The sequence below is a fragment of the Trachypithecus francoisi genome, unplaced genomic scaffold (assembly GCF_009764315.1).
Source record: "Trachypithecus francoisi isolate TF-2019V2 unplaced genomic scaffold, Tfra_2.0 Lachesis_group5, whole genome shotgun sequence".
In the NCBI taxonomy this organism is placed as follows: domain Eukaryota; kingdom Metazoa; phylum Chordata; class Mammalia; order Primates; family Cercopithecidae; genus Trachypithecus; species Trachypithecus francoisi.
In genome coordinates this window covers 30,558,422-30,831,080 of record NW_022681470.1, presented here as the reverse complement: position 1 = coordinate 30,831,080, position 272,659 = coordinate 30,558,422, and the positions used below count along the sequence as shown (strand labels likewise).

General features: G+C 40.8%; 5 protein-coding genes, 1 long non-coding RNA gene, 10 other non-coding genes and 2 pseudogenes across 26 annotated transcripts; 15 read left to right on the top strand and 3 right to left on the bottom strand.

The window, feature by feature from the left end:
• Positions 1–35,602: 35,602 nt before the first annotated feature.
• On the bottom strand, positions 35,603–35,940 carry LOC117076236 (annotated as a pseudogene).
• A 3,760-nt stretch (positions 35,941–39,700) lies between these two features.
• On the top strand, positions 39,701–134,712 carry RC3H1 (ring finger and CCCH-type domains 1). 4 transcript variants are annotated; one of them, XM_033199498.1, is made up of 20 exons: positions 39,701–39,962; positions 70,318–70,699; positions 79,020–79,140; positions 79,970–80,209; positions 80,722–80,897; positions 85,087–85,287; positions 87,714–87,846; positions 93,235–93,353; positions 95,225–95,337; positions 100,704–100,985; positions 101,645–101,859; positions 103,740–104,110; positions 104,586–104,753; positions 113,722–113,874; positions 118,652–118,865; positions 119,403–119,493; positions 119,631–119,763; positions 122,443–122,616; positions 124,651–124,766; positions 127,151–134,712. In XM_033199498.1, the coding sequence occupies exons 2-20, from the start codon at positions 70,469–70,471 to the stop codon at positions 127,299–127,301; spliced, it is 3,402 nt and encodes a 1,133-aa protein (XP_033055389.1). In that variant the 5' UTR covers positions 39,701–39,962; positions 70,318–70,468; the 3' UTR covers positions 127,302–134,712. The 4 variants fall into 4 exon arrangements, with proteins under 4 accessions (XP_033055389.1, XP_033055391.1, XP_033055390.1 ...); XM_033199500.1 differs by having other exon boundaries at positions 39,825–39,962; positions 122,470–122,616; XM_033199499.1 differs by having other exon boundaries at positions 39,825–39,962; positions 122,470–122,616; positions 127,148–134,712.
• On the top strand, positions 96,400–96,518 carry LOC117077118 (annotated as a pseudogene).
• Positions 134,713–145,921: 11,209 nt separating the features above from the next.
• Positions 145,922–163,008, top strand: SERPINC1 (serpin family C member 1). Its single transcript, XM_033196264.1, has 7 exons — positions 145,922–146,107; positions 148,420–148,786; positions 151,332–151,547; positions 152,438–152,575; positions 156,491–156,881; positions 158,907–158,971; positions 162,457–163,008. The coding sequence occupies exons 1-7, from the start codon at positions 146,067–146,069 to the stop codon at positions 162,631–162,633; spliced, it is 1,395 nt and encodes a 464-aa protein (XP_033052155.1). The 5' UTR covers positions 145,922–146,066; the 3' UTR covers positions 162,634–163,008.
• Positions 163,009–179,418: 16,410 nt separating this feature from the next.
• Positions 179,419–197,411, bottom strand: ZBTB37 (zinc finger and BTB domain containing 37). 3 transcript variants are annotated; one of them, XM_033200633.1, is made up of 5 exons: positions 197,268–197,411; positions 196,554–196,748; positions 194,537–195,485; positions 192,434–192,533; positions 179,419–181,238 (listed from the first exon to the last, which is right to left on the bottom strand). In XM_033200633.1, exons 3-5 carry the CDS (start codon positions 195,457–195,459, stop codon positions 180,750–180,752), a joined length of 1,512 nt encoding a protein of 503 aa, XP_033056524.1. In that variant the 5' UTR covers positions 195,460–195,485; positions 196,554–196,748; positions 197,268–197,411; the 3' UTR covers positions 179,419–180,749. The 3 variants fall into 3 exon arrangements, with proteins under 3 accessions (XP_033056524.1, XP_033056526.1, XP_033056525.1); XM_033200635.1 differs by lacking the exon at positions 196,554–196,748 and having other exon boundaries at positions 197,268–197,337; XM_033200634.1 differs by lacking the exon at positions 197,268–197,411 and having other exon boundaries at positions 196,554–197,139.
• A 215-nt stretch (positions 197,412–197,626) lies between these two features.
• Positions 197,627–201,936, top strand: LOC117076778. 3 transcript variants are annotated; one of them, XR_004434472.1, is made up of 12 exons: positions 197,627–197,712; positions 198,588–198,640; positions 198,835–198,870; positions 199,062–199,101; positions 199,423–199,452; positions 199,738–199,775; positions 200,340–200,366; positions 200,556–200,609; positions 201,132–201,161; positions 201,331–201,353; positions 201,534–201,578; positions 201,760–201,936. It is a non-coding gene; the product is annotated as an uncharacterized LOC117076778 (long non-coding RNA). The 3 variants fall into 3 exon arrangements; XR_004434473.1 differs by having other exon boundaries at positions 201,756–201,936; XR_004434474.1 differs by lacking the exon at positions 201,331–201,353.
• LOC117077045 lies at positions 197,925–198,004 on the top strand. Its single transcript, XR_004434635.1, has one exon. It is a non-coding gene; the product is annotated as a small nucleolar RNA SNORD74 (small nucleolar RNA).
• LOC117077077 lies at positions 198,693–198,752 on the top strand. The gene has a single exon (XR_004434663.1). It is a non-coding gene; the product is annotated as a small nucleolar RNA SNORD75 (small nucleolar RNA).
• LOC117077022 lies at positions 198,914–198,995 on the top strand. Its single transcript, XR_004434617.1, has one exon. It is a non-coding gene; the product is annotated as a small nucleolar RNA SNORD24 (small nucleolar RNA).
• On the top strand, positions 199,261–199,328 carry LOC117077070. The gene has a single exon (XR_004434656.1). It is a non-coding gene; the product is annotated as a small nucleolar RNA SNORD77 (small nucleolar RNA).
• On the top strand, positions 199,602–199,662 carry LOC117077046. The gene has a single exon (XR_004434636.1). It is a non-coding gene; the product is annotated as a small nucleolar RNA SNORD44 (small nucleolar RNA).
• On the top strand, positions 199,921–199,986 carry LOC117077071. Its single transcript, XR_004434657.1, has one exon. It is a non-coding gene; the product is annotated as a small nucleolar RNA SNORD78 (small nucleolar RNA).
• LOC117077030 lies at positions 200,405–200,487 on the top strand. The gene has a single exon (XR_004434623.1). It is a non-coding gene; the product is annotated as a small nucleolar RNA SNORD79 (small nucleolar RNA).
• Positions 200,928–201,009, top strand: LOC117077047. Its single transcript, XR_004434637.1, has one exon. It is a non-coding gene; the product is annotated as a small nucleolar RNA snR60/Z15/Z230/Z193/J17 (small nucleolar RNA).
• On the top strand, positions 201,392–201,468 carry LOC117077044. Its single transcript, XR_004434634.1, has one exon. It is a non-coding gene; the product is annotated as a small nucleolar RNA SNORD47 (small nucleolar RNA).
• LOC117077026 lies at positions 201,614–201,690 on the top strand. The gene has a single exon (XR_004434620.1). It is a non-coding gene; the product is annotated as a small nucleolar RNA SNORD81 (small nucleolar RNA).
• A 6,165-nt stretch (positions 201,937–208,101) lies between the features above and the next one.
• DARS2 (aspartyl-tRNA synthetase 2, mitochondrial) lies at positions 208,102–242,942 on the bottom strand. Its single transcript, XM_033200627.1, has 17 exons — positions 242,265–242,942; positions 241,205–241,304; positions 239,368–239,434; positions 237,010–237,111; positions 236,135–236,230; positions 235,278–235,401; positions 233,654–233,700; positions 230,550–230,656; positions 229,341–229,410; positions 227,690–227,869; positions 226,275–226,382; positions 221,158–221,220; positions 215,842–215,994; positions 212,822–213,040; positions 212,487–212,597; positions 209,914–209,989; positions 208,102–209,143 (listed from the first exon to the last, which is right to left on the bottom strand). The coding sequence occupies exons 1-17, from the start codon at positions 242,389–242,391 to the stop codon at positions 208,956–208,958; spliced, it is 1,938 nt and encodes a 645-aa protein (XP_033056518.1). The 5' UTR covers positions 242,392–242,942; the 3' UTR covers positions 208,102–208,955.
• On the top strand, positions 242,936–270,421 carry CENPL (centromere protein L). Of its 4 annotated transcripts, none has more exons than XM_033200628.1 (6): positions 242,936–243,388; positions 243,594–243,687; positions 256,556–256,730; positions 262,026–262,277; positions 266,453–266,995; positions 269,440–270,421. In XM_033200628.1, the coding sequence occupies exons 3-6, from the start codon at positions 256,563–256,565 to the stop codon at positions 269,509–269,511; spliced, it is 1,035 nt and encodes a 344-aa protein (XP_033056519.1). In that variant the 5' UTR covers positions 242,936–243,388; positions 243,594–243,687; positions 256,556–256,562; the 3' UTR covers positions 269,512–270,421. The 4 variants fall into 4 exon arrangements, with proteins under 4 accessions (XP_033056519.1, XP_033056520.1, XP_033056521.1 ...); XM_033200629.1 differs by having other exon boundaries at positions 242,936–243,462; XM_033200630.1 differs by lacking the exon at positions 243,594–243,687.
• Positions 270,422–272,659: the final 2,238 nt, after the last annotated feature.

The following is a 272,659-nucleotide window of genomic DNA, read 5'->3' as shown; positions in this document are numbered from 1 at the left end:
TAGCCATCTGGCTGCATCATGAGCTTGGGAAAAAACACAAACTGAGCCTCTGCCCCAGATTAACACTGGGTCAGGACCATGCCATGTGTTGTCTAATGGGTCTCTCCACTTGACCATGGCAAATTGTTTTTTGGAGTCAGAATGCCAAAATCGATCAGCTGCTGATTTGTTTAAATCGTCTAGATTTAAAAAATTCAAAATAAAGAGTGTGTGATTAAGAATATTTCTAGGGGTGCCCTTAGTAGGGTACCATTCCCCTTTTTTTATCTTATCAATGGTAGTTTTTAAGGATAGGTGAGCTCTTTCAACTATTCCTTGTCCTTGAGGATTATACAGGATACCAGTAGTATGTTTTATTAGTAATTTAAGACAAAAGTCTTGGAAGGCTTTGGATGTATATAGCCAGGACCGTTGTCTGTTTTTAGTTGTTTAGTCTTTCCAATTATAGAGAAACAGTGTAGTAGATGAGCTATGACATGTTTGGTAGCTTCACCTGTCTGTAGGGTGGCTAGTATAAATCCACTAAATGTATCTATACATACATGAATATATTTTAAATTACCAAATTCTGAATAATGGGTGACATCCATTTGCCAGATCATATTAGGAACTAGTCCTCTGGGGTTTACTCCTAAGTGAGGGACTGGTAGGTAGGTTATACATGTCTGGCATTGCTTAACTATTTGTCTAGCTTGTTCTCTAGTTATTTTAAACATTAATCTTAGAGTTCGAGCATTAAGATGGTGTAGGGCGTGAGCAGTCAGTGCCTGATCTAGGTTTGTATTTGTAGTTACAGCTACTGTTTTGGTTGCCAAGTCAGCCATTTGGTTGCCTTGGGATAGGGGTCCTGGCAATCCAGAGTGAGCTCTAATATGTCCAAGAAAGAAAGGGGTTGATCTGCTACATATTAATTGTTGGCATTGTAAAAATAAATTGGCTGTGTCTGACACATGTTTGATTTGTGCTACAGTCTCAAGCAAAGGTATTGAGTGAGCTAAGTAGGCACTGTCGGTGTAAATTTTTTTTTTTTTTTTTTTGAGGCGGAGTCTCGCTCTGTCGCCCGGACTGGAGTGCAGTGGCCAGATCTCAGTTCACTGCAAGCTCCGCCTCCCGGGTTTACGCCATTCTCCTGCCTCAGCCTCCGAGTAGCTGGGACTACAGGCGCCCGCCACCTCGCCCGGCTAGTTTTTGTATTTTTAGTAGAGACGGGGTTTCACCGTGTTAGCCAGGATGGTCTCGATCTCCTGACCTCGTGATCCGCCCGTCTCGGCCTCCCAAAGTGCTGGGATTACAGGCTTGAGCCACTGCGCCCGGCCGGTGTAAATATTAAGAGCCTGATTGGGGAAGTTTGACAGTATTGCAATTAGAGCTTGTAATTCTACTAGCTGAGCTGAAGTATGGCTGGTATTGAATTTAACGGTGGTATCGGCAAAGGTATATGCAGCTGTTCCTGTGGATGACCCATCAGTGAATATTAATAAGGCATTATTTAAAGGTGTTTTACTAATAACACGAGGAAAGATAAAAGCATGTAGTTTACGAAATTGAATAAGCTTATTTGGCGGGTAATGGTTATCTAAATTACCAGCATAAGAGGCACAAGCAATCGGCCACGTTTCCGTATTTTGCATTAACCAACGGATTTGTGGCTTAGAATAGGGTTGTATAATTGTAAAAGGTTCAATTCCAAAATATTTTTTGCTATTGTCTCTACCTAAGATAATTAAATCAGCTATGGCATCATAATAGGGTAGCAATACCTTTTTGGGAGATGAAGGCAAGTGGACCCACATAATAGGGTCATTTTGCCAAAACAAGCCAGTAGGTGTTAGTGTTGTGTTAAATATTAAAAAGGTTAGGCCGGGCGCGGTGGCTCAAGCCTGTAATCCCAGCACTTTGGGAGGCCGAGACGGGCGGATCATGAGGTCAGGAGATCGAGACCCTCCTGGCTAATACAGTGAAACCCCGTCTCTACTAAAAATACAAAAACTAGCCGGGCGAGGTGGCGGGCGCCTGTAGTCCCAGCTACTCGGGAGGCTGAGGCAGGAGAATGGCGTAAACCCGGGAGGCGGAGCTTGCAGTGAGCTGAGATCCGGCCACTGCACTCCAGCCTGGGCGACAGAGCGAGACTCCGCCTCAAAAAAAAAAAAAAAAAAAAAAAGGTTAATGGCTGTGAATAGTCTATGCAAGTAACAATTGTTCTGCAATGGCTGTCTCTACCTTATTAAGTGATAAAAGAGCTTCTTTTGATAAAAACCTAAGAGAATTAGGGTTTGGGTCTCCCCTTAGGGTGTCAAATAAAGGTTTTAAGTCTCCCGTGGTAAGTTTTAAGTATGGTCTAAGCCAATTTATGTCCCCGAGGAGTTTTTGAAAATCATTAAGAGTTTGCAATTTATCTTTACGGATAACTGCCCTTTGATTATTAATTCTTGGCCCGTACATTTGGAAACCCAAATATGTATAGGGGTCTTGTAGTTGTATCTTTTCTGGAGCTATTTGTAACCCTGCCGTATTTAGTTCTTGTTTGAGTTGAGCAAAACACTGTAATACTTGCTCTCCTATCTTTCCTGCTATGAGGATGTCATCCATATAATGTATAATATATATTTGTTTCCATGTCTTTCTGACTAAGTGTAGGGCTGTAGCTACATATTTTTGGCACAAGGTGGGACTGTTGGCCATGCCTTGAGGTAGCACCTTCCATTGATATCGCTTCATTGGTTCTTTAAAATTTATAGATGGCAAGCTAAAGGCAAATCGTTTTTGGCCGGCAGGATGAAGGGGAATTGTAAAAAAGCAATCTTTAAGATCTATGATAATTTTAAAATATCCTTGAGGGATTGCTACCGGGGAGGGTAGTCCGGGCTGTAAAGCTCCCATAAGGACCATAGTAGCATTTACTGCTCTTAAATCTTGTAAGAGTCTCCATTTTCCGGACTTCTTTTTTATGACAAATATGGGTGTGTTCCAGGGAGAGTTACTTTCTGTAATGTGCCCTGCCTCTAATTGTTCCTGCACTAACTGCTGGGCGGCAGCAAGTTTCTCATGGGTTAATGGCCACTGATCAACCCAAATGGGCTCATCTGACTTCCATGTTATGGGGTCAGCGCACCTTTGGGGTGCAGGCATGTCAGTGGCCAACACTAAAAATTTCCAAACCCCTTTGTGTCAGATTGTCCTAGAGTTGGAATAGGCTGTAGAATACCATTTTCTCTTTTTCCTAGTCCTTTTCCGGGGTTATACCCTTGGGTTAGCATTTGTGCAGCAACTATATCGTTAGGGCTGCACATTATGATTTTCATCTGGGAGAGTAGGTCTCGGCCCCAAAGGTTAACAGGTAATTTGGGAATAACAAACAGTTTAATGAGGCCTGAATTATTTTCTTTGTCTTTCCAAGTAAGGTACTTAGAGCTTTGTCTGGGATTATTGCTTTGTCCAATTCCTCTCAAGTTAGTTAAAGTCTCTGGTAGGCCAGTGAGAGGGCCAGTCTTCTTGTGTGATGATGGTTCCAGATCAGCCCCGTATCTATTAAACCTGTAAACGGCTTACCAGCTAGCCACAAGGTCAGGGAGGGCTTTTGATTGGTGATTGGCTGTACCCAATATATGTTCGAAGATCCAAAACCCCCCTTTCCTCTGTTAGAATGCTGGACTATATATTAGTTGTTCTAATTAGAGGTAGTAGGACTAACTGAGCTATTCTATCCCCTTGAAGGACAGTAATAATATTATCAACAGCCCTGGCCATTATTTTAATTTCTCCAGTATAGTCGTTATCGATTATTCCTGGAAAAACTTGTAGACCCTTCATAGTGACACTACTCCTTCCCAATATTAATCCAAAGGTATCAGGAGGCAAAGGCCCATATATCCCAGTGCTTAAAGCTTGTGCCCCCATCTCAGGCGTTAATACTGTGTGGGAGGTGGAACAGAGGTCCAGTCCCGCACTTCCTGGGGTTGCTCTACTAAGTCTTGAAATGGATTGTTGTTGCTGGCTGGAACAAAACTGACCGCCCCATAAGCTTGTTTCGGGGCCTGGGGCTGGCCCCTCATTCCGTTTCCCTGTTGGGGCGTTAAAGGATTTCCCTGACTGTCAGTTTTAGATTTGCACTCATTAGCCCAGTGTTTTCCTCTTTTGCACCTTGGGCAAAGGCCTGGAACCTTTACTTCGGGGTATTTATTCGAATCTCCGCGGCAATCTTTTGCGAAATGTCCCCTTCTGCCACACTTAAAACACCCCCCTTTTTCTTTGTTCTTATTGTTAAGGAAGTCTTTTACAGTTTGTCCACTGAAAGCTGCGGCCATTGCTAAACCCTGTTGATAAGAGGGCCCAATGTCTGAGCATAGACGGATATATCCAGTTAAGTCTGTTTTCTTTCTATAAGGTCGGATTGCCGCTTGACAAGCTGGATTGGCATTTTCATAAGCCAATTGTTTAACATAATCTACACCCGCCTCAGCATTACCAAAAATCCTTCTTGCGGTTGTTATGAGCCTGTGTACAAAATCTGCAAACGGCTCATCAGGTCCCTGCTTGACTCCAGTGAGCGAAGCTCCTGGGTCTCCCTTAACAGGGAGTTTCCTCCAGGCTTTTGTAGCGGCCGCCTGGATTTGTGAAAATAATCCGGGGTCGTGTTGCATCTGAGCGTCAGTGTCGGTATAATTACCCGAGCCAGTTAACATATCAAAATCCCAACCATTCCCTGCTTGTTGATTTCTTTTGGCTGTATCTCTGCAATTTTCAAAAAACTCCGATTTCCATATCAAGTGATCTCCTCCTGAGAGGACGGCTCTGACTAGTGTGTTCTAATCTGTTGGAGTGAGCCAATTATCGGCCACAGATTCTACTATAGCAAGAGTATATGGAGCAGTAGCTCCAGATTGAGAAACAGCAGTTTTTAATTCTTTTATGACAGTGAAATCAAATCCATTATGATGTCTCCAGACCTGGCCCTGTCCATCTATTGTTTCAGTTCCCGGGAAGATATCTTTAGGGGAGGATTCTTCTCTATCTCGGCTAGTAGAAAATCTTCCTTTTGGGGCATGTTGTCCGGGCCGCTGAAGTGGGTGAGGGAAACCTCCCATATTCTCTGTATTGGTTACACTCTCATTTCCTGTTTTTAATTTTTGTAGCCTAGTAATTAATGACTGATGTAACTCTTCTAGCTTAATTTGTTCTTCTAGCTGAGCGATTTTTTCTTTGAGTTCCTCTTTTGGATTAACTACTGCCATTACGTTGGGCGCAGAAGCGCCACGTGTCCCATTATAGGGAGGTGGGCGCGAGAAAAAGGGAGGCCAGTTAGGATTATGATATTTAGCTGCCTCTTCCTCTAATTCGTCCCAATTTACATCTGAAATGTCAGGATTGTCGTTACTTTTGTCTTTTTGTACGGTTTGCAAAATTGGGTATTTTTTTGGTCCTTTCTTGCCTAGCATCACTTTGTCTTTTACAGAAGGAGCCTTGGCCCCCTCGTTATCACTTTCAAGGGAAATAAGATCTACTTCTTTGTCTGGTGGGGAGCTCCCAAGGTCAGTCTGAGAGCTAACTTTTAAAATCTCCTCAGTCTGGGTGACTGCAGCCATTACTTGTGGATCGGCCCCCTTTATGTCTATAAGATCTTTGATTAAATTCCAATAAGAAAAGGCGGTTACAGGAACTTTTTCCGGCCCAAAGGTATTATAATAATCTTGAAAAGCGTCTCCCACCTTCCGCCATCTTTTTATATCAATTGTTCCTTCTTGTGAGAACCAAGGGCAGGTATCTTTCACAAAATCAAAAAATCTAAATAAATCACCACTTTTAACCTTTACTCCCCGTGTCTTTAAAGCCTCTTTTAATTGTCCTACGTAGATTTGATGTTGGCTTAATTCTTGTCCCATTTCGGGCGCGTAACTTACCCTCTATCCCGATGCAGCAGGCTCCCACGACGGTCAGAGGAACTTTTCTTTCACTTTAGTTGCCGGCCTTTCTATGCGCCCTCTTCCTCACGCAGTTCCCTAGTATCCAAGCCCCGCGTTTGGGCACCACATGTCCCGACCAGCGGGATCATTAACACAGACCTTGAAGGAGGGAGTGGGAATTATGAGAGACAAGAGACACAAGAAATGGAGACAAGACAGTATTCTGATCAAGTCTCGTTTAATGGCGGAGGTGTAATGCCTTATATAGGCTGCCAGGTAAGAGGAAGGGCTCAGAGCAGGCGGGGAGGGGAATAATGAGAGACGTCACCGGACGCATGCTCGGTAGACTTAGTCATATCCGTACGCGCGAGGTAATCTACCCGCGGGCAGGAAAAGTTCACGCGCGGGGAAGGGTTGATGATGAAGAACCAGGAAGTGCGCCATCTTGTCTTACAATGTGGAGTTTAAGCAACAGAGGCTGCAGCAATCTCCAAACCTCACAGCTCTGGACAAAGAAGTGGATGTCACAAAGACAGAGAGTAAATTCATGTTTACTAGTGGCTGGGAAGGATAATGAGAAAAGGGAATGAAGAGAAAGAAGTTGATAATAATGAGTACAAATAAACATTCAGATAGAAGAAATAAGACCTATTGTTATATAGATTAGTATGGTGACTATAACATATTTCAAAATAACCAGAAGAATTGGAATGGTTCTAGCATAAAGAAGAGACAAATATTTAAGGTGATACAAAAACATTTTTTAATGATCTTCAAGTTAAAATAAGTAGGAAAAAGCTAGTTATCAGGGAATTCAAGTCCAAGGAGTATGGTATTATACAAGGTTTTCTAAGTAATAATCATTGCTCTCATTTATTGAGTTACCAAGTAGGTATCAGGTACTGTGTGAAGCACTTAACCTGACTTACCTAATGTAACATTTGAAACAACTATTATTAATACCTATTTTGTTAAAAAAAAAATAAAAAAAAGAAGAAGCTAAGTTCCCAAAAAGTTGGAGAACTTGCCCAATCTGGCCAATGTCTAACCTAAAGTTCAAATTCAGGTCTCAGAACTCAGGGCCTGTGTCCTTAAGCACTCTGTGATTTGACCTCATAATTTATTTATGTATTTATTTATTTTGAGACAGAGTCTTGCTCTGCCACCCAGGCTGAAGTGTGGTGGCTCAATCACAGCTCATTGCAGCCTTGACCTCCCAGGCTCAAGTGATCCTCCTGCCTCAGCCTCCTGAGTAGCTGAACTACAGGTACACAACACCATGCCTGGCTGATTTTTTTTTTTTTTTTTTTTTGGTAGAGACAGGGTCTCACTGTGTTACCCAGCCTGGTCTTGAACTCCTGGGCTCAAGCAATCCTCCTGTCTTGGCCTACCAAAGTGCTGGGATTACATGTGTGAGCTACCCTGTCTGACCACCTTATGAAATTAAAACAATATTTCCACACTACATTTAAATCTCTTGGGACCAAACCAAATTATCTACCAGATCCTGAAATTATTAAAGTGATCTCTGTAATTTTTTTAAAATTAGGAAAAATGGGCTAGGTAGTAGAAGGCTGGTGATAGATACACATATTTGTGATTTTTAAGAAGAATGAACTGTGTAATAAGGGGCCATACAACTATGTAGTTTAGTTGTACCATGTCTATAACAATCTCGGTGTTTGAAATACCTTTAGATAGGAACTTCAGTTTGTACGTGACCCACCACTTCCAGTTATCTTCTCCCAGACATTTTATGTTTCAGTTTTCTGCCTGGCCTTCAGAGAAACTGCAATGTGTCAGCCCTAAAAACTACAGAATTCTGTCCCAGGAGAAATTTGAGGACACACACATTGTTTAGAATCACTTTAAAAAGAAGTAGTAATCAATTGTTAAGCACCAGCACAGGTTTATTATAAGCTCATGAGACTAAATTCATTTTCTAAAACAAAGCTATTATATTTATATTGATACTTAGGAGGTGGTGGCAGCAAAAATATAAAGTGTATATTTTAAAAACCTACACGTTAGAATATTTCAGAGGCAAATAAATACTCCAGAAACTGGAAAAAAGATTTGCCTTTGGGAAAGGAACGGGAAAGTTGGAGGACAGAGGAGGGCTTATTTTTCATCGCCTGTCCGAAAGCACCTTTTGAATTTTATCGGTCCAAGATTTCACAGTTGATGGAGCTCTCTTTGACACAAAGACAGGAACAACTGAGCATACGGAACAGAATTCAATTGAATGAGCCTAATCTCCAGGAAAAGTTTTCTGAAGATTCTCTGAGATGATGCTAAAGCCACTCCCCTCTCCGCACCATTTTGGAGCCTTTATTATGACACAGAGAAACCAGCTGCCTTTGTTCTCAATTCCCACATGACACTAAATCCAGCTGCCTGTTGGAAGTGAAGCTCAGTTGTTCCAATACATGACTCAGCCACTGCTTGACTTCACAATGCGTCTTGTCATACTGAACCCAGTTAAGTCACCACCAAACGAAAACTTGCTCCCTCCCTCTTTAAAAGTCTTGGGTTATTTGATTAATGTTCTTCAGTTTCCCGAAAACAAGGGAAAATTGATTCTCAGACTGTGAAGCTCCTCTCTCTTCTTTTGCCTTCTGTTTTCCACAGATTTGAAGCTTAAGAGAGCAGAATTAAAGTTTCAAATCATTGTTTCCCTTAGCTTTTTGTCTTGAACGACTTTTATATATCTTTGCTTAGAAATATTAAATTGCTGACTTTTCAGCAACAACAAAAGATGTTACTACAGGGCGCAGTGGCTCAAGCCTGTAATCCCAACACTTTGCGGGGCCGAAGCTGGCTGATAACCTGAGGTCAGGAGTTCAAGACCAGCCTGGCCAACATGGTGAAACCCTGTCTCTACTAAAAATTAAAAAAATTAAAAAAAAAAATTAGCTGGTGTGGTGGCACATGCCTCTAATCCCAGCTACTTGGGAAGATAAGGCAGGAGAATCGTTTGAACCTGGGAGGTGGAGGTTGTAGTGAGCTGAGATTGTGCCACTACACTCCAGCCTGGGCAACAGAGCAAGACACCCTATCTCAAAAAAAAAAAAAAAAGAAAGATGTTACTAAATTTCCCTACCTTTTCCAAGAAATACAATGTAATTTTTTAGAGATAAAATAACATACAGAAACCCTAAGTTGGAGAGAGGGGGAGAATAACAGACAGAGAGAGAGAGAAAACAATAACAACAACAGCAACTGTGGGTCAGGTTGAAGGTGGAAACACTTTAATGTACTAAAGAAAGTTTTGTTCTTCCACGTTTATTTATGTATTTATTTTTGAGATAGGGTCTCACTGTCTCTCAGGCTGGAGTGCAGTGGCACGATCTTGGCTCACTGCAGCCTCAACCTCCTAGGCTCAAGTGATCCTCCCACCTCACCCTCTTGAACAGCTGGGACTACAGGTGTGTGCCACCATGCCTAGCTAATTTTTTTTTTTTTTTTTTTTTTTTTTTTTTAGAAATAGGAGTTTCATTATGTTACCCAGGTTGGTCTTGAACTCCTGAGACTCAAGCAATCCTTCCAAAGTTCCGGGATTACAGGAAGTTCATGCCCGAACTTCTCTATATCTTTAAAGGCTTAACTATTTTAGTATACTTGTCTCTATTTTTCTCTTTCTCCCTAAATACAAAGCAAAAAATTAGAATTTTTGACTATTACTTTTCCATACCTGTTAACTGAAGTTAAAATACATGCCAAGTGTTTCTTTCTCCTGTAAGTATTGTCTTTGAACTTCCCCCAACTTAGTACTATAAACCTAAACATAATGACTTTGGCTTCATATTTAAAACTTAAGAATGATTGCTAAACAAAGGAAGTATGCCCAAAATGCAAAAACAGCATGAAATAAAATAGTTAAACTCTTCAAAAGTTTATTCCATTCATTCTGTTTCTTGGATGCTAATTATCTAGTTACAGACTAAACAGATCCTTTGTTCCTCCTCAGTTCAAACATAGTTTGTTTTCTCCTCCTGTAGGTATCTAGAAGAAATGAAAGAAAAATATAGTATTTCAGCTCATGAACTTTCAAGAGATCAAGTACTACTTTATGTAGTCAGTGCTGCAGTCCCCAACCTTTCTGGCACCAGGGACCAATTTCATGAAGACAATCTTTCCATGAACCAGCAGCAGCAGGGATGACTCAAGCACATTACATTAATTGTGCACCTTATTTCTATTAGTATTACATTACAATATATAATGAAATGATTATACAACTCACCATAATGTAGAATCAGTGGGAGCCCTGAGCCTGTTTTCCCATCTGAGGGTGATGGGAGAAGTCCCATCTGGGGGTGGTCCCATCTGGGGTTGATGGTCCCATCTGGGGGTGATGGTCAGTGGTCAGTGACAGATCATCAGGCATTAGATTCTCATAAGCAGTGCACAACCTAGATCCCTCACATGTGCGGTTCACAGTAGTGTTCATGCTCCTAAGATAATCTAATGCTGCCACTGATCTGACAGGAGGCAGAGCTTAGGCAGCCATTGGAGTGATGGGAAGTGGCTATAAATACAGATGAAGCTTTGCTCACTTGCCCACCACTCACCTCCTGCTGTGCGGCCCAGTGCCTAACAGGCCATGGACTGGTACCAGTCTGTGGCCTAGGGGTTGGGGACCCCTGGTCTAGTGGATGCTGTGGTCTGGCACCCCAGCTGCCAGATGTATTGATTGCTGGATCACAGCTGCAAAACTCTGGAGACTGCTGTCAGCTGAAGAGAGGCACTTCACTGAAGTCCTGACCCCAGAAGGTCATGTCCTTTCTTGGGGATAGCGCTTATCCAACAACTGGTCAATGTGAGGTTAGAAAGTTCTGGCCTCTTGCCTCAAAGTGAGACAACTCGGAAGGAATTCCCAGTTCCAGAGCTTCTTGTGGGATCAGCTGAGGCCTCTGTTGTGATTGTATCACAGTTCAACTTCTCCCCCTGCCCTTACTCCTTTGTGGGTGTTGTCTCTCAGAGCACTCCCCAATAAACCTTTCTCTTACAAGCCGGGTGTGGTGACTCATGCCTATAATCCAAGTACTTTGGGAGGCCGAGGAGGGCAGATCACTTGAGGCCAGGAGTTCGAGACCAACCTGGCCAACATGGTGAAATCTGTCTCTACTAAAAATACAAAAATTAGCCTGGTGTGGTGGCATGCAACTGTAGGCCCAGCTACCGGGGAGGCTGAGGCAGAGAATTACTTGAACCTGGGAGGTGGAGGTTGCAGTGAGCCAAGATCATGCCACTGCACTCCAGCCTGGTCAACAGAGTGAGACTGTCTGAAAACAACGTCAACGAAAAAACTTTCTCTTACCAATCTCCATCTAAAAACCACGTTCTGGGGAAATGACCTAAGTAAGACAAATGGGCTGATTTTCTCCCCCAGCAGAAGTAAATTGATGTATAGTGATATGTCTGTACTCTTTTTCTCTCTATTTTCCTTTAATTTGCCAGTATTTTTTGTTCCTTTTATGCTCCTGTAGTAACATGTTATAGTATTTCATTAGGACATGGAGTCCTAACAGCAGCAATAAAATGAAAGCTGGATTATTTCTTGCCTATAAAATTGACAAGAGGCCGGGCGCGGTGGCTCAAGCCTGTAATCCCAGCACTTTGGGAGGCCGAGACGGGCAGATCACGAGGTCAGGAGATCGAGACCATCCTGGCTAACACTGTGAAACCCTGTCTCTACTAAAAAATACAAAAACTAGCGGGGCAAGGTGGCGGGCGCCTGTAGTCCCAGCTACTCGGAGGCTGAGGCAGGAGAATGGCGGTAAACCTGGGAGGCGGAGCTTGCAGTGAGCTGAGATCTGGCCACTGCACTCCAGCCCGGGTGACAGAGCAAGACTCCGTCTCAAAAAAAAATAAAATAATAAAATAAAATAAAATAAAATAAAATAAAATTGACAAGAAACAATCCAGCTTTCATTTTACAGCTGCTGATAGCTACCCAAAATAACATTTATAGCTTTGCAGAATAACATTCTTGACCTTCTCTCTGTGAGTTAGGGGAGAAGATGGAGTTCATGAAATTAAGTAAGTTTAATTAAACTCCATGGAGAGTAAACTCATAACCTTGACATTATTTTGCCATCCTCTGTACAACTGGGCTAATAGGCTCAGATAGAAAGCTTATTAAAAAGTGAAATTTAAAGACTGTTTCTATAAATCTCGCTACTCCTACTAACGACGATCATCAAGAGGAATCTAAAGATTGTATGTGTGAAAGCCTATTTATCTCGTAGATTCTGTTTGAAGATGGCAGATTGATCACATGAAATTATTTCCTCTCCCACCTACGACCCCACTAAAATTAGATGATAACTTATTCCATAGAGCAAAAACCGAACAGTCCCTGAAAAAAGATGGCCCTCAAGTGAAATGGCTGGTTCCCACCTAATCATCCTAAACTAAATAAACAGAACAAAAGGACCCAGGGAAGACAGTGGTAATGTAGAAAGAAGAAACTCTTTTTAAAACTCTAAAATTTCCTGAGAAAGTAAGAGATTTTAAAACAAAAACAGAATACTGTTTAAAAATAAGCAGAGAACACAAAAGATATCTTAGAAATTAAAAATGTGATCCCTTAAAGTAGCGGTCACCAGGGACTGGTTTTGTGGAAGAGTTTTTCCATGGATGGCAGTTGTGGGAGTTGGGGGGATGATTTGGGGAGGAAACTGTTCCACCTCAGATTATCAGGCATTAGATTCTCATAAGGAGCACATAACCTAGATCTCTCACAAGTGCAGTTCACAATAGGGTTTGCGCTTCTACGAGAATCGAATGCTGCCACTGATCTGAGCTCGGGCGGTGATGCTTCCTTGCCAGCCACTCACCTCCTGCTGTGCAGCCTGGTTCCCAACAGACCACAGACCAGTACCAGTCCATGGCCTGGGGTTTGGGGACCCTTGTAAAGAATAATATGATTAGAAGGGTTAAAAGAAAAAGTGAAATCTCTCAGAAAACAAACAGTAGAAAATAAAAGAGATGTAAAGGATCAATCTAGAAAGGCCAACATCCAAGTTGTAAATTTCTGAAAAAGAGTCAGTAGAGAGGAACTATCAAAGAAATAATACTAGAAATTGCCTTGACCCACAAGACAGTAGTCTACAAATGGAAAGAAACCCAAATACCTTGAGCAATGACTGAAAAAAAGTAATTCACACAAGGATTTGTCATTGTGAAATTTTGAAACTCCATAGATAAAGAGAAGATTCTAAAGCTTCCAGAGAGGAAAAATAGATCCTATTCAAAAGAGCAAGAGAGAGAACAATATCAGAATTCTGTCGTCAGTACTGAATGCTAGAAGATAATTGAAGCAATGCTTTCAGAATTCTGAGGGAAAAAAAATACCTTTCAAACTGGAAGATAGATTAAAGATGTTTTCATGTATTCGAGGACCCAGAAAATTTATTTCTATCTTTCTCTGACTTTCATTAAGAATATACTTCAATAAAAAGGGGATATAGATCAAGACAGAGAAAAACATGAAATCTAGGAAATAGTACAATGCAATAGCAAAGAAGCAGGCCTAGAGAGCAATCAATACAGACGGAAACAAAACAGCAGTTTCCACATATGAGGCTCTAGGAAAATAAGAAAACTGACTGCAGCCAGGTGTGGTGGCATGTGCCTATAATCCTAGCAATTAAGGAGGTGGAGGCAGAAGGATAGGAGTAGTTAGAGGCTGCAGTGAGCTATGAACGCTCCTATAAATAGCCAGTGCACTCCAGCCTAGGCAACACAGCAAAAACCCATCTCGAAAAAAGAAAAAAAAAGATTACTTTTCTGACATGTATGAACATTTGGGGGTAAACTAGGGAAAAAATGGATTGGGATTCTAATTAGGTTGTTAACAACCTGCTATAGTCTGAATGTGTTGCCCAAAATTCATGTTGAAATTTAATTTCCAACGCAATAATATTAAGAGGCGGTGCCTTTGGGAGGTAATTAGGTCTTGAAGGCACCTCCTTTGTGAATGGAATTAGGGTCTTTATAAAAAAGAAGTTTCACACAGAGTTCAGCTCTTTTTGCCCTCTGCCTTCCTTCTGCCAAGTGAGGATGCAGCAAGAAGGCCCTCACAAGATGCTGAATGCCTTGATCTTGATCTTCCAGCCTCCAGAATTGTGAAAGAGAAATATCTACTGTTCATAAATTACTCAGGCTGTGGTATTTTGTTATAGCAGTACAAATGGTCTAAGGTATTCAAGAGTTGCAGAAAGAAGAAACACAATTATAGTGCAGTTTAGATCACTACAGTGAACAATAGCTACATAGACAAACACAGATGATTAATTTAACAAAAATTATTATATGATTATAACAGAACTATGGGAAATGGGTGGAAGGATTGTAAAAGGGTCTAATCCACTTGATTGCAGGTTCCACAAAATCAAGGCGTTGTCTGTTTTGTGCCTCTGGTACCCCAGCACGTAGAGCAGAATTTGTCATATAGTAGCTGTTCAATTAATATTTGTTGAACAGGTAAACTCTTTTTACTATGCCAGGAAGTCAACTGATGATTTCTAAAAGTGATGAATCAAGAGGCAGTTTTATAAAGATATTATCAAGAATATGGGCATAAGTCATAAAGAAACAGGTAAAATGGAAAAAAAAAAAGAGGGGATGTTGTTTCTAGGACAAATATTGGGACGTACTTTGGAGGAATAGGTCAACAAATTATTGTTTGTTGGCCAGGTGGGGTGGCTCACACCAGTAATCTCAGCACTTTGGGAAGTTGAGGCAGGTGGATCACTTGAGGTCAGGAATTCAAGACCAGCCTGGCCTACACGGTAAAACCCCATCTCTACTAAAAATACAAAAATTAGCAGGTGTGGTGGTGCCCACCTGTAATCGCAGCTACTCAGGTGGCTGAGGCACAAGAATCACTTGAACCCCTGAGGCAGAGGTTGCAGTGAGTTGAGATTGCACCACTGCACACCAGCCTGGGTGACAGAGCAAGACTCTGTCTCAAAAAATAATAATAATAAATAAAAATAAAAATAAAATTTAGCTTTCAGGATTCTATGTGACCCTTTGAGATAACTGTGCTGTTGTTGTCAAACCAAGAGACTGAGAATTTCTGCAGTGTACATTACATGACAATGTTTGAGTAAGAGGAGCTGAGATAACTGCTAGAGGTGAGTGGTGGGTACCTGAGGTTTTTATTAATTCTTTTTTTTTTTTCTCTTGAGACAGAGTCTTAGTCTATCCCCCAGGTAGAGTACAGTGATGCAAAATCAGCTCACTGCAACCTCTGCCTCTCGGGTTCAAGCAATTCTCGTGCCTCAGCCTCCTGAGTAGCTGGGATTGCAGGCATGCGCCACCACACCTGGCTAATTTTTTTTTATTTAGTAGAGATGGGGTTTCTCCATGTTGACCAGGTTGGTCTTGAACTCCTGACTTCAGGTGATCTGCCCTTTTCGGCCTCCCAAAGTGCTGGGATTACAGGCGTGAGCCACTGTGTCCGGCTCTGAGGTTTTTATTATATCATTCTATCTACTTTAAGTATACTTGAAAATTTATAAATAAAAAGCTAGAATAAAGATGAGCTCCCAGTAAAAGAAAAGGTGTTAAATCAGTTTCCCTGAGCAAAGCATTTGTTGGTACATATACTTGAAGTTTCAGTAAGTCAACTCAGAAAAGAAGGAAGCCATTTTCTTGTAAATATTTTCCTTTATAAGTTATATTTCTGATTTTATTTTTGTTAAAGAGAGTGGCCTAAAACACAATAATGATTTAATGTCTTTTCTGCTAAATAGGCCTTAGCCTGCTACACACCTGAGTGAGAGAAACTCAGGGGAATCTAGGTAGGAAGCAGAGTGTTGATGAGTCAGCCTGTGGCACACTTTCTTTGACTGATACTAAATCAAAGCTGCAGTTAATGACTAGGCCTGCTTCCTTCTTGCCCAAGTACTTCTTTTGGGAGTGACAATAAGATTGAAGGTGTAGCTATTAATAGACTCTAACGCCTCCTTCTTTTTCTGATAGTGTTTGTTTCAAAAGTCCAAGTTCTGCTTGTGGACATTTAGGTAAGTCATTATTTGGATACTCATTTTCTTATTGAAACTCCATTGGTGGTTTTAGTTCAATGAAAAATGATGTCTTCTTTCCTGACCTAAACCATTTGAATAGGTTGTTTATACGTTCAGTTGTGCCAAGCCTAGTCTTCCTTCACAAAGGCTGTGTTTTGCTGGTCTTTGGGTGATTCATTTACTATATGCACATAAAAATTATAGTTCACAAAGTTGTTGTAAGAATTAATTAATGTTTGCTGTGCACTTTATGATCCTCAGATGAAAGGCACTAAGGAAGTGCAGTGTGTCTACATAAAATAATAAGACCAATACACATTATAGAGAATATTGGGATCTTTCTGAAAGGTAGAGCATTAACTCTAAGTAACTCTAGATAATTCTAAAGTTATCTTTGTTAGTGTTTGGAGAAGAATCAAACAATATTTGGAGGAATACAATGAAACTCAAGAGATTTTCAGGTGTATAGGGAACTAGCAAAAAAAAAAAAAAAAGAAGGTAGTATCCACAGTGGCTCATGCCTGTAACCCCAGCACTTTGGGAGGCTAAGGCTGGAAGATTGCTTAAGGCCAGAGGTTCAAAACCAGCCTGGTCAACACAGTGAGACCCTGTTTCTACAAATAAAAAATATATATATATATATTTGTGTGTATATATGTTTATATTTGTATAAACATATATATATATATGAACATATATGTTTTTTCTTTTGTGACAGAGTCTTGCTCTATTGCCCAGGCTGGAGTGCAGTGACGCAATCTCGGCTCACTGCAAGCTCCGCCTCCCAGGTTCACACCATTCTCCTGCCTCAGCCTCCCGAGTACCTGGGACTACAGGTGCCTGCCACCACACCCAGCTAATTGCTTTGTATTTTTAGTAGAGACTGGGTTTCACCGTGTTAGCCAGGATGGTCTTGATCTCCTGACCTCGTGATCTGCCTGCCTCGGCTCCCAAAGTGCTGCAATTACAGGCATGAGCCACTGCACCTGGCCAAGAAAAAAAATTTTTTTTAATTAGCCGGGTGTAGTGGTGTGCACCTGTAGTGTCAGCTACTTGAGAAGCTGAGGTGGGAGGATTGTTTGAGCCCAGGAGTTCAAGAGGTCAAGGCTGCAGTGAACTATGATTGTGCTACTGGACTCCAGCACCAGCCTGGGCAACAGAGCAAGAGGAGGTCTCCGAAAAAAAAAAAAGGTAGTATCCAATAATTCTCTTGTAGACTAATAAAATACATCCTTTTTGCTTTCGGACATCTAAATATCAAAAACAAAAAAAGAAAGAAGTGAACAACAAAAGTATACGCTCAATGTTCAAAGAATGCAGCCTAAAAACCATAATGAAGATTCTTGATTCTTGAGATTTTTTCCTATTGAGATATGCATTTATTAACTAGTCAAAAAGAGTTTATAGGAAGTATTTGAGCCAGGCACAGTGGCTAATGTCTATAATCCCAGTGCTTTGAAGGCTGAGGTAGGAGGATCGTTTGAGGCCAAGAGTTCAAGACTAGCCTGGGCAACATAGCAAGACCCCTCTCTACAAATAATAATAAATTAACACTGGGCACAGTGGCTCACTCCTGTAATCCCAGCACTTTGGGAGGCCAAGGGGGGCGGATTACCTGAGGTCAGGAATTCAAGACCAGCCTGACCAACATGGAGAAACTCTGTCTCTACTAAAATTACAAAATTAGCTAGGCATGGTGGTGCATGCCTGTAATACCAGCTACTCGGGAGGCTGAGGCAGGAGAATCACTTGAATCCGGGAGGTGGAGGTTGTGGTGAGCCAAAATCGCGCCATTGTACTCCAGCCTGCCAACAAGAGCAAAACTCCGTTTCAAAAAACCAGGCCGGGCGCGGTGGCTCAAGCCTGTAATCCCAGCACTTTGGGAGGCCGAGACGGGCGGATCACGAGATCAGGTGATCGAGACCATCCTGGCTAACACGGTGAAACCCCGTCTCTACTAAAAATACAAAAAACTAGCCGGGCGAGGTGGCGGCGCCTGTAGTCCCAGCTACTCCGGAGGCTGAGGCAGGAGAATGGCGTAAACCCGGGAGGCGGAGCTTGCAGTGAGCTGAGATCCGGCCACTGCACTCCAGCCCGGGCGACAGAGCAAGACTCCGTCTCAAAAAAAAAAAACAAACAAAAAAAAAAAAAACAAAAACAAAAACTTAGCTAGGCATGGTGGCACGCGACAGTAGTCCTAGCTATTTGGGCATCTTAGGTAGGAGGATCATTTGAGCCCAGGAGCCCAGGAGGCTGCTGTGAGCCATGATCATGTCACTGTACTCCAGCCTGGGTGACAGAGTGAGGCCTTGCCTAAAAAAAAAAAAAAAAAGGAAAGAAATATTTGATCTGATTTCACTCCTCAAAGTTTTACATGCGAGTTGGGGGAAGACAGTTCAATAAGAGGGTAGGAAGATAGAATGGGATCAACATGGCCAGCACGGTGGCTCATGCCTATGTAATCTCACCACTTCAGAGACGGAGGGGAGTGGATCACTTGAGGTCAGGAGTTCCAGACTAGCCTGGCCAACATGGTGAAACTCCGTCTCTACTAAAAATACAAAAAAAATTAGCTAGGCATGGTGGCACATGCCTGTAATCCCAGCTACTCGGGAGGCTGAGACAGGAGAATCGCTTGAACCCAGGAGGCGGAGGTTGCAGTGAACTGAGATTGTACCACTTGCACTCCAGCCTGGGCGACAGAGTGAGACTCCCTCTCAAAAACAAACAAACAAAAAACTGGAGACGAAAATGCTTGGGATTAGATTTTGGATTTTTCTGGATTTTAAAATATTTGGGCCAGGCGCAGTGGCTCGCGCCTTTAATCCCAACACTTTGGGAGGCCAAGACAGGCAGATCACCTGAGGTCAGGAGTTCGAGATCAGCCTTACCAATATGGTGAAACCCCGTCTCTACTAAAAATACAAAAACTTAAGGTCCAGCGCGGTGGCTCACACTTGTAATCCCAGCACTTTGGGAGGCTGATGCGAGTGGGTCATGAGGTCAGGAGTTCAAGACCAACCTGGCCAAGATGGTGAAATCACATCTCTACTAAAAATACAAAAAGTTAGCCAAGCATGGTGGTGGGTGCCTATAATCTCAGCTACTCAGGAGACTAAGGCAGAGAACTGCTTGAACCTGGGAGGCAGAAGTTGTAGTAAGCTGAGATCATGCCACTGCACTCCCGCCTGGGCGACAGAGTGAGACTGTCTTTAAAAAAAAAAAAAAATTGTGTATGCATAATGAGATGTTTCAGGGATGAAACCTAAAACTAAATATGAAATTCATTTATGTTCCTTTTCTTTCTTCTTCTTCTTCTTCTTTTTTTCACTAGAGGAAAAAAAAAAAAATCCTGTCAACCAGGCTGGAATGCAATGGCATGATCATAGCTCACTGCAGCCTTAAATTATTAGGCTCTTGGGCTCAAATGATCCTTCTGCCTTAGCCTCCCAGTAGCTAGGACTACAAGTACAAGCTGCCACGCCTAGCTAATTTAAAAATTTTTTACAGATGAGGTCTTGCTACATTACCCAGACTGACCTTGAACTCCTGGCCTCAAGCGGATTTTCCAGTCTCTGCCTCCTGAGTAACTGGGATTACAGGAGCTAGCCATGGTGCTCAGCTCATTTGTGTTTCATACATACTTTATACACAGAGCCTGAAGGTAATTCTATACAACATTTTAAATAATTTTGTGCATGAAACAAAGTTTGTGTACAATGAACTGTCAGAAAGCAAAGGTGTCACTGTCTTGGCTACCCATGTGGACAACATGTGTTTGTTTGGCATCACTATCATTCCTGACTCAAAATTTATGTGCTACTGACAAACAATAATTTTCTGACACTTATTTACACAAAAGTAAATTCACACACAAGTGGGAGGGTCTTGTTTCCTTTGAGGATGCTGAATAAACTGTGTTGTGCGTCTGCATTTTGACCCATTACACGAGATCAGGTGTAGGATTGTTCACTTGTGGCATCATGTCAGTACAGAAAATATTTCAGATTTTGGAGTATTTTTGATTTTGGACTTTCAGATTAGGGATGTTCAACCTGTATTACCTCTCAAATTTTCTACTTCACTTGCTACAATTCCACTCTCACTAGTAAACTCTCTGGTTTTCCAGGGCCCCTGATGGCAGGAAGAGGGAGCCCCAGAGAGCAGTAAGAGTTTCCAGACGCTGGAAAGAGAAATGCCTTATGACATTATGGCCAGTTCATAAGTGTCCCGAGTTTGGTCAGTGTGAATTGCCTTTAAGACACTATTCATATCTGGGTAATGGAGAAAATCCAGTTTACGAATCTCCAAAGCTGAGGAGCAGTCACCAGGCAGTGGTGATCTTGCCAAGTACTCTGCTAAGGAGAGCCTGCCAGAACCCTTAAGCCATACTTCCACTCAGTGCCCCAAATTGTTACACACTTCCACTTGACAACCATCTGTCCTGATTTGACCACACCAGAAAAGCCATATAGTGCAGTAGTCAAGAGAGTAGACTTCAGAGCTAGGCAGCTGCAGTTTGAATCATGACTCTGTTATTATTCATTGTCACCTTGGGCAAGTAGCCAACCCTTCTGTGCCTGTTTCCTCATATGAAATAGGATGCTAAACTGTGCCTGTTTCCTTATATGAAATAGGATGCCTACTGCACAAGGATGTTATGAGAAGCTAGGATAAGTAAAATGATTCAGACAGTGCCCAGCATATAAGTGCTCAAAAAATAACAATTACGCAAAAAGCAAGTTCCGGGTAGGACTATGATAAAACTAGTTTAGCCCCAGTCTCCTGACTCATGTTGGTAAAATATTAGGAAAAAATTGTAGAACTTGTTTACATTTTGTGATTATTTGTTGCTTTCCCCATTTTCGTCTATTTCTTTTGCCTACAAATTTGTTTCCCCATAGCAATTAGCAGTGATTCCTTAAAAAGGAAAAGGGCCTCTGGGCTTTGTTTCTAAGGTAATTGAGGATGGTTAGAGAAGGCTGAAGAGATGGTTTCCTAGACAGCCTTGTGAGGAGAAACATAGATGGTGTGGTGGCAACTGTGTAGGACAAAGGAATGCAGGACAAATTACATAAATCCCTGAGGGAAGAAATAAGGTGTCCAAAGGTGTTTCTGGATCTCAAGATTTGCTTTTTTGTTTTTTTTTTTTAGAGACAGTATCTCGCCACATTGCCCAGGCTGGTCTTGAACTCCTGGGCTCCAGTGATCCTCCCACCTTGGTCTCTCAAAGTGTTGGGATTACAGGTGTGAGCTGGGATTACAGGTGTGAGCCAGCATCACGCCCAGCCTTCATGATCTCCTTATGAACAAGAGCTGCTGATTTAAGCTTGGCCCAATGCTTACTCTCAACCTGCAGAGACAGCCTCCAATTGTTCAGTAGATAAAGTTGTTTGTAATACAAGTAAACTCTTGGTTAATATCCAAGGATGTGCTTTTTTATGTGGCTATTTTCCTAGGGTATCAAAATACATTGTATCCCATATATTCTTTGGGTGATTTAGAACACTGATGAATTTTTTAATTCTCTCTGACCTTCAATAAATTTCTGTATTTTATTTAGTTTTTAGAGACAGAGTCTTACTCTGTCACTTAGGCTGCAGTGCAGTGGCATGATCATAGCTCACTGAAGCCTCAGTTCCTGGGTTCAAGTGATCATCCTACCTTGGCCTCCCAAGAAGCTAGGATTACAGGTATACACCCCCATGCCTGGCTAATTTTTTTTTTAATTTTTTTGTAGAGACAGGGATCTCACTGTATTGTCCAAGCTGGTCTCAAACTCCTGGCCTCAAGCAATCCTCTGGCCACAGCCTCTCAAAGTGCTGGGATTATAGGCATGAGCTACTGCACCCAGCCCAATAAATATTTCTGAGTCTTCAACCTCTTGTGAAGGTCAAAACCAAACTGATCTCTTGGATTGATTCCAAAATCTCCACTGAGTATACCTGAAAATATGTTTTTGCATTTTCAACAATATTGGGTAATTTTTCCTCCTACTCTTTCGCAGGACGACTTCACAGTCCAGATCCTGCAGCAGATTGCCACGCTCAATTTCCAGCTCTCCCACAGTTTTGATTAGTGACTGCTGGGCGGTAACTTAACCATTCTCTTTCCTACATTTCCTCATTTGTAAAATGGTGACAATGGTAATAATACCAATTTATAAAACTGTTGTAAGAATTTAAATGAATTAGTACATTTAGAACAATGTCTGACACATCCTCAGCACTCAATTAAGATTAGCTGCTAGCTGGGCATAGTGGCTCATGCCAGTAATCCTAGCACTTTGGGAGGCTCAGGTGGGTGGATCACTTGAGGTCAGGAGTTCGAGACCAGCCTGGCCAACATGACAAAACCCCATCTCTACTAAACATTAGTGGGTCGTGGCTAGGCACAGTGGCTCATGCCTTTAATCCCAGCACTGTGGGAGGCCGAGGCAGGTGGATCACGAGGTCAGGAGTTCAAGACCAGCCCGACCAACATGGAGAAACCCCATCTCTACTAAAAATCAACAATTAGCAGCATGTGGTGGCATTTGCCTGTAATCACAGCTACTCAGGAGGCTGAGGCAGGAGAATCACTAGGACCCAGGAGGTGGAGTTTGCAGTGAGCTGAGATCACGCCACTGCGCTCTAGCCTGGGTGACAGAGCAAGACTCTGTCTCAAAAAAAAAAAAGAAAAAAATGGAAAAAACCTAAAGATGCCTTAAAAACTGTTTTAGGTTTTTATATCAGTTGCAGGACACATAAGTATACTCAGATTATATCAAGTAGTAGATGGTTTACTAAAAAGATATTCAGGGAATTTTTTTTTATAGAACTGTAATTTATGAAAGTATTTTATCAATAACACATTTATAATTTTAAAAATTGTATCAATATTGGATGGCAAAGAATACTACCTCCTTCTATTTTTCTTTTTTTTTTTAATTATACTTTAAGTTCTAGGGTACATGTGCACAATGTGCAGGTTTGTTATATATGTATACTTGTGCCATATTGGTGTGCTGCACCCATCAACTCGTCAGCACCCATCAACTCATCATTTGCATCAGGTATAACTCCCAATGCCATCCCTCTCCCCTCCCCCTTCCCATAATAGGCCCCAGTGTGTGATGTTAAAAAGATATTCAGGGAAATTTTAAAAAGAAAATAAAGACGAATCTTAGCCACAAATCTCAGTCAACCAGGAAAATAGGAAATGGCAAGATCATGGGATTATACAGGAATAATGTGAATCTGAATACAGCTGAAATGGACAGAGTCAGTACTGTGGTTTCTGAACTAAAAACTTCTTCAGGATTCAGCACAAATACAGCATCCTCTCTGCTGCAAGAACTTGCCAACATTTCCTGAGTGCTCAGCTATTAACATCATATCTTTTCTCTATGATTCTGTTTCTCTCAGGGTGACTTTCTGCCCTTGTTTCTAATACCAACTAATTGACCCCCTAAATCTATAGATCAAACACCAGATAGATTGTTACTAAGGACCTGACGACAAAGCTCTCACTCCAAGTTCTTTCATAGGAAGCCAGCCAGTCAATAGCTTGCCGTTCTTGGGCCAATGGCACTCATCTGGTCCAGTCAAGAGGAACAAACACATCCACTTATTCTGATACCCAAGGATATTGTATTGTTAAAGATTTCCCTAGAAAGAGGCTGTGGGTACAATTAGCCCTTCTAGTGAAATAGACTATTCTTTGAATATATATACATAGATATATGCATATGTATATATATCAAAACAGGGTATCACTTGATCACCCAAGCTGGAGTGTAGCGGCGCCATCTTGGCTAACTGCAACCTTGACCTCCCAGATTTCAAGCAATCCTCCTGCCTCAGCCCCATAAGTAGCTGGTACTACAGGCAAGCGCCAACATGCCTGGCTAATTTTTGTGTTTTTTTGTAGAGATGGGGTTCACCATGTTGCTCAGACTGGTTTTGAACTCCTGAGCTCAAGCAATCCACCCTCTTCAGCTTCCCAAGGAGCTAGGATTACAGGCATGAGCTACCATGCCCAGCCCTTTTCTTCGATTATAGTTGAAGTATGTAAAAATGTTTGGTGGTATTATCAATGACAGAATTCAAAGCTTTAAGCTAAAAATAATAATAATAGTAATAGTATTTTTAGTCTCTCGCCAGTAAGATTAGGTATTATCAGAATGAAAAGAGAGGTCCTTCAGTCCAAACTAGCAATATCCTATCCATGACACTGGTCAAGACAATGTCCATACCAACAGGGTCCTATCAGGCTTGTGGAAGATACTCTAAACACTTAAAACAGACAAAGTTTGATGCATGGAATTAGTTACATAGTTTTAGAAGGGGCAATCCAGAGATTAGCCACCAGCAACACTAGTTTAAAGGGACAAAGAGGAAAATGTTTTACAGGGGCCCAGGGACTAGGGTTACCTGATGGAAGCCTGCTCAGCCTCAGCTGGGGCCGTGAAGGAAATAGCTGTTGCCCAGGATTCCACCTGAAGCAGGAGGAAGAGAATCAGCAAGAAGTAACTTGGCTTCTTTTTCCTCCTGCTTAGCCAAGCACACCAGGAAGGCAGTTGACACAGGAAGGCCAGTCCTTACTGTGATTCAGAGATCAAGTAAAGCAAGAAATGGATCTGGAGGTAAACAGGCTCAGGACCAGCCCTGTATCTTATCATTAACTGAGTCAAATGGGTTATTACCATCATTTAAAAAAGAAAGCCATTCAAGCTTTAGATTAGCTAAATTTACTTGAGATAGCCAAGAGAGTCAGCACTGTTATAATATAGAATGAGTACACTGGAATGAGTAGAACTGGCTTTGAATCCCAGTTCTGCTATTTACTGTTTTATTTGGAGTGAATTATATATAACCATCCCAAACCTCAGTTCCTTATTCTGTAAAATGGCAATAAAAATATCCATCTTCCAGGATTGTAAAGATTCAATATAATGAATATAAAGCTTCTAGACGTGGGGGATGCTTTCTTTTTATGATGGTGGTCTCAAACACCTGGGCTCAAGTGATCTGCCCTCCTCAGCCTCCCAAAGTCCTGGGATTACAGGCATGAGCCACTGCGCCTGGCTAACAAGGAAATCTTGCCATGTCCCTCTTTAGCCTTTCAGACTTTGCTCTTAAAATAGAGAATAGCCCGGTGAGGTGGAGCTTGCCTGTATCCTAGCTACTAAAGAGGTTGAGACAAGAGGATCACTTAAGCCCAAGAGTTTGAGGTTACAGTGAGCTATGATCGTGCCACTGCACTCCAGCCTGGAGTGAGACAGAGTGAGACCCTGTATCTCCTAAATAAATAAATAAATAAGGAGTAGGGTTGCCAGATTTAGCAAAGTACAATATGGGATGCTCAGTTAAATTAGTTTTTTATTTTTTATTTATTTTATTTATTTTTTGAGACAGAGTTTCACTCTTGTTGCCCAGGCTAGAGTGCAGTGGTGTGATCTTGGCTCATGGCAACCTCCACCTTGGAGAATCGTCCAAGCAATTCTCCTGCCCCAGTCTCCCAAGTAGCTGGGATTACAGGTGCAAGCCACCATGCCCAGCTAATTTTTATATTTTTAGTAAAGATGAGGTTTCACCATGTTGGTCAAGTTGGTCTCAAATTCCTGCCCTCAGGTGATCTGCCTGCCTCAGCCTCCCAAAGTTCTGGGATTACAGGCATGAGCCACTGCTCTTGGCCTAAATTTTAATTGCACATAAATAATGGATAATTTTTTCAATTTATGTCCCATGTAATATTTGGGACATATACTAAAATACTACTGTTTAATTAAAATATAAATTAATTTGACATCCTGTACACTATCTGGCAAACTTAAAATAAAGCTCAATTAAATGATTTGAAGATATTGAAAAAATAAATTAAATAAACCTCAAAATCTCTACTTTGACTTCCAAGGTCTACCTGCCGGACTCTGCGGCATCTTCTTTGTTTGCTAGGCTCCCTCTGAATCTCTATACTTTCTTTAGCCAAACTGGATTTCTGTTAGTTCCTTGAATATACCACACTTCTTCCTACCTCAGAGATATTGCACATGCTATCCTCTGCCTGAAACATTTTACTCCTCATTTGCCTAGCTAATTCCTACTCATCCTTTCGCTTCAGCTTAAACACCACTTTCTTGAGGAACCTTCTCCGTTCATCAGACTAGGTCAATTCTTACTGCTAAACATCCCATGTACTTTGGCCTTCAGGACACTCAACATACTTGTGGTTATTTAATTATAAGTCTTCTATCTTCCACACTAAACTATAAGCCTCTGAGGGACAGATCCTGTCTATTTTGTTTACTGTTATATCAACATAGCACGACTGGACACAGTGGCTCATGCCTATAATCCCAGCATTTCGGGAGGTTGAGGCAGGCAAATCACCTAAGGTCAGGAGTTTAAGGCCAGTCTGGCCAAAATGGTGAAACCCTGTATCTGATAAAAATACAAACATTAGCCGGGTGTGGTGGCAGGCGCCTGTAATCCCAGCTACTCAGGAGGCTGAGGCATGAGGATCATTTGAACCTGGGAGACAGAGGCTGCAGTGAGCTGAGATGGTGCCACTGCACTCCAGCCTGGGTGACAGAAAAACAAACAAACAAACAAACAAAATAGCACGATGTCTATGGTGTTATGTGGCACATAGCAGGTTACCAAATATTTGTTGTGATTGTGATAAAGTGAATGCAAATTAATTTTGCTCTGTGACTTTTGTATCATCACTTGAGAATATTTGTGACTCAATTAGATGTTGCAGAAACAAGGTTAAGTTTCTTTGCAGAAAAAAAAAAAAACATAAATGAACATTTCTATTTTGGTAGTTACAATATTTTTGCAAAAATGTGGAAAATAATTATTTTCCCATGTAATTTTAGTAAGGAAGGCTTTGATTGCTTGATTGCCCCAGATGAAATGCTTGATTAGAAAAATTCTTATTAAGAATTCAAGAAAAAAAATTATTTTTTATAATAGTTTTTAGCCAAGAAAGAGATTATTTCATTCTTCTTTTTCTCCCCTAGGATATAAATCCTGACTAAGAGAGAAATTGATATGGAGACTTTCCCCTTGAGAAATTAGTGCAATATTAGTTTTAAAGTAGACACTGAACATTCTTGGCAGATGGGTAAAAAGTTCAAATCAAAAGCTTGAACGGACGGCTTATTTGGTAATAATAAATGAACTGAGTTAACAGAAGGAAATATGTCGTTTAGGATACCTTCACTTCGATTTAAGTGAAATGGATATAGATGTACCTTGAAGTTTTGAGACTCTGACAACTGCAATCATAAAAATCAGGGCACGGAAAAAGAAAAAACATGGAGAATTCCTTTAAACTGAGTAAAAAGTGTCTCTATGAGAAATAGAAAAATAGATTATTTCTGCAGTCCCTTGTTTTCTACACTCTTTTTCTTATAGGTCAAACTATCTCAGTGGCTAACTTAAGCAGAATAGGAATTTACTAGGAGCAAACTGAGTAGCTCAAAGTTTCTTTGTTTCTTTTGTTTTTTTGAGATGGGGTCTCACTCTGTCACCCAGGTTGGAGTGCAATAGCATGATCTTGGCTCACTGCAGCCACAGCCTCCCAGGCTGAAGTGATCCTCCCACCTCAGCCTCCTGAGTAGCTGGGACCACAGGCACACACCACCATGCCTAGCTTTTTTTTTTTTTTTTTTTTTGTATTTTTGGTAGAGAAGGGGTTTCGTCATGTTGCCCAGACTCGTCTTGAACTCCTGAGTTCAAGCCTCCTAAAGTGTTGGGATTACAGGCCTGAGCCACCGCACCTAGGCAGTTCACAGTTTTGAAGAACAGGAATTGGGAGAACCTAGATAGCCAGAATCACAGCTAATGTCAGCCTTCAAATGCCCTGGTAAGGGTACCATTCCCACTGCCAGTGGATGCTGGCCATCACCTCAGGGATTGCTGCCATCAGACTCTGATGTCCCACCAGACTCTTGGTACTAGTGCTGCTAGTGGGATGAATTCTGCTTAATTCTCTGTAACTCATGGAGATTCACAGTCCCAACTAACAACATTTATAGTCAACCAAGCTTAGATCACTTTCCTTCACCCTAGTTGGTTGTGTATTTTGTGTTTGGCAGATTAGGGGAGGGCATTTAGGCAAGTATCTGAACTTTCCCAGTCCTTATAATGGGAGAAGAGACCCTGCCATCCACTAAAACTCCCAAATGGAGAATTCCCAAAGAGAGGGAGGAGGAGAGAGTCAGATGTTGGTCAGCCAAAATTACTAAGTTCACAACACTTGCCCATCCCTTAGGGCTATATAAGAACCTTGCCCTATCCAACAGCTACTACTGGATCCTCTCCACCATTGTAGGCAGTAGGTTACTAAATTACCAACAACTTTATTTAAACATACCTATACACACATGCGCACACATCCACATAGACGGATCCACTGGCTTTTCCCTGAAGTTTACTATTCCTATTGAGACAGAAGATATTTTTCTTTGTTCCAGGTTAAAGGTAATGAGCACTGCTATCATTAAACTCAATCGTAGTATAGCCCCTAAACTCAGGATAAATCAGACAGTAATGTATTTTGATGAAGAAATCAGTGTTGAGAGAAGGTAAATTCAGCCACGTGGAAAGCCATGAAGTACTATTTAAAGGATCCCTTTTTAAAAGATGCTCCCTTACAGCCTCTTGCTGAAAAAAGGGAGCTACACTGGGGCATCATTCTCTTCTTTACATTGGTTCCTGAATGAGTCCTTATGTTCCTTTTATTTTATCTGATATTTGTAAATGGAAGCGTTAGGAGAATCTGGCCATTCCTGAACTCAGTTTCACATGTAGTCTTGTATAGTCATTTGTTTATGTGATAATTACTCATGCAGGATTACTTATAAATATTATGTCTGTGTTGTTGTTGCTTTGAATGACTAATTCTTTGGAAGGCAGGAGCATTGTCTGTTTAATTAACTGTGTATTGCACCCAACACTGTAAGGCTTTTAATGCCGCCATTGAATATAATAATAATATACTTTCCCTGGCTATAACAAATAAAATCTCCCTCCATATAAGAAAGCGTTGGCAAGTAATTGTCTGGGGACCAAATCTGGTCTGCCACTTCCTTTTGTCTGTTTTTATAAATAAAGCTGTATTAGAAACACTCATTCTTATTTGTTTACATATTGTCTATAGCTGCTCTAAAACTACAATGACAGAGTCAAATAGCTGTGACAGAGACCATATGCCATGTAAAGCCTAAAATATTTACTATCTGACCATTTACCAAAAAAGTTTGCTGACCATTGCCCTATGTCAGTGGTTCTCACCTGAGAAGATAGGATAAAATCACCTGTAAAATCCAAAAAACATAAAGACGCCTGGCCCCACACCAACACTCCAAATCAGAATCTCTAGGGTCAGAGCTGGAGATACATAGTTTTTGTTGTTGTTGTTGTTTTGTTTTTGTGACAGGGTCTCACTTTGTGTCCCAGGCTGGAGTGCAGTGGTGCAAACACAGCTCACTGCAGCCTCGACTTCCCCGGGCTCAAGTAAACCTCCCACCTCAGCCCACCAAATAGTTGGGACTACAGGTGTGTGCCACCACATCTAGCGAATTTTTGTATTTTTTTGTAGAAACGAGGTTTTGCCCTGTTGCCCAAGCTGGTCTTGAACTCCTGAGCTCAAGTGATCCACCTGCTTCAGCCTCCCAAAGTGCTGGATCACAGGCATGAGCCACCATGCCTGGACTATAGTTTTTAAAAGTTCACAGCAAAATTGAGAACCACCAGCCCAATGCTATGCACAGTACCTAGTATAATTTTAATAACTCTCATTCATCAAGTGCCTAATAGATGTCAGGCATTGTACTAGATGTTCTACATATATTTTCTCAGTTTAATCTCCATAAAATAAATTTCACAATCCTTGTATTTTACATCAGATACTTTTGATAAATCTTGTACTCAAGGAAAGTGAACATTTCTAAGGTTAACTTGTACAAGATCACACAACTAGTAAGTAGTGGAACAAGGGCTTGAACTAGATCTTTCTGCCTGTCCCAGTTTGACAGCTGAGAAAAAATATCAAGATGGAGAAGGACTCTGACTCTTGACCCCCAGGGATTTGCTTTTCCTCTGATGGAGCTCCAGGTATTTCCCATCACTGGTGCTATACTGGCCCAAGTATGGTTGCAGAACTCTCCCATTAATAGAAGATTAGCACTGAGAAAAGACTACAGCTCTCAAACACTTTATTCAAACTTAGAGGACAGCAAAAAGAAAATAAACTCATGGAGTAACATGAAGCTGAATATTCATCTTCAATGAGGAGCCTGCTATATAGACATTCTACTGCACAGTTCATGAACTGCCTCCAAGTGATAGGGATAATCTTTGGTCCCTAACCTCTTAGAAAAACAAAAAACTCTACAAAGACTCCCCCAAGTCCAGATCATACAGAGTAAAGTATGCAGCAAGAGGAAGTTTCTTCTCCATATTGCTTAAAGCATTATGTTTCAAATTCTAGTTTCCTGAATGATTTACATACGAATGTTCAACTTAACTGAAGTTCATTCTTAACTGGTACTCATGATCAGATAAACCCAATATGGCCCAATAGATATTGAACATACATTTGTGCTAGAAGACATCATTTGGTTACAAAGTATATTGAACTCAGTATATCTAGAATTGTATATTTAGACAGAGCCCCACATGAAGTTCCAATCATTAGTTATATAAACAAATGTTCATCTTTCCCTTCACTTTCAGTCTACAAGAGTCCTTTAAGGCAATGATCCTCAACCTTTTTTGCACCAGGGACCAGTTTCTTGAAAGACAATTTTTCCATGGACAAGACAGGGGTGGGGGATGGCTTCAGGACGAAACTGTTCCACCTCAGATCATCAGGCATTAGATTCTTGCATGTGAAGTTCACAATAGAGTTTGTTGCTATGAGAATCTAATGCTGCCACTGATCTAACAGGAGGCAGAGCTCAGGCGGTGATGGTCTCTTGTTAGCTGCTCATCTGCCGTGTGGCCAGGTTCCTAACAGATCACAGACCGGTACTGGTCCATGGCCCAGAGGCTGGGGACCCCTGCTTTAAGGTGAAGTGAGTCTTATGTAGGCAGCATATAATTTGGTCTTGTTTTTTGTTTGTTTTTAGAGATAGGGTCTCATTCTATTGCCCAGGCTGGAGTATGGCAGCAGTCATAGCTCACTGCAGCCTCCAACTCTTGGCTCAAGCAATCCTCCCACCTCAGCCTCCTGAGTCACTGGGATTACAGGGTTGAGCCACTGTTTCAGCTCCAAGGGTCTTTTTTTCTTTTTTTGTTTTTTGTTGTTGTTGTTGTTGTTTTTTTTTTTTGTTTGTTTGTTTGTTTTCGAGATGAAGTTTCACTCTTGTCACCCAGGCTGAAATGCAATGACACGATCTTGGCTCACTACAACCTCTTCCTCCTGGGTTCAAGCCATTCTCCTGCCTCAGCCTCCTGAGTAGTGGGATTATAGGTGCCCACCACCATGCCTGGCTAATTTTTTTTTTTTTTTTTTTTTTTGAGACGGAGTCTCGCTCTGTTGCCCAGGCTGGAGTACAGTGGCTGGATCTCAGCTCACTGCAAGCTCTGCCTCCCGGGTTTACGCCATTCTCCTACCTCAGCCTCCCAAGTAGCTGGGACCACAGGCGCCCGCCACCTCGCCCAGCTAGTTTTTTGTATTTTTTTAGTAGAGACGGGGTTTCACTGTGTTAGCCAGGATGGTCTCGATCTCCTGACCTCGTGATCCGCCCGTCTCGGCCTCCCAAAGTGCTGGGATTACAGGCTTGAGCCACCGCGCCCGGCCTAATTTTTGTTTTTGTTTTTTTTTTTGAGATGGAGTTTTGCTCTTGTTGCCCAGGCTAGAGTGCAATAGCACCATCTCGGCTCACTGCAACCTCTGCCTCCCTGGTTCAAGCGATTCTCCTGTCTCAGCCTCCTACGTAGCTAGGATTACAGGCACCTGCCACCATGCCTGGCTAATTTTTGTATTTTTAGTACAGACAGGGTTTCGCCAAGTTGGCCAGGCTGGTCTGTAACTCCTGACCTTAGGTCATCTGCCCGCCTTGGCCTCCCAAAGTGCTAGGATTACACGCCTGGCCTCTAAGGGTCTTGTTTTTTGTTTTTGTTTTTAATCTATTCAGCCACTCTATGCCTTTTGATTACATAATTTAATCCATTTACATTCAAAGTAATTATGTATAGGTAAGGACTTATAAGTGCCATTTGAAAAATTGTTTTCTGTTTTTTTTCTTTTTAGTTATTGTTCTGTTATTCTGGTTGATTTGTGTGTGTGTATGTGTGTGTGTGTGTGTGTGTGTGTGTGTGTATATATATATATATATTTTTTTTTGAGATGAAATCTCGCTCTGTTGCCCAGGCTGGAGTGCAGTGGCACGATCTCAGCTCACCACAACCTCCACATCCCAGATTCAAGTGATTTTCCTTCCTCAGCTTCCCAAGTAGCTGGCACTACAGGCATGTGCCACCATGTGGGGCTAATTTTTGTATTTTTAGTAGAGACAGGGTTTCACTATGTTGACCAAGCTAGTCTTGAACTCCTGACCTCATGATCCACCAACCTCGGCTGCCCAAAGTGCTAGGATTACAGGCATGAGCCACTGTGCCTGGCCTGCACATCTATTATGGGCTTTTGCTTTGTGTTTACCCTGACGCTTACATAAAACATCTTATACTTATCTCAGCTGGGCGTGGTGGTTCACGCCTATAATCCCGGCTACCCAGCGGCCTGAGGTAGGAGAATTGCTTGAACCAGGGAGGCAGACGTTGCAGTGAGCTGAGATCATGCCACTGCACTCCAGCCTGGGTAACAGAGCAAGACTCCATCTCAAAAACAAAACAAAAATCTTATACTTATCTATTTTACACTAGTAATAACTTAATATGCTGCCATGTGGGATTAGGTTTAAAAAACAAAAAGCCACCCAGACTGTGGCATTTGGTGTGATAGCCCTAGCAAATTAATAGTGAAAACAATAATATTCCAGTGAGTTTTGCCATTGGACAAGTGGAGTTGCTTTCTCTTAACCCAACTGCCTAGAATGGACCACTTTGCTGAAAGTTGTTTGACGTCTCTTTTGTAAAGGTGTTCTGTTTATCATTGGCTTCACATAAGTCTCTGGGGGTCAAAGTTCAGACAGCTCAATGTTGGGCTGGAGGCCTTTATGGAAGGCAGGCCAATTTAGAAGCAATTTCACGTAAGACTCAGAAACATCATTTTACTTAGCTCTTTTGGAATCAAGTCTACAGGAACCTAGCTCTCGAAATTTCAGAACTAAATTAGGCTATATTTGCCATTTGATTGTCACCCTGAATCTACAGCAATCCCTTAGGTCTAATTTGCAGATGATGATTTGGGTCTGATTTTGGACTTGACTCTAAAGGTGTAGGGTAGGTCAGACACCATTGGTTTCCTCATATTTCTATAGAATATTGCATGGGACACCTTCCTCTGCTTATGTTTTGAGTTTTATTTTTAATGAAATTTTAATATGAGGGGTACAATATTGTGGACTGGGGAGAAAGTAGGAGGTCATGGAGAATCTTTGTATAAGAGTAAGACAGGATAGTGAGGATGGAGAAGACAATTAACTTCCCACTCTTACTTTACCTAAAGCAGTTCAGAAAACCGAAGTGACTCAGCTCCAGTACTCCCTATTTCGTGTGTCCGTGTTTGAGGGTGTCATTCCCTCCCCTTACATAAATTATTTACACTGGAGAGGTCTCAGGTCCCAGCTGTGCTTTAAACTAGGTTTTTTAGTTAGTCCAAACTCTACTCTCATACCTTTCAATTTCTCATTCATTATCCTCCTTCATCCCCCTGGTGTCCCAAATTGAGAGCTAAGTGGATTTCTATGCCCTGGGTACACATCTGATACCACAGAATTGCCACCTGTCAGAAGGTAGGTTCCATGACATTAGAATGATTTTAACTTTCAGAGGACTTTGTACTTTCTTTCTTTTTTTGAGATAGAGTTTCACTCTTATTGCCTAGGCTGGAATGCAATGGCACAATCTTGGCTCACTGCAACCTCTACCTCTTGGGTTCAGGTGATTCTCCTGCCTCAGCCTCCTGAGTAGCTGGGATTATAGACACCAGCCACCATGCCCGGCTAATTTTTGTATTTTTAGTAGAGACAGGGTTTCATCATGTTGGCCAGGCCGGTCTCGAATTCCTGATCCACCCGCCTGGGCCTCCCAAAGTGCTGGGATTATTGGCATGAGCCACCGCACCCGGACTGACTGTACTTTCTATGCACTAATCACTAAGGTACTTTATACTCTAGTTTACATGAATATCTTATTGTATTGTTCCTACTAGGTTATTCAATATCTCTAAGGCAGGGATACATACCTCATTCATCTTTTCTCCTCTTTTCCTAGCCCTCTTTGCTCCCTAACCCCTTCCTCAATTACATGGTGTTTATCTATAAAGAAGTAGTTGTGTAAGTAAGTGATCTATCCAGTCTTTCTTACTCTCAGCGTCAACTGCTGAAATAAATGAGTATCTAAGGTCATTTCTAGCCTTAATATGACAAACAGTGTGTTAGGCTGACATTAACACATTCTAGAACAATTTTTTTTTTTTTTTTTTGAGACGGAGTCTCGCTCTGTCGTCCAGGCTGGAGTGCAGTGGCCGGATCTCAGCTCACTGCAAGCTCCGCCTCCGGGGTCTACGCCATTCTCCTGCCTCAGCCTCCCGAGTAGCTGGGACTACAGGCGCCCGCCACCTCGCCTGGCTAGTTTTTTGTATTTTTTAGTAGAGACGGGGTTTCACCATGTTAGCCAGGATGGTCTCGATCTTCTGACCTCGTGATCCGCCCGTCTCGGCCTCCCAAAGTGCTGGGATTACAGGCTTGAGCCACCGGGCCCGGCAAGAACAATTTTAAAGCATGTAATAGGTTAAAAAGTCATGCAGCCTAACCTACAAAGCATTAAGTTATTCTAAAAAAAAAAAAAATATATCAGAGGAGGCCAGGCGCGGTGGCTCATGCTTGTGATCACAGCACTTTGAGAGGCTGAGGTGGAAGGATCACGAGGTCGGGAGATTGAGACCATCCTGGCCAACATGGTGAATCTCCGTCTCTACTAAAATACAAAAAATTAGCTGGGTGTGGTGGCGCGTGCCTGTAGTCCCAGCTACTCGGATGGCTGAGGCAAGGGAATCTCTTGAACCCGGGAGACGGAGGTTGCAGTGAGCTGAGACTGTGCCACCGCACTTCAGCCTGGTGACAGAGAGAGTCTGTCTCAAAAAAAAAAAAAAAAAAATCAGAGGAACAAACAATATAGTACAGGCATATCAGAAAATATAGTACAGGCATATTAGAATACATATTGAAAACATAAGGCATTATTTTAACTGATTTGTGTATGATCTGAAAAGTTGCATTAATCTTTTTTTAGGGTTCATGCAAAGAGCAAAAATGTATTTGATGACTTGTCATTCTTATCTGACTGATTAAGAAACAAAAGACTATAATAACATATGCACAAAATGAATTTGAAAAAAATTGAGTGCTTACTATATGCCATGCACTGATATTTTATATGAAATGACTCATTTGATTTTCATAGTATATCAGTAGAGGAAGTCAGAGCAAAGTCTAAATTTCTGGGTATTCCACATCAGAATTATTATTATTTTTGGTTACGTAAATTAACCCATTTATTGTAGGCCAGTGATGTCTCAAAGAGCAGAGGAGTGTCTACTGGTCTTTCAACTCCTTCAGTCTTCTGATGGCGGACTTTACCTTGACAGCAGAAGTGGTATTGTACGTCCAGGCACTGCCAGCCACTGTCTTCATACAGGAACCACAGAGCCAGATCCCCAAGAGCTCGTCTCTTTATCTTGGTTTTGCCACAGAAAGAGCAAGTGTACTTGGCGTGCTGGCTGATTTCAATTTTCTTCACCATTTTTCAGAGGGAGGCCCCATAGCGGGTCCCTTATTTACCTACGATCCCTACTTTCTTGGTGCGTTTGACCATATCACCGCGAACTAGGTCGGAGCCCAGAGAGGGTCAGAATTATTAACAAAATATGAGATAAAACCAATTTGTTTAAGTTGTCTTGAAGCTACAAAATAGTGATTTTTTTTTTTTTTTTGAGACAGAGTCTTGCTCTGTCGCCCAGGCTGGAGTGCAGTGGCATGATCTCGGCTCACTGCAACCTCTGTCTCCTGGGTTTAAGCAATTCTCCTGTCTCAGCCTCTTGAGTAGCTGGGATGACAGGCATGTGTCACCATATCTAGCCACCTTTTGTATTTGTAGTAGAGATGGGGCTTTGCCAGGTTAGCCAGGCTGGTCTCAAACTCCTGGCCTCAGGTGATCCACCTGCCTCAGCCTGCCAAAGTTCTGGGATTACAGGCGTGAGCCACCTCACCTGGCGTCATTAATCTTTTATAAATTAAAAAAAAAAAATTAGAGACAGGGTCTCACTATGTTGGCCAGGTGGTCTTGAACTCTTGGCCTCAAGCAATCCTCCTGCCTCAGCCTCCTAAAATGCTAGGATTACAGTCATGAGCCACCATGCTCAGCCTCATTTAATCTTATTTGTATTAATTCACAACAAATCTCAATACTCTAACAAGAGTAAAAACATTTGAAATAAACTTTTTAAAAAGAGCTTATTTCACTAAATTTTCAAATAATTGTTAATTTGGGAATAAAACCCAGAATATCTTTTTTCCCCCTTGCTGAATATCCCTATTATCTTTCTTCTAAATAGACTCAGTTTCAAGAGACAAATTATCCTCTGTATCTTTTTTTTTTTTTTTTTTTTTTTGAGATGGAGTCTTGCCTATCACCAGGCTGGAGTGCAGTGGCATGATCTCGGCTCACTGTAACCTCCACCTCCTGGGTTCAAGCGATTCTCCTGCCTCAGCCTCCCTAGTAGATGGGATTACAGGTGCCCGCCACCTCGCTCAGCTAATTTTTTTGTATTTTTAGTAGAGACGGGGTTTCACTATGTTGGCCAGGCTGGTCTCGAACTCCTGACCTCAGGCTATCCATCCACCCTCCTCAGTCTCCCAAAGTGCTGGGATTACAGGCGTGGGCCACAATGCCTGGCCAAGATGGAGTCTCGCTGTCATCCAGGATGGAGTGCAGTGGTACGATCTTGGCTCACTGCAGCCTCCGCCTCCCGGGTTCAAGTGATTCTCCTGCCTCAGCCTCCGGAGTAGCTGGGACTATAGGCGCGCACCACCACCCCTGGCTAAATTTTGTATTTTTAGTAGAGATGGGGTCTCACCATGTTGGCCAGGATAGTCGTCATCTCCTGACCTCGTGATCTGCCCACTCTGTCTCCCAAAGTGCTGGGATTACAGGCTTGAGCCACCGCTCCTGGCCTTATCTTCTGTATCTTATACTTCTAGTCTGACTGGGGAGTTCAAAACATATGACTTCTCACAGATTAGGTTTTTTATTTTTTATTTTAAACATAAGTGTTTTCTTCAAAGCTGCTCTTCTTTTTCTGTCAAATGCGTCTTTGTATCACTAAAATGAATTTGGGTTTAGGGAAGCGCCTCCATTTTTAACTCTTTTTTTTTTTTTTTTAGCTCTTGTTGCCCGACTGGAGTGCAATGGCGCGAACTCGGCTCACTACAACCTCTGCCTCCCAGGTTCAAGTGATTCTCCGGCCTCAGCCTCCTGAGTAGCTGGGACTGTAGGTGCACACCACCACGTCTGGCTAATGTTTGTATTTTTAGTAGAGACGGGGGTTTCTCCACGTTGGTCAGGCTGGTCTTGAACTCCTGACCTCAGGTGATCCGCCCCCCTCAGCCTCCTAAAATGTTGGGATTACAGGCGTGAGCCACTGTATCTGACCTTTAACGTATTTTTAATTGAAACATTGACAAGATAAAAATAAACAACTTAAAAATCATATTGCTTAAGGGAACCTTTTAAGGAGCCTTACCAACTGAGGTACAACTATTAATAGTTCAAAGAAATTGGCCGGGCACGGTGGCTCACGCCTGTAATCCCAGCACTTTGGGAGACCGAGGCGGGTGGATCACGAGGTCAGGAGATCGAGACCATCCTGGCTAACACGGTGAAACCCCGTGTCTACTAAAAATACAAAAAAGTAGCTGGGCGTGGTGGTGGGCGCCTGTAGTTCCAGCTACTCAGGAGGCTGAGGCAGGAGAATGGTATGAACCTGGGAGGTGGAGCCGGGATCACCCCACTGCACTCCAGCCTGGGCTACAAAGCAAGACTCCGTCGGGGGGGGGGTTGGCCGGGGGGGGGGGGGGGGGGGGAAGAAATTACATTATCTAGGTTGCTTGTAATGGAAGTTAAGTTACTTGCTTCACCTAAACAAGGAAGTTGGCATGTTTGCCTAGCAACAGTCGCTAAAACCTTCTGTTGTGGAAGGTTCCCTAGGAGTGAGAAGAAGGGAGGAGGAGGAAAAGCAGGAGGAGCAGATTAATCTGTTTTTCCTAGCAGGGTACAGAGGCCTGGTTTGAGGAGGGAAAGGCTTTAAGAGATCCCTTTAGATTGGCACATGCTAACCTAAATCCCCCTGTGGTAGCTAGAAATTCACTCTCTGTAGGACTAGGGTTACTATTTAGTAGGCTGAAAAGACGATTACAGATTAAACCCAGTTCAAAGGCAGCAAATTCCAATCAATAGAAAGACATCAATAGTTGTTCTAAACAGAGGCTGAGATTTCAGGAGCAGGAGGGTATTAACAACTAAAAAGAATTCTTCTCTGCCAAGAGTTTAGGAAGGTGTGTGATATTTCTTAAAAATAATACAAAAATACTATCTGTGATAGCGATTCCAATGTATCAAGTTAAAGGCAGAAGTGCTTCTCTTGGGGTACTGTGATGTAAACAGTGAAGAAATGACAGAAAAACATAATCTCTGCTCTCTTGGTCAAGTTCTGAAGCAAAAAAGGTGATACTGCCAAGTAGAGAGTATTAAATGGTTGTTTATTTGGGGACTTTCTTTCTCTCTTCTCTTCTAGATGATTTATTTTGAAATCAGTACTGTATGGTGTTACAATAATCCCATTTCTTCCCCCTCTCAAAAGCTAAAGAGGGTTTGGCTAAAATGAATTGTCTGAAGGGACCTCTCATTCCCCAAAACCAAACGGCACCTTTTCCACAAGGGACAAGAAACTTTTAAAGAGTAGCAAGGTTAGATTTCAGGAGCTCTTCGACGAGCCACATCTTTTCCTGTCGTCCCCAAATGGTTCTTAGTGTTCACACAGCCCAGGAGAGACGTTTTGGAGTAGCGTGTCCGGGCCTTCGGGCTGTTTCACAGCCTTAGGAGGCTGAACTCCAAGAGGGGTGACGAGGACAAAGCTGATGAGATCCAGAACCTGGATAATACGGAAGAAGACAAATGGGGTGGGGAACAAGACGTGAAAAAGAAACCAGAGTTGGGGGACAACGGCTGAGAAAGCCAAAAGAGTAGACGTATTGCGGGGTTCGATGGAAACGACAGAAATCCCTCCAATTTACTCTCGCCATCTGGCCACTGGCCCGCTGAGCCCAAAGGCGCCGGTGCGGGAGGGCAGGCCGGACGGAGGGACCGGTTCCTCTGCTCAGGGAGTGTGAGACTTTGGGTCGTCGCGGAGAGCGTCGCCGGCCTCCCTTCCGGGCGTTGGTGGCCGGTGACTCAGAGCTTTGCTCCCGCGCCCGCCCCGCCCCTCCGCCTGCCCCGCCTTCTGAGGGAGGATCCTCGCCCTCGTCTCCGCCCCAGTCTCCGGGGCGGGCCGGAGCCTGAGGAAGAGGAAGGGGACGAGGACAACGAGCGACTGGGCGGCGGAGGACTAGGAGGAGGAAGAGGAGGCAGACCAACAAGATGGCCCCTGCTGCAGGAGCAGCCTCAGCAGCAGCAGGTGGGAGGCCGGAGGCGGTGCTGGCGGTGGCGGCGGCAGCCGTGGCCCGGCGGCCTGGGACAGAATCAGAGTCAACGGTGGCAGCGGCGGCGGCGGCGACGGCCGCGGCGGTGGCGACGGCCGCGGGGACTCGGAGCTGAGAGGAGCTGCTGCTCGGACCAGCGCGGTGAGCGAGCGGCGGGCGGCGGCTTGGGGAGCGGGGCTGCCGCGGCCGGGGCCTCAGTCGGGAACAATAGGCAGCTGTGGTCGGGAAGGATTTGTCCTCGCCCGCCCTCTGCTCCTCCGCCGCAGCGGCCGCCCGGCCGGCCCCAGGCTCCACAGGGCCCCCGCCGGCTGCTCTGGGGCTTGTCAGTGGGCGGCGTCCTTTAGGCCTCAGGCCTCTGCATGCCGCCTGGAGGGCCTGTAGGGGTAGGTGGGCCGAGAGGAGGGCGAAGGGAGGCTCGGACTAGAGGGAGGGGGCGAAAGGGCTGCCTGGCTCCTCTGGTACTGCCAGGGCCTAGGCCAGTCGGGGAGTGCGCACGGGAACTGCTTTTTGGACCCCTCCTCTGTGAGGGTGGGGGAGGGCGAAGGCGTCTGTAAACAGGCGCCGCCTCTGACACCCAGCACCTTAGGGCTGCTCCCTCCCCCAGCCCCTGAAGCGCTCCCCCTCTTTGGCCAAGCGGGGTTCACGGTGTCTGTTTCCCTGAAGCCCATGGAGACCTAGCCTGTGGTCTTCTCCCTGCTGGCGGTGGCAGGTGTCTTAAAAAAAAAAAACTTAAATGCAACAAAAACATACAAAATGTGGTTATCGATAAAGGATGGAGTGGTAAGGGATGCGCCTCTCTAAACATCTCTAACCATGAGTTCTGTAAACATCAGTTATGCCCGCGTCCCAGGTGAAAGTGAATGAAACAAGGGCTCTTTTGGAACAGTAATAATACTACTCTTGACATATCAGAATAGCCCATGAAACTGGAGACAAATACTTACTGGCAACGCGGAGACAAATTGTAATGTTTAAAGAGAACTTTTATTCCAGCTAGGCGTTTTAAATTACTAACATGCAGTATAAGAAGCAACATTAACTAGCATAAAGTGGACCTCAGGAAGCACTTCTAAAGGAGACACAGAGGTGGCTCATCTCCAGCCATAGAGCTTCTTGTGCCTTGTCTCCTGTTTCAGTAACTTGTCCCTAAATTGTTCAAGACCAGTCTTTTCTCTGAGTTAGAAATTTGATTTCTTTTTTGTTTGTTCTGGTTTTGTTTTGTTTTGTTTTTGAGACGGAGTCTTGCCTTGTCACCCAGGCTGGAGTGTGTGGCGCAATCTCGGCTCACTGCAGCCTCCATCTCCCGGATTCAAGCGATTCCCCTGCCTCACCCTCCGGAGTAGGTAGGATTACAGGCGCCCGCCACCATGCCTGGCTGATTTTTGTATTTTTAGTAGAGACGGGGTTTCACCATGTTGGCCAGGCTGGTTTGGAACTCCTGACCTCAAGTTATCTGCCCGCCTCAGCCTCCTAAATTGCTGGGATTACAGGCCTGAGCCACCTCGCTCAGCCTTAAACTTAATTTTTCAAGGCTTCTACCACATTTTCTTATAAGTGAGGGAAAAGGTAGATTTAAGTTATTTCGAAAGTACTTTCTACCTAGGTATGCCGAAATTTATATTAAAATTGCTTGGATACATCCAAGGAGATTGTTTTTCACTTGTTAACATTCAACTGCAAGGCCTAAGGGTTATAGGTTGTGTTCTTAAGGAAGACTGACCTGTGCTGAAAAGATGCCAGTTAATGTCTTTCACCTCTTTTAAGGGTACATTTCTAAGTAGAATTGGTCCAAGTTTGTTATAATTAAAAACATTTTCAGGTTACATGAAGTCTAGTAAGCAGCGCTAGTCTACTTCTTAGTTTTTCCACAACAATTGATACTGAATAGACTAGCAATTGAATAAACATAGAGGTTGAATTATCTTGGTTAGGATTTGAAGTATAGTGAGTGAGTATCAATATTGACTTTCATTTTATGCCTAGCATAAGTAATGTTGGAGATGTTTTGATTTTTTGAATGATGGAGAAAGAACAACTTTCTGTGGCTCCTGATGTTGTGACTTTTTTGCAAACATTTCAGAAAAGACACCGTTTTTCAGGTGCTCAGATCTGTGATTTTTTTTTTTCTGTGCTAAATTTTGTTAGGTCAGCACAGATTCCAAGTAAAGTCCGTGTTGTAATGATAATTAACTTTATGTTTGGCCCTAAACCTATTAGAACAATTGTAGTAATTGATAGCTTGTAAGTTTTAAGTGGTTCATGTACTGTGTTATGAAAAAAAAATCTCACTGTGTTATGTCAAGGGCAGATTTACCTCATATTTACTATCATTTTCCTGAAAATAAGTATTTTTAAGTGGTAAGGTTTTGTACTTGAGATTGGTTATTGACCCAGCAATTTATGGGCTTAGTCTGGGTCCATATTTATTTAATAGGAAAAAATTTAGGGAATTGTTTTTATTCATTTTGTGTCAAAACAGTTTTAAGATGTGATCCCTTAATTGTCCCATCTTCAGTATCAATACTTATTACTTAAGTTCAGATTTTCTCAAGTAATAAAAATTTACTTCTAAGAAGTGTTGGGACCAGAGCTTAAGAATTAGATTTATATTTTCTTGGTAGTATTAAAAATTAATATATGCTTGATTTATTTGAAGAAATTAAAAAGGGTAATTTTGTACACAATAATAAAAATTTAGTATTTGTTAAATGAATAAAAATATTTAATCTTCCTCATTATGCTGCAGTATTAGTTCTGTTGTCCGCATTTTTTCATATGAAGAATCTGAAGCTAGGAGTAGCTACATAATGAGCAAAAAGATCACATAATTAATAGGTAAAAGAGCTTACTCAGACCCAGGTCTTGTTACACAAATTAGATTCTTTGCCACTACCACATGTGTCACAGTTAAACTTTGCAGCATCTTCTGTGTGGACAGATTCCTTTTTTTGCCTGTGAACTTACCCTGTTATCATTATTTGTATCCTGTCAGATATCTACTTGTAAGAACAAGAAAGTATTTGTTCATGTGAATCACAAAAGAAACACTTAACTTTTTGTTTTTAGCATATCTGAATGCTATAAAATATAAAAACTCATACTGTTTACATAGGACAGATTTATCATACTGCTATAATTGTTTTCATGGTTAATTTGTTATATAGGCAATTACTAAATTGTGCCTTTTAAATACTTTATAAATTTTAAAAAATAACTAAAGATATTCAGTGATGTTAAAGTTGAGTCAGCTAATATTTGAAGTTCTTAATTTACAAATTTTTTTTCTTTAAGCCATAGATAATTTAGAATTCTGCAGTATTTTTCATCTCCAGATCTTAGGACTTGAAATGGATTTTGATGGGTCTAATCAGTCCACTCTTGTGTATATCTTGAAAGTGGTCAGCATCCAACAAAGTGAGGAATAAACTGATAAATGATCCCTGTTCGGTGAACACCTCGGATCAGGATGTTCCTTGGCAGGGTATTCTGACCTGGTTTAGCTTTGGCCCTATCTGTGCTCAGGGTTCAGGTATTCTTCAGGATTGGGTTCAGAGGGATTAAAACTCTCGGATTGGCCTGTATCAAAACAGTCACAGATTTCAGTCAGCCTTTTCCCAGAACCTTCTCCAAGATTTTTTCTTTTGTGTAATCCTGGAATCTAGGCTGGATTTGGACTAGCTTTAGAGGTTATGATAAAATATTAATTTTGTCAGGCATTTATACAAAGGAGTTTTTCTTAGTACAGAGTTTCTTAAGGTAGATTCCTTCTATTTTTGAAGTGTGACGTTTACCAATCTGAAGTAATGTTGCCCTATATCCCCAAGACAATTAACTTTAGCATATTTATTTCTGTCCATTTTTGGTCAGGATTGTGCCTGTTTACTTCTTATGTAATACTCTTGGTTGCTTTTTGTTTGTTAGATACTTCTTATTAGTTTATAATGTTTTCCTGATTAAGGTTTGGGGAAGTAATTTTCCTCAAATTTAAAGTCAGCTATTTACAGATGTATGTCAGAGCAATATTATTTTGACAGTTATCAAGCATTTTAGCAATGCTGTATGTGTATATGTATGAATCGAATGACAGAGTCACTCACGGTCTGTCACCCAGGGTGGAGTGCAGTGGCACTGTCATAGCTCACTTAAGCCTCAAACTCCTTTGTTTAAGTGATATTCCCGCCTTACCTGGCTAATTTTTTAAATTTTTATTATTTTTATAGAGATAGCATTTTGCTGTGTTGCCCACAGTGGTCTCAAACTCCTGGGCACAAGTGATCCTCTCACCTCCGCCTCCCAAAGTGCTGAGATTACAGGCATAGCAGTGTTTTAAACTGACGTTGGTATACCTTCATGGATTATTACTGTGCACATGTGGTAATAATTTAACTTATAATTGCATTTTATCTAAAAAATTTCCAATATCTAAATAGCATTTGAATATGATAGCAGTTTTTTTTTTTTTTTTTTTGAGGAAGGAAAGAGTTCTAAAGGAGTCAGTTTTATCTACAGATTAACATAATTTTTATTGAGGTTAAGTCCCATAACATAAAATTAACCATTTTAAAGTAAACAGTTTCGGTGGCACTTTGTACATTCATTCACAATGTTGTTCCAAAACATGTTCATTACTCCAAAAGGAAACAGTGTACCCGTTAAGCAGTTACTCTGTATTCCTCTCTTCCCTAATCCCTAGCAAACGCCATTCTGCTTTCTGTCTCTAATTTGAGCCAACATTGAGGAAGAGTGCTCTGTACAATTGAAATTGCAGAAAAAACTTTGGGATGTGATTGTTAGGAATAAAAAACCACCTAATTCTTTGCATGCTTCTGTAAGTACAGTAGGCATGCTGCCAGGGACTCTATGGAAGAAAAGTTGAGAATCATAGAAGTTTGCAGTTTTGTTTTGATCACCCCAGAGGGTTTTGCTCAAACTCTTAGACTCATTTGTATTTCTTCACTGGGTTGTGAGAACTAAAATTTAATGTTCTATACAAATGTGAACAACTTAATACTTACTTAGTCTCCTATTTAGAACTTGTTTGCCTTTTAGGTTTTCCTAATGTGTAGAAGAAACTAGAAACATTCACAAAGGATTTATTTGAAGTTACACTGGGAAACGATTTTTAGAATTAGGTTGAAACACTTTGATCCTTGTGAATCTAACTTTATGACTATTTTATTCAGCTAATCTTTGAGAATATTTAGTTTTGACTTGCCTGACACTCTGCTTTTAATCCCTTGTTAAATAAGTGTTAGAAACCTTGATCTTGGCCCCATACCTGACACTCTGCTTTTAATCCCTTGTTAATAAGTGTTAGAAACCTTGATCTTGGCCCTATACCTGATCACTTCTGAAAACATGAATACTGTTACAAAGGCAATTGTTTAGTAAGCTTTTTTGGATTGTTTTAATTGGCTGACTGAGGGAGACAAAATTAGTTTTGTTTTGTTTTTTTCTTTCTAGAATAAAGAATAATAAACTTGGACTTTTGGAGTTACTGCTAAGATTGACATTTCCATTTGGAGCTTTGGAAATATATTGTTATCTTAAATTCAGAAATGGTACTTTATCTAATTGAATTGAAATCTTGAAATTTATAAGAAACAAAAGTCACTTTATCTTCTTAGTAAAGATTTCTAATGGGGTTACAGGGAGCTCTAAGTAGAAAAAAATAATTTAAAATTTTGGTACTAATCTCCCCTCCTTAGGGAAAATTTTATTAATATACATAATTATAATTTAGTTACAAGAACAACTTAAGTTGAGTGCAGTGGCTCAAGCCTGTAATCCTAGCACTTTGGGAGGCCAAGGCAGGAGGATCTCTTGAAGCCAGGAATTCCAGACCAGCCTAGGCAATAGAGTGAAACCCCACCTCAAAAAAAAAAAAAAAAAGTGATAAGGAAAAGGATTATATCAGAATATTTAGAGCTCTGCAGTAAAATTTCTGTTTTTCTGTAATAATTTTTTTCAGGAAAATGTCAACTTTTTGTAAATACATGTTTCTATGTTTTTATATATACCTCCTTAATTTTTTAGAGTAACATTTAGTAGAAAGCTAATGTACTCAGTTAATACATTAAAATTATAAAAATACTTTTTTTTTTTTTTTGGGGGGGTGGACAGAGTCTCACTCTGTCATCCAGCCTAGAGTGCCAATGGCACTATCTCGGCTCACTGCAACCTCTGCCTTCTGGGTTCAAGCAATTCTTGTGTCTCTAGCCTCCCAAGTAGCTGGGATTACAGGCTCCTGCCACCATGCCCAGCCAAATTTTGTATTTTCAGTAGAGACAGGGTTTCACCATGTTGGCCAGGCTGGTCTTGAACTCCTGACCTCAGGTGATCCCCCGCCACGGCCTTCCAGAGTGCTGAGATTACAGGCATGAGCTATTGTACCTGGCTGAACTTTTATCTTGAAGCAGACAGTGTTAACAAATACAAAAATAAAAATAATGTCTTTAAATGAGGTGATGTTTAGAGCTATATCCATGAAAAATATGGGATAGGCTAGGAGGTGGGTGACTCATACCTATAATCCCACCACTTTGGAAGGCCAAGGTGGCAGGGTCACTTGCCAAGAGTTCCAGACCAGCCTGGCCAACATAGTGAGACCCCATCTGTATTAAAACATATATATAGGAAAAATATGAGGCCAGGCGTAGTGGCTCACGCCTGTAATCCCAGAACTTTGGGAGGCTGAGGTGGGTAGATCACAAGGTCAGGAGTTGAAGACCAGCCTGGCTAAGATGGTGAAATCCCGTCTCTACTAAAAATATAAAAAAATTAGCCGGGCGTGGTGGCGGGTGCCTGTAATCCCAGCCACTCAGGAGGCTGTGGCAGAGAACTGCTTGAACCCGGGAGGTGGAGGTTGCAGTGAGCTGAGATCACACCACTGCGCTCCAGCCTGGGCGACACAGCGAGACTTTTCTCAAAAAAAAAAAACAAAAAAACCGAAAAAGGTGTAGTCAAAAACTTTTGAATGAAACAGAATCACTAAATTCTTAGCTTTATTATAGAACAGTATTTAATTTATCCAGGTCTCAGCTTAGATTAAGAAGTAGGCCAAAAAAAAAAAAAAGGCCTGTAATTGTCAGAAAAATTAATGAACTAAATCATCTGCACTTACACATTGGTTTAGAAGTTCTCTTGCTTTGTACATAATTCAAGGAATTTGATTGTCTATTTTCTCATCCCACAGCAGATTAAAAGGTGCAAATTAGATGTTGGAGTAGAGCCATATATGTAGGATGGAGGGCCAGCTGGGTGGCAGGAAAAAAAGTCACATTAGCCTGAGGCTGTTTAAAATAGGCACAGCAGTTACCTATACAACACCTCATTAGACTCTGAGTGTATCATTAACTGTTATGTTGTGTTATATATAAAGTATTGCTCCTTGACGGAAAATTCATTGTGGGAAAATTATGTTTGTAATTTTGGGAATCATAAACATATATACAGTAGAGTGGTGTATATTAGAATATAGACTTTGGTTAAAAAAAAAAAAAAGAGCATAGACTTTGGAGGCCAGTATATCTAGATTCTCATCTTTTATGACTTAAGCTTTATAATTCCTCATCTCTAAAAACAGAAATGGTAATACCTTTCTCTAAAGGTTGTACGGAAATATAAATGATAATATCTTTAGTATAGTACCTGACACCTTTAATAAATGTTATTTTCCTCCTTAAATTCTGTTTAACAAAAATAATTTTAGAAAGATACTCATCCAGAATATTTTTGATCAAGTTCTACTGTAAAATGTTAATATAGAAGCTACATATAAAACCTTATATAGTTTAGGGTTAACTATATGTGTACTTTTGGGAATGGTAGTCAGAAATGAAGTAATTCTTCATATACCATTCTCATTTTCTTCCCACATCAGTCTATTTATATGGGCCTCTGCTGTTCAATACCAGCCACTAACTACGTGTGGCTATGTAAATTTGAGTTTTTTGAAAGATTTTATTTTTTTAGAACAGTTTTGGATTTGCACAAAAAAATACGCAGTGCCCATCTATACTCTCCTGCACAGTTTCCTCTGTTAATATCTTGCATTAGTATGATGTGTTGATTATCATTGATGAACCAGTGTTGATACATTATTAACTAAAGTCCATAGTTCACATTAGGATTCACCCTTTGTGTCAGACAGTTCTATGGGTTTTGCCAAATGCATAACATTATATATCCACTATTCTAGAATTGTGCAGAATGGTTTCACTGACCTAAAAATGTCCCGTGTCATAGTTTTACCTTTTCAGAATGTCATGTGGTTGGAATCATAGTATATAGTCCTTTCAGACTGGCATAGTTCACTTAACAATGTGCATTTAGGTCCCTTCGTGAGTATCTTCTTTTGTTTTTGTTTTTGTTTAAAATAGGAATTGATCTTGAACTCCTGGGCTCAGGCAGTGCTCCTGCCTTGGCCTCCCAAAAGTGCTGGGATTATAGGCGTGAGCCACCGTGCCTAGCCCTCTTCATGTCTTTTCATGGCTTCACAGTTTATTTCTTTTTACTGCTTAATAATATTCCATTGTGGCTGGGCACGATGGCTCATGCCTGTAATCCTAGCCCTTTGAGAGGCCAAGGATCATGAGGTCAGGAGATCAAGACCATCCTGGCCAACATGGTGAAACCCTGTCTCTACTAAAAATACAAAAATTAGCCAGGCATGGTGACGTGAACCTGTAGTCCCAGCTGCTTGGGAGGCTGAGGCAGGAGAATCGTTTGAACCCGGGAGGCAGAGGTTGCAGTGAGCCGAGATCGCGCCACCGCACTCCAGCCTGGTGACAGAGTGAGACTGTGTCTCAAAAACAAAACAAAAACAAACAAACAAAAATATATATATATAAAATAATAATAATATTCCATTGTATGGATACATTTAAATTTTATTTAAAATTTAATTCCTCTGTCTCACCAGCGTATTTCAAGGGCCCAATGGCCACATGTACCAATGGCTACCATATTGGAAAGCAGCGATATATATGATTCCCCCAAGGTTCAATTCTCCACTTCCATTCACTCTCTTACAGAACTTTCCTGTTTACATGATCTCAATTTTTCCTCAAGCCTACATTTTCAATGCATTATCTATTTTGTTTTGTTGCTTGTACTATCAGCAACCCTCAACTGGATATTTAAAATCCTTTACTCCCCCTAAGAACCATCCTTTTCAAGTGTTGTCCATTATAGCATTGTTTCCTAGGTTTTCCATCACAGCATCATCTCTTTTTAGTCTGCTCTTCTTTTTTTTTAATTTATTTTTTATATTTTTATTTTGTTTTTGATCCTTCATTTTTTTTTAAATTTATTTTATGTGGCAGCATTCTATAATAGTCTGATCTTTTTTGTCCTTAAAATCTGGAGTCATCTTTTTGTTTTTTATTTTCCTCTAAACCTTTTGAATGTTTAGGAGAGGTGTGCAGATCTCAGCACTAATAAATGGCAGAGTTGGTATTAGAATCTAGATCTCCTTATTCTAGTTCTTTTTTTTTTTTTGAGACAGAGTCTCACTCTGTCGCCCAGGCTGGAGTGCAGTGGCGTGATCTCGGCTCACTGCAAGCTCCACCTCCTGGGTCCATGCCATTCTCCTGCCTCAGCCTCCCAAGTAGCTGGGACTACGGGCGCCTGCCACCACACCCAGCTAATTTTGTGTGTGTGTGTGTGTGTGTGTGTATGTGTGTGTTTTCGTAGAGACGGGATTTCACCATGTTAGCCAGCATGGTCTTGATCTCCTGACCTCGTGATCTGCCTGCCTTGGCCTCCCAAAGTGCTGGTATTACAGGTGTGAGCCACCGTGCCCAGCTCTCGTTCTTTCTCGGGAACACCACTAGTTGGGGCTACTTTTAGAAGTTATTTTGAAGAGGGTATTGGAGACTGATTATGTATTATGTGATTTTAAATATCTTTATAAGTTAAGTCTATAGAAGCTATAGCTGTAGATTTCATAAACATATTATTTATAATTCTTTAAACAATTAGAAACGAAAATGAGGAAATTTATCCTAATCAGCTAAATAGCTGATTCTCTCGATGCAAAAAATATCTGTCCCTTCATATGTTACCTATTTTATTTTTTGAGACAGAGTCTCACTGTGTTGCCCAGGCTAGAGTGTAGTAGAGGGATCAGGGCGCACTGCAGCCTTGACCTCCCAGACTCACCTCAGACTACCCCTGCCACCTCATCCCCACCTTGTAGCTGGGGCTACAGGTGCATGCCAGCACACCCCACTAATTTTTGTATTTTTTGTAGAGACGGAGTCTCGTGGTGTTGCCCAGGCTGGTCTCGAACTTCTGGGCTCAAGCTATCTGTCTGCCTCAGTCTCCCAAACTGCTGGGATTAGTCATGAGCCACTGTAGCTGGCTGTGGCCCATTTTAGGTGACAAAAACTAATTTTCTTTTTTTTTTTTTTGAGACGGAGTCTGGCTCTGTCGCCCAGGCTGGAGTGCAGTGGCCGGATCTTGGCTCACTGCAAGCTCCGCCTCCCGGGTTTACGCCATTCTCCTGCCTCAGCCTCCCGAGTAGCTGGGACTACAGGCGCCCGCCACCTCGCCTGGCTAGTTTTTTGTATTTTTTTGGTAGAGACAGGGTTTCACCTGGTTAGCCAGGATGGTCTCTGTCTCCTGATCTTGTAATTCGCCTGACCTCGTGATTCGCCCGTCTCGGCCTCCCAAAGTGCTGGGATTACAGGCTTGAGCCACCGCGCCCGGCCTAAAAACTAATTTTCAATGTTAATACGAATTGGTTGTTGAAGGTGAATAGAATTAAACTGAACATTATTGGCATCCTAAATCCTTTATTGACTGTAATTTACCTTTGGATTCTATTCAAACTACACTTTGATCTGTAGAACCCAGATTGGTTACTATATGAACTTGTATCTTCCTAAACTCATCACGTTAAGAATTTTCACAGCTTGAAAAATGGAGGTCCTCATATCAGTCTCTTGATTTTCTTTTGAGGTAAGCTGTCCCTCTGTGCTTAGTCCTTGGCTAAAAATAATCATACTGCTTATGGTCTTGATTTAACTTTTCTGTATGCTGGTTACACTGCTCAAAAGTCCATTTTTGTGGAGACATTCTTTTAAAGAGTAGTAGTCTTCCACATTCAAGTACTGTACTTGAAATAAAAAAAAAAAAAAAAACTGGATTTCAGCCTTCATTTAGAAATGCTTTCCCTGGGGTGCTGATGAGTTGATGGGTGCAGCACACCAACATGGCACAAATATACATATGTAACAAACCTGCACGTTATGCACATGTACCCTAGAACTTAAAGTATAATAATAATAAAATAAAATAAAAAATGCTTTCCCTGTAATTACTACTTTTAAATCCCGTGTTTTATATGTCAATTTTTACATTAATTATCCCATTCATAGCAGTTTTTGAATGGTTTTTGTTAAAACTGTCAATCTTCTTTGCTTGAATCTAGCTTCTCATTAAGTTTATCAAAAACTTTAAAAAGTAAATGTAAGACTCTTCGTATAGTGTTTTTTAAATTAAGTTGTGGATTATTTGGATTTATCTGAGTTAGTTTTTTCAGAAATGTCTTATTTTGTAGGTCTGTGGTTGATGAAAACCTGTTCATGAGGGCACAAAAGACTCTTTCAGTTTATTATTTCTATCACTATTAAATAGAAATTGATGGGATTTTGAAGTAGTAAAATTCTTAGAATAGAAAATAGGATGGTAAAACTCTTTAAATACATATGAGTAATTAGAATATCATAAGGCTAGTACAGATAATATTCTTACAAAGGCATCCATAAATAATGAAGTAGCAGCACCTATTCCCCTGATGATTGACATTCATTAATTAATCCATTGTACCCAGAGTTTTAAGATGAAAAGCTTTAAGTACCTTCTTCCCCTCATGAGTAATCGCTCCTCAGTGAACATATTATATGCTTATTGCCATTTGAATATCCTTTTCTGTTCAAGTATATCATCCTTTTTAAAAATTGAGTTGTTATAGAAGAATTTGATGTACGTAAGTGACTGTCAGCTGTGAGGAAGGTAAAGGAAGGCAAGAACTATCCTGAGGACAGAGATCAGTTAAACGGTTGCTGTGTGGCCAGGTGTGATGGCTCACAATACCAGCACTTTGGGAGGCCAAGGCAGGAGGATCGCTTGAGTCTAGGAGTTTGCAACCAGCCTGGGCAACATTGTGAGACCCCGTCTATAAAAAAAATTAAAAAAACAGCCAGGCATGGTGGTGCATACCGGTGGTCCAGCTATTGGGGAGACTGAGGTGGGAGGATTGCTTGAGCCTGGGAGGTCGAGGCTGCAGTGAGCTCTGATCATGCTACTGCATTCTAGCCTGGATGACAGAGTGAGACCCTGTCTCAAAAATTTAGAAAAGAAAAAAAGGTTGCTGTGTGATCTAGGTGATGAGACTGTGTTCTGTATGAGAGCAAGGACTTTATTTCATTCAGGACTGTATCAGTTTCTGGGACACTGTCTGGCACATAGTAGATGCTCAATAAGTAGTTTTTGAATGAATGACTAAGGGTCTCAAGAAAGCGAAGATGAAAAGGAATTACAGATATAAGAGGTAATTTATTGTCATTTTATTTCTTTTTAATTTTTGTGGGTACACAGTAGGTATGTATATTTGTGGATTATTATTTTTTAATGGAAGGAAAAAGTGAGGAAATCTGGCAGGATTACCAGAAATGTACATTGTCTAGTGGTGCCACTAAAGAAAGATTACAGAAGGAATCACCCGCTCAAAAATAAGAATAAATTTAGTTGCCACATGACCAGCATATTACCTAACATCTCTGTTACAGTGTTCTTGGCTTTAAAATTAATAATGAGACCAGATAGGCTCATTGCTAGGATGAAGTGTATGCATGTGATCCACATAAAAGACTTCCTGGCACATAGAGTGTACTCAAAAATAGTTAAAGATAGAAACAAGCATCTGTTTGTTTGTTTTTGAGACTGAGTCTTGCTCTGTGGCCAAGGCTATAGTGCAGTGGCATGATCTCGGCTCACTGCAACCTCCACCTCCCGGGTTCAAGTGATTCTCGTGCTCAGCCTCCCAAGTAGCTGGGACTACTGATGCGTGCCACCATACCCAGCTAATTTTTTGTGTTTTTAGTAGAGATGGGTTCACCATGTTGGCCAGGCTGATCTTGAACTCCTAACTTCAAGTGGTCTGCCTGCCTTGGCCTCCCAAAGTGCCAGGATTACAGACAGGAGCCACCATGCCTGGCCCACTTAAGGAGCTAATATTTCAGTAGCAATGGGCATACACTGTAACAAAATAAATATAAAACATAGATGTTGGATGATGAGAAGTATTGTCGAGAAAAATTAATCAGGAAAGAGATGGGAAGCATGCAGTTTAACATGTGGTTTAATAGCAGAGGGCTGGGCAGGGATTGGGATTGGGGTATCTATTTGAAATAAGGTGATTAGGAAGGCCTTCTCTGAAGGAATTCATATATTAATGCCTGTAGAGAAATGGGGAAAAGGTTCAGGGTTGGAGGAAGAGTAGGACAAACTATATTCTTAACCAGGGTCCCTGTTTTTACCAAGCGATAAATAGACTTAACTGTTTATTGTGCAATCCACAGTAGTTAGACTTATCTAAACCTTTCATTTCCTCTTCCCTATAACATACACACTATACAAACCTAAGCATGAATTTAATCTCTGAAAGATCATCATTACATATTTTGGAGGAAGTGTCTTATATTTGATTCTGATACAGCAGCAGGCAGTCAGTCAGTAGGTTCTCTAACATTCGCAACTACTTGGGAATCAGCAAAACATCTTTTTTTTTTTTTTTTTTTTGAGACAAAGTCTCACTCTGTTGCCCAGGCTGGAGTGCAGTGGTGCAATCTTGGCTCACTGCAACCTCCGCCTCCTGGGTTCGAGTGATTCTCCTGCCTCAGCTTCCCAAGTAGCTGGGATTACAGGTGCCCGCCACCACGCCTGACTAGTTTTTGTATTTTTATTAGAGATGGGGTTTTGCCATGTTGGCCAGGCTGGTCTCAAACTCCTGACTTCAGGTGATCTGCCAGCCTTGGCCTCCCAAAGTGCTGGGATTACAGGTGTGAGCCACCGCACCCGGCCAAAACATCCCCTTTTACAATTATTTCCTGTTTCAAGCCACTTTATATAAAGATAAAATAATAACACAGTATAAACAAGATACATTGTAGCTATAGGATTCTGTGTTGGGAGTTCATGTAGCAATTTTTTCATTCTTTTAAACTCTTCAAAGTGGAATTTTGCTTGCAATAATAGTTGAGAAATAATTCTAAAATGGAAAATGAATCAGCTCCTCCTCTTCCTCTTTCTCTTCTTCCTCCTCCTCCCCTCCCCTCTTCTTCTGCTTCTTCCTCTGCTGCTGCTTCTGCTTCCTTCTTCTTTCTTCTTTTCCAAGCACTATTTTTCAAGTATCTGCAATTAAAAGTCTCCGTGACATTGTTTTCTGAAAATAGTTTGAATTCTAGGAGGCATATTTCAAAACAAAACAAAGTAATGAAATGTCCTTAAGACCTAAGAGATTATTGGGAAAATACATTTTTAAAATATTGGTATTATTGCTATTATTATTAAATATACTAGGTTTTTAATGCAAATAAAATTTCTAGGTATAATTAGGTATCTACCTATTGTGAATACATCTGCATGTTTCTAGAATCAGTCAGAACATGATGGCAGCCACCACATGCCACAAGGAAGTCTAAAGCACAGGATCCTTGGGAAAAAGAAATAGAAGCAAGTAATAGGAGCAAGAAGCAAGTAATAAGAGACTATTAGTGTGTGACACATACTCTGTGTGATGCATACACTGTTACGTTTTCTTGAGTAAAGAGGAGATTTTTGTTGTCTACTTTTGTTATTGACACCCATTTTTATTCCTTCCATTTCAGCATGAGAAAGCTGCTGCATTCAAAATCTACAAGTCATCACTGCTCCAAAAAATAAGTGCATAAAGTGTAGCTTCCTAACTGTTATCATTTTAACTGGAATGCTTTGTAACAGTTTAACATGTAGTAAATGCTGGGAAAAACAAAATCTAACAAAAATAATATTGTGTGGGCTGGATGCAGTGGCTCACACCTGACATCCTACTGAACTGGGAGGCTGAGGTAGGAGGATCACTTGAGGTCAGGAGTTTGAGATCAGCCTGGGCAATATAGCCCATGTCTACAAAAAGTGTAAAAAGTAGCCAGGCATGGTGGCCCATGCTCATAGTCCCAGCTCCTCAGGAGGCTGAGGTGGGAGGGTCGTTTGAACCCATGAGTTCGAGGCTGCAGTGAACCATGATCATGCCACTGCACACCAGCCTCAGTGATAAAGCAAGACCCTGACTCAAATAATAGCAACAACAACAACATTGTGTGAAAGAAGCCAAGTACAAAAGAATGCATACTGATAATTCCGTTATATAGAATTTTAAACCAGGCAAAACTAACCTATTGTGTTAGGAGTTAGGATAGTAGTGATATTTGGGGAAGAATAAAGGAGTAATCATTGGGAGGGATGATGAGGGGGCCTTCTGAGATGCTGATAATGTTGTATGTCTTAAGTATGCAGGTCTGCTCACTTTGTGATAATGCATTGAACTGAGCACTCTTGATCTGTATGTGTGTTATATTTCATCTTAAAATATCAGTAAGATGTCTTAAGATATATAAATCATTTTGTTTTAGTTCCCTTCTCATTTCTCAGTGAAATATTTTAATAAAATATTCAAAACAAAGTTATCCTTGTGGTTCTCTTCAAAAGAAATACAGTAGTTGCTGCTACAACCTGATTTTTTCTTTTTAATAAACAAGTAGGTTTAAACAGTTCCAGAGTTCCTACTTAAAACCAGTCATGCTCAGATTAAACCCAAAATAGGCATCATTTAATTTATATCTTTAATTGTGGCTGACTAATAAAATAATTATTAAAAAGTATAATAAAAAGTTACAAGCGCTCAAAGTTGGAAGACATGGTGTTATGGTAGAAGAGGTACAGGTTTTGGAGTCAGATAGATGTGAGTTCAAATTATGACTAAATCACTAAGTTAGTTGAGTAACTGAGTTTTCTTTCCTTCTTTCATCAGTAAAGTAGAGGTAATAATATCTATGTCAGAAGGTTATTGGAAAGATTAAATGAGTTAGTGATTGGCAAGCAAACGCACAGTTTTGAGATAGAGAAAATATTTGGGGAGTATATGAAGATAGTTGTAGGTGGGTAAAAAGTATAACTTGCTGAAAATGACTAACCTTAGCTAGTGATGGTAAAGAACAGTATTTATTTATTTATTTATTTATTCATTCATTCATTTATTTATGAGATGGAGTTTTGCTCTTGTTCCCCAGGCTGGAGTGCAGTAGCATGGTCTCAGGTCACTGCGGCCTCTACCTCCTGGGTTCAAGCAGTTCTCCTGCCTCAGCCTCCCAAGTAGCAGGGATTACAGGCACCCACCACTACGTCTGGCTAACTTACTGTATTTTTAGTAGAGACGGGGTTTTGTCATGTTGGCCAGGCTGGTCTCTATCTCCTGACCTCAGGTAATCCACCTGCCTCGGCCTTCCGAAATGCTGGGATTACAGACATGAGCCACCGCGCCCGGCCAGGAATGGTCTTTAGATTGTCACCAGCAAGGACTGACAACATCTAACTTGGAAACACATGAAACTTTATCAGTATTAAGAGTTAATAATGCTGCTTTGGCCGGGTGCAGTGGCTCAAGCCTGTAATCCCAGCACTTTGGGAGGCTGAAACGGTTGGATCACGAGGTCAGGAGATCGAGACCATCCTGGCTAACACGGTGAAACCCCGTCTCTACTAAAAAAATACAAAAAAAAACTAGCTGGGCGATGTGGTGGGCGCCTGTAGTCCCAGTTACTCGGGAGGCTGAGGCAGGAGAATGGCATGAACCCAGGAGGCAGAGCTTGCAGTGAGCTGAGATCCAGCCACTGCACTCCAGCCTGGGTGACAGAGCGAGACTCCGTCTCGAAAAAAAAAAAAAAAATACTGCTTTGGCACATCAACGTAGAGGACTGTTGCATGGATCACAACTTAAGTATGTTGAGTGGGATTATGATAAATTTTAAATAGGTTTAAATTAAGCACAAATGGTACATATTTTTAAGTCAAAAGAGGTTCATTGCCCATATTGTGCTTTGAAAATGTATCATTTTGCTTTTTTGTTACTGATAATTTATGATGCAGGATTGAGGAGCCAAATGTTGTGTTTGTGAAGGTGTGTCAGTATCTTAATGATTTTTAGAGCCTAAAAAAAGATAAATATGCTCTGTCAAAAAGGTTATAATTCAATTGATAGAACCTTTCAAATTCCTACGTCAATATTACATGTTTTCTCAAAAGACTATGAAATGTATATATGTAAAACTATCTTAATTATATAATCAACAGATAATCTATTATTAAATAACAAACCACTCTAAAATTTAGCTGCTTAAAGCAACCATTTTATTCGCTTACAATTCTGTGAGTCAGCAATTTGGACTGAGTTTAGTTTGGTAGTTCTGCTGGTCTCCCCTGAGGCCACTTGTGTAGCTGCAATCATCTGACAGCTCAAATTAGGACTGGTTTTAGGGATCTGAGATATTATAAAACAGCTCTTCTTTGTTTTATGTACTCTTGTCCTCAGACAAGCTAGTTCAAGCTTCCTGCAAAGTCTCTTGAGACCTAGGCTCTGAAACTCTCCCAGTATCATCACTTCTGTTGCATGCGACTGTTGAAAATAAGTCAGGGCCACCCACGTTGAAGGATGGGGGAAGTAGACCCAATGTCACTATTTTCTCTATGGTTTTTAATACTTAGGAAGCTGTCCTGTATATGTTAGCAAATCTATCAAGCTGGAGTATTTACGTGTTCTCTAATAAAAAGTCAACTGACTCTTGTCCCCCTGCCCACCCCCCTCTAAAAAAAAGATTTTGGGCTTGTGGGAAACTGTTGGGGAAGAAACCTAGGGCCTTTGCATGTTACTCTGAATGGTAAGACCCTAGGTTTCTTCCCTGGCAGTTTCCCATTAGCCCGATAGACTTTTTTCTTTTCATTCTTCTTTTTTTAGACAGGAGCCAAGTGACTTTCATTTTTTTTTCTTTTTTTTTTTTTGTTTGAGACGGAGTCTTGCTCTGTCGCCTAGGCTGAAATTCAATGATGCGATCTCGGTTCACTGCAACCTGTGCCTCCTGGGTTCAAGCAATTCTCCTGCCTCAGCCTCCCAAGTAGCTGGGATTACAGGCACCTGCCACCATAATACTTGACTAATTTTTTGTATTTTTTAGTAGAGATGGGGTTCCACCATGTTGGTCAGGCTGGTCTCGAACCCCTGACCTCAGGTGATCCACCCACCTCGGCCTCCCAGAATGCCTGGATTACAGGCGTGAGCCACCGCACCTAGCCCTGCCAAGTGACTTTCTCTTAGAGAACACATAAATACTCCAGCTTGATTGATTTGCTCACCTATATAGGATAACATACGTATTTGTGTATTAAAACCATAGAGAAAATAGGGCCAGGCACAGTGGTTCACGCCTGTAACTTCAATTCTGGAGGCCGAGATGGGAGAATACTTGAGCCCAGGAGTTTGAGACTAGCCTGGGCAACATTGTGAGATTCCATTTCTATGAAAAATTTTTAAAACACTAACCAGGTGTGTTGGTGCATACCTGTAGTCCTAGCTACTTGGGAGGCTGAGGTAGGAGGATCACTTAAGCCCAGAAGGGCAAGACTTGAGGCTGCAGTGAGCAGTGATTGTGCTACTGACTCCAGTCTGGATGACAGAGCGAGACCCTGTCTCAAAAAATAATAAAAATAAAAATAAATAATATATATGATATATAATAAATAATGCATATAAAATAATTTTAAAAGGAAGATTGAAAAAACTTCAGTGAGTGACATACCAATTACTGTGATAAAAGCATGGGGAATTGCCAGGTGCGGTGGCTTATGCCAGCACTTTGGGAGGCTGAGGTGGGCGGATCACGAAGTCAGGAGATCAAGACCATCCTGGCTAACACGGTGAAACCCCGTCTCTACTAAAAATACAAAAAATTAGCCGGGCGTGGTGGTGGGTGCCTGTAGTTCCAGCTACTCAGGAGGCTGGGGCAGAAGAATGGCATGGAACCTGGAAGGTGTAGCTTGCAGTGAACCGAGATTGCACCACTGCACTCCAGCCTAGGGAACAAAGACAGACTGTGTCTCAAAAAAAAAAAAAAAAAACAAAATATTTTGTGATTTTCAGGAATGTACAGTCTAGTTATAGCCTAGCTTTGCTGAATTAGGGATGTTTGTTACCTGTGATACCAGTTAAGAAATTGTCACAGTGATCCAGGTCAGAGATACTGGTATTGGGAATGGATTAGAAGGTTTCAAGAAACATTAAAGAAATAATATGTACATGGTGATCGATGAGTTGGTGGGTAGAGCTGTGAGAAAAGAGAGTAGTCAAGGATGATTCCCCATACTTTTTTTTTTTTTTTTTTGAGATGGGAGTCTTGCTCTTGTTGCCCAGGCTGGAGTGCAATGGTTCAGTCTCGGCTCACTGTGCCCTCCGCCTCCTGGGTTCAAGCAGTTCTCCTGCCTCAGCCTCCCTAGTACCTGGGATTACAAGTGTTCTCCACCGTGTCTGGCTAATTTTTGTATTTTTAGTAGAGACGGGGTTTCACCACGTTGGCCAGGCTGGTCTCGATCTCCTGACCTCAGGTAATCTGTCACTTCAGCCTCCCAAAGTGTTGGGATTACAGGCATAAGCCACTGCGCCTGGCAATTCCCCATGCTTTTATCACAGTAATTGGTATGTCATTCAGTCACTGACAAAGAGAACAAAAGGTTTGGTGGGGAGGAGATGAGCTTGGATGACTTAGTAGTCAACTGGTTATATGGCCCTGGCACTCAGAAGAGAAGTCTGAACTTGAGAGAGAGATTTGGAGGTCAGCAGGATCTAGTTGGTAGTTGAAAACATAAAAACAGATTAAATTACTCAGGGAAACTCTCTAGGGAAGAGAATTGAGGAAGGAATTCTAAGAACCACCGCTATTCCAAGTATGAATAGAGACGAAGAAGCCCTCAATAGATATGGGCAAGGAGTGGCCTGCCAATTATTGGACAGTACGTTATATAGAAGCCAGAAAAGGGCAACTTTTGTAGGAGTAACTTTAATATTATTAAATGCTGTATAGAAAGAAGTAAAATAAGAATTGAGATATGACTCGAATTTCATAAAGTTCTTAATGTGCCTGTTAAGAGTTATTTCAAAATAGTGGTGGATAGAAACAGGGACAAGGATTGAATGACTCTTTTAGATAAGACAAGTTGGAGACAAATTTCTTTCAGCTCCTGAACAAACACTGAAGCATGCCAGTGGGAAAAGAACTAATAATGAAGGACAAGTTGAAGAAACAGAATATTAGTGCTACCCTCTAAAATGTCTTAATTTCATCATATTCCTTAGGATTCTGTAGGATAGTATTTAACAACCTGAAACATACATTTATTAGGCACAGGTTAGATTTTGTTTTTATTGTGATTATTTGTCCCTGCATTCCAAATTATTATTTGCCAGTCAGATTTGTGTGTCTCAAAATAACTTATGGAGACAAGAGGAGTAAACTTCCTTTGTAAAAATGAACCATTATTGCAGGAAGAGGACTGATTTCAAAAGATAACCTGGAGAACTATTTAGTCTTATTAAAGTATTTGGCCTCATCTTCAAAATTTATTCATGAATCTTTCATTTTGGGACTGAAATATCTTTCTGATTTAGAAAAGAAGCTTAATTAAGAAGGAGATAACAACTTCTACCTCCCCCGCCCCCAACAGCAACAAAAAAACAGTTTCATAAATTTGTGATTAATTTAAAAGCAGTTAAGATAATGAATAAACTATTTTGTAAAATGTTTTAACGGTAATGAGTAAACTGAAATGCTCAATGTATACTAAAAATACTCCTCATCTTAGTAATCAGTTTTATTACATCCTTAGTGTTTGTACTAACACTAAATTGGTGATTATATATTTATTTACTTGACAGTATAGTATATGTAATATTTAACAGAGTGTTAATGCAAAAACTGAAAAAATTAAAACATTTTGCTTTTTTGCTTAACTGGTAAATTTTCCTTGCTACTACCTTTAAAGTTGATGCTTTTGGCTGGGTCTGGTGGCTCACGCCTATATAATCCCTGCACTTTGAGAGGCTGCGGCTGATCATTTGAAGGTAGGAGTTTGAGACCTGGCCAAGGTGGCGAAACCCCATCTCTACTAAAAATACAAAAATTAGCCGGGCATGGTGGTGCACACCTGTAATCCCAGCTACTCTGCACAAGAATGGCTTGAACCTAGGAGGTGGAGGTTGCAGTGAGCCAAGATCGTACCACTGCACTCCAGCCTGGGCAACAGAATGAGAATCTGTCTCGAAAACACAACAACAGAAAAAGATGATGCCTTTGAGTCTGGTCACATCATTCTGCCACCTCTTTGATAACTACTGGGGGCTAATGCCCTCTTTAGTGTAGCACATTTATATGCAATGCATAACTTGAACCTGGAGATTCAAACTACATACATAAAGTTAAAGACTGTCTTATTTTCTCAGGCACTCTGTTTCAAACTCAGGTCAGGCGGCTTCTCCATGAATGATTTTGTCCTTTCTTACTACTTCTCCTAAATCTGGCAGTAGGTTGGAGATAGAAATTTTTCTTTTTGCCTCTGAATGCTGAAAAAGTAAGCAACCTGAACTAACCCCTTGAACTTTCCTCAGCCTTTCTTTATCAACTTCTATTTTTCTTTCTTTCTTTTTTTTTTTTGAGATGGAGTCTTGCTCTGTCGCCCAGGCTGGAGTGCAGTGGCCAGATCTCAGCTCACTGCAACCTCTGTCTCCCAGGTTTACACCATTCTCCTGCCTCAGCCTCCCAAGTAGCTGGGACTACAGGTGCCTGCTACCTTGCCCGGCTAGTTTTTTGTATTTTTTAGTAGAGACGGGGTTTCACTGGGTTAGCCAGGATGGTCTTGATCTCCTGACCTCGTGATCCACCCATCTCGGCCTCCCAAAGTGCTGGGATTACAGGCTTGAGCCACCGCGCCCGGCCCAACTTCTATTTTTCAAGCTATTTTTCCCTCTAACTCAGAAGCCCTTCTCTTTATGCCTGTCCCAAGTATTTACCATTTGTACTAACATAGTCATATTAAATTATTTATATCCAGGATGTTGTATATATAGGGTTACAATTCAGTCCATACATTTTGGGAAGAGGTATTTTTACAATCAAAACTGGGTCTTTCTTCACAATATATTATTGCTGGAAAAACCTTGAGCCTCCACAAATTTTAGAGACTATTTCCACTGTAAATTAGTTGATGCTCTGCTGAGGATTAAAAAATTAAGTGTTATAATAGGCCTTCATTAGTTTTCTTCTTTGTGTTTTTGTCTCCTGCTTCCAGCTTCATTTTTCAAGACAGTGAAACATTTTCTCTTCTCTGATGTGGCCCTACATGCTGGTTGCTATGGAAATGTTCCAGAGCAATGAAAAATTAAGTTAAGGTCAAGAATAATGAGTTAAAATCTCATCTCATGGGACATGGTGGGAAGAGAGCCAAGATTTTCTTCTTACAGTGTGGTTTTGTTTGATAAAACATTTTTCACAGGCCAGCTTATACTTCAAATATGTAAGACCTGGTGTTAATCCCAGCTCAACAGTTTATTGATTTGGGGCCATTACTTAATGCTGCCAAACCTCGAGTTATCATCTGTAAAATGGGCATAGTAATGCCTCAGAGGAGTGCCTGGCTCAGAGTAGATACTTGAATTTTAATTTCCGTTTTTCTCTCTCTGAATCAGGAACATATAAAATGAACCTATAATAGAGGAGATGGTAATAAATGTGTGATACATTTAAATGAAATCTTCACAGCAATGTAATTCAGCTATTTAATAGGGCTATTGCTGTGCTCATAGAACAGATTTGAATAGTTTCTATGTTTCTACATTATTACTTAACATTTTTGAAAACTAAGACTATTAAAAAGCCCTTAATGACTATTTTAACAGCTTTATTGAAGTGTAATTTACATACCAAAAATTCACTTATTTTAAATATACAAATGATTTTTAGTAAATTTACAGTTGTGCAACCATTACTACAATCCAGTTTTAAGGCATTTCTGTCACTCCCAAGAGCTCCCTTGCCATAATTACTATAAACTTTTATTCATGAGGTGGCACAAATTAAAGAGTTTAAAAGTACCAGCTTGGGAGTTTGGCTGGCCTGAGTTTGAGTCTTAATACTGCCATTTTCTAGCTTTGTGACTTGGGTACTTTGGTTTCCTTATCTTTAAAGTGGGAATAATAACTACATTACAGTGTTACTGTGAACATTAATTAGATACTGTATATAGCGCACTGAAAGTTTAGTGTCCTAGTTTTTGCTTCACAAATGTTGGTTATTGGTGGTAGAGTTCACATTGTGGACATTTAAATAAGAGAAATATCTGAAAACGCCTAGCACAGTGACTGACACATGATTGATTTTTAGAAAACAAAGCTGTTTTACATCTTTCCAGATGCATCGTGTCATCACAATTTTGTCTGTAGTAGCTCATTGGCAATGTTTTAATCATACTTAAACATCAGTGCTCACAATATGTAGTTATTTGTTATTTTGCAGAGGCATGCATTTGAATTTAATAGCTAAGGGAGCTGTAAGACTTGGAGTTTGGTATCTACAAAGTAGTCACTTAGCTGGTGGACCCAGGCAGTAGTCTTGTTGTTTATAATTCGTATCTTTCTTTCTCTCTTCTTTTTTTTTTTTGAGACTGAGTTTTGCTCTTATTGCCCAGGCTGGAGTGCAATGGCATGATCTCGGCTCACCGCAACCTCTGCCTCCCAGGTTCAAGCGATTCTCCTCCCTCGGCCTCCCGAGTAGCGGGGATTACAGGCATGCGCCACCACGCCCTGCTAATTTTTTTATTTTTAGTAGAGACAGGATTTCTCCATGTTGGTCAGGCTGGTCTCAAACTCCCCACCTCAGGTGATCTGCCAGCCTCAGCCTTCCAAAGTGCTGGGTTTACAGGCGTGAGCCACAGCGCCCAGCATTTTTTTTTTTTTTTTTTTTAGAGATGGGGTTTCACTCTGTTGCCCAGGCTGGAGTGCAGTGGTGCAGTCATAGCTTACTGAAACCTTGAACTCCTGGGATCAAGCGTACCTCCCACCTCAGCCTCCTGAGTAGCTGGGACTACAAGTACTTACCACCACACTCTGCTCATTTTTTATTTTGCTTATAGAGACAAGGTCTTGCCGTGTTGGCCAGGTTGATCTCAAACTCCTGGTCTCAAGTGATCCTCCCACCTCAGCCACCCAAAAGTGCTGTGATTGCAGGCGTGAACCACAGCACCCAGCCAAAATAATTTTTTTATTTTGATGATAAGATCTTTATTTCTTTCTTAAGAAAAAAAAAAATGAGTAAAGTCAAATGGTAATATTATTGATAAAAGTTTAGAGATTTAAGAAAGTGATGGCTCTTAACCAGAATTTAGACATTGGGATAAATTAATAGTGAAATGTCAAATGTGATATTCTGTACTGTAGCTTCTTCAGTCAATGCCATGAACAAGGCATATAACCAAATAAAGCAGTCTTTTCAGTGTTTTCTATGAGCACTCTTTAGTGGTGTAAAAATGTGTATATATAATTGGGGAAATTATATGGTATTTTTGAACTTGGATCTTAGGTCATACCCTTGAACTGATTGCTATTTAATTATCATGTATATTCTGTATTATCAATTATTAACAGTAAAATCTCTGATTGTCATTTTTGTAGGAGAGGAGTCCTTATTTAAACTGCTGGAGAAACTAATCATTGCTTTCATACTTGAGCAGCAGTGTCACTCTTTTGGATCTTTTTGGAAATAAAGAGGGTTCATCATTTGTCTTCTGTTTCAGTTAGGAAGGTTCCAATAGAAATACTCCTAATGAATTAGATTTGACCTGGCCCCCAACAGTTTATCTGCAGGCTTTGAATGCATGTGCTTTGATTAGTAGAATTATTTACAGCTGTTTTTATTTTGTGGCCTTTTTTAGTTTGCTGACATACCTTGTCCTGAGGAAGTTCAAAAAATCTGGATGTTAGTATATTAATAATTTTATTTCATATGTTTACTTTTGACTGAAAGAATACTTATTATATTTACTAAATCATGTCTTTTGTGGCTTAGATACGTGTTGTGGTTGAAGAGTATATAAACTGTCTTTAAGAAGCTTGGAGAATGTTTGGAAGAATGAGTTTAGAAACAGATACTGAAAGAATGAGGAAATGGAAATTCTTCTTAGATCTACTGCCTACAATTAACTGACACTTTGAGTCTCTAAAAAATCTTTGCCTTGTGATTTTTTAAGTCCTGAAATAGGGTCATCTAAGAGTGACTTTTTGTTATTAATCATCAAATTTCCCAAAGTCAAGCTTTAAGAATATTATTTTCCCCTTGGTCTCTCAAACCTGTGTTTATGGTCAAAATAATGCTTTTATTTTTAATGAAGAACTGATTGCTGATATTTCTATTTTTATTATATCAAGTTGTTTATAGTTGTGTCAAAGAACTATTTTACTAGAAAATTTAAGAGATTAACAACTACATACCTTACTTTACAAAGTTAATACAGGTAGAAGTGATAAACAAAATTAATAAAGGAATGCTAATTCTTTGAAGGGATAAGTTACAAACTGTTTTAAGGTTCTTAAATTTCGAAAAGAACTAATAAGTTTTCATGATTTGGCTGTCTAAATGTGTAAAAGAAGATTAATAAGGACAAATGTTTTGAATTGTTTTAGAGTGATTATCTTAAGAAGCTTAAATTGTACTTTAAGTATACTCTAGCTTTGTGTTACTCTTTCAATTTATTTGTACTTATATAAGTAATTCATGATTACATACATTTTGTAAGTTGCCCAACTGTGTAACTACCATTAAGATTTTTGTTTTGTTTTGTTTTAGGCAGGATCTTGCTCCGTTGCCCAGGCTGGAGTGCAGTGGAGCAAATTTGACTCGCTACAGCTCTGACCTCCTGGGCTCAGGCAATCCTCTTTCTTCAGCCTCCATATAGCTCAGACTAAAGGTGCCCATGTCCAGCTAAATTTTTTATTTTTCTGTAGAGACAGGGCCTCACTTTATTGCCCAGGCTGGTCTGGGCTCAAGAGATCCACCTGTCTCCACCTCCCAGAGTGCTGGGATTAGAGGCATGAACCACCATGCCTGGCAGTGCTGTTAAGTTTTGTTACCCAAAAAAATCCAGAGTTCCTTTGCCTATCAAGTAACAAATGACTCCACAAGAACACAGATTTTGATCAATAGACGTTTTATTACTTGTCACAAGTAAGGAGAGCACTGGGCATATTCTCCAAAGCAGTGGCTCTCTCAGGGAAAGTGAGAGGATTTTATGGGGCGATGGAGAGGGAAGAGTGGGTATGTCACTGCATATAGAGGAGGGGTCCCAGTAGTGCACATACAGTGAGTCTTTATGCCTGGATGTAGGTCACATGCTATGGTAGTGAAGCTATAGCTTCTCCCAGGATGGAGACTTTAGCATGGTAATGAGGAAAGTTCACCCAGGTTTATCTGTGAGTTGCCAGGGTCTGTGAGGAACTGATTCCAGCCATCTAGGTGATGCATTCTACACAGGGTTTAGGCAAAAATAGGCTGCAAGGCAGGAGGCTATAAAACAGGCTGATTGTTCAAGTTGATTAATTCCTATAGTCCATGAAGACCTTGCTGTCTGCTTACAGCTTGTTGAGTGTCTTTTCAGACCTTTTTCTTACATCCATTTACATACATTAATACATAGACTAATATGTAAGGGTTCTTTTCCCTCAGTACAAATGATGTAATATGTATTGGTCTGCAAGGCTTGTTTTTTGTTTTGTTTTTGTTTTTTTACTTAATGTATTTTGAGTCTCTTTCCATACATTTTCATAGCACTGGTATGTCTCTGTTTATCTAGAGTGCAGTGGCGTGATTTCGGCTCACTGCAGCCTCCCCCTCCCGGGTTCAAGCAGTCCAATTGCCTCAGCCTCCTGAGTAGCTAGGATTACAGGTGCGCATCACCACGCCAGGCTAATTTTTGTATTTTTAATAGAGATAGGGTTTCACCATGTTGACCAGGCTGGTCTCAAACTTCTGACTTCAGGTGATCCACCCGCCTCGACCTCCCAAAGTGCTGGGATTACAGGCGTGAGCCGCCACACCCAGCCCAATTTTTTCAATTACATCGATTTCTAGTCTTTTAAATCTTATTATAAATACCTTGTAAAGTTTATTATCTTTCTGTAATATGGACAATCACTGTAATCAATCTGTTTTCCATACTAGAGTTTTTACATATCAGGTTTTCTTAAAGTAAGCATCATGCTGGTGTATCAGCATATGAGTGCTTTAGGGCCCAAGAGTGAGAATAGGCATATAGTTGTTACTCTTCCTGGTTGAGCGTTGAAGGAGATCATAGTGGACTGTGTGTGACTGGTGAGAATAATATCACAGGAGAACTTTCAAAACAATAAAGTGAGTCACCTCCTGCCCCTTCAATGGCTTTACACTACTCTTCACATAGTAACCAAATACCATCATATAAGTTAGAAGATCCTGTGTTCTTTAGTCCTTGATGATTCTTTTTATTTGAGACTGAGTCTCGCTCTGTCACCCAGGCTGGAGTGCAGTGACGCTGTCTCGGCTCACTTCAAGCTCTGCCTCCCAGGTTCACGCCATTCTCCTGCCTCAGCCTCCCGAGTAGCTGGGACTACAGGTGCCTGCCACTATGTCTGGCTAATTTTTTTGTATTTTTAGTAGAGATGGGGTTTCACCGTGTTAGCCAGGATGGTCTCGATTTCCTGACTTCATGATTTGCACACCTTGGCCTCCCAAAGTACTGGGATTACAGGTGTGAGCCACCGCGCCCAGTTGGTCCTTGCTAATTCTTTAGTCTCATCTCATACCTCTTGCTGTCTATTCTGTGTTTTGTTTGGTTTTGGTTTCACTGTTGTTTTTCTTTTTTTTTTTTAGCTCCCCATTTGTACTATATTATTATTACTTTTTTTTTTTTTTTGAAAAGGAGTTTCGCTCTTGTTTACCAGGCTGGAGTGCAGTGGTGCCCTCTTGGCTCACCGCAGCCTTCGTCTGCCGTGTTCAAGTGATTCTCCTGCCTCAGCCTCCCAAGTAGGTGAGATTACAGGCATTGTGCCACTATGCCTGGCCAGTTTTGTATTTTTAGTAGAGACGGGATTTCTCCATGTTGGTCAGTCTGGTCTCAAACTCCTGACCTCAGGTGATCAGCCTGTCTCCGCCTCCCAAAGTACTGGAGATTACAGGTGTGGGCCACTGTGCCCAGCCTCATCTGTACTATATTCTTTCTAGTCTCAGAATCTATGGTTATGCTGTTTCTTTACCTAGAATCTATGTCACACATATTAAACATTATTCTTCCCTTAACTTTCATTCAGCAGTCATCTTCAAAATCTTTCCATAAATATCACTTAACTGTACATCAGCTCTACCCTAATTTGGTCAGGTTGGCTCTGTTATATATGCTTGTATCTCCCTATACTTTACCTACATATCACTTACCATAACTTGCAATCATATATTTAGTTGTGTGATTGCTGTTAATATGTTTAGTGAAAGAAACAATGCAGCTCCATGTGGACTTAGAATGACTTATAATTTTTTATCCCTAGTACTGAACACATAGTAAAGACCAGTAAAACATTTTTTTGTCATCTAACTAAATTTAATTTTTCCTGGGAATGGAATAAGATTTCTTTTTGTTCTTTTTTCTTTTTTCTTTTTTGAGATGGGGTCTTGCTCTGTCACCCAGGCTGGAGTGCAGTCGTGTGTTCGTGGCTCAAGGCAGCCTCAAACTTCTGGGCTCAAGTGATCCTCCTACCTTAGCCCTTAGCTTCCTGGGTCGCTGGGACCACAGGTGCATGCCACCATGCCTGGCTAATTTTTGTAGAGACAGCGTCTCCCTGTGTTACCTAGGCTGGTCTCAAACTCCTGGGCTCAAGCAATCCTCCCTTCTCAGCCTCTCAAAGTGCTGGAATTATAGGCATGAGCCATCACACCCAGCCTGAAAAATTTGTGTGAGTCTGTTGAGATTGTGGTATAAATACAGAGGAAACATATGTTTATGTAAATTGTTTCTACTTTTAAAATATTCTTATGTTGTCAAAAGTTTTTTTTGTTTGTTTTGAGATGGAGTCTCACTGTGTCACCCAGGTAGGAGTGCAGTGGTGGATCTCGGCTCACCACAACCTCTACCTCCTGGGTTCAAGCAGTTCTCCTCACTCAGCTTCCTGAATAGCTGGGATTACAGCCACGCACCACCACGCCTGGCTAATTTTTTACATTTTTGGTAGAGATGGGGTTTCACCATGTTGGCCAGTCTGGTCTCAAACTCCTGACCTCAAGTGACCCACCCGCCTCAGCCTCCCAAAGTGCTGGGATTACAAACCTGAGACACTGCACCTGGCCATCAAAGGTTATTTATGTCTTGGTCGTTAATTCTTCCCTCCCTCTACCCCCTTCCCCAGCAAAGCTTTTTTTTTTTTTTTTTTTTCTTCTGAGACTGAGTTTTGCTCTTGTTCCCCAGACTCGAGTGCAATGGCGGATCTCGGCTCACTGCAACCTCTGCCTCCTGGGTTCAAGTGATTCTCCCACCTTAGCCTCCTGAGTAGCTGGGATTACAGGTGCCTGCCACCACGCCTGGCTAATTTTTGTATTTTTAGTGGACATGGGGGTTTCACCAGGTTGGCCAGGCTTGTCTCGAACTCCTGACCTCAAGGAATCTGCCCACCTTGGCCTCCCAAATTGCTGGGATTACAGGTGTGAGCCACTGTACCCAGCCAAGATTAATTTTTAGATATATATTTTTTTTTAATTAGAGATTTAGCCAGGCATGGTGGCTCACACCTGTAATCCCAGCACTTTGGGATGCCAAGTGGAGGGGGAGGATCACCTGAGGTCAGGAGTTCAAGACCAGCCTGACCAACATGGAGAAACCCTGTCTCCACTAAAAATACAAAATTAGTCAGACGTGGTGGCGCGTGCCTGTAATCCCAGCTACTTGAGAGGCTGAGGCAGGACAATTGCTTGAACCCAGGAGATGGAGGTTGCACCATTGCACTCCAGCCTGGGCAACAAGAGTGAAATTCCATCTCAAAAAAAAAAAAAAAAAAATGCAAGGACTTAGATAAATTTAAGAGACTGGGGTCCTGGATGGAACTTTATTACTAACTTCAAATCTCCTCTCAGGCAGGGGACTACTTCCCATCTCTAAAATGAGGGAATGGAACTAGATGTTTTATCATGGCTGTAATTCTGTAAAAGTGTAAAAAGATGGATTACAGTAATACAAATGTGGTATAAAAAGTTGTGAAATAAGACTGGACTTGTGATTCTTTTTCAACAGTTTAATTGAAAAGACAGACACTCAATTTTTTTCCTTTTTCTTTGTTTTCCAGGTTATATTTCACACTATGTGCTGACTGTATCTACAGAAGATATTTAAAAAAAAAAAAAGATAAACTTTTTTTCAAAGATTTTGATTCCAGTGGAATCTTTGCTTTAGATTTGCGTGTGTGTTTGTGTTCGTGAATTGTAACTCCAGAAGCAATGCCTGTACAAGCTCCACAATGGACGGATTTCCTCTCCTGCCCAATTTGCACTCAGACTTTCGACGAAACAATTCGAAAGCCCATCAGTTTGGGTTGTGGCCATACTGTCTGCAAGATGTGCCTGAATAAACTCCACCGCAAGGCTTGCCCATTTGACCAGACCACTATCAATACAGACATTGAGCTCCTCCCTGTGAACTCAGCATTGCTGCAGCTCGTGGGTGCTCAGGTAAGATGGGTGACTTAATACTTTTAAATTTCTCTCTTTCTCTCTCTCTCTGTCTCTCTCTCTCTCTCTCTGTCTGTGTGTGTGTGTGTGTGTGTTGTGCGTGTTTTTCTCCTGAGAGAAACCTGTTGAATTAAAATTGGGTAACATTGCCTTCTATTTAAATAGGTATAATTCTGTTTGGTACTGTAAATCCTTTATTTCAGCATGTTAGATTTATTGTGGTAGTCCAGTGCTTTTTAGTCATAGTACAGTAGCATCCATTTAATCTTGTCAGATATTCAATAAACCTAGTTATGCAGATCACTAGAGAAACCTAAGGCCGGGTGTGATGGCTCATGTCTGTAATCCCAGCACTTTGGGAGGCCAAGGCAGATGGATCATTTGAGGTCAGGAGTTCGAGACCAGCCTGGCCAACATGGTGAAACCCTGTCCCTACCGCAAATACAAAAAAAATGAGCTGGGTGCGATGGTATGTGCCTGTAATCCCAGCTGCTTGGGAGGCCAAGGTATGAGAATCACTTTCACCCAGGAGGCAGAGGTTGCAGTGAGCCAAGATTTGCACCACTGCACTCCAGCCTGGGTGACAGAGTGAGACCTTGTCTCAAAAAAAGAGAAGAAACCTAAGAGGTAAGTCATAAGGACCTTTTTTAACATTGAGAAAACTATTGTTCATAAAACCACTGCACTTTACTCAGTAGTGAAGGTGCAGCTGCTTCAGGCAGTTTTACTCAGTAGATACTAACTGAAATGAAAGACGAGAAAGGTGAAAAAAGCTATAGCACAACGTTTGGGAACCATTAGAACACACTTAATGCTTTATAGACTGAAAAATGGTTAAGATAGTAAATTTTGTGTTATGTATATATTATCACAATAAAAAAATTTCCTAAATTTTCCTTTCATCTAAAAGGAAAAAGAAAAAATAAATTAGACTTTAAAATATATCATCACCAGTTTGTCCTAGGAATGTAAGGTTGATTTAACATCTGCAAACCAATTAATGTAATTCACTATATCAGTAAAAGTTGCAAAATTGCACACATATGATCATCTCAATAGACACAGAAAAAGCATTTGGCAAAATCCAATACCTTTTCATAATAAAAGCACTGAAACAACTAGGAAAAAATTTCTTCAACCCAAAGGACATGGATGAAAAACCCACAGCTAGCCGGGCGCGGTGGCTCAAGCCTGTAATCCCAGCACTTTGGGAGGCCGAGACGGGCGGATCACGAGGTCAGGAGATCGAGACCATCCTGGCTAACACGGTGAAACCCCATCTCTACTAAAAAAATCTACAAAAATCTAGCCGGGCGAGGTGGCGGGCGCCTGTAGTCCCAGCTACTCGGGAGGCTGAGGCAGGAGAATGGCGTAAACCCGGGAGGCGGAGCTTGCAGTGAGCTGAGATCCGGCCACTGTACTCCAGCCTGGGTGACAGAGCGAGACTCCGTCTCAAAAAAAAAAAAAAAAAAAAAAAAACCCACAGCTAACATACTGAATGGCGAAAGACTAGAAGCTTTTTCTTTAAGATCAGAAACGAGTTAAGGATCTCTACTCTTAACTATTTCTGTTGAACATCATACAGGACCTTCTAGCCAGGGCAATTAGGCAAGTAAATTAAACCAATGACATTCAGAGAACAGGTAAAAAATAAAAACAATCTCATTCACAGATGGCATGGTCTTATATATAGAAAATGTTAAGGAATCTACAAAGGAAAAGCTATTAGAAACAAAAAACTAGGCAAAGTTGCAGGATATAGGATGAGTATATAAATATCAGTTGTCTGAAAAAGCAAAAGTGTTTCTAAGGTGTAAAAATGTGTTTACAGTGTTTCATAATTTCTTTCTTTCTTTTTTTCTTTACTCTGTCATCCAGGCTGGAGTACAGTGGCATATCTTGGCTCACTGCAATCTCTGCCTCTCAGGTTCAAGTGATTCTCGTGCTTTAACCTCCCAAGTAGCTGGGATTACAGGTGTGTACCACCATGCCCAGCTAATTTTTGTATTTTTAGTAGAGGCAGGGTTTCGTCACATTGACTATGCTGGTCTCAAACTCCTGGCCTCAAGTGATACACCTGTCTCGACCTCCCAGAGTACTGGGAATACAGGCATGAGCCACCATATCCAGCTAGTGTTGCATACTTTCTTTTTTTTTTTTTTGAGGTGGAGTCTCGCTCTGTCCCCCAGGCTGGAGTGCAGTGGTGCGATCTCTGGCTCACTGCAAGCTCCACCTTTTGGGTTCACGCCATTCTCCTGCCTCAGCCTCCTGAGTAGCTGGGACTACAGGCGCCCGCCACCGCACCCGGCTAATTTTTTGTATTTTTAGTAGAGACGGGGTTTCACTGTGGTCTCGATCTCCTGACCTCATGATCCGCCCGCCTCGGCCTCCCAAAGTGCTAGGATTACAAGCATGAGCCACCGCGCCCAGCTGTGTTGCATACTTTCATCCATAATATGTTAATAATAGTTTTCTTACACATGTAAGAAAGACTTTCTGGCACATAGTAGGCCCTTAATGAAGATTTGTTAAATAAATAATATATATGTTGTATTTCTATACACTAGCAATGGACAATCTGAAAATAGAAATCAATTTCATCTACAAGAGCATTAAAAAAATATTAATATATTTAACAAAAGAAATGTAAAATTAGGCCAGGTGCAGTGGCTCATGTCTGTAATCCCAATAGTTTGGGAGGCCGAGGCTAGCAGATCTCTTGAGGCCAGGAGTTCCAAGACCAGCCTGGCCAACAAGGTGAAACCCTATCTCTACCCAAAAAAATACAAAAATTAGCCAGGCGTGAAGGTGCCCACCTGTAATCCTAGCTACTTAGGTGGCTGAGGCATGAGACTCGCTTGAACCCAGTAGGCGGAGGTTGCAGTGAGCTAAAATCACGCTACTGCCCTCCAACCTGGGTAACAGAGTGACTTTGTCAAAAAAAAAAAAAAAAGAAATGTAAAACTATATTTTGAAGACTACAGATCATTGTTTAAAAGAAACTTAAAACTTGAATAAACATTTACTCATATTAACTCAAAATGGATCAAAGGCTAAATATAAGAACTAAAACTACTAAACTCTTAGAAGAAAATATAGACGTAAGTCTTCATGACCATGGAGTAGGCAGTGGGTTTTTTTGAGATATGACACCAAAAAGCACAAGGAACAAAAGAAAAAGATTAGTTGAACTTCATCAAAATTAAAAACTGTGTTTCAAAGATATGAACAATTGGCCGGGCACAGTGGCTCACGTCTGTAATCCCAGCACTGTGGGAGGTCAAGATGGATGGATCGTTTGAGACCAGCCTAGGCAACATGGCAAAACCCCATCTCTACAGAAAATACAAAAAAAAAAAAAAATTGCTGGGTGTGGTGGCACATACCTGTAGTCCCACTTGTCTGTGAGGCTGAGGTGGGAGCATCACCTGAGCCTGATGACCCGATCGAGGCTGCAGTGAGCCTCCATCGCAGCACTACGCTCTAGCTTGGGCGACAGAGTGAGACCCTATCTCAAAAACAACAGCGACAACAAAAAACAAAGATACCAACAAGAAAGCAAAACGAACAACCCACAGAATGTGAGAAAACACTTGTAAAATCCTATTTCTGATAAAGATTTATGTGTAAAATATGTGAGGAACTGTTACAACTCAGTGATAAAAAGACAACCCAATTTTTAAAATGGACAAAGAGCTGAGCAATCACCTCGTCAAATAGATTATACAAATGGCAAATCAGCAAAATGAAAAGTAGCTGAGCAGTTTGTCTTAAGTAATTGCAAATTAAAGCAAGTGAGAAACCACTACACACAAATTAGAATGACGAAAATCCGGTCGGGCGCGGTGGCTCAAGCCTGTAATCCCAGCACTTTGGGAGGCCGAGACGGGCGGATCACGAGGTCAGGAGATCGAGACCATCCTGGCTAACATGGTGAAACCCCGTCTCTACTAAAAAATACAAAAAACTAGCCGGGCGACATGGCAGGCGCCTGTAGTCCCAGCTGCTTGGGAGGCTGAGGCAGGAGAATGGCGTAAAACCCAGGAGGCGGAGCTTGCAGTGAGCTGAGACCCGGCCACTGCACTCCAGCCTGGGCGGCAGAGCGAGACTCCGTCTCAAAAAAAAAAAAAAAAAAAAAAGAATGACGAAAATCCAAAACATTAGCAACACCAAATGCTGGTGAGGATATGGAGCAACAAAACCTCTCATCCTTTTGGAAATGAAAAATGGTATAGCCACTTTGCAAGACAGTTTGGCAGTTTCTTTATAAGCTTAACATAATAGGTATTTACCCAGTTAACTTGAAAATTTTATGTCTACACAGAAACCCACCCATGACTATTTATAACAACTTTATTCATGATTGCCAAAAAATGAGAGCACTTGAGATATCCTTTAATAGGTGAATGGATAAACAGTGGTATATCCATACAATGGAACATTGTATAAAATGAAGTAATAAAAAGACATAGCTGTCAAGTCACAAAAAGACATAGATACATCTCAATGTATATAACTGCTAAGTGAAAGATAGCAGTGTGAAAAGGCCACATACTGTATGATTCCAATTATGTGATATCTGTAAAAGGTAAAACCATAGCAACAATAGAAGTATCAGTAGTTGCCATGGATTTAGGAGTAGGGAGGGAGGATTGAATTGGTAAAACAGTATTTCTTAGGGCAGTAAAGCTGTTCTTTATGATTCTATAATTGTGGCTATATGACACTGAATTTGCAAAAACTGTAGAACTTTACAAAGATTATGGCAAACAATCTGAAGTATATGAAACAATTTCACTAAAGGGGTGGAAGAGAAAGAGGATTATGTAAGATTAAAGATGGAGGAAGATATTATCTATAAGCAGTGTACTCTAGTCTTTTCCCACAGGGGTACAAATTCTGATACTGCTGTATATATAATACATATTAGAATTGAACAGTTAAGTAAATGAATGGCAAATGGTTGGAGCCAGTTTACAGATAAGCAAGGAGGAAGAGGTTAGAATGATTCATGTGGTAATGGATTAGAGTTGGAGGCATCAATATGAACTCATTTTTAGCTTGATATGGATACAGATGGTTGCATACAGAAATAGATACGTGTATATCTCGGGTTATTACACTGACATATTTCCTTGCTCTGTCATCTAAGATGGCCTAGAAAGAACAGCACCCCAATAGCAATGTGCAAACATAGCATTCATATCTTGGTTTCTAATACCATTCTCCAATAAAGGGAACCAGAGTTCCTTGGAGAAATGGCTAATTCTAAGACTGAGACAGGAAATACACAAAATGAGTCTGGAGTAGCTTGTAGCACTGGAAAGTGTAGAGAAGTATTCAAAACACACACAGACACATACACAGAGTAATGGGGGCTATATCAAAGGCACACAGGAGCCAACTGAAAGAGCTCTCAGTGGCCAAAGCTAAAACAGTTTGAACAACAAAATAAATGGAATTGGATTATAACCCAGGTATAAGATAAATATCCTTGAGTCTACATGATAAAATTAAATGATTGAATAAATAAATGGAAGAAAGAAACAAATCTCCCATGCAGAATTCCAAATTAATTACATAAATATTCTGCTCTCAAGGATGGAGAGTGTGTGTGGGCTATGCGTAGTGACTCCTTTCAAAAAGTACAATTTGGAAGGTAGGAGATTATGGAACTTTATAGTGGAGAAACCTGGTAAACACTGACTAAACCAGCTGATCAAATTTAACATCAGCAGTAATAAGTCATGTTGGTGGTGTGTAGCTTTGATGTGCTGTGATAAAAATGGTAATTTTCCCCTATGATCTTCCAAAAATCCATAACCACAGTATACTCATGAGAAAAATGACAGATCCTAGATCCCAGTTTAGGGGCATTCTGCAACATACCAGACCAGTACTCCTCAAAACTGTCAAGGTCATTAAAACAAGGAAAGTCTGAGAAAGCTGTCCAAGCCAAGAGGAACTTAAAGAGACATGGAAGGGCCAGCGCAGTGGCTCACACCTGTAATCCCAGCGCTTTGGGAGGCTGAGTTGGGCAGATCACTTGAGGCCGGGAGTTGGAGACCAGCCTGGCCAACACAGTGAAATCCCGTCCTACTAAAAATACACAAAATTAGCTGGGCATGGTGGCGCATGCCTATAATCCCAGCTACTCGGGAGGCTGAGGCATGAGAATTTCTTGAACCTGGTAGGTGGAGGTTGCAGTGAGCCGAGATTATGCCACTGTACTCCAACCTGGGCGACAGAGTGAGACTTTGTCTCAACTTTAAAAAAAAAAAAAAAGGGAGAGACATGGAGGGAGAGAGGGAGGCCAAGGTGGGTGGAGGCCAGGAGTTTTGAGGCCAGTCTGGGCGATGTAGTGGGACCTCCATCTCTACAAAACAATACAAAATTAGCTGGGTGTGGTGGCATGTGCCTACAGTCCCAGCTACTCAGGAGTCTGAGGTGGGGGATCACTTGAACCTGGGAGGCAGAGGTTGCAGTGAGCCCAGATGCTGCCACTGCCCTCCAGCCTGAGTGACAGAGCAAGACTCTGTCTCTGAAGACTAACTGTAATACGGTATCCTGAATGGGATCCTGGAACTGAGAAAGAACATTAGTTGAAAACTAAGGATATCTGATTAACATATGGATTTTAATTGTTAATTATGAATATGTTTATATTGGCTCATTAATTTTAACAAATGTACCATACCAATGTAAGATGTTAATAATAGGGGAAACTGTTAGCCGGGCGTGGTTGCTTGCTCCTGTAGTCCCAGCTACTCAGGAGGCTGAGGCAGAAGAATCACTTGAACCCGGGAGGTGGAGGTTGCAGTGAGCCAAGATGGTGCCACTGCAGTCCAGCCTGGGTGACAGAGGGAGACTCCATCTCAAAAATAATAGTAGTAATAATAAGAGGGGAAACTGAATACAGGATAATGAGAATTCTGTGTACTATCTTTGTCACTTTTCTGTAAATCTAAAACTGTTCTACAAAATAAAGTTTACTAGGCAAAATGGGCAAAAGATCTGAATAGACATTCCTCCAGAGAAGATATACAAGTGGATAATAAGCATATGAAAGGATGGTCAACATCATTAGCTATCAGGGAAATACAAATCAAAACCGCAATGAAGTCGGAGGAAGATAGATGGGAAGAAGAGATAATTATCAAAGAATACCAAGCTTCAGTTAGACCAGATGAATACCTTTAGTGATCTGTTGCACAGAATAGTGACTGTAAATAGGAATACATTGTATGTTTCAAAATTGCTAAAAGAGTAGATTTTATTTAAAATCTACAAAAAAAATGTGAGGTGATGAATTTGTTAATTAACCTGCTTCAGTCATCTCATGTTGTAAACGTATCAATTAAAACGTCACGTTGTACCCCATAAATATATGCAATTATTATTAATTTAAAATAAAATTTAGAAAAACCACAATGAATTACTACTTTCCACCCAACAGGATAGCTATAATAAAAAAGATAATAATAAGTAGAAGAATTATCTTTCTACATTAAATGTAGAAGAATTGGAACCCGTATACACTCCTGGTAGGCATATAAAATGCTACTCTGCTTTTGGAAAATAGTTTGGCAGTTTTTCAAAAGGTTAAATACAGATTCCTAGGTATATACCAAAGAGAAACAAAAACTTTTGTCCACAAAAACTTGTACACAGATGTTCATAGCAGCATTATTCATAGTAGTCAAAAATAGAAACAACTCATATGTCTGTCAATTGATGATTGTATAAATAAAGTGTGGTATATTTATACAATGGAATGTTATTCAGTGATGAAAATGAAGTACTGATACAACCTGGAAGACCTTTGAAAACATTGTTAAGTGAAAGAAGCAAGTCAGAAAAGACTATATATTGTGTTGATTTTGCTTGTATGAAATGTCCAGAATAGGCAAATCCATAGAAAATAGATTATCTTTCCAAAGGTTGGTGGATGGTTGGGAAAAAATAAGGGGTAATTGTTAAAAGGGTACTGTGTTTCTTTTTGGGCTAATGAAAAGGTTCTAAAGTTCATTGTGGTTATGTTTGCACAACTGTGAATATACTGAAAACCATGGAATTGTATATACTTTAAACCAATCAGTTGTATGGTATGTGGATTATATCTTAATTAGGCTGTTAGAGAAACAAAACAAAGGAATGCAAAGATACGTGTTAATAGGAAAGCTCTTTTGAAAGAATTCAGTAAATTTAGTGGGTGTTTTGATGTTGCCAGTGTTAGCATTATGAGTCCATAAACTATACTAAATAAAACATTTAATTAATGAATCGAGCACTCATACAGATCTTTTCTTTTGGCCTCCAGGTCCCTGAGCAGCAACCTATTACTTTGTGTAGTGGGGTTGAAGACACAAAGCATTATGAGGAAGCTAAGAAATGTGTAGAAGAATTAGCATTGTACTTAAAACCGCTCAGCAGTGCTAGAGGTAAGTTTGTTTTTGTTTCTTACTTAGAGTAAAATTGCTTTTTTAAATACTCAGTACATAATCTATATAAGTCCTGAGGAATTCCCAAAAAACCTACTAGAGGTAAATTTGATGCAATTATCCGTACTAAGTAAATGTCTACTAAAGAAACTTGTTACCATAAAAAGTGTGAGCTATTAAGTGAATATTAATGAAATTTACCGATTGTAAACGAAACTCATTTTGTGCTAAATATCATTACACAAACCACAGCAAATAAAATAGTGAATTTTGAGTTTATGTGATGATGGAAACATTATTTGAATGATCATAAAAGCAAATGTAACTACTTACCTCAGAAGTGCTTTCCATCATTTGACAACTCTGAATGGTTTGCCTTCTATCCAGTTTTATATGCTATGCTATAGGCGGTATAATAAATATGGAAGTTACCATTACTGCACAGAAAGGGCTTGCAAATATTTAATTAGGAAAGTAAAATTAACCACTATGAAATAATATACCAGAACTCTTAGGACCTCAAGATTTAGATTTTAAACTAATTATCAATGTTGTCTAGTCCTTTTTTCTTTCTTCCTCTATGATTAAAATGAGTAATGGTATATTTAATGTCATAATGAATGTTAAATGCACATGAGATAACTCATGTATACATTTGTATACTTTAAAAATATATACATAAGTAAGCTTTACGTGTGTGGTTTTATTTGTTGTTTATTTTAAATACTGTAGTCTCTTCACTTACTCACAAGTTAACCCAACAGAAGAATTGCTCCTGGACTTTAAAATTGCATTTTGAACCTAGGAATAACTTCTTTCCTCTTTAAAGGAGTGGGTCTGAACAGCACTACTCAGAGTGTTCTGAGTCGCCCAATGCAGAGGAAGCTTGTGACTCTAGTCCACTGTCAACTAGTAGAAGAAGAAGGCAGGATTCGTGCCATGAGGGCAGCTCGATCTTTAGGTGAACGAACAGTTACAGAGCTCATTCTCCAGCACCAGAATCCTCAGCAACTTTCTTCCAATCTTTGGGCAGCAGTAAGGGCTAGAGGATGCCAGTTCCTTGGACCAGGTACATAATTAAGTTTTGGTATTTATTCTGCTGGTAGTTCTGAAATTATGATGTAGGAATTATAAGTGATGTACAAAGCCTAGTTCTTTGCAGTATTTTATTGTTACCAAGTAATGTCTTGTTTGATGTTCATGGCTTGGGCAATTCCACATAACTTAGTGGACTTACTAAGTGAACTTAAAACTTTTCTCTTAATGCCAAAAGTTGTTTCTTTTTTTAAGTTTTTAAATTTTTCCTTTTTTTCACACCTGTCGCAGGAAGTTCATTCATTTTGATAGAAGTTTTTCTTAAATATATTAATCACTTAATCCGTTTTCTTTATAAAATATATAGAAAATGTAGTACAAAATTGCCCACAAAAATGGTGTAAAAGTGTGTTGATGGTTAATCTTATTGTATTGCCAGTTAATTGAGTGCACAGCTGCAGAAATGATTAAATATTCCCCTTCTAATAAATGGATTTATCTTATCTATGTACTTGATAAATTTTGGTTTTGCCCAACTTTCCCTAGCAATGCAGGAGGAAGCTTTAAAGCTGGTTCTGTTGGCCTTAGAAGATGGTTCTGCTTTGTCAAGAAAAGTATTGGTTCTCTTTGTGGTGCAAAGGTTGGAGCCACGGTTTCCTCAAGCCTCTAAAACTAGCATTGGGCATGTTGTTCAGCTCCTTTATAGAGCCTCCTGTTTCAAGGTATGAACCTACATTAAAGCTCAGCTTGAAAGGAAGCATTGTTATTTCCCCAAACTTAAGTAGTAAAACTTTGAGTTTAATAAAGTTGCCTGTGTCTTTTCAGAAAATTTCAGCAATTTTTCTGTATTCTTTTAAAGAATGTAGATGGTGTCTTATTATAGTTAAATCCTATTATATTGAATTTTTGTATGTTCGATATTGAACAACATAGATCAAATCAAGGTTTATAGATTTTTGTATTCGAAGAGACTAAGAAACTTTGTCAATTTCTTACCAAGACTGTGCAGAATTGGTTTGAAGACAGAGTTATTGAAGCACAAATAAATTTTATTTATTTATTTTTATTTTTTTGAGACAAAGTCTTGCTGTTGCCCAGGCTGGAGTGTAGTGCACGATCTCTGCTTACTGCAGCCTCCACCTCCTGGGTTCAAGCGATTCTCCTGTCTCAGCCTCCCGAGTAGCTGGGATTACAGGTGCCCATCACCATGCCCGGCTAATTTTTGTATTTTTAGTAGAGACGGAGTTTCACCATGTTGGCCAGGCTGGTCTCGAACTCCTGACCTCAGGTGATCTGCACGCCTCAGCCTCCCAAAATGCTGGGATTACAAGCGTGAGCCAGCGTGCCCAGCCAAATAAATTTTATTCAGAGATTTTCTCCTAGTATAATTCCACATATACAATGAAGTTCCATTTGCCATTTCAGTTTATATGGTAATGCTGGACATAGTCTCTTATCCCAAATTGAATAAGCACTGCCTCAAACATTGCTGCTCACCATGTATCATTTATTGTTCTTCCAGTATTATTTTTCTGACTTTTTTTTTGAGATGCAGTCTTGCTGTCACCCAGTCTGCAGGGCAGTGGTGCAGTCTTGGCTAACTGCATCCTCTGCCTTCTGGGTAAAGCAGTTCTCCTGCTTCCAGCTTTCTAAGTAGCTGGGATTACAGGTGCCTGCCACCATACCTGGCTAAATTTTTTTTTTTAACTTTTAGTAAAGACAGGGTTTCACCATGTTGGCCAGGCTGGTCTTGAACTCCTGACCTCAGATGATCTGCCCACCTCGGTCTCCCAAAGTGCTGGGATTACAGGCATGACCCACCATACGCAGCCTATTTTCCTGACTTTTAAAAATCAAACTGTCTTGATTCTGACACAGCTTATAACCAGTACTTGAAAACCGTGTCTAAAAAAATTGTTAATTCATTCATGCTAGCTGTAAGGAAATCCATTCTCAGATCACCACATTCTTGTCATCTGACACTCATAAACTAAAAAAATGCCACATTAGCTATCCTACTAAATTCTGTTCTCTCATCCTTTGAGAAGGAGGAAATGGCTTACAAAATTAGCAGGAGAGCATATAGATTTCATTTAAACAAAATTTTTAAAGCTCTAGCTAAATGTTGGTCTTATTCTGTGTCTTTGTGGAGTCAGACTATATGTTGAAAATGGGCCTCTATTTTCTATAGGTACCTCTGAAGCTGTAAGAACCTCTAGCTAAAATTACTTTAACTGGTCCAGATTGTCTCTGAATAACTCACTCTTGTTGTAGCGGTTAGAGTAACATGATTTTACAGTGTAGTTCAGAATACATTCTGGAACGTCTGTCTGCTTCCATTGTTAATTGTTATCCATTAACAGCACCAGACAGATACAATATAGGAAGCTTTGGAAAGAAAACATTCAACCTTCCCCTGTAAAGAAGAATATGTGACTCAAGAAAACCCAGAATACCCATGAAGTGAACCTCTCTGAACTCTAAAGCATTAACAGGAATATGGCCAGGCGCAGTAGCTCACACCTGTATTTCCAGTTTGGGAGGCTGAGGTGGGCAGATCATTTGAGTTCGAGACCAACCTGGCCAACTTAGTGAAAAAACCTGTGTCTACTAAAAATAAAAAATAAAAAAAAATTAGCCAGTTGTGGTGGCACACACCTGTAATCCCAGCTACTGGGGAGGGTGAGGCAGGAGAATTGCTTGAACCCGGGAGACAGAGGTTACAGTGAGCCAAGATCGTGCCACTGCACTCTAGCCTGAGTGACAGAGCAAGACTCCACCTAAAAAAAAAAAATAGGAATAAAGAAAATTAGAAATTTGTAAAAATCTGCTTTTTCACTCAGGTCATGATTATTTTCCTTGCAGGAATATGTATCCATACAGCTATATTCTGGCTGTGTCCTTTTAGTGTCTCCTGTATTTCCATTGGAAAAGCCTTTTGAGCTGCAAGATAATTTGTTCTTAGTAGAATAAAGTTCTGAGACTTAGACATTTCATCTCTTGGAAATCCTTGATTGTTTTTAGTTAAAGATTGAGTGGTGAGAGCCAAGTTCAAGGAACCATTGTTACATATAGAAAGCATACTTTACATTTTAATGAGGTTCAGCATATATTGAGGGAGTGCTAAACATATGCATTTGGTCTTTTGACTTGCCTTTTAATAATGGCACAATATATTCAGTTTTTGTGACTATAGTTCTTGATTTTTTCTTCTTCTTCTTTTTTTTTTTGAGACGGAGTCTTGCTCTGTTGCCCGGACTGGAGTGCAGTGGCCGGATCTCAGCTCACTGCAAGCTCCGCCTTCCGGGTTTACGCCATTCTCCTGCCTCAGCCTCCGGAGTAGCTGGGACTACAGGCGCCCGCCACCTCGCCCGGCTAGTTTTTTTGTATTTTTAGTAGAGACGGGGTTTCACCGTGTTAGCCAGGATGGTCTCGATCTCCTGACCTCGTGATCCGCCCGTCTCGGCCTCCCAAAGTGCTGGGATGACAGGCTTGAGCCACCACGCCCGGCCAGTTCTTGATTTTTATCAATTTGGTCTTATATAGATGTTTCTAACGAAAAGTAAGTTAGACTTTCTTCCTTGTAATAAGAATAGAATACATTTATTTATTTACTTGTTTTTTGAGTGATAGAGTCTTGTCGTGTTGCCCAGGCTGGCCTTCAACTCTTGGGCTTAAGTAATCCTTCCGCTCAGCCTCAGTAGCTGGACTACAGGCACATGCCACCACTCACATTAATTTTATATCAGTGTGACTTAGAAGTCCTGATTACAATATTTTGTAGTTTCTTTGGTGAGAGGGAAAAAAACGGGAATTACATACAAGAAGAATATGAGTCCTTATGGCAATAAAAGGTTAACAAGGCAAAATGTGTTCTGAAATATATTAGGGTAGAGGTTATCTTAAGCTAGACTTAATTATTTTGCTTTGATTTGTTAAGCATTTGGCCTAAATCCAACTTGACTCAGAATGTAAGTTATTGGGGTGATACCAGTACACCTACCTCAACAAGAGAAGTCAATGACTTAATCCAGTGCTATAATGGTTAATAATATAATTTAATATATTGGCTGGCACATGCCAGGTGCTCAAAACGTGGTAGCTATTTTTATTACTAAATGATATTATTTAATCATAATCATTATGATTATTCTAGTCTAGCATCTCACACTTTACACTTTCTGGTAGTAGCCCATCCCACAAAACTCCATGGAGAATTAAGCCAAGTACAAATTAAATCATTTTTAGAATTAAACCAGCATCTGAAGCTCTGCAGTCATCAATCCCAGCTAGCTCATTGTCAGGCAAGCCCAAGAGTCATAATCCACATTTATGGAGAAGAAACATTGTTTTTCAGAATATGTAATCGTATTAGTGTTTTTTTCTTTTCAAAAATGCATATACACACATACACACCTTAAACTGCATGTGTATGTTGAAGTCTGTCAAATCATTGGATTTCATTCCAGCACATACAGATTGACTATACAAAAATCCAAAATCCAAAACTTTTTGAACACCAGCATGATGCTCACATGCTCATTGGAGCGTTTCGGATTTTCAGAGTAAGGATACTCAAGTGGTTTAATGCAGATATTCCAAAATTTGAAAAAATCTGAAATCTGATAACACTTCTGGCCCAGGCATTTTGGATAAGAGATTTTCAGCCTGTATTTATTCTTTCTGAAAGACCTATCGAGAAAATGTTGGCCTAAATCCAGCTTGACTCAGAATGGGATGTTAACAATATACCTACCTCAACAAGTTGAGGAGAAAATATTTTGCAGGCAAATGGTATATTCATTTAATCTTGTTGTTGCTGCTAAAATTGTTACGTTAAAAATTATGTGTTCCTATAAAGCATAAACTAATTTTTTTGACTTCATTATGAGATTATTTGTGTCTTATTAGGTCACCAAACGTGATGAAGACTCTTCTTTGATGCAGCTGAAAGAAGAATTTAGAACCTATGAAGCTCTGCGGCGAGAACATGACTCCCAGATAGTGCAGATTGCTATGGAAGCAGGCTTACGAATTGCACCAGACCAATGGTCCTCTTTACTTTATGGAGACCAGTCTCACAAATCTCATATGCAGTCCATTATTGACAAGGTAGAACCTTTTTTGTTCCTTACTTCTTAGACTAATCTTGGCCTTTTGGTAATTCATTTAACAAATGTATATTAAAGTGAATACTGTATAGCTTTTGTAAATTCTAGTTATAGCCAGTGTCATGTTATAACCAATCACATTATAATACCACTTTGTTCATATAAAGAGATGATTAGTTTATATTTTTAATTTTATTTATTTTGTATTTTATTTTATTTTTACTAGAATCACAGAGATGATTACCCACTCTAGAGACCACTCTACATTTAATTTAGAGAAATAGAGTCAAATAGTAAGAGTAACCTAAAAAAAAATAATGAACATTTACTAAAATCTTAGTATGTATCTAGTGGTTTTAAATAATTCATTTAATCCTCTCAACAGCCCTGTATTATCCATTTTAGATAAAGACAAAGGGAAGTTAATATGTTTTTCCAGCATCTCATAGATAGTAAATGACAGAAGTAGATTTGAACTTGGGCATTCTCACTGTAGAATACACTAACCTTTTACCAAGCTATTCCCCCCCGCCTTTTTTTTTCTATTTCTAAAGATAGAATCCCTTGAATGGGTAATACAGTGAGAATTGGGAAATATGTGTTTTAAACGCCTGGTGTAGGGTGGGCACAGTGGCTTATGCCTGTAATCTCAGCACTTTGAGAGGCCAAGGTAGGAGGATTGCTTGAGGCCAGAAGTTTGGGCACAACCTGGGAAACATTGGGACACTCATTGCTACCAAAAAAAAAAAAACCATAGCCAGGTGTGGTGGTAGGCACCTGTAGTCCCACCTAGTTGGGAGGCTGTGGTGGGAGAATCCTCGAGCTCAGGAGTTTGAGGGTGCAGTGAGCTATGTGAGACCCTGTCTCTTTAGGGGGGAGAAAAGGTGGTACATAATTTTTAGTTACAATGTAGGTTGTTTGCTCTGCCCTGTAAGTCTTCCCTGGATACCTTTAACCAGACTTTACCTGCAACTCTTAGGTTTGGACAGGAGCTTATATCTGAAGTTTTGCAACTGATTTATAATTTACAGAAATGCTTAGTAATGATCTATTAAAGGAGTACCTTTCTACCCCTGAAGAGAAACTTGGTTTGCTTTTTTCTTTTTTTTTTTTTGAGACGGAGTCTTGCTCTGTCACCCAGACTGGAGTGCAATGGCACTACCTCAGCTCATTGCAATCTCTGTCTCCCAGGTTCAAGCGATTCTCCTGCCTCAGCTTCCCAGGTAGCTGGGATTACAGGCACGTGCTACCACACCCAGCGGATTTTTTGTGTCTTTAGTGAAGATGGGGTTTCACCATGTTGGCCAGGCTGATCTCGAACTCCTGACCTCGTGATCTGCCCACCACAGCCTCCCAAAGTGCTAGGATTACAGGCGTGAGCCACTGTGCCTGGCCTGGCTTGCCTTTTATAAAGATTCTACAAGGTGGTTAATCTTCCTGTCTGAACTGAACTGTGTAACTAGGTGTATATCCTACAATAATTTTCTCACATCACCCGCAGTGCTTTAAATTTAATATCCAGAGACCTTTGTACAACAAACTGGTAAACTTTGCGGTGTATGTGATATTTCATAGAGCAACAGAACTTTCTGTAATCATGAAAATGTTCTGTGTATGCACTGTCCAATATGGTGATCACTAGTCACACATGGCTATTAAGCACTTGAAATGTGACTTTTGCAACTGATGAACTGAAATTTTTATTTTATTTAATTAACTTAAATTTAAATAACCACATATTGCTAAGGTTACCATATTGGATAATACAAAAGAGAATTTATTAAAAGTGATGAGAAAAGCACTAATTCTAGTAAATTAATGGAGAGAGAAACAGGAATTAACAATTCACAAAGATGACTCATCAATATATCTAACTGATGGGAGGCTGAATTGAGAGAGGTCTCACATTTGAAGAATGTGACAGCAGAGGCAATACAGTACACAGTGTGCCAAGCTCTGGATGCAGAGAAGTAAAGAATTTATTTAGGTAGCAAGTAATCTAATCTGCCCAAAGTGTAGGGTGTATGGGAAGATAAAAATTAAATTTAATAAATTGTAAAAATGATTGTAATAGGCCAGGCGCGGTGGCTCAAGCCTGTAATCCCAGCACTTTGGGAGGCCGAGACGGGCGGATCACGAGGTCAGGAGATCGAGACCATCCTGGCTAACACGGTGAAACCCCGTCTCTACTAAAAAAATACAAAAAATTAGCCGGGCGAGATGGCGGGCGCCTGTAGTCCCAGCTACTCGGGAGGCGGAGCTTGCAGTGAGCTGAGATCCGGCCACTGCACTCCAGCCTGGGCGACAGAGCCAGACTCCGTCTCAAAAAAAAAAAAAAAAAAAAAAAAAAATGATTGTAATATAAATAATCTTTATATTTATAAGATTATCCGACCTTTGGGAAAGTTAACATTTATCTTTTTTAAGTTGCAGACCCCAGCCTCTTTTGCACAGAGTGTTCAGGAACTAACAATTGCTCTCCAGCGGACTGGAGACCCAGCAAACTTGAACCGACTAAGACCCCATTTGGAGCTGTTAGCAAACATTGACCCTAGTCCAGGTAAACCCATGGGAAATTAATGGACCGTCTTATATGTGCCTTTCGTGCTGCTCAATGATTCTTTCATTATCTTTTGTTCTTCCTCTAGGGTTTCCCAAAGTAGTTACTCCAGATCTTTTTTTACAGTATTTTAAGTTTCCATTTTAAATATTTTCCCTCTTTATCTCAGGTTAGTTCACTTTAATATTTATTTAATACTTTTTACACTGTTGCTCATTTCATCAGGAAAATAGATCTCTCTGGGCTTCTTTATGTTTCTTCTTTCTCCCATCACAAAATTGTGTTGTATTTTACCATTCTTACCTCTTCCAAATCTCATTTTTCTCATTTTTTTCTGTATTATGTATCCTTAGTTGCATTTCCTTGATCCTGTTTTTGCCCTCTCCATGATATCTTGTTCCTTCAAGTATCCTCTCTTGTATATCTTTACTTAGGCTTTTTCTGCTCCTTCTTCTTAAGCTGAAAATGTATCCAACCTTCATTTTTTACCTTATACTTACATCTAAGATATTTTAACTTCTCTGTGTTTATTCCTACTACTGATCTGAAGCTCTCTTAATATTCGCTAGTAGGTTCCCAGTCTCTGATTCCAAAAACTTTGTCTTAGTCTTTAAATCACTCCCATTTGTTTTCAGCATTTGGATAATGTTGTTGAGCACTTTTTTGATATCTTTCTGTGATCTCATAGTTCTCTTCTGACCTGAGTGCTACTCCTGTCATATTTGTACCATGCTTTCCCCTCCTGCCCACTAAAGAGTAGGCAGGTTATGCTCTTGGGATTTTGTTTTCTCTACATGCTCTGATGGTGGTTATTCATTCTTAGCATCAGGTATTACTTTCGTGTAGAATACAGACTCCCAAGTATCTGTCACTATTATCTCTGCATCCATTCCAGATACATCTCCCAGTGCTTGCTGAGATTCTCCATCATCTCCTCTGAGTGCTTCAAAGCAAGCTCATCATTACTTGATACTTGCTCTTCCTCTAATGTTTCCTCTTTCTGATAATGACCTCATTCTCTGAGGTATGTAAGTTTAAAACCTTAATGTTTTGTCTTGCCTCATCTTTTCCTTTCACTCGTTCTACATACCATTTCATACAATAGGATTTATCTGTTCTTTCACAGTGTCCCTATATCCCCTGCTTATGATTACTTCCTTTGAGAGCCTCCTTTTCCCTGAGACTGAATGTCTTACAAGTTCCTCTACTACGAGTTCCTCCAATCCAGTCTACTTACTGCTATAAAAGAAATCACATCCCTGATCTTGCTTCCACACTCATAAATTTTCATTGTTTGTAGAATTGCTCGTGGAATAAGGTTTGACACTCATGACTATGGCATTCAGAGCCCTCTTAGTTTTTTATCAGCCTGCTTTTATAGATTTGCTCCCAAAATTGCTTAGTAAACCAGATCAGTGTTACTAGAATATATCGTGATTTTTTCCCCCCACTGCTGTGCTTTGATCATCCTGAGCAGTCAAAAGAGAACTTCCACAAGTTCCTAATCCATTTTTGACCCTGTCTCTCATCTACCTACCTCTTCATTTCTTGTTTTGGCACTCTCTTGAACTCAACTCCAGTCAGACATATATCTCCACTGCTCTATCCAAACTTATTTTGTCAAGGTCGTAAACTACTTCCATGTAGCTAATTCCAAAGGTTAGCTCTCAGTTCTTACTCTACTTGATTTAACAACATTTAACATTTTATTTATTTATTTATTTATTTATTTTTGGAGACACAGTTTCACTCTGTCCCCCAGGCTGGAGTGCAATGGCAAGATCTCGCTTCACTGCAACCTCTGCCTCCCAGGTTCAAGCAATTCTTGTCCCGTGTAGCTAGGATTACAGGCATGCACCACCACATCCAGCTAATTTGTTATCATTATTTATTTTTATTTGTAGTATCTTTAATAGAAACAGGGTTTCACCGTGTTGGCCAGGCTATTCTCAAACTCCTGACCTCAGGTGACCCGCCTGCCTCGGCCTCCCAAAGTGCTAGGATTACAGGCATGAGCCACCATGCCTGGCCATTGTTCTGTACTCTCTCTTCCTTGAAATGCTTTTTTCTTGGCTTCTAGGCTACTAATTCTCTTCTTACTTTATTGGACTCTCCTCAGCATCCTCTGCTTTCTCATCTCCATATCCTGTACTCTTTGGAGTGTTCTCCGTTTAATCCTATACCTGTTTCCTAGATAATCTTATCTATCTCATAGCTTCAAATATAATTTATATAACTCATAAATTTACTGTATTTTTATCAGTTTTGAGGTTCATAATTATTTCAGATCTTAGCGTTTCTGAAATTGGAATGCATTTGTGTGAAAACGTATTATAATTAACAATCTTTTTTCTTCTTTGGTGGCACGTAAAGTAATATGCATTACAATTGATAGTCTTTTAGAGTTTGAAATATATATCCAGCCCATGCCTTTTTCCTGAACTTGTATATAAAACTGCTTTCTCGGCCAGGTGCAGTGGCTCACGCCTGTAATCCCAGCACTTTGGGAGGCTGAGATGGGCAGATCACAAGGTCAAGAGATTGAGACCATCCTGGCCAACATGGTGAAACCCCATCTCTACTAAAAATACAAAAACTAGCTGGGCATGGTGGCGGCCCCCTGTAGTCCCAGCTGCTTGGGAGGCTGAGACAGGAGAATTGCTTGAACCCAGAAGGTGGAGGTTGCAGTGAGCCGAGATCATGCCACTGCACTCTAGCCTGATGACAGAGCAAGACTCCGTCAAAAAAAAAAAAAAAAAAAATGCTTTCTCAGCATCCATCATCTTATATCTGATAAGCATTTCAAACTGAATCTATCTAAAAATGAGCTCTTCCCTGCCATCCTGTTTGTGGCAACTCTATCCTTCCAGTTGCTTAGTCCAAAAATCTCAACTCTTCTTTCTCTCATAATGTATATCTGATCCGTTAGCAAATTCTGTAAGCCCTACCTTTAAAATCCATCCAGAATCCATCTACCTTCACTGCTACCATCACCATCTCTCAGGGGATTATGGAATAGCCTCCTGTTGTCTAACTGATTTTAGCAAAAGAGCCAGAGTGACCCTGTCACCCTCTGCTCATAAATTCTCCTGTGGCTTTCTGTCACTCAGAGTAAAAGCCAAAATCTTTCCCATGATCTATAGGGCCTCATGTGGTCTGGTCTTCCATTACCTCTCTCAAACCTCGTTTCCTACCCTTTTTTTCACTTAATTTCCTCTTCTCTGGTTCTGTCTCCATGCAACATGCAGGGCACACTTCTCACATTAAGGACTTTGCACTTATTCTTCCCTCTAACTTGGATGTTTTTACCCTAATATCTCCAGTAGGCACACTTAAGCCCTTCTTTCGGGTCTTTAATCAAATGTAACCTTCTCAAGGAGGACTTTTCTGGCCTCTGTCTAAATTTTTTTTTTTTCTTTTGAGACAGAGTCTCCCTCTATTGACCAGGCTGGAGTGCAGTGGTGCGATCTCAGCTCACTGCAACTTCCGCCTCCCAGGTTGAAGTGATTCTCCTGCCTCAGCTTCCCGAGTAGCTGGAACTACAGGCATGTGCCACCATGCCCAGCTAATTTTTTTTGTATTTTTAGTAGAGTGCAGTGGCTCACGCCTGTAATCGTAAGCACTTTGGGAGGCCAAGACGAGTGGATTGCCTCTGTCTAAATTTTACACATTGGCCCCACTTTTCTTAGTTCTATTTTTTTCAATTCAACATTATCTAAATACTACTGTATATTTTGCTTATTTGTCTTGATTATTATCTGGCTCTTCTCCTTGAATATAATGGGGATTTTTTTTTTTTTTTTTTTTTTTTGAGACAGAGTCTCGCTCTATTGCCCAGGCTGGAGTGCTGGAGTGCAGTGGCGCGATCTCGGCTCACTGCAAGCTCCGCCTCCCGGGTTTACGCCATTCTCCTGCCTCAGCCTCCCGAGTAGCTGGGACTACAGGCGCCCGCCACCTCGCCCAGCTAGTTTTTTGTATTTTTTTTTAGTAGAGACGGGGTTTCACCGTGTTAGCCAGGATGGTCTCGATCTCCTGACCTCATGATCCGCCCGTCTCGGCCTCCCAAAGTGCTGGGATTACAGGCTTGAGCCACCGCGCCCGGCCGGGGATTTTTGTTTTAATCACTATTGGTTACCCAACACTAGAGCAATAACTCAGATTTAGCAAGTGTTCCAAAAACTACTTTTTTGAATACTTGTTCTCTTTACCTTTTTTCCTTTTCAGATTCCATGTGTCCTTCAAAGCCCAGTTCAAATACCATCCCCTAGAATTCTTTCAGGATGTCTGAGCAGGAAGTTATCTCTACATCTCTCTTCTTGTTTCATTTTATGTATTTCTTTTAAAGAATATTTTATATTTAGCCTTATAGTTAATTTTTCTTTTATAAATCAAAGTGCTGGCACAGGGCAAATACCTACTAAATGAAGAAGACATGTAGCAGAGTTACTTTATATAATAGCTCTTCTATTAAAATTTTTTTTTCTTTTTTTTGAGACGGAGTTTCGCTCTGTCACCAGGATAGAGTGCAGTGGTGTCATCTCGGCTCACTGCAACCTCCACCTCCCAGGTTCAAGCAATTCTCCTGCCTCAGCCTCCCAAGTAACTGGGACTATAGGCCCATGCCACCACGCCTGGGTAATTTTTGTATTTTTAGTAGAGACGGGGTTTTCTTCACGTTGGACAGGATGGTCTCGGTCTCTTGATCTTGTGATCCTCCCACCTCGGCCTCCTAAAGTGCTGAGATTACAAGCCTGAGCCACTGTGCCCAGCTTATTAAACTTTTTAAGCATTTTGTTTACCAAAACTTGATTTATATAAAAGTTCAAAATAAACATGCAAATTGACTAACTACAGGCACTCCTCAGTTTTGTTTAGTCCACACAGTGTTGGTCTGAGCAATGGTCTAAATTTCTTAGATGCCAACATTTTAAAACTGAAAAATTTTTACTTAAAAATCTTAAGTTTCAGGTTTCCCTGGGAAACAGTGAATGTATTTGATCAGTGCCAGCCTTGCATTGTCACATAACTACAATCATCTAAAGCTGAGTTATAACCGTACTCTTAGATGAGGGACACGCTCTCCAGTTCAGCAGTCCCTGTCACTCGCTGTTGTCTCCTCAACCCTAAGAGTCTAATGACAGTTACCACTATTGTGTGGCCTATTTACCTCTTTCTTGTTCCTGTGGTTATTTCATTTTGCAACCCCAGCTTTGAAAGAATATGTCCGTTCCTTTAAAATGATGGCTAGGTGAATAAGCTATTATCTAAAAAGTTAAGGTGTGAAACTTGATTTCACTGAAATGTTGTCAACTAACTCTTTTATTAATTTGATATTAGGGAAAATATTGAGTAACATTAGAGTTTAAAACATTATTATTGGTTGTATAGATGCTCCTCCTCCTACTTGGGAACAGCTGGAAAATGGGCTGGTTGCTGTGCGTACAGTGGTACATGGGCTGGTTGATTATATCCAGAACCACAGCAAAAAAGGAGCAGATCAGCAGCAGGTAAGGAAGCTGTTTGAGTTAATGCACTGTGGATATGCCTTAAAACTATAGGTAAACCACTGTGGGTATACCTACAGATGCAAAGCCAAAAAGATGACATGAATATTTTGAGACTCTGACTATAGAAACTATAAATTACCTTGGCATGGTTAACAGTTTACTGCATTAGGCTGGTAATTTTATCGGACAATATTGACATTAAATAATCCTTATTGATCTGATATCATGCTGGGGTCAGTCTTCACATTGGATATGGCAGCATTTGATGGAGAAAATAGATTCAGTGCTGAAGTTTATTCCATTTATATAAGATTATTATTCTCTTTAGTTTGTATTACATTTTGGTTTGACAATAAGTATTACTTTTTAGTGCTAATACTGTATCTTTTCAATACTATTCAAATTTCTATAGATTTTCTTATTAAAATTAAAAATTTTTTTCATTCATAATGTCTGTTATGCCAGTGGGTCAACTTTCCGTCACAGTTTTTAGATGAAATACAATGGTAGAGTATAATAACTTCTTATAGCTAGATTTTTAAATTTTATTCCCAGTAATTTTATTTTGCTCTGAGGATTTATATTAGGTTCATTAGATCTTTTATTTTGCAGTAGTAAGCCTGTGAACTTAAAACTCTTAATTTACCGGGTTCAGGTAAACATCAATAAGTTATTCAGTATTCCTTTTTGCTTAAGAGGCAAGAAATATAAAAAGTATCCTGCTAAGTAAAATAATCTGGATATGATTTTCCTAACCTATCTAACACAGGTCAAAGCTTTTATTTATGAATAGGCATAAAAGAAAGGAGAACCTACAATTTTTAACTCTCTGTTTCATTAGACATCTTGAAGAAAATAACAAACGTAATGAGACTAACCTTTAAAGTCTGCCATATGGTGATAAAATACACTAAATTTTGTCCAGTTCAGTGTTGTGTCTCATATTTCATTAACTTTCAAATCCATACTCCTGCCTTATCCTTGAGTTGTAGATAATATGTGTCATTTGTACTTCTGAAGATATTTTAAGTCGTTGGTATATTATTCTGCGTGTCAAGAAGAATTAGTTACAGAATATTCTTTGATTATAGGGCCTTTTGTAGTTTTTGTGGTGTGTTGTAAGGAAGCATACATATAGCTGTATTGAACATTGTACAAAACAAATATTAGAAGATAATTTATATATTTGAAAGTCTTAAACTGCAGTGATTTGTTTTTTCATTGTAAAATGTGGAAATGGGTTGGGCACAGTAGCTCACGCCTGTAATCCCAAGCACTTTGGGAGGCCGAGGCAGGGGGATCACCTGAGGTGAGGAGTTCGAGACCAGCCTGGCCAACATGGTGAAACCCTGTCTCTACTGAAAATACAAAAATTAGCCAGGTGCGGTGTTGGACGCCTATAATCCCAGCTACTCGGGAGACTGAAGCAGGAGAATTGCTTTAGCTGGCAAGGTGGAAGTTGCAATGAGCCAAGATTGCACCACTGCACTCCAGCCTGGGCAACAGAGTAAGACTCCATCTCAAAAAAAAAAGTGGAAATGAGATCATAGTGCCCCCATGAGATTTTTCTTTTTCCATATAAAAGAAGTGTAAGAATGCCCATAAAATTTATTCAAGAATTTATGTGATGCTACTTGTTTGAGAATTAATATCAACATATCAGAAAAATTAGGACTACCTTCTTTTTGCTTTGTTTATATTTGGACTTTGAAACTTCAGACAGAATGACTTTCCAGCACTTTTGCTCTTGGTAATCTAAATAAATATGTGAATTACTTATCTAGATTATCAAAATCCAAAAATGACAACACAAAATTTATATTTTTTTGTGAAGGGTTGTTACGCATCTAATATTTTGATTTTGGTTTTAGCCTCCACAGCATAGCAAATACAAAACATACATGTGTCGAGATATGAAGCAGAGAGGAGGATGCCCTCGTGGGGCCAGCTGTACGTTTGCACACTCACAGGAGGAACTGGAAAAGTAAGTGTGGAAGTCAGGAGACTTTGGAATAAGGTATAAGTGGAATAATTTGCTGACATACAGAAATACAGAAAGAGTAATTGCTTTATCTTAAATAAATAGGACATTTTTAGAATGCAACATAGCTTGAACATTCCTATTCTGAAAATCTGAAATGCTTCAATATCCAAAAATGCGTGAAAGCCAATTTGACACCACAAGTTGAAAATTCCACACCTGACCTTGTGACGGATGGCAGTCAAAACTTCATGCACAAAATTATTTAAAATAATGTATAAAATTACTTTCAGACTATGTGTAAAAGATGTATATGAAACATAAATGAATTTTGTGTTATATATTTGGGCCTTATCCCCAAGACATCTCCTTATGTATATGCAAATATTCCAAAATCCGAGACAAATCCAGTGTTTGAAACACTTCTGGTCCCAAGCATTTCAGATAAGAGATATTCAACCTGTACATAATTTTTAAAAATGAAAACCAGTTTCTTCAGCTTTTATTGCATCATGCCTATAGATAGGAAACTATTTTATGATTAGCTAAATCTAAAAGTGGGTCATTTTCACGACAAAAAAAATTAAAATTCTAATAATTTTAATCAATTTTAACTTAACTAATTGCATATTGTATTTCCAATGGAAAAATTTGCCCTTGGCTCAGTTTAACAAGTTCTTTTAAACTTCAAGGACAAGATAATTTCAGGGATGTTAAATTTTTCAGCTCATTGAAGAAAAAAAGGAGAAGCCTCTTAATTTTTTTTATTTTATTTTATTTTATTTTTTAAAAATAGAGACAGTGTCTCCCTATGTTGCCCAGGCTGGGCTCAAAACTCCTGGTCTTAAGGGATTCTCCTGCCTTGGCCTCCCAAAGTGCTAGGATTACAGGCAGGAGCCACCACACCCATTGACTCTTAATTTGTTTATAAATCCAATGTAACACTTTTATTAAATTTGACAAAGATAACACAATTAAAGAAAACTGTAAATCTATCGCATGTATTAATATTAAAAATCTCAAAAATTTAAATATAATTAAATAATACATTACAATAGATGCCATGTCTATGGGCATAATACCCTGAATCCACCTGAGCTCATCTGATCTCGGAAGCTAAGCATGGTCAGGTCCAGTTAGTACTTGGATAGGAGACTGCCTGGGAATATTGGGTGCTGTAGGTGTTTTTTTTTTAATATAAATAATATAATTTCTTTTAAAGAAAAGAAAATAGATGCCATGACTCTGCAAAATTAGTACAACATAATTATCACAACTTAGAAAATAACATGATCATATGCAAAAAATGCCAAAGGCTTTTGAATAAAATTGAATGTCAATTAAAAATCAAAATTCCAGCCAGGCACCAGTGGCTCATGCCTGTAACCCCAGCACTTTGGGAGGCCGAGACGGGCGGATCACAAGGTCAAGAGATTGAGACCATTCTGGCCAACATTGAGAAACCCTGTCTCTACTAAAAATACAAAAATTAGCTGGGTGTGGTGGCACGCGCCTGTAGACCCAGCTACTCGGGAAGCTGAGGCAGGAGAATCTCTTGAACCCAGGAGGCGGAAGTTGCAGTGAACCGAGATTGCGCCATTGCACTCCAGCCTGAATGACAGTGCGAGACTCTGTCTCCAAAAAAAAAAAAAAAAAAAAAAAATCATACTTTCTCAGCATGGTAATAAATCATATTGTAAATCAGAAGCCAACATAATAGTATGATGCTTAATTAGTAAATTATTCAATTCACTCTCATTAAAGTCAAGGATAAGGCAAAATTTTCTGCTAGTAATTAGTAGTAAAATTTTCTGCTAGTATTATTTATCATTGTGGAAGTAGTAGCTAATGTATGTAAGAAAGAATAAAATAGCCATAAAATTATTGGGAAAAAAAGTTAAAATTCAGGATCTCTTCTACTTTAGCAATAACAAAAAAAAGATAAATACCAAATAATAGATTTGTAAAGAATAATCAGGGTGTATATAAATTGAACCAATAAATTACCTAGGAACATAAGAGGAATACTGAGTAAACATACTGTGTTCTTGGATAAGGTTTGACACTATAAAAGTTCTATTTTCCCATAGACAATAAATTCCAAGAAATCCAAATTTAAATCTCACCATGATGATGTTAAGATCCTATCAAAAATTCACTTGTAAAGAAAAAAATATGTACAAATAGCCAGGAAAATTCTGAAAAAGAAGTTTTTGACAGGAACTAGACTAATAACTATTAACCTATATTATGGACTACAGTGAATAAAAGACTGTAGTCTTTTGCATAGGAATAGATAGATTAATGAAATGCAATAGAGAATCTAGGAGGAGTCTGAGATGCATGTAGGAGCTTAGCATATGTGCTTAAGGTGGCATTTCACATCAGTGACCAAAAGAATGATGGAAAATAACTGTCACCTATTTGAAAAATAGAGCTGAATTCTTACCACAATCTTTATACTACAGTGAACTCTAGATGTGTAAGAGATTTAAATATTTAGGAAGAAAGAAACCACAGAGTAGTAAGAGGGTTTTTGTTTGTTTTTAGTTGTTTAGGAAAGAAGGAAAATATTTTTTTAATAACTGCAACCCAGCATCCATAAAGGGAAAGATTGATACATTTGATTACATAAAAATTATAAAACTAAGATATGGTACAAATACAGTTTTTTATAAAGAGCTTGGTGAGGAAATGACATACAGAGGGCTGATATGCTAACATAAAATGAGCTCTTACAAATCTGTAAGGAGGAGAGGAACCAATAGATTTATGGATCATAAACATAGTTTACAGAAGAAGTACTAATGACCAATTATTCTGTGAAACTATGTTCAATCTCACTAGTTGTTAAAGAAATGCAAATTTTTTTTTTTTTTTTTTTTTTTTTTTTTTGAGACGGAGTCTTGCTCTGCCGCCCAGGCTGGAGTGCAGTGGCCGGCTCTCAGCTCACTGCAAGCTCCGCCTCCCGGGTTCACGCCATTCTCCTGTCTCAGCCTCCCGAGTAGCTGGGACTACAGGCGCCCGCCTCGTCGCCCGGCTAGTTTTTTGTATTTTTTTTTTTAGTAGAGACGGGGTTTCACCATATTAGCCAGGATGGTCTCGATCTCCTGACCTCGTGATCCGCCCGTCTCGGCCTCCCAAAGTGCTGGGATTACAGGCTTGAGCCACCGCGCCCGGCCAAGAAATGCAAATTAAAGCAACTTAGTATTTTTGGACTACCAAGTTAACAAAGACCAGTACTACCCAGTATTTGAGGTTTTGAAAGACATTTTCCTTCATGATCAGTAGGACTTAAAATAGTTTTAGAGAGCAGTATGATATAAAAATTTATAATTTGCATGCTCTTTGACCTCATTCTGCCTTTGCTTATTTGGTTATTCACACAAGGTGTAAGTACATGTTCATAATTATCTGTTACCTTTTTTATTGTTTATTTATTTTTTTTTTTTTGAGACAGGGTCACACTGTCTTCCAGGCTGGAGTGTAGTGATGTGATCATGGCCCACTGCAGCCTCGACTTCCAGGCTCCAGTGATCCTCTCACCTCAGCCTCCCAAGAAACTGGGACCACAGGTGCATGTCACCATGCCCAGCTAATTTTTGTATTTTTGGTAGAGACAGAGTTTTCCTATGTTTCCCAGGCTGTTCCTGAACTCCTGAGCTCAAGTGATCCACCCACCTCAGCCTCCCAAAGTGCTGGGATTACAGGTGTGAGCCACTGTGCCCAGCCGAGGTTTTATTTTTGAAAATGAAAATGCATTAGCAGTTGTAAATGGGCTTGCTTTCATTGTTGAGGAACAAGGATCCTGGAGTCTGATGGCTTATATTTTTTCCTGTGGTTAGATTTCAGAATAGATGTGCTTGTTGTACCACAGCATCTGTTTAAACTTAGGCAATTATTTTGTTTTGGTTCCGTTAACCTACTTTTAAAATAACTTTAATTTTGTATTGGCAGGCATAACATCAGCATCTCTGCAGCAGTTCTAATAAAAGTCACTATCCTTAATTGCTTAAATTTTTTTTTTTTGAAACAGGGTCTTACTGTGTTGCCCAGACTAGAGTACAGTGGTGCAGTCTTGGTTCACTGCAACCTCCGCCTCATAGGCTCAAGTGATCCTCCTGCCTCAGCCTCCTGAGTAGCTGGGACCACAGGCATGCACCACCATACCCGGTTAAGTTTTTATATTTTTGGTAAAGACAGGGTTTCACCATGTTGCTCAGGCTGGTCTCAAACTCCTGAGCTCAAGTGATTCGCCCACTTCAGCCTCTCAGAGTGCTGGGATTACTGGTGTGAGCCATAGTGCCTGGCTGCTTAAATTTTTTAATGGAGTAAATGATAAATGTTTCACAGTGCATACTGGCTTTGTTTTTCTTTATTCCTAGTTTTTAACATTGGCTTATTGTATCCCAAGGCATTTGAGGGACAGCTGAAGTAAAATATTTCAGAAACTATCTTCTGAAGATTTTTCTACTAGCTTCTCCAATAAGTTTTAGAAATACAAATGTCCACAGAAATATATTATAGCAAAAATATTAATAGCATTTTTTTTTTTTTTTTTTGAGACGGAGTCTCGCTCTGCCGCCCAGGCTGGAGTGCAGTGGCCGGATCTCGGCTCACTGCAAGCTCCGCCTCCCGGGTTCACGCCATTCTCCTGCCTCAGCCTCCCGAGTAGCTGGGACTACAGGCGCCCGCCACGTCGCCCGGCTAGTTTTTTGTATTTTTAGTAGAGACGGGGTTTCACCATGTTAGCCAGGATGGTCTCGATCTCCTGACCTCGTGATCCGCCCGTCTCGGCCTCCCAAAGTGCTGGGATTACAGGCTTGAGCCACCGCGCCCGGCCAATAGCATATTTTATAATATGACAAATGTAACTCTTTTTTTTTTTTTTTTGAGACGGAATCTCACTCTTTCGCCAGGCTGGAGTTCAGTCGTACGATCTCGGCTCACTGCAACCTCTGCCTCCCAGGTTCAAGCGATTCTCCTGCCTTAGCCTCCCGAGTGGTTGGGACCACAGGCACATGCCACCACACCCAGCTAATTTTTGTATTTTTAATAGAGACGGGGCTTCACCGTGTTGGCCAGGCTGGTCTCTATCTTTTGACATCGTGATCCACCCGCCTCAGCCTCCCAAAGTGCTGGGATTACAGGCGTGAGCCACAGCACCCGGTCTATGTTACACATTTTTATGAGGAATTTTATACTTAATCTATATGTCTTTGCTGCTTGGGATTTTATGGAAAATATACACACTGATAGAGTTAATGTTTCAAGAGAGAATATTTCTAGAAAATAATGTTAAGTACATTTTAGTTCTTGGTTTTGCTTTTATATTTGCTTTTTGATATGTGCCTATGCTTTTTATATAGATTTCGTAAAATGAACAAGCGCCTGGTTCCAAGAAGACCCTTGAGTGCCTCTTTGGGTCAACTTAATGAGGTGGGCCTGCCTTCAGCAGCTATCCTTCCAGATGAAGGTGCAGTGGATCTCCCAAGCAGAAAACCTCCTGCTCTGCCAAATGGAATTGTATCAACAGGGAATACAGTAACACAGCTTATTCCACGAGGGACAGACCCCAACTATGATTCTAGTCTGAAACCAGGAAAAATAGATCATCTGAGCAGTAGTGCTCCTGGATCCCCTCCTGACCTGTACGTCATTTTTCCTAACTCTTTTTTTCAAAATTTCTTCTTCATAAAGTCGAAGGAAGAAAGAACAATTAATGTTTGGGATTTAAAAAAAAAAAAAAAAAAACTGATTTTTTTTTTTTTTGGCCTTTATTTTGTTGTTTTTTTATTCCCCATGCTAGTGTTTTTTAAGAAACTATTAGCATAGCCAGGCATGGTGGCTCATGCCTATAATCCCAGCACTTTGGGAGGCTGAGGTGGACAGATCACTTGAGGCCAGGAGTTCGAAACCAGCCTGGCCAACATGGTGAAACCCATTTCTGCTAAAAATACAAAACTTAGCCAGGCATGGTAGCACATGCCTGTAATCCCAGCTACTTTGGGAGGCTGAGGCATGAGAATCGCTTGAACCCAGGAGGCAGAGGTTGCAGTGAGCCAAAATCATACCACTGCACTCCAGCCTGGGTGACAGAGCGAGACTCTGTCTCAAAAAAAAAAAAAAAGAAAAGAAAAGAAAAGAAACAACATGGGGAAATAAGATAAAAAATTGCAAATTTTGTAGAAGGGATGACTATTAGAATAAGTGAGTTTCCCAAATTGTAGCAGTCTTTTTTACTTGTAACAATTTATACACATGAGTATTTTAAAGACCTTAAACAAATTCCATAATACTATTCCCTTAGGCTAGAATCTGTTCCTAAGAGTATTTCTGCCTTACCTGTGAATCCACATCCTATACCTCCAAGGGGGCCAACAGATCTGCCTCCAATGCCTGTCACCAAACCACTTCAGATGGTACCTCGAGGTTCTCAGTTATATCCAGCACAACAGACAGATGTTTATTATCAGGATCCGCGAGGAGCGGCTCCACCATTTGAACCAGCACCTTATCAGCAGGGTAACGATTTTTCATTTATATTGCTTGCTTTTCTTAGGAGTTACCAGAACTGCTCAGGTCAGAGTGATCATTTACACAGTAGCCTCTTTAAGATAAGTAAATGTATAAATGCACTTTTTAATACTTTGGAAAAATTGGATTTTATGATCAACTAAATACTATGAAATAAATGAAACAAAGTAATAAAAATCAAGCCGCCTTATCTACTAAAAGCAGTTGCATAATATATGTGTTCATATATAATGTTTATGGAAATAAGTCACACAAGTAGGCATTGGAAATTTGCTGAGTAAGGCAGTATATATTCTCCTGACCAAAATTTTCTTCAAGCATGAAAAAAGAATTAATATTATAGTGTGTGTAAATTAAACATCCACAGTACATTTTTCTTCCTTTCAATTATTATTATTCTGGGCCCTGTAATATATATGAAAAAATGCAGCATATATACCTTTAGAGAGTTTACAGAATAGAATAAATAATGGTAAAGAATAGAAAACTATATGCATGAGTAGTAGATGCGTGTGTGTGGTGTTTATGTATGTATTAAAAATTAAGTGATCTGCTGTGGTGGTTAATATGAGTTTGATAGAAATTGACAGAAGGACTCAAGGGAGATCATTGAGAAGAACTTGAGGAATCAAAAAGACTTAATGGAAGAAATGCCCCAAATGGAGGTATTTGGAATAGGAAAAAAAAAAAAAGTATGAATGGATTGGAAAGATGAGAGTTGAGTTAGGAGGCTGTTAATCCTGGTGTGAATATTGAGGAATTAGTGTGGTGGGAAAGGAGAAGGGATTTCAAAAATAGACAAATTTGAAAATTAGCCAGCTTTAATGATAATACCAGGTATGGAGAATGAAGGAAAGAAAATAAACTAATGTTTTACATATACAATTTATATGTAAAATAAACACTGAATGATTTTAAGTGTTGGATCTCTCTGTCAGAAGCAGTATAGTACTATAATTTTTAAAACGGGAATAGATTAAAAGTGCTCTCTTCTTTTTCCAAGTCTGTCATTTAATTTTGAATCATGTTGTCTTCTCTACATTCATGAGAATGTTTTTTAATTGATATGGCATTACTAATTCATGCAAAATATGATAAAATGTGATTTGTATCTTCCTTTTGACCATCCATTATAGGAAAAATGCAACTATTTTTGTAGCCTGGTTTCAATTTTAGATAAATTATTTTAGCTATATTAAGCAGAAAGAGATTTAGTGCAGGAGTTAGGTGCCTGCCATATTGGTGGAGGTACTAAAGAAGCAAGCAATGCTCCAGAGCTAGCTGCCAAGATAACTTGTTGCAATGAGGAAGCAGTAGAAGTAAAAACTTCTGTCCTAACTACTTAATTCCAAGATCACATCATTTGAGGCAAAAGTCTGAAAATTGAGAAACTATTGCCACAACTGGTGTCTCGAGAACTGCAGGGCCAAGCAGTAGCTACTAATCTGCACCAGCAAAATTGGCCTTTTGTGTTCCATGTCTCCCCCTAGTTATTTCAGTTTCAAATTCAAAACTCATACAAGTGATTAATTTGTGTAGCCTGACTTCAAGGATATATGGGAACTGTGGTTTTTTTGTTTTGCAATGTCTTCATTTCATTAAGACACACCAAGAAAGAGGGTCAAACAATGAGAGCCAATCTAGTATTATAGGTTATAAGTAGGGTAGTTTTTTCAATGACTTTTACAGACAATTTTTGCTTGTTATTTTTTAAAAAGCTAACCTGATTATATAAGCAGATGGAAAACTTCTAAAGAAATAAGTAGATTATCAATACTTTAGTGTTTCAGTATTTTAAAAGGTAAACTCTTATATAGAAAACTAAATTGGCTCATTATTGCCTTTGGTTCCTCTTTTGTATTGTACAGGTATGTATTATACTCCGCCACCACAATGTGTGTCCCGCTTTGTCCGACCTCCACCATCCGCTCCTGAACCTGCTCCTCCCTACTTGGATCATTATCCACCCTACCTCCAAGATCGTGTTGTAAACTCTCAGTATGGCACACAGCCACAGCAGTACCCACCTATATACCCATCTCACTATGATAGCCGTCGAGTGTACCCTGCTCAGTCTTACACAAGAGAAGAGATATTCCGAGAAAGCCCTATACCCATTGAGATTCCACCTGCAGCAGTACCATCGTATGTACCAGAATCCAGAGAAAGATACCAACAGATCGAGAGTTACTATCCAGTGGCTCCTCATCCAACTCAGATCAGACCTTCGTACCTCAGAGTATGCTGTATTTTTTTTATTACATAGACTTAATTTGACTATTGATTGCAGTGATTCCTTACTTTTTATACAATGACAATAACCCTTTGATGACTTCTTTTTTATGAGAGCTTCTTTTTTTTTTTAATCTTTTCATAATTTGGGTAGGTTTTTTTTTTTTTAACTATTAATGAGAAAAAATTCTGCCTCCTCCCCGCAATTGACCATTCTTAGTTTCTGAACTTTAGATGGTTTAATTAACAATTCTAGATCTACTTGGAAATTATGACCAAATAAAAAAAACCTAAATTTAGCTATTTGGAAGATCTTGAGAGTTTGGGGGATTTTGTTTTACTTTGTTCTATTAAGTGTTGGTGTTTTCAAATGTTAAGGGTATACAAGCTGCTTCATAACTTAAAATATACGCTGAGTATATTAAATGAATTAATCTGTTCTGAAATTCTCTTTCAATTTTAACTAATCTTTCTATTTTTAGGAACCTCCTTATAGCCGGCTTCCTCCTCCTCCCCAGCCTCATCCTAGTCTAGATGAACTACATCGCCGACGAAAGGAAATAATGGCCCAGCTAGAGGAAAGAAAGGTTATCTCTCCACCTCCTTTTGCACCTTCACCAACCTTGCCTCCTACCTTTCATCCAGAAGAAGTAAGCAAATCATTTTTAGTCTCATTTATCAGTGTTTTTGTGTGTGTGTCCAGTTAAGGTCATCTTTGCCTATTCCCAATGCGTATGAAGATTTTTTTTTCTGTTTTCTGCTAAAAGGTTTATTATCATTTAACTCTGCAATCCATCTAGAACTGATTTTTGTATGTATGTAATGTAATGTATTCGGAGTCAAGATCCGTGTTTTTTTTTTCCTGTAAGGCATTGACTCAGCACAATTTAATGAAATCGGCATGCTTTCCCTGGTGCCCTGCTTTATCATAATCAGATGACCACATACATGTTTCCTGACCCTTATCTTTTCCATCAATCTATTTCTATCATTGAACCAATGCCACATTCTCTTCGTGTAGTTCTATAATAAGTCTCAATATGTGGTGGTTATATTTTCTAGTATTGTTATTTTTCAAGAATCAGTATGTTGATTTCCACAAAACCATCTGCTCCAGTTTTGATTAGGATTACATCGGATCTCTAAGTCTGTGCTGTCCAATATGGTAGCCACTAGCCACATGTGGCTGTTGAACATGTAATATGTGGCCAGTTTAAGTTCAGATGTACTATAGTGATAAAATACACGCTGAATTCAAGAATTTTATACCAAAAATGTAAAATTCATTAAAATTTTTGATATATTAGATTACATAAAATTATTAAAATTAATTTCACCTGTTTTTGCTTTTAATGTGGCCACTAAAAATGTTTTAATTGTATGTGTGGATCACATTATATTTCTATTAGTGTTGCTTTATTTTTATTTATTTGTTTTTTTGAAACAGTCTCACTCTGTTGCCCAGGCTGGAGTGCAGTGGTGCAATTTTCATTCACTGCTGCCTCTGCCTCCCAGGTTCAAGCAATTCTCATGCCTCAGCCTCCCAAGTAGCTGGGACTGCAGGTGCACACCACCACTCCTAGCTAATTTTCGTATCTTTTTTTTTTGAGTCGGAGTCTCACTCTGTCACCCAGGCCGGAGTACAGTGGTGCAATCTCAATTCATTGCAACCTCCACCTCCTGGGTTCAAGTGATTCTCCTGCCCCAGCCTCCTGAGTAACTGAGATTACAGGCGTGCACCACCACACCTGACTATAATTTTTGTATTTTTAGTGGAGACAGGGCTTCACCATGTTGGCCTTGCTGGTCTCCAACTGCTGACCTCAGGTGATCCTCCCACCTCAGCTTTCCAAAGTGCTGGGATTACAGGCGTGAGACACCACGCCAGGCCTAGACAGTGTTGCCTTAGATCAATATGATGAGAAGTGACATTTTTCTTTTGAGACAGAGTCTTGCTTTTTCGCCAGGCTGGAGTGCAATGGTGCCATCTCAGCTCACTGCAACCACTGCCTCCTGGGTTCAAGTGATTCTTCTGCCTCAGCCTCCCAAGTAGCTGGGACTACAGGCATGAGCCACCATGCCCGGCTAGTTTTTTGTATTTTAGTAGCGCTGGGGTTTCACCATGTTGGCCAAGATGGTCTCGATCTCTTGACCTCAGGTGATCTGCCCGCCTCAGCCTCCCAAAGTGCTGGGATTACAAGCATAAGCCACCGTGCCCAGCTGAGAAGTGACATCTTTCTAATATCAAGTCTCTATGATCATATACCCCTTCATTTATTTGAATTTTCTTTATACTTCATACTTCAGTGTCTTGCACATCTTACATTGAATTTATTCCTAGATAATCAATGTTTTTTGAAACTATTTTAAATAGAATTGTTTGGAAATTTTTATTTTCTATTATTAATATAGAGAAATAGATTTTTTGTATTGACCCTTCTATTCAGCAGGCTTGCTAAATTTCTTTATTAATTATAATACTGTTAGTAGATTCTTTTGAATATTCTATGCACACAATTATGTCCTCTGAATAATCTTTTTTCCCCTTTTTAATCCTTTTGTCTTGTCTTTGTCTTATTATTTTGGACTCCAGCATAGTGCTGAATAGAAGTGATTGTAACACATATTCTTGACTCCTTTCTAATCTTTGAGTAAATAGAGCTTTTAATAATAATTTACCATTATGTTATAGGCTTTTTGGTAGAAAATCTTTATCGTATTTACGAAACTTTTCTCTAATCCTAGTTTCAGAATTGTTTTAAATAAGTAAGACATATCAAAGATTTATTTAACTCAGTAATGAGGAAACCAGCCAGAAAAGTTGGTTTAATGAATAGGAAAGACACATAAATACAGATAGTGAAAATCAGAGAAAAACAACAGTCAAATAAGATTGCTTTTAAAAAAGTTGGTTAATGTATCACAGGGCAATAACCATAATTTGGGGAGTCAACTTCTTTGTAATTATGTATGACAGTGCTACTAGTTATAGTAAGTGTTGTCTTATTATCTTAATGTCTATATGGTCTACAGTGATGTTCGTTTTTCTAGTTCTATATTGGTAATTTTTTTTGTCAGTCCTGCTAGGGATTTATCAATTTTGTTCGTCTTTTCAAAAAGCCAACTTTTTTTTTTTTTTTTTTTCTGACGGAGTCTCGCCCTGTTGCCCAGGCTGGAGTGCAGTGGTGCAGTCGTGGTTCCCTGCAACCTCTGCCTCCTGGGTTCAAGCGATTCTCCTGCCTCAGCCTCCCCTAGTAGCTGGGATTATAGGCATGTGCCACCACACGCAGCTAATTTTTTTGTATTTTTAGTAGAGATGGGGTTTTACCATGTTGGCCAGGCTGGTCTCAAACTGACCTCAAATGATCTACCCGCCTTGGCCTCCTAAAGTGCTGGGATTACAGGCGTGAGCTACTGCGCCCAGCCCAAAAATATCCAACTTTAAAGTAATCGTATTTGTTTTGTTGGTTGTACATACTGCTTTAGCTTATAGTTTATATATTTTTTTAAATAATCAAGTAAGTTTTCTCAGGATTACAGTTGATACTATGTAAGGAACTTGTCTTTCATCCTTTATGTATAGAATTACGATTCTAAACGTTACTAACTGACAAATCATGAATAATAAATGAAAATGGAGAAGTACATCACACATAGTAAATAGTATCTTGTTGGGTGTATGAAGGAAGTCTACTAAATAGAAGTTGTTCACAATATCTAGTTTTCCCATCTAAACATTTTGGATGAGTTTTCCACAAAAATGTAGGTTATTAGTAAAGTCACAACGACTTCTATTAATGTAGTTTTATTTGTAAAGTAAAAACAGCCAGGTGTGCAGCAGTTTACAACTGTAATCCCACACTTTGGGAGGCTGAGGTGGGAAGATGACTTGAGCCCAGGAGTTCAAGACCAGTCAGAGCAACATAGACCCTATTCCTACAAATTTAAAAATAAAGATTAGGCCGGGCGCGGTGGCTCAAGCCTGTAATCCCAGCACTTTGGGAGGCCGAGACGGGCGGATCACAAGGTCAGGAGATTGAGACCATCCTGGCTAATACGGTGAAGCCCCGTCTCTACTAAAAAAAAAACAAAAAACTAGCCGGGCGAGGTGGCGGGCGCCTGTAGTCCCAGCTACTCGGGAGGCTGAGGCAGGAGAATGGCGTAAACCCGGGGGGCGGAGCTTGCAGTGAGCTGAGATCTGGCCACTGCACTCCATCCTGGGCGACAGAGCGAGACTCCGTCTCAAAAAAAATAAAGATTAGCCAGGTGTGGTGGGATGCGCCTGCGGTCCCAGCTTCTTGGGAGGCTGAGGTGGGAGGATTGCTTGAACCTGGGAGGTCCATGCTGCAGTGAGCTATGATTATGCTACTGCACTCCAGCCTGAGTAACAAAGACCTTGTCTCAAAAAAGTTAGAGGGGAAAAAAACCAGGTGTGATATTTTTTCAAAAATTATTTATTTAGAGTACACCCTGGAACTTTGTTATGCTATATTGTTTTATAAGAAATGTGGAAAACAATATGACATTGTGAAAAGTGAGCAGTTTTTGGTATCAAACATAGGAAACTTTGAGGTTCAGTTGTGTCCTTTACTGTGTGATCTTTTTAAAATTACTTAGCATCGCTGAACCCTGAGGTGCAAGTTTCTTCATTTATAAATCAAACATAAGAAAGCCTACCTCATAGTGGTATGGTGAAGATGAAACATAAGGCATCTGGTATGTAGCAGGCATTCAGTAAACAATTCATATTTATTATTGTTATTTTTACTCCTAATAAAAATTATAATAATGCCTGGCTATTAAGGAACATTATCTAGTATTATTTTAGTTACTGAGATACAAAGATATATATTTAAACCTCAGTTCTGATTATAAACAACCTGAATACAAAAATTAACCAGGCATGATGGTGGGCGCCTGTAATCCCAGCTACTTGGGAGACTGAGGCAGGAGAATTGCTTGAACCCAGGAGGCAGAGGTTGCAGCGAGCTGAGATCACACCACTGCGCTCCGGCCTGGGCGACAGAGCGAGACTCCTTCTCAACAAAAATTTAAAAATAAGTAAATTAAACAACTTGTGTATGGTTGTACTAAATTCATACATTATGGAAATACATGATATAGAAAGAGAAGTTTCTCCAAAATCTCATTTTCTATAACCACTGTTTATTATATATTTAAACTTTTTATATATATTTCACCTTCTTTCTGTGCATGAACTAACATCTCTTTAGTAGACACATTATAATTGTACAAGTTTATGGGATACAGAGTGATATTTATTTTTATTTTTATTTTTTGAGATGGAGTTTCGCTCTTGTTGCCCAGGCTAGAGTGCAATGGCGCAATCTCGGCTGACCGCAACCTCTGCCACCCGGGTTCAAGTGATTCTTCTGCCTCAGCCACCCGAGGAGCTGGGATTACAGGCATGCGCCACCACGCCTAGCTAATTTTGTATTTTTAGTAGAGACAGGGTTTCTCTATCTTGGTCAGGCTGGTCTCAAACTCCTGACCTCAGGTGGTCCACCTGCCTCGGCCTCCCAAAGTGATATGTCAATACACATATACAATATGCAATGATCAAAGCAGGGTAATTAGCATATCATCTCAAACATTTACCTTTTATTTATATTGGGAACATTCAAAATCCTCTCTTCCTTGGACAGTTGTGTATGTGATACTTGCTGCTGCAAGGTCAAGGCTACAGAAATGCAGGATGCTTCCAGAGAGTTTCAGTCACCCTTTGACTGGTAGGCAGGTAGCTTTTAAGTCATTCAGAACAGTCATCCCACTTTCCTTTTCTTTTCTTTTTTTTTTTTTTTTTGAGACAGACTCTTGCTCTGTTGCCCAGGCTAGAGTGCAGTGGCACCATCTCGGCTCACTGCAACCTCCACCTCCCTGGTTCAAGCGATTCTCCTGCCTCAGCCTCCTTGAGTAACTGGGATTATGGGCATGCACCACCATGCCAGGCTGATTTTTGTATTTTTAGTAGAGGCGGGGTTTCACCATGTTGGCCAGGCTGGTCTCAAACTCCTAACCTCAGATGATCTAGCCACCTCAGCCTCCCAAAGTGCTGTGATTACAGGCATGAGCCACTGTGCCCGGCCAGTCATCCAACTTTTCTTTGAAGAAGAGAGCAGTGTTATATTTAATTGTAAATTTTTGCGTTATATAACATTGTATAAATAACATTCTTCTTGTGGGCTAAATAAATATCTTCAGATTTTATTTCAAGGAAAAATGCTGGGCAGATCTGCTGTTGTCCTTGCTTTTCATATCTACAACATTGTTGACAGTGTTTATCTCAAGCTTCCTTTATAAATCGGCCCAGCACGGTGGCTCACGCCTGTAGAAAAAAAAAAAGCCACATCTCTTACTGCAAACCTGATGATGTTGTTGTTGTTGTATGAAGATTGTGGTTTCTTTCTTTTTTTTCTTTTTTTTTTTTTTGAGATAGAATGTCACGCTGTCACCTGGGCTGGAGTGCAATGCCGTGATCTTGGCTCACTGCAACCTCCACCTCCCAGGTTCAAGCAATTCTCTCACTTCAGCCTCCTGAGTAGCTGAGATTACAGGCGCCCGCCACCATGCTCGCTCGCTAATTTTTTGTATTTTTAGTAGGAACGGGGTTTCACTATGTTGGCCAGGCTGGTCTTGAACTCCTGACCTCGTGATCTGCCCACTTTGGCCTCCCAAAGTACTGGATTATAGGTGCAAGCCACCATGCCCAGCCTAAGATTGTGGTTTCTTTCTTCATCAAATTGAAAATCATTTTGTTGATATTTGTTTCTTTTGTCAATCTGTCCTAGATACTTTCCATTTTATTTTGACTTCCAAGATCCTAAGTGGAAAATTTTTTTAAAAATGTTTCTATTTTCTTAAAAAGGAGACAGGGTCTTGCTGTGTTGTCCAGGCTGGTGGTCTCACACTCATGGGCTCAAGCAATCCACCCACCATGCCCAGCCCACATTTTTTATGTCATTTGTAAATAAGTAAATAAACCTGAATTGAATTGGTCTATAGAAATAGTGAATAAAATTGTATATAAAGATCAGTTTATGATGTTAAAAGTTTTCTTCAAAAAAAAAACCGTAATTTTTTCAAATCAGGAAAAACAATCCTCTCTTCTAGCTTTTAGAAAATATATAGTAAATTATTAACTGTATTCACCCTGCAGGGCTATAGAATGCTAGAAGTAATTCCTCCTATGTAGCTATAATTTTGTATCTATTAACCAAGCTCTGTCTCCCCTTGCCTCCCTCCATTCCCTTTCTAGTCTCTCATAACCACAGTTCCACTCCCTACTTCTGTGACTCAACTTTTTAGCTCCCACATATGAGTGAGAACCTGAAATATTTATCTTTCTGTGCCTAACCAATTTCACTTAATGTGTTGTCCTCCAGGCTCATCTATGTTGCTGCAAATGACATGATTTATTCTTTTTTATGTCTGAATAGTATTTCATTGTATATATACCACATTTTCTTTATCAATTCATCTGTTGCTGTACACCTAGGTTGATTCCGTATCTTGGCTATCAGGAATAAAACATGAGGGTATAAATATCCCTTCATATACTGATTTCTTTTCCTTTGGATGAATGCCCAGTAGTGAGATTGTTGGATCTCTTTATTATTATTGTTACTACTTTTTTTTTTTTTTCTTTTTGAGATGGAATCTCACTCTGTTGCCCAGGCTGGAGTGCAGTGGCACAAACTTGGCTCCCTGCAACTCTGCCTCCCAGATTCAAGCAATTTTCCTGCCTCAACCTCTTGAGTAGCTGGGACTACAGGCATGCACCACCACACCCAACTAATTTTTGTATTTTTAGTAGAGACAGGGTTTCACCACCTTAGCCAGGCTGGTCTTGAACTCCCGACCTTAGGTGATCTGCCTGCCTCGACCTCCCAAAGTGCTGGGATTACAGGTGTCAGCCACCTTGCCCAGCCTCATTATTATTTTTTAATAGGATCATTTAGGAAATACATCTTGGTTTTATGTCTGTTTTGCCTTTGTTTTTACCTAATCCATTTTCCTGGCTGTCTTTGTATGTCAGTATATAAATTTATCTCGTTCATTTAAATAGCTGCATATAATACACTACAGTCAGAGATTTAAAAAAGGAGCACTCTTGGCTAGGCATGGTAGCTCATGCCCGTAATCCCAGCACTTTGGGAGACTGAGGTGGGTGGATCACCTGAGGTCAGGTGTTCCAGACGAGCCTGGCCAACATGGTGAAACGCTGTCACTACTATGCACCTGTAATCTCAGCTACTTGGGAGGCTGAGTCAGGAGAATGGCTTGAACCTGGGAGGCAGAGGTTGCAGAGAGCGGAGATCATGTCACTGCACTTCATCCTGGGTGACAGAGCGATACACCGTCTCAAAAAAAAGGAGCACTGTAACTGGTAGGTCATGTGTTTTGAAAGTTAGCTGTTCTATCTAAAGTTTAATAAGTAGAAGAAAAATAAAAAAAGGATAAAAAATTTTTAAATAATAGGACAAAGAAAAGGGAAAAGGTTATGAATAATAGAAACAGAAGAGTGGTTGGCAATGAGTGATATTAGTGATCAGCAGACCCTGTGTCGGTGCAGAAGGCCAATAATGATGACTCAGAAAAGAGATGTTTTTAGTATAGTGGGAGGCATAGATCCACTTAAATGAACCAATACCAATGAAGAGTGGTTGACAGTGAGTGATATTAGTGAGGAGCACACCCTATGTCAGTGCAGAAGGCCAACAATGATAACTCAGCAAAGAGATGTTTTTAGTATGAACACTGATACCCCTAGATATCAGTGTATATATGTCTTGTGATAAAATGAAAGAAACATTAAAGTTACAGTCCTAGCATTGCCCTATACTGGTATAGCCTTGGTCATATCACCTGTGTTGTCTATTATGGATTTAGGAGCTTATTAGGTAGTATACGTGAAAACATTTTGAAAATGTAAAACATTTTATAAATGTGAATGTTGCAATTTTAGTGAAAATATATTAGCCTTAGAATAGCTATTCTGTTTTTAGACTGGAGAACTTATCTTGAAAAGATAAAAATTAGACATCCTTTTCATCTCATTGAATCAACCTAAGAAGCAGAATTTATTCAAGATATAAATTATTGCTATTAAAGAGATTTCAGTAAAAAATTACTACATCATCATGTACTATAAAAATCAAAATTTTTAATATTCTTGTTTACCTTGATTTTATTGAAAGAAACATTGAGGAGGGTCTAGCAAAACTATGGCTTGGTACATATATGCTTAAATGTTTACTGATCTAATGAAGAAAAGGATGAGCAAACCCATAAAATCCTAGCTTGATTCCTGGAAGGATATTGAATTACCTTTTTTTTTTTTTTTTTTTAACCTTCTGCTAAGGTAAAAAAAACAAAAAACAAAAACTGAAAGCTAAAAATCACTCTTCACTTATTTTATATTTTTCATAGTTTACAAAAATCTTCTATTGTGGCACTTAAAAATTGAATAATCATCATTATGTTGCTTCAGCACAATGTTCTAAGAAATTCTCTGCTTTCTCTGTCTTGTTACTCATAGACCCATTTCCTGTTTTATTTCATTTTCTGTTTTTTTTTTTTTTCTTTCTCCATCTGTAGTTTTTGGATGAAGACTTGAAGGTAGCTGGGAAATACAAAGGAAATGATTATAGCCAATACTCTCCCTGGTCATGTGACACCATCGGCTCCTACATTGGAACCAAAGATGCAAAACCCAAAGATGTTGTGGCAGCAGGGAGTGTGGAAATGATGGTATGTGTAACAGCTAAGCAATAATTAATATAAATCAAGATAAACCAAATAAATTTTCACCCATTACCGTTTAGGCACAAATAATTCAGCTTTGCTTAAGAGTTTCAGACCATATTCTATACTCTGCAATTGAGTTATCTTTAAACAGTGCAGGTTTTTGATTCATTTAGATGTAAATAAAAATATTTTAATACTTACCGAGACAGAGCATTTATTATATTTCTGTGCAAATAGCAATTTCTCAACAATTGTTTAGTACCCAGATTAAATTATTTTACATAATTAATTAGGATCTTGGACTTCTTCACCAAATAAATTAAAATTCTTCTTCACGGAGAATGGCATGAACCCGGGAGGCAGAGCATGCAGCGAGCCAAGATTGTGCCACTGCACTCCAGCCTGGGCGACAAAGTGACACTCCGTCTCAAAACAAACATTCTCAAAAAAAAAATTATTTTTCACAACTCTGAAGTTTAAATAACAAAGTTGAATCTAGTGAACAAGAGTAGTATTTGTGTCAGAATTACAGCTGCTCAGCTTCAAGTGAACTCTAAGATGCTGAAATTTAATACTTGGGTTATTTTATTCTTTAGTGAAAAATCATGTAACACCAGTGTTTCTAATAACCAAGTTAAAATATTATCAAAATCTTATCTCCTTTTTTTTGTTTTTTGAGACGGAGTTTTACTCTTGTTGCCCAGACTAGAGTGCAATGGTCTCAGCTCACCACAACCTCCGCCTCCCAGGTTCAAGTGATACTCCTGCCTCAGCCGCCGGAGTAGCTGGGATTACAGGCATGCGCCACCACACCGGCTAATTGTGTATTTTTTAGTAGAGACGGAGTTTCTCCATGTTGGTCAGACTGGTCTCGAACTCCCGACCTCAAGTGATCCACCCGCCTCGGCCTCCCAAAGTGCTGGGATTATAGGTGTGAGCTACCATGCCCAGCTTCATCTTATCTCTTTTTATAGAGATAGGATTGGTCTTTGTCACCCAGGGTGGAGTGCAGTGACGTGATTATGGCTCACTGTAACCTCAAACTCCTGAACTCAGAAGATCCTCCTGAGTACCTAGGACTACAGGTGCATGCCACCACACCCAGCTATATTTTTTAGTAGAGACAGGGTTTCTCCATGTTGGTCAGGCTGGTCTCAAACTCCCGACCTCAAGTGATCCACCTGTCTCGGCCTCCCAAAGTGCTGGGATTACAGGCGTGAGCCACCATGCCCAGCTTCAGCTTATCTCTTTTTATAGTGATAGGATCAATCTTCATCACGCAGGGTGGAGTGTAGTGACATGATTATGGCTCACTGTAACTTCAAACTCCTGAACTTAGGTGATCCTCCTGAGTAGCTAGGACTACAGGTGCATGCCACCACACCCAGCTAATTTAAAAAATTTTGTAGTGATGGGGTCTTGCTATGTTTCCCAGACCGATCTTAAACTCCTGGCCTCAAGTGATCCTCCCGCCTCTGCCTCCCAAAGTGCTGGGATTACAGGCATGAGCTACCCTACTTGGATATTATCTTCATTGCCTTTTTATTTTTTAAAGAAATACAATTTTCAAGAAGTATATCCCCCTGTATATATTTCCCAAGTCTCGTTTTTCTCCCTCTTTCATTCCCTGTCAGTAATCTCTATCCTGAGTTTAGTATTTATCATTTTCATGGATAATTTTATTTCCCCTTAAGACAGGATCTTCCTCATGCTGGAGTGCAGTGTCACAATCACAGCTCACTGCAGCCTCACACTCCTGGACTCAAGTGATCCTCCCACCTCACCCTCCCAAGTAGCTGGGACACAGATGTGTGATACTATGCTCAGCTAATTTTTTTTTTTTTTTTTTTTTTGGTAGAGATGAGGTCTTGCTATGTCGCCTAGGCAGAACAGGCTGGTCCTGAGCTCCTGGGCTCAAGGGATTCTCCTGCTTCTGAAAGTGCTGTAGTTACAAGTGTGTGCCAGTGCGCCTGGCCATGGATAATTTTATACTATTCCTAAACAATGTTGTTTTATATGTTTATAGACCTTATGTAAATTATACACTTCAGCTTGTATTTTCATGTTTTCACTCAGCATTGCTTTTAAGTTGTGTCTTTTTTGTTGTTGTTTTTTTTTTTTTTTGGTTTTTTTTGAGACGGAGTTCCACTCTGTCACCCAGGCTGGAGTGCAGTGGTGTGATCTCAGCTCACTACAACCTCCGCCTCCTGGATTCAAGCGATTCTCCTGCCTCAGCCTCCCGAGGAGCTGGGACTACAAGCACATACCACCATGCCCAGCTAATTTTTTTGTATTTTTAGTAGAGACAGAGTTTCACCATGTTGGTCAGGCTCATCTGGAACTCCTGACTTCAGGTGATCTGCCCTCCTCGGCCTCCCAAAATGCTGGGATTACAGGTGTGAGCCACTATGCCCAGCCCATATTTATATCTGTAGCTCAGGATTATTGATTTTAGCTACTTTTGCGAGATATTCTGTATAAATGATACCATACAATGATTTCTTTTTGTATTAGTGGACATTTAGGCTGTTTTTGATCTTTCACTATTATGTATGGTACTCCAACAAACATTCTTATGTATATATGTCTTCATGTGCATGAAAGTTACACTTAGAAATGGTCTTGCTGGCTGGGCACCGTGGCTCATGCTTGTAATCCCAGCACTTTCAGAGGCCAAGGCAGGTGGATCACTTGAGGTCAGGAGTTTGAGACCAGCCTGGCCAACATGGCGAAACCTCATCTCTACTAAATACACAAAAATTAGCTGGGCATGGTAGCAGGAGCCTGTAATCCCAGGTACTTGGGAGATTGAGACAGGAGAATGGCATGAACCCAGGAGGCAGAGGTTGCAGTGAGCCGAGATTGTGCCACTGCACTCCAGCCTAGATGACAGAGTGAGACTCCATGTCAAAAAAAAAAAAAAAAAAAAAAGGAATGGTATTGCTGAACGGTATGGTATACCTTGACTATTCTTAACCCATTTGTCCTTATTACTCTTAACAGAGTTAGTAAGATATTATATAGGTTTTTCCTAGGTTATATAGATTTTCATGGATAAATACTTTTCCAGGTGGTTAAGAAAAGACCAATATTTGCCATAAAAAAAAGATTTGGATGCTGATAACCACTGTAAATGAGTGAAGTGATATCTAATAGCATAAATATGATTATATGCCAGCCCCGCCCCCCCCAAAAAAATAGAGTTTTAGAGGGAGAAAAAACAAAATAAATCATTTTTTTCTTTTTTTTTTTTTTTTTGCAGTAGGATTACAGAAGCATTGTTTTTAGGCTGTAGTAAGGCTCTTATTGGAAAGAAATGAGGGAAATTAGGCGGGAATGTTTGCCTTGTACTTGGCTTCCAAAAAGGGTTATTATATTAAAGTAACACGAGTATTAGCAAAATAAAACTCATTTTCTTAAATCAGTAAAGAATTAAAAAGTTTGGGTCAGGCATGGTGACTCACACCTGTAACCCCAGCACTTTGGGAGACCAAGGTGGGAGGATTGTTTGAACCCAGGAGTTCAAGACCAGCCTGGGCAACATAGCAAGACCCCATCTCTTCAAAAATGTTTTTAATTAGCCAGGTGTGGTGGTGCACGCCCGTGGGCCCAGCTACTTGAGAAGCTGCGGCAGGAGGATTGCTTGAGCCCAGGAGGTTGAGGCTCACATACCACTGCACTCCAACCTGGTGACAGAGCAAAACCCTGTCTCAAAAACAAACAAAAAGTTGCAGTCCAATATAGAGGACTTGAAGTTTGGGAGGTAATTGAAAACCTCCCAAATAGGTAAAAGAAGTCTAATCTAGTATTTCTCAAATGTTAATGTACATACAAATTATATATTTGTGTGTCTATATATGTGTGTAACGTTATACAGGGATAAATATATATTTGTATGCATATATATATATATATATACTAGATCATTATATATATGTATTTCTTAAAGATTGAATTGGCTTTTATTAGTGATTGATTAATCAGGAAGCATTTCATCTATGAAATAGAAAGATGCTCTAATGAGCTAAACAGAGAAAAGAAAGCAGAACTCAGATTAGCTGTTTCAAAGTTATTTTCCTTATAGGACTAAAGCAGAAGGGACTTACCAGTTCTAATTGAGTGATCCTCTTATGATTGATTGCTATGAATCTCCTGTTTTTTGGAAAACTGACGCATTTTCAAGTTCAGTTTGATTTTGTGGCATCTAGCACAAGTGATTACATTCTGCTTTGATCTGGTGTCTTGGGGCTTAGTGCAGGAGCTTAGTCCAAAACAATGGCCTCCCATAAATTTAAAAAATATATTTCTTAGGTCAGGTGCAGTAGCTCATACCTGTAATCCCAGCACTTTGGGAAGTTGAACTTGAGGCAGGAGGATTGCTTGAGCCCAGGAGTTTGAGACCAGCCTGGTCAACATAGGGAGACCTCATCTCTATAAATAATAAAAAAAAAATTAGCTGGATATAGTGGTACATGCCTATAGTCCCAGCTACCTGGGAGGCTGAGGTGTGAGGATCACTGGAGCCCAGGAGGTTGAGGATGCAGTGAGCCATGATAGTGCCCCTACATTCCAGCCTGGGCAACAGAGTGGGACCCTGTCGCCCCTCACCTCAGAGGTTTAAAAACCAGTGTTACATAAAAACAACCAAAGGTAACTAATGATTTTAGTCTTACCAGTAAGAGTGTTATACTCATCTTTAACCTTATTACAGATCTAGAAAAAATTAGGTTACAGAGCCATCTGAGTGTGGGGTAGATTTCTCATATTGGTTTTTTATCAGAATGTGGAGAGTAAAGGAATGAGGGACCAGCGATTAGATCTTCAGAGAAGAGCAGCAGAAACCAGTGATGATGACCTCATCCCATTTGGAGACCGACCAACAGTGTCTCGGTTTGGTGCCATCTCGCGAACTTCCAAAACTATATATCAGGGTGCTGGTCCAATGCAGGCTATGGCACCTCAGGGAGCTCCTACAAAATCTATTAACATTTCAGGTAAGAATCTCAAAGGTAAGCTGACCTAAAGGGTTCATAATCTTGACTTTCAGCATTACCCCTGCTCCCCATTTACAATCAGTGTTTTTAGTAATCTTGCAAGGCAGTAATTTTCAAACTTTCCATGGAATCATCCCTGTAAGAAAGGTAATATAACCCAGAGAATTTTAGGTACATAAACTGAAATTAAATGTCTATATGTGACGCTTTCCTAATGTTTCTTCCCCATCCCACCCCCACCCCAAATAGCTTCATTGCTATTTGGGGGGATAACATTCTCATTATACAGTAATTTGGAAGAAAAACTACAAAGACTGAAAGTTCATTGGGGAAGAAACAAACATGCATCAGTACCCAGCATCATGCTGCCTGACATTTAGAAAAACAAAGTTAAAGAATTTTAAAAATCTGGCCATTTAAGGTAGATACCAGATATCTGTGTATGCAATACCCTAATGTCTTTTAGATTATGAGTACCTTAAAAGAAGAATCAAATCTGTGAATTATATCATACCATAATAAATCATTCTCTTACAGATTATAGTCCATATGGAACCCACGGTGGCTGGGGAGGTTCTCCATATTCACCTCATCAAAACATACCTTCTCAGGGACACTTCAGTGAGAGGTATGAGTCATTCTTTTTACTTGAATAAACATGTAGAAACCTTTAAAATTATGCAACTTCTTTTTGTTTTTCTGGTCAGTAATATGTTAACAAAATGAAACGTTAAAATTTACTTCACACTTTCTTTCTAACCAAAGGGAGAGAATATCTATGTCAGAAGTGGCCAGTCATGGAAAACCCCTTCCATCTGCTGAGAGAGAACAGCTACGACTAGAATTGCAACAATTGAACCATCAGATTAGCCAGCAGACCCAGCTACGTGGACTAGAGGTACCAGCCTAGAGAGCCATTTTTATTCCAATTTTTGAAGGGTTCTCAGAGATTTTAAACAGGAACTTTTGAGGCACTATGAACAAAAAACTTTAGGGTCTATTTCTTAGGAGTTAGTGTAGGTTTCCATTCTTCAAAGAATTCAGTACTGGGTTTAGTACTGGGACAATAGAAAACGTAAAATTTCTACTACCTAAGAATAGAAAACAGATTACCTAAAATTTCCCAACAGGAGCTTGTATTCCCTGATGGCACATTTAAGTTTTGTTTGTTTGTTTGTTTTTGTTTTTTGTTTTTTGTTTTTTGAGACAGAGTATTGCTCTATTGCCCAGGCTGGAGTGAGGGGGCGTGATCTCGACTCACTGCAGCCTCCACCTCCTGGGTTCATGTGATTCTCCCGCCTCAGCCTCCTGAGTATTTGGAATTATAGATGTACACCACCATACTCAGCTAATTTTTGTATTTTTAGTAGAGACGGGATTTCACCCCTGTAATCCCAGCACTTTGGGAGGCCGAGGCAAGCGGATCATGAGGTCAGGAGTTAAGACTAGTCTGGCCAACATAGTGAAACCCCATGTCTACTAAAAATACAAAAAATTAGCTGGGCATGCTGGTGATCGCCTGTAATCACAGCTACTCAGGAGGCTGAGGCAGGAGAATCGTGTGAACCCAGGAGGCAGAGGTTGCAGTGAGCCGAGATCGCGCCATTGGACTCCAGCCCAGGCTACAGTGTGAGACTCAGTCTCAAAAAAAAAGAACTTTGACTTAAAAAATAAAACATAGTTCCAGTGTAATAAGAATAATAACACTTTTCATTTATGTAGTTCTGTACCATTTAAAAATCACTACCACGTATCTTATTTGACCCTTACAATATCCCTGATAGGTAGGTTAGGCAGGTGGTATTGTCCTCCTTTTTTGATTGAAGTATATGAGTTTCTCAGAAGTTGAAACATGAACCCAAGTCTTCATATTTCGGATTCAGTGTTCTTTCCATCATGCTGCCTGACACTTAGAAAAACAAAACTAAAGAATTTTTTAAATCTGGCTGGATGTGGTGGTTCGTGCTTGTAATCCCAGCACTTTGTGAGGCCAAAGCAGATGGATTGCTTGAGCTCAGGAGTTTGAGACCAGCCTGGGCAACATGGCAAAATCCCTTCACTATAAAAAGTGCAAAAATTCACCAGGCATGGTAGTGCATGCCTGTAGTCTCAGCTACTCAGGATGCTGAAGGCAGAAGGATCACCTGAGCCCAGGGAGGTCAAGGCTGCAGTGATCCCGGATGGTGCCACTGCACTCCAGCCTGAGCGACAGAGTGAGACTCTGTCTCAAAAAAAAAAAAAAACAAGAATTTTAAAAATCTTTTAAGTGTCACATAAGGAAGACTAGGTTTTGTTTATATATCATCCTTTACATTGGAACATATTCTTTGAATATGGAAAACTGAAGATACTCTAATGATAAATACATTGTCCTTTCTGGAGGAAAAAATGGTACTGTTAGAACATTAGTCTGTCTTTTCTACCATAATCTTTAATAATAAGTAAGCCATCACTTTGGAGGGAAAAAAGTTATAAGACATTTTCTTAGTAGACTTCCTTTTTAGGAAGACCAGTAGGAGATTGTTTTCGGAACATTTAGCTGACTTGTGCCCCTACGTACGCAATTAGATTTAGGAATTTTAAAAAATCTATGTAATATTTAGATTTTGTCTGCTTTTGCCATTGCTTATTTATATTGATTCAAAACGTCTTACTGATTCCTATCACAGAAAGAGAATGCTATGTTTGCTTATGGCAATCTTTCGTTCATTATCTTTTTAAAGATTCAGACCTTCCACCCAATAAGGCATCACTGCATATCCTCAAATGCATGGTTTTTTGTTTTAAAGTTTTCAGGCACATTTTCTGTCCAAAAAGACTATCAGTATTATTTAGAAACTTACCACATATTTAACTCAGTACAGTTAAAAGTCCTTGCCATTACTGAGGTTTCAATGAAATAAGTTATAGGATTTACTTCAGAGAAAATTACCATTAAAAACAGAGGGGGAAAGATGCACATCTGTAGTTGACTTGTTTTTCTTCCATTTCCTTTTTTTTTTTTTTTTTTTGAGAGACAAGGTCTCGCTCTGTTGCCCAGGCTGGAGTGCATGGAGTGCAGTGGCATGATCATAGCTCACTGTAATCTTAAACTCCTGGGCTCAAGTGATCCTCCCTAGTAGCTAGGACTATAGGCCCACACCACCATCCTAGGCTAATTTATTTATTTATTTATTTATTTATTTATTTATTTTTTGTAGAGGCAAGGTCTTGATGTATTGCCCAGGTGGGTCTCAAATTCCTGGCCTCAAGTGATCCTCCCACCTCAGCCTCCCAAAGTGCTAGAATTAAAGGCATGAGCCACCATGCACAGCCAACTTCTCTTTCAAATCAGAAAATACAAGGAGCAATTTATACTTAAGATGAAATTACTGTTTACTAAATTTAAATGTCCCTGTTTTGTTCTTTTTTTGTTCAAATGGTACTCAAAGAGAACAGTGCCTTACAGTTGCATTATTTTTGTTGCAAATAGCTGGGTGATAAGCTACTTAAGGCTGTGGTGTGGAATTGAGCCTGGTTATTCTGTGCATGGTGTGAAGTGTGTTGAGTTTTCTCTGTGCTTGGCTTTATGCACTAGGCTGTTAGTAACAGGCTGGTGTTGCAGAGGGAGGCAAACACCCTGGCAGGCCAGTCACAGCCCCCACCACCGCCACCTCCAAAATGGCCTGGAATGATCTCAAGTGAGCAGTTGAGCTTGGAACTGCACCAGGTGGAAAGGGAAATCGGGAAGAGAACACGGGAACTGAGTATGGTGAGTGTTACGGTGGGAAGAGAGGGGGAAGGTGAAATGAAATCTTTCATGTGGCTCTAGAATTATCTAGAGCTACAGAATCATCACTTCAAGGCACTCTGATGAGTGGTTAATATTTAAAATAATTATGCGGGTGGACTACCTTACGATTTTGTCATTCCCTTCCTCTCTTTTGGTTTGGGTGTGTTCTTTGTCTTAGAATTCTTCATTAACTTTTAGGGAAAACAAGGTTTTAATGCTTCTCTAATTTAAGAACTTAATGGAAGTTCTTAAATCTCTGTTTAGCATACTGATTAGGGAAGCAAATAGGATGGTGTTTACTATTTTGCAGTGACAACATGTTATATAAAGATGTATTCACCAAATAATATTCCAGCTTCGTAGCCTTTATGATGATGACCTTTTTTTGCTATGAGTGATATACAATCGGCACATTCTTTCCTTGGAACCATATCCATTAATATGCTTAGGATTTGCTTCAGAGTGCACAGACACTCATTTTAGTAAATTTTGAATCTTAGGGGGTTCCTCAGGTTGCATGATAGGATTTTTTTGTTGCGTAGTTTTCATAATCTTTCAAAGCAAATAAATTGAGTGTGCAGGTTTTTTTGCTTTCAGTAAGTATGTTAAAGATATTTATTGGGGCCGGGCGCGGTGGCTCACGCCTGTAATCCCAGCACTTTGTGAGGCCGAGACGGGTGGATCATGAGGTCGGGAGATCGAGACCATCCTGGCTAACGCGGTGAAACCCCGTCTCTACTAAAAAATACAAAAAACTAGCCAGGCGAGGTGGCGAGTGCCTGTAGTCCCAGCTACTCGGGAGGCTGAGGCAGGAGAATGGCGTGAACCCGGGAGGCGGAGCTTGCAGTGAGCTGAGATCCGGCCACTGCACTCCAGCCTGGGCGACAGAGTGAGACTCTGTCTCAAAAAAAAAAAAAAAAAAAGAAAGATATTTATTGTACTTTGGTTTGCTTTTTTTGTTTTTTTGAGACTGAGTCTCTGTCACCCAGGCTGGAGGGCAGTGACGCAATCTCAGCTCACTGCAACCTCCGCCTCCCGTGTTCCAGTGATTCACCTGCCTCGGTCTCCCGAGTAGCTGGGATTACAGGTGCCTGCTACTACACTAGTGTAGTTTTTTTTTTTTTTTTTTAGTTTTTTTTTTTTTTAGTTTTTTTTTTGAGACGGAGTCTCGCACTGTCGCCCAGGCTGGTGTGCAGTGGCACGATCTCAGCTCACTGCAACCTCAACCTCCTGGGTTCAAGTGATTCTTCTGCCTCAGCCTCCCAAGTAGCTAGGATTATAGGCACCCGCCACCATGCCCAACTAATTTTTTAATATTTTTAGTAGAGATGGGGTTTCGCCATGTTGGCCAGGCTGATCTCGAACTCCTGACCTCAGGTGATATGCCCACCTCAGCCTCCCAAAGTGTTGGGATTACTGGTGTGAGCCACCACACCCAGCCTTTTTTTTTTTTTTTTCCTTTTTTTGAGAGGGAGTCTCACTCTGTCACCCAGTGGGGGAGTGCAGTGGTACAATCTCAGCTCACTGCAACCTCCATCTTCTGGATTCAAATGATTCTCCTGCCTCAAGCTTCTGAGTAGCTGGGATTACAGGCGTGCACCACCACACCTGGCTGATTTTTGTATTTTTACTAGAGATGGGGTTTTGCCATGTTGGCCAATCTGGTCTCGAACTGACCTCAGGCAGTCCACCTGCCTCAGCCTCCAAACTGCTGGTACTACAGGGGTGAGCCACCATGCCTGGCCGCCTTTCTAGGTTATCGTTTTTTTCTGTGAAATTTTTTTTCACGTTAGCTTGAGGCATTGTCTCTCTTTTTGTCCAGCTTGGTTAGTGAGCAAGTGGGTTGTATTGTTATGTTTTTATGTATGTCACTCTTTTAGTCTACCAGTTTCTTTGGTTATTTTACAAAATTAAGTATGATTTCTGGATCATCACTTTGTATTATCTGTAATTTGGTCTCTCCCATTAACACCATTAAATAGACGATAACTGATTTTATTTCCTCTTTCAAAGGAAAACCAGTGTTCTGTGGACATGAAAAGCAAACTGAATACAAGTAAACAAGCTGAAAATGGACAACCAGAACCACAAAACAAGGTTCCGGCTGAGGACCTTACATTGACATTCAGGTAAAGAAAAGGAGATTTTCGTAGCTATATTAAATTACACACAAAAGAGAAATTATTATATTATCCAGTCATATCAGAAGTACCCTCATAAACATAATTTGATTCTTAAAATATCATTATTCTGTGTACATTAAGAATATTTTTGCGGCCAGGCGCAGTGGCTCACGCCTGTAATCCCAGCACTTTGGGAGGCTGAGGCGGGCGAATCACGAGGTCAAGAGATCGAGACCATCCTGGCCAGCATGGTGAAACCCCGTCTCTACTAAAAATGCAAAGATTAGCTCGGCATGGGGGCCTGTGCCTGTAGTCCCAGTTACTCGGGATGCTGAGGCAGGAGGATCACTTGAACCTGGGAGGGGGAGGTTGCAGTGAGCCAAGATTGTGCCACTGTACTCCAGCCTGGCGACAGAGTGAGACTCAGTCTCAAAAAAAAAAAAAAAAAAAATATTTTTGCATAAATCTGGAGTTACAAAACTTAGATCCAAGGTTGAATTATCTATTAATACCTAACAAAGGAAAATTTCTGGTTATGTTTCCATCTTCCCCTTGTTTTTAAATCTGTTTCGAAGATAGCCTAGTATCTTTACATTATAAAAGTACGATATGCTTAATGTAAAAAAAATAAAGTCACCCCCCCATCTTAAATATGTTATAAAAAAATTAGCTTTAGGAAATCGAAAATGTTAGAAAAGGGCAAATTTTTAAATTGCCTGTAATTCCAATATTCAGAGATGACTCTTGTTAACATTTTGGGGTATTATATTATCTTTCCAGTCTTTTTTTTTTTCTTTTTTTGAGATGGAGCTTTGCTCTTGTTGCCTAGACTGGAGTGCAATGGCAGGATCTCGGCTCACCACAACCTCTGCCTCCCGGGTTCAAGCAATTCTCCTGCCTCAGCCTCCCAAGTAGCTGAGATTACAGGCATGCACCACTACGCCTGGCTAATTTTGTATTTTTAGTAGAGACAGGGTTTCTCCACGTTGGTCAGGCTGGTCTTGAACTCCTGACCTCAGGTGATCCACCTGCCTTGGCCTCCCAAAGTGCTGGGATTACAGGTATGAGCCACCGCACCCGGGTCTTTCCAGTCTTTTTAAAGTGTGTGGGCATTTAGCCTCTTGCTAGTTTTACAAACCCAGCACTCCACCTCCTTGGTTTTTAATTCAGTCTGTCCTATATCATCCAATATTCTGCAGATATGAAAAGATACATATCACCTACCACGAACATCCCTACAATAAACAGTATTACAATTAATGCTTTGTTTGCATATCTTAAATTATTTTCTGAGGATATTTTGAGGCTTTTGAATACATAGTCCTAAGTTGCCCCCCTGACGATATATAACAAAAATTTCTAATGCTTTCAGGCCTGGATTTTGACTTTTTAATTCATGCATTATCTTGGATTCAATTTTTTTTTTTTTTTTTTTTTTCTTGAGACAGAGTCTTACTGTGTCACCCAGGCTAGAGTGCAATGGCATGGTCTCGGCTCACTGCAACTTCCGCCTCCTGGGTTTAAGCAAGTCTCCTGCCTCAGCCACCTGAGTAGCTGGGACTACAGGCGCGTGCCACCACACCTGGCTAGTTTTTGCATTTTTAATAGAGACAGGGTTTCACTGTCTTAGCCAGGCTGGTCTCAAACTCCTGACCTTGTGATCCACCTGCCTCAGCCTCCCAAAGTGCTAGGATTACAGGCATGAGCCACTGCACCTGGCTTTTTTTTTTTTTTTTTTTGACAAAATCTCATTCTATCACTAAGGCTAGAGTGTAGTGGTGCGATCTTGGCTCATTGAAACCTCTGCCTCTCAGGTTCAAGCAATTCTTGTGCCTCTGCCTCCCAAGTAGGTTTTTACAGGCACGCACCACCAGGCCAATTTTTGTGTTTTTAGTAGAGACAGGGTTTCACCGTGTTGGCCAGGCTGGTCTCCAACTCCTGAACTCAAGTGATCTGCCTGCTTTGGCCTCCGAAAGTGCTAAGATTATAGACATGAGCTCAAAATTATTTTTTATAGTAGCAAACCTGCTAAATCAGGGATAAGTACTTTTCTTAAAGGCCAGGTAGTATTTTAAGATATGGGCCTTACAGTTTTTGTCACAATGCTCAACTCTTCTCTATGGTTTGAAAGCAGTGGATAATATGCTAAACAAATGAGCAGGCTGTATTCCAATAAAACTTTAGTTACAAAAATACACATCTGAAAAAAAATACGCACCTGGCTAGCTTTAGTTTGCCAACCCTGTGCTAAAACATGGATAAGGGGCTGTAGATTAAAATTTGGAAGCCATTTATATATTTTTTATCATGCTAAATGATAGCCCCTGTTGATATTTTTGTACTAATCATTTTTCTCTCTCTTCTTTTTCAAAATTTTAAAATGTCAGCAGTGATGTACCAAATGGATCAGCCTTGACACAAGAGAGTATCAGCCTCCTATCAAACAAGACCAGCTCTCTGAACCTATCAGAGGACCCTGAGGGAGGAGGGGATAACAATGACTCCCAGAGATCAGGAGTTACTCCCAGTTCTGCTCCTTAAAATATGAGGAGTCCTACTTTTATCTTCTGCTCCTAATCAGTTTGTCGGGCATAGGGGTAGGAGAACGCATAACTTCTAAACTGTTTCTCTTAAGAGCGGTCAGAGAAATCCAGGAAATTCACCAGAGGCAATGTGCACAAACACCACTACTAAAAACAAACCCTGCACATAGTTCACATTAATGCATTTTTTTAATTTAAAGAAAAAGAAAATTAGCAGTATCTGCAAGCAATTCAGATTAAATTTGTTTTTGTTCTGTGAATGAACTTTATTTTAATAACTTTGGACGCCTTGGATCCAGGGCTTTAAAAGAAAAAAAGATATTATATATACACTCTGTTTGATTAATTGTATGATCTTAATGAAGTAGGTTTTCTTGTATTTTGGTATTACATACCCAGTGTATAATTTGTATAATTCCTTACCCCCAATCCTTATCAGTTCTCACCACCCCGTAAACTTAAAACAGACCAAAAACATCAGCTTTCAGAGAATTCTGTGGTGCTTGAGAAACAGACAGTACTAGACTGAGTTATTAGAAAATGTGCAGCAAACCAACTTTTCCCAGAGCTGTTATTTGGAATTCTTTATCCCTTTCTAGATCACTAGCTTCACTGGATAGGTATGTTTTTCTTGACATTGAAATTTTTTGTTTGTTTTGGAGGGTTTTATTTCGTTTTTATTTTCAGTTTTTCAAAGAGAATTACCAACTTTTGAAGTCCTCATTTTCATATTAAGGATCATTTGCATTTTCTGAATATAATGAGAAAGCTGAGTCAGTATTTAATTAGATTTAAATGTTGATTAAGAATTAACTATAACTTGTTAGCACTGAAAATACATGTTTGGTGATTCACCTGCATTCAACTCATGGTTGGAAATTTGAAGCAGTGCTTTTCAAATTAAACTTTTGCTGAAATCATAGGATGCTCAAAAACCAGGACAATCAACCACATTTTAAAACTGCAACATTTGATTTGAACTTAAAATGAATAGAACCACATTATTTCAATGGATGTTTTTGTTTTACTTGTAAACTGATTGAGTCTTAAGGATAGTTTTTGAATTGATCACTTGTTACTCAGAATCATTAGTATAAGTAGGTAGGAAATAGTTTGAAGTCATTTTTCATAGACTTAGCTGTCCAATGTTGAAAATGTTTCTTCATGAAAATGCTGAAAAGAGTAAGGAACTTTTTTTACTATTATTCTGCTGCACATATTCTGATGCCATGTGTCTGTGCTTAACTAAGACCCTGTAAAACATGTTTAGTGGGGACTGTTTGATATAGTCGCCCTCTCCATTCATCTATTTGCCTGATTTTTTGTTTCCCTTTCTGGATTTTACTACTAAATTAGAAAGCACTGGTTATGTAATAAGTTACTACATTGCTTTGGTTGGGTAAAAACGAGAGTTTATATTTTTCTTATTTCTTATTTTCTTAACCCTTAACTCCTGCTGAGGTCATAACAACCTCAGTCTAAACTCTGTGTCCATCATACTGTTAACTTAAACAAATGGGTGGTGGGGGTGGGAAGGGTAATACAGTCCTCCATTGCCTACCAGTAGGAGAGTCCAAACAGAACACTCTTTTGAGTAGCAATTATTTAATTTGCCCAGTCAAGGCACCGTGTTTATATACTATTTCACATTGAATTTGATTATGCCCTACAGACCTGGCTGGTCAAGGATTTGATATACACATATTGGCTTGGGATTCGAGCTTTCTTTTTTATTTAAATAAAAATTTATATATATTATATATATACATATATACATAGTTATATCTGTATATATATTGGGTATGTTTTAAGGATTTTTTCGCATGAGCGCAGCTGTTGCGATAAATTGACCGATTGGGAGGTGGTAGAAGCACTGAATGAAGGTGAGGCTTTTTTTTTTTTTCAATTTTCTTATACATTTTTCTTCCTTAAAAAAAAACAAATATATATATATATATGCTTTTGCTTTTTTTTTTTTTTTTTGGCTTCTGTTTGCTTTTTGACTTTTACTTAAAACCCTTTTACATTTCCACTTTAAATGCCTGTTGTTCATTGGGAGAAGGAAAGAAACTTTTGTATGTCTGACAGAGACCCAAGATTTTTGAAAGGCAATATTATTGGCCTCCAACCTTTTTTTTTTTTGAGAGGGAGTCTCCTTCTGTCACCAGGCTGGAGTGCAGTGGGTCGATCTCGGCTCACTGCAACCTCCGCCTCCCGGGTTCAAGCGATTCTCTTACCTCAGCCTCCCTAGTAGCTGGCACTACAGGCGTGCGCCACCATGTCCAGCTAATTTTTGTACTACAACCTTCTTATAGGCAGATTTGGACCGATCTCCTTTGGATATGTCAGATCATCCTAAATTTTAGAAGCAGTTGATTCACTTTGGAATTCAGAATGATTCTTGTATTAGAAGATCATTTGGAGGTATTAACTTTCGTTGAAGTTTAGAGTAAAAGTAAAGATTCCTTTTGGATATTATTTGAAACCTCTTAGTAACTCAATTTCTGTTGTTCTTATTTCCTTTAAATACACTCGTTCTTGGCTTTCACCTTTTTGATTCTGTGAAGTACGCAGGAGCAGGGATTAATTTATTCAGTATTCCTGTTCTGAAGAAAACCAGAAAAGTCACTGTATAAACTTGACTTAAAATAATATCTTTCTCTTTTCATGTATTTTCATTTGGGGGAAAAAAATCTAATTGTAACCTGAATTCGAGCTGTACCCCTCCATAGTCCTACACTCTAGAGCTAATCTGGTTGGGTAGAAAGGCAGAAGAATGGTATATTGTCCCATTGTGCCTATAATGTATTTTAAATTGGTCATTCCACCTTACTTAATGGAAAATCTTGCAGTTTTCCTAGTGCTCATCAGCGGTTTTAGAATTCACTAACACCCCCAAATTTTTTTTTTTTTTCCTTTTCCTTTTCTCTGTGATATCATGAGCCTGTACGGACAAATGGCATATTTGGGCATAACTGCTTGACTCTGTAACTACTTTTTAAAAATCAAAATCTAAAAGGTATTAATTTTTTTTAATTTTGTTTTTTCAGAGACAAAGATGAAACCAGATAGGAAATACAGTTTCTATGTTTTCTACTTACTACAATATTAGTTTCTTCTAAATATTACTTTATTTGTATTTCACTAAATTCAAAAGCAAAAATTGGATATCTGAGATGAACAATTTTGAATGGGTTAAGGTAGGAGTAATAAGCATTGTGTTCACTCATATATAGGTAAGGGAATTTTATTTATAGTGAGAAATATAAAAGTACTTTGACATACTGTTTTTTCAAGGAGTCTCTAGAAAAGGGTAGAACTGAGAATGAGACATCTAGATTCCATTTCTGGTTTATATGTAGCTCTTTTGCCTAATTTATATATAATTTTGTCACAAGGTAAGTCCAGTAACTGTCCTGTCTTAGGTAATTTACAGAGGCTGAAGTGACCAAAGATCCATTCCTTATTACTTTTCTAATTAAAAGAAGAGATAGCTAGATTTCTAGTAATATTATTCTAGATATTGGTAAGACACTGTTCCTAATGCCAACTACAAATATTCAACTACTCAGAATGTATTTAAAAAATTGTTTGGTACAGCATTAATGTTGGTGATTCCTTTCTCCCATCTTATTTCCCTTCCCTTCTATTCTTTCCCATGTATTTATTTTGCCTAAAAGAACATTGGTATGATTCTCATTTGCTACTTTGAGTATATAACTCCATCAGACTTTCCAGAGTTCTTCAGGATGGAGCTCAAAGTTCACATTTTTCCATAAATGTCTTTTTTTTTCTTGACCTTTTTCCACCCTGTAATTTCCCCTTGACTTACCCACTGCCCTCCCCAATCTGCAAAAGTGACAGTTTGCTGCCTCAAAACAGAGCATTCAAATGAATTCGCTTAGCCAATAACTTCTGTGAAGTTGCCTTTTCTAATGGTGTTATTACTCAGTGATGCACAAATGTGGTATTTGCCCTACTGGTAGGCAAACAAAGGTCTGGTTAAGAATGGTAACCTGCTGTTTTCTTTAAAGGAGAGCCAAAGACTTGTGCTTTACTCTGTTTTGGTTTTGGGGGAAGTAGTAGCCATTTTGATCATGAAACCTTTTAGTATTTGTGAGTTGGTTGTACTGTGTAAGTAGATTTATCTAAAGTTAACTGTTAAAGTTAGCTAGCCTTATAAGACGTAAAAGTAATGAAAATTCATCAGCTTCTCTAAGCCAGTGAATGTCATCTTTTATAATGTTGTGTATAAGCATTTGTGCCCACCCCAGCTTCTGCTATCACTGTGGTCAAGTCATGGGTCTGGTGGGTAAAGGAATTCTAGAGTATGTGACTGGTGAGAAAAAACTATAGTCAGTACATATACAGATTGTTAAAATTCAAGAAAAAATATTTTCACTAAAAAAAAGGATCCGTCTCAGTAAAGAAGTATTCAGTTGCTGTCACTTATATGCAAATCGTGGTGGGTAGCAGTCTCACCGTTTTTCTACTCTCTTTTTGCTCGTTTTAAGTAATTGAGTAACGGTTTTATTTGTAAAATCTATCTGTAAAAAGCACCTGTAACGATTTATATGTCATTGAAAGGAATGGCCCAGTTACTTTTTAGGAGAGATTAATAATCTACCTGGAAATTAACTACAGTGTTTACTTAGATTTTTCCCCCTAAAAAGAGTCTAAATGTGTTAAATTTTTAATTGGTGATATGGTTACAGTGTTGCAAGGTGATCTCTTCCCCTGAAAAATCTGCCTATCCTTTAGAGCTACTAAACTAAAGCAAATTTTACTTTCATCATTAGCACCTGAACAAGCAAGCAATCTACTACTGTCATCATTTTACCTGAGTGCCCATTTTGCTGATCCACGTTCATACCTTTCTACCTGGGACAGCTATGATTTTTATATTTATTTGTTGCTTCAGCTCAGGTTTATGAAATTTTCCTGCTGAAATGACTTATTGGGAGTTGTAGGTTGATTATAGTTACTATTAAACATTTTCTCAATTTAGCTTTTCTGAGCCACTTCAAAAAGAAAGCTGTTTTTGTCAAAAGGTACTATTAATTGTAGCAAGTAAATCTTAAGATTTGAATTTTTAAGATTTTATTTCTGTGTTCACTAAAGATCTTTTCACAAGTAATAGATTATAATTGATAAGTAATACTAGCTATAGTGTTAATAAAGAATAAGACTGTCACCACCAGGAATAAGTAACACCATTTAATAATCTATTCCTAATAGGTATGTTTTCAATACTGCACTGAACAAAGTGGGTAAAGAGCCCTTTGAAATCCTTTTGTAATAAAGGGATTTACCTCACCACTGGAATCCTTGTTTTCAGAGCCTCTGGATTTTCAGGCAAACACTGAACTCTCCTAAACTTTATCCCTGAACAAAACATCCCTAGAGAACAAAGTTTATTTTCACAAGAAAATAAGGCACAATAAGGGGGAAGAACTTAAACCTCAAGATAATATTGTGTCCAAAAATGTGTATTTAGAAAAATAAAATCCTGTGGAGTTTGTTATCCTAATGTTTATTTTATACTAGATAAGGTGACTTGTTTTCTTGTATTGAGGTCTTACTGTTTCAGATTTGTTTTTGTTTCTGTCCTAACTCTAAGCAGACAGAGCTCACAAGTCTTTGGCATCCATTTTAGGTTGTACACGCAGAGTCATCTTATAACTGGAAACTGTCAGGTGGTCCCCCACCCCAGTGAATGTATGAAAGGGTCAAGAAAAAGATTGGAAACAAACTATTGGGTGAATAATTGGTTGCTTTATTATTATTTTTTTTTTTGCCTGTTTTTTTTTTTTTTTTTTTTGTAATCACCATTTATTTGTGTAATCTTTCTCCAGTGACTGGCTGTCATTCTCATAATATCTGAACTACCCCATAAAATAGTTCTCTGATTTAAAAGCATTTAGCTTTTGCTTATTGTTTTTACATACTCTATTCAACTAAGACACTGTCCTGAGAATTATTTTTTCCAGATGGATCGTTGGCCTAAATTTTCACACTTCTCTCCTGTTCATCCTTTTTCCTCTTCCTGCTTCCTGGGAATAAAAGGAACTTTTTTTTTTTTGTAATTAATTAGTCCACGAGGCTCATTATCTTTCTTTATGATTAATCTATGACTTTTGGGTACAAGAAAAATGGAAAAAGTGAATTAAGGTAATGAACAAAACCTTTCACCCACTTAAACATTTTCCAGTTTTGAGATTCCTCTTTGTGTGTGTGGTCTCTTCCCCTTGTCACCCCTTCTGCCCTTTTTCTCTGACTATGGTAATTTGGTCTTTAGGCTCATACCAGTCTCCCCGAGACATTCTGCAGTCATTATCACCTTTTTGGGTGGATTTTATTTTGTTTTATTTTGTTTTTTTAAAAAAAAAAATAACTTTTTAACATTGGTGCATATTTGCTTGGGATAGAGCTTGTGTAATTTACCAATCGTATTGATTGTAAGTGATTGTGCCCTGCAGAGGTATATTTAACAAGACAAAAATAATCTTGGTTAATAAAGGAGCCCATGAGATTTGAGTCAGGTTATAAGTGACTTTATGAAATCACTTACAGTTTTGGATAGAATTTAAATCTCCTTATAAATTAGTGGTAGACATACCATTTTTTAAAGTTTTCTTGCATTTTTTGTTTTTTTATTGCCGCAGCTCCCTATTCTTTCTTGCCTGCCTCCACCCACCTGTTTGGGGGAAAAAATAAAAATTGAGCCTTAAAGTGACAGCTAATTTTATAATTGCTGGATTTTGTGAAATTTTACTTTTTCCAAGTGTTTCCAGCTTACAGAAGTGAAGACAAATAGGTTGGAATGGTGAAGACGAATGGATTGGAATTTCACAAGCTGTGAATAATTCCTTAGAATCTGGCAAACTGTGAAGTCTTATTTGAAGACCTTATCTCCTGAGAGTTCTTTTGGAGTAGGAAAAAGAACCCTATTTGAAATAGACCGTTTTTCTCTTGTTTTTAATCTGCTTAATATTTCTGCTTTTTAAGCAGCTTTCAAAACAAGTGTGGTGGAAAAAAAGAAATAGTAGGAAGATGTTTAGGGCAGCAGAACTCTGGGTCTAAATAAGTACATGTTCCCACTTGTTGCTGATTTTTGAGAGTACTAGGGCCATTTTTTTTCAATTTTGTATTATTTGTTTGCATGTTTATATCAAAGATGCCCATTTTGTTAAAATGCTATTTCCTTTCTTTATTACCTTGGAAACTGACTCAGCCTCATGTTGCTCCTAATTAGTGTTTAAGGCTCCCATGAGTTGCAGATAAAAGGATTTATTTTAACAAGTAGAAGGAGGTGATTCACCTTTTGGATTGTACATATATGAAAGTGTCTACAAGGTCTTTATCTGCTTTCTGTCAGCATTTATATTAAATGATAAATTAATGAGGAATGTGTGTACTCTTTTTTGTGAATGAGTCTGAGCCGTCTTACTCTAATCTTGAGATTACTTTCTTACACCTCTTTAATGGAGGGGTTTTTTTTAGGTGAAAAATAAAGAAATGGCTAATCTGCATGAGCAAACACATACTTGGAGTAGCCAGTTTGTGGAGAAGCACTGCTCTTGATCAGGTGCTATACGGGAGGCTGAGGCAGGAGAATGGCGTGAGCCCGGGAGGCGGAGCTTGCAGTGAGCCGAGATCGCGCCCCTGCACTCTAGCCTGGGCGACAGTGAGACTCCGTCTCAAAAAAAAAAAAAAAAGAAAAATTCTGAAAAAGTTCCAAAGATATAATTTTGGGGAAAAAAATTTAAATTATTTAAAAGACTCTTTTTTTTTTTTTTTTCTTTTCTTCAAGACGGAGTCTGGCTCCATCGCCCAGGCTGGAGTGCAGTATTGTGATCTCAGCTCACTACAACCTCCGCCTCCCGGGTTCAAGCAATTCTGCCTCAGCCTCCCCGGGTGCGCGCCACCACCCCTGGCTAATTTTTGTATTTTTCGTAGAGACGGGGTTTCACCATGTTAGCCCGGATGGTCTCAGTCTCTTGTCCTTGTGATCCGCCCGCCTCGGCCTCCCAAGGTGCTGGGATTACAGGCGTGAGCCACCGCGCCCGGCCCTATTTAAATTTTTAAAAGGAGATTTAGGGCCAGTAGCCGTGGCTCACGCCTGTAATCCCAGCACGCTGGAAGGCGGAGGCGGGCGGATCACCTGAGGTCGGGAGTTTGAGACCAGCCTGGCCAACTTGGTGAAACCCCGCCTCTACTAAAAATACAAAATTAGCCGGACATAGTGGCACATTCCTGTAGTCCCAGCTACTCAGGAGGCTGAGGTAGGAGAATCGCTTGACTCGGGAGGCGGAGGTCACAGTGAGCCGAGATCTTGCCACTGCACTCCAGCCTGGCGACAGAGCGAGACTCCGTCTCAAAAAAAAAAAACAGGAGAAACAGGAAAACACGACAGCCTGGGCAACAGTAAGACCTGCCTCTACTAAGTGTGGTGTATCCCTGTAGTCCCAGCCACTCGAGTGTCTGAGGCCAGAGGATCGCTGAGCCCAGGAGATGGAAGCTGCAGTGAGCTATGATCACATCATCACACCAGTGCACACCAGCCTGAGCGATAGACTGAGACCCCGTCTCAAAAAGAAAAAAAAAAGACAATACTTCATAGGTCAATTTACATAATAAAATAAGCAATGATATATTTTTATTTAACAAAGACGGATATAATAACAGTCTCATGGATGTAACAGTTAAGAGCAGACAAAGCATGTTTATAAGTAGGTCAAAAAGCAAAATGTATAAATGCATATCACTGTGGTTGGTTATGCACCCAGCATTATAATCGCCGTCATATGAAATATAGTGGCAGACAACTCTAAGAGTTGACAAAATCAATCAAAAACTACAATGAGCTGGGTGCAGTCGCTCACATCAGTAATCCCAGCACTTTGGGAGGTTGAGGCAGCTGGATCACTTGAACCCAGGAATTAGATACCAGTGTGGGCAACATAAGGAGAACTCGTCTCCATAAAAAATAGAAAAATTAGCCGGTCGTGATGATTTGCACTTATAGTCCCAGCTACTGGGGAGGCTGATGCAGGAGGATTGCTTGAGCCCAGGAGGCCGAGGCTACAGTGAGCCGTGATTGTGCCACTGCACTCCAGTATGGGTGACAGAGTGAGACCCTGCTTCAAACACACACACAATGGGTCACCACTGCATATACAGCTGCCCCAGAAGCTGAGATCTTGAGAAATTTCACCTTTCATAAATACAGATGTACAAGAAAACCTCTTCATTTATCAAAGAAGTTTCAACATATTTTTACATTGAGAACCAGGGAAGTGAGAGCCTCAAGACCTGGAGAGTCTCTCGTTTAAGTCCTGGTGTCCAAAGGCCTGTGAGCTTGAAGTTTGTTTTTTGTTTTTTGGTTTTTTTTTTGAGACGGAGTCTCGCTCTGTCGCCAGGCTGGAGTGCAGTGGTGCCATCTTGGCTCACTGCAAACTCCACCTCCCAGGTTCAAGCAATTCTCCTGCCTCAGCCTCCTGAGTAGCTGGGACTAGAGGCGCCCACCACCACGCCCAGCTAATTTTTGTATTTTTTTTTTTTAGCAGAGACAGGGTTTCAGCATGTTGGCCAGGATAGTCTCAATATCTTGATATCGTGATCCGCCCCCTCGGCCTCCCAAAGTGCTGGGACTACAGGCGTGAGCCACCGCGCCCGGCCGAGCTTGAAGTTCTAATGTCCAAGGAAGCAGAAGAAAAGTCTGTCACGGCTCTCAGAGACTTCTCCACCTAGTCCACTCAGACTCACACACAAATGTCCTTGGAAAACACCCTCCCAGACACACCCAAAATAATGCTTTATTTAGGTTTGTAGGTGTTCCTTTATCCAGTCAAGGTGATACTAAATTAAGTCCACAAGTCTACCTATTTGTCAGCCTGGCACCCATGATGCATCTCCTTAAACCATACTTAATTTCCTGCAGCCTCAACCTCCCAGGCTCAAGTAATCCTCCTACCTCAGCCTCCTGAGGTAGCTGGGACTACAGGCATGCGCCACCAAGCCTGGCTACTTTTTTGTTTGTAGTGACGGGGTTTGGCCATGTTAGCCAGGCTGGTCTTGAACTCCTGAGCTCAAGTGATCCGGCTGCCTCGGCCTCCCAAAGCACTGGGATTACAGGTGTGAGCCACCGCATCCAGCCTCCCTTTGCTATTTCTCTTTCACCACCTACAACTTCCCAAACTAATATAAAGGCAACAAGCTTTGACCCCACACAACTCTCTCTTGCTCAACCTCCAAAGAATACCCTTGCCCAATGTTTCTGTTCATACGAGGTGTCAATTCTTCTGGATGAGTAAGCATTTTTTACCTTACTTGATAATCTAAACTTTCTATTTGGGAGGAATTTAAAGTGCTATATTTCCTGTTATTAAGTTAGCAGAACTACTCTGGACCTGGATTTTTTTCAAACATGAATGTTTATCAAGTACCTGGTACATCCAGGGCTCCGTGCCGTGTGCACAGGACATGTTCAATAAATATTTGCTGTTTTGATTTGGTTTCCCTGCAGCCGAAACTGAACTTCCTAACAGGAGGATTTGGGCAAATTCCAATGAGATGCCTTGAGAGCCTCAGCTAAATGCTGCCAAATGATAATGTAGGATTTATTTTGGTAAGTTTAATTTCACCTTAATTAAAATGTCATGTTCACCTAGTAAACTGGGAACCCAAGGGAGTTGGAGACTGCTGTTTGTACTAAATGTTTTGCCAAATTTCCATGGAAGAGTTAAGCTTCGAGTTATTCAGTAATCACGCAGGAGCTGGGTCCTATCTCTTTCCTGCCAAGTTCTTACTCTTGAGCCCAACGGAAAGAACAGAACAGCCCAGGGTATGAGGCAATGGACATGGACTTGCTGAGTTACCTGCTCATAGAAGTTACAACCGAACTGGAAGCAGGGCTAGAGAAAGAGGAATTTTGTCACTGATCTTGAAGGAAGTACTAAAAAAAGAGAGGGTAATAAAATGCTATGTTCTCTCCTCTTCATGGTTCCTCGAACCTACTCCTAACACAGCAAAGCACAAGCCTTCCAATCTTGTTTTCACTCAGAATTGAGAAAAACAATGCCGCACAGAAGTAGGGAGTCCTTTTCAAAAACTAACTTTTTGTGTGATAAAAGTTCTTAAGATATCTATCTCTTTCTAATATTTTCTGTTCTAGAAATATTAGAAATTTCCATGAAAATATTAATTTAAAGAAATATAAATCATTTTTCTTTCTTTTTTAGAGACAGGGCCTTGCTCTATTGTCCAGGCTGGAGTGCAGTAGTGCGATCATAGCTCACTGCAGCCTCAAAATCCTGGACTTAAGAAGTAGTTATGGCTACAGGTGCACACCACCACACCTGGCTAATTTTTTAATTGTTTGTAAAGATAGGATCTCGCTATGCTGCCCAGGCTAGTCTTGAACTCCTGGCCTCAAGCCATCTTCTAGCCTCAGCCTCCCAAATCATTACAAGCTTGAGCCACCATGTCCAACCTAAAATATCTTTATTATATTTAAGTATACACAAAAGTACTTTTCAGAATACCTATGTGTGTGTAAACACACACACAGTCACAAATTAGTTTGCCCAGCATACAAGCTCTTTTTTTTTTTTCCCAGTCTAACCGGTCTAAGATGAACCAAGAGGAAAGGGATCTGGGATCATCCAAACCTTGACAGTATAATAAAAGCCAAGGAGAGCTGTGTGCAGTGAGTACCAGAGACTAGGCTGGTGGTAAAGACTCCCAGAGACCAATGAGAACTCTTGGGAGACCTGCCGGAGCAGAGTAGTGGAGAGGGCAAGGCAGCCTGGGATCCGGCAGATGATCGCTGCACCCATTGCCCCTTGACTGTTTCCTGACTGTGTCTTCTTCCAAACCACTGATGGCAATGTTGGATAGGACAGAGTGAGACACATTGCTTCTTGGTTGGGAAACATGATTATAGGTCTGTTTCTTTCATTCCAGGGCATGGGATCTCAGTTTCCCAAATGTGCTGGGTCCAAGGCAGGGAATAACTGGGCTGATAACTTTCAGGGCTTAGGATCAGCCTCATCTTCATCACGTGGCTTACAGACTGACCTATGGAAAAATAAAGAGCGAGTGTGCCGAATGCCCAGGCTGAGCTGTGAGTATGCTCATTTGGGATGTGCATCAAATAAAATATGGATAGACCGGCCAACTGTGGTGGCTCATACCTTTAATCCCAGCACTTGAGGAGGCAAAGGCAGGAAGATCACTTGACACCAGGAGTTCGAGTGCAGCCTGGGCAACATAGTGATTTTGATTCTACAAAAAACAAATTAGCCATGTGTGGTGAAGCATACTGTAGTCCCAGCTGTGGAGGCTGTATATGTATTTTATGTATAGATAGATTAGATAGATAGATAGATAGATAGATAGATAGATAGATAGATAGATACAAAGGAAAAGGTGGTAGTCCCTGGGTTCATTTCTGGGCACTGGTTTTGGAGGGAATTGTGAACAAGTTTGACAGAGACTACCCAGAGGAGAAACAGATGAAAAGCAATTGGACACTGGGTTGTAACATGGAAAGTCCTGGATATTTCTTTCATATCTATCATGCTGGGACACAAGAGCTCTGAGAAAAGCAGAAGGAGGTTTGAATCTCAGCTCTGCTAGCTTTGCGAATTGGGGCAAATAACCCTTGTGAATAGTAGTGTTCTCATCTGTAAACTGGGCATAATTAGTATCTTTCTGGTAGAGTTGATGAGAGAATTATATAAGCTAATGCCTGGGAAGCATTTAGTATAGACCCTGGTATCTAGTGTTTTTAAATAGCACCTATTAAGATGGCACCTATATGATCATAAATCATGTTCAAAGATTTAAAGAGTCTGACCTAAGTTAATGTCTAACTCTAAAGTAATGGTTAAGTTATAGACTATTAAATATTATACAGCCATTAGAAATTACTTTCCCAGGTAGGGCACACCTAAACACCTCTTTCCACCTGCAGACCCATTCTCCTTTTCTCCCCTGTCACCAGCCAGGCGCTCAGCCTGCCTCAGGTTCTTCTTTGGTACTGCCACTGCCCTCATCCTGCCCTGCTCCTCTTCTCTCCCCAAGCCTCTGTGTAAATCCAACACTGACATCCTTGTGTCATAAAGTCAAGACGTATTGAATAGGTGATACATTGACATGTTCAAAATTAGAAAACTAAATGAGATGGTACATATTGATAAGTCTACTCCCACCTGTGTCTCTAGCCACCCCTCACCCCATCATCCTCACTTTGTGTTACAAAAGGCGTAGCATACTATAAACACTTTCTGCAGCTTGCTTTTTCCCCACATAATTATCTTAAGGACGCTTCCACATCAGTACATCCATATAGAGCATCCTCATTCTTTTACACAATGGCACAGTCTTCCATTGTGGGGATGTGCCTTGGTTTATTTAATCCTACAGATGGAAGTGCTGTCCAACTTTTCACTATTCTGAATCAGGTTGTGACAGCTAACCTTGTTGAAACCCATGCAGGTGTATCTACAGGATGAATTTCCTGAAGTGGAATGTCCGATTCACAGGGTACATGCATGTGTAATTCTGGTGTTTCCACATTTCCCTACAAAGAGTTATGGCACTTTGTACCCCGAAGAGCAATGGATGAAACAGCTTGTTTCCTCACAGCCTAGTGTATTGTCTAACTTAATCTCTTTTAATTCTAATGGTTTTTGTGATAATCCTTTTTAGAGAAACATGGAAATCACAGGGAGGGAGGAGTGCTTTGAAAGTCTTACAGGGTCTGGATGTGGTGGCTCACACCTGTAATCCCAACAGTTTGGGAGGCCAAGGCAGGCAGATTACTTGAGCTCAGGAGTTAGAGACCAGCCTGGGCAACATGGCGAAAAGTTTTTAAAATAAAACCTTTTTATTGTACAAAAAGTTTTTTAAAATAAATAAATAAGGCTGGGCGTGGTGGCTCATGCCTATAATCTCAGCACTTTGGGAGGCTGAGGCAGGCAGGTCATCTGAGGCCAGGAATTCAAAACCAGCCTGGCCAACATGATGAAATCCCGTCTTTACTAAAAATACAAAAATTAGCTGGGCATGGTGGCGCATGCCTGTAATCCCAGCTACTTGGGAGCCTGAGGCAGGAGAATCTCTTAAACCCAGGAGGTGGAGGTTGCAGTGAGCCGAGACTACATCATTGTACTCTAGCCTGGGTAACAAGAGTGAAAATGCCTCTCAAAATAAATAAATAAATAGCCAGACACAGTAGCACATACCTGTAGTCCCAGCTACTCGGGAGACTAAGGTGGGAGGATTGTTTGAGCCCAGGTTGTTCAGGACGTCAGGGAGCTGTGATGGTGCCACTGTACTCCAGACGGGGCAACAGTGAGATCCTGTCTCAAAATAAAAGATGAATTTAAAACAAATGTTTAAGTCTTGCAAAAGGATCATTGAGGCATACTTAAATTAGCAGGTGAAAATTTGATGGAAAACAATATATTTGCATACTCTCAAGTATGTGAAGTATTCCCACAAGACATTTAACAAAAGGGGGAATATTGTAGTTTTGCAGCAGAGAAACTTGGCAGACACAATCCTGTAATCCAAGTTAATCACCAGCGGTAGGACAAATTAGTGTACCTCCTGATGCAATACACTGAGAAAGACACAGTATTACCTCTGTTGTATTCCCGCCCCCAAAAGGATAACTTGAATCTAATCCTGAAGAAATTTTAGATATACCAAATTGAGAGACATTCATCAAAATTAACTGGCCTATATGCTTCAAACAAGCCAAAATCATGAAAGAAAAAGAGAGAAACTATTCCCATCCAAGTACTAACCGACCCTGCTTAGCTTCCAAGATCGGACGACATCAGGCACATTCAGGGTGGTATGGCCATAGATGAGTGGAACTGTTCCACGCCTCAGAAGACTACAGAGACATGACAACTAAATGCAATGTGCACTCCTGCCCCAGAGAAAGGAGGAAAAAAAATACTTTTCTTTCTTTCTTTTTTTTTGTTATAAATTAGTGCTTCCCAAAGCGTGGTCCAGGGACCCTAGGAGATTCAGAAAACCTGTCAGTAGGTATATGAAGTCAAAACGATTTCATTTTATTTATTTATGTTTTGAGACAGGATCTTACTCCATCACCCAGGCTGGAGTGTGGTGGTGCCATCACGGCTCACTGCAGCCTCAACCTTCCAGGCTCAAGTGATTCTCCCACCTCAGCCTCCTGGGTAGCTGAGATTACCGGCACATACCTCCATGCCCAGCTAAGTTTTTGTATTTTTTTTATAGAGATGGAGTTTAGCCATGTTGCCCAGGCTGGTCTTGAACTCCTGGGCTCAAGCAGTCCTCTTGCCTCAGCCTCCCAAAATGCTGGGATTACTAGTGTGAGCCACTGAGGCTGGCCAAAACTATTTTAGTACGTAACTATTTTAATAATAATATTTAGATGTTCTTTGGCAAGACTATAAAAGGATTCTGAAACAAAGAAGGTGAAAACCACTGCTTTGATAACCAGGTGTGGTGGCTCCTGCCTGTAATTCCAGCTAGTGGAGAGGCTGAGGCGGGAGGATTGCTTGAGGCCAGGAGTTTGAGACCAGCATGGGCAGCAGAGCAAGACCTCCGTCTCTAATGGCAACAGAGTGACAACCTGTCTCTAAAAACATTAACTGGATGATTGACAAAATTAGAATAAAGTTTAGAGATTTTAAAATAGTACTATATTTGAAAATAATGCTGGGCGCAGTGGCTCACGCCTGTAATCCCAGCACTTTGGAAGGCCAAGGCTTATGGATCACTTGAGGTCAGGAGCTTGAGACCAGCCTGGCCAACGTGGTGAAACCCCATCTCTACTAAAAATACAAAAAAGTTTGCAAGGCATGGTGGCGGGGGCCAGTAATCCCAGCTACTTGGGAGGTTGAGTCATGAGAATCGCTAGAACCTGGGAGGCAGAGGTTGGAGTGGGCTAAGATAAGGTCACCGCACTCCAGCCTGGGTGACAGAGTGAGACTCCATCTCAAAAAAAAAAGAAGAAGAAGAAGAAGAAAAGAATATGGGCCAGGCACAGTGGCTTACACCTGTAGAGTCTCACTCTGTCATCCAGGCTGGAGTGCAGTGGCGTGATCTCGGCTCACTGAAACCTCCACCTCCCGGGTTCAAGTGATTCTCTTGCCTCAGCCGCCCAAGTAGATGAGATTACAGGTGCATGCCACCATGCCCAGCTAATTTTTTTGTATTTTTAGTAGAGACAGGGTTCCACCGTGTTGGCCAGGCTGGTCTCAAACCCCCGGCCTCAAGTGATCTGCCTACCTCAGCCTCCCAAACTGCTGGGATTACAGGTGTGAGCCGCCATACCTGGCAGAACACTTTTAAAAAAATACATATAATTTAATTTTTAACATTTGAGACAGGGTCTCACTCTGTCACCAAGGCTGGAGTGCAGTGGCATGATCACAGCTCACTGCAGCCTGAATTTCTAAACACAAGCGATCCTCCCACCTCAGCCTCCTGAGTAGCTGGGACTACAGAATCAGGCCACCATGCCCAGCTTATTATTATTATTTTCTGGAGATAGGGGTCTCACTGTGTGGGGTCTCACAGTTGGTTTTGAACTCCTGGCCTCAAGCTTCGGCCTCCCAAAGTGCTGGGATTACAGATGTGAGCCACTGCATCCAGCCTGGATGAACAAATTAAACCCAAACCCTGATGTTATAGTTCTTAACTCCTTGACCTGGTAGTATCTGCATCCTAATCTTTTCCAGCAGATGTTCACCAAATCACCTATATTTCTGCAGGGCCCTTCATCTGCCCTCCTCCAAGGACCTTCTTGGCAAGACACAAACCTCACAAATCCTATAAGCTGGAACAATAGGTCTCAACAGCATAGTCCTGAAACCTCAAGGTCTTTGTATTTCTGATTTCTTCTATGGACAACTCTTCCTAAAGATATTCATATGGCCCCCTCCATCATTTCATTCTGGTTTCCTAACAACGATTCCTAAGGGAGGCCTTTTCTACCACATGTTCTCAGATGGTTCCCTACCCATTTCCTCCCACTGCTTCCTATATACCCTTGCCCTGCTATAGTTTCCTCTATGGACCTTATTAACATCTGACTGGCACGTTACATATTTATTTTTTAAATACTGATTTTTTTTTTTTTTTTTTGAGGTTCTATCACCCAGGTTGGAGTGCAATGGTGCGATCTCGGCTCACTGCAACCTGTGCCTCCTGGGGTCAAGTGATTCTCCTGCCTCAGCCTCCTGAGTAGCTGGGAATACAGGTGCCCGCCACCATGCCCAGCTAATTTTTGTATTTTTAGTAGAGACGGGGTTTCACCAGGTTGGCCAGGCTGGTCTCGAACTCCTGACTTCAGGTGATCTGCCCACCTTAGCCTCCCAAAGTGCTGGGATTACATGTGTGAGCCACCACCCTTGGCCCAAAATACTGATTTTTAATGTGATTGCTGCATGTCTCCCCTGGATGGAATCCCAGCTCCAAGAACAGTGTCTGCTGGCACAGATAGCACTCATGTGTTTGTTGAACTCCAGTGGTTGACCAGGAGCCTTTTCAATAGTCTTTAAACTAGGGTGACAGATGAGCCTCTGGGCATTCTGGGGCCCTTTGGGACATTTCTTGGCAACTGTTCACACTGCATATGGAGGGCTTCAAAGGATCCAGGGTCTGAATCAGCCAAGAACTTAGACACAGCTTCAGCCCAGGAGAGATGTCCTCTCTCATGAACGAAGAACTCTCTAAAATGCCTATGACTGCAACAACAATGACAAGGAATCCTTGATCACACAGCAGGAGGCACACGCGCCCTGTGAACTTGGTAGCTGCAGTCCTTGTGATGGTGCTTTTGGCTATTTCAGAAGAGGGAAATGTAAACAAACTTGCCCTTTATTTCTGTTAGTTTGAATTTACCCAATCTCCCTCATAACTAATAAAAATAACAATACACATAAATATAATTTAGTTTGTTTTTATTTCAGCAGTTGTATGTGGGTTTTTTACCTGCCCTACATTCTGTCTCCTGATCCCCCAATAGAGTTTTGCTAAGTATTTCTCAGCTGCTCACACCCCTTAGAAACACACTTGGCATGCACCCTGAGGCCCTGCTCTTCTGTCCCTGTCCCACCACTTCAGGGCTCTGGGGAATGGGTCTCTCTGTGGGCCACAGGTGTAACCACTGTATTTTCCTTGTCTGCATCAGGGACACCTTGGCGCTCAGATGCCTGAAGGTAGCAGCTTGTCCCTCGTCGCCTCCTCTAATTAGATATTTCTCTCTCTCTCTGTCCATAAAGAAAACTATGAGAGAGGGAATTACAGGTAGAGGGCTAGAAGTTTTTGGACATTAGCTATTTCTATCTTCTGATATGGTTAACCAAAAAGAAAAAATCCTGCAGACAAATTTCTCCTCAGTCAGGTATTTCCTAACCAAGTTTGAGGGTACGAACATGCTCTCCTTTTCCTTTTCCATAAAGCTGAGGAGGAGACTGAGGGAGTGTGGGCAAGAGAGGTGGCTCAGGCTTTCCCTGGGCCTGATTGAACTTTGAAACTTCTCTACTAATTAAACAACACTGGGCTCTACACTTTGCTTAACCCTGGGAACTGGTCATCAGCCTTTGACCTCAGTTCTCCCTCCTGACCAGCTCCCTGCTGCACCCTGGCCTCTGGAACCTCGGTGAGATTGAGAGGAAAGAACCAGTTTTCAGACAGATTGCCTCAGACCACACCATCTCCACTTGCCCAGCCCTGTGGAAGATCAGCGACCATGTATTCCAATGTGATAGGAACCGCAGCCTCTGGAAAAAGGTAAGAGGGGTGAACTTTCCCCTTGGCTACCCTCACTGGGTTTTCTGACCTCCAAAGGACTCACAGGAATGACCTCTAACACCTTTGAGAAGACCAGGCCCTCTCCCTGGTAGTTACAGTCAAAGACCAGTTTGGAAGACGTCATTTCAAGCGCCCTCCCTCCCACCTCCCCTCTTGGGGTAAGGCCTTTCCTAAGCCACACCTTGGGTCCCTAGCCTAAGAAACAAGGGGGATGTCATCCCTGGTGTAAAGATGCTGTGCAGGACACCAGCACTCACAGAATCCAGGGGATGCTCCAAGGCGAATCCCCAGGGCCTGCCATACATCCGAGAAGAGAGCAAATGTTACCCACGAGGACCTCCTCACTCCGTTTGCTCCTTCTTCCACTCAGATCCACTCCACTCTGCCCCCACCGAAGATCCCAGCGACCTTTGACTAAAGGGCCGAAACTGCTTCCTTTTCTCACAGTGAGAGCTGTCCCTCCCTCAATGCCACACACATTCCTTTCTTCATCTGAGTTGTCACAGGAGGCTAGAAATGGGGCGGTGGCACAACTGTCTTGGTTTTAATTTGTGCTTCATAGCCCTCCCAGGGTCCACTCAGCCTCGAATTGCATTTCCAAATGTAGCTGAAGGACAGAGTGGGCAACCGAAGGCAGTGGAGATGGGAAGATGAATGGCAGGGTCCTCTCCTCTCTCTCTCTCTCTCTCTCTCTCTCTGCTACTTCAGCCTGCCTTCCACATCTCCCTTGGTGCCTCTGCTTCTTTCCCGCTTTGCACCTCTGTTCTTGAAAGGGCTGCAGAACTGGACTCAGACCACGCAAGAAGGCAAGTCCCTCTCAGCTGCCCCAGCTTCCAGCCAGCCCCACGCTTGCCCAGCAGACCATGTCTGTGAATCTGCACTGGGCGCCTCTCTTTCTCTCCCAGGAGAAGATGGAAAGATCCAGTACCCACAGACGGATTCCCTTCTGTACACCCAGGGACCCTAAACCAGTTGGAGGCAGCCCACCCTTGTCTTATCTACAAAAAATATTACAAGAGACTTCATCTCTTGATTTGCTTCATCCAGTGTCCCAACTACCTCATTTTTTTAAAATGTGAAATTAACTTAGTTTACCTTCATTGAATCCATGTTGGAGACTATTAAAAATTCCAGGCAATAAAAAAGGATGAGAGCCTGAACTAAAGCAGTGGCAATAACTGGTGAAAGAGTAAAAAAACAGAACTGATTGACTCTGGGGTTTGACTAAATGAGGAGGAGAGAGAGAGGAATCCAGGGTGATTTTCGGGTTTCTGTACTGAATTCACTGATCCCATTCACTGAGCTGGAGGACACGAGGAGCAGGCACCTCGGGGAGAATTAATTACCAGGTCACTTTGTCCCTGTTTCCCTAAAGAACTTGTAGGAGTTTCTGGTGGAATTGTCCAGCAAATAGTCAGTCTGGAGCTCAGTGGAAGGGTTAGGGCTGGAGCTAGATATGTGGGAATCTTCAGCACACAGATGTTGCCATTGTTTTGTTGTTGCTGTTGTTGTTTTGAGACAGAGTCTCACTTTGTCCACCAGGTTGGAGTGCAGTGGTGCAATCTCAGCTCACTGCAACCTTCGCTTCCTGGGTTCAAGCAAGTCTCCTGCGTCAGTCTCCCCAGTAGGTTGGGACTAGAGGTGTGCACCACCACACCCAGCTAAGTTTTGTATTTTTAGTAGAGATGGGGTTTCACCATGCTGTTCAGGCTGATCCTGAACACCCAACCTCAAGTGATCTGCCCGCCTCAGCCTCCCAAAGTGCTAGGATTACAGGCGTGAGCCACCGCGCCTGGCCAGATATCGCCTTTGCTCCATCCATTTCCTCTTACCTCTCTTGTGTTGCTGAAATCTCTCTGTTGCACCTGTCAGAGTCCTTCCCCAAACAGTTTCTGTAGGTGGCTCCCCCTACCGTCCTGACTCTTCACTGGGCACTAAAGTTCCCAGCCGATTTTTTAGGCACGCATGTTCCATGTCACAAACAGGAAGCTTCGCATTCTTTTTTCTCCCAGCATGGGGAAATTGAGCACATAATACTTCAAATAGCCATCAGTTGATTCTAATTCCAACATGACCATGTCCAGGCAACTGAACTATCCCCTGGCAAGAAGTTTAGGACTGAACCTGTTCTAGGTTCAGCCTGGGCCCTTGTACTTGGTTCAAAGACTTTAGCCCTTCTCTTGGCCACACCAGGTGGGCTGGAATCCTCTGCTTTACTGAGGCAACCCTGTGGTGGGCAGTGGGGCTAGGGGTTGCAGCCTAGCTTAACTTGGCATTTTGCCCCCTTGCAGGAAGGTTTATCTTCTGTCCTTGCTGCTCATTGGCCTCTGGGACTGTGTGACCTGTCACGGGAGCCCTGTGGACATCTGCACAGCCAAGCCACGGGACGTTCCCATGAATCCCATGTGCATTTACCGCTCCCCGGAGAAGAAGGCAACTGAGGATGAGGGCCCAGAACAGAAGATCCCCGAGGCCACCAACCGGCGCGTCTGGGAACTGTCCAAGGCCAATTCCCGCTTTGCTACCACTTTCTATCAGCACCTGGCAGATTCCAAGAATGACAAGGATAACATTTTCCTGTCACCCCTGAGTGTCTCCACAGCTTTTGCTATGACCAAGCTGGGTGCCTGTAATGACACCCTCAAGCAACTGATGGAGGTACGACCCAAAGGTCTTCTGCCCAGCCACCTTGCTAGGAGCACCTTTGGGGCTTGCATAGGTCCAAGTCCAGTGACTCCTCAACCAACACTGCAGGCCACTAAGAGCTCTCTTTATGCATTACGATTCCCTTTGAATCACTACTTCATGTGTTATAATTCCCTTTGAAAACCATTTTTTAAAAAATTAGCCAAGGAATTACCACCTGGATATCTGCTTTTTAAATCCTGGTTTCCTCTTTTGAGCGACCTTGCAATGGGGGAGGGCTTCTATCTCTTTCAACTTCTCTCTTTAGTAATTTTTTCATCTATATGTTTACTCATTAATTTGATCATTATTTACTTATCATTCAGCACTTCCTCTGTGCCAGGCAATGTGTTGTGCCAGTCCCTCCTCTGGCAGAAGAACAGGAGCTTTTCCATCTGGTGACATCAGGCATATGGGCTCTTTTGGAAAAAAATTCTAGGATATTTTTATGAGTATTATTATTTTTTTGAGATGGAGTCTCACTCTATTGCCCAGGCTGGAGTGCAGTGGTGCAGTCTCGACTCACTGCAATCTCCGCCTCCCGGGTTCAAGCAATTCTCCCACCTCAGCCTCCTGAGTAGCTGGGATTACAGGCACACGCCACCACGCCCAGCTAATTTTTGTATTTTTAGTAGAGATGGGGTTTCACCATGTTGGCCAGGCTGGTCTCAAACTCTTTTTTTTTTTTTTTTTTTTTGAGACGGAGTCTCGCTTTGTCACCTAGGCTGGGGTGCAGTGGCACAATCTCGGCTCACTGCAACCTCCACCTCCCGGGTTCAAGCAATTCTCTGCCTCAGCCTCCTGAGTAGCTGAGATTATAGGCACCTGGCACCATTTTGTATTTTTAGTACAGACAGGGTTTCACCATGTTGGCCAGGCTGGTCTTGAACTTCTGACCTCGTGATTCATCTGCCTCGGCCTCCCATAGTGCTGCGATTATAGGCATGAGCCACTGCGCCCGGCCTCAAACTCTTGACTTCAAGTGATCTGCCCGCCTTGGCCTCCCAAAGTGCTGGGGTTACAGGTGGGAGCCACCACACCCAGCCTAGGATGGTATATTGAGACCAGGGGCCCAGGAAAGTCAAGAGAAGCCTCAAGGACGTGAGAGTGTTTTCTGGCTCTGGGAAGTATGGATCATTTCAGCTCAGTGACTTAGTTCCCACCCCCTTTTTCCCACTGCCTTTTCTGGGAGGGAAGTAGGGCATGATAAGATGAAGCGTCATGGATTGATTGATCACTATCGGCCTCTGGGGCTATGATAAGTCATGGATGGAAACCCTAGATCTTTAATCTGTCCTTGGCTTGGCTGCCTGACAGTCTTTCTTCAGGTTGGATCACACTTTGGAGGCAGAGTTCATCAATAGGGAGGCATGAGTCCCTTCAAGATGGTATAGAGTGCTTATTTGGACCTTGGACACTGAAGTCTGTGGGTTTTAGAAGGGTTCCTTCTATTCTAGTGGTCAGTTTCCATGGAACTTCATCACCTTTGCTCAGGGCTCTGGGATGAGTTAACCCAAGTCTTCACTCCCCGAAAGAAACTGTAGGTTTAAAAACCCTTAAGACACTTAGTACTGCCTTCTCTGGGCCCTTCAGTCATTTTTGTATATATTGGTACTGGTCTCAAAGCACTTCCATATCCCTCATGTCTCTGTCCCCAAGTAAGATCTTAAATGTAACCCTTCCTACAAGAAGAACAGAACACTGCTTCCAAACCACGCATGTTCCTTGGGTCCTCCCCTCTACACAAACGCCATGTGTTCGAAAGCAGGCTGAGACTGAATCTCTCTGGAGAAAAGAGAAATTCAGCACCAAGCTTTTGATCAAAAGCATAATCCCCCCCACAAAAAAAAGTGCCTGTTGGAACAAAATCAGGAAAACCAAAGGCAGAGAACAGATAAAACCAAAAGGCCTTTTGTAGCCTGAGGAGAGAGCACGGGAAGGGCAGGAGGGGAACAGCCTCACCCATTTGCCTTGCGGATGGTGAAGGTGGGCACTGGGGGATTCCATCTTCAAAGCATGGATGACTTCTAAGTCGTTTTCAACCCTGAGACTCTTGGATTCTGGGCCTGTTTAATCCCTTGCTGGTAGATTCACTCTTCCTTTTTCACCCCTACCACCAGTATCCCAGAGCCTCCATGAGCAGCTGGCCCCAGGAGATGCCACAAAAGTGTTTGCTACAAGAAAGGACACTGTCCTGATTCATTCTCTGTCCAGAATCACCAAGAAGACTTTTCCCATTCCAGCAAGAAAACATCTGTGTGTTGATCTAGAGCGCTTTAGAGACTTTAGTGGTGACCTAGTCTCTCTTTTTCCCTTTATCCTTCCTACCCTTCATTCTTCTTTTATCCCTTTATTCATCAGAACACAAGAGTTGAGCATTTATGCTGTCCCAGGTACTGTGCTTGAAGGAGTTCACAACTGAGGTGGCTATTAGTCAGAGACTGACCAGCCTGTGCTCACCACCCATGTTAGCCAGGCTGCCAACCAAACTCACCACCATTTTTTTTGACTTCTGTAGGTATTTAAGTTTGACACCATATCTGAGAAAACATCTGATCAGATCCACTTCTTCTTTGCCAAACTGAACTGCCGACTCTATCGAAAAGCCAACAAATCCTCCAAGTTAGTATCAGCCAATCGCCTTTTTGGAGACAAATCCCTTACCTTCAATGAGACCTACCAGGACATCAGTGAGTTGGTATATGGAGCCAAGCTCCAGCCCCTGGACTTCAAGGTGAGTTGCAGATGTTACCCCTGACCTCCGAGTTCTTCCTCTCCACTCAGAGATTGAGGAGGTGGAGAAACAGCATCCAAATTCACACTGCTTTGCTGCTGAAGACTGTTGGAGGGATGACTACAAGTCAGAACCCCTGGAATAGTTATTCTTACTTGAAACCTGAGAAATCAATGGTATCCATGCTTAGCTTGTAGTGACTGCCCAGGAAAACGTGAATAAATAATCAATTCTTCATTCCATCCACCAACTTCAAATATATACCAGAGGGTGTTTTGAAGGTGCCAGTCCTACAAGATATCTTACTTAATTTGAACAGTTATCATGGTCAAATAAAGTTGGTACATGATGCATGTTATATTCTCCTCTTGGAGATTCATGAAGAACATGGGCCTATGAAGGTTCTGAGAAACTCCTCAACAAAGAAATCTGTTGGCTTTATTCAATCAGCATTCCTCAAATGTATTTGACTGCACGGGCATTTCTCTCCTCCATATAACCTGCCAACCCCATATAACCTGCAATCATTCATTGCTTTCCCTGGAACATGCCTTGGAAACTCTACTTTTGTGAGTTCAGGTTTTCCAAAGTCAGAGAAAATAATATTTTATCTTATTTTTCCCAGACTGTTTTCGTCTTCCTTCTTTTCCTTGATTTCTTCCTATTTCTTTTTGTTCTTTTTCTTCTGATAATATTTATTAACTACAGGAAAGATTCATGGAACTACATTAGATATGTGAGGTTTCCCCAATTTGGATTCGAGCCATGGCTTCTTAATCAAATGGTGGGAAAGGGCAGAGGGATGGTGAGAAAAATAAAACGCTGCCTGGGAAAATGGGGAAGCCAATTGAATAGCACAGGTGAGTAGGTTTATTTTCTGTTCTCCTCAGGAAAATGCAGAGCAATCCAGAGCGGCCATCAACAAATGGGTGTCCAATAAGACCGAAGGCCGAATCACCGATGTCATTCCCCCGGAAGCCATCAACGAGCTCACTGTTCTGGTGCTGGTTAACACCATTTACTTCAAGGTACTCAGAATGACCCTGGAGAGACCCTGGGGACTTCCTCTTGCTCTTCAGCTTACCCCCAGCTTTTTTTTTTTTTTTTTTGAGACGGAGTCTCACTCTGTCGCCCGGGCTGGAGTGCAGTGGACGGATCTCAGCTCACTGCAAGCTCCGCCTCCCGAGTAGCTGGGACTACAGGCGCCCGCCACCTCGCCCGGCTAGTTTTTTGTATTTTTAGTAGAGACGGGGTTTCACAGTGTTAGCCAGGATGGTCTCCATCTCCTGACCTCGTGATCCGCCCATCTCGGCCTCCCAAAGTGCTGGGGTTACAGGCTTGAGCCACCGCGCCCGGCCCTTTTTTTTTTTTTTTTGAAACGCGCATCTTGGCTCACTGCAAGCTCCGCCTCCCAGGTTCCCACCATTCTCCTGGCTCAGCCTCCCAAGCAGCTGGGACTACAGGCGCCCGCCACCGCGCCTGGCTATTTTTTTGTATTTTTTTTTTAGTAGAGAAGGGGTTTCTCCGTGTTAGCCAGGATGGTCTCGATCTTCTGACCTTGTGATCTGCCCTCCTCGGCCTCCCAAAGTGCTGGGATTACAGACGTGAGCCACCGCGCCTGCCCCCGCTCCCGCCCTTTTGTTTTTTAAATGGTGAGAGCGAAGCCCTGAGAGGGCAAATGGACTGCCTAAAGCTACACAGGTCAGCAGGGCAGGTCAATCCAAATGGGCAAAAAAAGCCTAAGGACTACATGAACAGATTCCGACAGTAGAAGGCAGAGAGCTGAACCAACTTCTCCAAAGCGCCTGCTTCTGCCTCCTTGTCCCTGACTTATTTCCTCCTCGCCTCCATTTAATTTTATTTTATTTTATTTATTGTTTAAATACGGAATCCCACTCTGTCACCCAGGCTGGAGTGCAGTGGCACAATCACAGCTCACTGCAGCCTTGACCTCCCAGTGATCCCAGCCATCCCAATGATCCTCCCACCTTGGCCTCCCGACAGGTGCATGCCACCATGGGAGGTGAAGTTTTTGATTTTTTTGTATGCCACAGCCCAGGTTGGTCTTGAACTCGTGGGCTCAAGCAATCCTTCTGCCGTGGCCTCCCAAAGTGCTGGGATTACAGGCATGAACCACCACACGCGGCCAGCTTACCCTCTTTAACACTACTGGGCATGTGTAGGTAGATCCTTTCTGAGAAATGGTCCATGCATGGTCTGGGCAGACATAAACATTTGCTGAGAGCCCAGAACCGTTTGAACCATGGCTGCTGGACTGCCGTCCAGGGACGTGTGGTAGTGTCCCCAGGCTGACGGCAGAGTGGGCACGCAAACAAACCCATCATGTCCCACTGCAAGGTGTGTGCAGTGACAAACTCTCATATATATGTGATTCTGCTGTCCAGTTAACTCCATTTTGAAAACTGGAATGAAATGACAGAGTCAATGTGTTCACGATCTTCAGCGCTGCAATTTTTTTCCCATCACCTGGAGCAGCTTCTATAATGAGTCAAAGTTCCCTTTGCCTAAATTTTAGTTTTTAAAATTTATTTTTATATATTTTATCTTTTGTTTTTTGTTTTGAGACGGAGTCTTGCTCTTGCCGCCCAGGCTAGAGTGCAATGGTGCAATCGGCTCACTGCAACCTCCGCCTCCCAAGTTCAAGCAATTCTCCTGCCTCAGCCTCCCAAGTAGCTGGGATTACAGGCGCACACCGCCATGCCCAGCTAATTTTTGTATTTTTAGTAGAGATGGGGTTTCACCATGTTGGCCAGGCTGGTCTCGAACTTCTGACCTCAGATGATCGGCCTGCCTTGGCCTCCCAAAGTGCTGGGATTACAGGCGTGAGCCACTGCGCCTGGCCTATTTTATCTTTTTAAAAAATGTTTTCTTGCCTGTAGTCCCAGCTACTCGGGAGGCTGAGGCAGGAGAATGGCGTGAACCTGGGAGGCGGAGCTTGCAGTGAGCTGAGATCGGGCCACTGCACTCCAGCCTGGGCGACAGAGTGAGACTCCGTCTCAAAAAAAAAAAAAAAAAAAAAAATGTTTTCCTGTAAAATCCAGGTTTAGCTTAAATCTTCTGAGCTTCTAGGTGACAGGCTCACCTCAGACTTAGGGGAGGTGCTATTATTTACCGATGCAGGCCTTGTTTTCCTCAGAGTAGTGTTCTGAAGACTGTGTCAACTTGATTACATTTGGGAAGGAAAAGGAAGAGGGGAGTGGGAATAAGCAGACCGCTGACACTCAGGAGGCCACCAGTTTAAGGCGGGTAGAATTGTGGCATACTTTGCCCATCCTGGGATGTGCCTCCCGGTACATTATTCCCTCCCACAGGGCCCAGAGGATTAGCCAGTTGCTGCTGCTGTCAGTCGCTCTGTTTCTTACGGTTTTCCCCTCTCCAAGGATAGAGCAGACTGTATTTCCACCATGTGAATTTGCCCGTTACAGTTTGCAGAAGAATTTGACATTTATTAGCCCTCCTGATTCTCACATCACAAATGAAACCTGGGCCACTCGGACAGATTACTTAATTTTAAATACTGACTCTTCCATTTCTGACCATGTGAACTTGGGTGAGTTACCCGAGATCTTTCTATGCTCCAATTTCTGCATCTATAATGTGGTAATAATGATACATCTACCACATAGGGATACTGAGGTAGTTACTGCATGTAAATAAGGTGTAAGTTAAATGCTTAGAAAAGTGCCTGGCAGGCAGTAAGCATATTCTATAAATATTAGCTATCACCAGCTCCTAGTTTTACAGACAAGAAACCACTACTCAGAAGAGTTAAATGGGCCAGGCATGATGACTCACACTTGTGATCCCAGCACTTTGGGAAACTGAAGCAGGAGGATCACTCAAACACAGAAGCTCAAGATCAGCGTGGGCAGCACGGGGAGATCCCGTCTTTACAAAAACTAAAAAAGTTAGCTGGGCATGGTTACACACACCTGTAGTCCTAGCCACCTGGGAGGCTGAGGTGGAAGGATAGCTTGAGCCTGGGAGGTTGAGGCTGCAGTGAGCCATGAGCTTGCCATTGCATCACTCCAACATGGGGCACAGATTGAGACCCTGTCCCCCCACCCAAAAAAGAAGAAGAGTTAAATGGCTTGTCCCCAAATTGCAGAGCTAGAAAGTGATAAAGAATGGTAATTTTCAAAAGTCTGTCTTCTATCTCAGGGTCCTTCCCAGTTTGAAAGGAAGTCAGTCAGGGCTTATCCTCTGTTACCTGTGTCTGTGTCTGGCAGAGCCCAGGACTTTGGAGGTTGGCCTTTAGAAAAGAGGTGGGTGGGGCCAGGCGCAGTGGTTCAGGCCTGTAATCCCAGCACTTTGGGGGTGCCAAGGAGGGTGGATCACCTGAGGTCAGGAGTTTGAGACCAGCCTGACCAACATGGCGAAATCCTATTTCTACTAAAAATACAAAAAGTTAGCCGGGCGTGATGGCAGATGCCTGTAATCCCAGCAACTTGGGAGGCTGAGGCAGGAGAATTGCTTGAACCCTGAGGCGGAGGTTGCAGTGAGCCGAGATTGTGCCATTGCACTCCAGCCTGGGCGACTAGAGCAAAACTCCGTCTCAAAAAAAAAAAAGAAAAGAAAAGAGGATGGTGGAAGGCAGACAGCACAAGGCAATTAGATTTAAACTCAAGAAGAGACCTGCAGAGAGGCCTGTAGATTGTTCTTGGTTTTGGTTTTATTTTTCTGATTATAAAAGCAAACACTCACTGCTGAAAATCTGGGGAAATACAGAAAAGTACACAGAGAAAAACCTACTCATAATTCCATCATTCTGATACAGTCATTATTAACCTTTTTGTGCATATTCCTCCAGTCTTGTTTCCAAATAATTATATATTAATGTAACACTATAATATGAATATGTCTTGTGTCAATAAATATCCTCCTATGAAGGTTTTTGTTCTCACTTTGTGATTCTCTTCCAGGGCCTGTGGAAGTCAAAGTTTAGCCCTGAAAACACAAGGATGGAACCGTTCTACAAGGCTGATGGAGAGTCGTGTTCAGCGTCTATGATGTACCAGGAAGCCAAGTTCCGTTATCGGCGCGTGGCTGAAGGCACCCAGGTGCTTGAGTTGCCCTTCAAGGGTGATGACATCACCATGGTGCTCATCCTGCCCAAGCCTGAGAAGAGCCTGACCAAGGTGGAGCAGGAACTCACCCCAGAGGTGCTGCAGGAGTGGTTGGATGAGTTGGAGGAGGTGATGCTGGTGGTCCACATGCCCCGCTTCCGCATTGAGGACGGCTTCAGTTTGAAAGAGCAGCTGCAAGACATGGGCCTTGTCGATCTGTTCAGCCCTGAAAAGTCCAAACTCCCAGGTTTGTCTAGGAAGGAGTTTCTTCCCTGCTCTACCCACAAGGTAGTCTGACCAAGGTGGAAGAGTTGGAGAAAGAATAGAAAGGAGCAACAAGTCAGGACTCCTGGATTCTGATCCTAGTTTCTACTGCTAACTTGTGGACATCTCTTTTCCTTTTGAGGTCTCCGTTTCCTCTTCTGTAAAAGGGAAGTTCGTTCTTGGATCTCCATGGGCCCAGCCATCACTGGTGCCCTGTGAGTCTGTATCAGGTACAGGAGACGGGACCAGGTGGAGAGGAATTTGAAAGGGCATTGGAATTCAGAGCAAAGACACAGATATTAAGAGCTGGGGAAATTTGGTTCCCATTACACAGGCCTCACTGACGATTATTATTATTATTATTATTATTATTATTATTATTATTTGAGACAGAGTCTCACTCTGTTGCCCAGGCTGGAGTGCAGCAGTGTGATCTCGGCTCACTACAACCTGTGCCTCCCGGGTTCAAGCAATTCTCATGCCTCAGCCTCCTGAGTAGCTGGGATTACAGGCATGTGCCACCATGCCTGGCTAATTTCTGTGTTCTTAGTAGAGACGGGGTTTCACCATGTTGGCTAGGATGGTCTTGAACTCTTGACCTTGTGATCCACCTGCCTCGGCTTCCCAAAGTGCTGGGATTACAGGCGTTAGCCACTGCGCCCTGCGCATTAAAGTATCTTTTAAAGAAGTTGGCTGGCCACGGTGGCTCACACCTGTAATCCCAGCACTTTGGGAGGCCGAGGTGGGAGGATTGTCTAAGCCCACGAGTTTGAGACCAGCCTGGACAACATAGTGAGGATGGTCTCCACAAAAAATAAAAAAAATTATCCAGGCATGGTGGTGCACACCTGCAGTCCTAGCTTCTTGGGAGGTGGAGCTGGGAGGATTGCCTGAGCCTGGGAGGTCAACGCTGTAGTCACCACTGCTTTCCAGCCTGAGCAACAGAGTGAGGCCCTATCGCTAAGTAAATAAATAATATAATATAATAAGCTTCTGATGTTAAGTAATTAGATTTATCTTTATAGGGCTTTTTTTTTTTTTTTTTTTTTTGAGATGAAGCCTCCCTCTTGTCCCCCAGGCTGGAGTGCAGTGGTGTAATCTCAGCTCACTGCAACCTCCGCCTCCTGGGTTCAAGTGATTCTCCTGCCTCAGCCTCCCAAGGAGCTGGGATTACAGGCGCCTGCCACCATGCCCGGCTAATTTTTGTATTTTTAGTAGAGATGGGGTTTCACCATGATGGCCAGGCTGGTCTTGAACTCCTAACCTCAGGTGATCTACCCGCCTCGGCCTCCCAAAGTGCTATGATTACAGCTGTGAGTCACTACGCTATTGGGCTCTCTTTAAGCTAGTTTAGAAAACTAAAAATGTTGCCAGACTGGAAAGAAAGATGTTCTGTCTGGATGGAGTGAGTTTTTTTCTGTAAGAACAGAGTCTTGCCCTTTCTCTCTCCCACAAAGAGCTGAAGCCTGAGAATGAATTATCAGGAGCCACGCTGAACAAGCCCAAAGTAATTTATTATTATTATTATTATTATTGTTTTTTGAGATGGAGTTTTGCTCTTGTTGTCCAGGCTGGAGTGCAGTGGCGCGATCTTGGCTCACTGCAACCTCCGCCTCCCAAATTCAAGCGATTCTCCTGCCTCAGTCTCCCAAGTAGCTGGGATTACAGGTATTCGCCACCACACCTGGCTAATTTTTGTATTTTCATGGTAGAGACAGGTTTCACCATACTAGTCAGAGTGTCTCAAACTCTTGACCGCAGGTGATCTGTACACCTTGGCCTCCCAAAGTAATGGGATTACAGGTGTGAGCCACTGCACTCGGCCCCCAAAGTACTTTATTATTTTTAACACATATTCATTGTGAGAGTATGATTAGGTGAAGATTTAGGATTTCTTCTTATGTTTCAAAAAGCCCCAAAGGATCTCTTAATTCAAACTGAATTCCCATCTGTGAGTTGAAGCCAACTTTCTCCCATCTCACAAAGCCTTCTCCGGTCTTCCTTCCAGGTATTGTTGCAGAAGGCCGGGATGACCTCTATGTCTCAGATGCATTCCATAAGGCATTTCTTGAGGTGAGTACACCTCCCAACTCTCTCTTCCTATGCTACTTTTCTGCCACTTTATTATTCAGTATTTCATGTGATTTCTAACTCTGGAGTTCTTGCTCCACTAGCTCTTAGGGTACAGACAGGAGATGCATGAACAACAGAACACACATGTGGAAAAGGCCTGTTTCCAGTGTTAAGGCCTGCAAAAGTCCTCCACAAGGCCTGCTATAATACAGCCCTCCCCGAAACCCTCATGGTGAGATTGTTCTGCCTTCCCTCCCACTACCTCTTCTGCAGCAGGTCAAGCGGGAACACAAATATTTAGGAGGGTGATATAGGAAAAGAAGCCAGCAAAGGCCATCAAGAAGGAATTTACAGGATGAGGAGAACCAGAAGAGTATGGGGTCGCAGAAACCCAGGGAGAAGGTTTTTTTTTTTTTGAGACGGAGCTTCGTTCGCTCTTTGCCCAGGCTAGAGTGCAATGGCGCGAGAGCTCACTGCAACTTCTGCCTCCCGGTTCAAGCGATTCTCCTGCCTCAGCCTCCTGAGTAGCTGGGATGACAGGCACGCATCACCATGCCCGGCTAATTTTTGTATTTTTAGTAGAGACAGGGTTTCTCCATGTTGGTCAGGCAGGTCTTGAACTCCCGACCTCAGGTGATCCACCTCCTTGGCACCCCCAAAGTGCTGGGATTACAAGCATGAACCACTGCACCCAGCCAACCCAGGGAGAAGTTTTAAGAAAATGGATAGCATCTAGTAAGAAGACTCCAGGACTGGGCATGGTGGTTCACACCTGTAACCCCAGTACCTTGGGAGGGTGAGATGGAAGGATCACTTGAGCCCAGGAGTTCGCAACCAATCTGGACAACATAGTAGACCTTGTCTCTACCAAAAAGTCTTAAAAAAAAAAAAAAAGTTTGGAGACTGCCCATAGTTTACCTTTCCCTGATGACAAAATAGTGTGGCCACATGCCGAATGGTAATGGATGAAGAGCAAACGGAAGGTAAGAAAGGGAAGCTGGTGAGTGTGCATCAGTGTCTTAAAGTGTGCTCCAGACAACTAGAGCACTAGACTACACTGGAGGAAATGAAAAGGTGGTCAAATAAATGTATATCCTCTCGTGAGAGATGAACAGTACACACTGGCATGCTGAGGTCTGAGAAGTTCCACAGTAAAGAAAACGGTTGAATATCACTTAACCTAGTGTTCCCCAGCTGAGGTGTGCGTGGAACCCTGTGTTAGAGTAATAGCTGTGTACAGCCTGTGGAACTTCTGGTTCTAGTTGTTCTCAAGCAAACACTAAACTATGGACCAACAGCAGCAGTCATCTGGGGAGCTTTATCTTTGGAGATTCTGGGATGGGCCCTGAGAATCCGTGTACGTACTAAACTCCTCAGGGGATTCTTATGCACAATGAGATTTGGGAACCACTGGTATAGACTATTCTTTGTGGGAGCCAGGCTGTGAGGGAAAGGAGATGGGACGATGGTAGAGAAGTTCCTAGAATTGAAGAAATCGAAAAGAATGAAGGTTGTAGTCGAAAAGAAAGGTTTCAGAGGATGGTGCTAGCAAATATAGATCCAGGGATCAAGCTCAGTAGGAAATGCCTGGTTCAGAGGAAAGTGGAATTTTAATGGGAGTGAGGAAATGTGATAACTTGAAAGAACACAAGGTTATAGTCTGAGAAAAGGATGCTATTAATATAATTTCAAAGGTAGAGCAGTTCTGAGATGGCAAGTCCAGGGTGTAGCCATGGACAGGTTTGCTTACGTGGTAATGCTCATTAGGTGTGAGGAGATGAAAGAAATGGGAGGCTACGGTGTTGAATGGGTCTCCTACTGAGATTTTTTTTTTTCTTTTTTTTCATTGAGATGGAGTCTTGCTCTGTCGCCCAGGCTGGAGTGCAGTGGCATGATCTCAGTTCACTGCAACCTCCGCCTCCTGGGTTCAATGGTCTCAAACTCCTGACCTCAAGTGATCCACCTGACTCGGCCTCCCAAAGTGCTGGGATTACAGGCATGGGCCACCGTGCCCAGCCTACTGAGATAATTTAATTGTCTCAAATAATAGCAGGAGTTGGGGTGAACAGAAAGTCTACGTGCAAAAATCCTCATTGTGGGGATATAATCTATAAGACAATGAATGTCAACGACCTTTAAGACAATAGCAAGAGTAGAGGTATTGAGATCAGAACAAGGGATTTTACCAGTGCTGCATTAATGGTTTTGGAAGTTAAGATGACACTGCTCACACCCTCTTTCATATGGATTTTTGGAAGAAAGAAAGGAAGACTGCAAGGGAAATTGAGTCCTCAGGGTTTTAACTCTCATTGAATATCCCCTTGTAAGGACTCCAATTAGAAGTGGTCAACTCAGACCTCGAGGGGTTTGAGTTACTATTAGGAAGAAGCAGAGGTCTGGATTCATTTTATCCACCTGAGCCCAGTACACAATGATGTAAGATTTTTCTGTGGTTCTTACAACAAAGCCGTTTTCTTTGAAAACCTTGGGAACCCTTAATAAACAGGACCCCAACTAATTGTAGATCTGAGAAGCCATTAAAAACCAGACCCGAGTTGAATAAAAGGATCCTGGTCATGCAAACACTCTAGTCTGCTAATAAACTTAGTCCTGGAATGAGCATGAAATAGATACTATTGGGAGAGAGAAGGTAAGGAAGGGAGGAACAAAGGAAGGGGAAGGAAGAGTGAGAGGGAAGGAGAAGACATCATTATAACTAGCTCCAGAAAACCCAGGCAGCTGGTTAATCATGTGCTTTCATTAAGAGCAGAAACAGGCCGGGCGCGGTGGCTCAAGCCTGTAATCCCAGCACTTTGGGAGGCTGAGACGGGCGGATCACGAGGTCAGGAGATCGAGACCATCCTGGCTAACACGGTGAAACCCTGTCTCTACTAAAAAATACAAAAAACTAGCCGGGCGACGTGGCGGGCGCCTGTAGTCCCAGCTACTCGGGAGGCTGAGGCAGGAGAATGGCGTAAACCCGGGAGGTGGAGCTTGCAATGAGCTGAGATCTGGCCACTGCACTCCAGCCTGGGTGGCAGAGCGAGACTCCATCTCAAAAAAAAAAAAAAAAAAAAAAAAAAAAGAGCAGAAACAGAGTTCTAGTGATATTCTGGGTCCTGAGGCAAAATTTTCTGAAGGTGTTTCCCTCTAGACCTGGTACAAAAAAATCTGCTGTAAAACCATTTACAATGGTACCAGCCAGAAATGTGATAACCTGTGTACATTCAGATTTCTGGGTTACCTTAATGGAACTCTTACACTTATTACCTAGCACAAGGCTTGGACAAACACAAGTACCTTACATTATCTGCATGAAAGAATGAGTCGAAGTAGGATTCTGGAGGGAATCCAACCTGACCCAAATGTACTTTTTTACTGGAAAACAAAAGCATTTGAGGAAATGCTGTGTCTGTGGATGATTTACCTGCCAATAATGAACGGCAGAGTAGATAATGTAGTTTTATTTCCCATGTGACCTGCAGGTAAATGAAGAAGGCAGTGAAGCAGCTGCAAGTACCGCCATTGGGATTGCTGGCCGTTCGCTAAACCCCAACAGGGTGACCTTCAAGGCCAACAGGCCTTTCCTGGTTTTTATAAGAGAAGTTCCTCTGAACACTATTATCTTCATGGGCAGAGTAGCCAACCCTTGTGTGAGCTAAACTGTTCTTATTCTTTGTACCTCTTCCTATTTTGGTTTGTGAATAGAAGTAAAAATAAATACAACTACTCCCATCTCACATTATAAATGGACTCTGCATCTGAAATGAAGACAAGGAAAGGGGAAACATGCTATTGGGGCATTTGGTAAAATGATGCCTTCAAGTTGTTCTTTGCCCAGTAACCACATCTGGATCAAGAAAATGAGGGAGACAGCGATGAAAGATGGTAGACAGCCAGAAAGGGATGGGAGAGTGAATTCTCAGGATTTCCACGACACTAAAAAATATCAATAAAAACAAATGTAAACAAACTGTTTCTATATATGGAAAAGACAGATTCAAATCTGAGTATTAAACCATTTAATTCTCAAACCACTCACATGCATAATGTTCTTTTACACAGTGTTAAAATAAAGAGGAAAATGCATTTTTATACAAACAGAATTTCAAGTATACATTAATAGACTTTTCAGATTACTAACCAAGTTGCTAAGATTTCATTCACATTGTTCTTAAAGCTGTTCAACGAGAAAGCTTTTGCTAAACTGCTTTAAATATGTTTATATAAACCCATATTTTCACTCTTTCTTTGAATCTCCCTCCCCCAACCCGAGTCTCTGCCCACCCTCCTGCCCTCCCCCCTTCCCCGACACGACAGGGGTCCTGGGGCTCTAGGAGACATGCAACCCCACCAAGAACTATTGGCTTGTCATCAGGGGAAGGACAGAATCTTACAGGAGGAGAGACTGAGAACATCTGTCAAATGAAGGGAGAACAAATCTGATACTTAGAAATGACACAAATCAGGACATTTTAGATCTTTGTGTTTTCACTTGATTTTTAATTTAAAAAATCTCAGCCTCCCACAAAACACCAACAAAGTTTCTGACAAATTGGTAGCTGTGAAAATAATCTTAGGTAGTTTTTCCTCAGTGAAACTTCCAAAATCAGGACAGGTACTTAGAAATCTTTTTCGATTTGGTGGTTCTTTTCCCCTTTGGCATGGAGTGGGGGCCACTTAAAAGTGGATGCTATTACTTGTGTGTTTACATTAAGAAATGTGATTAATTTCACAGGGTCTGGCAAGAGTTCTCCCTCCTTAACTCTCCTCCTGAAGTAATCTGGCTTCAGGGCCAGGAACAGCCACTCTCCTTAGGAATTAAAGTGCATTTTTTTTCAGTAAAGGAAAAGAGGGGGAGGTGGTGGTTTACACTTAAGTGATAATGATTAAAGTAGGGTTCGGTGAGAGAAAATCCTACTCCTATATATAGGTATTTATAATTAAGGTCATAATAAAAACTGATTTTCTTAGGAAATAAGATGCACAAAGCCAGTCTAGCACCCTCAGTGGTGCAACAGCACTATCCTGGTTCACTGACTTTTCAGAGGCATCTTTACTATTAATGGAGTAACTGCTTCAGATGAAAGACACAAATTTCAAACATTAGTTTTTTCAAAAGGAAAAAACAGACTGGTAGGTTCTTATAGCTAAAAATACTCTATTCCATTCCCTTTCAGGGATAACATTTTAGAAACTGATTGTCTGTTTTAATATGAATCCTCCTTGATTAGCAAGTTGTAAAAAATGTTAGATAAATTTGTTGCTTACAAATATTACGGTAGCCTTTAAAAACTTAGGGAGAGGTGGGCGTAGTTGATCCTTGCTATCAATCAATATCAACTGAGAGGAAGTGAAATTTTCCTATCATCTCTTTATTTGATCGCTACCATCAGAATCTTATTTTCTGACTAGTTTAAATGCTTTACAATTTCTTCTTGGGTTAAAAACCCAAGAGTTTCCCATAGAGAAGTAAATGCTACATTAACAGCTATACAAAGACATGATGGGCTCAAGATAAGAAGGGGGATTTTGTCCTGGATTCTGGCCTCTGAGTCCAGTGTGATCTGCTTTTCACAGTGACCAGTGGGAAGGCACAGTGCCAGGGACAGGTAGATGGGGACGGCTGTCACCCATCATGTAAGCACCATAGAGAACAGCTGGATAGATTTCTTTCAGACTATGTCCATCTGAAGGAAATCAAATTTCTGCTACATTGACTTTTCTATCTTTGAACCTTCAGCCTTTTCTTCTCCTTTCAGAGGCAGAGCAGAACGGGTCCTGTTCAGAAATTATGAGGAGCCTGGAAACCTAAATGTTCTTCCAATGTACTCATTTAGAAAGAAATGCCAAAAATAGAGTTCTAGGCCAAGCACAGTGGCTCACGCCTGTAACTCTGGGAGTCCTAGGTGGGAGGATCACTTGAGCCCAGGAGTTTGAGCCAGCCTGGGCAACATAGTGAGACTCTGTCTCTAAAAGAAAATAGAAAATTTAGCTGGGTGTGGTGGCACGTGCCTGTATTCCAGCTACTTGAGAGGCTGAGGCAGGAGGATAGAGTCTGGTAGGTGGAGGCTGCAGTGAGTTATAAGTGTGCCACTGTACTCCACCCTGGGTGACAGATCAAGACCCTGTCTCAAAAAAAAAAAAAAAAAAAGTTCTAACTTTAAGGTTTCTTAAAGGGAAGGAAGCCATTAGTTCCTGATGTTCTGCTATCAGATCACAAAATAATGCAATGTGCTAAAACTGTGAACACAGATTATAGCAGATGAAAAATTAATGGACTGAGATAGAATACATTTCTTTTGCCTATAGTTTGGGAATGCTTTTCTTTTGTTGAGAGTAGGGGGATGGAGCAGGGTGGTGAAACAGTACTCAAACTAACGTTTGTTTTGCGGTTTTAGAAAGGATTTCCTAGAGGTTTAAGAGGAATCAGCAAGCCAACCCATTAGGCCGAACTTGACCAAACTTCACAGTGCTGACAGGGAATTCCTGCGAGGGAATTTGTTTCATTCCTTGCTTAAAATATAGTACAAGTTTACGTATTTATCTTTTATCATTACTTCCCCACTCTCCTCTACTCTATCCCCCATAAAATCTTAAAATCCAGTGCAGTATAATTTGCATAAAGTTCAACAATGTTTCACAGTACTCCACAAGGTTCTTCAGTATGAAAACCCTAAGGGGGCTACTCTCTTTGGAGTCTCAAAGGCTACTGCTTTTCTATTCCACCATTAACAGGGAGCCTTCAGCAAATTTTCTAAGGCATAAGAGGCATTTTCTCTGACATTGCAGCATTTACATGCTAAGCAAACACCCAGGCCTTAGTGCTACTTTAATGAAATTTCAGACTGATGCTAATTCAGTCCTCTGCACTAACCAACTTTCTCCTTGACCTACTTTTTCTCTTTGCACATATTACCTACTGAAGTTCAAATTACCAATTACTTGTGGGCAATATATAAGTGAAAGTTTCCGTGGTATCCAGAATACTCTCAGAAGAGAGACTACTACATTTGAACTTGCTCTTAAATACAAATTTTCTTCATGAGTTAGAAGTCTCTTGGTAGCTAGTTTGAACAGTGGTTCTCACTTTTTTAGGGTAATAAAACAATTCTCCCCTCTCTATTACCATGTGTGAGGTTGCCATGGGCAAGTAACAAACCCATTGAAACACCTTTACTACCCTGGGTGAGAAGAATGAATCTGGAACCTCATTTGGGAGGTACTTGGTTAGGTCTTTGACATTCCAGAACAAAGATCTTAAAATGACTCATTTCATATTTCATATATTATTCAGAAATACTTAAACCTTAGCTAGTTCATTTCATTCACAAAAAAACAAGCCAAGAAAAGTGAAGTGAACTGACACTGAAATCCCACTTAGAAGACAGGCTAAGAGACAAATAATCAAACATATTACCATCACCCCAAGCAGGATCCTTCCTTTTCTCCGTTAACAATGCTGCCTGTTTATTTTACAAATAGAAACTGCTGTAAGCAGTTTGGGATCTTTTAATAAATTCAAGTTCTCCATTTCAGCTAGTTGAGAAATCTCCACTGAAATTACATATGCAAAGGAACGAGGATTCTAGAGAAGGATCTTTGAAAATTTGTTTTGCTTACTTATGTGTACTTTGTATTTGGTATAGAGAGGAAACTGGACGGATGACAGTATCTCCCTCCAGAATTACTCTAAGGACAAATGGATGATCCATTTTACTACCTAAGCCTTGGCCCAATGTACACTTTGAATTGAGAGCCTTGCATGGAATACCAATAAAGATATTTTCAGGTCAAAGAGAACTGCATTGATGTTATCCTGCTAAAGACCATTAGGGATTTCACAGGGAGTGATTCTCAACCTTGGCTGCATATTAGAATCATCTAAAGCCCAGGATGCACAACAGACCAATAAAATGTAAATGTCTAGAGGGGATCCTATACAATTCTAATGTGCAACCAATATGACTGGGTCAACTAGTCCTGTAATAGAAAGCATAAGGCCGTTGTTCATCCAAGCCAGACACAGAAAAGGTAAGACTCCATGGCTTCCGTCCAGATTTATGGATTTAGTATGCTGCAATCAAACTACCTAGGCATTTTTTCACTTTCTTTCTAAATAAATAACTGGCAGCAACACCAATAGTAAAGTATTGATTTAGGAAAGAAGACTGCACCTTAAGTATGTGTTATAGCAAAAGATCAGGGGACAGGCCTACGACAAAAACTCTGGGCACAAACAAAAGCCAGAGGAAAAAATTTTCTTAAGCTGGAATTAATTCCTGCGTCTAGGATATTCGCATGGCTTATAGGCAGAGAACTATGCTACAGTTAGGGGAAAAAAATAAATAGTCATGGTAAAAAGATTCATGTAATTTTACCACTTTATCTCCCTACAAGATTCTTACTGCATTTGGGCAGAAATCACTGCATCAGTCGTCATTTGTGAGTAATGCTGGTCTTATTATTTGGAATTTCACATTCTCTATATTTCCACTTGCCCTATCCAAAGTCACCAGGAAACTAAATACTTATCAGCTAGTACCTAAAATACGGGAGCCAACCTCTAAAAATCTGAAAATGGATCACTCTCTCATTTCACTTCTAACCAGAGAATCCCTGTTTAGACATTTAGACAATATAATCCGTGTATTAAGGTGAAAAGCATTTCCACAAGGTAGAAAGCATTCTAGGATATCAAAGGACCAACAGTTCCTCCTTAGCTGTAAGAAATATTAGAAAGGTGGGCAAGTTGACTTGGCTCAGTGCACTAGTGCCCCAAACAGAAAGTAAATTGAGTGCTACAACTGGATTTAAAGATTAGGTGGTCTGCCTAGTGGTATATTACTACTGAAACAACTTCTGACACCTACAACATTCAGGTGAGGCCATCTTGACTATTATAACAATATTGACATTAAAAACAAGAATCTCTCTCTTTGGAGAGACTAAAAGCAAAAGAGGTCATCTGAAAATCCATCATGGGCCAGGTGTGGTGACTGGCACCTGTAATCCCAGCACTTTGGGAGGCTGAAGTGGTAGGACTGCTTCAGTCCAGACTTTTATTTTTTTTTGAGACGGAGTCTCACTCTTGTTGATCAGGCTGGAGTGCAATGGTGCGATCTTGGCTCACAACCTCCACCTTCCGAGTTCAAGTGATTCTCCTGCCTTAGTTTCCCTAGTAGCTGGGATTACAGGTGCCGCCACCACACCCAGCTAATTTTTTGTATTTTTAGTAGAGACAGGGTTTCACAATGTTGTCCAGGTTGGTCTCAAACTCCTGACATCAGGTGATCCCTCTGCCTCGGCCTCCCAAAGTGCTGGGATTACAGGTGTGAGCCATTGCACCCAGCCAAGCCCAAACGTTTAAGACAAGATTGGGCAACACAGGAAGACTCCATCTCTACAAAAAAAAAAAAAAAAAAGAAAGAAAAAAAAAGAAGTTGGGGATTCAAACAAATGTTACATATTATTAAAAGGAATCAGGTGTTTTAGTCTTTAAAAACAGACTTGACCTCCACTGGCTACTCCTGCCAAACAGAAGCCAGTGGATAAAAGCACTAAACTAGAAGTTTGTGGGAGAGAAAAAAAAAAAAAAAAAAGCACTAGGCCAGGTGCAGTGGCTCACGCCTGTAATCCCAGCACGTTGGGAGGCCAAGGTGGGCGGATCACGAGGTCAGGAGATCCAGACCATCCTGGCTAACACAGGTGAAACCCCGTCTCTACTAAAAATACAAAAAAAATCAGTCGGGCGTGGTGGCGGGCGCCGGTAGTCCCAGCCACTCAGGGAGGCTGAGGCAGGAGAATGGCGTGAACCCCGGAGGTGGAGCTTGCAGTGAGCCGAGACTGCGCCACTGCACTCCAGCCTGGGCGACAGAGCAAGACTCCGTCTCAAAAAAAAAAAAAAAAAAAAAGCACTAAACCCAAGTGTTCTGATATTGTTTGATTTGGGCAACAAAATCAAATATTAATATCTGAATATGATAAGAATTTCAGATACTGCAGCCTCTATATTTTGGGTCTGGCTTTCCTTTGCTTGCTACAGAAAGCTATACTCTTTCTTCAGCCAAGTGCTCAGAGGTAGAGGAGCTGAAGTGAGTATAGAGAAGAAGGGGGTAGACAGTGGCTGAGGAATCCAGCTTCCTGCCCAAGGGACTACACAGCAATCTTGAGTATGCTGTCTCTAGTGGGAGGTAGGATATTCTACACTGACTTTTATGCCTTCATGAAATACCTTTTTCTTACATACACACATAAACTTACAGACACATAGCTGGCAACTCACAGCAATATTGCGATTCACAGCAACAGTATACCTATCCCAACAGCTACTTTCAACCTAAGTTTTATATTAATCCCCAACCCTACTCAGGTAGATGGCAAGCCAAATTTATTTTTTTGAGGTCACTCCTTTTGCCAGGTTTTAAAACATACATTTCACTTTTACACCTACATCTTTTTTCTCTAAAGAAAAGCTGCACTAAGTGGGTGCATTGTGTTATAACATCTTTATAAATAGAAAGTGCAAGAAATAATTTTCTTAGCCAAAATACAAAGTAACAAAAAGCTCTCATAGCCTACTATGCCAAGAATTTGATTTTTAGAATTAATGATACAGCTAACAAAATGCTTCTGTGCTACCAAGGTCACACTGGATGACTAAATATATTTATAAACATATATTTATGAAAAAATAGCCAAACTTCCCATAAGTTATTTGCATGAACTATCTTTAGTATACCCACTCTGGGTTCAATGCACATGCATATACAATTGAATTATATTAGTGTTTTTTTTTGGTGCCAGTTTTCCAAAAAGAAAACAGACTTAAAAAAAAAATTCAAGGTACATGATTTAAAATTATTTTTGTAAAAATATTAGAAATGCCATATACATTCTAAATACTTCTGCTATCTAACTGATAGCCATTCTAGAGGTGGACTTCAGTCACACTTTTAGTGACCCCTTTTTTAGCATCTTGGCTTCCAGAGGAAACACATTTTAAGCTTTGTTCCCTGCACTGCAATTCTGTTTTTTTCTGTGGTTCTTAAAGAACCACTATAGCTAGGATTCTATTACTTTATAGGAAACTCAGTGGATCATCTTCAAATAAGTCATAAACATCTGCTTCAAGATGTGACTAAAAGCAGAAATCTAAACCTTAAGGAATTTCTACTCACTCAGGTTGTTGTTATTAGCTTGAAACGGTTTAGATTTGTGATGCTGAAAATAAAGAACAAATATTTGGTCAATCTACAAGGTTCCCTTTTTTCTAGCTTTGTTCTCTCTTGCAATTTAAGACCACATTTAAGAATTATTTAAATGAATAGTAAGAATTATTTTTCATGCAAACACCAAATGATTTCAAACTTCGATTCACAGAGAATCTGCAGGAGGGCCCAAGGGCTATAATAAAGAATGAGAGACATTTCCATAGATTAAGATTTTTCATTCCCTGGGACAATATTTTCAAAGGCTTTCTCTGTCATAAAAGGCAGACTACACCAGAGTGGATTATACCAGAGTGGAAATGTGAATCCAAAAGAAAGTTTTAAGGCCTTTAAATTTTTATTCATTAAAATTTGTCCCTTAACATGTTAAGAATGAACTAGAAAAAAATAAATTAATTTGCCCTAATCTTTATATGATAAAATCTAATTAATCTTTATGCCTAAAATCCTCAAACATTCCATCTCTGGTTATTCAACTACAAATGCCAAGGTCTTCTTTTTCCCTTCCCAGGATTTTGTAGGTACCCTAAATTAAGTCTTCAGCATTGAGTACCCCTTTATTTCCTGTATTTGCAATTGCTGAGGCCTGACCTAGGAACAGAGATCTCTTTACTGTGATAACTGCAGATGATCAGTAGGAAGCCCATACAGCCAATGCTCCAAGAATTCACTGTACATGGATTGGATAATCTCAAACCTTTCTTAAGAAGTGTATTGATTTGGGGTTCATCAGTATGGACAGTGAGATTCATTCTCTGTCCATATTTCTTCTCAGAGCAGGAACAGTTTAGTAAGTCAGCATGAGTTTAAATCAGGCATCCTAAATCTGACACATCTAATCAAATATCAAAAAACTTCAATGATCTGTTACTTTAAATGAGAGAGGCTGGTAACTGCCAATTTTAAAAGATTAACAACATACAAAATTGGGCAATGCATTTTCCTGTATGAAAGGTAACAAGAATGAAAGGAACTGATTCATCTTCTAGCACAAAATTATACTGAAGGAGGTATGGCAGAGGTAGAGATGGGATTAAGATAAGTAGGTAAAACTTTTCACTATCTCAAGAATATGATCCACGTAGCCACCAAATAGAAACTCCTGTTGAAAGAGATTCAGTAGCCATGTAATGTTCCCATACCACAAGAGTATTTACCTATTTGTACACTTAAAATACAACTGACATCTCTAATAAATCAAATTAACAGTAAGCTTTTGGGGCCAGGCACGTTGGCTCATGCCTGTAACCCCAGCACTTTGGGAGGTTGAGGAAGGTGGATCTCTTGAGTCCAGGAGTTCAAGACCAGCCCAGGCAACATGGTGAGATCCTGTCTCTAAAAGTATACAAACATTAGCCAGGTATAGTGGCACATGTCTGAAGTCCCAGCTACTTGGGAGGCTGAGGTGGGAGGATTACTTGAGTCCAGGAGGTTGAGGCTGCAGTGAGCTGTGATTGCACCACTGCACTCCAGCCTGGGTGACAGAGTGAAACTCTGTCCTTAAAAAAAAAAAAAAAAAAGGTTAGCTTTTTACTCCCTCTAGAGTATTTCTGGCTCCGCATGTAGTTACGGTGGCTTCAGAGCAAAAACAGGCAAATGTTCACAACTTGGAACACACTACAAAATGAAAATTTTGCTGTAAGATAAATAAAACTTGAGAGGGCAGGTAATGAAATATGCTCCAGGTATTTGTCTCATTCTCCTTCTAGCTCCTTTAGTGACCCATGGTAGACATAATAAATGGTTTCTACAGCACAAACAACTGATGAATAAACACCAGTCAAGACAAAAAATAAAATAAAATAAATAAAAAATAAAATAAAATAAAAAAACATTAACACATTAAAAATAGCCCCAAGTCCTGGACATGCCTTCCATAAAGTTGCAGGGTATTTCTTCTCTCCTTAAATTTGGGCTGACCACTGAGTTCTTTTTTACCCCCTCATTCTTGCTGTCATCTTACCATTAAGTTCTTTGACCAAAAGTACAGTGGTGACTATATGATAGTTCTAGGCCTGGCCGTTAAGTTGACTAGCATCTTCTGCCCAGCCTTTCAGAGGCCTTAGTTATCCTTGTAATAAGTCTGACTACCTTGACGAAGAGAACACATGGAGAGTCCCCTGTTGAGCCCATCCTTTTAGTCTCCCCACCAAAGTGTCAGGTATGTAAGTAAGATCATCTTGGACACTCCTTCCAGACTTGTCTAACCACCTGCTGAATACCATTAGGTGACCTGACTCATTGCCACAGGGAGCAGAATTGCCCAGACAAGCCCTTCCTGAATTTTCTGATTCACAAAATCATGGGATACAGGAAATAGTTGATTTTAAGTAATTAAAATTACTTAATTTTAATTAAGTTTGTTACACAGCAATAGGTAACTGGGACTCTATCTTCAATTTTTGCCTTGATAGTATCTCACTCACTATTAGACCTAACCACACGGGTGACTCCTCTGAATCAGTGGGCAACATCCACTGAAAATATTCACTATTCAGCTCTGCTCAGAGATCAACTGCATCAGCTTTTGAAGAATCTTCTAATCACTTTCTCTTCAATTATACATTCACTAAAAGCAGTACTGCTCCTGGCTACTGTATATTCCAGTCAACCTCAACTCTTGATAAGCAAATTGAGTCAATATGATATCATGCAGATAGTCTGGGCTTTGGAATCAGATTGGTAAATACTGGCTCTGTAATTTACCAGTTATGTAACCTGGGGTTCATCAGTTTCCTCATCTATAAAATGTGACATAATTACACCTACTAGAAGCAACTCTAGTATTAGACTGCCTGAGTCATCTGTGTCTGTTTCTTTCCCTCTAAAATGAGGATAATATGTTATCCACCCTCATGGGATTGTCATAAGGATTAGATGAGTTAATCAATGTGAAGCACATAGAACTGTGCCTGGCACATAGTAAGCATTCAAAAAACGTTATTTTTAACATTACTGTTATTACCTCATAGTATTATTATATTAACTGCAGTTATGACAATAAAGCACTTAATACAGCTAATTCTGTCCCCTTTTTGATCTTTTATCTCTACAGTAAAAAGTGAAGGCTTTTCAAAAGCAATACATCCCAGACGCCAACCATGTGGGCTTAGGACTCTCAAGTATAGGAAGACACATTATATCTAAACTATGTCTAAAGCCAGTTTTATTATACAAATTCCAGGCATGTTGTCTGGTATCAAAAAGTACTTAATATTTACTTAATGAAACAGATTCTCCTATACATTACCTATCACTGCAGACAGGTGATTTCATAGAAGAGGAAACATGTTCCCATGAAATACTTTAACTCTTGGCATTATGGATTAACTGAAATCCTAAGATTCGCAGTATATTAAATCATGGTGTAGGCCATATGAGATGCTGAACATAAATCTCTCTTAACTGAGGCTGGGTGCAGTGGTTCATGCCTGTTAAGTCCAGTACTTTGGGAGGCTGAGGTGGGAGGATCAATTGAGGCCAGGAGTTCAAGACCAGCCTGGCCAACATGGTGAAATCCCATCTCTACTAAAAATACAAAAATTAGCTGGGCATGGTGGCACACGCCTATAATCCCCGCTACTCGGGAGGCTGAGGCACGAGAATTGCTTGAACCAAGGAGGTGGAGACTGCAGTGAGCCAAGATTGAGCCACTGCACTCTAGCCTGGATGACAGACCAAGACTCTGTCTCAAACAAAACAAAACAACAACCCCTTTCTTAACTGGATGGTGTATTCTAGCCTCCTCAACAGGACCTACTGAGTAGACATGAAAGAAGCAGGCAATAGACGAAGTTTTTTTCATTAACTGCTTTGCTTTTGTAACTTACTTTGTTGTTTGAAGCTTCCAGTATTTGAGCTAATGGGCTTCTTCTATGTTAAGATGTGAGCTACTGATATATTGATAATAGGAAAAATGTCAGGTAGGAAATTTATTTATATACGTACCCTCTATAAAGATAATGTGGGTTTCAAGTAATATTTGCCTTCTCAAGTCACTGCTGTGTGTCACAACTGAGGAGAAAGATAGTCTGCCTACACAACCAAACTGAATAATCTGTACCACTATCTTTCAGGTTTTGATAATACTATCGTTATCAGTAATTACATACTTTGGAATGTAACATATTCAGATGTTTCAAAGTATTCATAGTATCTAACTCTGGCTTATCCTGAACAAAAAAGCCTGCTTGCTTAGAAACTAAAAAGACTGGCCCTGGAAAAAGCACCATGTAAGAGGAAGAAGACTAAAGACAGGGAAAGAGACTAGAAAATAAGAAAAAAGATAAGACTGAAACTTATCAAGGACGTCATAATGCTTGGAAAACTCCATTGCTTTCAATAGATTCATATTTAAATTGACATCTATTATCAAGACCTCAAATAGAGTGGGATGCAGATGATTCATGAGGCTAACAAAATCCAGTTCTTTCATAAGTCCTACATTCCAGCTTAATCAGAATCCTAGGTTAATCAGAAAAGTAATACTCCAAAATCTCAAAAACCTACTGTTACTATAGGTATAACTGCTCTAAGCCAGGGCAGATCTAACCTAGGCAAATATTCTGAATTTTATAGATGAGGATTATCTATTACTCAGAGGGTATATCATATAAAACTTACTAATATCCAATTAAAAAGAGGCAACTTTAAAATACCTAGTGAAGAGAGTCCCTATTATAGAAAGCTAGTTACTCACCTGAACTTTGTCTATGTTGACAGAGCTCACAACAAAGGATCAAACTCCCTATACTGTTATCAGCACGGCCTAGACGACTTTGTCAAGATAGATCAAATTCAAAAGTCCCTTTATCACTTCCAAATGGGAAGCAATTATTCTCTCCTCTTGCAAGGATTTGTTTTTTTGTCTTAGACGACATTGTCAAGATAGATCGAATTCAGAAGTCCCTATATCACTTCCAAATGGGAAGCAATTATTCTCTCCTCTTGCAAGGATTTGTTTTTTTTGTCTTAGAGACGAGGTCTATGTTGCCAGGCTGGTCCTTCAACTCCTGGCCTCAAGTGGGACTCTCAACTTAGTCTCCCAAATAGCTGGGATTATAGGTGCCTGCTGTCACACCTGGCTTCCTGCAACGATTTCTGTTTATTAAACCCCTAACATTTCCCATTTTCCCCACATTGAGTATAAGTAGGCTATTTGAACACGGAGTGAACATTCACAAAGCAAACATGTAATGTTCCAATACATATTTGGAAGAATTATACACAATAACAGAAATGGGAAGATAGGTCTAAAAAGAATTTGAAATCCTCAGATGTTTCATTATGTTGCAAAACATCCAGGAAAAAAGGGAGAAAAACTTGGCTTTTTACTGCTCTACATGGAACAGAGTGAGTTTAAAGTAGTTAAAATTAAGAGGGAAAAGGCAGGGATTCTAATCTAGAAAAACAGTACTTTGGATATGAATCAAAATACTTCTTCATAATGAAATTAGTTTTTAATCCACTTGGGAAAAAATTTATTCTTGTCACCATTATGCAAACCAGTTCAAGTTCACTCAGAGGAATGGCAACACTTACGTATAACTAAACTTTAAAATACCTGCACCATTAAGGCAAGGACAAACCATAAGGCCAATTCTAAATGCTTTCAAAGCAATGGGAATCATGAAGGGCACAAAAAGAGTTATAAGAGGATGTAGAAAAAGTTGGCAAACTCTTTCAAGAAACATGCATATGTGCCAACATGAATTTAAAACTTCAACTAAACTATTGTAAAGGCAAAATGTGAGGAGTAACAACTTTAGGAGGTAATTCTTTCTTGGAGCTGGCAAATTTTTTCTAACAGATACCAGACAGTAAATATTTTCAAGCTTTGCAGCCACGTAATCTTTGTCACAAGTACTCAATTTTGCCAGTATAGTAGAAAGAAGCTATAAACAATAAGTAAGTGCGGCCCTATTCCATTATAATTTTCTTTACACAAGCAAGTAGCCTCAGCATTTGGCCTGGAAACTACTGTTTGCTGAACCCTGATCTAATTCAGTAAGTCCTAGGGGCATATTTTGCTGAGGGCATCTTCTCAAACCTAGGGATTTGCCTGACAATTGCTTGTTCCTTTTCTAAATCTGCTTAGCAACCAAAGTATTTCAATAAACTCTTTCACATATAGCCTAAATAAAGGGCTCAATTTCCAAAGACTAAGTTCAACTAAGACTCATTTGTTATTCTTTGAACTAATAAGTACACAGATAAGGGGAAGAACATTTTAGGAAGAGAAAAAAAATCATGCCTGTTGTACCTCAAAAAAGAAAAACTTCCAGGATTCCAACTTCTTCCTGATTAAATGCCTTTCCACTATGATGAACAAGACTTTTGTCTTTGTTCAATTTCCTTTCCATTATCCACTGCTTTCATTTACATTAATTAGATCATCTAGTCAAACAAAATATAGTTTTCACCAGTTAAAAGAAACACAATTAATGTCAAGTAATAGCTAAAACTCTGGAAAAGTTACTTCTTGACCAAAGATTATTCAGCTATTAAGAATGACATTTACAGCCAGGTGTGGTCACGCGCCGTCCCAGCTCCTTGGGAGGCTGAGGAAAGAGGACCACTTGAGCCCAGTAGTTTGAGACCAGCCTGGGCAACATAGTGAGACCCTGTCTTCAGGAAAAAAAAAAAAAAGAAGTTCCCTATTTCACTCTGCCACCAGACCAATTTCAACCAATGCCAGATGTCAACTATGAAGCTGGGGGGGAAGAGTTTTTTTCTATCTTCAAACCATCTTTGGAAAACCGTTTCACTGACGTAGAGGGAACTGGAAACATTTTAAAAATGACAAAAAATAAAATTTTCCTTAACTGCTCTCTTCTTTCCCAATTTTTATCCTTTATGAACTAATTTACCTTTATGTATTTGAGGTTAGATTTAACTCTTTAGTATAATAAAAATGGCATGGGGTAGTTTGCAACTAGAATAAAATAAAATTCAACTTCATTCAGAGGTAAATACGGTTCTGAGTAAAGAGAGAACAAGTCATTATAAAGAGCCTTTCTGCCTAAGTACAGTGTTAACTGTTCATGCCAATGCTATATTTTATACTGGTATTAGAGTTCAGAGAGAATAAAGGAACATCTTAGAATGAAAACAGATTAATATACTTCCGTCTCTCTTCTTTGCTGAGAATACAGGATAGCTCCTTTGCTACTAAGTGCCACTCAATAAATGAAAACAGTCCCAGTGTTTGCAATTTCATGGCATTAAAGTACTTCATGATGATTTAGCTCTCATTGCTAATGCAGTTCCCTTCACAAGGTAACACGTGCAAGTTAAGATTTGGTAATGAATTTTCAGCATCAGCCAAAGTCCATTTAGTACATCCTTAAGAGGTATCCTCTGTGCACACACCAATAGGCGTTCATTAATGTAGATAGAACATCAGTAACTCCTATGACCAACACATCAGTGTTGTTAGCTAAGAACTAGGACAATGTCACAGTGTACCTGGGTAAGAATCTTGGACAGTTTTTTAGAATAATGATATCTCTTCTAACTAAAAGGCTGAAATTGTTTTCAGAAGTTTTAATTTGTTTAAAAGCTAGCCTGCCTTAAATTTTCATGAATTTCATGGCTCTGGCTAAGCCAATTGAGAGAACCAGCAAACATGATTGTGCTAAAGTGGTCCTAGATGACCAGGAAGCACCCTATTCACAGTATCAATATAGGAAAAAGCTATATAAGTGAAAGAAAAGAAAAGGGAGGGGAAACCCACCAAACATTCATAGCATTTCCACATGAATGAGATAGTCCCTACCTCATTTGTTTGTTGCTAACCCTGGATGGAGAACTGACAAATGCTGTAAAGTCTCTCTTTACAGAAATTACTGCACTTCACCTTTAAAATTTGGTAATAGTTTAAAAAGCTCCATTTTCTCACATATAATCTAAGAAACTAACAAAGCAACAAAGAATTTTCCAGGCCACGTTCACTGGCTTATGCCTGTAATCCTAGCACTTTGGGAGGTCAAGGTGGGAGGATTACTTGAAGCCATGAGTTCAAGACCAGCCTAGGCAAATTTTGTAGAGACACTGTCTCTACAAAACAATTTAAAAATTAGCTAGACATAGTGGTGCATGCCTATAGTCCTAGCTACCTGGAGGCTGAGGCAGGTGAATCGCTTGAGCCCAGGAGTTCAAGATTACAGTGAGCTATGATTGCACCACTGCACTCTGGTTTGGGTGACAAGAGCTAGACACCGTCTCTAAAAAATACAAAAAAGAAGAAAAAGGAACAACTTTCTAGCATACTATTTTCAAAAGTAGGATGGACTTAACGTTTTTTGGTAGGCTTAAAAGCTCCATCCAAAGCAGCATAATCTGTACTTCTCACCTCACTGCCTGTTTAGTAATGGCAAAATCTGTCCACTGAAAACCTTATTACCAGTTGTTTGCCTAAGGATTTTAGTGTAATTCAACTTTACCTTTTCTATGCCACAGACCATAGCCAGTCCCTAAAGACGGCTTTAGAAGACAGTTTTTTTCCCTATCATGCTGTTGCCCAACTAAAAAGGAGGGGGATGTACCAGTCTATGTCTTCTAAAGACAAAATAGTTTCAATGCTGCCTTTAAGGGTAGGCTCTTATCAAATGGTAGCAACGTTATCTTCCCATAAAAGATGCATTTCTATGCTTTTTCAGAAGAGAAAATAACCTTTCTCTTGTGAGAGGGTGCAACTTTATGCACATGTACAATTCTCAGATTGCTTAAGATCTACCCTTTGCATTCTAATTTCTTATCTCAAAGAAATTTCATTCTTTTCTACCCACCTTTTCACATACCACAAAGCAATCTCAGGAAAGGAGCACATGACTAACATTCTCACAAATGGTTCACCAGTACAGGTACAACCTGCCCCTCTCCCAAATCTCTTTTACAATCATCTATGCCTCTGCATTGAAACAATTTCTTAAACCATTACATACTTAAATACTTAAAAGAATCCCAACAACTAGTGCTCCATCAAGAGAAGCTAGGGATTTTTCAACTTGCACTGTAAGTTATAAGCATCTATTTGCCCACAACCCTTAATATTCCTCCTCCTCTCATTGCATGAAAGACAGGGTATCTAAATCTCTACATGTTTGGTAAGTTCTTTCTCTCAGTGCTGGATTAAGAGTCTTAGAAATACCCAGAACTACTAAAAGGGTCCCTTGAAGTTTTAAAAATCTTAGGAATGACTAAGTAACCAAACCTGATCAAAACTGATCCTTTGATCATTTATTGCAACATGATTCTGCATGATGTTTTCTGATAAGTGCCCTGTAGTATATTATTAAAAAGCAAAGCTCTTGGAGTCACCAGCTAGTTGCTGATGGTTGGTTTATGAATTACCAGGTTTGCAGACCCGAGACATAGGTTTAAGTGAGGTTCTTCTATATGCCTGAAAATATAAACTATTACATATGTATAAGGAAATGAAATTGTGGTTGCAGTAAGAATCATAGTGTTGAATTTCTTCAACCACAATACTGCAGAAAAAACATGTTTAAAACTTCATATAAAAGTTATCAAATATGACCTGTGGATTTAAAAATACAATCCAGGCTCATTTCACTGGAAAGTGACATTTCTGATGTACAATATTGCTGAATGTGAAAACAGGAGCCAAAGAGACTGGATGAAACTTTGGTAGTCAGCCTAACACATTAATTCATCTGAACTAGAGCCATTACCCAAGGATGTGTAGCACTACGGTTTACAAATACCAGTCAGGAAGTTGCAGTACGGCTCTGTGCTGTTCGATATTTGCAAAACATAAAAACACTTCCCTCCCTGCTCTTCTTTTCCTCAACACAACACTCAAGCCCCCAAATGTAGCAGTACCTATTGCATACACTTTGCTGCTCATTTCACTTCCAGTTGCCAAGTGCTTCAGGTGATGCTGTCCACTAGAATACTGCTTCAAGATGGCTGATTATATGAAATAACCAGGCAAAGTATTAGATGCCTAGCCAGGGGAAAGATAAAGTCTAACCTTTCAAAGTAAGAACCACCAGTATTCATTTGTTTTTTCTTGAAACACAAAAATGCATGTTATGGCAGGGAAGGAAGAGGAGAAATTTCTCCTTCTCATCACCATTATGACTACCTCCTTCTCTCTTGTGGCTGGCTGCTTCGGATGGTCGAGGCTCCTGCTGCATTTTTTAGATCTGGGCAATTATAGCCACCAAGATGATATGGACCGAAGTACAGTGTTCAAACATGACTGGTAGATAAATGACCACGTATCATCATTTTGTTAAAAAACCTTTTTTCTTATAAAGTTAACAAACCAAGGCTGTTGATCCCTGAATTAGAAAGTTGATTTGCTTGATTATTTTCCAAAGTGTGAGGCGGGCAATAAGAAGAGAAGAGCCTTTAGTGCTTTTGTGTATGTTGCTGATCCTCCAGTTTGGCAACATCTTGGGAGTGTCTTCTGGCCTAGTGATGTGGCATTTTGTGAATCTAAATATCAGCCCATGGCTCTGATGCTGGCTGCTTATGGCTCAAAGGGGAAGAGGGTCAGCCCCCTCCCCCTGGATGTTTCAATCTGGCCCAGTGGTGGACACAGAGCCCTGGGCAGCTTCCCCAGAAGCAAGTGTCTCTTCCTGTGAAGGTGACTCTTCCTCAGCTTGTCCTCGAGATGTGACAGTTGTTTCAGGGGAGATGCTGTGAGGCCCCTCCAGGGGTATACAGCCAGGGTGGTTTTTGCGAAAGTGCTGATTCAAGATGGCCTGGAAGGGGAAACTTTTGCCACAAACATGACAGTGAAAGGGCTTGTTGCCTGTGTGCTTGCGGATATGATACTCCAGCTGATCTTTCCGGGTATACTTCTTGCCACACATGCGGCAGACGAATGGTGTGATCCCCATGTGTAGGCGCATGTGGCGGTCCAGGCTTCCCTTCTGGTTGAAAGATTTGGCGCAATAGATGCAGGTGAGACGAGGGTTGTACCGGAACCACCGCTCAGATACTTCCTGCTCTCTGAGATACTCCACATAGCCACTTACTCCCATCATTGCTGACTCTTCTACCTGTACCAGGTAAGGAAAATAACCAAGAAAGAACAAATATTATTAAGCATACATATTAAAAGCAATCAAATCTATTTTTACTTGTTACTAAGATATATGTACATTTTCAGTGGAGAACCAAACAAAATTATTACCAAAAAGTAAAGATATTACCATAATAATTTTTTCAAAATTGAGAATACTCTACTCCATTACTATAAAAGAACAACACAGTACAGTTAATGTCTGGCTAACAAACTGGATGCTTATTAAACCCCTGCTGAATGTACTATTTTACAGTAATCTGAGGAGAAACTGAGCCCACTTATACCACACCCTGGATCCTAATCTTACAATTATATTCCAGACAATCAAGTACTTAGGCAGTGCTGGTCTAAAAGAACTATGTTTTTGTTTTGTTTTGAGACAGGGTCTCTCACTCAGGCTGGAGTGCAGTGGTGTGATCACGGCTCACTACAGCCTAGACCTCTCCAGGCTGAGATGATCCTCCCATCTCAGCCTCCTGAGTAGCTGGGACCACAGGCATGCACCACCACTCCCAGATAATTTTTGTACTTTTTGCAGAGACGGGGCTCTGCCATGTTGCCCAGGTTGGTTCTGAATTACTGGAATCAAGCAATCTACCCACCTCAGTCTCCCAAAGTGCCGAGATTACAGGTGTAAGCCATGACGCCCAGCCAGAACTATCTATGATGATGAAAATGCTCTATAACCTACCCCATTCATTACAGTAGCCACTAGCCACCTGTGGCTATTGAGTATTTGTAATATGGCTAATACAACTGAGTAATTTTTACAATTTTAAGTGCTTTCAATTAATTACAATTTACATTTAAATAGCCACATGTGACAAGTGGCTAATGGCTACCATTTATTATATCAGATAGTATAGAATATATAATGGCAACATATTATAAATTATGACATTATCATTAATACCACATTTTAATCTAGCAGTAGCTAGCTTTATAAAAATGTATACAATTTGTAGGTGACAGTATTCCTTTTTATGTAAAATATTTCAGTATCATATGAACATATTATTTTCACTCTGAAGACTACTGAAAGTTTAACTGACTTTAGAGTAAACTGTTTGAGGGCATGGGTGTTTTTTATCTGAAAACTGGGAGGCAGTACGAACATATTCCTTTCAATAAATTACTTAAAAATCTTGGATTTAAGGCCAGGTGTGGTGGCTCATGCATATAATCCCAGCACTTTGGGAGGCTGAGGTGGGAGAATAACCTGAGCCTAGGAGTTTGAGACCAGCCTGGGCAATATAGCAAGACTCCATCTGTACAAAAAATAAAAATAAAAAAATTAGCTGGGTGTGATGGTGCGCACCTGTAGTCCCAGATCCTTGGGAACCTGTAGTCCCAGATCCTTGGGAAGGCTGAGGTGTGAGGATCACCTGAGCCTGGGAAGTCATGGCTGCAGTGAGTTGTAATCATGCCACTACACTCTAGGCTGGGTGACAAAGCAAGACCCCATCTCAAAAAAACAAAAAAAAAATTCTTTGGATTTAGAAATGCTTTTTGTTCAAAATTCTATATTTTAAAAAATCAATCGGAAATTGTTTTTTTACCCTGACTCAATAATGACTGACTTCTGAAGTCATTATATTAGGGGGATAAAAACCTTTTTAAATATGTAGGAGGGAATTATACGTTTAACAGAAGATAAAATACCAAAGAGAAGAAAATGTCAAAGTTGACTCTGGAGTAACTGGAGCAAGATTCATCTAGTTAGCAATTAATCTTGTGCCTGTGCTTTTTCCCCTAAGATAGACACTATAGAAGATCTTTTGCTCTTTCAATTTCTAAAGATGTGTTTTGTCCCCTCCTATGCTGATGGTGCTATTCAGCATTTCCAATACAGGCAGTTCTCAACAGGTTTGGGAAGCAGTATGTAAAGTCAAGTGCTGAATACTGAGACTGAGGTTTTAAGATTATTTTATTTGTTTTATATTAATATTTCTTTCTGCTTCATTTCCCTGGATAATAAAAACTGAATTCAAATAAAGAATGAGGAATCATCCCACTAAAGGTCTTGGGTGACCAAGGACAAAATATCTAAGGCTGTCTTCTCATCCATAAGGTACAAAGGTTATCATATGATTTGCCAGTTTTAGAGGATTCTCATGAGAAATGAACATGATAACAGTACTCTTTTTTCTAAACACAATGGTAACTTTTAGGACCTTCAATGGTCCTAAAATATTATGCAATGAATGCATAATATTACATAGCAATTAAGGATGCTGGAACCCGTGTTCAAATGTGAGTTCCATTTATTGTGTGACTTGGAGCAAGTTAGTTAACACTTCTATTCCTCAGTTTCCTCACCTGTAAAGTGAATATAGTAACAGAATGTCCCTCACTAGTTGCTCTGAGCATTGAATGAGTTAATACACTAAAGTGCTGAATAAATGTTAGCTATTATTAAACATTACAAACTCATATTATTTATAACCTTGAGGATAAAAATACCCTAATAAATCTCCCCAACTCTGAAAGGATTGCCTATTTAATAAATTGGGCTGGGAAAACTGGCTAGCCATATGTAGAAAGCTGAAACTGGATCCCTTCCTTACACCTTATACAAAAATTAATTCAAGATGGATTAAAGACTTAAATATTAGACCTAAAACCATAAAAACCCTAGAAGAAAACCTAGGCAATACCATTCAGGACATAGGCATGGGCAAGGACTTCATGACCAAAACACCAAAAGCAATGGCAACAAAAGCCAAAATAGACAAATGGGATCTAATTAAACTAAAGAGCTTCTGCACAGCAAAAGAAACTACCATCAGAGTAAACAGGCAACCTACAGAATGGGAAAACTTTTTACAATCTACCCATCTGACAAAGGGCTAATATCCAGAACCTACAAAGAACTTAAACAAATTTACAAGAAAAAATCAAACAACCCCATCAATAAGTGGATGAAGGATATGAACAGACACTTCTCAAAAGAAGACATTTATGCAGCCAAAAGACACATGAAAAAAATGCTCATCATCACTAGTCATCAGAGAAATGCAAATCAAAACCACAATGAGATACCATCTCACACCAGTTAGAATGGCAATCATTAAAAAGTCAGGAACAACAGGTGCTGGAGAGGATGTGGAGAAATAGGAAGGCTTTTACACTGTTGGTGGGACTGTAAACTGGTTCAACCATTGTGGAAGACAGTGTGGCGATTCCTCAAGGATCTGTAACTAGAAATACCATTTGACCCAGCCATTCCATTACTGGGTATATATCCAAAAGATTATAAATCATGCTGCTATAAAGACACATGCACATCTATGTTTACTGCAGCACTATTCACAATAGCAAAGACTTGGAACCAACCCAAATGTCCATCAATGATAGACTGGATTAAGAAAATGTGGCACATATACACCATGGGATACTATGCAGCCATAAAAAATGATGAGTTCACGTCCTTTGTAGAGACATAGATGAAGCTGAAAACCATCATTCTGACCAAACTATCTCAAGGACAGAAAACCAAACACTGCATGTTCTCACTCATAGGTGGGAATTGAACAATGAGAACACTTGGACACAGGGTGGGGAACATCACACACCGGGGCCTGTCATGGGGTAGGAGGATGGGGGAGGAATAGCATTAGGAGATATACCTAATGCAAATGACGAGTTAACAGGTGCAGCACACCAACATGGCACATGTATACATATGCAACAAACCTGTACGTTGTACACATGTACCCTAGAACTTAAAGTATAATAAAAAAAAAACAGAAAAAGAAAAAGAAAAAAAATCTCCCCAACTCTAAGGAAGGTAATGTATCAGTATTGTCCACATGCAGAAAGTAAATGCATTTTAGTAATCAGTGATAAACTGTAAGCACAAACATCACATATTATGATCAGCCTCATCCAAAAAATTATTGCAGTGAAGTTCCAATAGAAGAACGAACACCACAAAATGTAGATTGGGTCCTTGTCAATGGCAGCAATATACTTTTTGTAGTTTTATTGTTTTAAACTTTAAAAAGAAGCAAAGGCAAAAATCGCTTCCTCCTGGTTCTCTCTGTTGCCAAGAGGTGGATTATTTCATTCCTCTCACTTGGCAATTACCTATTTGATTGTAAACTCTGCTGTAAGCACAGGGACATTCTGCACTGCCAAACATCTAGGAATTTGATCAGTGCCTGGCTCAATAGCTATTTCTTAATGAATTATTCCATATAATTTATATGAAACCTCCATATAAATGGAAGGTTTCCAAATTTTCTAAAACAAACATCAGTCTAGATTCCTTACGTGGACTTCGAAGCCTTCTACCATTCTAATTTTTCAGTTACTAACCACAGACCCAAAGTTAACTGAAGGGCCTTAAAAAGTCATCTGATTTGGTGTATTAATATTTTTGAAGGATCTCCAAAATTAAGGATTTTACAAGTAACTAAATAACTCCCTATTTAGTAGGTGCCTATTTATTGGGCAACTACTAAGTAAACTTAGTTACTTAGAATTACTTAGAGATAAAACTCCTATTAATCAGGCACCTAAGAAGATAATGTCAGAGATACAAAGAAAGTAAGAAAACATGGTCTCTCAAATGCAATAAAACTCACTTGGGTAGTGTGTGTCTGATCCCGTGTTCTTGTTTCCCCTAAATGCTTTCCCCCACATCCTGTTAGTCATTGTATTTGTCTGGGCTTTGGAGGACTTCACCGAGTTGGTCACTGCTAGGTGGCCTAGCTTGTGTAAATATAACGTGCTGGTCTTTCTTCATGTTCTTTTTTGGGACAGTCTCGCTTTGTTGCCCAGGCTGGAGTACAGTGGCATGATCGCGGCTCACTGCAACCTCTGCCTCCCAGGTTCAAGTGATTCTCCTGCTGCAGCCTCCCGAGTAGCTGAGATTACAGGTGCCCACCACCATGGCCGGCTAATGTTTTACTTTTAGTAGAGATGGGGTTTCACCATGTTTGCCAGGTTGGTCTCGAACTCCTGACCTCAGGTGATCCACCTACCTGGGCCTCCCAAAGTGCTGGGATTACAAGTGTGAGCCACCTCACCCAGCCGATTGTTGCAAATTATTTCTCCATGTTCTTTTGGGGTTTACAAACTTCTTCTTGTATTGAGAGAAAAACTGGCAAAGCATCTTTGACAGAAGGTTCTGTACCTGGTAAAAAATCTGAAACATTAGATTGGGGAGCTCTCTTCTTAAAAGTGGGGATCTTGAACCATCCTTTCTCTTGTGTTCTCCTTTCCCTATTACCTATTGGGGCAGATCTTCTGTCCTAAAAACTTGTCCCCTACCCTTCTCCCTCTATTCCATTGACCCCCAAAAGAAAACCTACACACCCATGCATATACACATTTAATTTTTAGGGCATCTCCACAACTCTGAAATGATTTATGCAAAAATCCTGAAGAAGCTAGGAACTCTCCATCCCTTGTTTGCAATCTCCTGAGTCAAGACCATTTTTCTTGATGTGATTCATGCTAAACCCTTAAGACACTGCTGGATTTTGGATGGATTAAACCTACTTAACCTTTAATCTTAAAGTACAGAGAAGCAATGGGGGGGCTTTTCATGTAGACAGTGGGGTCAGGAAGTCAAGAAAAAGAACAAGTGCTGAATTTTTTTTTTGAGATGAAGTTTTGCTCTTCCTGACCAGGCTGGAGGGCAATGGCACGATCTTGGCTCACAGAAACCTCCGCCTCCCAGGTTCAAGCGATTCTCCTGTCTCAGCTCCCAAGCATCTGGGATTACAGGCACCTGCCACCATGCCTGGCTAATGTTTTTGTATTTTTACTAGAGAAGGGGTTTCACCATGTCGGCCAGGCTGGTCTTGAACTCCTGATGTCAAGCAATCCGTCTGTCTCAGCCTCCCAAAGTGTTGGGATTACAGTTGTGAGCCACTGCACCCGGCCTAAATGGTGAATTGATATCCAAGTAACTCAAGAACTTTTATACAGGTGTAAGAAATTTATGTCAAAGTGGCCACAAGACTGCTTAATAGGAGATGAACAAATGTAACTTCATGTTTACCACTAGAAACGAAAGCTTTATGTGAAATCTTGAATTTATGAGAGGGAGGGAAGGTAGGAAAGTCTGTACCTGTCTGTTCTTTTCCTGGTCCCTTCCCCTCATTCCTGAACTGCAGGAGACAGAGCCTCTTTGAGCATTGGTGACCCCATCGCTGGGGTGTGTTTATTTGATGGTTGATTTTGCTGTACTGGGTACTTCCTTGCCCATTTTCTAATCATTCTTTAACACATGCTGACTCTTTCCCCTTCCCTTCTCCTTTCCCTGGGAAAATACAACGAATAAACACTTACTGGTACTAAAACTGTCAAAAGACAAAAACAAAAAGAGGAAAGAAAATGTGGTCTTTGCTCTCAAGGAGATTTCAGTTTAATAGGCGACACAAAACTAACGCAAATAGAAAAGGAACAATATATATGAATCTAGAGAATCAGGAAAAATTGTACTGTACCATGCTATAATAGTATCATAAAAAGGAAAAATCAAAGAGGACTGGAGCAGTTAGGACAGATAAAACTAAGAGTTGGGCCTTGGCTGAACCCAGACACCTGAAAAGAAGGAGGCATTCAGACTTTAGATGCAGAGAGAGAAATAAGTTTAATGTGGTTCTGACACAGGGAGAGTCTGGTTGTTTGAGATAGTGAATGCTGATGAGTGGTGGGAAAAGTTGGGTTAAAAAGACTGTAAGTCACTTGGAAAATTAAGCCAAGTATATTAACCTTCATGTCACAGAAAAAGTTACAGAATGTTTTTAAGTAAAGGAGTAACTTTATTAGTGTGTTCCAGTTTAATCAACCCCATAATCAGGAAGTTCTTTAAGTCTATCAATATTCATTCTTACTGTAAGTCCTCGCCCTGTTTTAGTTCCCTGTAGTAGGGCAAAAAAACTGGTAAGTAGACTTACCATATTAAACTTTCATATCCATTAAGGCATATATATCACCCTTAATATCATCTCCACCCAATCTTACTTATCTCCTATTTCATTATAGCCTGTCTGTACCTTTTGCTTCAAGAAGGTAAATATTCTTACAGAATTCTAATTATTATCCCTATCCTATCCATAAATGGAATAAATTATCCCTTCCTAACTTACTTAAAAACTGCATTTAAAATATCCTTGAGGCTGGACGTGGTGGCTCACATCCGTGAGGACTGCACCTTGGTCTTCTAAGTGGTAGGATTACAGGTGTGAGCCACCATTGGAACTCAGGAATTTGAGATCAGCCTGGGCAATACAGTGAAACCCTGCGTCTATAAAAAACAAAAAAATTAACTGGGTGTGGTGGCACATGCCTGTGGTCCCCGCTACTCAGGAGCTGAGGTGAGAGGACTGTTTGAGCCAGGGAGGGCAAGGCTGCAGTTAGCCATGATCGTACCACTGCACTCCAGCCTGGGGGACAAAGCAAGATCCCGTCTCCAAAAAAAAAAAAAAAGAAAGAAAATCTTGATAACACTCTCCTTAAGTGGACACTGATTCCATTGCCTTTTAAGCAATCCTAGTCCCACAACACTGTCACTGAAGTTTATACTGTATAGTCTTACATTTGTTTTTGTGTATTTGTTAGTCTGTCTTATGCCCCCATTAAGTTGTAATGTCTGTCTCATTACTGAATTTACAGTTATGTACCACATAACATCATTCTGGTCAATGATGGACCACACATGTAACTGTGCTTCCATAAGATTATAATACAATATTTTTACACTATCGTTTCTATGTTTAGATACACAAATATTTTACTATAACTTTATAACTGCCTACAGAATTCAGTACAGTAACATGCTATACAGGTTTGTAGCCTAAGAGGCACAGGATATATCATATAACCTAGGTGTGTAGTAGGTTATATCATCTAGATTTGTGTAAGTATACTCTATGTTTGCACAATGACAAAATGGTCTAGCATTTCTCAGAACATACTGTCAATTAGTGACACATGTCTGTATCTGCATAACAGCCTCCTCTGCATTGTTATCATACCACATTTGAGAGATGAGGAGAAAAAGGGCCCTAATAATATGAGTGAAATTACTTTTCCTCCAAGCTCCTAATATTTTCTCTAACAGCTTATCAAAACTAAAAAACATAATTTGTAACAATGTCTTACTGCTATGACTACACCATGCACACAATAAATATTCAGTGGTTTAGGCTAGGTGTGGTGGCTCATGACTGTAATCTCAGCACTTTGGGAGGCCGAGGCAGTTGGATTACCTGAGGTCAGGAGTTCGAGACCAGCCTGACCAATATGGCGAAACCCTGCCTCTACCAAAAACATAAAAATTAGCTGGGCGTGGTGACATGCGCCAGTAGTCCCAGCTGCTTGGGAAATGGACACAAGAAAATTGCTTGAACCAGGGAGGTGGAGGTTGCAGTAAGCCAAGATTATGCCATTGCACTCCAGCCTGGGGGACAGAGCGAGACTCTTGTCTAGAAAAAAAAAAAAAATCAGTGGTTTAGTTAAAAATTAGACAAGATACTATCAGTGTAATGCAGAGGCTAAAAACATGAGCTATGTAGTCTTAATTCAACAGTGTTTATTTTTTAAAGACAAAAATTTTCACAATTGATTGTCTTCTACTTTGTGAGTTCACGAGCTTTAAAAAAAATCATTCAATCAGACCTGTGAGAAAAAAACAAAAATATCAACCAACTACTCATACTAGCTGCTAAGGAGAGTTGTAAAGAAAATATTCGGCCGGGCGCGGTGGCTCAAGCCTGTAATCCCAGCACTTTGGGAGGCCGAGACGGGCGGATCACGAGGTCAGGAGATCGAGACCATCCTGGCTAACCCAGTGAAACTCCGTCTCTACTAAAAAATACAAAAAAACTAGCCGGGCGAGGTGGCGGGTGCCTGCAGTCCCAGCTACTCGGGAGGCTGAGGCAGGAGAATGGCATAAACCCGGGAGGCAGAGCTTGCAGTGAGCTGAGATCCGGCCACTGCACTCCAGCCTGTGCGGCAGAGTGAGACTCCGTCTCAAAAAAAAAAAAAAAAAAAAAAGAAAATATTCATCATTCCTATCCTTTCTAGAATGTGCTAGTCTAACAAAATATTCAGGAAGAAAATAAATGACAAGGTACAGTACATGAAATAGCAAACACACATAAAAATGTGTAAGCAAGTGCGCACAGTGGCTCACGCCTGTAATCCCAGCAAATTGGGAGGCTGAGGCGGGCAGATTGCTTGAGTCCACGAGTTTGAGACCAGCCTGGACAAACTGGTGAAATGCCATTTCCACTAAAAATACAAAAAAAAAAATTAGCTGGGCATGGTAGTGTGCACCTGTAGCTCCAGCTACTCAGAAGGCTGAGGTGGGAGAATCACCTGAACCTAGGAGGTTGAGGCTAAAGTGAGCTAAGATTGCACCAGTGCAATGCAGCCTGGTCAACCAGAGTGAGACCCTGTCTCAAAATAGAAAAAAAAAAAAAAAAAAGCATAAGCAATAAGCAATTTGTTTACAAATATACAATGCAGGCTGGGCGCGATGGCTCACATCTGTAATCCCAGCACTTTGGGAGGCCGAGGCGGGCAGATCGCAAGGTTAGGCATTCAAAACCAGCTTGGCCCACGTGGTGAAACCCTGTCTCTACTAAAAATACAAAAATTAGCTAGGAGTGGTGGCGGGCGCCTGTAATCCCAGCTACTCAGGAGGCTGAGGCAGGAGAATCGTTTGAACCCAGGAGGCAGAGGTTGCAGTGAGCCGAGATCGCACCACTGCACTACAGCCTGGGTGACAGAGTAAGACTCTGTCTCCAAAAAAAAAAAAAACAAAAGAATACATATATATATACATATACACACACACACACAAATAAAATGCTATAAATTAGTAACTTAGCAAAAGTGTGTGTGTATACTATAGTATATGTAGTGTGTACTATAGTATACATAGTGTGTGTATACTACATATATATAGTACACATGCGCGTGCACACACACACGTATAAAATCAGACTTTCCATTCCAGGTCCTAAATTACCTGCAAATTACCTGCATGTAGTTTTCTGGGGTTATTTTTTATTACTATCAGTTGTACAGTGTGGTTATTATAATCAGGAAAGGGTTCCACAATCTTATTTTTTTATACTTCCCAAACTCTGCTGACACCAAAAGTGTATTTTCCTGCATGCCCATAAGCAAGAATAAAAAGAAATCAAATACAGTATTTCACTTTGCATTTTTTACATAACAAGTCAGGCTGTCTACTAACAACAAAAGTTCTATTTCTTTCTTTGCTTTCCTTATGCTATAAATTTGTATTTCTTGCTTTATTCCACTGATTAGGACTACAAATAAAAAGCCGGGTAGAAGTGGTGGTAGCAGACATTCTGTCTCATTCCCAATCACACAAGGGAAGCTTTCAATAACTTACTATTAAAATATTTTCTATAGATTTTTTAGACAGATACTTTCAATCAGATTAGGAAAGTTCCCTTGTATTTCTTTTTTTTTTTTTTTTTTTTTTGCCACGGAGTTTCGCTCGTGCTGCCCAGGCTGGAGTGCAATGGCGCGATCTCGGGTCACAGCAACCTCCGCCTCCCGGGTTCAAGCCATTCTCCTGCCTCAGCCTCCGGAGTAGCTGGGATTACAGGCGTGTGCCACCACGCTCGGCTAATTTTGTATTTTTAGTAGAGACGGAGCTTCTCCATGTTGGTCAGGCTGGTCTCGCACTCCGGACCTCAGGTGATCCTCCTGCCTTGGCCTCCCAAAGTGCTGGGATTACAGGCGTGAGCCACCGTGCCCGGGCAGTTCCCTTGTATTTCTTGTTTGCTAAGAGTTTCAGCCAATTGCTCTTTTCTGTATCTATCAAAATTGCCATATGTAATTTATCACTTTCTCCTTATTAATGAAACAGATTACAATGATTAATTTTAAAATGTTAAACCAGTTATCACTGTTGATTTGTTAATGTTCTTTTCAAGATATTTGCATCTACGCTTGGGAGAAATACCAGTCTGCAATTTTCCTTTCTGGTGATGTCTCTGTATAATTTTAATATTAAACTTCTGCTACCCTCAGGGAAAAAAAAAGACAGTATTTCTTTAACAGGGCCACTGTTACCTCTCCTACATCTTTCCTTTTTCATTATTTTCTATTCATACACAGTAGCAATTCCTCCAACACCACATCAATTCTAAATCCACAACTCCATACCTGGGAGCTGGGTTGCTTAGGCTCATCCATTCTCCCAGGAGACTCACTTCTGGCTCTGTGTCTCTCTGTCAAGGGAACAACACTGCCGGAGGGGCTAAATCTGTTGGAAGAGGAACATAAAGGGGACTAATAGAAAAGCAGCATCAAAGAACCTGAAAAATGGTGATGTCGCCCCTCTTTACTCTATGGCTAAAGAAGGGGGAACAAACCATGCAACAAATAACTGAGAAATACTTTCAGGGAGTTAATACATAATCTGATTTGAAATAATAGGTTAGCCCTAGTAAATTTAATAAACACAAAATGACGTAACAGACCATATGAGCTGGTGAAGCTAAAGCTAAATATAAGCTTTCTTCCTTAAATAAATACTGGGAGACCATAAAGGAATAAATTAAAACAGGGCCTATAATTTTGTTTCTTCTATGTAATTGCCAGGTTTTTGGCTGTTTCTTCCCCAAGGTCCCATAATAACCTGTATTTTAGACCACAGATACAGATCATGGAGATTAAAAAATCTTTGCATTTAAGTTGATATTACCTTTTTTTTTTGAGACAGAGTCTTGCTCTGTTGCCCAGGCTGGAGTACAGTGGCGTGATCTCAGCTAACTGCAATCTCCACCTCCTGGGTTCAAGCGATTCTCCTGCCTCAGCTGCCCGAATAGCTGAGATTACAGGCGCGACGCCACCACGCTCAGCTAATTTTTGTATTTTTAGTAGAGATGGAGTTTCACCATGTTGGCCAGGATGGTCTCAAACTCCTGGCCTCAAGTAATCCACCCGCCTCAGCCTCCCAAAGTGCTGGGATCACAGGTGTGAGCCACCACACCTGGCTCTGATATTACTTCTGATAGTTTTGTTTTTTAAATTTTTTTTATTTCTGTAAGTTATCAGGGAACAGGTGGTATCTTGTTACATAAGTAAGTTCTTCAGTGATTTGTGAGATTTTGGTGCACCCATCACCCAAGAACTTCTGATACAGTTCTAACATAGGAGGGCAAGTTCTATGCTCAAGATTATTTTAATAAGGACACAGGAAGACAATACTCAAATCAAGATCACCTGAGGCCAGGCACAGTGGCAGGAGAATCACCTGAACCCTGGAGGTAGAGGCTGCAGTGAGCCGATATCTCACTACTGTGCTCCAACCTGGGCAACAGAGTGAGACTTACTCTCAAAAATAATATAACATAACATAAAAAGACCACCTGAAGTGGATACAGTATACACTGACTGAATCTCTGTGATACATTTGTTTCTCAAGACCAAACCAAAATAACAGTTCTTTAGTTTTCTTTGCTCATATAGTCAATTTAAATTTATTTTTAAGAGGAGAAAAGAACAAATATTACCAATCTAAATTAGTAATATTTCTTTCTTTCAATTGAGACTTTCTCTCAATTGACTGAAACTCATGGTATTGCTATCAAAAACAAATGTTCTAATAAATACAACGTATTAAAAGAGAAAAGGGAGGTGAAAAAAAGGAGATTGTCAGGCCTGTGGTAGCAGCAGTCATCCATGAAAGAAAACAGGGAAGATACCATCACATGACAAGGGAAAAAAAGAGATGAGAAAGATCAGTAATGCTTTTCTTCAGAATTACTATTTTACTAACTTGAAAAGAACAATTACTGCTGGTACCATACTTCCTCTAATTTGGTAGTTGGGGGCAAAGAAAAGGAAGCAGTGCCACAAAGGAAAGTGAGGCTTCCGGAGGCCACCTACCTGTGTGATAACACACCAAGGAAGGGCAATGCTGCCAGGCTCCCAGCTGATGATCGGCTCCCTGCCTGGAATCCCGAGGAAGCCCTGGCAATTACTGATCCTATCCTAGTGTGGCTGCAGATGCTATTCTGATTCATGGAAGTGTCTAACTTTACCACAGTTCTCACAACACTGTGAATACTTCAGGAATGGAGCTTTCTGCTTTAAAAAAATAAGAATGCAAGTCTTTTGGCATACCTCCAGTTTCCCCAACATCAACTTATTTTGACCAAGAAAATCAGGTAAGGAAAATGCTCTTTGTACTACAGAGGACCCATTTTAGTGATGTCTACACAATAGCCGTTACATGGGAAAACAAAATCAAACCAAACCTACCTGTCAACTTCACTGCTTGTTGGCCGAGCCACCTTGGCTCCCGAAGATCCTAAAGTGTAATTTTCCTGTCCTACAGAACCATGGCCTGTGGTATCAATTACCATGGCTGTTACTTCCTCTGCACTACTCCCATCTTCTCCAGAAGGCTGATTCTCAGGCCCAAGCCACTCCTCCAGATTTTCAGTTTTGATGTGTACTGCTCCAAGAACTCTAACTTCATCATCACTCCGACCCCCACGGTCTGCCACTCCTGTCTCCACATACCACTGTCCTGCTCGGTTGATCCGAAGAATGGGCTCCCGGCTCTCTACATCCGAACTTGGTTCAATGATCTGAGGGCTGGTGGACTCCTCAGGAGGACTTAGCTCTCTGATATCCAGCACAGCACTAACCTGACCTCGCCGGTTTCCCTTTGGGGTGTTATGTCGTGGGCTAAGGGAGCGGTTGAGATTTGGTGTAACCCTGTGAGACTCTGGAGGTCTCTCTTGATGCTTTGTCCTTGTTTGACTTAATTCTGCTTCAACCTCAGATACATTAATTTTGAAATGAATGCCCTCCAGGATCTGTGTACATTTGTCTATAATATGCTGCATCTGCAGAAAACTGGCAGCTGTTAGGTAGCTGATGATATCTGCCAGTTGCAGGCATATCCGCCCTGTGTAACAGAAAGAAAGGAGCTGTTCAAAAACAGTAGGGTTCTTGATGACTGAAATGGAGACTGTACTCATCTCATTCAAGGACATGTGATCCCGGAAATAGGGGGAGCTGGCAGCCAGCACCACTTTGTGAGCCCGAAAAGCTTGTCCTTGCACATTGACCACAATATCACAGAGACGGCCCTGCATGCGCAACTGGTTTAGATGGCTCAGGACAGAGTTGCTGAAGTCAGGAATCTCCAATTGTATGTTCCCACCTTTCTCCATGATCGTGCCTGAGGGTACATTCAACCCTGCTGAAAAAAACCATATTCTCATTAATAATTACAATTTTACTTTCCGGATGTTTTCCATTTCAAAAGTATTTAAACATAGTTATCTGGTAAAATTTCAAAATTTTCAGGTAAAAGAAATACCTTCCTTATGTTTAGATGTGGAAACAGAACTACCAACAGGTTTTTAGTTTAAGTTTCACAGGATTATACAGTTAAAACTAAAAAGTGATCTACAGACTCCTAAAAATTCATGTTATGACCATGCTTTCCTTACTAATAAGGTATATAACATCAAAATAAAGTTCAACAGAAGGTAGTGGGAAGGACTTTTAAGTGTTAACTATAAGGTACTTGCAGACTGAACATAAAATCTCATAACAACTTTACAACTTTTCTCTGGAGGAGGAAAGCTTTCTGAATAAATGCAATTCTACACAGATGGCTTGATATCCCTCTTAGTATTCTACTACCTGCTGCAAAAATTATTGTTTTATAAAGGGACTAATACTACACATGAATGTAGGCTAATATTTCTAAGCTTAAGAGTCAGAGCCCCCCACAAAAAGACTTTGGTTATAGGGCTGTGAGGCAAACTCTAGGTTAGGAAAAATCCCCCAGTTGTGCCAGGATTCAACCACGATGCAGAGAATGTGAAGTTGTCAAAATTAGCAAAGCTGGGTATCTGCCAAATTCGAAGTTGGCAATTTCAAGGTGGTGATGATACTTCCATCCTGAAACTTAGTTCTCCAGATCCGACGAAAAAATACAGCATTTACCAAGTACGCCCAACATTTTTCCATTAAAATATTTTTTAAGAATGGTTGAAACACTAAACCTGAAGCTGTATACAAGGTAGTTGAAAGTACAGTTTCAACTACTGAAAGTAGTTTGTATAAATCCGAACAGGAAGACATTTACTTGAGCCCAATGTGCATCCACTTATCTATATATTACATAGTTACACCACACCTGAAACTTCAGGAACTTATTCTGCCAAGTTCACAGTACTGCCCCGCATGAACAACACACTTATTAAATAGGGAACTGTATACACTGTTTTCAACAATCAACTTTAGCCAATCTGACCTTTTTCCAAAGCCTTATTGTTTGTTTTGAAACTTTTAATCCAATACGAGCCTCTGTCGATGCCATCATGAATTCAGATGTGCTTATTTTGGAGCCTACACCAGCGCCTTTTTGTTTGCTCTTTCCGGCAATTCCCCAGTGAGGAAGCCCCTGGAGTAAAGTCTTTCGCTACCGTCGGCACTGGAGGGGTGAGAGCTGTAAGAGGGAGAATTGGGAACGGCATGGGGTTGGCCACTCCAGCACTTGAGCAGCTTTCTTCTGCGTTAGGAAGCATGGGGAGAGGGGAACTAACTAAAGGGCAAAATGTCACTAAGTAACTTTGGAGAAGAGGGGGACAAGACGTCGGGCGGGGCAGCCAGCGCTCAGGTGAGAACTAAGAAGGGGGCGGCGCCCGGGGACCGGCTCCAGGCGGCGGCGGGCGGGGAGCCGCCGGGAGGTGGGTGTGCGTATCTGGGTGTGTCCCGTTTGCGGTGGGGGAGGGGGCCGCCCATCCCGGGGTCCTGAGGGAGGGGCCCCGCGAGGGGGCGGGTCCGGCAAATCAGCCCGGCCGGGGGCCAAGGGGGTGGAAGGTCGCCCGGTGCCTGGAGGCGGGATGAAGGAAAGTAGCTGAGCGCCCCAGGAGCGCGCTGCGGCGGAGTGCAGGCGAGGTGACCCCGGTGCAGGGAAGTGGCACTGGGGTGTGGGGCCCGAGTCCAGTCAAGGAGCAGCACCTACCTCCGGGGGTGGAAATGGGCCGGAATGGGCCGGAACACCGTCCCGGAAGTGAAACCCCCCACCCCCTCCCACGGAGCGGGCGACGTGCCGGAAGGAAATCACTCAGCCTTACACCGCCCCCCTTCCCCCACCCCCAGAGCTTTCCTTGCCTCGCGCCCCCTCCCCTCTCTGCTCTTCCTCCTCAGTCGGGAGGAGGACGGGAGCACGGCGTCACGTGGGCGGTCATGTCTCCGCCCAAAATGGCGAGGAAGGGCGGGGAAAAGGGGCGGGCTTAGGGGGCGGGAAGAAGGTGGTCCTGGAGGAGGGAAAGATTGAGGGGGGTTAGAGGGAGGAGCCGAAGCGGACGCTGCTGGGAGCGTGCGTCGTGACGTCATCACAAGACCTCTTATATGCAGGAGCCTAGGCTCCATATTGTCTTTTCGAGGTAGGAGCCGAGTGTTGTGAGGTATGTTTTGTCTTTGCGAATGTTGTGGGTTTTGGGGCCCTCCAGCCTTTGTCAGCTAAGGTCACCCTGAACTGACTGGGACTTCTAAGCCAGTCGCGCGCCTTTGCAGGGCGTACAAGTTGAGGATGGTGGGGGATTGCACGTTTGGTGCTTCCGTGACCTAAGCTGCGACTGTGTTGTTCGGGTAGAACTGCGGAGAAGCCTCGGCTCTCGTGCCCTGCCTGTGATGAAGCCTGTGTTGGTAGGGACATCTGAGAGTGATGATGAATGCCAACCGCTCTGATGGTGGCACATGCCGAGTCTCCCGAGTAAGCGATTAAGGGCCGTGACCCGAGCCTCCATCAGCCGCCGGCTCTCAGGAAAGGCTGGCGGTGGTAGTCCACGTGCTTCTCCAAGTGCCCGCATTCCGCGGTGCCACCAATATTTCCATTAGTGTTTCTTTTTCCTTTTTTTTTTTTTTTTTGAGACCGAGCCTCATTCTGTCACCCAGGCGGGAATGCAGTGGCGCCACCTCCGCGTCCTAGTTCAAGCAGATCTGCCTCAGCCTCCCAAGTAACTGGGACTACAGGCGCGCGCCCCCAGGCTAGGCTTTTGTAGTTTTAGTAGGTCTCATCATGTTGACCAGACTGGTCTTGAACTCCTGACTTGAAGTGATCCACCAGCCGTGGTCTCCCAAAGTGTTGGAATTACTAGGTGTAAGCCACTGCGCCCGGCCGTTAGTGGTTCTCAACTGCGGGTGCAGTGCTCCTTTGTAACATTAAGTGTATTCTTTACCTGTCGCTCGATAATGGTGTGTTTACCTGCATCATTGATTTAAAAACACGACATAAAGAACCGTGGAACAATGAATTAAAATCTGTACCTGATCTCTTTAGGTGTGGTGCTGGGTGCAGATGCGATGTGGCTCTCGATAGCACCTTATGGACAGGTAAGAATCGGGGAAAGTATGGTGGGAAGAATGAAATCTAAGAGGTGGTCTTAGCCTGTGATGCTTTAAGAGTAGTGGACAGAAGGGATTTCTGAAATTCTATTCTGAGGCTTTAATATTAACAGCATTGATATTTAGCGTGACTGCAGTGAGGTTCTTTCTCACTGTTCTGCTTGCATCTTTTTGTTTTCTAGTTGTGTCCCAAAGGAGGGATGACAATAGCTACTGAAGTAAGTTGAAAATTCCCTCAAAAAGATTTAAAGTCACTGGATGTGCCACAATGATGACAGTTTATTTGCTACTCTTGACTGCTAGAATGATGAGGAGCTTAACCACCATTATCTTAACTGAGGCACCCAAAATGGTGATTTGGGGAACAGAGAGAGTACACCTGAGTTTACATGAAGTTGTTTCTTCCCAGGTCCTAAAGAGCAAGCCTAACTCAAGCCATTGGCATACAGGTGAGAAACCTCTATATTGTACTTCTCACTTTTTGAGGGATTAGAAAATAGCCAAATGAATGATTTTATTTATACTAGTGTTTCTCTCCCCACTTTTCAAATGAGAGTTGTGCTCTCATATTGATACTAAATTTAATACTGAAGAAAATGTGAAAACAGATACTATGATGGTTGCATAGTTCAGCAGATTGAATCATGAAGAAATGTACTACGTATCTGATGTATCTGGAGTGGTTGCAGTTTGCTGTTAGTAGTTAAGCAGGGTACCACCAATCTACCATTAAAATATTCTTTACTGACAATTTTGTATTAAAATTACAGGCATTAGACAGAAAACTGGAAGTTGAAACGGTAAGTAAAATTATATCCAAGTAAACAGGTAACTGGGCAAACTGCCTATGGCACAAATGACTTTTTAGAGTTACCTCCTACCAGTGCTAAATGCATTAAATAAATGGCGGGTTCTTGTCCTGTTATGATTAATAAGTTTGTAAATGCAGCCTGGATGATGATAAGCAAATACTGACTGAACATGAAGGTCTTAATTAGCTCTAACTGATTAAAGGCATTTGTTAGTTTTGGCAGGGCGGGGGGAAACTCAACTGTGGCTATTCTAAGACCACTCTTAATATCTAGGTGGAGTCCAACTTGTCTGGACCAGCTTTATGTTTCTGGTAAGTATTAATGAAAATGCTGATAGTGATATTATGCTTACTGCTGAGCTAATGGTTTAAGGCTTGGCTGATGAATACTAACTGTTTTCCTTGAACATGTTTGGAACAGTGTGTATTTTCCTTGAGCATGTTTGGAACGGGGTTTATGTAATGATGTTGATCAAATGTCTGACCTGAAATGAGCGTGTAGACCAAAGGTAACACTGAAGAACCCTGTGACAGACAACTTTGAAAAGAGTTTAATGATGTTTAGCATTTTAATAGGCCTTATTTGTATTCCACCTCCTGGTAACGTTTTTATCAGTGGATGGCTTGCTTGGGTGAGGACATGAAGATGGTTCCTGTCATATCTCTAGCTTGTTTCTGAAATGTGGTCTTACTAATGGATGACTGTTACAGAGTCGTTTTGTTAGAAAATTTTGAAAAGTAGGCAGTATGAAAGTACTGTATTAAAGCAGTTATTTAAAAGCATTAGATAAGATATTTGAAAGTAAATATTTGAATATTGTTTACTTTGAAAAGTAAGTGATATTCAGTGTAGGAAATGGTGTGAAACTTTTTCAGGTGCCGATGTTTGGAGACCTTTTAAAGGTATGTTTTATTGATGTTAACATGTTTATTGAGTGAGCTACTGTTAGTGATGATTTTAAAATTAAAGCAGATGGGAATCTCTCTGAAAGAAAATGGAGATTAATCTTAAACTGAAACAGTAGTTGGGAAATCTTTTAGAAATCCACCTATTACTACTACCTATTGGTAAAGAAAATTAAATTTCTGCAGGTATGGAGAGTCGACTTGACTACACCGTGTGGAGCAAGTTTTAAAGAAGCAAAGGTATAGCAGTCCCAAGTCTTGTTTTTTTTTTTTTTTTTAATTGAGGCCAGTCTAGCTCTTGCCCGGAATGGAGTGCAGTGGCACTATCAGCTCACTGCAACCTCTGCCTCCCGGGTTCTAGGGATTCTCCTGCCTCAGCCTCCTGAGTAGCTGGGATTACAGCCATGTGCCACCACGCCTGGCTAATTTTGTACTGCCGTGTTGTTCAGGCTGGTCTCCAACTCCTGACCTCAAGTGATATGTGCGCATTGACCTCCCAAATTGCTGGGATTACAGGCATGAGCCACTGGGTCCCACCTCAAGTCTGGTGTTGTAAAGCCGATACAATGATGATAACATAGTTCAGCAGACTAACGCTGATGAGCAATATTAAGTCTTTCGCTCCTATCTGATGTATCTGGCTGTAACACTCTAGTTTATGCCCTGAAAAGGGGAATATAGTCATTCTACAGTGTTTGGAGATTTTGGGTTACCCTTAATTGTATGCAAGTTGTCTTACTGTGTATTGTCCCTTAATTTCAGGACTCAGACTTCATGCTTGAAGAAATGCAGGTTAGTTTAAACTTTTAAGGAAATTTTTAAGGTGGCAAAAGGTTTTAGTGGCATATACACCTTAATCTGTAGATGGGAGTGATTAGCTGCTTGAAAGTTGAAATGTGACTGAAAAGGAAATAATGAGTAGGGCAAATATTAAGTGGGATTATTTTTCATCTTCAAACAGGCAGACCTGTTATCCTAAACTAGGTGAGTCAGCTTTTGGTACATGTGATAATTTTCAACGTAACCAATGATGTAATGATTCTGCCAAATGAGATATAATGATATCACTATAAAACCGTTCCATTTTGATTCTGAGGTTACGCTACTAATAAGCATCACACGTTTGTTTTTTTGCCATGATTAATACATTGTCTTTGCTTTCAGGGTTAATGACCACAGCAAGCAAGCATGCAGCTTACCGCTTGAAAGGTGAGGATTGGAAATAATCGGGACTATTACAATTGCAGAATACATGATGATCTCAGTCCAGCTTGAACTCTCTCACTGATTACCTGATGACAATAAAAGATCTGATATTCTGCATTCCCATGTAGCATTTTAATTGAAGTCTGGAAATGTGGCTAAAAGTCTGTCTTATTTTTTGAGACAGGGTCTTGCCTCACCCACGCTGGAGTGCAGTGGCCCTTTGAGGCTTACTACAGCGTCAGACTTCTGGGCTCAAGTGATCCTCAGCCTCCCAATGGTCTTTGTAGACAGCCTGTTGGAGTCTCATGGCACAAGAAGATTAAAACAGTGTCTCCAATTTTAATAAATTTTTGCAATCCTTTTGGAGTGTATAGTATTTACTTTAAAAAGCACAGTGCTTTTCATCTGTTCATTCGTTGTAAGCATAAATCACATTCAAAGGCTATTATAACTCCATGGTATTTAACACTGCAGCCAGTTAAAATTTTATGGGTGTGGGGAAAAGAGATCAGACTGTTACTGTGTCTATGTAGAAAGAAGTAGACATAAGAGACTCCATTTAGTTTCATTCTAAGAAAAATTCTTCTGCCTTGAGATGCTGTTAATCTGTAACCCTACCCCCAACCCTGTCCTTGCGGAGACTTGCTGTGTCAACTCAAGGTTTAATGGATTTGGGGCTGTGCAGGATGTGCTTTGTGAAACAAGTGCGTGAAGGCAGTATGCTTGCTACAGTCATCACCATACTCTAATCTCAAGTACCCAGGGACACAAACTGCAGAAGGCCGCAGGGACCTCTGCCTAGGAAAGCTAGGTATTGTGCAAGGTTTCTCCGCATGTGATAGTCTGAAATATGGCCTCGTAGGAAGGGAAAGACCTGATCATCCCACATCCTGACACCCATAAAGGGTCTGTGCCTATGCTGAGGAGGATTAGTGCAAGGAAGGCAGGCCTCTGTCTCCTGCCCGTCCCTGGGCAATGGAATGTAAAACCCAATCCTGTGTTCTATTTACTGAGATAGGAGAAAACTGCCTTAGGGCTGGAGGTGGTACGTGCCAGCAGCAGTGCTGCTTTTTATGCACTGAAAATGTTTATGGAGAGGTTTGTATATATGCACATCAAAGCACAGCACTTTTCCTTAAACTTATGACACAGATCTTTATTCATATGTCTTGCTGATCTCCCTACTATGACCCTATTGTCCTGCCACTTCCCGCTCTCTGAGATGGTAAAGATAATGATCAATAAATACTGAGGGGTGCCCGCGGGTCCTCCATATGCTGAGCGCTGGTCCCATAGGCCCACTTTTCTTTATACTTTGTCTCTGTGCCTCTCTTAAGTCTTGTTCCACCTGATGAGAAACGCCCATGGGTGTGGAGGGGCAGGCCACCCCTTCATATGGGTATTTTACAAGGTGTTTTATGGGTTAAAGTGCAGTATTTCCTAATTCCCCATATGAGCAAATTGTCAGGTTTCATAGGCCTCTGTGCTAATTGGTTTTGAGCTTAAAGTATTGACGGGAGCTACTTTTGAGAAAGTCATGGTGAGTCTGAGGCTGGGAAAATAAGCTATAGAAATGCCCAGCTAGTGACAGGAATTAATGGAATTGGGAAAATCTACAATCTATAGCCATGGTGATAGGTTTTTGGCAAGCAAGTGTTTAGGGATGCCAAAAGTGGGTCTAAGGGGCACAACTGGTTACTTTAAAGCAATCTGCCCCAGGGAAATGTAGGACCAAGGGGCCAAAATTCCAAGGTGGGTGGATTTTTGAGTGTCAGTACAGCTGTGGTTATAATGATGTCAGCAGTAATGGTTTTACAGATCTGAGTTTCTGGGCTAAAGTGCTTTAGTCCCATTAATGATAAGAAAAACTTGTTTGTTTCCACTTACCCTCTGAATTCCTTTTATTGAGACTGAATCCCTGTTGTCCAGGCTGGAGTGCAGTGGCGTGATCTCAACCACTGCTCACTGCAACCTCCACCTCCTGGGTTCAAGCAATTCTCCTCAGCCTCTGCCATCGCAACAGGCTCATTTTGGTATTTTTAGTAGAGATGAAACCCCGTCCTCCCAAAGTGCTGGGATTGCAGGCTTGAGCCAGTGTGCCTGGCCTCTTCAGGCTTTTTATACTTGATGTTTTCTTCAGGACTCTTCCCCATTGTGGTCGTTTCACAATCTCATTGAAATGTCAGCTTATGCACTAAACGCATACAATTTTTGTAGATGGGGAATACATATAAATTTTGTCTAAGAAAAAAGGCCTCCTCCTTCCCCAAATAAACATTGTTTCATTTCCTGGGGCCCACCCAAATGTTTCACACAGGCTGTAAAAAACTAACACCTGGCCGGGTGCTGAGGTGGGCGGATCACCTGAGGTCAGGATTTCAGGACCAACCTGGCCAACATGGTGAAACCCATCTCTACTAAAAAAAAATTACAAAAATCTAGCTGGGTATAGTGGTGGCCTCCTGTAATCCCAGCTACTCGGGAGGCTGAGGTTGCAGTGACTGAGATTGTGTCACTGCACTCCAGCCTGGGTGACAGGGTGAGACTCCGTCTCAAGAAAAGAAAAAGGCTGGGCGTGGTGGCTTATGCCTGTAATCCCAGCACTTTGGGAGGCCGAGGCGGGTGGATCACATGGTCAGGAGTTTGAGACCAGCCTGACCAACATGGTGAAAGCCCCATCTCTACTAAAAATACAAAAATTAGCCAGGTGTGGTGGTGTGCACCTGTGATCCCAGCTACTCGGGAGGCTGAGGCAGGAGAATCGCTTGAACCTGGGAGGTGGAAGTTGCAGTCAGCTGAGATCATGCCACTGCTCCAGCCTAGGTGACAGAGCAAGACTGTCTCAAAAAAAAAAACTAGCACCACCTACTGCAAATGGTTACCCTTTCATGCGACCACCATCTGTGTTTTTTTCTTAATTCCCCCACGAGAATGTAAGCGCTTCAAGTTTATTCCTTAATATTGAAAAAAATGAATGAAATTGCAAATGTGGTAGATCAGTTTTGGGGGAGGTACCAAAGACTGAAATTGGTAAAATACCTTGATTTAGAAGTGAAAAACGATATTACATTTCAAAATATCTTTTCACCAGGTGTGATGGCTCAGGCTTCGATACCAGCCTGGCCAACATGGCAAAACCCGGTCTCTACTGGAAAAAAACGAAAATTAGCCGGGTGTGGTTGTGTGGGCCTGTAGTCTCAGCTACTCTGAACCCTGGAGGTGGAGGTTGCAGTGAACCAAGATTGTGCCACCTCACTCCAGCCTGGGCCTCCTAGGCTCAAGTGATTCTTGTGCCTCAGCTACCTGAATAGCTGGGATGACAGGTGTGTGCCACCACACCTAGCTTTTTTTTTTTGTATTTTTAGTAGAGATGGGGTTTCACCACGTCAGCTAGGCTTGTCTTGAACTCCTGGCCTTAAGTGATCCAACCACCCCACCATCCCAAAGTGCTGGGGTTACAGGTAGGAGCCATTGCGTCCAGCCAAGTTCTATTTTTGTTCCCTCTTTTTTTTTTTGAGACAGAGTTTTGCTCTTGTTGCCCAGGCTGGAATGTAGTGGCACAATCTTAGCTCACTGCAACCTCTGCCACCCAGGTTCAAGCGATTCTCCTGCCTCAGCCCCCCGAGTAGCTGGGGATTACAGGCGTGCGCCACCATGCCTGGTTATTTTTGTATTTTTAGTAGAGAGGGGGTTTCACCATGTTGGCCAGGCTGGTCTTGAACTCCTGACCTTGTGATCTGCCCACCTAGCCTCCCAAAGTGCTGGGATTACAGGCGTGAGCCACCACATCCAGCCTCTTGTTCTCCCTTTTATATATGTGTGATTTTCTGAATCAGAAAACTTTGACGGGCATATTAAAAGATTTAAGTTGTATGTAGTGGCTCACGCCTGTAATCCCAGCGCTTTGGGAAACCAAGGCGGGGGGGATTGCTTAAGTCCAGGAGTTCAAGACCGGCCTGGGCAACATAATGAGACCCTGTCTCTACAATTAAAAAAAAAAAAAAGCCAGGCATGACGGTGCATGCCTGTAGTCCCAGCCACTCATGAGACAGGTGGGACGATTGCTTGAGCCCAGGAAGTTGAGGCTGCAGTGAGCTGTGTTCACACCACTGGACTTCAGCCTGGGTGACAGGGTGAGATGTTGTCTCAAATAAAATAAAATATTAAAAAATTGGATTACCTTATTCAGCATTCTGTTGTTTAGCAGTTTTGGAATTTTAGTTGTTAGTAAATCTTGAGTACGCGTTATTTTGATATGCTGTGTGACAAAATGGGAAGTATGCATGAAGCACGTCTGCCACAAAGTATGGATTTCTAGATATTTTTTTCCCCTAGAAAAAGTAGTTACAATTGTTTGAGATACAAGCTGAATTAGCTTTTTTCACAGAACATTTTTAGTTGAAACAAATCTGACAAATTACTCATATTTTAGGAGTAATTTTGGCAGAGATTTACTCAAAAAAGAACAAGTAAGCTTGGAAAAAACTGATGGTATTTGTTGCCAATGATAAAACTCAAGCTTCCAAATGAAACTTAAAATTTTGGAAGGCTTGTATACACCTCTGTGCCTTATAGCTTCCTCAGACTTTAAAGACTTTTGTAATGAGATTGGTGGTAATATTAATTAATGGTATTTTATTTTAGACATTGTATATCAAAACGTGTCAACATTTGGAAGATTTGCATAACTCAGTGAACCAATATTTTCCAAATGATCAATGACTGGACTGGTGTTACAAATATCACACATAGGTAAAAGTTCTATTTAAATATAAGGTACACCAATGGACTTTAGAAAAGCTCATCAATATGATTTCAGAATCCACACTGCAACTAACCTTTAAGGAACTCTACTACTTGTCATATTTTGGTGTGGTATCAAAGAGAATATCCATAATTATCAGAGAAAGCTATTAAAATACTCCCTTTTCCAACTTTATATTTGAGTGGGGCGAGATTTTCTTCATATACTTCAACCAAAACAGCATATAACAACAGATGGGATACAGAAGCAGATATCAGAATCTCGTGTCTTCTATTAAGCCAGAAATAAAAAATATTTGCAGAAATACAAAACAATGTTACTCTTCTATTTTTTTTTTTTTTTTGAAAATACTTATTTTTAAAACAGAAACATGGCTGAATATGGCTCACGCCTTTGTAATCCCAGCACTTTGGGAGGCTGAGGCAGGCAGATCACCTGAGGCCAGGAGCTTGAGACCAGCCTGGCCAACATGGCAAAACCCCATCTCTACTAAAAATACAAAAATTAGCCAGGCGTGGTGGCGGCCACCTGTGGTCCCAACTATTCAGGAGGCTGAGGCAGGAAAACTGCCTGAACCTTGGAGGTGGAGGTTGAAGTGAGCTGAGATCGCACCACTGCACTCCAGCCTGGCGAACAGAGTGAGACTGTCTAAAATAAAATAAAAACTTGCTATTTGTGTTAACATGTAACGGGTTATTTTAAAATGAATTAAACTTTTTAAAATCATTAAATCAATAATTAATTAATTAAATAGGCTGAGGCAGGAGAATCACTTGAACCCAGGAGGCAGGGGTTGCAGTGAGCCAAGATGGCGCCACTGCACTCTAACCTGGGCAACAGAGTGAGACTCCGTCTCAAAAAAAAAAAAGAAAAAAGTTACAAATCAAAAGAATTTCAAGGCAGAAGTGAAGACTGAGTAGAAGAAAACAATTTCAAAATCACTGATCAAGACCTTGTTCTCATTTTATATATTTTTTTGAAATGGAGTCTTGTTCTGTTGCCAGCCTGGAGTGCAGTGGCGTGACCTCGGCTCACTGCAACCTCTGCCTCCTGGGTTCAAATGAGTCTCCTGCCTCAGCCTCCTGAGTAGCTGGGACTACAGGCATGCGCTACCATGCCTGGCTAATTTTTGTATTTTTAGTAGAGATGGGTTTCACCATGTTGGCCAGGATAGTCTCGATCTCTTGACCTTGTGATCCATGTGCCTCAGTCTCCCAAAGTGCTGGGATTACAGGCATGAGCCACTGCACCCAGCCTCATTTTATAATTATTATTAAAACTTTTATGTGTATGATTAGAACTTAAAATCACAATGAGTTTTGGTGTTCACTTTTTTGCACATTTGAGGTTAATCTAAGGTGGATTAGAATTTTCAATTACTTATAATTGAGAGAAAATAGTGTTCAGTGATTAATAACATCTTTGTTACCTTTTTTTTTGAGATGGAGTCTTGCTCTGTCACCCAGGCTGAAGTGCAGTGGCACCATCTTGGCTCACTGCAACCTCCATCTCCCAGGTTCAAACAAACCTCACACCTCAGCCTCCCGAGTAGCTGGGATTACAGGCATGCGCCACCATGCCCAGCTAATTTTTGTGTTTTTAGTAGACACAGGGTTTCACTATGTTGGCCAGGCTGGTGTTGAACTCCTGACCTCAAGTGATCCACCCACCTCGGTCTCCCAAAGTGCTGGGATTACAGGTGTGAGCCACCACTCCCGGCCAATAATATCTTTAAAACTAAAAATGTAAACAGAAAATTGATAAGTAAAATGACTTTTACTATTGATGTCAGTTTTGTTTAATCTGAAGCTAAATATATAGAGCTATATCTACCTACTTATGGATGTATAAGATAATCTCACATTTCTGGAATGCTTTATAGTTTTTCAGAGTACTTTTATTCACTTTATCTTCCATATATGTTATCTCCTCTGATTCCAGCAATAAAAGCCCTGTGAGGTAGCCAGGGCAAGTATGTATTTTACACATTAGCAGGAAGGGAGGCTAAGAGAGGTTTACGTAACTTGCTCAGGCTGAAAAAAAATTTGTGACTCTCATTTCAGTGATGTTTTCTGCATTATTATAAAATATTATGCTACTCCTCATTATGTTGATGGTTGAAATGTCATTATAAAGCTTAATTTATATGATTCTCTTGATAAGGATGATGAAGCAAACGCTCTTATCAACTCACTAGTTTACAGGGGCAAGCATTTTCCCACATTTCACACATGGTCTCATTACCTCTGTCGTAAGTGAATAATCTACTATCTGGGTATGAAAAACATGATTTGAAAACACTAAACCACTATATTATTCCAGCAAAGAACCATCTTTCACACCTACGTAAAAAGGAACTTCAAAAAAAAGTCCTAACCAAAAAAAATCCGAATGATGCATGAGATCGAGTCAAAATTGGGTATCTTCTGTTTCTTCATTGTGGCGAAGAATGTTGCCTGGATTCCTTCCATCTAAAGACTTGATTGTCAGACTTGTGGCAGAACTCTAGATCTGATTTTAGCCTTGGGGAAGCAAAGAGGACAAAACCTAAAAGCTTAACTTCCTGCATAGTATACAAAACCTAAAAGCTCAACTTTTTGGATGGTATGCATGACTCAATGAGCTCTTTCTGCTTTGGAGTCTGTTGGCCAGGAGACTTGGATATGATAGGGCTTCAGTTCCTCAGGAGGGATAGAATCTGGGGCATTGCTCATGAGGTCATGTCCCTGAAAGGACTTTGGGAAGGCTATGACATCTCTGATGCTTGGAGATCCAGTGACAAGGCATATCAGTCTGTCTAACCCTGTAAGTAAAATACAAAGATAACATGAGAAATGTAATCTAATGTTGGAAATAACTTAGTTTTCTGTAAAACTTGTAGAGAACTTTTAAATAAGAATATTTAACAAACTAGTCAACCATAGTTCCCTACCTTTTTAGAGACCTTTTGCTTGTTTGAGAGGTTCTTTTCTATCTCATTCTGGAAAAGTATTCAGGACTAATGTTCACATGCGACTTGGATTGTCACAGTGATTAGCGTTCCTAGCAAAGGCTTACTAAGGGCCCTAAAACAGATTCAACAACATATTTGGTGCTTGGCAGGGAACTCCATAAACACAGAAGGAAGTCTCTATGATTGGGGCCTACAATCTAGGTGAGCTTTCTAGAATTTCTTACTCTTCCTTGCTTTGACAAAACAAGCAAAGTGAGTAACTGTGGCAATCAGAAGGACACTGGCATATTCCTGTTTTCATACAAGCTGAACATTATGGAGCAATGCTTTCCAGACTCCAATGAGTGCATCTGTGAGGCCATGGGATTTGAACAATATTGACTTAAGATCTGCAGTTTTAAGCTATTAATGATCTTTCAAATGCAAATTATCAGTTAAATTATATCTTTATAACTGTTAAGATATATTTAAAAAATATATTACTGAAATTTCAACAGAAACTTACATACTCATAGAACTCTTGGACTCATCCCTCCACCTCTACCAACACAAACTGAGAACCTGAATTTGAGACAGTGCAATGGAATTCAGTTTAGCTTATAAAAGGAAAAGTTGTTTACCTAAGGCAATTCCTCCATGAGGGGGTGCCCCGTAATCTAAAGCCTGGAGCAGATGGGAGAGCATTTTCACATCCTCCTGAAAGTCAGAAGATAATTCAGTGTAAATATATTTTGAAGGTCCACTAAGTGTCACCATCTAGGCTTAGATGATAAAGGGGAAACAAAGTTGAGTTTTAAAACACCTAAACCTGACTTAACCAGTAATAAAAACTTACTGGAAAAGTGTCAAGAAAAAAATTACCTTAAGTGATTTACAGGTTAGCAAGGGAAAAAGACAAGTCATAGATGATTATAACATGTACAAAAATGCCTGGTGTTCAGTAAATGCAGCTTTTACTGTATTCACAATGCAAACAGAGTGAGACCAAAAGAGGACGTGGAGATGAAAAGCAGGAAACTCTCCTGTCACTGAGACCAAGGGAAGAGAGCATTACTAAGTGGGCAACATTGTCAGATGCTGCTGGGAGGAAGGAGAGCTTAAGGGCCAAGAACAGGACACTGGATTTGGTGATTTTGTGAGTAACTTTTGTGGGGCAGTATGTGTAGAAATGTTGAAAGTGTGTTTGGAAATGGTTCTCCAGCCAGGCTACAAATCAGGATCAAGTGGGAAGCTTCAAATAAACAGAGGCCAAAGCCTCATGCTTAGAACTTTTTTTGTTCAGTTGGTCTGATGTGTAGCCAAGGCATCAGTGTTTTTTTTTAATGCTTTCCAGGTGATTTGATTGTAAGGTGCAGCAGGGCTGAGAACCACTGTTTAGGGAAGCAACAGAAGTAATGTATTCTAGGCCAAGTGCAGTGGCTCACACTTGTAATCTCAGCACTTTGGGAGGCCGATGCAGGCAGATCACCTGAGATTGGGGGTTCAAGACTAGCCTGGCCAACATGCAAAACCCTGTCTCTACTAAAAATACCAAAAAAAAAAAAAAAAAAAAAGCTGGGCGTGATGGTGTGTGCCTGTAGTCCCAGCCACTCAGGAGGCTAAGGCAAGAGAATCACTTGAACCTGGGAGGCGGAGGTTGCAGTGAATCAAGATCACGCCACTGCACTCCAGTCTGGGTGACAGAGTGAGACTGTCTCAAAAAAAAAAAAAAGTAATCTTACTGACTCTTGAAAAGTTTGACAATGAGAGGAATGAAAAAGGCTGAAAACTGCTGACTGGAAGCTGGGCTGGGCAGGAGGATCTCTTGATCCCAGGAGTTTGAGGCTACACTGAGTTATGATCATGCCATTGCACTCTAGCCTAGGTGACAGAGTGAGACTCGATATCTTTTTAAAAACAAACAAACACACAAAACCCAACGGGTGATTGGAGGCTTTGACTTGGCAGAAGAAAAGTTAACAGATTCCGGCTGGGTGAGGTGGCTCACACCTGTAATCCCAGCACTTTGGGAGGCTGAGGCGGGGCGGATCACGAGGTCAGGAGATCGAGACCCTCCTGGCTAACACGGTGAAACCCCGTCTCTACTAAAAATACAAAAAACTAGCCGGGCGCGGTGGCAGGCGCCTGTAGTTCCAGCTACTCGGAGGCTGAGGCAGGAGAATGGCGGGAACCCGGGAGGCGGAGCTTGCAGTGAGCCGAGATCGGGCCACTGCACTCCAGCCTGGGCTACACAGCGAGACTCCGTCTCAAAAAAAAAAAAAAATCCTGATTACTCCATTATCACTAAAATATATCCCTGCCTTAAATATAGCTAAAGTAGTATCTAATTAAGTGATATAAAATCTTTTCAAACGTCTCTTTAACATTATCAACATTTTTAGTTACTTCAGACTGCATGGTTTTCATTTGATTTGATTTTTATTTTTTTCAAGCTGCATGGTTTTTTAAAGCAGGGTAGTGGTTAGGAGCATGGGCTTAAGAGCCACCCTACCTGGATTCAAATCCTGACTCTGCTTACTTTTGTACTGTCGCTTTGGCAAGTTAAGTAAGTTGCCTCAGTAAATCTCATCTTTAGAGTGGGCAGAAGAAGGATATTTATCTGCTCTATTATAATAAGGGTATTTAATATGCACTATTAATTAGTATACTTAAATAGTGCTGTTTAATAGTGCTATGTATCACATACTATTTAAGCATTTAATATTATTATTTACTTTTAATATTATTTACTTTTCCAAGTCCTACATTTAAGGTAGAGATAGCTGATGCTATTTGGTATCTTGTGAATCCTCCATTCATAACAAATGTTTAATAAAATAGGCCGATTTAAGTCAGATGCAGTGGTTCATGCCTGTAATCCCAGCACTTTGGGAGGCTGAGCTAGGACTGCTTGAGGGCAGGAGTTTGAGAGCAGTGTGAGCAACATAGGGAAAACTTCTCTCTTCAAAAAATTTAAAAAATCAGCCAGGCATGGTGGCATGTGCCTGTAGTCACAGCTACTTGGGAGGCTGAGGTGGGAGGATGTCTTAAGCGCAGGAGATTGAGACTGCAGTGAGCTATGAATGTACCAGTGGACACCTGCCTGGGTGACAGAATGTCTCAAAAACAAAACAAGCAAACAACAACAACAACTCAAAACTGAAAAATATTCTGGTAAAAAAATAAGCCCAGGACAGCAGATGATGTTTGTTACCTTTAGTAAAGTTGCCAGGATATAACGCTGTAGCTCTGCATTGTGAATTCGAATCGAACCACCTCCTATTTCATTGCCATTTAAAACCAAGTCATAGTGTTGGCTACGGGCCTAGAAGATTCACAGAGACTTTATGTTAGAGAAAATGTCTGGTTTTTTGTTGTACAGGTTAAAGACCCTGTAGATTCTTAAAGACAATGTATTAACTACTAACTCAACTCCACAATTTCTTCTGGAGCTTCCAGAACTGGGTCCTATCTTTCATCAGACCTTGAAGACTGAAGATCTTTGCCTTTATATACACATTTCCTTTTAATTTGGAAGTATAGATATACCTTTTTGGGCTCAGTGTACAGGAGGTGTATGTCACTGGGGTGGGGAGCAGTAAATGGGTGGTGGGCTGATTCCAGCTCTCTGGGATTTTCCTCCTTGGGGAGGAAGAGTGGGAAATCTACCACCCAAAGAAAAGAGAACAGAGTGGGGTCACGGAGCACCATTCCTCTTGTTTCTAGAAGGTCAGCACATTCCAGTCGTAATTTTCCCAACAAAGAGCACTGCAAACAGAAGACATAAACATTGAGTTAACTTCTTTACAGAGCAGGCAGGAAAAGACACAGCCTGGATTCCGAAGCCAGGCCATTCTCTAGGAAAGGATTAGCCAATTAACAGGATGCCCTTTGCCTCTCAGGACACAATGATCTGAGGAGGAGTCTGATTGCAACAAGGTTGAGAACAATCATCAGACGCAACTAATTGGGTGAGTACCGAATAACTCGGTGATTAAGAGCGCAGGGAACAGCACTTCATAGACCTGGGTCTGAATCTCAGTGTGGCTGATTACGAACTTCTCTGTACCCTTTTTCATTGTAAAATGGAGATAAAAATATCAACTCCAAAAGACTGCTATGAAGCTTAAGTGAGATAATGGACATAAGGTGCAGGACCTGAAAAGGTATGTGAGTGGTAGTTGTTCTGATTATTCCTCACTTCTCTTGAAGGAGTTGGTAAGTGTCTGGCACACTGTTAATGTTCAGTGAAGGCTGGCTATCACTACAGGTAATGCGGATTAGAGGTCCATTTAAGAGTGTGGCCGGGTGCAGTGGCTGACACCTGTAGTCCCAGCACTTTGGGAGGCCGAGGTGGGCGGATCACAAGGTCAGGAGTCCGAGATCAGCCAGACCAACATGGTGAAACCCCGTCTCTACTAAAAATACAAAAATTAGCCAGGCGTGGTGGCGTGCATCTGTAATCCCAGCTACTCAGGAGGCTGAGGCAGGAAAATCGCTTGAACCTGGGAGGAGGCGGAGGTTACAGTGAGCCCAGATTGTGCCACTGTATTCATGGGTTAGAAATCCAGCTCCTCCACTTCCTAGCTATGTGACTGTGAGCAAAATTTTAAGCTGTGTGCCTCACTTCTCTTATTTTTAAAATAGCAACAGTATCAGAACTTCTTTCATAGGGTTGGCATGAGGATTAAATGAGTTAATATATACAAAGTGCTTAGAACAGGGCTTGGCAAATACTAAGTGCTTAATAAGTGCTACCTATGAGGTGCAGGACTTCCCTGAGAAAGGACAGCTGGTTAGAACAGTGACATATACCTAGAGACATGATAGGGTGTTATCTTGCAGCCCATTCTATCTTACATTTATGTCTACATAAGGGACCCTCATTGTGACATTTTCAGAACGTTCATGTTATTCCTCAAAAGTCTGGTTTCTAGCTCTCTTTCAAGGAGGGCCTTGTGGGAATCAGACCTATAACTTCCTGAGAATGAAACACCAGCTTGTTTAGTTCATACCAAGAGAATGTTTAATAATCAAATCAGTTTAGAACAAAATCCCATGTTCTTTTTTAAGAAATGCATTCATAATAAAATTTGGAAATAAATAGCTTTCTTCAGTTTACTATTGTAGGGGAATGGGAGACGGGGATTACATTTAGCTTTGAAGATGAACTCTGAAACTTTTTCTTTGTAAGAAACAATGAAATAAAAATACAGATTCGAAGAAAGAACTTGATGAAGTACTAGTTAGACACACTATCATTTGGAAAAAACTATATACTAAAGTGAAAAATAAATTTATATCATGCTTGATCTTTACAGTACTTTTTAAATATTCACGTTTGACTTTGTGCTATACTTTTCTATATTTTACAAAGATTCCTAAAGCTAATTCAGTCTTCCATATCCCCTGAAGACTCATGACTCAGCCAGTGCATGATGGCACTCACCACCTACAGCTGCTATTCTTGAGGAAAAAGGGGCCCACTTTGACCAAGTTGGTCCAGGGGTGTCTGCCAGCCCACCAGCTCTCCAGTGGTGGGATCTGTCCTTCCACAATTTAGGAATGTATTATGTACAAAAGTTTGAGACTCCTAATTTTCTTCATTTGTGAAATCTTGACTCTGAAAATATTTTTTCATGATTATATGACTAATTTCACTACCCCTTAATCTAAGTGGCTTTTCTAATTAGAGTCAGGTCTAATCTATTTAAAAAAGTAATGCCAATGGAGGCTGGTAGCTAATGAAAAAAATCCTTAGTTTTTTTTTTTTGTTGTTGTTGTTGTTGTTTTTTTGAGACAGAGTTTGGCTCTGTTGGCCAGGCTGGAGTGCAGTGGCACCATCTCGGCTCACTGCAACCTCCGCCTCCCAGGTTCAGGTCATTCTCCTGCCTCAGTCTCCCGAGTAGCTGGGACTACAAAATACAAAAATTAGCCCGCCACCATGCCCGGCTAATTTTTGTATTTTTAGTAGAGATGAGGTTTCACCACGTTGACCAGGCTGGTCTCGAACTCCTGACTTCAGGTGATCAGCCCACCTCGGTCTCCCAAAGTGCTGGGATCATAGGTGTGAGCCACCATGCCCAGTCAACCCTTAGTTTTTATACAGCGCATTATAAAGTACTATAAGATTTATGCAGGCTGGGCGCGGTGGCTCATGCCTGTAATCCTAGCACTTTGGGAGGCTAAGGCGGGTGGATTGCTTAAGCTGAGGAGTTCGAGACCAGTCTGGGCAACACAGTGAAACCCCGTCTCTACCAAAATACAAAAAATTAGGTGTGGCAGTGTGCGCCTGTAATCCCAGCTACTCAGGAGGCTGAAGCAGGAGAATCTCTAGAATCGGGGAGGTGGAGGTTGCAGTAAGCCAAGATCCGCACCACTGCACTCCAGCCTGGACAACAGAGCAAACCTCTGTCTCTTAAAAAAAAAAAAAAAAAAAAAAAGATTTATGCAGAGCAGCTTCATTTTATAAATTAACAGTCTATAGTTCAAACATATACTATATACATAGGAGAGTAAGGCATTGTTCAGCATCAACAGCACTGATGGTTGCAAGTAATTTTTCTTACTGCTTTATTGTGCTCTCCAGCAGTTAGTAGGACCACATCTTCCTCTTGGGTGTCCATTAGTCTTATTAATTCCAGTCTTTGCGATTCCATTATGAAGTTAGCAACTGGAGAATTCCAGTTTCTATTGGCGTTAAGGAATACAGGTAAGATTTCCTGTGTAAAAGAAAAAGACATATTCATGTTTTTTTGTTTGTTTGTTTTGAGACGGAGTCTCGCTCAGTCCACCAGGCTGGAGTGCAGTGGCGCTATCTCGGCTCACTGCAAGCTCCGCCTCCCGGGTTCCCGCCATTCTCCTGCCTCAGCCTCCCGAGTAGCTGGGACTACAGGCGCCCGCCGCGGCGCCGGCTAACTTTTTTTTGTATTTTTAGTAGAGACGGGGTTTCACCGTGGTCTCGATCTCCTGACCTTGTGATCCGCCCGCCTCGGCCTGCCAAAGTGCTGGGATTACAGGCGTGAGCCACCGCATCCGGCCCTGTTTGTTTGTTTTTTAAACAGTGGGATTAATTTATCTTCTTATAGTACAAAGATATCTGGTTCCCAATAGAAGAGAATTTAAAAGAGATTATCTCCCTGAACCCATTCAAAATGATACTAAGGGAATTTTATAAAGTGCACAGTCGCTCATGCCTGCAGTCTCAGCACTTTGGGAGGCTGAGGTGGGTGGATTACTTGAGGCCAGGAGTTCAACACCAGCCTGGCCAACATGGTGAAACCCTGTCTCTACTAAAAATACAAAAATTAGCTGTGCCAGTTGTATGCGTCTGTAATCCTAGCTACTCAGGAAGCTGGGGCATGAGAATCACTTGAGCCTGGAAGGTAGAGGCTGCAGTGAGCTGAGATTGGGCCATTGCACTCCAGCCTGGGTGACAGAGTGAGACTCAAAAAAAAAAAAAAAAAAAAATCATTTCAACATAATGAAAAAAAGGGAGAGGGGATGAAGAATGGAGAATAATAGCAGATGACGGATTTCTGTGAATTTTTGGCAGATTGCAAGTGAACTGAGTAGGAATAATTAAAGAAGCAAGGTGCAGGAAGGTCTGGCATAAAGAACAATGGAGGCGGCCTCAGCACAAGAAGGAACTGATTTTACCCTGCAGAATTCTGGAGAGGCTCAGGACTCTTAAGCCTTGAGTGCCTAGGATAACAGACAGTGGCCTTGCTGCTCATGCTAAACTAAACCTAACCATTTACAAAGCCTCTTTAAGGATCTCGCACTTCCAACCAGCTTTTTTTCTTTTTGAGATGGAGTCTCGCTCTGTCACCCATGCTGGAGTGCAGTGGCCTGATCTTGGCTCACTGCAGTCTGCCTCCCAGGTTCAACCAATTCTCCTGCCTCAGCCTCCCTAGTTGCTAGGATTACAGATGTGTGCCACCATGCCCGGCTAATTTTTGCATTTTTAGTAGAGACAGGGTTTCACTATGTTGGCTAGGCTGGTCTCAAACTCCTGACTTCAAGCGATCTGCCTGCCTTGGCCTCCCAAAGTGCTGGGATTACAGGCGTGAGTCACTGCACCTGGCCCCAACCAGCTTTTAAAATGCCCCATTCTTGAATATGTACAGATAACCAACAATCACTGCACACTGAAGAAACACTGCAGCATTTAAAAAAAAAAAAAAAAAAAAGACCAAGATAAACCCAAAAAATTAGTCCCAGAGAAAACATAAGTTAGGGACCAAAAGAGAACTTGAATCCTCAAAGGTACTCAAAAAGATATTTTATGAATAAAACCAGAATAAGATGCAGTGAAAAAAGCTACTGGGAAATTTAAAAAAAAAAAAAAATTCAACAAAAGACTTGAAGAAATCTCCAGGAAAATAGAACAAGACAAAGAAAATGGTGAAAAATGACATGCCAAAGAAAAGAGGTTAAATTGGTTCAACATACAACTAGTAGAAATTCCAAAAAGAGGCTAGAAAAAATGATGAGGTCAAAATAGTTAGATAATAAAAGAATTTTCTACACATAAAAAGACATAAACCTTCATACTGAAAGGGCTCTTCAAGTGTGTAACACATTGAATGAAAAATGATAAAAAGGCAAACAAACTCTGAAATTTCCGAACATAAAGAATCAGAAGGCAAAAAGCTTCCAAAGAGAAAAAATCAGGTCTGCTATAATGGAGTAAATTCACACAAGCATCAGAGCATCAGACTTCTCATCAGTAGCAATACATGGGAGAAGAAAGTAAAGCAATGCCTTAAATGTTCTAAAGCTGTGCTGTCTAGTGATGCACTGTGGCTATGTACATTTAAATTAATTAAGGCCGGGCGCGGTGGCTCAAGCCTGTAATCCCAGCACTTTGGGAGGCCGAGGTGGGCGGATCACGAGGTCAGGAGATCGAGACCCTCCTGGCTAACACGGTGAAACCCCGTCTCTACTAAAAATACAAAAAACTAGCCGGGCGCGGTGGCGGGCGCCTGTAGTCCCAGCTACTCGGAGGCTGAGGCGGGAGAATGGCGTGAACCCGGGAGGCAGAGCTTGTAGTGAGCTGAGATCCGGCCACTGCACTCCAGCCTGGGCGACAGAGCGAGACTCCGTCTCAAAAAAAAAAAAAAAAAAATTAATTAAAATGAAATAAAGTAAAAAGTTCAGCCCTTTAGTTGTACTATCCTGTTTCAAGTGCTCACTAGCTGCATTGGCTAGCAACAACTATACTGAACAATGCAGACATAAAACGTTTCCATCATTACAGAAAGTTTTATTGGACAGCACTCTTCTAAGATGATATGGCTGTCAATTCAAAATTTTGTACTAAGCCAAATTATTATTAATCAAGTATGAGGTTTTAAATATAAAGACATTTTGTAAGAACTCAGTAAGTTGATCTCTCACATGCTTTCTTAGGAAGTTACTTGACTACATACTCCAACACAAAAAAGAAAGAGGAAAACCTGGGATCCAGGATGAGTTACTTCAACTCAAAAGAATGAAGAAAAGGTTCAGAAAGACAGCTGAGCAGAAGGTACAGAGTAACTAGGTGAGGTCTGTTTATGTGAGCCTTATCTCTCATCACAGGAAGTTAACAAGGTTTAAATGAATTAAGTAAAAAGAAAAAAGTATGTAGAGATATTTCCAAAAACACAGATACTCTGGCAGAATACTAGGATGGATGCAGCAGGCTAGAGCAAATGATTATTGCATTTCATCATTAATGCTTCTTTATTTTTTGAACCATGTCTATGCCAAATGTTGCTAAAAACATGTAAGATCTTCTAAAAGCAATTAGAAGCCAAATCAAGTTAAAAACATTAATAAAAATAGTAGTAGTAGTACCCATTTCTTACATAAAAGTTCAGGAAATTAGGAAGGAAAAAGAAGAAGAAAGAGAACAATGAAAGAAGAAAATGTAATAATAGTCCCATCAACTGAAGGCTGCCAAAGTTAACCTTCAGGCTTATTTCCTGGTCCTATGGTTCTTAGATGCAGATTTTATACACTAATAAAATAAAAATAAACAAAATTGGAAGATACAGGGTTGCCAATTTTTAATTTTATAAAGAAAAGGCATATTTCATCCCCCTGCTCCCCCCACCACCAACAGAGAAATAAAGGATAGTTCTTTAAATTTGTTTAACTTTATGAAAAGCTTGTTATATTGCCCTGACTTTTCTGATTTTGTCTCAATCCATTTTGGAAACCACTATCCTAATCTTTTTTTCTTATATAAAAATCTACTTATTGTTCTTTGTGCTTGAAGTATGAGGCTTGGGAAATGGTGGTAGAGGTAGGTAGTCCATTTTCAAGATACAAATATAATGTTTTTACATGGTTATAACCAGTATAAATATAATTCTATAGCCTCCTTTTCTTACATATCATTATAAGAGCATTATTCGTCTATTAAGTCTTAGAAAACAAGATTTTAAAAAGGAACTTTAATATTAATTCCTTTGATTATATCATACTTTATTTAATTACTCCCATATGGTTTCATTTTATTCCTGTTATCATACCTAAGATTCTTTCCGTTTTTTTTGAGACAGGGTCTCACTGTGTCACCCAGGCTGGAGTGCAGTGGCGTGAACACAGCTTACTGTAGCCTCCATCTCCTGGGCTCAAGTGATCCTCCCACCTCAGCCTCTCAAGTAGTTGGGATGCCACCATGCCCAGCTAATTTCTTTTCTGCTTTTTGTAGACGAGGTCTCACTATGTTGTCCAGGCTGGTCTCAGACTTCTGGGCTCCAGTGATACTCCCACCTTGGGCTCCCAAAGTGCTAGATTACAGGTATGTGCTCCCGTGCCTGGATCCTTTCTTTTTTTTTTGAGATAGGGTCTCACTCTGTCACCCAGGCTAGAATGCAGTGGCATGATCATAGCTCACTGCAACCTTGAACTCCTGGGCTTATGAGTCTCCTGCCTAGTCTCCCAAGTAGCTGGGACTACAGACAGACATGTGCTACTATGCCCAGTTAATATTTGTTTATTTATTTAGAGACTGTGGCCCAGGCTGGAGTACAGTGGTGTGATCTCAGCTCACTGCAACCTCCACCTCCTGTGTTCAAGTGATTCTCCTGCATCAGCTTCTCAAAGTAGCTGGGATTACAAGTGTGCACCACCACACCTGGCTAAGTTTTTGCTTTTTTTTTTGAGATAGAGTCTTGCTCTGTCGCCCAGGCTGGAGTGCAGTGGCCCAATCTCAGCTCACTGTAAACTCTGCCTCCCAGGTTCATGCCGTTCTCCTGCCTCAGCCTCCTAAGTATCTGGGACTATAGGCCCCTGCCACCATGCCCGGCTAATTTTTTTGTATTTTTGGTAGAGACGGGGTTTCACCGTGTTAGCCAGGATGGTCTTGATCTCCTGACCTTCTGATCCGTCTGCTTCGGCCTCCCAAAGTGCTGGGATTACAGGCATGAGCCACTGTGCTTGGCCAATTTTTTTTTTCCAAGATGGAATCTTGCTCTGATGCCCAGGTTAGAGTGCAGTGGCACAATCTTAGCTCACTGTAGCCTCAAACACCAGGCTCAGGTGATTCTCCCACCTCAGCCTCCTAAGTAGCTGGGACTAGGGGTGCAACAGGGCAGCATGGTGGCCTGAGCCTGTAGTCCTAGCTACTTGAGAGAGAGGCAGGAGCATTGCTTGAGCCTAAGAAATCAAGGCAGCAGTGAGCTATTATGGCACCACCACTCCAGCCTGGGCGACAGAATAAGACCACATCTCCAAAATAAATATATAAATAAAATAAAAAATAAATAAAGGCAGAAGAATGATCTGAAATAACAAGATGCTTAAAACTAATGATAATGATAGTTTAGTTAATAATAGTTAAAAATACTGAATCTCTATAAGGAAAAAAACCACTCTAATTAACTCCTTACCTGATTAAAATGGTCAGCTGCAAATTTTCTGATGGATTCAATGTCTTTCCTTTTTAAGTATTTCTGATGAAAGAAAGATCAAAGTAAACTTGTCATTATGACACTTAGCTTCATAAACATGGTTATGTGATCAAATGACAAACAAATATATTTTGTGTCTTCCTATTACGATAGTTAAGATTTAATAAAAATTCAATATCTGGGCTGGGCACGGTGGCTCATGCCTGTAATCCCAGCACTTTGGGAGGCCGAGATGGGTGGATTGCTTGAAAGTTGGGAGTTCAAAACCAGCCTGACCAACATGGTGAAACCCCGTCTCTACTAAAAATACAAAAATTAGTTGGGTGTGATGGCAGATGCCTGTAATCCCAGCTACTCGGGAGGTTGAGGCAGGAGAATCACTTGAATGCAGGAGGCAGAGGCTGCAGTGAGCCGAGACTGTGCCACTGCACTCCAGCCTGGGTAACAAAGTGAGATTCTGCCTCAAAAAAAAAAAAAAAAATCAATTTCTGCTACCAAATGACACATTTTTAAAGCTTGTTACAGTGCTTATTTTTTCCAGTTATGCAACTTAAAAAAATTTTTTTTTGCGATGGAGTCTAGCTCTGTCACCCAGGCTGGAGTACAGTGGCGTGATCTCAGCTCACTGAAAACTTCACCTCCCAGGTTCAAGCGATTCTTCTGCCTCAGCCTCCCAAGTAGCTGGGATTACAGGTGCCCGCCACCACACCCAGCTAATTTTTGTATTTTTAGTAGAGATGGGGTTTCACTATGTTGACCAGGCTGGTCTTGAACTCCTGATGTCATGTGATCTGCCCGCCTTGGCCTCCCAAAGTGCTGGGATTACAGGTGTGAGCCACCGCCCTGGGCATGCAGCTCTTATTGCAAATAGCTGTGAATGTATTCCACAGAAGACCCTTTATATCTAATATGCAGGATAAATGTTCAACATGAATGTCTACAACTGAATTGTGAAAGAAAACTTTCAGATCAATAAAAGGATTCAGAATTTGATTATTTGAGGTTTCTTAAAATTCTATCTTTTTTGAAATTATCTCAATGTCTTTCTTTTTTTTTTTTTTTTTTTTTTTGAGACGGAGTCTCGCTCTGCCGCCCAGGCTGGAGTGCAGTGGCCGGATCTCAGCTCACTGCAAGCCCCGCCTCCTGGGTTTACGCCATTCTCCTGCCTCAGCCTCCCAAGTAGCTGGGACTACAGGAGCCCGCCACGTCGCCCGGCTAGTTTTTTGTATTTTTTAGTAGAGACGGGGTTTCACCGTGTTAGCCAGGATGGTCTCGATCTCCTGACCTCGTGATCCGCCCGTCTCGGCCTCCCAAAGTGCTGGGATTACAGGCTTGAGCCACCGCGCCCGGCCTCAATGTCTTTCAAATGAGACATTATGGTTATCATGTTACATAACTTGGAAGTGATCCAAACACTTACACAGTTTGATGTTTTGGGGTGTATTCCCCCTGCCTTTGAGAGCATGATGTCTTATCAGATTCCCTATGTGAGAACTTGGAGTCAACTCCCTCTTCCCCCCAGGAATGTTACCTCAAACCTTATCATAATACCCATGTGTGAATTACTGACCTCAACTACTGGACTTCAAAAATACAGATAAACTTAAGAGTTCCGCAGATACTTTGATAGCACATGCTGTGACGGGATATACTCTGTCAACTGCTTCTCCTACAGCCAAGAGATGGGTGACACCGTTAGCCTTGGAGCTAATCTCCGAAGCCTTGCCCACCCACACTGGCACTGCCCTCTAGCATCGAGGGACCTTAGGTGTAGTCTGTACTGTGGTGGTCAAACCAGCTTCTCCCAAGAACTGCTCATATAAGAGTACACCTCAGGCCGGGCGCGGTGGCTCAAGCCTGTAATCCTAGCACTTTGGGAGGCCGAGACGGGCGGATCACGAGGTCAGGAGATCGAGACCATCCGGGCTAACACGGTGAAACCCTGTCTCTACTAAAAATTACAAAAAACTAGCCAGGCGAGGTGGCGGGCGCCTGTAGTCCCAGCTACTCGGGAGGCTGAGGCAGGAGAATGGCGTGAACCCGGGAGGCGGAGCTTGCAGTGAGCTGAGATCCGGCCACTGCACTCCAGCCTGGACAACAGAGCGAGACTCCGTCGCAAAAAAAAAAAAAAAAAAAGAGTACACCTCAAACTTTAATTAGACTTTACTTTCCCCAGAGGACTACTTCCATCCTAATAGAGCAAGTGGACTTTAATAATTTTGGAACTCACTCGCTATGTCATTAATACACCTCAGCTACTGTTTTCCCTGTGAGGATTATTCATGTTATTCTCTCTTTTTTTTTTTTTTTTTTTGAGACGGAGTCTCACTCTGTTGCCCAGGCTGGAGTGCAGTGATGTGATCTCGGATCCCTGCAACCTCTGCCTCCAGGGGTCAAGCGATTCTCCTGCCTCAGCCTCCTGAGTAGCTGGAACTACAGGTGCCTGCCACCACACCTGGCTAAATTTTTATATTTTTAGTACAGACGTACCAAAATTTTTAGTACAGATCGTATTGGCCAGGCTGCTCTTGATCTCCTGACCTCGTGATCCGCCTGTCTCAGCTTCCCAAAGTGCTAGGATTACAGGTGTGAGCCACCGCGCCTGGCTCTTATTCTCTCTCTTTTAAGCATCGTGAACCTAAGAAAAAATTTTCTTTGTATGGCAATAAACCATGTGATTTGTGAAATCATATTTTAATCATCTTATTTCTACCATAAGCCATGCATCATTAACTATATTCATGCGGCATTTAACTAGGTATGGGAGGTATAAAAAGATGAAAACATGATCCACACTCCTGCAGTTCTTATATGTACTTGAGAAAGAACAGACAAACTTGAAATGGTGTACATAATAATAGGCAAAATATCATACTGAGCTTACGTGAACATATTTCTTATGCCTGGACTATAGTATGCACAATAAATTACTTTTTTTTTTTAAGATGGAGTGTTGCTCTGTCATGCAGGCTGGAGTGCAGTGGTGTGATCTCGTGCTCACTGCAGCCTCTGCCTATTGGGCTCAAGTGATTCTACTGCCTCAGCCCCCCAGGTAGCTGAGATTACAGGCACCCACCACAATGCCCAGCTAATTTTTTTATTTTTAGTAGAGACAGGGTTTTGCCTTGGCCTCCCAAAGTGCTGGGATTACAGGCGTGGGCCACCGTGCCCAGCATGAGAATAAATTACATTTTACTGGATATATGAAGTAAATAAAAAGTAATGAGAGGCCAGGCATGGTGGCTCACACCTGTAATCCCAGCACTTTGGGAGGCTGAGGTGGGTGGATTACCTCAGGTCAGGAGTTTGAGACCATCCTGGCTAACATGGTGAAACTCTATCTCTACTAAAAATACAAAGAAAACTTAGCCAGGCGTGGTGGCATGTGCCTGTAGTCCCAGCTACTCAGGAGGCTAAGGCAGGAGAATCGCTTGAACCCGGGAGGCGGAGGTTGCAGTGAGCCAAGATTGCAGCGCTGCACTCCAGCCTGGGCGACAGAGCAAGACTCCGTCTAAAAAAAAAAAAAAAGAAAGTAATGAGACTGAGTTCTTACTCCATTCTGAATATACTGCTTACGTATCCAAATGAGTATAGACTTTCAAAATCACAATCTTATTTAAAATATAACTGGAATGCTTCTTATGAAATTACTTTTAAAGCAGATGTACTACCTACAGAAAAGAAGTGTGTACCATTGCTTTAGTCAATGCTTGCTCAGCCCAACCATTCTCTCTCTCTCTTCTACCCCCTCTTCCCCTTCCTTTTTGCTTTTTTAGCTCCATCTCCTTTTATTTCCCTGTTATTAATGCAATTTAGATGAGAACTCTCAGAAGATCAAGAATCAACATGCAATGGCCATGCTGGCGCTGATACAGGGCTAAGAGATAGACAACTGAGGCTGCAGGCAGAATACTACCTATTATTTTATGCTCACACAGTATCTACAATGAAGTACAGGAGTACTACATAGCATCGTTTATTACTTATTTTATTTTATTTTTTTTGAGACAGAGTCTCTCTCTGTCGCCCAGGCTGGAGTGCAGTGGCGTGATCTCCACTCACTGCAAGCTCCGCCTCCTGGGTTCACGCCATTCTCCTGCCTCAGCCTCCCGAATAGCTGGGACTACAGGTGCCCGCCACCGCGCCTGGCTATTTTTTGTACTTTTAGTAGAGCCGGGGTTTCACCGTGTTAGCCAGGGTGGTCTCCATCTCCCGACCTCGTGATCTGCCCGTCTCGGCCTCCCAAAGTGCTGGGATTACAGGCGTGAGCCACCGCACCCGGCCTATTACTTATTTTTGAGACAGAGTCTTGCTCTATTATCCAGGTTAGAATGCAGTGGCACAATCATGGCTCACTGCAGCCTTGAACTCTTTGCCTCAAGTGATCCTTCGACCTCAGCCTCCCGAATAGCTGGGACTACAGGTGTGAGCCACCACGCCAGGTAATTTTTGTAGAGACGAGGTCTGTGTTCCCCAGGCTGGTCTTGAACTCCTGAGCTTAAGCAATTCTCCTGCCTTGGCCTCCCACAGTGTTGGCATTATAGCCATGAGCTACTATGCCTGGCTGATAGCACCGTTTAAAAGGGGGGGAGGAGAAAAACACCCTGGATCTGGAATGTAAACTCACATTCATAAGATTTTATTGTTCTCTACTTTTAGAAACACTTTTAGACTCTGTATAAAAATACCTATTTTTTTTTTTTTTTAGAGTTTTGCTCTTGTTGCCCAGGCTGGAGTGCAATGGTGTGATCTCAGCTCACTGCAACCTCCGCCTCCCAGGTTCAAGTAATTCTCCTGCCTCAGCCTCCCAAGTAGCTGGGATTACAGGCACCTGCCACCACGCCTGACTAATTTTTTAGTAGAGATGGGGTTTCACCATGTTGGCCAGACTGGTCTTGAACTCCTGACCTCAAGTGATCCACCCACCTTGGCCTCCCAAAGTGCTAGGATTACAGGCGTGAGTCACCACGCCCAGCAAAAATACCTATTTTTATTTAAAAAGACTTGTTCTTTCTGAAGTTTAAATATGACAGTATTGAACAAAGTTACTTCCAAAGCATACATTCTAGAGAAACACAGAACTATACTTCACTTACTGCTCCTTCAGGGATACATATGGCTTTCACAGTTCCATGGGGCTTACTAAGTGCATCTTGAAGAAATCCAATCTCTGTGTTTCTGAACACATCACTGATATCTATAATCTGGAAAATGGGTAACAAAAAGAGATAACTAAATATGAAGTAATTTTTATCTGAAAACATTTTACAAACAAGATTTTAAAGAAGAGAATAGATCTTGATAATTTAACATTTATAGACTACATTCAAAGAGTGTTTACCATGGGTTAAGCAATATGACCAGTGTTTTACATATACTCATTCATTTAATCTGCATGAAACTATGAGGTTAGCACTCTTTATTATCCCTATTTCATAGATGAAACCAAGACACAGAAATAAGGAACTTGCCCAAGATGGCATAGCTAGTAAGTGGCAGAGCCAGAATTTAACCTAAGCAGCCTGATTTAAGAACCAGATTAAGATTCCAGGCTTGGTACAGAGGCTCACGCTATAATCTCAGCACTTTGGGAGGCTGAGGTGGGCAGATCACCTGAGGTCAGGAGGTCAGTCTGGCCAACATGGCAAAACCCCATCTCTACTAAAAATACAAAAATTAGCCAGTGTGGTGGTACACACCTGTAGTCCCAGCTACTCGAGAGGCTGAGGCAGGAGAATCACTTGAACCCAGGAGGTGGAAGTTGCAGTGAGCCAAGATCTCACCACTGCACTCCAGCCTGGGCAACAGCGCAAGACTCCGTCTCAAAAAAAATAAAAAAAGAACCACTATTCCATATTACAAACGAAGAAACAAGAAGTAGTTGAGTTGGCAGCTATAAGTTGGTAGTTATGACTTTTTGTGTATTGTATTTTTTTCATTCTAAGAATTGAGCACTGACTATTCACAGACCAGGCAGGACTCAATTTCTAAAGAACATGCACTGAGAAGTGAGATATAGAAATGTCACCAGCATTATGGGGATCAAGGGATATTGCTGTTTAAGATCAAACAAGTAGAGGTCTGGTAATGAAACTGTTCTATATAAATTCTACCCCTGCCTTAAATACTTACAGATATTAATAATTTGAATAAACATTGTATTCAAATACAACTTAGTAACTCCTTGGCTTTAAAAAAAACTGAAAAGGAAAGAATAGCTATTTTTTTCTTTCAAGTTACCATTCATATCCATATAATCAATAACTTGCAAGTAATAAAAACTTCATAGCAAGAATGTTGCTCTTGGAAATGGATCTTGGAACATGATAGATAGAAAGCACTGTATTGCTAACATGCTATTATTCTCTCTTGCTCTAGCTCTGTAACAACAAAGGTAACAAGGTCACAAAAATATCCTCTAACAGTGTGTAACACTTGTCAATTTCAAAGTGGTTTAAAAAGACTGCAGGATTATTTGGGGACAGAGTCCTAGAAAAGTGAAGATAAGTACCTTCATGCCAAAGCGAGTGTCAGGTTTATCAGTTCCATAGGTGGCCAGCGCCTCAGTAAAAGTCACAGTGGGAAAAGGAACAACCACAGGATCTTTGTCATTGGGCCAGGAATATTGGAGCAAACCCTCAATTAAACTCTGGATCCCAGTCTGGTCTACAAAAGACATCTCTATGTCAATCTGAAACCAAAGTAACATATGGAAACTAATTTAGCCACAGTATATACACGTTTATATATTTTTCTGCTTTCAAGTTACTATAGAATTTTGCACACAAATAATACATGCGGAGAGTATAAATATTATTGTACATCTCTTTTATGTCAGACACTGTGCTAATGGCCTTACATACATTAACTTGTTTAGTTCTCACAACTATTGCATGGCTGAAGGCTCAGAGAACTAAGTTACTTATTTGCGTATGTGCAATTAGTAAGCAGCAAAGCTACATCTGATCCCAGGTCTGTCCAACTCCAAAGCTCATAATTTTTTCACTTCAACACGATTAAAATGCTTTTGGCCAGGTATGGTGGCTCACGCCTGTAAACCCAGCACTTTGGGAGGCCGAGGCAGGCAGATCACGAGGTCAGGAGATCGAGACCATCCTGGCCAACATGGTGAAACCCCGTCTCTAATAAAAACACAAAAAATTAGCCAGACATGGTGGCACGCACCTGTAGTCCCAGCTACTTGGGAGGCTGAGGCAGTTGAATTGCTTGAACCCGGGAGGTAAAGGCTGAAGTGAGCCAAGATTGTGCCACTGCACTCCAGCCTGGGAGACAGAGCAAGACTCTGTCTCAAAAAAAATAAAAATAAAAATAAAAATAAAATAAAATGCTATTATACAGAAAGCAAATCATAATAGCTTTGGTAAGTCCACATATTAGATTAAAATATCAATATATAAAATTATTCGTTCTTAATATATAAGAGATTTGTTTTAAGGGTTTTATCATGAACATTAGAACATGACTTAAGGACTTTATCATGAACATTAGAACACTTTAGGAATTTCTGGCATTCCTTAGTTGCTGACCACATTCTTTATGAAAAGGACACATGCTCGCTTTGGCAGCACATATACTAAAATTGGAATGACAGTGTGGCCCCTGTGCTATCCAAGGAAAGAAAAAAATTCAAAAAAGGACACATGCAATGGATTAAAAAACTGAATAGTTTCTCAACTGCAGGTGAGTTTAATTAACTATCTGATGGATAAAATGTAATGAGAAGTAAAGTATTAATACTGCACTGGTCTTGAAAATACTATTTTAGGCTGTGCGCAGTGGCTTATGCCTGTAATCGCCAGCACTTTGGGAGGCCGAGGCGGGTGGATCACAAGGTCAGGAGATAGACACCATCCTGGTGAACACGGTGAAACCCTGTCTCTACTAAAAATACAAAAAATTAGCCAGGCGTGGCAGTGTGTGCCTGTAATCCCAGCTACTCAGGAGGCTGAGGCAGGAGGATGGTGTGAACCCGGGAGGCAGAGCTTGCAGTGGGCTGAGATCACGCAACTGCACTCCAGCCTAGGTGACAGAGCAAGACTCTGTCTCAAAACAAACAAACAAACAAACAAAAAACAAAAAAAAAAACTATTTTCAAAATTGTAAGCCTGAATTTTAAGAAACAAGTGAATATAACTTTGTACCTGAGTAAATTCAGGCTGTCTGTCTGGTCTTGAACCTTCATCTCGATAACATCGGGCAACCTGAAAATATCTACAATTGAGAAATAGCATTAATAGAGTCATGATTCTAGGAAGACATACACACTTTTTCCCAAAAGTTTAAGGCAATGCAAGTTATAAAACAATGATACTTAAAAAATGTAAGAAGGGCCAGCCATGGTGGCTCATGCCTGTAATCCCAGCACTTTGGGAGGCCGAGGCGGGCAGATTGCAAGGTCAGGCATTCACAACCAGCCTGGCCAACATGGTGAAACCCTGTCTCTACTAAAAATACAAAAATTAGCCGGGCGCGGTGGTGTGCACCTGTAATCTTAGATACTCGGGAGGCGAAGGCAGGAGAATCACTTCAACCTGGGAGGCAGAGGTTGCAGTGAGCCGAGATCACGCCATTGCACTCCAGCTTGGGTGACAGAGCAAGACTCTGTCTCAAAAAAAAAAAAAAGTAAGAAATACTTTTATTTTTTATGACACTTTAATAGAATTAGATATACAGCTGACCTATGAGAAGTTGTTCTAATATTGTTTTCAAAATAAACACTGGCATCTCTGGATGTTTGTACATTAGACTGGCATGCAAATCAGTCCATGCCAGTTCTTTTTATTAAAACATTTTTTTAGTCCATGCTTCTTCATATATATTCTTTTGCTTTGACCAAAGTGAAATACTTACTGTACCATGGATACACATGAGACTTTCTGTGCTATGCCATTCCAACTCTCATCTTCAACTGCTGAAATGTAGCTCTGTCCTCAAAGGTCAAGCTCACAAAGTTTTCTAAATTTCCTCAAACAATGTAATTTTAAAGCTCTTAATACCTAATTTGCAAATCTCAATACATTTACATTTGGTTTATATCACAGTTGGTTTTATACATTATCCTGTTCTGGCTTACTAGCCTTAACACCTTGAGAGCAGAACCTGTTCTTTTTGTTGTTGTTGTTTAAATCCCTTCTCACATCTACTAGCACAGAGCTTTGTACGTGGTGGCCACCCAATAAACCTTTAATAAAGGATTATTACGAATTATGAGGGTATTTTATAAGTATTCTCCAAACTCTCAAAAATTTTCTATCCTTCTCTTGAGAACAGAGAGGATTTTGTGTTTCCTTTTTTCCCTTTGTTTTTCTCTTTTCCTTCTCTGACAACTGCTACCATAAAAAAAAGCTCACCTGTCGAAACCACCAACCATCAAAAGTTGCTTAAACTGTTGAGGACTCTGAGGGAGAGAATAAAACTTTCCAGGTTCCCTGGATGGTACTAAAAATTCTTTGGCACCCTTTCAAAGAGAGAGAGAAGACAGATTATTAAAAAACAAAAATAAACCCAAGATATAACTGACTAGTAGAAGCTGTTACTTCAGTTTATCAATGAATGACTAAAGAACAAAGTTCCTACAATGACAGAGATAATTTCCCACTTATCTTTGAGTCCCTAAAAAGACTTGCACATAATAGGCTTTAAACACCATTATATGTGATAGGTGTTAAGTTTATACTTGTGGAATTGAATTTCCAATTCTGTTACTAGATGAATGAATTTTGTGTATCATTTCCTATCCAAGTAATTCCTAATTGCATTTCCAAATTAAACTGTAGTTTTATAATTTCATAGACTGTATAAATAGAGTTAATATTAATGTTTAGAAATGTCTTTTTTTTTTGAGACAGAGTCTTGCTCTTGTCACCCAGGCTGGAGTGCAATGGCACAATCTTGGCACGCTGCGATCTCCGCCTCCCGGGTTGAAGTGATTCTCCTGCCTCAGCCTCCCAAGTAGCTGTGATTACAGGTGTCTGCCACCACCACACCCTGCTAATTTTTGTATTTTAGTAGAGATGGGGTTTCGCCATGTTGGCCAGACTGGTCTTGAACTCCTGACCTCGTGATCTGACCGCCTTGGCCTCCCAAAGTGCTGGGATTACAGGTGTGATCCACTGCCCCTGGCCAGAAATGTCCATTTTTATTTATTAAAAAGAATTTCTTTTTGAGAGAGAGTCTTGGTCTGTCACCCAGGTTGGAGTGCAGTGGTACAATCTGGGCTCACTGCAAACTCTGCCTTCTGGATTCAAGTGATTCTCCTGCCTTAGCCTCTTGAGCAGCTGGGATTACAGGTTCCTGCCACTGCACCTGGCTTTTTTTTTTTTTTTTTGAGTTGTTGTCTCGCTCTGTCTCCCGGGCTGGAGTGCAATGGCATGATCTTGGCTCATTGCAACCTCCACTTCCTGGGTTCAAGCGATTCTCCTATCTCGGCCTCCTGAGTATTTGGGACTACAGGTGCCTGCCAACACGCCTGGCTAAATTTTTTTTTGTACTTTCAGTAGAGACGGGGTTTCACCATGTTGGTCAGGTGGGTCTTGAACTCCTGATCTCAGGTGATCCACCCACTTCGGCCTCCCAAAGTATTGGGATTACAAGCATGAGCCACAGTGCCCGGCCTAATTTTTGTTCTTTTAGTAGAGACGAGGTTTCACCATGTTGGCCATGGTTGGCCAGGCTGGTCTCTAACTCCTGACCTCAAGATCTGCCCGCCTCGGCCTCCCAGAGTGCTGAGATTATAGGTGTGAGCCACTGCGCCTGGCCGAAAAATGTCAATTTTTAATATATGAGAGATTTATTCTTTAATTTTTTTTCCTCTTCCATTTTTTTTTTTTTTTTTTTTTTTTTTCTTTTTGAGATGGAGTCTTGCTCTGTCACCGGGGCTGGAGTGCAGTGGCCGGATCTCAGCTCACTGCAAGCTCCGCCTCCCGGGTTTACGCCATTCTCCTGCCTCAGCCTCCCGAGTAGCTGGGACTACAGGCGCCCGCCACCTCGCCCGGCTAGTTTTTTGTATTTTTTTTTAGTAGAGACGGGGTTTCACCGTGTTAGCCAGGATGGTCTCGATCTCCTGACCTCGTGATCCGCCCGTCTCGGCCTCCCAAAGTGCTGGGATTACAGGCTTGAGCCACCGCGCCCGACCCATTTTTTTTTTCTTTAAAGAGATAGGGTCTTGTTGCCCAAGCTGGTCTTGGACTCCTGGAATCAAGTCATCCTCCTTGCTTCAGCCTCCCAAAGTACTAAGACTACATGTATGAGCCACCGCGTCTGGCCAAGATATTTGTTCTTAAAGAACCAGTTCATTGACTGGGTGTGGTGGCACACACCTGTAATCCCAGCACTTTGGGAGGCTGAGGCAGGTGGATCATCTGAGGTCAGGATTTTGAGACCAGCCTGGCCAACGTGGCGAAACTCCATCTCTACTAAAAAAATACAAAAATTGGCCGGGCGCGATGGCTCATGCCTGTAATCTCAGCATTTTGGGAGGCCGAGGCGGATGGATCACGAGGTCAGGAGATCGAGACCATCCTGGCTAACACAGTGAAACCCCATCTCTACTAAAAAATACAAAAAATTAGCCAGGCATGGTGGCGGGCACCTGTAGTCCCAGCTACACAGGAGGCTGAGGCAGGAGAATGGCGTGAACCTGGGAGGCACAGCTTGCAGTGAGCCGAGATCACACCACTGCACTCCAGCCTGGGTAACAGTGAGACTCTATCTTAAAAAAAAAAAAAAGAAAAAGAAAAAATACAAAAATTAACAGGGCATGGTGGCACACACCTGTAGTCCCAGCTACTTGGGAGGCTGAGGCGGGAGAATCGCTTGAATCTAGTAGGTGGATTCAAGTGACAGAATGCTGACAGAACAAGACTCTGTCTTAAAACAAATAAACAAACAATTTATTAATGATTTACATCTTCAAACCTCAAACAAGACCAGGCAAGGTGGCTCACACCTGTAATCCCAGCACTTTGGGAGGCCGAGGTGGGTGGATCATTTCAGGTCAGGTGCTCGAGACCAGCCTGGCCAACATGGTGAAACTCTGTCTCTACTAAAAACACAAAAGTTAGCCGGGCATGGTGGTGCATGCCTGTAATCCCAGCTACTCAGGAGGCTGAGCCATGAGAATCGCTTGAATCCAGTAGGCAGAGGTTGCAGTGAGCTGAGATCAAGCTACTGCACTCCAGCCTGGATGATGGAGTGAGACGCTGTCTCAAAAAAAAAAAAAAAAAAACCAAAACAAACAAAAAAACTCAAAGGAAAGAATACTTATGTGGAATAAAATGGTTCTGACTCAAAATACCCAAATAATTTTCTCAATTCTTCAGAAAAACCTAGTTAATATGACCGTCCTGAGGCAGTAAATAAAATAAAAGTGGACCAAGTGACTATAAAGGCAAAGTGGTCTAGCTTTATAACTAATAGGACATATTTAATAGACTGATTGAAGGAATATACATACCCCTGGGGTCCTCTTAAACAATGTGGGGGTTTCTATATCCACAAACCCTAAAAAGAGAGAAACATTATCACTTAGTAGATAGGAATGTGAAATTTGTCATATATGATGTCCACAATATAGTACAACAAATCTGAGGCTTCCCTTTAATTAAGAATTTTAGCTGAAATAAGCTGCCAAGCCTACTGGTGCTGGTTTCTTTTTTTTTTTTTGAGACGGAGTCTTGCTCTGCCGCCCAGGCTGGAGTGCAGTGGCCGGATCTCAGCTCACTGCAAGCTTCGCCTCCCGGGTTTACGCCATTCTCCTGCCTCAGCCTCCCGAGTAGCTGGGACTACAGGCGCCCACCTCGTCGCCCGGCTAGTTTTTTGTATTTTTAAGTAGAGACAGGGTTTCACCATATTAGCCAGGATGGTCTCGATCTCCTGACCTCGTGATCCGCCCGTCTCGGCCTCCCAAAGTACTGGGATTACAGGCTTGAGCCACCGCGCCCGGCCACTGGTGCTGGTTTCTACAAATCTAAGAAGGAAGCTGAAGATTTTCATAAATACTATTCTGTTCATAAAGCATACTGTCCACATAAAATAATTCTAAATATTTAATGGATTCTTGTCTACTGAACTATTCTGATTTTTAAAATGTTCTATTAGTGTAGAAATAATACAAATGTAGCAGAAAAAGTCCAGGACTGAATGAGATGTCTAGTTTAATTCACATGACATTTTGAGCTCCCAATAAATGATATATGCACATGATAAAGAATTAAGAAAACTGGCTGGGTATCGTGGTTCATGCCTGTAATCCCAGCACTTTGGGATGGCTAGTGGGAGGATTGCTTAAACCCAGAAGTTTGAGACCAGCCTGGGCAACATAATGAGACCCTGTCTCTACAAAAAATTTTTAAAAATTGGCTGCAGGCTGGGTGTGGTGGCTCAAGCCTGTAATCCCAGCACTTTGGGAGGTGGATCACGAGGTCAGGAGATAGAGACCATCCTGGCTAACACAGTGAAATCCCATCTCTACTAAAAATATAAAAAATTAGCCAGGCGTAGTGGCAGGTGCCTGTAGTCCCAGTTACTTGGGAGGCTGAGGCAGGAGAATGGTGTGAACCTGGGAGGCGGAGCTTGCAGTGAGCCGAGACCACGCCACTGCACTCCAGCCTGAGTGACAGACCGAGACTCCGTCTCAAAAAAAAAAAAAAAAAAAAAAATTGGCTGGGTATGGTGACGCTTGTCTGTGGTCCTAGCTACTTGGGAAGGTGTGGCGGGAGGATCACTTGAGCCTAAAAGGAGGTTGAGGCTGCAGTGAGTTGTGGTCATGCCACTGCCCTTTAGACAGAGCAAAACTCCATCTCAAAAGAAAAAAAGAAAAGAAATCTTATAGAAAAAGCCAAAGGGCTGTCCTGCCTTTGATAATGATGGAAAATACTATCATACATTAATCAATGTAATAGCCACTATCATCTTTAAAATAATGTTAACTTTTCTTCAAAAACTATATTACACATTGAGTGAATTCCAGACTTCTGGCAACATCTGACCTGATGCTAAGGAAAATATACAATAAAACTGCTGAATAAAATAGAAGAAATGCTAAAAATCTCCAAAGAGCATCCACGCATTTCTCTTACCATGCAGATTACAGAGATACTCCCGCATCTTCATGACCATCTGGGACCTCAGTCGCAGATTATATTGCATTTGGAAACTACGCAAGTCTAAGTAGCGATACTGCAACCGAAGAGCCTCTGTTTTCTAAAGAAATTGAAAGATTTTTCTAATTAAATATTTTTCAATATTAGAAAGGTATTATCTTTAGAAATAGAGTTTGAATTTTCAAAAACTTTAGCTCTGTCTTTAGTTTCTATCGTCAAGTAGCCCACTGTATGCTGTTAATTCCTATAACTTCTAAGTTTGTCAGTAGTGCAGATTTTACATTTTTTTACTATTCATTATTATTAATATCACTCTTCACTGACTGAAATTTGCCTACTTGACTAAAAAGTAGCTCCATCAACCCCTTAAACTTTGGCAAAGAACATTCTAAATTATAGTAATCCTACTTATATTTATATGCTTGGGAAGTCAAGAGTTGCTCTAAGCACACATTTTGTCACTTAATAGGTATAGGATCCCCTGTCCCATTTGGCCATTTCTAAGCTAGACATAATTTCCTTTCAAATGTTAAACAATAGCAACAAAAAACCTGAATAATATAACACCTCAAGTTTTAAAGAGAGAGTCACATTTTAATCTGTTGGAAAAACCAGTCTAGGTATTTAGGGACTGCAACAGTTTATTGAACTGTCACTATTTCAGAACAGTTTGTCAAGAGGTTGTACAACTAAGTGAACACTTCATGATGTGTCTACAATAAAATGTTTAATTTTGTAGAAGTTCAAGTTTTCTTTAAAAAAACTCTGAAAATACTTGACTAGTTATCAACATTTTCTAGGTACTCTATTTTATTAATAACAGAGGATGGTACCTTCATGAAGTCCTTAATTTCAAAGGGCAGCTTCTTGCAGGCATTCAGAAGTTCAGCTGTTTTAACTTTGATTTCAATCTCACCTGTTGGCATTTTCTTGGAGAGTGAGAAAGGAAGTGTTTTAAAAATTACTCATCAGGATATACACAAAATACACATTTGTAGAACATATGCATTTATTTACATATGGAAAATGTGCAAAGTCCTTCTAGTGTATAGTGTATAGTATAAAGCATACGTGTCTGTGCATGCTTTGACATTCTTATGCATATCTGTGGCCGATGTGTTCAGACATCAACAAATGTCATGGCATATCCTTGCAGTTTGATACTTGGGAGGCTGAGACAGGAGGATCACTTAAGCCCAGGAGTTCAAGAGCAGCCTGGGCAATACTGCAAGACCCCTGTCTCCAAACAAAAAAAGGGTGGGGTACGGTGGCTCACGCCTGTAATCCTGGCACTTTGGGAGGCTGAGATGGGCAGATCATGAGGTCAAGAGATGGAGACCATCCTGGCCAACATGGTGAAAGCCTCTCTTTGCTAAAAATACAAAAATTAGCTGGGCGTGGTGGCATGCGCCTGTAGTCCCAGCTACTTGGGAGGATGAGGCAGGAGAATCGCTTAAACCCAGGAGGCAGAGGTTGCAGTGAGCCGAGATTGTGCCACTGTACTCCAGTCTGGTGACAGAGCAAGACTTAGAATGCATATTTACATAGATGTGTGTGTTTATAGTCAAGATTTTGAAATCTGTCAGTTCATTTGTAGAATTTATTCAACTTTAGTGCCTAATGTCCAGTCATGTGTTGCCAGAATGTGTACACAGAGAGTACAAATGCATACAACAAAAATTACACAGTTATCTTCGAAACTACTTACTGGATTCTCCTGTCCTGCAGGACGGGAAATGACTGTACCAGACACTCGCACCACAGATTCCACAGGGGCTTCACATAAAATCTTCTTCACAGAGGCTGCCGACTACAGAACAAGGGGGAAAAGAGTTCTGAGAAACAAATGAACTTACAGGAATCTTCAGTAATTGTTAAGTCTATGGTTTTAAAAACGTTAATAGTCACAGCTTAATTACCATAAAGGCTAGGACTGCTCCTTAATGACTTTATGACCAAATTTAGTAAAAATTGCATCCCCATTTTGACTCTATATAATACAGCAAGTAAAGCTACTAGTTAGGAGCTTTAAAAAAACTTTCCTTACAGGAAAATAAGGATAAGAGTGACTATTATTAGTGTAAACAAGTCCCACATACTTGAAAAGCAATTGTCTCCAGGGTTAGTCTTAGGGACAGTTAAATCCAATAGCAATAATGAGTCAAAGTCAAAGGAGTTCTCCAGGGTTAGCTATACTCATCTCTGGATGTTGATCCCTAAAAGACAATTCACTGCTTTTTATTTATTTCAAAACTTAAGAGCTGAATAATTAATATTTTTCTTAGGCATACAAGCATTAGTAAAAATTACAATAGAAACCAACCTTGCCCAGTAAGTATGATAGAAGTTCTTTATTTTATCTAATTCTTTAATTTTAATTTTTTTTTTTTTTGACACAGGGTATCACTCTGGTTGCTGAGGCTGGAGTGCAGTGGTGTGATTTTGGCTCATTTCAGCCTCAACCTCCTGGGCTCAGAAGATTCTTCCAATTCAGCCTCCCAAGTAGCTGGGATTATAGGCACACGCCACCATGCCCAGCTAATTTTTTGTATTATTATTATTGTTTTTGAGATGGAGTCTTGCTTTGTCGCCCAGGCTGGTGTACAGTGGCGCAATCTCAGCCTACTGCAACCTCTGCCTCCTCGGTTCAAGTAAGTCTCCTGCCTCAGCCTCCTGAGTAGCTGGGGTTACAGGCGTCCACGACCACACTTGGCTAAATTTTTGTATTTTTAGTAGAGACAGGGTTTCACCATGTTGGTCAGGCTGGTCTTGAACTCCTGACTTCGACATCCACCCGCCTCAGCCTCCCAAAAGTGCTGGGATTACAGGCGTGAGCCACCACGCCTGGCCAATTTTTTGTATTTTTAGTAGAGATGAGGTTTCACTCTGTTGCCCAGGCTGGTCTCAACTCCTATACTCAATCTGCTGGCCTCGGCCTCCTAGAGCGCTGAGATTATAGGTGTGAGCCACCACCCCTGGCCTTGAATTTTTTAACTAAAAAAATTGTTTTTTCATAATATCACTCTGTCATATTGTATCTAATTTCAATGGTAATTAAATTAAATACTTTTTGAGCAGTTAGTACCTTCACATGGCTTCAAATTCAAAGGGTACAAAAAGATACAGTGAAAAGTTTCCCCCCATCCTTGTTTTCAAGGCCCTCAGTTCCTTCCCCCAGTAGCACCCAATGTTACCAGATACTTACGTATCCTTCCAGAGACATTTCATAACATATATACAAGCAAATCCACACACACACACACACACACACACACTGAATATATATCACTGAATATATATTCTGCCTCCTTCCCCTAGTTTTTATACAGAAGACAGCACTAGAGTGCTGGAGTTTAATAGCTGCTCTTCTGTATACTCAAGAATACCAGTTCTTCACTTAACAGTATTCCTTGGATTTTTTTTTTGCTATTAGAATATAACTTCTTCATTCTTTTTTGTATGGCGGAGCAGAGTATCTTATTGTAAGAATATACATTATTTTTAAAGCCAGTCTCTTATTGGAGGACATCTGGGTGGTTCCCAATTTTTTCTATTAAAAAGAATCCTGAAATGAATATCCTTGTACATATGTCATTTTGTATCTGTATAAATGAAATTAATGGCTCAAAGGATATATGCATTTATAGTTTTGATATTGCCAAATTGCTCTCCCTTCAGCTAGTGCCAATTTGTATTCCCTCCAGGAATTGAGCACCTGCTTTCCCAAACACAGTGTATTGTCAATCTAATGTGTTAAAAATGACAATTACATGCAGTTTTAATTCACATTTCCCTACCTATGAGTGAGGCTGGGCATACTTTCATTATGTCTACAAGCCATTTATATATTTTTTCCTCTAAAGTTTTTGTTCATATCCTAGGTTCATAATTCTACTGGGTCACTGGTCTTTTTGCCATGTCTTAACATTGCTTATGATATTTTTCAGTTTTCATTAACAATAAACTTCTGAATTTAAAACCTCTAACATGTTCATCTAACTACTTAGCTTACCCTAGCCACAGCATCAAAGAGGCTTTTAGATAATAACAGGAAATTTTCTATTACCTCATCCTGGGGAATGACAACTTGAACAAGCCCATGGAAATCTCTTAGGACCAAGAATGTGTTTTGCCTGATTAAGGGGAGGGGGAAAAAAAAGGAACATTTTAAGATAAAATCTCTAAGTCCAAAGTTTAAGCAGACAAAATAAAAAACAAAAATCCATGCAATTTTTCATGTTTCTTTTTTATGATAATTATGTATTTTCTTTACATTCATGCAGTTGTTATTTATGTAGCTCATTGATGAAAAAACATTGTTTTTTATTTCAGTTTCAATTTTTGTCTACTTATCTGATATATTAATCTTATACAGATGGCTTATTAATGAAAAATTATTATAGATGAACAATTAAAAAAATCTTTATTGGCTTAAGTCCTTATTAGAAAATTCTATTAAATTTGGAAACTTTGCACATAGTAAAATCCAAAGATAATATTTTAGCATAATGGAAACATCTGATGGATCATTTTTGAAATACGGCAATATAAAGTCTTTTTCTAAAAAAAGATACAATCTAAAATTTTCTGGAAGAGTTCCAACTACTAATTTAATACCTCTATGAATCATCAAAAGGTCCCAGAAATGCCAACCTCTATTTCTCATAGTGTCCTCAGCACCAGGAACAGGTACAGAAACACTCTTCAGATTTGGGTTCAGGAAACAAAGTCACTACACTTATGGGAAAACTATCTACCTACTTGGGACAAATTCCTTTTTTTTTCTTTTTTTTTTTTTTTCTGAGACGGAGTCTTGTTCTGTGGCCCAGGCTGGAGTGCAGTGGCACGATCTCAGCTCACTGCAACCTCTGCCTCCTGGGTTCAAGCAATTCTCCTGCCTCAGCCTCCTGAGTAGCTAGGATTACAGACGTGCGCCACCCCGCCTGGCTAATTTTTTTGTGTTTTTAGTAGAGATGGGGTTTCATCATGTTGGCCGGGCTGGTCTCGAACTCCTAACCTCGTGATCCGCCCGCCTCGGCCTCCCAAAGTGCTGGGATTACAGGCTTGAGCCACCGTGCCCGACCAATGACCTTTTTAAAGAATATGACCTTTTTAAAGAATATGTCCCAGCCTGGCGCCTAAGCCTGTAATCGAGACCATCCTGGCTGACACGGTGAAACCCCGAAACCTCGTCTCTACTAAAAAATACAAAAAACTAGCCGGGCGAGGTGGCGGGCGCCTGTAGTCCCAGCTATTCCGGAGGCTGAGGCAGGAGAATGGCGTAAACCCGGGAGGCGGAGATTGCAGTGAGCTGAGATCGCGCCACTGCACTCCAGCCTGGGCGACAGAGCTAGACTCCCTCTCAAAAAAAAAAAAAAAGAAAAAAAGAAAAAAGAAGGTCATATAACCTATGTATTTTGGATCTCTTCCATGTGAATTAACGTACTATTCAGGGATGTTCTGGAATAGAGAGATGAACAACAACAAAAATTGGGCTCTGATCTTAAAGAATCACTGTTTCTGGGCTTGTTCTCTACCTAAATGGACTAAAACGAGCTTTCTCCCCCATGCTATTGGAGTTTAACAGCTGGTTTATAGGAGACTGGCCCATTTTTAATTACTGGTCATAGGAACTCTTCAGTCTTGGTAAGCCCAGTGTCATTTCAGTCCATTTGGTGGATCAAGCTTCATTGTTATACCCTTGAACAGATGTTACTGGTACCTACTGAGAATGACATTTGGGCCTTTCAAAACTAAAACAAAGTTGAAAATTCAGTAAATTCTTAAACCTGCAGGAGTTGCAAAACGTTTTATTCTTCGGACTGGTTGTAAATTAGTAAAGGTTTAGAATTGCCCTAGGAAAACCACCACCATACATTCTTAGACTGTCTTCCTCAATTTACCTGCGGTACTGAATCCATCCACACAAGGTGACTTCTTGGCCTAAGTGAGACGAACGCAACTCTCCACATGTGTTGGTCCGGACAGCAAAGCTATTGAATTCTTTTTTTTTTTTTTTAAAAAGAGAAGAAACTTTAAAAGGCAAGATTAAAAATACATCACTTGCAGGATTGCTTAAAAATAAAAATCCTCAAAATATATCTTACGTATGTCAGGGAAACAGGTCATTCACTATTAAATTTACCTGCAAATGTGTCAAAAGCCAAGTGAATAACCGTAAATTTCTGTCTTGTGTTAGGAAATCAAAATTTTTTTGATCTTCTAGTATTTGCATTTACCTAAAATCCTAATTACCCAATTCTTAATATTGCACGTTTCTTCCCCAAATGAAATAGGATTTTAGAAACTGTAGAAATGGATGGTGCAGGAACTATTTAGTTTTAATATGAATCTACTGTTTAACAGCCACTTGTACACTAGAAAACACTATTATATTCTGTGAAAAATGATTTTTTCTTTTTTTTTGAGGCGGAGTCTCGCATTGTCGCCCAGGCTGGAGTGCAGTGGAGTGATCTCAGTTCACTGCAAGCTTCGCCTCCCGGGTTCACGCCATTCTCCTGCCTCTGCCTCCCTAGTAGCTGGGACTACAGGTGCCTGCCACCACGCCCGGCTAATTTTTGTTTTTTGGTATTATTAGTAGAGACGGGGTTTCACTTTGTTAGCCAGGATGGTCTCGATCTCCTGACCTCATGATCCGCTCGCCTCGGCCTCCCAAAGTGCTGGGATTACAAGCGTGAGCCACCGCGCCCGGCCGAAAAAGGATTTTTTAAGGTATCAACCAAAAGCAGAGTATTCTATATATTAACGTGGTTACCTTTTTGTGGTCTTTCTAAAAACTCAGGGAAAAAAACTGCCTTATAATGAATGAAAAGAGTGAATGATCTGCTTCTACACATAAGGCTATCCAGTTAAGAATGGGGGAAAATATGGAATAAAAGCTCTCCAGTCGTAGATAACAGGTTGAAGTACTGCTCATAGGACAGATCTCTTCGCTATTTTCACCTGGATTTCTCCTCTGTGAACTCTGCACCAGCCTTCTGTAGAGAGAACCCCAGATCGGTTGGGTGGTCTTTCGGATGGGTCTGGATAAACCCTTGTACAGCTGACTTAACCAAGAAGGGAAGTACATGTTGGAACCACACGATGGCGAAAAACAATCACGAATCCCACGCTGCCGGTTGTTAAAAGTCAGCTTTGGAAATACACAGAAATCCCTTAAAATTCCAGGAGTTCCCACTCTCTTCTCGAATATTTAAGTCCTCCGCACAACATTCGAGTACACGTGTCTAGAAACAAGACAAATCTCCAACGTCTCTGGGGTGCTTGATGGGGTGGAGATAAGGGAAAGATCTTTCCCCGAGTCTTAAAGCATCAGTCTGCACTTCTACTCAACAAGTCTGCAACCAAAAGTGACGAAGAGAGAGCGACTCCACGTAGCGGCGCCAGGCGCGAGCCCGACAACCAGAGGCGGTCACTAGGCATACGCCCTACCCTTCTTTCCACGCTTCCCGAGAGGCTCCCGCGGCCAGAACCGGAAAACAAGGAGTAACAGTCGCGTTTCAAATCTCGCAGACCTGCTGGCCGATCTCCAGTCTTCTGAAAGAGGAAGGCGAGCAAAGCCAAAATCCTCCCAGAGTCCGAACCCAAACACAGATCGCCGTGGGGGTCCAAGCGCCCTTCAACTCCGCCCACTAGTGCCCAAGATTACGGGAAAGGAATTCAACGAATCAGTGGTGAGGTGCCGCCGCCATGCTTACTACGGGCGGAAATTTGAGAGAAAGCTTCGCACCGGTAGGAAAACGGACGAGCAACCGAGGACGGTTGGAAAGGTTGACGATAATGGTTAAGTGGCTCGGCCTTGCCCTCAGTTAAAATGGCAATTTTAGTTGCCTCACTGAGACGGAATCGGTGAGGCGCTAAGGAGGCTTCCTGCGTGGAGCCGCAGAGCGAGTCGGGAAACGATTTTAAACTGAAGAGGCGGCGGAGGACCGAATTGCCTTTTCACAACGGCGTGATTTCAGAGCTGGGCTGGTCTCTGACAGGCTCAGCTGAAGAGGGACGGGTTGGGACGCACTGTCCTTTTGCCCTTCCCCCTTCGCCAGCAGAAGCTGACTCCGCAGAGCTGGGTGAGCGGAAATGTCCCTCCCAGAGTGAAGTCGCAGGGCCCGCCCCGCGTCTGAGGGAGTGGAGGTCTTCCTGGGTGCGTTTGTGTCTCTTGTGAACCCACTTGTGGTGGAGCGAGAGGGAATTTGGAAGGGCCAGGGGTTAGTCTGGCCTCTCTCTTAGCTGTCATTTTGGCCGGTTTTTTTCTTTCTTTCTTTCTTTCTTCAGGGGATTTCAGTCTCGACATAGTTTTGGAGCCGGACTTCTGAAGAATGATTGATGAATCCGGAATGGGTGACAGCGTCATCACGGCATTTTATTGGTAAAAATGCTTTGTATTGGTTCCGGACCTGCTTTAACTTTGTATTTGCCCTGCTGTGTGGTCATTATCTTCACAATACTTGTGTGTTAAGGTGTGTTTAAGCACTACGTGCATAATACCCGGCTAAGTATTGGCATTAGGGCGGCTGGATTTAGGTATTGGTGGCAGTGTAGAAAAGTGATCAAGTCAGAGCCCCTTCACGGACTAACCACAAGAGAAACAACAAAGCTTTACTTGTGTGCTGTGAACTACAACCGCAAGTGGAATTGTCAAGAGAACTAGCCCTGCCAAGCTCTGGAAAACTTGTGAGGAGATGGCACATGGAAAATGGATAAGATTTGCTCAGACAAACGGGAGTAGGAAGTATTTTTGATTGTCGATAAGGTGAATAAAAAGGCAGGGAGAATAGTAGAGTGATCATCTGTCTAGAGTAGGGGGTGCATGTTTGGATATAGGGCTGTGATTTAACCTTTTAAAGAATTGACTACTGGAACTTTCTTCACTCCCACCTCCCCTTATCCCCCAATGTTGTATACAAAACCTTAGAGGAAGTGTATGCAGAATGTTGGATTTTGGAAAGGCTACTTGGGGTAAGAACTGAAGCAGTAGAAAGTGAACCTGGATAGGATCAGATAATAAGATCAAATACAGTAGTGCCTTGAAAACCAGACAGGAATTCTGATTCTACTTCATATAGATGTATGGGAACTGTTATGGGATCTCAAGCAAGGTAATGGTAAAAGTGGTGACAATGAAAGACTGATGATGGATTAGGGAAAGGGGCTAAGATTGGGAAAAAGATAAGTAGCTATAATTGAGAATGAGAGTGAAGCCCACATCTAAGAGGACAAGTGTATATCTTTTTAAGAAATATGTCAGAGGCCAGATGTGGTGGCTCATGCCTGTAATCCCAGCACTTTGGGAGGCCAAGGCAGGCGGATCATCTGAGGTCAGGAGTTCAAGACCAGCCTGGCCAACATGGTGAAACCCCATCTCTACCAAAAAATACAAAAATTAACCAGGCATGGTGGTGCACGCCTGTAGTCCCAGCTACTTGGAGGCTGAGGCAGGAGAATCACTTGAACCTGGGAGGTGGAGGTTGCAGTGAGCCAAGATCGCACCACTGCACTGCAGCCTGGGAGACAGAGTGAGACTCTGTCTTAAAAAAAAAAAGAAATATGTCAGAATTTGATGATAAAGTTAACAAAGTAACAAAGTTAACTTTTTAGATGTAAAGGTGATGTTGAAGGAAGAGTAAAAGATGATGAAAGTATTTTTTTAGTAGGGAAAGAAAACGGAAAAATGGAATTATTACTGAGCAAAACAGAGTACAGTAGTTGGCAAAGAAAGATTGAATGAGATGTGATGATTAGTTTTGAACTTAATGAGTCTGACAACATGAAAGTTTAACATCTTATAGGAAGTTGGAAATGCAGGACTGGGTTGTAGCTGTAATGGTCTGAAGATAGAGATTTAGGAGTCATATAGAATGATTATTTTCCTATGTAGAATGAATGATTTTCAGAGTCTGGGGCCACCTATTATTGGAACATGAGGGAAAAAAAGAATCAGTAAAGAAATTGGAACTATAAAAAGTAAGGAGGAGAAAAGCCCCTAAAAAATGGAGTGTCAGGAAACAAGGCCCCAGAAAGTTTAGAGGAGGAAGGATGAACAAACTTGATGAACAAAGTATTTGGCCATGGTTTTGGCAAAAATAATGATCTTCAAAAGTGCAGTTTCTTTATAGTGATAGATGGAAAAAAGAGATTGCTGAAGAGTTCTAGTAAAATACTTATTAGTAACTGGAGGCAGTAGGTGTAGACCACATTTCCAGGAGATTGGTCTCAGAAGGAATGAGATGAATTGGATTTAAACACAAATTTTTAATGTTAGAAATACTAGAATATGCTTGGCAGTGAAAGAAAAGGATGCTGTATAGGAGTGATTAAAGATAATAGAGAGGTGAAGTACAGCCTGGTGTGGCAGTGCATGCCTGTAGTCCCAGCTACTCAAGAGGCTGAGGTGGGAGGATCGCTTGAGCCCAGGAGGTCGAGGCTGCAGTGGTATCGGGCTACTGCGCTCCAGCCTGGACAACAGAGTGAGACCCTGTCTCAAAAAAAAAAAAGTTGAAGTACACAAAGGAGATGGTGTCCAGAGGAGATAAAAGTAAGAGGACCTTTTTGCTTCTGATTGGAAGGAAGAGTATTGGGACAGTAATATATTGATTCAAGGTATATTTATAACATCTTGATTATTGTGCTGGGCAAAATTACACGTTCTTGAGTGTGATATGAGAAGGTAAAGTAAATACAACTCATTTGCTAATCTTTAATTCATGGATTGGGCTATTTTATTTTACTTTAACATTAAATACTCAACGGACATGTTTTTTCAAAACCATCCCTCTTAGTGCCGGTAGTGTTTTTCTCATCTCATTTATTGCTGGAATTTTTAAAGTCACCTAGACTTTAAAATCTTTTTGGAATTCATAGCATTTCTCTTTTAAGGAGTCAAATTCAGCAGGGCTTATGTTGCCTCATAATTGATCCCTGTTTAAAAGGCAGCGTGAAAGAAGTAGCTAAGTGCACTCATTGCAGAGTTAGACTGTCTGGATTCAAATCCTAACTCTTCCACTCTAACTGCTTGACTTTGGTAAGTTAACGTTACTTGTCTGATTTCCTGTTTGTCAGCTGGGAGCATGATCTACTTCATGGGGTTGTTTGAAGATTAAATGAGAAAATATAAAGGTCTTAGAAGAGTACTTGAAACATGATGAATGCTCAATAAGTGCTAGCAATTATTGCACCAAGTAACAAATTTGAAGGAAACATTATGTGTAAGTAGTACTGATTAAAATTCCCTTTGAAATAGGTAATTCAATGTGCATTTAAAGTTAGGATGCTTTAGAGTAGCTGCTATTTAAATTGTGTGGTGTGTGGTGTAGAGTCCTGTATTCACCACAATGAAGATACAGTTCTATCACCACAAGGAATTCTTGTGTTGCCTTTTTATAGTCACATTTATGTCCCTCCCACCCTCTTACCTTTTCCTAATCTCTGTCAGCCATTCATCTGTTCTTCATTCCTTTAATTTGTCATTTAAAAAATGTTAAATGTATGAAATTTTATATGTGACCTTTTTGGATTGGCTTTAACATCCAAGTTGTTGCATGTATCAATAATTTGTTTCTTTTCATTGCAGAGTACTATTACATGGTGTGGATGTACCACAGTTTATTTAATCATTCACCCACTGAGTCATTTTCAATTTTTGGCTATTATGAATAAAGCTAATATGAATATTTGTAAAAATAAATAAATAAATTGTGTGGTATATGAACTTGCTCTGGACATTATTTGAGCTTTAAGGACAAATAATGCTACATGTTTAGTTTATGTATTTATTAATTAGAGAGGATCTCACTCTGTTGCCCAGGCTAAAGTGCAGTGGTGTGATCATCGCTCATTATAGCCTTAAACTCCTGGGCTCAAGCAGTCCTCCTGCCTCAGCCTCTCAAGTGGCTAGGACTACCACCATGCCAGGCTAATTATGTTTAATTTATGGAGTTTTGTGCAAAATATAAATGGTGTCCTAGTCTAACATATTGAAATTGAAGATACAGGTTGAGCATCCCTAATTAGAAAATCTGAGGTCTGAAATGCCCCATAATGTGAATCTTTTTGAGCACTGACATGATGTTGAAAGGAAGTGTTCACTGGAGCATTTTGGATTTCAGATTTTTTGGATTAAGGATGCTTGACCAGTGTGATACAAATATTCCCAAATTTGACAAAATCTGAAATCCAAAAACACTTTTGGTCCTAAGCATTTCGGATAAGGGATGCTCAACCTGTACTATTTTAAATATAATACCATTTAAATATGGACCGGGTGCAGTGGCTAACGCCTGTAATCCCAACACTTTGGGAGGCTGGTGGATCACCTGAGGTCAGGAGTTCAAGACCAGCCTGGCCAACGTGGTGAAACCCTATCTCTATTAAAAATACAAAAACAAACAAACAAACAAACAAAAAATGAGCGAGGCATGGTGGTGGGCGCCTGTAATCTCAGCTGCTTGGGAGGCTGAGGCAAGAGAATTGCTGGAGCCTGGGAGGCAGAGGTTGCAGTGAGCCGGGATCGTGCAGTTGCACTCCAGCCCAGACAACAGTTAGACTCCATCTCAAAAAATAAAATAAAATGAGTAAATATAGTAATACAACTTTTTATTCGTAAAAAACTTTTCAAAAGGGTAATTGTGTAGTAGTTGAGACTTATCATAACTTTGTTGTTGTTGTTGTTGCTGAGATGGAGTCTTGCTGTGTCTCACCCAGGCTGGAGTACAGTGGCGTGATCTCGGCTCATTGAAGCCTCCACCTCCCAAGTTCAAGAGATTCTCCTGTCTCAGCCTCCTGAGTAGCTGGGACTACAGGTGTGTGCCACCATACCCAGCTAATTTTTGTATTTTTAGTAGAGACGGGGTTTCACCATGTTGGCCAGGCTTGTCTCAAACTTCTGACCGCAGGTGATCAACTTTTCCTTGGCCTCCCAAAGTGTTGGAATTACAGGCATGAGCCACTACGCCCAGCCGAGACTAATCATAACTTTGAAATGATAATTCCTTTTAATGAAAATTGTATTTTAATTTTGTGTGTCTTTTTTTTCTTGAGAGGGTCTTGCTCTGTCACCCAGGCTGGAATTCAGTGGCATGATCACATCTCAACTGCAGCCTTGACCTCCTGGGCTCATGCAGTCCTACTTCAGCCTCCTGATTAACTGGGACCACAGGCATGTACCACCACACCTAGCTAGTTATTTTTTATTTTTTGTAGAGATGGAGTCTCACAGTGTTGCCCAGGCTTGTCTCAGACAGCTGGGCTCAAGTGATCCACCTGCTTCAGCCTCCCAAAATATTGGGATTATAGTCATGAGCTACCATGCCTGGCCCTAATTTGGAAGTTCTATGAAATACTTCCATTTAATCGAACCAATACTTGTTTAACAATTAAAGGACACTCAGCATTGTATTTGGGTAATTATACATACATTGGGAAATATAAAGCATGGTTTCAGTGACAGTAGCTTAGTATTACTGGGAATACAAGAAATCCACACTAAAAAATGGTACAAGGAAGTATATGAACAGGGGCTAAAATGAGTGGTACAGACTGGGTGATTGAATCTCCAAGGATGTTGTAGAACATTCTTGAGGGATTTTTTTCAGACTTTGAGATGAGAACTCATACAGCACACACACACATGCATACTCTGCTTCCAGGAATGAGCCACTGATAACAGATAACAGATAAAAGTCTATGTCATAGGTATTTCAGGACCAAAAGGTTAAAAACACCCTACTTTGAAAGGAGATCAAATTTCTAGCATGGTCTTAAAGGAGGTGAGATGGGAAAAGGACGCTTAAGATAGGGAATATAGTTGAGAAGCAACCACATGAAGATAAGAATATGTTTATGTCCCAGGTTGGAGAGGAGAATTAGGAAGATAAGGAGAAGCTGAATTAGAAAGACCTTAAACCCAGCAGAAGAGTTTAGGATTTGTCTTGTTACTGTAAAGGTTGTTGCACAGATAAAAAGTCTATTTCTGGAAGAATGGATTACTCTTAGATACGGAGAACTCTTAGTTGTGGCTAAGGAATTAGCTTTGTGAAGGGATGACAGATTCTGTTTTTTGTTTTTTTTTTAACATTTTTTAAAAATTTATTTTTTTGTTGTTATACTTTAAGTTCTAGGGTACATGTGCACAACATGCAGGTTTGTTACATAGGTATACATGTGCCATGTTGGTTTGCTGCAGCCATCAACCTGTCATTTACATCAGGTATATCTCCTAATGCTATCCCTCCCCCAGCCCCCAACCCCCTGACAGGCCCTGATGTGTGATGTTCCCTGCCCTGTGTCCAAGTGTTTGCATTGATCAGTTCCCACCTGTGAGTGAGAACATGCAGTGTTTGGTTGTCTGTCCTTGTGATAGTTTACTGAGAATGGTGGTTTCCAGCTTCATCCATGTCCCTGCAAAGGACATGAACTCACCCTTTTTTATGGCTGCATAGCTTTCCATGGTGTATATATGCCACATTTTCTTAATCTAGTCTATTATTGATGGACATTTGGGTTGGTTCCAAGTCTTTGCTATTGTGAATAGTGCCGCAGTAAACATACGTGTGCATGTGTCTTTATAATAACATGATTTATAATCCTTTGGGTATATACCAAGTAACAGGATTGCTGGATCAAATGGTATTTCTAGTCTTGAGGAATCGCCACACTGTTTTCCACAAAAGAACTAATTTACACTCCCACCAACAGTGTAAAAACATTCCTATTTCTCTACATCCTCTTCAGCATCTGTTGTTTCCTATTGTTTTAATGATCGCCATTCTAACTGGCATAAGATGATATCTCATTGTGGTTTTGATTTGCATTTCTCTGATGGCCAGTGATGAGGAGCATTTTTTCATGTGTCTTTTGGCTTCATAAATGTCTTCTTTTGAGAAGTGTCTGTTCATATCCTTTGCCCACTTTTTGATGGGGTTGTTTTTTTCTTGTAAATTTGTTTAAGTTCTTTGCACATTCTGGATATTAGCCCTTTGTCAGATGAGTAGATTGCAAAAATTTTCTCCCATTCTGTAGGTTGCCTGTTCACTCTGATGGTAGTTTCTTTTGCTGTGCAGAAGGTCTTTAGTTTTTTTTTTTTTCCAAGATGGAGTCTCGCTCTGTCACCCAGGCTGGAGTGCAGTGGCACAATTTCGGCTCACTGCAACCTCCGCCTCCCCGGGTTCAGTGATTCTCTTGCCTCAGCCTCCCAAGTGGCTGGGATTACAGGCACATGTCACCATGCCTGGCTAATTTTTATATTTTTAGTAGAAACAGGGTTTCACCATATTGTCAAGATTGGTCTTGAGCTCCAGACCTTGTGATCTGCCCGCCAGAATGCTGGGATTACAGGCATGAGCCACAGCACCCGGCCTGGTCTTTAGTTTAATTAGATCCCATTTGTCTATTTTGGCTTTTGTTGCCATTGATTTTGGTGTTTTAGTCATGAAGTCCTTGCCCATGCCTGTGTCCTGATTGGTATTGCCTCGGTTTTCTTCTAGGGTTTTTATGGTTTTAGGTCTAACAATTACATCTTTAATCCATCTTGAATTAATTTTTGTTGTAAGATGTAAGGAAGGGATCCAGTTTCAGCTTTCTACATATAGCTAGCCAGTTTTCCCAGCACCATTTATTTTTATTTTATTTTATTTTATTTTATTTTATTTTATTTTATTTTTTTGAGACGGAGTCTCGCAGTCGCCCAGGGTGGAGTGCAGTGGCCGGATCTCAGCTCACTGCAAGCTCCGCCTCCCGGGTTTATGCCATTCTCCTGCCTCAGCCTCCCGAGTAGCTGGGACTACAGGCGCCCGCCAACTCGCCCAGCTAGTTTTTTGTATTTTTTAGTAGAGACGGGGTTTCGCCGTGTTAGCCAGGATGGTCTCGATCTCCTGACCTCGTGATCCACCCGTCTCGGCCTCCCAAAGTGCTGGGATTACAGGCTTGAGCCACCGCGCCCGGCCCCCAGCACCATTTATTAAACAGGGAATCTTTTTCCCATCTCTTGTTTTTGTCAGTTTTGTCAAAGACTGTCAAAACAGCATGGTACTGGTACCAAAACAGATATACAGATGGTTCTAGATGTGTGGTGTTATTTCTGAGGCCTCTGTTCTTTTCCCTTGGTCTATATATCTGTTTTGGTACCAGTACTGTGCTGTTTTGGTTACTGTGGCCTTGTAGTATAGTTTGAAGTGAGGTGGCATGATGCCTCCAGCTTTGTTCTTTTTGCTTAGGATTATCTTGGCAATGTGGGATCTTTTTTGATTCCATGTGAACTATAAAGTTTTTTCCAATTCTGTGAAGAAAGTCATTGGTAACTTGATGGGGATGGCATTGGAACTATAAATTACCTTGGGCGGTATGGCCATTTCACAATATTGATTCTTCCTGTCCATGAGCATGGAATGTTCTTCCATTTGTTTGTGTCCTCTTTTATTTTGTTGAGCAGTGGTTTGTAGTTCTCCTTGAAGAGGTCCTTCACATCTCTTGTAAGTTGGATTCCTCAGTATTTTATTCTCTTCGTAACAATTGTGAATGGGAGTACACTCATGATTTTGCTCTGTTTCTCTATTTGGTGTATAAGAATGCTTGTGATTTTTGCATATTGATTTTGTATCCTGAGACTTTGCTGAAGTTGCTTATCAGCTCAAGGAGATTTTGGGCTGAGATGATGGGATTTTCTAAATATACAATCATGTCATTTGACTTCCTCTTTTCCTAATTGGATGCCCTTTATTTCTCTCTCTTGCCTGATTGCCCTGTCCAGAACTTCCAACACTATGTTGAATAGGAGTGGTGAGAGAGGGAATCCTTGTCTTGTGCCGGTTTTCAAAGGGAATGCTTCCAGTTTTTGCCCATTCTGTATGATATTGGTTGTGGGTTTGTCATAAATAGCTGTTATTATCTTGAGATACGTTCTATCAATATCTAGTTTTTTGAGAGTTTTTAGCATGAAGGGCTGTTGAATTTTGTCAAATGCCTTTTCTGCATCTATTGAGATAATCATGTGGTTTTTGTTGTTTCTGTTAATGTGATGAATTACATTTATTGATTCGCATATGTTGAATCAGCCTTGCATCCCAGGGATGAAGCTGACTTGATCATGGTGGATAAGCTTTTTGATGTGCTGCTGGATTCAGTTTGCCAGTATTTTATTGATTTTCGCATTGATGTTCTTCAGGGATATTGGTCTAAAATTCTCTTTTTTTGTTGTGTCTGTGCCAGGTTTTGGTATCAGGATGATGTTGGCCTCATAAAATGAGTTAGGGAGGATTCCCTCTTTTTCTGTTGATTGGGATAGTTTCAGAAGGAATGGTACCAGCTCCCCTTTGTACATCTGGTAGAATTCGGCTGTGAATCCATTTGGTCCTAGACTTTTTTGGTTGGTAGGCTATTAATTATTGCCTCAATTTCAGAGCCTGTTATTGGTCTATTCAGAGTTTTGACTTCTCCCTGGTTTAGTCTTGGGAGGGTGTATGTGTCCAGGAATTTATCCATTTCTTCTAGATTTTCTAGTTTATTTACGTAGAAGTATTTATAGTATTCTCTGATGGTAGTTTGTATTTCTGTGGCATTGGTAGTGATATCCCTTTATCATTTTTTATTGCATCTTTTTGAGTCTTCTCTCTTTTCTTCTTTATTAGTCTTGCTAGCAGTCTATCAATTTTGTTGATCTTTTCAAAAACCAACTCCTGGATTCACTGATTTTTTGAAGGGTGTTTTTGTGTGTCTATCTCCTTCGGTTTTGCTCTGTTCTTAGTCATTTCTTGCCTTCTGCTAGCTTTTGAATGTGTTTGCTCTTGCTTCTCTAGTTCTTTTAATTGTGATGTTAGGGTGTTGATTTTAGATCTTTCCTGCTTTCTGTTGTGGGCATTTAGTGCTATAAATTTCCTTCTACACTCTGCTTTAAATGTGTCCCAGAGATTCTGGTACATTGCGTCTTTGTTCTCATTGGTTTCAAAGAACATCTTTATTTCTGCCTTCATTTTGTTATTTAACCAGTAGTCATTCAGGAGCAGGTTGTTCAGTTTCCATGTAGTTGTGTGGTTTTGAATGAATTTTTTAATCCTGAGTTCTAATTTTGATTGCACTGTGGTCTGAGAGACAGTTTGTTGTGATTTCTGTTCTTTTACATTTGCTGAGGAGTGCTTTACTTCCAATTATGTGGTCAGTTTTAGAATAAGTGCAATGTGGTGATGAGAAGAATGTATATTCTGTTGATTTGAGGTGGAGAGTTCTGTAGATGTCTATTAGGTCCGCTTGGTGCAGAGCTGAGTTCAAGTCCTGGATATCCTTTTTAACCTTCTGTCTCATTGATCTAATACTGATGTTGGGGTATTAAAGTCTCCCAGTATTATTGTGTGGGATTCTAAGTCTCTTTGTAGGTCTCTAAGGACTTGCTTTATGAATCTGGGTACTCCTGTATTGGGTGCATATATATTTAAGGTTAGTTAGCTCTTCTTGTTAAATTGATCCCTTTACCATTATGTAATGACCTTCCTTGTCTCTTTTGATCTTTGTTGGTTTAAAGTATGTTTTATCAGAGACTAGGATTGCAACCCCTCCCTTTTTTTTGCTTTCCATTTGCTTGGTGGGTCTTCCTCTATCTCTTTATTTTGAGCCTGTGTGTGTCTTTGCATTTGAGATGGGTCTCCTAAATACAGCACACTGATGGGTCTTAGCTCTTTATCCAATTTGCCAGGCTGTGTCTTTTAATTGGGGCATTTAGCCCCGTTACATTTCAAGTTAATATTGTTATGTGTGAATTTGATCCTGACATTATGATGTTAGCTGGTTATTTTGCCCGTTAGTTGGTGCAGTTTCTTCTTAGCATCGATGGTCTTTACAATTTGGCATGTTTTTGCAGTGGCTGATACTGATTGTTCCTTTCCATGTTTAGCGCTTCCTTCAGGAGCTCTTGTAAGGCACGCCTCGTGGTGACAAAATCTCTCAGCATTTGCTTGTCTCTAAAGGATTTTATTTCTGCTTCACTTATGAAGCTTAGTTTGGCTGGATATGAAATTCTGGGTTGAAATTCCTTTCTTTAAGCATGTTGAATATTGGCCCCCACTCTCTTCTGGCTTGTAGAGTTTCTGCCAGGAGATCTGCTGTTAGCCTGATGGGCTTCCCTTTGTGGGTAACCCGACCTTTCTCTCTGGCTGCGTTTAACATTTTTTCCTTCATTTCAACCTTGGTGAATCTGACAATTATGTGTCTTGGGGTTGCTCTTCTCGAGGAGTATCTTTGTGGTGTTCTGAATTTGAATGTTGGCCTGCCTTGCTAGGTTGGGGAAGTTCTCCTGGATAATATCGTGGAGAGTGTTTTCCAATTTGGTTCCATTCTCACCGTCACTTTCAGGTACACCAATCAAACGTAGATTTGGTCTTTTCACATAGTCCCTTATTTCTTGGAGGCTTTTTTCATTTATTTTTACTCTTTTTTCTCTAATTTTGTCTTCTCGCTTTATTTCATTAATTTGATCTTCAGTAACTGATATCCTTTCTTCCACTTGTTTGAATTGGCTATTGAAGCTTGTGCATGCATCATGAAGTTCTTATGCCATGGTTTTCAGTTCCATTAGGTCATTTAAGGTCTTCTCTACACTGTTTATTCTAGTTAGCCACTCGTCTAATCTTTTTTCAAGGTTTTTAGCTTCCTTGCGATGGGTTAGAACATGCTCCTTTAGCTCAGAGAAGTTTGTTATTACCGACCTTCTGAAGCCTACTTCTGTCAACTTGTCAAAGCCATTCTCCGTCCAGCTTTGTTCCGTTGCTGGTGAGGGTCTGTGATCCTTTGGAGAAGGGGTGCTCTGGTGTTTAGAATTATCAGCTTTTGTACTCTGGTTTCTCCCCATCTTTGTGGTTTATCTACCTTTGGTGTTTGATGTTGGTGACCTACAGATGGGGTTTTGGTGTGGATGTCCTTTTTGTTGATGTACATGCTATTCCTTTCTTTTTGTTAGTTTTTCTTTTACCAGTCAGGTCCCTCAGCTGCAGTCTGTTGGAGTTTGCTGGAGGTCCACTCCAGACCCTGTTTGCCTGGATATCACCAGTGGAGGCTGCAGAACAGCATTTTGCAGAACAGCAAATATTGTTGCCTGATCCTTCCTCTGGAAGCTTCATCCCAGAGAGGCACTTGCCTGTATGAGGTGTCATGCGGCCCCTACTGAGAGGTGTCTCCCAGTTAGACTACATGGGGGTCAGGGACCCACTTGAAGAGGCAGTCTGTCTGTTCTCAGCGCTCAAACGCCATACTGGGAGAATACTGTCTTCAGAGCTGTCAGACAGGGACATTTAAGTCTGCAGACGTTTCTGCTGCCTTTTGTTCAGCTATGCCCTGCCCACAGAGGTGAAATCTATAGAGGCAGTGGGCATTGCTGAGCTGCGGTGGGCTCCACCCAGTTTGAATTGCCTGGCCACTTTGTTTACCTACTCAAGCCTCAGCAATGGTGTATGCACCTCCCTGCCGCCAGGCTACTGCCTGGCAGGTCAATCTCAGACTGCTGGGCTAGCAGTGAGCAAGGCTCCGTGGGCGTGGGACCTGCCGAGCCAGGCATGGGAGAGAATCTCCTAGTCTGCTGGTTGTCAGGACCGTAGGAAAAGCGCAATATTTGGGTGGGAGTGTCCCAGTTTTCCAGGTAGTCTGTTACGCCTTCCCTTGGCTAGGAAAGGGAAATCCCTGGACCCCTTGCACTTCCTGAGTGGGGCAACACCCCGCCCTGCTTCGGCTCACCCTCCATGGGCTGCACCCACTGTCCAACCAGTCCCAGTGAGATGAATCGGGTACCTCAGTTGGAAATGCAGAAATCACCCGTCTTCTGTGTTGATCACGCTGGGAGCTGCAGACCAGAGCTGTTCCTATTCAGCCATCTTGGAACCAGATTCGACAGATTCTTGAAAGAAAAACTCAGTAGAATGTGCTTAATGACTGTATGTTAAAGAATGAAGGTGGGAGACTACATGAATTTAAGTTAACTTAGCAAATTGACGAATTTGAAAATGGATCAGTTAGCTTTTTGAAGGAGGAAAAGAAGTTGAATTTAGTTTTGAACATACACTATGTTTGAGGTGTCTGTAAGATATACATAAAAGTGGGCTGTAGCCAATAAGGAATATAGGACTTGGTTTAAAACTGGGAATAGGGAGGGGAAAAGAAAGAAAGAGAAAGGATTATTCCTTTAGAGTGAGGAGAGGAATCAGTGAAACTGAGCATCAGTTAACTTTTTAGTGCTTAGAATTCTGGCTTTATTTCTTCTTATGTAGACAGACCATGGATTCTTATGATATACCAGAATCAACTCCTAGTGCATCCTCAAGACCTGAAGATTACTTTGTAGGTGCCACTCCTCTGCAAAAACGATTAGAATCAATCAGGAAGCAGACTTCATTTATCCCGACTCCACCTCGGAGGAAAATTCCCCAGTGTTCACAGTTGCAGGTATGCTTTTTGTATCCCTTTGTGTTAGTCAATAATCGAGAATATCTGTGAACAAAACATTTCAATTTTTGTAACTATAGTATTCTTAGTATCTTCTTAACCCATCAACTAATAAAATAAATGAGAAACAAAGAAACAATTTCATAATGACCAGTGCTACCTCTTTTATGTCTTTTATTTGTTTTTTATATTTGTATTTATTCATTTATTTAGAGACAGAGTCTCGCTCTGTCGCCCAGGCTGGAGTGCAGTGGCACAATCTCTGCTCACTGCAAGCTCTGCCTCCTGGGTTCATGCCATTCTTCTGTCTCAGTCTCCCCAGTAGCTGGGACTATAGGCGCCCGCCACCATGCCTGGCTAATGTTTTGTATTTTTTAGTAGAGACGGGGTTTCACCGTGTTAGCCAGGATGGCCTCGATCTCCTGACCTTGTGATCTGCCTGCCTCAGCCTCCCAAAGTGCTGGGATTACAGGCGTGAGCCACCGCGCCTGTTTATTTATTTTTAAAGTAGTTTTCAAACATACAACCCATATATATACCAGGAATTTTTATGTATTTTAACCTCCTTTAATCTGAATCATGTCCACGGTATTTTTTTTAACTTTTATTTTAAGTTTAGGGGTATATGTGCAGGATGTGCAGGTTTGTTATATAGGTAAACGTGCGTCATGGGGGTTGGTTATACAGATTATTTCATCACCCAGGTGTTAAGCCTAATACCCATTAGTTATTTTTCCTGCTTCTCTCCCTCCTCCCACCCTCCACTCCCTGATAGGCCTCATTGTGTGTTGTTCCCCTCTATGCGTCCATGTGTTCTCATCGTTTAGCTCCCACTTATAAGTGAGAACATGTGGTATTTGGTTTTCTGTTCCTTTGCTAGTTGGCTAAGGATAATGGCCTCCAGCTCCATCCGTGTTTCTGCAAAGGATATGATCTCATTCATTTTTATAGCTGCATAGTGTTCCATGGTGTGTATGTACCACATTTTCTTTATCCAGTCTGTTATTGATGGGCATTTAGGTTGAGTCCATGTCTTTGCTATTGTGAATAGTGCTGCAGTGAGTATAGCATGCATGTGTCTTTATGGTAGACTGATTTATATTCCTTTGGGTATATACCCCAGCAAGGGGATTGGTGGGTCAAATAATATTTCTGTCTCTAGGTCTTTGAGGAATTACCACACAGTCTTCCACAGTGGTTGAACTAATTCACACTCCCACCAACAATGTATAAGCATTCCTTTTTCTCCACAACCTCACCAGCATCTGTTATTTTTGACTTTTTATTTTTCTCCACAACCTCGCCAGCATCTGTTGTTTTTTGACCTTTTAATAATAGCCATTCTGACTGATACGAAATAGTATCTCATTGTGGTTTTGATTTGCATTTCTCTAATGATCAGTGATGTTGAACTTTACTTCATATGATTGTTGGCCTCATGTATGTCTTTTGAGAAGTATCTGCTTGTGTCCTTTGCTGACTTTTTAATGGGGTTGTTTTTTCCTTTTTTTTTTTTTTTTTGGGAGAGAGTCTCGCTCTGTCACCCAGGCTGGAGTGCAGTGGCATGATCTTGGCTGACTCCGCCTCCCAGATTGAAGTGATTCTTCTGCCTCAGCCTCCCGAGTAACTGGGATTACAGGCATCCACCACCATGCCCGGCTAATTTTTTTGTACTTTTAGTAGAGACGGGGGTTCACCATGTTGTCCAGGCTGGTCTGGAACTCTTGACCTCAGGTGATCCACCCTCCCCGACCTCTCAAAGTGCTGGGAGTCTTACTGTGTCAGCCAGGCTGGAGTGCAATGGTATGATCTTGGCTGCAACCTCCGCCTCCTGGGTTCAAGCGATTCTCCTGCCTCAGCCTCCCAAGTAGCTGGCATTACAGGTGCCCACCACCACACCCAGCTACTTTTTTTGTATTGTTAGTAGAGACAGGGTTTCACCATTTTGGCCAGGATGGTCTTGAACTCCTAACCTTGTGATCCGCCCGCCTCGGCCTCCCAAAGTGCTGAGATTACAGGCATGAGCCACCACGCCTGGCCTGGCCCATTTTTTTCTTGTAAATTTGTTTAAGTTCCTTATTGGTACTGGATAGTAGACCTTTGTCAGATGCGTGGTTTGCAAAATTTTTCTCCCATTCTGTGGGTTTTCTGTTTACTCTGTTGATAGTTTCTTTTGCTATACAGAAGCCCTTTAGTTTAGTTAGATCCCATTTGTCAAGTTTTGCTTTCATTGTTATTGCTTTTGGCGTCATTGTCATGAAATCTTTGCCTGTACCTATGTCCTGAATGGTATTGCCTAGGTTGTCTTCCAGGGTTTTTATAGTTTTGCGTTTTACATTTAAGTCTTTAATCCACATTGAGTTAATTTTTGTATATGGTATAAGGAAGGGGTCCAGTTTCAGTTTTCTGCATATGGCTAGCCAGTTATCCCAGTACCATTTATTGAATAGGGAGTCCTTTCCCCATTGCTTTTTTTGTCAGGTTTGTCCATAGTATTTATCTTTAATGACATTGACATTTTTAAAGAATACAGTACAGCCTTCTTTTCCTCTTTAAAGTAGAATATTCCTCATTTTGCATCTGTCTGGCATTTTTTCATAATTAGATTGAAATTAGTATTTTTGGCTAGAATATTGCATAGGTGCTGTTGTGTCCTTGTGAATCACATCTTGAGGCACACAGGCGACATTAATTTTGATCATCCTGTCAAGGAGTTCTCCAATTTCTTTACTTTGTTTATGTACTGTTTTTTCCCTCTCTGCAACTAGTAAGCAGTTTGTGGAAAGACAACTTTAAGGCAGATATTCTGTTAATTGTCAAAATTTCTTCTTAGACTTGGTTTACACTGATAATTTTTTCCTGTTCCCATCTTTATGGTTTTTCCTGTTCCCATCTTAATGGTTTTTTTTCTGTTACCATCTTTTGATTTTTTCCTGTTCCCATCTTAATGGTTTTCCAACTCCAGCACTCCCTTCATGTTTACCAACTGGCCTTTGATATTCTGTTGTAACCCTTCTCCTTTTTTCTTCATTTATTTATCTATTTATTATTGGTATAGGCTCATAAATTCCTTTTTTTAAGGATTTTTAATTTATTACTAAATTATTTTGGTATTTAAATTGTCCCAGATTTGTCTGGTGGCAACATGCTCTGTTTTGATCATTTACAAACAACCCTGAAGGTATATAGCATTAATAATTTCTAATTTTACTGAAGCAGGAAATAAAATCCTATTCAATAAAAGTTTGGTGTGTGGTTTTGAATCACTTAGCTAGGGGCCTGGCTGATCAGTCACTCTCATTGTAGCTTTTTCTCTGGTCAGTAGTCTCATATCCCAAGATACGGTTGTATATGTAGTACCGGGGATATGAAACAAGTTTTATTTCTTTGTGACAATTTTCTTTTTTAAAAAATTTCTTCTTAGAGACAGGGTCTTGCTTAGTACAGGGCCTCACTCTGTCACCAAGGCTGGAGTGCAGTGGCACAATCATAGCTCACAGCAGCTTCTAACTCCTGGGCTTAAGTGATCCTCCAAAGTATAGCTGGGAATAACAGGCACATGCCACCATGCCTGGTTAAGTTTTTAAAGGTTTTTTTTTTTTTTTTAATAGAGATGAGGGTCTCACTATGTTGACCAGGCTATTCTTGAACTCCTGGGCTCAAGCAATCCTCCTGCCTCTGCCTCCCAAAGTGGTGGGATTACAGGTGTCAGCCACCATGCCTGGCTTTCTTTGTGACAATTTTCTTAAAGAAAAATTTCAATTGCTGGTAATGAAAGTGTTGATTCTTAACCAGAAAACATAAATTTTATATAAATTGAATATTGGAATGTTCACGTCATTGCTTCCTCATCTCTATGTATTTTAGTCATAATAAAACAACTTATAACATTTCAATGAATGCTTTAGTCAGAACAAACATTTTTGTCAAGTAGACAACTGTAGTGAAAGTTCTAAAAGATTGTTGGAGCTGTGAGACTATGTCAGGAAGTATGGACTCTATAAAAAAATTCAGTTTGGAAGGAAACTAGGAGCCTACATGGCGGCATATATGAAGGCCCTGAACAATGCCATGGGGCCAATACAAATGAAGTGTTTTTGTTTTTAATGGTACCTGTGGTTCTAATAGAGCATAGCAAAAAATATTCCCAAATATCTTTTTTTTTTTTTTTTTTCAGGCTAGTCTAGCGCAGTAGTGAGAAGGGGGAAGTGGGGGAAGAGTAGAACAAGGAGTTGGAAACAAGGAGTTTGATCTATAACTGATTGTGTACAATCAACTGAGATAACTCATTACCTTTGGACAAGCCCCCAAGTATCTTTTTATTTAATCTGTTGAATTGGGCATGGTGTCATAGAGTAGATTTGCTGCCAAACAATTTTTTTTTTTTTTTTTTTTTTAAAGAGAGAGTCTTGCTCTGCCACCCAGGCTGGAGTGCAGTGGCATGATCTCAGCTCACTACAACCTTTGCCCTCCAGATTCAAGGAATTCTCCTGCCTCAGCCTCCCAAGTAGCTGGAATCACAGGTCCACACCACCATGCCCGGCTTATTTATTTTTGTATTTTTAGTAGAGACGGTGTTTTACCGAGTTGGCTAGGCTGGTCTCGAACTCCTGACCTTGTGATCCACCTGCCTCAGCCTCCCAAAGTGCTGGGATTACAGGCGTGAGCCACCGCACCTGGCCCAAACAATTTTTTAAAATTAAGGCTAATCAAATTAGACACTTTAGGAATGGTTACTATTTTTGAAATCTATTAATTTGAATTTTCTAAAAGTGAAACGTAAATTTTATGTTAAATATATTTATTGGACACTTGGTCTAGATAGCTTTGTTCTAGAGAGAACTAAATAGACAAAATCACTGCTGTCATCAAGCTTATACACCAGTAGACAGATAATAAAAATACAGAAAAATTGCAGACAAGAATATAATGTTGGGTAGTAATAAGTGCTGTGAAGAAAAATAAATCTGGGTGAGGTGATACAAAGTTGGAGTGCGTGCAGGTGCCACTTTAGATTGAGTGGCCTCTTGGATTACATCTGGGTAGAGAACTGAATGAAGTGAAGGAGCTTGCCATGTGAACACTTGGGAGAAGAGCATTCTAAAGAGAAGTTACAGCAAAGGTAAAAGTCTGTTCAAGGATCTGCAAAAAGTCCTGCAAACTCATTTGGTTGGAGTGCAAAAATCAGGTACCCTATAATATATTTGTATTAGATGTTTTAAATGCTGTGATTAAATTCTTATTAATGTTTCCTCATTCTTAAACTTCTTTTGTCTTGATTTTTTTTTTTTGTAGGAAGATGTTGACCCTCAAAAGGTTGCATTCCTTCTGCATAAACAGTGGACTTTATATAGTTTAACTCCCTTATATAAATTCTCCTATAGTAATCTCAAAGAGTATTCTAGACTTCTGAATGCTTTTATTGTTGCTGAAAAGCAAAAAGGACTTGCTGTGGAAGTGGGAGAAGACTTCAACATCAAAGTGATTTTTTCTACTCTCCTAGGAATGAAAGGAACACAAAGGGATCCAGAAGCATTTCTTGTCCAGGTATAGTACATAAACAATACTTGCTTCCTCGGGGAAAAGAATCTGCATTTTCTTAGTTTGGAAATTGTTGTGATATTTTCTTAACTGTTTTAAAAATTTCTAAGTTTGTGATTTATAATGTATTTTATGTCTTGTTTGACTAAACTATAATAATTAGATATAATCAACTTAAAAAATTTTTTCCTGCATATGTAGGTAGTTTGTGTACAAAATCATGTTTATTTTTGAAAACTGAGGAAATACATGAAAGTACAAAAAAGTTAAAAATTATAGTTTTAACATTTTGGTATATATGTTTGGTTATCTGTGTCTATATAGTCTTGAAATTGGGATCATATTGCCCATATTTGTACATTATATTTTTACTAATATTGTAGACAATTACTCATGTCATTAGGAATTCCATATTTTTGTGGGTTTTTCTGGGATTAAATTTCTATAAGTAGAATTTTAGTATAAAAATATATATCATTAAATATTGTGATACTTCATGCCAGGTTACTCTCAGAAATGTAACATTTTAAGGCCAGGTGCAGTGGCTCACGCCTGTAATCCCAGCACTTTGGGAGGCTACAGCGGGCAGATCACCTGAGCCTAGGAGTTCGAGACCATCCTGGGCAACATGACAAGATGCCATCTCTACAAAAAATACAATAAATAAATAAATAAATCTGGTTTCTTAATCAATCAAGATAGTTCTATTGCTCTTATATACTACTTACAGGAAGGAATATAAAATGTTGCATTTCTTTTTTTTTTTTTTTTTTTTGAGATAGGGTCTCATTTTGTCACCCAGGCTAAAGTGCAGTGGCACGATCTTGGCGTACTGCAACCTCTACCTCCTGGGCTCAAGTGATCCTTCCACCTTAGCCTTCAAAGTAGCTGGGACTCAGGTGCATGCCACCACACTTGGGTAAATTTTGTATTTTTTGTAGACAGGGTCTTGCCATGTTGCCCAGGTTGGTCTCGAACTCCTGGGCTCAAGTGATCCACCCACCTTGGCTTCCCAAAGTGCTGGGATTACAGGCATGAACCACCACACTCAACCTCAGATTTATTTTGTTTATTATTCATCCCTGTTGCTTCTGTTTTTTTTTGAGCTAACTAATCTTAATAATGGATAAGGAAATTAAGTTCTCAAGCAGTTGAAAAGGACTGACTTTTTGTTTGTATGGATTAGGGGTCAGTAAATCATGGCCCATAGGCCAAATCTGACCTGCTGCTTGTTTTTGTAAATAAGGTTTTATTGGAACATAGCCCCTTTTATTTGCTTATATATTGTCTGTTGCTGCTTTTGTGCTGCAACAGCAGAGTTGAGAAGTTGCAACAGAGACTATATTGCCAGTAAAGTCTGAAATGCTTACTAACCGGCCCTTTACAGAAAAAAATTGGTGACCCCAGATATAGGTCATGGTATTGGCAAAGATCTCAAGATGTTCTAGGATTAGGGTTAGCCTAAAGAATAGTGAATTAAACAAGATAGTGGTATACTGTCTTTTTTTTTTAAAGTGCATGGATGTAAGCTGTCCAAGGCTGGTATGATGCTTGATGAAATAATTAATAATCTAGGCTCTTTCTTCTACTTAGTGCATGACTTTCATCCTAAAAGTTACCTTATGGTCTAACATAAGATGTCTCCAGCAGCTCTAAACCTTATATTTAAATTCCAGAGGAAGTAGGAAGAAGATGGGAAGGACAAACAGAACCTGATGCAGAGTAAATCTTGCTGAGACCCAATAACTTCTGTTTACATCTTAGTTGGAAGGGAGACTAGAAAAGAATGTTTTTTCAGTGGGTACTCTGCCAGCTTAACTAAAGAGACTTTTTTTTTTTTTGAGACAGGTTCTCACTCTGTCACCGAGGTGGGAGTGCAGTGCCACCGTCTCTGCTCACTGCAACCTCTACCTTCTGGGCTTAAGTAGTCCTCCCACCTCAGCCCCCCAAGTAGCTGGGACTATAGGCATGTGCCGCCATGCCAGGCTAATTTTATATTTTTGTAGAGACAGGGTTTCACCATGTTGCCCAGGCTGGTCTCAAACTCCTGAGCTCAAGTGATCCACCCGCCTCGGCCTCCCTAAGTTCTGGGATTGCAGGCATGAGCCATCTTGCCCGGCCATAAAGGGACTATTTTATTGTGGAAGGAAAAATGGATACTCAAGAGACAACTAGCAGTTTTTGTCAAGTGAAGCACCTGATACACAGAGAAGTTCTGTGACTTGCATATTATGATGCAAGCATCTACCCTTGTGAGGATTAGAAATGACCTCTTGAATTCCTGGTATAGTGTTCTAATAGTTTTCAAATTAAATCTCATTTCTTGATAGGATTACAGGACTCTTAGGTCATGAAAGTGTAATAAACTTAATATATCTAAGCTTCCAGGTATTTGAGAGTCTTTCAAAATTTCTTGAATAAGAAGGAGAAATATGTTAAAAGGACTGTGTAAATGATCATTTCTGAAGGAGTATGATACAAAACTGTGATCTTAACCTTGGTCTGCTTAATGCTTTAACAGAGTTCTTTGAGTATCTGGAAGGCATGTTTGTCATGTACTTAAAATTTAAAGTTTGAGGGGTTAGGCAATCAGCTAAAAATATAATAAAAGATCCTCAATTATCTGAATGGATTGTCCAATGAGCCAAATCAGAAGAGATTAAAATTTTAGTAGGAATAAATTTACAGCCTCAGTATAAGTTGGGAGAGATTTACCTATAAAGCAAACATGAATATACAGGGCTAGTTTATATAAAGCTGTCAACTAAAAACCAGAAAACTGCAATGTGAGATTACATTAATAGTATAATCTAGGTTAAAGGTGATGGTTAGTCTTGCAATCAGATCTTTTTCCCCCCTCCTTCCCTGAATCAGACCTTTTCAAAGTAATTATGTTCAGTTACTTTAAAATAAAGTAATGATTCCTATGCAGAATAATTTCAGGGAAGAGTGACTAGCATAGTGAGAGAATGTGAATGTATGTCTTAGGTGAATGGCTGAAGAAACTGGAAATGTTGAACTTAGTACTATGTATGATGGGGACCATCAAATATCTGAAGGACTTGTCCTGTAGAAGAGAGATTAGATGTGATTATATTCTACATGCCCAAAAGGAAGAAAGCAGGACTAGTGGGTAGAAAATGTAGGGTCTAACATATAAAAGAACATTTTTTTTTTTTTGAGACGGAGTCTCTCTCTGTCGCCCAGGCTGGAGTGCAGTGGCGCGATCTCGACTCACTGCAAGCTCCGCCTCCCGGGTTCATGCCATTTTCCTGCCTCAGCCTCCCGTGTAGCTGGGACTACAGGCGCCCGCCACCGCGCCCGGCTAATTTTTTGTATTTTTAGTAGAGACGGGGTTTCACTGTGTTAGCCAGGATGGTCTCGATCTCCTGACCTCGTGATCTGCCCGTCTTGGCCTCCCAAAGTGCTGGGATTACAGGCGTAAGCCACCGTGCCCGGCCATAAAAGAACGTTTTAAGTTGATAGTGCTGCCTTAGGAAATATTGAAGTCTTCCTTAATGAAAGAATTCAAACATGTTGGATTTTTTGATCTTTCACAGTTCTTTCTAAAGTTGAGGGTTTTTGTTTGTTTGTTTGTTTGTTTGTTTCAGGGTACTACACCTGGTTATGCCATATTGGTAGCTCTTGTTTTGCATTTTGGTTACACCAAGGTCTTGCCATATATCATGTTTCCACTGTATAAGAATATTGGGGGCCGGGCATGGTAGCTCACGCCTATAATCCTAGTACTTTGGGAGGCCAAGATGGGCAGATCACCTGAGGTCAGAGGTACGAGACCAGCCTAGCCAATATGGTGAAACCCCATCCCTACTGAAAATACAAAAATTAGCCGGGCATGGTGGTGCATGCCTATAATCCCAGCTACTTGGGAGGCTGAGGCTGGAGAATCACTTGAACCCAGGAGGTGGAGGTTGCAGTGAGCTGAGATCGCGCCACTGCACTCCAGCCTGGGCAACGGAGTGAGACTCCGTCTCAAAAAAAAAAAAAAAAGGCCAATTATTTTGATACGTCCTGTTAATCATTAGGGAGACTATTCCCTCTATGTTTTTTTGCAGGTATTACATTGGCTCGTCTTATTTTTAATGAACTAATTTTGAGAAGATGGAATTTAGAAGTAAATGTACTTTTGAATTTAAGGGACCTATTTACTTTCTTTGTAGATTCTGTCAAAATCTCAATTGCCATCTGAGAATAGAGAAGGTAAAGTGTTGTGGACTGGCTGGTTCTGCTGTATTTTTGGAGACAGTCTTCTGGAGACTGTTTCAGAAGATTTCACCTGTCTGCCCTTATTCCTTGCAAATGGAGCAGAGTCTAACACAGCCATAATTGGAACTTGGTTTCAGAAAACCTTTGACTGTTATTTCAGTCCTTTAGCAATCAATGCATTTAATCTTTCCTGGATGGCTGCCATGTGGACTGCATGCAAAGTGGACCATTATGTGGCTACTACTGAATTTCTTTGGTCTGTACCCTGTAGCCCTCAAAGTCTGGACATTTCTTATGCAATACATCCAGAGGATGCAAAAGCTCTATGGGACAGCATCCACAAAACACCTGGGGAGGTTACCCAGGAAGAAGTTGACCTATTCATGGACTGCCTTTATTCACATTTCCATAGACATTTCAAGATTCATTTGTCAGCCACAAGATTGGTTCGTGTTTCAACATCTGTAGCTTCAGCACATACTGATGGAAAAATAAAGGTTAGTTTGAACAATCTAGTTAAGTAATTTTTCCTCATTTTATGGTTTTAAAAATGTATGATGATTGTATTGTCCACATTGAAGAAACATACTTGAATGTATTCAAGACAACAGAGAGCTTTTATTTTATGGTTTATGGTTTACTAAAGTCTTTAGCCTTCTAGATATAGCCTTATAATAGAAGGACACTATATGCTGTGTGCTTCAGCCTTTGGTAATAATATGAATTATTATTTTATAGTAACTTTGAAACTTTCAAAATTGTTTCTTGTGAAATTTTGAATTAATTATCAGAGTAATAGAGAATTTTGTATGTTAGACAAAATTATACCCAGAAACACCGAACTAAGATGTCATCTTTATATTCTAGGCTTTTCTATCCTTATTGGGAAAGAAATAATACAGACATTGTTTTATTCTCTGCAGAGTGATTTCTGATAAGAAGTATCAGAAATAGGCCAGGCGCAGTGGCTCATGCCTGTAATCCCAGCACTTTGGGAGACTGAGGCGGGCGGATCACGAGGTCAGGAGATCGAGACCATCCTGGCTAACACAGTGAAACCCCGTCTCTACTAAAAATACAAAAAATTAGGTGTGGTGGCAGGCGCCTGTAGTCCCAGCTACGCGGGAGGCCGAGGCAAGAGAATGGTGTGAACCCGGAAGATGGAGCTTGCAGTGAGCCGAGATTGCGCCACCGCACTCCAGCCTGGGCAACAGAGTAAGACTCTGTCTCAAAAAAAAAAAAAAAAAAAAAGTATCAGAAATAAACTGAGAATTGGCTCCTAAAATATGTTAAAATATACAGCCACAATATACATTCGGTAAATGTTTCCTGTGATCTTGTTACTGTGCCAAGAGTTTAACAGACCTTAAATTCTAATCTTTAGAGCAACCCTGTAGTTAGGTGTTTTTTGTGTGTTTGCTTTTTGTTTTTTTTGAGACAGAATCTTACTCCATCACCCAGGCTAGAGTGCAGTGGTGCGATCTCGGCTAACTACAACCTCTGCCTCCTGGGCTCAAACGATTCTTGTGCCTCAGCCTCCTGAGTAGCTGGGACTACAAGCATAACCCACTACACCTGGCTAGTTTTTGTAATTTCACTTTTTTTACTATTTTTACCTTTATTTATTTATTTATTTTGAGACGGAGTCTTGCTCTGTTGCCCGGGCTGGAGTGCAGTGGTGTGATCTCAACTCACTGCAACTTCTGTTTCCTGGGTTGAAGTGATTCTCGTACCTCAGCCTCCTGAGTAGCTGAGACTACATGTGCCTGCCACCATGCCCAGCTAATTTTTGTATTTTTAGTAGAGTTGGGGTTTCACCATGTTGGCCAGGCTGGTCTTGAACTCCTGACCTCAAATGATCCACTTGCCTTGGTCTCCTAAAGTGTTGGGATTACAGGCATGAGCCACTGTGCCCGGCTAGTTAGGTTTTATTATTATTATTATTATTTTTCCTTTGAGATGGAATCTTGCTCTGTCTCCTAGGCTGGTGTACAGTGGTGTGATCTTGGCTTACTGCAGTCTCCACTTCCTCGGTTCAAGCAATTGTCCTGCCTCAGCCTCCCGAGTAGCTGGGATTACAGGCGCCCACCACCATGCCCGGCTAATTTTTGTGTTTTTAGTAGAGATGGGGTTTCGCCATGTTGGCCAGGCTGACCTCGTGATCCAACCGCCTCAGCCTCCCAAAGTGCTGGGATTATAGGCGTGAGCCACCGTGCCTGGACAGTTAGGTGTTTTTATCCATGTTTTATTTTAAAACAAGGAAACTGAGACCAAGACAGGTTTAAATGACAAGCAAGATAGCTTATCAAGAGGAAGAATCAAGATTTGAACTCTTATCTCGTAGATCCAAGAAGTCAATACTCTGTAAGCACTATATTCATGCTTTTCAAACTGGAGGTCACAGTGCAACAGGTTGGGAAATAATTTTGATGAGAAGAGACTAGCATTAAGAAACAAAAAAGGAAAGAAATAGAAAATATAAAAATGAGAGGTTTGTTTTTTGTTTTAGAGATGGAGTCTCACTTTTTCACCCAGGCTGGAATGCAGTAGCATGATTATAGCTCACTATAAACTTTAACTCCTGGGCTCAAGTGATCCTCCTCCCTCAGCCTTGTGAGCAGTTGGGACTACAGGTGTATACCACTAAACCTGGCTGTTTTTTACATTTTACAGTTTTCTGTAGCGATGAGGTCTCCCTTTGTTGCCCAGGCTGGTCTTGAACTCCTAGGCTCAAGTGATCCTCCTGCCTCAGCCTTTCAAAGTGCTGGGATTATAGGGATAAACCACTGTGCCTGGCCAAAAATGAGTGTATTGCATTTGTTAAACTTCATGAATTAAATCCAGAAGTTAGACCAATATAACATTGATTACTCAAATATCAATCTGCTTTGTTATAATTAATACTATTCTAATTATAAATGTCTTCTTTTTCTTTTTGCAGATTCTGTGTCATAAATATCTTATCGGAGTGTTAGCATATTTGACAGAACTGGCAGTTTTTCAAATTGAGTGAAGCCTTATGTGGACTATAAGTTATAGATTATATACTCTTTTTCTTATTGATGACTTGCCTAATTGCTATGCTGAAAGAGACTGCAGGAGAAATAGGCATCTATCTCTGCATCTGTTTTCCCCACCATGCCTTTGGAGTTGCCAAGATGGAAGCCAAGAAGCATCTAGAAGTACAAAGAATATGGTAGTAGATGAGCTACAGCCAGGTGCCCATGTACTAATCATGATAACCTGGCATGCCATTCTCAAAATGCTGAGTTGTTAATTTCTTGTCATCTTTAAATATATATATATATATATAGGCTGGGCTTGGTGACTCACACCTGTAATTCTAACACTTTTGGAGGCTGAGGTCGGTGGATCATTTGAGGCCAGGAATTCTAGACCAGCCTGGCCAACATGGTGAAACCCCTTCTCTACTGAAAATACAAAAATTAGCTGGGTGTGGTGGCGCATGCCTATAATCCCAGTTACTGGGGAGGCTGAGGCAGGAGAATCGTTTGAACCCAGAAGACAGGCTGCAGTGAGCCAAGATTGCACCACTGCACTCCAGCCTGGGCAACAAAGTGAGACTCTGCCTCAAAAAATAAAAAAAAATAAAGTAAATAAATATAGTGTTTATTGTGTTTAAACTCTTAGGATTCAAATGAGATATATCTAATGGATATTTCTGATTTGAGTCTTTAAAACCTTTAATCTCTTTTAAGCATTTTAGACTTGCATTCAGAAAGAATTCTGTCTTCTAAAGACATTTTCCTAGAATTTCACTGCAGAGAACTGGCAATCAAAATCCCCTCAAAAGGGAACTAAGGATTAATGTACACATTTTTTTTAGTCACTAATATGCTTCTGTTTTAAATGCAGTTCAACTCCTGTTGCAATGTTGAATTAAATGTTCGTTTTAAAGTGAATCAATTTGTGTATCAATGTCTTGACATCTTTTAATTAACATCTCAGTAGTGGAAATTGGTAGGCTTTTTCTATTAACACAGAGGGTACGGACTAACAATTATATAGAATCATACAAATTATAGAGTTGAAAGGCACCTGTGAGCCCTTTTTGAGGTCAGAAATTATCTTATTTAACCTTCATGTCCCAGTTTAGCATAATGCTTGATAAATATCTGTAGATTAAATCAATTTTTATCAACCCTTTCTTTTTACAGATGAAAACTGAGATCGAGCAACTTAAGAGTCTTGCCCACAATATTTTATCCAAATCTCTTCTTTTTACTTACTAAGCGTAAGATTTTCTTTTACTTTAAGAATAATTTCTTAAAAATCTTGATTGAAAGAAAATTAATAGGCTGTCATTCTCAAAAAAACAAAGATTAGCTACTGGAATGGGATATTATTTCAGATATACTAGGAGCAGCAGATGTAATGGGAAAAGCATGGGCTTTGGAGTGAGACATTCATCCATTCAACTAATATTAAACTCCTACCATGTGGTTAGAATTGTATTGTGTAATAGGAATATAGCAGTGAAGAAGTGAAAAAAAGGTCTTTGTTCTGAGGAAATTATATTCTAGTGAAATAAAGCAAAAAGTAAATAATTTCAGATAGAGACAAATGCTATGAAGAAAATAAGGCAGTGCAATATGAGAAAGGGTGACTGGGGTGGGGCCTACCTTTCATACAGTAGTCAAAGATCTGTCTGAGGAAGTGACCTTTTGAACTGAGTCCTGAATGATGAGATGGAACAAGCCATGTGAAGATCTGAGGAAGGGTGTGCTAGGCAGGAGAAACCTTGAGATAGTTAAGAGTTTGGCAGCTTTGAAGAACAAAGGAAGTTTTTTGGCTAGAGCATAGTGAATAAGGGTGTATGGCCTATTATGAGCTGAAACTGAACAGGCTGTGCAGCAGAGCCTTCTTCCATGGCATAATATCTCCCAGTTTTTGGCTGGGGCACCTGGCTGCCCAGAATAAAGATGATATTTTCCATCCTTCCTCGTAGGTAGGTATAGTCATATAAATATGTTCTGATTTGAGATACAAACTGAAGTGTCATGTAGAGCTTCCAGGAATCTTACCTATAATAAAAAACAGCTGGCATCCCCCTTTTCTTACTTTTCCCTTCTTCCCACTTTGCTGCCTGGAACATTGAAATTATGACTAGTACTATAGCTATTCTCTTAGGTCATGGGGATGAGGAACAAGTCCTAGGGATGACAGAGCGTGGCCTGGGAGGAGCTTGTGCCCTGAGGTTTTCTTTGAAGGTGAACTCCAGTGCCGGCCTTGGGCAGTCTTCCTCTAGATTTTCTTGTCAGAGAAGTAAACTTCTGTCTTGTTTTAGCTGTTGTCATTTTGGGTCTTTCTTGTTCATAGTCAGACCTAATTCTAACTTGATACAGAGGGAGGAGCTATATCACCTAAGTTTTTATAGTGTAAAGAGATTGGATTTTATTATAAATGCAATGGGAAGCCACTGAAAGATTTTAAGTAAGAGAGTAATATGATTGAATTAGTATTTTATAAGATAGTAGGGAGAATGGGTGTAGGTAGACAAGAGTGGAAGAAGGGAACCAGTTAAAAGGTTATTGCAAATGATATAACCCTAATGGAGAAGAAGTTAGCAATATTGAACAAAACTGTGTGTGCAGTCACCCTTTGATTAGCAATTCCACTTCTAGGATTCTGTCCCAAATATTCACTGGCAAAAAATTATGAAATGAAGCATGTACACGGTTACTTATTACAATAGTATTTGTAATAGCAGGACTAAAAACAACTCAGATGCTCATCAGGCCTGGTATAGCTGCAAAATGAATTACTACTATGCAACTATAAAAAGGATTGGGGAAGCTATCTCTTTACTCCCATGGAGTGAGCTCCAGGATATATTGTTATGTGAAAGAGCAATGTATGTGGACAGAATGTAGAGTATTGTACTTTTTATGTAAGGAATGAGGGAGATATGAGTGTGTATTTCCTTTTGCTTTCAAAAAACAATGGAAGGATAAACCACAAACTTATAAATGTATTTACTTACAGGGAGAAGGAAGGAACAGAGTAGAGGGGACAGGAATGAGAGTTAAGATTTACCTGAATGTTCCTTTTTTATAGTTTAGAACCATGTAAATGTTTTGTATAATTAGGAGACAAAATTAGAATCAAAGGAAAAAACAAAGCAATCCTTAGCAATTAAA

Bases quoted from the DNA above. Each gene is read 5' to 3' on its own strand.
- DARS2 (XM_033200627.1), bottom strand. From the start codon at position 242,391: ATGTACTTCCCTTCTTGGTTAAGTCAGCTGTACAAGGGTTTATCCAGA. The intron at 235,402-236,134 runs GTACCATCCTCT...CAATTTCTTTAG, and splicing joins AAATTAAGGACTTCATGAAG to AAAACAGAGGCTCTTCGGTT. The intron at 229,411-230,549 runs GTGAGCTTTTTT...TCTCAATTGTAG, and splicing joins ATGGTTGGTGGTTTCGACAG to ATATTTTCAGGTTGCCCGAT.
- CENPL (XM_033200630.1), top strand. From the start codon at position 256,563: ATGGATTCTTATGATATACCAGAATCAACTCCTAGTGCATCCTCAAGA. The intron at 256,731-262,025 runs GTATGCTTTTTG...TTTTTTTTGTAG, and splicing joins CCCAGTGTTCACAGTTGCAG to GAAGATGTTGACCCTCAAAA. The intron at 262,278-266,452 runs GTATAGTACATA...CTTTCTTTGTAG, and splicing joins CAGAAGCATTTCTTGTCCAG to ATTCTGTCAAAATCTCAATT.
- SERPINC1 (XM_033196264.1), top strand. From the start codon at position 146,067: ATGTATTCCAATGTGATAGGAACCGCAGCCTCTGGAAAAAG. The intron at 148,787-151,331 runs GTACGACCCAAA...TGACTTCTGTAG, and splicing joins CCCTCAAGCAACTGATGGAG to GTATTTAAGTTTGACACCAT. The intron at 151,548-152,437 runs GTGAGTTGCAGA...TGTTCTCCTCAG, and splicing joins TCCAGCCCCTGGACTTCAAG to GAAAATGCAGAGCAATCCAG.
- ZBTB37 (XM_033200633.1), bottom strand. From the start codon at position 195,459: ATGGAGAAAGGTGGGAACATACAATTGGAGATTCCTGACTTCAGCAAC. The intron at 192,534-194,536 runs GTAGGTTTGGTT...CTCTTCCAACAG, and splicing joins ACAAGCAGTGAAGTTGACAG to ATTTAGCCCCTCCGGCAGTG. The intron at 181,239-192,433 runs GTATGGAGTTGT...TACCTGGTACAG, and splicing joins CTAAGCAACCCAGCTCCCAG to GTAGAAGAGTCAGCAATGAT.
- RC3H1 (XM_033199497.1), top strand. From the start codon at position 70,469: ATGCCTGTACAAGCTCCACAATGGACGGATTTCCTCTCCTGCCCAATT. The intron at 104,754-113,721 runs GTAAGCAAATCA...CTCCATCTGTAG, and splicing joins CTACCTTTCATCCAGAAGAA to TTTTTGGATGAAGACTTGAA. The intron at 119,764-122,442 runs GTACCAGCCTAG...TTTATGCACTAG, and splicing joins CCCAGCTACGTGGACTAGAG to GCTGTTAGTAACAGGCTGGT.